Here is a 288,358-nt window from a genome sequence, read left to right as displayed (position 1 = left end):
TAGTAATATAAAATGTTAACATTGGGAGTAACTGGGTGAGAGATACATGGGAACTCTCTCTATTATCTTTGCAACTTTTCTGTAAACCTGAAATTATTCCAAAACAAAAACAAAAAGTTAAGAGAGAGAGAGAGAAATGAGAGAAGATAAAAAGGAACTAGTAAGTACAGACAACTCTCTCTTCTCTTAAGATGGAACAGTTTGTGGATGAGTTTTGGGCTCTGCTGAAATTCTACCACTAAAACTTTCAGCTCTTTGGCAACGACTCTTTCTTCCCTGCTCTAAAGCAAATACTCCTGCGAAAGACAATCCATTAACATTTATTAGTCATTTATACCTCAGTATAAATTAGTTTATCAGCTACTTTTCTGAGAGCAAATGGGGCAAGAAGGCAGGAAGTCAGGGTTTCTTTCCTTCATAATTCAGTCTAGGACTAGACTTCTTGAGTGAGGTACCTTATGCATGGTTAGCTTTTACTTTCATTCTTTGCCTTACACAAATGTAAACGCATATCGTTCTTAGGGGTTTTTTTTTTCTCTCTCTCTTTTTTTTTTTTTTTTTTTTATGGTTGCTTACAAAATTAGCAAAAAACTGGGGCAGAAACTTGTTTTCTCCCTTGGTTGCAAACACTTTTCGGAAGTTGCATTTTTACAGCTGCTTTGCTCCTGGCAGTAACCCAAGGGTAATCCACTACAGAAAACCATATCTGAAACCCCCAGATGGCATTGCCTAGCCAGAGGATGGTGGCAGGAATGGCAGTCTCTCTGAAAATTACATGTTCTTGCCTTATCTCACTGTCACAGAGCCTTGAAGTTTTTGCTTCTCCTGTTATTAGGCTGAGAGTATTAGATTCCTATGAGTAGGAGAGAAACCATAACAAGATGAGAAGATCTTATAAAGAAACTGTTCTATGCATCCTTTTTTTCTGAGTCAAATACCATATGTGGAACTTTATAATCCATTATTTATAAATGTCTTATGAATGATAGCAATGTATATTTTGAACTAACCATATGTTATATAAGAAATTTCACAGTGCTACAAAACAACAAAACTTTAACTTTTCGAGGATGAAATTGTACTTAAATAATTTTTATTTCATCAAAAGCAAAAACTTTAATTTCCAAAGGCAGGGGGAAATATATGCTAGCCAATTAGTAACTGTGCAATTTCTATTAAACCTTAAAATACCGCTGAGTTTATTACTACACATGAAATCATTAGCTCCATAAAATGTGCATTGTTGTTTTTTATTAGAAAAAAAATCCAACCATAGTATCCTTTTCAAATTTTTAATGTTATAATGGATCCTTTTTGATCTTTGTACAGCAAAGTTCTCCTTGGCCTGTGAGGCCCATCAGCTCCTTCAGGACCAATCTATAGAAAAATGAGAACCCGTCCAAGACTTCATTAAAGTGAAACACAAAACCTTTTAAGTTGATTGGATGTTCAACCTAAAAACACAGTGTGAGTGGAACCCAGGATTCTTGTTTCATCAGTAATTCAAAATGCTGTGATTTTACCTGGAAAGGAAAGGGAGTCCTTAGCTCGCCTTTGCACAGTATCAGAAGGCTCCTTTGGCTTGGGTGGTTGGGAAGGGCCCCCTGGGAAAGTGACATTTAAACTGAGACCGAGGCCGGTGCCAACTTCATGGGGGTGAGACCTGTGTGGTCACAGAGGGCCCCATACTCAGAAGGGCCTCTGCTTGGTTTAATGCTCTGCTGTTACCATCTTGAAATTCTGAATAATTTTGGAATAAGAGGCCCTGATTTTCATTTTGCACTGGGCCCTGCAAATTATGTAACCAGTTCTGCCTGGTAGAGAATAGTGCTTTGTGGAATATTTGTTGAATGGATGGCAAGAAGGAGCCAGCTGTGCAAAGAACCTGATGGATGTACCGGGCAGAAGGACCAGCAAATGCCGAAATCTTGGTGTATGTGAGCTGGACCACCATGCTGTGCATTTCCGGGTCCGTCATGCACCCTGCAGCCTACCGAATGCCCCTCCCAGAGTTATGCAGTGCACAACCTGCACGTCTGTACATGGTGGTCCTGTGGGAAAGAAACAGGAAAGCCAGTGTGGATAGATCATTATGAGGCAGAGGAGAGCCAGTGTAGACAGATTATTACAAAGGGGAAGAGAGTGGTATGATATGAGATGGGAGAGTCAGGCGGCAGTCAGATCACATAGGGCCTCATAGACCGTGGTGTTAATCTTGGATTTTATTCTGAGATGAGATGGAACGCAGATGAGTTTTAAGCAGACGACTGACATAATACATTTTACATACAAGATGACTCCAGCTTCAGTGTGGAAAACGGATGGAGGGGGTCAGAATGAAAGCAGGGAGACTGGTTAAGGACCCAGGTTAGTGATTGTGTCATGATAGCTTGGACTTTGGTGGTAACAGCAAAACATGAAGTATGAGCTGATAGGTATATATTTTAGAACCAGTAGAAGTATTTACTAGCAGTATTTATGCCTGGTTTCTGCTGGCAGCTACTAACCTGGTTTGTTCTACATCATAGGAAATCACTGAATTCTCAAGGTCATCCAACATGTCAGAGTTGATGGAGTCCTGTCTGACTCACCTGCTACGAGAATACACAGTTGCATCACAGATCTGGGCTTATTCAATTTAGATGATGAAGTCATGCTCATATATGAAACAAGGAACCTGAAATTTGTGGATATATTTATCTTTGGTTATCAAGAATCTCTTTCATATCAATAGGAAAGAAAACCATTAAAAAAAAGCTATCTAAAGTACTCAAGACAGAACTGCTGTATCATAATGACTGTGTTCCCATAGTGATCTCACAATATATGCAAAAACCTGGGGCCACTTTGCAGTCAGCACACAACTATGGATCGATAACGAGCCCGTCGGTGGATGGTGGGAGTCTGCCTGTAGCTGCAAAGTCCTTCCAACAGGCAAAAACATTCACCAGGAGCAGGATGCTGAAAGCTGCCATAGAATTCAGCTGCCTTGAAAGTACCCTGTTACGCAATTATCAAACACTTAGGAACATAGGATAAAAAAGTTGAACACTTTGGAGATAAGCAACTTTGCATGGTGCCAAGTTCATGATCAACCTGCAGTGAATAAGGTCACATCGGTGGGGTTTGTCCTTGATGGAGGTGTCCAGCATCTTCAGCAAGTCAAGATGTTTGCACTTGAAAATGCATGGAAGGTAGGATCAGCTGTGTGATGGATTTGAACTTGAGTCCTGCTTTTTAGTCATCAAGCTCCTCTTTTGCACTGGGCTGGCAGAGCATGGTAGGTAAGGGTGTGACAACAACTGTTTCACATTGCTCTGAAGCTGGGATGCAGGGTGAGACATGACACAAGGACAAGGGCAACATGACTGTGGAATGCTTAGGAGGAAAGGGAAGCCCATAAAGCCCGACCTGGTGTCACAATTAGACTCGGGATGGGTCAGTGCAAGCCAATGGGAGGCAGAAAGAACCATGACAGTTTTGGAAACCAGTCCTACAGACGGCTAGAGAGCCACAAACCAGAAGTCAGCTTTTATACCCCAGCTCAGTGTCGGGAGAATGCTAAGGCCTCCGGCACAGATAGTGGTAGGAGGAGAGCAACAATGGCTGCCTCAACACCTTCTAAGGGGAAGGCTAGAGCCAGAAGACATGGCTGGTCTGGCTCTGCTGCCTACTAGCTGTGGAACCTTCGGTATGTCTCCTAAGTTGTCCGAGTCGCAGCTTTTCTCATCTGTCACCAAAGACCACTTCTGAGGATTTGTCCCATATGTCACCACTGCAGCATTTGACACTGGTATCACCCTGACCTTAAGGTGCCTTCCTTCCTCCACTGAGTTCTCTAATGCCCTTGTCTTGGTCCCAGTACCACAATGACCACTCTTCATTGAGCCTGTCTTCTGGCACTGACCTTGAATATCAGTGTCCCCCACCCTAGTGCCCCTTCCTGTGTCACATGCTGGGCAATCCAGTTCACGCTCAAGCTCCCATCACCATGGCGTTTGCCAGTCTCTGTCTCCAGCACCAACCTTTCTCAGGGTCCTTGAACAAGTGTTTCCAACTGCCTACAGATCTGGATATTTCTCCCTGGACATTCCTCGGTCAGCTCAAATTCATTATGTCTAGTGTCAAATTTCATATTCTCCTTTCTTTTCTCTTCCCCTAGAGTCTCTACCCCAGGCAACACCATCACCATCTACCCACCTAGAAACGCAGGAGTTGTCACTTCTCCTTCCTCTCCCTCACCGTAGGATCAAAACAGAATCTACTTCCCAAATACATCCCTTCCTCTCCAATACATAACCACTACTTTAATAGGAGTAGTTCCCCTCACTTTTTTGCCTGTCCTGTTGCAGTAGTGACGGAGGCTACTAATTTTCTGCCAGTGTTCATTCCCTGATGTTTCTTTTAGTACAGAACTGCAAGTTTTAGCTGGACACAGACTGCCCAGTTAGAGCCTACGTTTCCCAAGGTCCCTCACAGTTAGGTGGCCACATGGACACATGGCTAGGTATCAGCCAATAGGATGTCAGAGGAAGTTATGCATTCACCTTCCAGGCACTTTCTTTGAAAAGGAAATAGTTTGCCCTCTTTTTGCTTCCTTTCCACCTTTCCGCAGGCTCATCCCACAGTTTTGACCTGATAGATGAGGAAAAAAATCTTAGGTGAGTGTTTCTCAAACTTGGGTGTGCCTCAGAATCACCTGGAGCGCATGCTAAAACACAGATTGCCGGGCCCCACCATATGCATTTCCTTTTATTTTTTGGTAATTAATTAATTTATTTATTTATTTTGGCTGCATTGGGTCTTCTTTGCTGCGCACGGGCTCTCTCTAGTTGCCGTGAGTGGGGGCTACTCTTTGTTGCGGTGTGTGGCCTTCTCACTGCAGTGGCTTCTCTTGTTGCGGAGCATGGGCTCTAGGCGCGCGGGCTTCAGTAGTTGTGCCTCATGGGCTCAGTAGTTGTGGCTTGCGGACTCTAGAGCGCAGTCTCAGTAGTTGTGACGCACGGGCTTAGTTGCTCTGCGGCATGTGGGATCTTCCCGGACCAGGGCTCGAACCCGTGTCCCCTGCATTGGCAGGTGGATTCTTAACCACTGCGCCACCAGGAAAGTCCACCATATGCATTTCTAATAATGTTCCCAGGTGATTCTGATGCTGCTGGCCCAGGGACTACACTTTAAGAACCACTGTCTTGGGGGATAGTAGAGAAACAAGATTAAAAGGAATCTCAGTCCCCAAGTGGCCTCATGGAATAGTGCCATTTTAGTGGCCCTTGACCACTCATTTTTAGACTGTTAACATAAGAAAGAAGGAAACTCTTCTGTTTGGGTCTTATTTTGAGTCTCTATGGTACAGAAGTTTAGCCTATACCCCCAATATGCACCCTGTAGTCCATCCTTTATGATTCAACTTACATGATATTTTCAAACCACTGATCTGACTTGGCATTCCCATTTTAAATTTCTCAAATCTTTTTTTTTTTTTAAATTAATTTATTTATTTATGGCTGTGTTGGGTCTTCGTTTCTGTGCGAGGGCTTTCTCTAGTTGCGGCAAGTGGGGGCCACTCTTCATCGCGGTGCGCGGGCCTCTCACTATGGCGGCCTCTTTTGTTGCGGAGCACAGGCTCCAGACGTGCAGGCTCAGCAATTGTGGCTCACGGGCCTAGTCGCTCCGCGGCATGTGGGATCTTCCCAGACCAGGGCTCGAACCCGTGTCCCCTGCATTGGCAGGCAGATTCTCAACCACTGCGCCACAGTGGGAATTTGGGAAGCCCCAAATTTCTCAAATCTTGCCGTTTGCCTAGCACAGGTTAACTCAACCAGGTATCCTGACAAATGATGAAACCTGGAACATTGTGAGAAAGGGGCAGAAATCCAGGCAAACTGGGAACTGGGCAGGATCCTCATATTCCTCAGGCCACAGTGAGAGATTTTCAAACTCCAAGTGCTCCAAGGGAGAAAGTAGAGAGTGAATATCTTGTCAAGGCAGATAATAATAATAACGAGCATCCCTGGAATTATATGCCAGGCATATAATTGCCCTGTGGGGGATCGACTACTAATACTTCCATTTTGCCAGTGAAGGGACAGAGACACAGAAGTAAGGAAACTGTTTGTGGCAGCCCCCGAGGGTGCCCTGCTCAGAGCCCCTCCAGGGAGGAGGACTTGCTGCCTAGCTGTCAGCAGACAGCTTCCTCCTTCAGGGTCTGCCCCAGCCATAGAGATCCACATCACCTGAGGTCATGCCCTGCCTGGGCATCTGGTGCCTGGGCACGGTGAGGGATAAAGCCCTGGTCGTTTCGGCCTGATACAGGACAACTTGGATTGGCCATCTTCCTTAGCTCCCTGTCAGGTTGGCCGAGACTTTTTTGGGCCACCCTTTGATTTCCTCCTCTGCCCAACCCTGTTTCTTCCCTCTTCCTCCCAGGCCTTGATTTCTAATAGCCATTTCGCACTCCCAAGTACATCTCAGAGAACCCCACCAGCGACCCTGCCTGAAGTTATAGAACTAGTGAGTGGCGAGCCTGGGCTTCTGACACAAGCAGTCTCTCCACAATCGCAATTCCACAGCAGGTTGCAACACCTACTCGTGGGATAGATTCAAGTTCCTTAGGGTGGCATTCAAGGCCCTGGATAATTTGATTCCAATCTTCTTTGCTCACCTTAGTTCCCACACTCCCCACGACAGGCCCTATTCCATTGCCATACCAAGCATTCACTCAAGGGGCATTTTGACTGGAAGGCCCTCCCTCCTCCCAGTGAGGTCCTTCCAGGTCCAGCACAAACAGCATCTTGTCCGTGAGGCCTTTCTGAAACCCCTAGAGAGTAAGAAACATCACAGGGTAGGCCTACTTCAAATTCCAGCTCCATGACATAGCTGTGAGACTTAGACAGAATTCTGTAACTCCATCTCCTACCTTATGTAATACAGGGCTAATAAAAACTACCTCGCTGGGCTGTGAATTAAATAAAATCTGTAAATCACCTAGCTCAGTGCTCCCCAACCTTTAATGAGCATAGAGATGTCCTGAACATCTTGTTAAAATGCAGATTCTGAATCAGTGGGTCTGGAGTAGGGCCTGAGATTCTGCATTTTGAACAAACACCCAGGGGATGTAGCTGCTGGTGGTCCGTGGACCACACTTTGAGTAGCAAGGCCCTAGCCCAATACCTGGCACTTAGTAGGCACTCAGTGATGTTTGCTTCTCCCCACTCCCTGCTCTACTCTTTCCTCTTGGCGCCTATAACATTTTGTTCCTACAAAATGCATAATGCTCACCACATGTACTTTAGTTAGTTGCTATATCTGTGTCTCCGGCCAGACGGTGAGCAATCTGAGGATAGAAACTGTATTATCTTCCTCTCAGTATCACTGGTACCCAGCATAGGGCCAGGTATATAAAAAGGAATCAATAAATGTTTGATGAACTAAGCCTATAAAATGGAAATACAAATATCAACTCTGCCTGTCTCAACAAGTTTTGTAATGAGCAAATGCGATAATTTGGGAGAGTGTGGAAACATGCATCGTGTGCTACAAATATAAAGCATTATTATCCTTCAGCTTTCCACTCTGCATCAGTTCAGATTTATGCAGTTGAAGTACGTTCACTTGTGGCAGTTGCTCAGACTCTGATGATTATAAAACTCAGATTCATTTATGGTTTAAAAATAAACCAAATTCTCTTTGGGATAATAACTATGGCACTATCTGCCTATGGTAAGAAACTAACTATAGTGATGTGAATGAAAAGGGTGTATCTTTCAATCAATCAATCAATCAATCAAGAAGCAGGCTCTGGGTACCTCTCTCCAGGTGGCACTGGGCTTTCTTATCTACCTCCTCCAAATGAGCAAGTGATACCAGCCTTATCGTCTCCTGCCTGATTGAAGGTGGGGAGATTCACACAGGGAGGGCAGGCTTAGAAGCAGGGTAAATGTGAGAGCAGTTCAGAAAGCAACTCAGAGCCAGGCTTGGGACCAGGGAGAAAACACACATGTCCTCTTGGAGGGAGGGATGACGATCCAAGTGGCTATACCTGGTGACTCTGCCTGTGCCATAGCAGATGGTCCCAGGAGTTTGGGGAGGGTGGGCCTCGAAACTAGCCACCTGGAATTCATTCCTGGAAAACAGGTTACCCCGGGGGGAGGGGGGGGCGGTGGGTGCGGGGTGGGGGGATCATGCAGTGATTCACCTGAAATACATTCAGGTATGTTTTCCTTTCGTGTTGCAAAAGATGATGCCAGGCAGGCCGCCACCAAGGGCACTGCTTCTTGGTGGCAGTGATGGTAGGTGGTGGTGTGAGGGGGCTGAGACCAGTCATTGAGAAGACCCTGCCTCAGCTTAGGGACCTCTGGGCAACTATAAGATTCTAACATGGGGGATTGGGGCAGTGGGGGGCAGAGGTTAATGTGAAGGCAAAATTCCAAAATGTAGCAACCTGGGACCTTTAGTAAGGCAGAGCTGTTGTGACAGTTTCATATAGATCAGGAATAAGTGCCTACAAACCAATAAAATAATATTTTAAAATAATTATGATGATAATGAGTTAAAGTTCACAGCAAATTTTTTTTCGAAGTCTTTATTGAATTTGTTACCATATTGCTTCTGTTTTATGTTTTGGGTTTTTTTGGCCGCGAGGCATGTGGGGTCTTAGCTCCCCAACCAGGGATCGAACCCACACCCCCTGCATTGGAAGGTGAAGTCTTAACCACTGGACCACCAGGAAAGTCCCCATGGCAAATTGTTTTTAGAAAAGCAAAATACAAGCCATGTGTTGAGAATGTTCAAAATTAGTTGAATACATATGTGTATATCATTCATAAAAATATTAATTCTGGTTATACTTGGGTGATTTTAATTTCTATGTTTACTTTTTTCTGTATTGTTTCTAATTAGTATGTATAATTTTATTACCTGGAAAGTGTTTTCCTTATAAAAACAAGAAAAGATTAGAAGTAAATGAACCAAACGATGATTAGTAATTACCTGTGAATTATGGGCTGATGAATTTTTCTATTTCTTAATTTTATTTCTTGTATATTCTACAGAAATGTATATTGCTTTTATAATTTAAAATGTTAAGTTTTTTCTTAAGGTATGTATTAGCAGTAGGAAATAAGGAAAAGTTCATAGTTGCCCTGTTCCAAACCTCAAAATGATCCCTGATTCCTTTCTCTTATCTCCTGCACCTAACTTATCAGCAAGCTGGGTTGACTCTGTCTCCAAAACATATTCAGAATCTCATCATTTCTCCTCTTCCACCTTTATCTCCACCTTGGTTCAAGCCTATCACCTGAATTATTCTGCAATTACCTCCTGTTTTCTCTGATTCTCTGCCGTGTATAATCTTCTCCACATCATAGCCAAAGAGAGCTTTTGACTCATAAATAGGATCATGTGTGTCCTCTGCCTAGAACCTTCAATAGCTCCCCATTACCCTTACAATAAAATCCAGGCTCCCCACCCCAGCTGGAGCCTATCTCTCCAACCTCCTCTTCTACACCTCTTCCCCACCTCTTCCCCTTGCTCCCTTCAGTCTGACCACATTGTTCTTTATGTTTCTCAGCTTAGGAGAGCTTGCCTTTGCTGTTCCCTCTGCCTTAGAACGCTCATCCCAAAGTCCACTTCTTCCTTCTCACTCAGGTCTCAGCTTAAACTTCAGAGAGGCCTTGTATGACTGTCTTCATCTAAAGTAGCCTGCCAGTCCTCTCTGGCTCATCACTCTGATGGCATGTTCATAACACCTGATATTTTCTAACTGCTTGCATCAGAAGGTAAAGAGGAGCAACCTTGTCCTCATTGACCCTGGTATTCCTAAAAACCTAGAACAGAGCCGAGCACATAAGACCTGCCCAATATTTTAGAGTTTATGGGGAAGGTAACTAATGTAATTCCAAGTCTAGACTCATCAAGGCACAGGAAAGCACAATTCTTTTCTCTGGCCAATTCTGAGAGGCTTCATGGAAAAGGTGGGAGATTCGGGGAGGTTCACAAATCCCACACACTGGTCCCAGCCATCTTTTTTGGTATTTCCAGACACTTTCTTAAAAACCTTTCTTCATAGTATCCTTACTCTTTCTTCTCACTAAATTCCTGCATGTCCCCCTCATCAATTTGATCTCTAGCCCAACTCCAGGAGAAAGTTTATATAACAACCGTGTCAGCCTGGGGACCTGTTCCTCCTGCTGGTGTTAATTCTCAGAACACACAGGGTTCCGAAAGAGAGACTCCTTCCTCACCCCACCTTTCCCTACCACTCCGCATGGGATGCTCTGATGCAACAGGAGAGAGGTTTCTGGCAGAGGGTGCTGTGGGGGGGGGTCTCTGAATGCAGGTCCAAAGGCTCTGCACGCTGTGGGCTGTGGAGCACAGGGACCCACGTGGCATCTGGCTCCTCTCGCGGTAACTGTGCTCAGGGAGAACTAGTGCAGCAAAAGGCCTGCCTTTGGGAAGTTACCTGACTACTTGGCATTTGATAAGTCAGCTTATGCCCTCCTATAGAGGGATGATTTTGAACGTATTTGATTCAGTGATGTATGTACATAGGCCCTGGGCGGTCTCCTAGGTCCCTTCTCCTGGATGCAACCACTTTGACCATCTGATAGACGGTTACTTAATTCACGGGATTTAGATAAGGTTACCGGTTAAGAAACTTAGGGACTGCAAATATTTTCTCCAGCCCTTCCCACATTTTTGATGATCACAAAGACACTATGTAATAAATATCAGACACAAAATCAGGAGACTGTTTGCCGATTCTTTTTTTTTTTTAAATAACTATGTAACTTACTTATTTATTATTATTATTTTGTATTTTTTTGGCTGCGGTGGGTCTTCGTTGCCGCGCGCGGGCTTTCTCTAGTTGCGGCGAGCGGGGGCTACTCTTCGTTGCGGTGCGTGGGCTTCTCATTGTGGTGGCTTCTCTTGTTGCGGAGCACGGGCTCTAGGGGCGCGGGCTTCAGTAGTTGTGGCTCACAGGCTCAGTGGTTGTGGCTCACGGGCTCTAGAGCGCAGGCTCAGTAGTTGTGGCGCACGGGCTTAGTTGCTCCGCAGCATGTGGGATCTTCCCGGACCAGGGCTCGAACCCGTGTCCCCTGCATTGACAGGCAGATTCTTAACCACGGCGCCACCAGGGAAGTCCACTGATTCTTTTTTTCTTTTTTAAATGTATTTTATTGAAGTACAGTTGATTTACAATGTTATATTAGTTTCTGGTATACAGCAAAGTGATTCAGTTTTATATATATGTATATATATATACACATATATATTCTTTTTCATATTCTTTTCCATTATGGTTTATTACAAGATATTGAATATGGTTCCCTGTGCTGTACAGTAGGTCCTTGTTGTTTATCCATTCTGTATATAATGGTTTGCATCTGCTGTTTGCTGACTTTTAATTCAAATTCTTACCAGGCTATCACCTGACTCTTCAAGGCCCCGGGTGGGCCTATGCTGTTTACTGTAGTTGAACAGATTTCCAGACAAACTAGAGAATCTGGAATCTAGGACAAGCTCCACACCTAGGCAGATAACACCCATGTGGTGATTTCCGAGATGAAAAGATTCGCTGGCCTTCTGGGACAGCACAGTGCCCTCTCATCTGCCCTAAGCAGCATGGTGCAATGTGGAGTTACACAAAGAACATGTGCTAGACAGGCCTGGATTCAGAGCCTGCGTCTGCTTCCTGTGAATTGTGTGACCTGGGCCGTGTTGCTTAACTTCCCTGAGGCTCTTTCCTCTAGTGTAAAATCAGAACAGTATCTACCTCACAGGGCTGTTGTGAGGATGAAATGAAGTGATATGTGCAAATGGGCTCTCACCAAGTAGACATTCCCTGGTTTGTTAAATAACTTAGGATCCACTGAAAGTTCAGATGACCTCACCCAAGAGTGTGTTACGTGACTGGCCCCGTCTGACTCTCTGTAGCATGAGCATCTGCTGGTCTCCAAGGATGAGTCTCTATCTTCCTGTTTGGAGTCAGACCCTCCACAGGTGATCCCCTTGCACCCCTCATCCTGTCTCCTCCAACATCTTCTTCCATCATTAACTTTTTCTCTCCTGTATCTTGAGTGTCTCTTGCCCATTGGCTCTTTGTTCTCCAGCTTGCTCAAGTCTTTTATGCCAAGACAAAAGGTCCATCAGTGACTCTTGTGCCCTCCACTAACTCCTGCTCTTTTGCCTCTCTTCTAACAAGCTTTTTTTTTTTTTTAATGAAAAGTTTTAATAAACTTAAAGAAGAGCCCGGGTGACTGGTCAGATCACTCTGGCTGGAACAGAAATGCCAGGGTCTGCTCAAGGCTAAGTAGGCCTCCCTCCTCCTTACAGGGCTGGCTTCCATGTTGACGGTAAATGAGGAAGCCTTTGGATCCGGCTGAGGCCTGGAGTAGGGCAAGAAGGACCAAACAGTGATGAAGAGAAGGGGCCCAATTCCTCCTCACTCTTCCCTGCTTTTAAGAGATTCCAGGTGAAAGACCAGCCTTCCTTCAGAAGCGTCATACACAGCATTTTAACTGAGTTCAAGTTTGACCTGGGAGGGAAGGACATCCTAGGGCTCCCCCTTACCCCGGAAGTTAGAGGAATGCACGTTAAATAAGTCCCAAGTCACATCCTCAGTTTCTCCTCCAGAACGAGCCTGGGCCCCATGGGAATTGGGAATCTGATTCTCCATAATATGGTGGCTCTCTAGACACTGGAAACTGAGGGGCTGGGTAACGTATGAGGAAATCAGAGCAGGGGCACTAACTAAAGGGAAAGGGGCTCAGGAAAGCATGCTGATGCTGAGGGTTGACAGATGGTCTTTCTCTCCTTCCTGCCATATTGCATCCCTGAGAGCTGTAATCACTTCTGCGGAGCCCTGTGGGTTGCTGCTCCCCCATGAGAGGGGTCTCTGTTGGCATGGGAGACTGGAATCCATTATCCACCAGTGGAGGGAAGCAAAAGATGGAGAAGGTTAAGTGGAGTGATTGGGGGGAAAGAGAACACCCCTGAATCCTCTACCAGTATTGGCCTCAGGGGTTCTTCCTTTACTTTAGGGTTCTTGTTCCCAATCACTTGACTCTTAGGCAAGAGGGAAAGCAGAAAGGAAAGGGGGCCCAACAAAATGACTGTGGTCTATACCAGCATCTCAGGATTGAGAAGCTCAGCCAGCCTTATGAAAAAATGATCCACGCTCACTGTCTTCCCCTCCTCCACTCCCATTCGCTCCTGCCACACCCCTGGGGCTACCTTTCCCAGGGCTACTGAAGACTCCCTTTTGTTGGGTCTTTGTTGCTGCACGCAGGCTTTCTCTAGTTGCAGTGAGCGGGGGCTGCTCTTCGTTGTGGTGCGCGGGCTTCTCATTGCGGTGGCTTCTCTTGTTGCGGAGCACAGGCTCTAGGCACATGGGCATCAGTAGTTGTGGCACACGGGCTCAGTAGTTGTGGCTCGCGGGCTCTAGAGCACAGGCTCAGTAGTTGTGGCACACGGGCTTAGTTGCTCTGTGGTACGTGGGATCTTCCCGGGCCGGGGCTCGAACCCGTGTCCCCTGCATTGGCAGGCGGATTCTTAACCACTGCGCCACCAGGGAAGCCCCCCAGGAGATACTTTTAAGTCCTTAGTTCCTGGATCTCTCTTGGGAGTTGCCGCCCCTCCTCCTTGAAACGGTTCCCTTGGCTCCTGAAACTCTTCCATTCTGCTTCTCCTCTTTGGTATCAGAGCTTTTGTTCCTCTGCATGGGTTCTTCCTCTGCCTACCCACTAAAAGTTGCTCCCAAGGATTTTCCCTTGGACCCTAGTCCTTCTTTGTCTTGCTTGGGCAACTGCATCCAGTTTCAGGCTTTAAATACCACCTCTGTGGAGAACTTTCACGTCTTTACGTCTAGCACTGACCTCCTCTCTGAGCACCCAGAAACTATATACTACTAAATGCTGAGCATCTCTACTTGGAGATCCCGCGGATACCTCACTATTAACATTTTCAAAACAACCTCATTATTTTCACCCCACTTAATCCCTCACCCCCTAGATTCTATGAAACAAACCCTGGGACGCTCCCACCTCTATTCCATATATGAGTTCATGGCACTGCCATCCACTCAGACACCCAAACCAGAACCTGGGTATTCTCTTAGGCTCCTGTCTCCCTGATCCTTCCTTTTGACGTTGAGTGTCCAAATACTAAATCCCGTTGGTGTTCGCTCCTGAAATGTTTCAATTCCACTGTAAGAATTCAGAACTATCTTTCTTCTGGGCTATGACCTCTTAATTGCCTCTGGACTAGCTGCTTCTTAAAACCATATTCTACCGATAGATTTCATATTCATGTTCTCCTAGAGCAGGAGTGATACATCCAAATTTGCCCTGTCATCCTCTTGCTTAAAAAACTTGAATGGGGCTTCCCTGGTGGCGCAGTGGTTGAGAGTCTGCCTGCCAATGCAGGGGACACGGGTTCGAGCCCTGGTCTGGGAAGATCCCACATGCCGCGGAGCAACTAGGCCCGTGAGCCACAACTACTGAGCCTGCGCGTCTGGAGCCTGTGCTCCGCAACAAGAGAGGCCGCGATAATGAGAGGCCGGCGTACCGCGATGAAGAGTGGCCCCCACTTGCCGCAACTGGAGAAAGCCCTCGCACAGAAACGAAAGACCCAACACAGCCAAAAATAAATAAATAAATAAATAAATAATAAAAATAAAGGAATTCCTTTTAAAAAAAAAAAAAGTAAAATAAATAAAAAAACTCGAATGACTCCCTCCTGCCCATTAGACTTGAGGCTCTCCTTGATTTGACCCCTCAATTTCTCCAGCTACCCCGCAACTTACACTTGCTCATTCTCTTCTCTGTGCCCTGGATTATGCTGGGACCTCCCTGCCCACCTCTCTTTACCTGCAAACTGTCACTCAGCCTTTAAGATACAACTCAGATGTTATCATGTCCAAGAACCCTCCTCTGAATCCTCAGGTGGCTTGCGGCCCCCTGTCATTTACCCTGTGACTATGTGTCTTAGGGAGTAATTGGGAAGACCAGCACTCAGTCTCCTAAGGTCTTCCCTTGGTGAGTTTACCAGTCCAGCGTCTGGTACTCAACCTGGCAGATTCAGAAACCTGATTTCATCAGCATATTGAAAATGGATCCATCTCTTAGTGGCAGACTCAAATTACCTAACTTCTTGAAAAATGTATAAAGTCAGAATATCAAAAATTAATTATAATAAGAATTATAACTTTCCTAAGGATGGCAATCCTGGAGTGCCAGAGACCAGTGCCTTCTTTCCCTGCGGAAAGACCTACCTGTAGAGGCGAATGAGAATCAGAACAATGGAAGTTAGGTGAATCAAACAACTCTTGGAATCAGGCTGAAAAATCTGATGCCTCTATCTCCACATTAGGAAAGGGCTTGCCAATGGGACCGTAATATTAGAAGCCTGTTAACTAATGTTCCCTTTTCCCTGGCCAAAGCCAGGATAGTCACTGCCAATCTTAGTCTTTGTCATTCCTGTTTGATTTCCCCTGCCCCCTGGTCTGAGTGCTCCTCTCCCTCATTAATTCTTTAGTGAAGTTACTGAAGAGGCTTGTTAGCTAAGGCCATCCTTTTGGCTTTTGCTTTGATCCTTTAAGTGTGGATTTCATAGTTTGAGAACTCAACCTTATTTCCAGGTTCTTGATGGAGGCCTCTCTGTAGCAGCCAAATAGAAACTAGAAACTCTAACATTACCCGTGCTTGTCAGAAACAGGGGGCCAAGGCCTTGGAGGGGAGGCAAGGTGAGGGGATGAGGGGAATGGGGAGAAGTTTAAAGATTGATTCCCTCTTCTACCTCCATTCCAGTGCAAATTCCAAAAGCAGCAGGCTTTTTAAAAAAATTAATTTATTTATTTACTTATTTATTTTTGGCTGTGTTGGGTCTTCGTTGCCGCTCGCGGGCTTTCTCTAGTTGCAGCCGAGCGGCAGGCTACTCTTCGTTGTGGTGCACGGGCTTCTCATTGCGGTGGCTTCTCTTGTTGCAGAGCACAGGCTCTAGGCGCACGGGCTCAGCAGTTGTGGCTCATGAGCTCAGTAGTTGTGGCACGCGGGCTCAGTAGTTGTGGCGCACGGGCTTAATTGCTCCGCGGCACGTGGGATCTTCCCAGACCAGGGCTCGAACCCGTGTCCCCTGCATTGGCAGGCGGATTCTTAACCACTGTGCCACCAGGGAAGCACTATATTTGTTTGATTTATTAATTTTATGAGAATTACTTAAGAACTTGGGAAGGTGTGTTAATCAGAAAATTGATGTGTTTGAAAAACATAATCAAATTATTAAATGAACAAATGCAGTTTAAAATGATTAACCAAGTGGATCAGACATCAGTTTGTTAGATTTATAAATAGAATAAATGGATGTACTTCATGTAAAAGCTGATGCACAAATTTTGATTTTGGAAGTAATATTAATTTTAAAAACCAAAGTAACTTCTTAATAAATGTTTCAGGGTGAAAAGTCTTAATGCATTTTAAAAATCCTTTCTTCTATTTTTTTAATGCTACCATACAGAAGGTTCACAAGGAAATATACAAATCTATAAATGTGAATTTTGCTCAATAGTGAATTGTCGAGAAAGGAGCATTTGAGGCTGTGTGAGTAGGCGGTGAGTGTGCAGTTTGGGAAACAGAGACAGAGGTTAATAAAAATGACAAAATATAAACTCTTGACTTCTCGCCTTCTTTCCAGACTTGTTTTTCTGTTGCCTTCAACTAAACATCCTGCACCACCTTCAACTTTGTATTTTAAAAACTTAGCTCATTCTTCTTTATCCCTAGCTCTCTACTCTTGGCCTCAGCCAACTGCTTCCCTGTAAAAATAATGTGTTTATCGTACCACAATAAGCCCAGATCAATAGGCTGGAAACCTCGTAGCCGATTTTCACTCTTTTCTCTCCTCTCCCACTCTAAATCCATCACCCAGTTCTGATGGGCCTTTCTCTGCAAGATCCACTTTCCTTCCCATTTTCTCAGTCACCGCTGCAGTCTATGACCACGTGGCCTTACACCAGGATTACTGTACCAGCCTTGGGTCAGTATCCTCTGCTGCAATTAATTCTACACAGAGCTGCCAGAAGAGTCATCAAACTTTGTTTTCATCTCTAATGTTTTATTTGCATGAGCTTTTACCAACTCCCCAATGTCTGTTGGATAAAATCTAAGCTCCCCTTGACATCTAAGGTCTTCTGTCAACTAGAAGTACTCCTCATCTTAGCATTCTCAGCTTTCATTATTTCTTGATGCAGCCCCTCTATTTTTGTCAGGCTAATTTGCTGGCTTTGCTCTCCACACGACACTGTGCCCACAAGCACATCTTTGCTTGGCCCATTGCCTCTGTGTGGAAGCCTGGGATCCCTCTCGTTTCTGATGCCTTTAACCTAGTTTCTTCCTCTCCTGAATCCTGTTAGGATTCACCTCTTTCTAGGCTTTATAATAGATCTCATTTAGCTGTATACAGTTCATAATCTCCTTGGTATCTGTATACATTTCAATAATTAACTTCCATGTGTTTACATAACTCTGTAACGATGTCTTCAGTTTTCCACCTGTATTGTTTCCTTAAAGAAACTATATAAATTCTTGAGGGAAGGAATTTTACCATCCTTGTCAATCACAAGGGTTGTAAAGAGATGAAATGAGATAGTTTATGTGGAAGTACTTTGTAAACTACCAAGTTTTATTCAAATATAGTGTTGGAGTAGCAGTGTGGGGTGGCTGAAAAAGACAAGGACTTGGACTTGGAAGTTGGAATTGGAAGAGTTGAGTTCATTTACTAGCTTCATCTTTTACCAATTATGTTATTTTAAGCAACATTTAATCTTTCCTGAGTTCTAGTAACCTCACCAGTGACATGACCATAAGATGCCTTACAGGGTAGAAGGGGTTTTGAAGCCCAAGTAAATTGATATCAGACTTTTTTTACAGACTTTAAAGCACCATATAAATGTATGTTTTTCAGTAGTGATGCGAGGTAAGCACGTGCACTAATAAATGTTGACATAATGACCAATGCATGTTGACTTAGTGACTCAGAAAGATTACAAGATGAAGAGCACATACCATTATGGCATAAGCAGCATCACTTCATAGATGGCCTATCATAGCAGACGCAAGTAGCTTTAATGATTCAAGCATACTGAACATCTCTGACTTACAAAAGAAGTAAATAGGACTCCAGATAAATATTAATGGAATCAAAGACCTCATACAAAAACAGTGTATTTTTTAGAATAATTTACTGTGTTTATTAATTATGCAGGACTATTTGAAAGGCATGGCACTTGACCAAATTCTCGCAAGTTCTGGGCACTATATTTGAAATGCATTCAATATTTGCTCATTCAACATTTTTTGTTTTAGCAAATATTAATTGTACCCCGTCTGTATACCAAGCACTGCTTTAGGTCCTGGAGTTATATTGGTGAAGACAGTTCAAGTTCCTGTTCTCAGGGATTTTACTTTCCAATGGAAGGGAGAGAACATGTAAATAAATTAATTATAGATTATAATAAGGGCTACGAAGAAAGTAGTAGTGAGGGGGCAGGGTGAGGGATCACTATAGATGGCACATTCAGGAAAGACATGAAAAAGGAGGTGACATTTAAGCTGAGATTGGAGGATGAAGTAGAGAGCCACAGAAAGAGCCCAGGAAAGAGCATGCCAGACTGAGAGAAGAGTGAGTGCAAAGGCCCTGAGGCAGGAAAGGGCTGGCTGTGTTAAGAGGCCTATGTGGTTGGAGCCTAGTGATTAAGAAATCTGGAGCCAGATCATGCAAAGCCCAGTGGATCTTGGTGAGGAATTTGGATCTTATCCTACAGGCAACGGAAAGCCACTAATGGAGGTTACATATCATTGAAATTATAATTATACTATTTTTTTTTAAATCATAGTCAGTTTTATAAATACCTTGGGCCATTTCACAAAGCTTAGCATGATTTGCTTCAAAATGTACATTTAAAAGAAAAAGGACTAGGCATTTTAAAATTTGGGCCTCCTCCATATGGGTGGGTGCACTGGGTAGGAGCTGTCATAGGTTCTGCCTGCTGTTATCCTTACCTGTCTTGTGAAATTAGGATTCTTCACATTCCAGATGCAAGCTATCTCATCAGCAGAGAGGTCACCTTCAGGGATCCTTTATTAGATTCTTAAAGCTATGCAGTCATAACAAAGGAGACTGCTGATGTACTAATATGACATATCCCTAAACTATGTTAGGAAGAAAAAGCCTTGTGCAAAACAAAGGTGTGCTGTCATTCCTTGTACATGCATAAAATATCTCTGGGATACATAAGACACTGATAACATTGGTCACACCAATGGTGAAGAGACCTGGGTAGCTGGGGAATACAGTGGGAGAGAATTCTTACTGTATACCTTTTTATATTTTTTAATGTTTTAAATAATGTAAACATATTACCTTTTCAAAAAAAATTTTTTATAGCATAGTTGAAGGATAGTTGATTCACAATGTTCTGTTAGTTTCTCAAAAAAAGATCCTTATCTTAAAAGAAACGGACAATGTCTCAAAATTGATGAGAAGGAATTTGCATTGTTGAGTAAGCCTAAAGTTACTCTATATAATTAAAAGGAAGTTTAAAATCTAGACCTATGCTGTTCAGTACCGTAGTTGTGAGCCATGTGTCTATTTAACTTTAAATTAATTTAAACAAAGTTAAATTTAAAATTCAGTTCCTTGGTCACACTAGCCACATTTCAAGGGCTTAATAGCCATTAGCTGCATGTGACTAATGGCTACCATGCTGTATAGCACAGATATATCGATGGAATATTTCCATATCATGGAAAGTTCTTTCAGATAGCCTGCTACATAGACTTATGCAAAATACCACTAGGGTTCTGATCTAGCTCTCAAGACTTAGCTGATTTATACATAGAGACTCAGGAGTACAGTAATTTAAATATATTCCAATGCTAATTCCCCCAAGATGATTCACTAGGATGGTACTTTGAGGTATGATCAAAACTCCCGCCACTAGATTTCTAAGGCAGGCAGGGATATAATTTTGTCACTACAAAAAAATCAGTTTGCACTAGTATAAATACTGGCAGTTAATGGCCTGAGAGTTAAGAATTATTTTTCTAAATGTAAACTTAGATTAAGTAAAACTAACATACTTGATATTTACTGAATTTGATATTCTGCAGTGATTCAATAAATGAGTCAACAGAACTAGCATGATAAGGGTGAGTAATGAGACTCAATTATATTCAACTTCTTTAGTACAATTTGTCAACTCTTCTCATTTTTGCTGTCATTTATGACCACAGCTTTTCACAAATTAACACATTTTATTTATTTTTTTTAACACAATTTAACTGACCATAGTCATCATTTTCCTTCTGATACTCAAATTGACAGAAGTTAGCCAATGAGTGTCCCTTTAAGCTGGCTTCTGTGTTCTTCCACCCAACACCATTATTTTTTAAAGCTTTCTTGCTTTCTGGACTAATAAAATGTTTTAAGACTCACCTGTACCTTCCCAGACCCAGACATGAATCAGTCATTCTTTTTAGGCATGTTGTTTTCTTTAAGTGAAAAATAGCATCAGACCCCAACTTTTAGAAATTAGGATTGCATAGCATCAGCCTCGTGATGATGGAGTAATATTGTTCCTTGGCCATCTCATTGAACAGAGCTAGAAAAGATGTATTTTATTAAATGGTATTAGTTTATATTAATATTTCCAAATTAGTCCTCACATTACAGTATGCCTACCTCAATTTTTTATTCTTCATCTAAATTATATTTCCTTTTTTTTATAATTCAATGAAACATTCAATTATCACTCTCAATAAAAATGTTGGATTCTTAACAAAGTTACCACAATCACTCATTTCTTTGATGATAAAAGCATAATACAGTAATATTTAGAAATAGTAATACTAACAGTGAAACTACTACATAACATTCAAATTTTTCTTTGCTTTTCTCTTAGAATGCATCTCACTAAGGATGTCCAGACCAACAATTTTGCCACTCGGTAAGTCTTCATTTTGCATGCTTATATTATACTTACAAGTGCAGGCTCTAGTCCTTTTGTCTTGGTCCATCTGAGGGCATCAGTAGGCAGACAACTGACACCTGAGTTCTTGGATGAAGTGGCTTTCAGCTTCTCACTTTTTCCTCTCGAGAAACTAGGATTTTGTTTTTCAAATGAGAATTATCTCATCAATAGTTAATGGCAGAGAGGCTAGCTTCACCTTACATATAGATTTTTATATGGAAAGAAATGGACAATGTTCCAAAATTGTTAGTGAAAAGGAAATGATATCACTGGGTAAACCTGAAGTAATTCTAACCAATTAAAAGTAGGCTTAAAATCCGAACTATACAGCTATAGTTTTGCAAGTCAGAGACATACTGGACAGGTACCTACACACATAATTTTGTCACTACAATCATTCAACATACTCCTGTGAGGACAGAGGCAGTTATCCATCATTTAGCATAAACAGATTTTCTTGCTTAACCTATGAATGAGCCCAAAGGAAGATTTCTAAAAGGAAACTAATCATACCTGGTTGGTTTCCTAGAAGAAAAAACAAAATAAACCAATGAACCACAGTTATGGAGCTGCCTAATCATTAGTGATACGGAACCGGAACTGATTTTCTACATTTAATCTGGCGGGTAGGTCACTACTGACTCATGAGAGTAGCTGCAGTGCTCTGTCAGGGCCTAACCCAGAGGAGGTGGTACCATCGCTGAATGCATTGCTAGTGGGCTAGAGGGTAGCTCTGTGCTGACCTTCCCTGGGCCTCGCTTTGCTCCTCCCTTGAGCTGTGTATTGAGTAAAGGAGCTTGGTAAATGGCGGCTGTTATTAAATTAGAGAAACTCAGCCTGATTGCTTCTCTCATGCCCCCGGGCCCAAATGCCCAAAGCTGAGTTCAATGCACCTGCTTGTGTACCCAGAATACTCTGTGCTCACCTACTACTATACCACTTACTGTGTTGCATTGTGATTGGTGGCAATCATGTCTGTCACCCCACCTAACTATATTTCCTTCATGTAATATTTTACCATTATAGAGGTCTCCAGGAAGTTTACCTTTCCGGTTGGGAGTTGCTATATTCCCTCTTTATTCATATCAAATACGTTTCTTAATGTTAGACTTAAATACCTCATGAAACCCTGATTTACCTTACATAATAAAGTGTATTGTAAGTTTTTTTAGGTATATCCTAGAGAGCAATAGCTTGAAAATTATTTACAAATCTCTAAGGAAATCCAATAGTCAAGTTTTCTAGAGAACTTTGCAATCCATTCACTAAGATTAAATACACATCCACACCAGAGGTGAATTAAATGGTGTTAATGTCATTATACATTCTTTAAGGTAGAGATTCTCTTGTCCATTTCTGTATCTGCAGTGTTTCAAGGTACTTAATATAACACTCAGTAAATATATATTGAATGAGTTAAGTATACATGTAAATATATAGACCTCTTTTTAATCACCAATCCAGAATAGGTGTCCTTTAGTCACCTACCAGAGACCTCAGTTTGAAAGTGACTTCAATCTACCTTTTCTAAAAAGCCCACTGATATTTGAAGTATGTTGCCTAAAGGCTACACGGCCATCATTTTCTATAGATTTGGTAAGCTTTATGTCAAATTCAGCTCTCAACAGAAGAACTTTTTCTGGATTATAACTAGCCATTACTAAAAGCTGACAAAAGAAAAACATCCACATGAAAATTGTTCCTGCATTTTGTTTTGTAAAATCACTAAGACAGTTGCCCAATTTTCTAGAAAGTAAGCTCCACAAGGGTAGAGACTTCACTGGTTTTAATATTTTATATGCAGGCCCTTAAACAAGCATATACTGTAGGCCTAAATGAATATTTGATTTGTAGTGAACAAATGAATGAATTCTATAATTCAGTATGCTTCATATAAAGAGTTACATAATAATTCCTTTTTAAGATTTATTACACGAAAATAGTTTGTCTTCCTGAAAAAAACCTTGCGTGCTTCTTTTCATTAGACAGTAAGAACTTGTTTTCTTTGAATTCACTTCCAGGAAGAGCAAAGAGGGACCATTCTAAGAATACCTTAATTGGTCTCTCTTTGTCTCTCCTCTTTCGAACGAATACTTTTACACTGCCACCAGAATTACCTTCTGATAAAACACAGGGTCACAAGATTAGATCCCATGCCCCAATCTATTTTTTCCAGTATTAAAGCCCTAATCTGTCTCTCCTTGCACTTGCCGCCCTCTTTCACGCTCTCACTTATTACCTTTACCCCTGTTTGTCTGTCATGTTTCAGCCATACAGTTTTCTCATACCCTTAACACATCTTGCTTATTCCCACCTCCATGACATTCCTGATGTTATTTCTTCCACTTTCCAATGCCCTTTCCTCTCATTATTCCAAGTATTAGCCCCCTTAATTCCCAGATCAAAGATCTCATCCTTTGGTCTTGCACTGCCTGTGTTTGAATCAAGGTTATTTGACTTTAAGCCTTGGTTTCCTCACCAGCAATACTGTAGTTTCCTATCTGATAGGGTTGTTTTAAGTACTCAATAAATATTAGCTCTTAGCATTAATAAAATTTCTTCTATTTACCTGAAATATATTTTTGTTATTCCTTATACCTTAACTTATGTACTTAGATTATTTGTGCCTTAGGAACCATGGTCCTAGAGTAGAATACATTTCAAAGTTCTCATGTTGACCCCCTCCCCACATAATCCACACCCTAGATAGAAATTGATGTTAGTTTTGTTGTTGCTGTTGTTATTCATCTAATATTTAACACTGTCTTAATGTAGCCATTGCAATTTTCTATCCTCAGTGACAGTTGTATCTTTTGTATGTCTGTTTGTATATGACTCTATGTAATATTTCTGCCATGAATTTGAACTTAGTATCTGCCAAATTGATGTGTGGTTATAGTCACAGAAATAGGAGCTGCTCAATAAATGGTAGCACTGTGCATTATGTAACTTATGTTTACATATAGTATCTTATTCAGGTCTCACAATAATCCTATTAGGTAGGTGGTAATACACCTATTGTAGCAGTATCCCTCTTGTTATCATTATGACACACACACTGATTTAACACAGATGGCTATGTCGTTAGAAGAGCATCTTGTAAGAAACCTAAGTGTGCTGAAATTTCTTTGAGTTTCTTATTCTCTTCCACAACAAAGCCATTAATTATCTTTTTCTCCCAAGATTGTTTCTCTGTTTATGAGTCTATGTTTATGACTCTAAATGGGTCTCTGTTTCAAGATCTATGTCTTCTTACTTGGCAGCCATTTTCTCAGAACTAATGTTACATCATCTGACACACAATGTCAGAACCAATTTCAAACTCTTTTATAAATCCCTTTCCTTGTTCTTTTGGTATGAGGAACATATGTAACGTGTATGGAAGAAAGCATAAAATTTGAATGGGACTCGTATAGGAAATCTTTCTGATCATGAGCATGACAATTTACAAATTTGAGTAGGTGCTGTGTTCCTCACCAACCAAGCAAACCAATGAAGCAGATAGCTAATATTCTTAAACATTGTGTAATTTGGGTCTTATCATGGACATTAATATTTTTCTATTTCAGGGATCTACAGAAAGTATATCCCTTCAGTTGGGCGGAGGCTATAATATTCCCTTATTATTCAACTCAAATATATCTCAGGATTACCTAAGATCTTATAAGACCAGTCAACTTTAGTTTGTCATACATTACATGAAATGTTATAAATTATTCCGGATGTATTTTGAATATACACTGGATATAGCCTGAAAATTATTTATAAATCTCTAGTGAGCTTCAAGTGAACAAGTTCTCTGGAGAACTTTACATTTTATTTGCCAAGAGAAAAACAGGTTAATTGAATGATTTTGATGTCATTAGACATTCTTAGGCACCCACAGTGAGATGCTGCACATATCAAGACATTATTCTGTCCCACAGCAATCTAAAATTAGAAATACACAGGCAAGCCAGATAAACATAGACAGCACATTCTTTTAAGACCAAAAAGAAATGATGGGAGGGAAAAATGAGAGTGGTGAATCAAGTCAAAGGGAATTGACACATATTCTATCTTCTGCCTTTTACTTGTAGCCTTAATTACCTCTATCAGGAATGATCACACTGTTAAAGTCAGACAGCTAAGCTGTCTGATAGCCTCTGAAGGGTGACAGAACACTAATGGGATTGCCATGGGATAGTGTCCTCAGCTTTGGAGGTCCAGAAACTCCTTTTATCCAGCAGCCCTGTTTGTCCCTGCTTGCCTGACTCTGGGTACTAAAGTCTACCTCCAAGCCCAGCACTGGAAATGAGTGCCAAGCCAATATGTTAGGAAATACCCCCTCCGGTAGCTGGTGGAGTTTGGAAGTAGTGCCCTGCAGCAGGCCACGTGGTCTGGACTTGAACACAGCCCTAGCTGCCCTTGTGAACTTCAGGTTGAGATCTCCCTATTGACCCCTATTCTGTGTGGTCAGGCTACAAGCCTGGCTGGCCCTCTCCCTGAAGTTAGGTTAAAAAAGAAAAAAGCATCTCCAATGTGCCAGGCTTCATGCTCCGTGATAGGAATACAGACAAATAGGACCTAGGCTCTCTTTTGGAGCTTACAGCTTATTTGGGGAGACAGCTCAAGAACAGACTACTTCAGTATAATGTGGTAAATGTAGTGGCAGAGGGGTGGTGTGGGTAAAGGCCAGAGGAAGGGTACCCAGCCCAATCTGGTGGTCAGGGAAGGTAACAGGAGACAGGGGATAGTCTGAGAGCAGGACAGAACCCGGAGAGTTGCAGCCCAGAAGCCAAGAGAGTGTGTTAAAAAAAAAAAGAGAGACAGAGAGAAGGAAGAGGAAAACAGTCAGATTCTTCAGATATTGAACAAGATGGACTTGAAGAAAGTCCATTGGATTTGACAAACAGAAGAGGGATCATTGATGCCTGTTGACAGGACAGTTATTGGGGAGGTGGAGGTGTGAGAAGTCAGTGTCGTGTTCATGTTGAGGAATTAAGGGGAGGCGAGAAGTGGAAAATCAAATCTTGGCTGTGAAAAGAGTAAATTAGAGAGGAATATATCATTAAGGGAGTTTGTCTTGACTTTTGATCAGAAAAACAGGTTTCTAATCAGAGAGAAAGGAGCTGGTGGAAGAGAAAGAGAAAGAGGTGAATGATGTATCAAGGGAACAGGTTCTTGATTCCAGTTCCAGATCCCATTCCTGTTTCCTCCTGAGATGGGCTCTGACTGCCACTTCTGATTCTACTAGCTCCCTCCCCCCAGGGATGGACTTTGCTTCTAGTCTCTCTTGTTCAGACTCAGCTGTACCTCCCTGAAATGTTAGAGTGACACCCACTGAATGTCAAGAACCGCAGCTGCATAGAAATCCTGACCAACTTGCTTCCCACAGTATTTATTAATCTACAAAGAGCTGATATACCTTTTCAGTGACTAGAATACTTTCGTCTGCCATCTAGAGCATCCTTCCCTGTGTCAGGGTGCCGTGGTGGTTCAACTATTAACTGAACTTATCAATTGGGAGGTTGCTTGTTCAAACTGGATTATCATAAAGAGAAATCTTTTGAGAGTGATTTAATCCAGCCTCTGGTGAAACCTGAGAGTAAGGTCTTTCTAGTGGCTGGAGTACCTAAATCCACCTTAGAGGGTGCTTGCCAAACTCTTGCTCTCTGTCAAAATTTTCTAGACTCCAAGCAGACCATCTTTTCCCTACCTTTGTTATTTACAATGATGTTTTAGTGAGGTTCACCAGAAACTGCACCCTCATTTTTCTCTACCAGAGGTATATATAATCTTAGTAATTATGTATGTTTTTTGGTAGTTTTAGCTCTTGGTATAATTTCCAAGTTATTGGAGGTGACCCCCTTTCACATTTCTTTTGAGTGCACCTCTTCTTTTATTCCTTTTTGGTTTTTCATAGTCTCTGTTCAGCAATTTAATGAAAATACTAAAATGAAGTCAGGTTTTCTTCTAAAGTCCAATAATGGAATTTCCATCCTCTTTTTCTTTTTAAGGAAACACATTCAGAATCTAATAGAAAATCGTCACAGCCAGATTAAACACTGGGATTGGATGTTTATTGTACTCGCTGTAATGCTTATATTTATGTGATTACCAGAGAGCTCATCCGCAGCCTCTTGAGGACAGCAATTTGTGTCTGTCATGTACTTTCCCTACATACAGATACACTTGGTAGGTATTCAATAAACATATGAATGGATTGATTTTAACCACAGAGTTCTAATAGATTGAATGGTGATTTGTCATCTAGTAATAGATGTCTTCCTAATGCACAGCCCTCAGTCTTGCTCTTTTGCCTAATAAAGCACATAAGGCAACATGTTTTCCAAAATATTATCCTCTTCCTACCAAGACAGGGACAAAATAGCACTTATGTGGGATTCTGCAGGTTTAAGTTTGAATTAAATGAGAATAAAGTACCCAGTCCACACCTGGCAATATATTTGACATGCATTAAAGTTTAGTGAATAAAAGAATGGATTGGGCAATCATTTAACTTGAGACCATTCCCTTAACAGTAAGATAAAATTATTACTACTTGCTCCACCTCCCACACAAGATTGCTGTAGGGAACAAATGATAGGATGTTTATGCAAGTGCTTTAAATACTGTAAAGTACATTACTACTTTAAAGTGGGATTTGTATGTTGACTTAATGTCATTCCTATTAACTGGTATTTTTGCTATCGATTCATTACAGCTACCATTCCTATTAAAGATCCCAACTAACTACAAAATTGTTTTAAACATTTTTAATACCGCGTTTAGACTATTTCTAATTTTGCCTGGTTGCAGGTCTGTGGTGCCATGTATGACTGTGATAGACTCATACTTTAAAGAAAAGCATTTATTTTTCTGGAGTCCTGTTTTCTACCTCAAAGAAATTTCTGGCAGAAAGAGCACGAATCAGATTCCAACGTAGTACCTTAAGTGAATAGTGATCACGATACTTTAAAAAGGGAAGCGGACAAAGACCCCAAGATAGTTTCCCCCAATTAAAATCATTTTGACCAACGACAGCACCCAGTGGGGAGACCGGGGAGAGTCTAGGGCTCGGAACCGAGAGGACCAGGAGTCCGAGGGCCCCTCCCCTCCCCCTTCCTCTACTGGAAGCACCGCGGGGCGGCGACCGGGGTCCAGCGCCAGGACGGTTGGGGGTCCCCGAGCGGGCGGCCAGGATCCGCGGCCAGTTGGAGTCAGCGAGCGCCGCGGCCGTTGGGGACTCCAGCTCCCAGCAGGCACCGCTTCTGCGGCCGAGGCGCGTGGCGGCGCTGCCCGCTGGGACTCGTAGTGCGGTCCGGTAGGAGAACTGGGGAGCCAGCCCTGGCTTCTTTCACCCACGTTTCGGAGACTGGGTCTGAAAGGGATCATACCGGTCCACTCGTGCCCAGCGACCCTCAGGGGCGGATGCGAGTGGAGCAGGCCTGGCTGCCGCGCGAAGAGGCCCGGGTGGCCATGCACGTGGGGGGTGGTTAGAGCCGAGAAACCCGGAAGCCCCGCGCGCCGCCCACCGCCTCGGTGACGGGTTAACGCTTCTCCCGGGTGGAGGTGGGGTGGGATGTGTGGGAGGAAGGGCCGTCCAACCGGACTCCTCGGAGAGCAGCCGGCAAGCCAGCCCTCCCTTCCCCCACGGGCCCTACGCCGCGTGGGCCCCGCCCCCCCGGCCGCGGCGCGTGCGCAGAAGCCCCGCCCCTCCGCCCCAGCCCCACCCCCACCCCCGCAGCGGCCTCCTCCGCCACCTCTCTCTTCCTCTTTGCTCTTTCCTCCTCCTGTTTTCTTTTTCCTCCTCCCCCTCGCCTCCTTTTCTCCTCCTCCTCCGGCGCTGACGCTCGCGTAGGGCCCTGGCGTCAGACGCGCGGGGGCGGGGCGACTGCGGCGCGGGGTATAAGTAGAGGGTGCAGGAGGCGGTGCTTCCCCTTCTCCCCGGCGGTTAGTGCTGAGAGTGCGGAGTGTGTGCTCCGGCCTCGGAACACACATTTATTATTAAAAAAATCCAAAAAAAATCTTAAAAAATCTTTTAAAAAACCCCAAAAAAATTTACAAAAAATCCGCGTCTCCCCCGCCGGAGACTTTTATTTTTTTTTCTTCCTGTTTTATAAAATAACCCGGTGAAGCAACCGAGACCGACCCGCCCGCCCGCGGCCCCGCAGCAGCTCCAAGAAGGAACCAAGAGACCGAGGCCTTCCCGCTGTCCGGACCCGACACCGCCACCCTCGCTCCCCAGCCGGCAGCTGGCAGCCAGCAGCCAGCGGCAGCGGATCGACTCCGTTCTGCGGCTGTTGAGTAGTTTTCGATTCCGGTTGATTTTTGTCCCTCTGCGCTTGCCCCCGCTCCCCTCCCCCCGGCTTCGGCCCGCGACCCCAGCACTCGCTCTTCTCCTCTCACGGAAAGGTCGCGGCCTGTGGCCCTGCGGGCAGCCGTGCCGAGATGAACCCCAGCGCCCCCAGCTACCCCATGGCCTCGCTCTACGTGGGGGACCTACACCCCGACGTGACCGAGGCGATGCTCTATGAGAAGTTCAGCCCGGCCGGGCCCATCCTCTCCATCCGGGTCTGCAGGGACATGATCACCCGCCGCTCTTTGGGCTACGCGTATGTGAACTTCCAGCAGCCGGCAGACGGTGAGAGCCGGGCCCGACGGCGGGCGGGCGGCCATGAGGCTCAGGCGGCGGGCGGGTTAGGCCGGCGGGCCCGGGGGGAGGGGGCAGGAGGGCATGTCACCAGCCCTCCCCGGGGCTAGCGGGGCGAGGCTCGGGCGCCAGTACCCCGGTTCCCCGTGCCCGCAGGGACCCGCGCTGCCGGCAGCCGCACGCCCCTCTTACGCCGGGCCACTTCCTCCTTTGCGACCATTTTCTCGGCCTCAGCCGCTCTCAAACTTTAGGGTGATGACGCGCCGGGAGGGTGGGTGAGAATGGGTTCTAACACGACGCTCCCGCCAGTAGCTGCGGGATTCTGGGGTGTTGAGCGCCGAGCCCCCTTTTCCGGTAATAGGTGGAGGCGCTCCCACCACCCGAGGCTCTTGCCGGCGCCCCAGGACGCCCCAGGAAGTGCATTTCGTTGCTCGAAAAATACCACGTGTTGAACCCTGTAACCTCACAGGCCCGAGGCCTGTTCCGGCTACTGGCCCAATCGCCTGGGGGAGCCACGGGGACGTAGAATAAAGTTAATAATGGTGGTCTGGTGGTGGTCATCAGGCTTCTGATTCCGTTCTTAATAACTTGTCAGTGACTGATGGCCCTGGAAGTATAAACTACCAATGAGACGTGCATTGGGGTTTTTCCCCCAGTTCAGACATTTCTCACTCTTAACAGCAGGTTAGGAGGGAGGGGATGTGGAAGAGAACCCTTTTGGAGGCCATCGTTTTCTCAGGCTATTTAGGTAGTTGTGATTGTTTTAATCGAGTTAGTTTCGTAGTACTGGTAATTTGTTCGGAATATTTTTTTTTCTCTGAAATAGTTTCTATGGTTTTGAAGGATTTTACTTAAAAAATGCCGTCACCAATTTTGACTGGAAAATGTTACTTGTGAGTGTCGTGTGGACTGGACTCTTATACTTATGTGGCATTCTAGTGGTGGTTTCCTTTTTTTTTAAAGTAGTCCAGAATATCCATACATCATGGGGACTGATTGAGCACTAGAGTCAGCTTGAAATTTATGGGGAAAAAGACGCAGCTAACCTTGTATTTTTAAAGTAAAGTTAAACAGTTCGCAAAAAAATCCAAAATTTGGCAAACAGATATGTGACCTGATGACTTGCCAGGATTTTTCTTTATATCTGGATCAATTGACTTGCAAAAGTCATTTTCACTTGATTTTATGGTCCACTTTTGCCTTTCTTTCCCTTGGCTACTTGAATATATGTCAAGTGTTACAAAATATAAGGAATTTATTTTTATTTTTGTAGGAAAGGCCTTAAAGGTGGAATTGAAACTTTTATTTCATTAACAGATCTGGAGTTATTTAGTGATCAGCTTTTCACTAGGTAAAGTTAATACTGAGATTTTTGGGTAGGCAGGCTATTGAGTGACAGCAAGCCCGAAGTTGTAAAACTGCACTGCAGGTTTTCTGCCCTTTTGCTCTGTAGGCAGTAGCTCCAAATGTCACTCCATAACGGTTCCTCCCAACTCTGGTCAAGATTTATCGCTGAATGAAATAGCAAGGAAGATAATTTGGGGGCAGATAATCACAAACTGAAGAGTTGATAGAGAAAACTTGGACAAATTCTAGAGAGCATGAAATGTAAACTTCTGCAAGTGGCTGTTATTCTTTCTAAATTTAACAATTTTAAATCCGAAAAAAACAATTTTAAAAATTTCTTGGGGTTAGAAAAGTTGAACTTCAGGTTACCGTGGTTACAGTACACTCACTGTGTATTATCCATCTATTGCAGTAGGCCAGTATTGTAACTACTCAAAAGAAGGTAGCATTTTTCCACCTTCCATTTATTTCATTTCTATATATACAAATTATTTATTGTCTTTCCAAATATTATTATTTCCAGTGGTTTCCGTTTTTTTCTCCCCCTTATTTATTGCTACATTGATGTATTTGTAGAATAGCTTCTGAAAGTGACCAGTTTCCAATTTATCAGGAAGAGGTGACTCATTCAAAAGAAGCTCAAGCAGAGTCAGCTAAAAAACTAGGGGAGCTGAGTAGGCGTGGTCAATTGATAAATGAGCTGACAGTTGTTTGTCACTATCTTCTAGAAACTAAAACTTTCATTTATAGAAAGAGGTGGCTGGAAAATTTGTCCTCTCACTAATTTTACAGTTAACACTAGCATGGAATTTGTGAAAATTGGTGTTTCAGGACTTCAAGTGGACTGTGTGTTCCCACTCTTCAGGGACTAGTGTTTTCTACTTAATGATATATTTTTCCATTTAGAGTCTAAACTTCTGTAATAAGTGTTTCTTTAATGGTACGGGTGCACATAATTTGATCCTTCATAGATGTAATCATAGGGTAGATTTTGAAATTTTCTAGCACTATTCAGAAATAATTGATTAATCATCAGTTATTAAGTAAATGAGTGATCTAAGATAAAATTGGTTTTATATGTAAATAAAGCATTTAAAGTGAATTGTGACTATCGTAGACCTGGTATTTCAAAAGTTTTGTGTTACATAGCTAAGTACGTCCAACTTCACTTTAGTTTTTGAAAGCCTGATTCAAGTCTTTCTGAATGGATAAAGCCTTTTTTTTTTTTTTTTTTAAACATGGCCGTAGGAATTGTGCCATGAATCACTGAAATCCCCCCAATAAGTCAGGAATTTTTTTTTTTTTTTTTTTTTTTAGAAAATGGACTAATTTTTGTACGGTATTGACAGTGATAAGCAAGAAACAATTTTGACAAGTAATAGAGAAGAAGTTAAAATGCTTGAAAATCCATAAACTGCTCTGCTTGTGGATAATCTACAATTGCTTACTGTCTTTTATATTGCTTATTAAGCAGATTGTGAAGGGGAATCTCGCTTTTACAGTTGACTAGGAACAAAAAGGTGCTTTTAAATTTCATGGCAATTAAAGGAAGAGGTTGTTTCAGAAATAAGTTAGTTCTTAACGATATGTCATCCATTAACAAATTAACGTGGGAAATTTGGGGTTTTTTGATATTTGTCTTCTCTTTTTGCGTTGTACCATTTAAATCTAGACTGATATGAGGTAAGGTTCAGCCATCTTGAAGTTTAAAGAGGTAGAGGGACCATGTGCCCTACTGTTCCCTCCACAATAGTTTATATAAATTTAAGTGGGCTGTAAAAGTTTTGAAATAATATTTATTTTGAAAATGTCCTTCCTGCAGCGGAGCGTGCTTTGGACACCATGAATTTTGATGTTATAAAGGGCAAGCCAGTACGCATTATGTGGTCTCAGCGTGATCCATCACTTCGCAAAAGTGGAGTGGGCAACATATTCATTAAAAATTTGGACAAATCCATTGATAATAAAGCACTGTATGATACATTTTCTGCTTTTGGTAACATCCTTTCATGTAAGGTAAGCAAAAATATGACAGGTAAACATACAGTGTTTTAGTTTAATTGTAGTTTATTCTTGAAGATAGCAACCATGCTCTGTGTTAATGGATATCTTTATTTCCCAAATGCCCAGGTTAGGTAGCTGACAAGTTATCTCTGAATACTGGAAAAATGCTAAATCAATAGCAAGTAATGAAAAATTATTACACATTTTTCCCTAGGTGGTTTGTGATGAAAATGGTTCCAAGGGTTATGGATTTGTGCATTTTGAGACACAAGAAGCAGCTGAAAGAGCTATTGAAAAAATGAATGGGATGCTTCTAAATGATCGCAAAGTGTAAGTATAAATATTTAGTTAATCATACTTCAGATGCTTTTAATAGTTCAATTCATGCATTTTACAAGTAATATATTTGTGCTCTTAAAAGAGATACAGCTAAAGTGAAAATTAATAAACCACATCTTGGTAGATTTTATAATTGTCTTTTCTCCACATTCAGTGTAACATACAAGTAACAGTGAATTAATACAGCTGGTCAGCATTCAAACAGAAAAGAAACAGCAGAAGATAGGTATGCTGGAATATAAAGCTTTTTCAAAAATAAGTGCGTATTAGTTGAAAAACTAGAAATCCAGGCAGAAACTTAATCATAATTCCCAAGGTAGTGATTAGCCCCTTTTACATTCAAAGCTGAAGCTAAAATAACTTGCCTGTATTTACATACTGGTGTGACAGATAAACTGCGATACAAACCCAGTGGTCTAAATTCAGAGCCCAGGGTGACTCTCTGCTTGGCTTTACTCCCACAGTTTATTGATGGAGTTTAAAGATTGTCATAATTGTTGTTTCAACACCTTTTGGCTCCCTTCCCCATGTAAAGATAAATCTTAATTAAACCAGAAGTCTTCATGATTAATCTTTTCTGAAATAAACTTGTTCTTAAAAGTTGCAAACTTTTAAAATAATGACACTGATAAAACCTCTATAAGGCTTTCTGCTACAAGTTGTAAAAATACAGATTTTATGAGCCCAAAGAAATTACAAATCTCAATTTTATTCTCAGTGCCAGTGGATTTTGCTTAATTAGGCAAATTCAGCTGTGAGGTCATATTGTAAGTGAGCTGTGAGCTCATGTAAACTGCAGTGATGGCATGCAAATTGGGTTTGGTTCTTACAGGTCAACTGCATCACTCTTAAGGTGTGGTTCTCATAAATCTGCATCAAGTGGTATGGTCAGTCTGTACATGGAGGAGTCATGCACATGGTGTTACCTGTTGTGAGTTCCGTCAATTACATGATTAAGGAAAGACTTTGTAGTATGTAAAGAACCCCATACAAGTCTAAGAAAACCAGCAACTCCTCAGTGGGAACAATGTTTACAAAGGGTAATTCTTAAAAATAATACATCTTTAAATGAGAAAAATGTTCAGCATCATTAGTATTCAGAGATGAAACTATCTTTTGCCTGTCAGCAGTGCTTTAGGGGAAAAAAAAGAATGGCTACCACTGGTGGAGGTCTAGATTAAGTAAAGAACTTGATTTATTGCTGTTTTTTGAGTATAAAATGATATAACCCTTTTTTGGAAAGCAGTTTGTAGGTATAAACTTAAGATCATTTATATACCTTTCGAGCTGCCATGATTTCTGCAACTCTATCCTAAGAACAAATAACAAAGCTTCATAATGTTGCGGCATTATTTACAAAAGAAAGTTTTGTTGTCCACAATGGAATATCATGTTCCCACTGAGAACGTTTATGAAACTAATTGCATGGAAAAGCAGCACCATGTGGGTGGGGGAAGGGGTGGGGTGCGGCTAAGGGAATAAAATGTAGGTGTCTCCTATGGAAAGGAATTGTGCTGGACTAACGTTCTTAAGCACAGGGAACAAAAAGGCCTACGAAAAGTCAGTCACGATTTGGGTGGGGTTATGGGCGATGGTTTTTTGATGTATATTATATTCTTTAATGACACATGTACTACTTTTAGGGAAAACCTCAATTTTTAAAACACATTTTGTTGATAATGCTGCAAAGAAATTTGTTCCAGGCCGTTGTATGTTAGAGTACAGAATTCGGTAGCTTAAATTTATATTTTAGGAGATTGCAAACAAAGTGCAAGAGCCATGTTGAAACAGCAACGATAAAAGCTTTTCTGTCTTTTCGCTGCCTTTCACTAGTGGTGCAGGCATACTCCACTAGTTTGTATTGCTGGACGTAATCTTCTTAACCCTAGGTTAGCTAGAAGGAAGGGAGAGGAGTGCGCATTAAGAAAAATGTTCTTTTTCGTGATTATAGTTAAGAGGTTTGTTCTCACATTGCACTTAAGGCCCTATTTCTGTTTTATAGTTTGCTTTTTATTAGAGATTCTGAAATTACCAGTAACTATTACAGAGTCAACCATCAGGCTTAATTAACCTGAACTTCATAAAATAGAACCTAATTTTATAGTTCTTATCTATTTTATTAGATTTGTTGGACGATTTAAGTCTCGTAAGGAACGAGAAGCAGAACTCGGAGCTAGGGCAAAAGAGTTCACCAATGTTTACATCAAGAATTTTGGAGAAGACATGGATGATGAGCGCCTGAAGGATCTCTTTGGCAAGTTCGGTAATGTGTCTGAATTAAATTTTTATACTCAGTTCTGAGTAATTGTTCAATGTTAGTTTTGGCTAATATTTTATATTAAAATAAATGGGACTTCACATATTTTAAAATATTGTAGTTATTTGGATTAAGCTACTGATAGTCCATTATACTAGCTTATAAATAAAATTCTATCCAGTTTAAAGGTTAATAGCATTGTATTAGCACCGTAAGGTGTGACTGTGTAATTGGAACAGATTTTAAAAGCTTTTGCTATGTTAAGAAATTGTGCTGGATTTATGCACTAACAGATCCCATCTCATCAGAGGCATTGCATGAGACACAGCCAACTTAGGTTGGAATGTAGTCTTTAATTATGGGACAGGAAAGCTGGCCAGCTTTAGGATATTTGGCCAGTCTCAGCATCGTGTTTGAGCAATTTAAAATAATGACTTTTAAAGACAAAGATCCAGATTTTCCCGTGAAGTGTGTAACCGGTCTCACTTTAGATAGTTGTGTAGCTGATCAGAAAACGAACTTTAAATTGTACTCTTGCAGGTGATTTACTTGCCCCTTACCTTTGCTTTCCTTTTTGTTTAACTTAAATAGGTGTCCCCTTTTTAAAAGCATTCCAAATCATAAAGAATGAGGAAATCTAATACTTTACTATTGCCAAGCTGGCACGCCACATTGAACCCTCTAAACAGTTGACGTGTGCCCATACATCTTGCAGATTCTCTGTAATCAGATGTGATTTTTAATCTTTTTTCCCCACCTACCTGAGATAATACTTACCACTTCAGTTAAGTCTGTTTTATTTGAGGGGGTGGTGGGGGAATATGTGTCTTCAGAAACATGCCACCTCCTCCAGGTGCTTCTGCTATGTCAAAGGTCAAACCCCGTGTTTCCTCTACTCCTTGTTGAAAATCAAGTGGGCCAAGGCTTAAAAATTCTTAAAGAAAAGCAAATTGTTTTAAAATAATGCATCTGTTTTGTACTAATGCTAAGAATAAAACTTCATCATCATTTACATTTCTCTAAAACATACCTCCTTAAATGGAAGGAGGAGTGTTTCAGGGAATAGAGTATTTACTTAGCTTCTTAGTAGAAATAAAGGGTCTTAAAGAGAATATTTAGTGCCCATGGTGGGAGAGAAGAGGGTGGTTATAGGAGGAATACATTTCTGGAGGCTTGGAGGTTTTTTTTAATCCCCATTTTTATATTTTTTTCATGGCTTTGTTTGTGTATTGAAACTTGAAATGTATAAACTAAATGTTGTATGGAATACCTTTGAATCATTAAAAAAATTTTTTTTAGGACCTGCCTTAAGTGTGAAAGTAATGACCGATGAGAGTGGAAAATCCAAAGGTTTTGGATTTGTAAGCTTTGAAAGGCATGAAGATGCACAGAAAGTAAGACTTAAAATATACTAACCAAAGGCAGTGTGGGTTTTTCTGTATTTTATAGTAAGATGTGGGGGTATAAAGTTGAGTTGCGCTTGCATTGAAATACACATGCATACCAACGGCTAGTCTACATGTTCATCTCCACATGTATTGTTTTGAATTACTTGCATTTTATATATCTTGAGAGTATAAATTGAAAACCTCTATTGTCTTAAAACCTCAAAGTTTAGTTTTTATGGTGGGTCCATCTTTAGCTTTTATAATCTAACAAATTTTCTTTATTGTTAAAAAATGAATTTATATATTGCAAGTTAGTAATTAAAATTTTGTGGTCTTTGTAAGGCTGTGGATGAGATGAACGGAAAGGAGCTCAATGGAAAACAAATTTACGTTGGTCGAGCCCAGAAAAAAGTGGAACGGCAGACGGAACTTAAGCGCAAATTTGAACAGATGAAGCAAGATAGGATCACCAGATACCAGGTTCATTTTTTAACTGAAAGAGCAAAAATAAGACAGGGATGAGGAAACCTATTCTATGTTCATTTCAGTTACTGACAGGTAACTGGAGGGTTTGAGAGGGGAAAAGGAGAGGAAACATGGGATAAGATAATAGGAAGTATGCTTAAGTACCACTATGGTTTTCTTTTTCCTTTTTCTAAATTTTTTTTCTTTATTTTATTTTATTTTTTTTTTAGGGTGTTAACCTTTATGTGAAAAATCTTGATGATGGTATTGATGATGAACGTCTCCGGAAAGAGTTTTCTCCGTTTGGTACAATCACTAGTGCAAAGGTAAAGCATGTGATGCACTTTTTTTTAAGATTTGGGAAAAATCCATGCCCATGGATATATGTATATAAATTTTATATTTCATATGGAGTGTTTTTCTTTATAAATGAATGGTCAAATTGTTTTTCCTTTTCTCTAAAAAATCAGCCTTTCATTTTTCAGAAAATCATATCTTTGCTTCATTACTTCAAAAACTTATATTCAAAAAAAAAAAAACTTATATTCAGATTTGAAGTGGCTGGAAAGGCTGCATTTGATGACCATAGTGATCGATCATCACATGATATGCACTGTTCTGTACTCTGTTAAACTAGTTATTTTACTGGTTAAAGAAAGCAACTTATTAGGGAACTGTAATTGTTACTATTTGAGCTAATCTATATTTGCTTACAGAATTCACTCTGGGGAGTCAAACTTAAAGCCCCCTATAACAGTAAAGGTAGAGATCGTGTTTGCTTTTACTTGAAATCAGAAATTAAGAAATACAACAGTAAGATTCTAGTCTAAATTCTGGAATTTTGATATAAGAACCTCTACTTTAGGTGTTTTTTCTGGTATCCATGGCCCAAGAATCCTTCTGTATTTAAAGTTCTGTATGTATGTACCTTGAGGGGTGGGAAGAGTATCTAAAACTTTAAACAGATTCTCAAAAGAGAACAGGAAAAATTAAAACTGAGTGCTCTGGAGTGACCTCGTGGCTGATCTTTCTACTCTGCAACCCCACTGACCGAGGGAACTTCTACGATAGAATGTTAAGGAGCACAGTAGAGGAATACACACAAAAATGCAAGTGATGTAGTTGTCTTCTGTTTCATTCAGCCTGTGCTTTTGTAGGAGAACCTGGAGTATGATAGAATCTATTCCTGAGTTTGTTTATCCTCAGTATGTTCCCTGAAAATCATTTAAATAGAATATTGTGCGTCAGTTTATTTTGAATGTATGAAGAAGCATGCATGTTTTACAAAGGAGGGTCTTTATTAAGTCCTTTTCAAAAAGTCCTTTGTGGATCATATCGCTGTTGGCAAGGAGGTGAAAAAGTTTTTGCAGAAATTCTGGGAGAGGAGGTCATTATGTTAATTTGATAATGCTTGCTGAAAAACAAATTGGTCAAGACAGAAGTAGAAAAAGGTGACCCTTCCATTTTTCATTTTCAGTCTTCAAAAGGAGTTTGGTTGGCCTTTCCAGATAATTTTCCATGCTTGTATACTTTTTGTATACGTATAAATAGTTTTTATAAAACAGGATCATAGTATACCTATTCTGCAACTTGTCTTTTTATTTAACAGATCTAGGTACATATTTATTTCAGGCATTTTCTCATTTTTCGCTAAGGGCTGAATAGTCACGGTATAGATGTACCATAACTTATTCTATGCCTGTATTATTGGTCATTTGGTTTGCTTTGCATGCTACTAACAGTGTTGGACCCACCAGTCTAATAAACATCTTTATACATATATCTTTGCACACATACCAGTATTTCTGAAGTTCAAGAATTGAAGTTTCTGGTTAGTGGGTGTGTGTATTTAAATTTCATACAACTGAATTGTCCCAAAAAGGGTGAACAAATTAAATTACTACTAGTCTTGTCAATTTCGTAGAAAGTGGTATGCATCTTTTTAAATGAGATGTGCTTTTTATGTGTTTACTTGTTTAGCCTATTCTTTGCATGTTTTTATACTGCATCGGTTATCTTTATTGATTTAGGGGAAATTTCATGTCAGCGCTTTGTTTTATGTTGCAAGTATTTTCTCCAAGTCTTCCACTTAGGACTTTGGGGGTCTTGCGTCATCTTAGATTTTCCCTGTATTTTTGCATCTTATGTTCAGATACAGAATCTTATCTGGCAATTTGATTTTTTTCAATGTGATGTGAATAAGAGCTCTAAGTTAATTCAGAATTATCCCTTTGTACCACGTACTAGATAATCCAAAGTCCGTCTTTTCCCCACTGTTTTAAAATGTAAGCTTTAACATACGAAGTTCCCATAATTGCATGGGTATGTTTCTGGACTGTTTTTTGAGATATAATTGACATAAAACATATTCAAGTGTACAACATAATTGTTTGGTGTTTGTATATACTGCAAAGTGATCACAATAAGTCTAGTTAACATTCATTACCATAGTTAAACATTATTTTTCTTTTAATGGTAACTGTAAAGATCTACTCTCAGCAACTTTCAGATGTATAATACAGTATTATCTGTAGTCCCCATGCTGTACAATACGACCCCATGACTTGCTTTATACCTGGGAGTTTGTACTTTTTAGCCACCTTCACCCCGTACCTCTCTGGCAACCACCCGTCTGTTCTGTGTATCCTTGAGCCCAGTTGTTGGTTTTGTTCTTTTGATTCCACGTTTATGTAAGATCATTGGTCTCTGTTTGATTGCTGTTTTGTTTGTTCTGTGCCACCAGCATGCTGTTTAATATAGCTGTATAGCATGCTTATGTATATTGCAGGGCTACTGAGAAGTTCTTCACATCTCCTCATTGCTTGTTTAAAAGATTTTGAGTCATTGTGAGCTTCCTGAATATTGTTTATATCCCAGTATTTATGGCCCTTACGGTCTTGAATGTGAAATTTTAATTTTAAAATGTGGATATTATGATATTCAACTGCTTTTTCCTCCCCTCTTAACGAGTAATAAAGCATCTTGTCAGCTCGAATTGCTAGAATAGTCAAATTTTAATTGTGCATGTTTTTAGTGGTGCTAAAATTTAGCAGGCCTTGATTGTATTTAGAAATTAAACCTTAATATTGAAAATCTAAAACTTTTACAAAGTTGCTATTGTACCTCCACCCCTTTACTTCTTTTGCTTGGCTGGGATAATGCATGCATGTATTTACCCTTAATATTTGGATATCAAGGGAAAAATTGTGGGGAAAAAAGATGAAAGCATTGACAGGATTTAGTTAAATGTGAGTCGGTGGCTATAGTTGATACTCTGCTTTTTGTGCCTCATCCTACCATTGCATTAATCATGCGGTTTCTTCCATTTTCTTTTAATAGGTTATGATGGAGGGTGGTCGCAGCAAAGGGTTTGGATTTGTGTGTTTCTCCTCCCCAGAAGAAGCCACTAAAGCAGTTACAGAAATGAATGGTAGAATTGTGGCCACCAAGCCATTGTATGTAGCTTTAGCTCAGCGCAAAGAAGAGCGCCAGGCTCACCTCACTAACCAGTATATGCAGAGAATGGCAAGTGTAAGAGCTGTGCCCAACCCTGTAATCAACCCCTATCAGCCAGCACCTCCTTCAGGTTACTTCATGGCAGCTATCCCACAGGTAGGTTTTACAAGAGAACAGAAACCTCATGAAGGTTTTCCTCTTCAGTCATCTTTAATGTTTTGTGCCCCACTAAAAAATAAATAAAGCCCTAAGATGAAGAGATGTTAATTATGATTGGATTTGAAAAATGCTTAGAGTGTGAGGACCTGCTAAATGTTTTGAGTGCATAACTTAGTTGCATGATTTGCTTTTTTCTTTAGCTGATACATTTGCTTGCTTTCTCCAGACTCAGAACCGTGCTGCATACTATCCTCCTAGCCAAATTGCTCAACTAAGACCAAGTCCTCGCTGGACTGCTCAGGGTGCCAGACCTCATCGTAAGCTTCTTTTTGTTGTGTTTTAAGGTTGCAAAGTATTTGAACTAAAAACATAAATGAGGCGAATTAGCTGTTATATCCCAATGGTATATTAGCTGTTGCTTTTTATAGTTTATTTTTATGGGTGTTCATTTTGGGGATCCTAGCATTTTGTTTTTAAAAAAGAATTGTAAAATGTTTCACCATTCCATAAGACAGCAATATCTATGTTGTTTTGATTTTCATTTATGACAAGTTTGGGACTGCATCCAACTCAATTTCATATTTGGTTAGGCAGTAGTTTTAAAAGATCTTGTTCCATGTATGAGGACCAGGGTCCAGGCATTTTCAGCCTTGTCCTGTGGAATAGTGCTGTATTGCAGGAACACTTAGAATCAGGTTCATGTATCATGTTCAGATATTAATAAGTACTTGTCCTTGTATGAATGAAAATTTTTTATTTACTGATGCTCTGATATGATTAAGTCTGGAGAAATGGCATATAGGAGCCTAAGCTTTTAAAAATGGTTTGTTTATGTTTGGTCATCTATAGCCTTTTGTGCAAACCTCAGCTCTGAAAAAGCGGCATGAACACTTGGTGAGTTTTTCCCAGTTAATGTGTGTTCATATCTTTAAACATAGCATTCCAAAATATGCCCGGTGCTATCCGCCCAGCCGCTCCTAGACCACCATTTAGTACTATGAGACCAGCTTCTTCACAGGTTCCACGAGTCATGTCAACACAGCGTGTTGGTGAGTCTTAACCCTTCCTGTAAAAGTTGGTCTCCAATTTGAAATAGCAAGATAAATACGAAAATCTTTTTATTTTTTTAGCTAACACATCAACACAGACAATGGGTCCACGTCCTGCAGCTGCTGCAGCTGCAGCTACTCCTGCTGTTCGCACCGTTCCACAGTATAAATACGCTGCGGGAGTTCGCAATCCTCAACAACATCTTAACGCACAGCCACAAGTTACCATGCAGCAGGTGTGGATTTAATGATTTCTTTATAAAGATGACAGTCCTTGATCTCAGTCAAAGACATTGAAGACAACTGTATGATACATGAGAGCTTAAGCCATGTAGAACACCTTGTTGAGGTGCCACTAATTGATAGTATGTAAAAATGTCTTCTATGTGCTATACTCTAGGAACTAGACAAGCATTCAGCAGTCCCTCATCCTGAATTACTTATGTGATATGAGGGTTTTGTTTGGCACAGTTGTAAGAAAGGGTAAAATAAAGTTTAGTTTGTGAGATTTGCCTTACCTTTTTTTTTTTTGACCCTAGGACCAAAATCGTCATTGATCATAGTAGAAGTATGATTCCAAAGAATACTCCAGATAAAAAAGAAAATTCAACATCCCCTGTGCTTACAATACTTGAGCACTTAGGTGTTAATATAGCTATCTTAGGCTGTATTTCTGACTCACTCAGCTTCTATTTATGTTTAGATTACAGTCTTTATCCAGTTAATTTCCAGTGATGGCTGTGTTTGTACTTGCCATTACTTCTGTACTTTTTAAACTTGGGAATTTTCCTGTTTTCTTTCTAGCCTGCTGTTCATGTACAAGGTCAGGAGCCTTTGACTGCTTCCATGTTGGCATCTGCCCCTCCTCAAGAACAGAAGCAAATGTTGGGTAAGTACCTTTGTCCCACCTAGTCCAGTTATAGAGACACTAGAAAATAGGAAGACATTTAGACCTCCTCTGTACCTAAAAATGACAGCTAGGGTGGCAGGATGTGAATCGGCATGAATGATTATGATGGCACAGTTTGTCTGTCTGGAAAAGCTATTAAAATGTTGCCTTTGATTGATAGCATAATAGGGCATTGCTTGCCATGTACCCTGCCACATTTTTGGAAGAAGGAATTTGAACCAAATGAGTAAACCACTTTGATTTTGCCTGAGCACAGATTTAACACTTTAATAGTAAACATAGCTTCAGTTCATCTTTTTTTTTTGGCAAACTGACAACTGCCAAGAATTAATTGCCTCGTGGTAGATCCTAATCCGTTTTATAGCAATCTTATGAAAGATAATGAAATGGTGGATTATGGGTTAACATTTATTTGCTGTATACAAAAGGTTCTTAAACCCCAGTTTTAATATGGTAGATGCCTTAAAAATTTTTTGTTTTTTTGATTGAAGGAGTGTTTGAATGTTTTTGTTCCTAGGTGAACGGCTCTTTCCTCTAATTCAAGCCATGCACCCTACTCTTGCTGGTAAAATCACTGGCATGTTGTTGGAGATTGATAATTCAGAACTTCTTCATATGCTTGAGTCTCCAGAGTCTCTCCGTTCTAAAGTAATTTAAATTTTATCATTTATCTAGTAGCTTCTTATAGTACATATTCCAGGATGTTTTGTAGGAACTTAATTTTCTAGGACATTTATAAGTGCTTTACACAAGTCACGCACAGTTCTAAGAGCTTTATAAATATTAATTGAAAATCCTAATGATAACCTATGGTGCTGTTATCCCCATTTTATAGACAGGGAAACTGAAGCATAGAGAGGTTAAGTAATTTGCCCAGTGCTCACAAAGCAGCTAGTGAATGGCAGAGCTTGGTTTCAGATCCAGTCACTGTAACTCCAGCGTTCGTGCTCTCTTAACTATGCTACATCTTTATTGGAGAAAGGGATGTTTGCTGATAATTCTCAACTTTGGGGGATTTTTGGTGGAGAGAGAGTAAGAAGTGCAAGAGGTTCATAATTCTAGAACAGTGGTGGAATGGAACCCAAAAGATACGGATATAGTTGGAATGTTTTTCGATAACAGTTGTTTCCACTTTCATCTGAGGAAAGGAATTTGCCTTTGTTGGACATTTGTGTGTTGAAGAAAGGAATTTGCCTTTGTTGGACATTTGTGTGTTGTCAATTTGAAATTATCGTCTAATTATTATTTTTCAGAACCAGTTTTTCTTTTTTTCAGGTTGATGAAGCTGTAGCTGTACTACAAGCCCACCAAGCAAAAGAGGCTGCCCAGAAAGCAGTGAACAGTGCCACTGGGGTTCCAACTGTTTAAAGTGAGCCTGCCTCCTATGTTTGTTTCTTATTCTATTTTAACAGTTTGAGCATATTTTGAAACATAGCAAAAACTCATTTTACCATTAATTCAAATACATTGCAAATTTTTCAAAGAGAAGTAGAGATACAGAGGAATTAAAGGAAACTTTACCTGTTAACCCTGGTATTGACTTGAATTTTTAAGATCAGAGCCCTTTCAAGCATTTTGTATAGTAATTTGTATTAAATGGCTGTAACAGGGGTTGGCCCTGTATAGCTATTCTTGGACGACTTTTCATAGCTTAATAACATTTTCTTGGGTGGCAGCGATGACAGTTGCCTTTTGGCCTCTGCTGTTGCCTTTCGTTACCCCCAAGAAATGGGGTGATGTAGCTGTGTAGCCAGAGCCAGGGATGAGCAAAGCTCTTCTGTAAAATAGGAAATAGTTGGGGCTTTGGGGGCCGTGTTACGTGTTGAAGCTACTCTGCTCCACCGTTAGTGTGAGAACAGCCACAGACAACATGTAAACCAGTGGGTATGGCTGTGGTCCAGTAGAGCTTTACAGAAGCAGCCTGTAAACAGGCTGAATTTGGCCAAGGGCTTTAATACTAACAAGTGCCAGTATTGGTCCTGTTATTTTTCTTGTTTTGTTAAAATATTTGACATATGACACTGTAAATTTAAGGTGTGTAACATGTTAATTGGAATCATTTATATATTGTAATATGACTGCCATTATAGCTATAATTAGCACCTCTGTCACTTAGGTAAAGATCCTTTCTTTTTAGTGGTTGGAATCATTAAGTTCTGTCTCTTAAATTTGATGATTATAATCTTTTTTCCCCCCACGTTTACAGATGATCAGGGACCACGAAAAGAAACCCGTGCTTCACCGAAGAAAAATACCTAAACATCGAAAAACTTAAATATTATGGAAAAAAAACATTGCAAAATATAAAATAAATAAAAAAAGGAAAGGAAACTTTGAACCTTATGTACCGAGCAAATGCCAGGTCTAGCAAACGTAATGCTAGTCCTAGATTACTTATTGATTTAAAAACAAAAAAAAAAAACACAAAAAAATAGTAAAATATAAAAACAAATTAATGTTTTATAGACCCTGGGAAAAAGAATTTTCAGCAAAGTACAAAAATTTAAAGCATTCCTTTCTTTAATTTTGTAATTAATTCTTTACTGTGGCATAGCTCAGAATGTCACTTCTGTTTTAAATAACAGAATTGATAACTGAGCAATGAAACGTAATTTGGATTATAAAATTCTTGCTTTAATAAAAATTCCTTAAACAGTGCACAGTGATGTTACGCTATTTTATTTCTCTTTGTAATTGGCTTGGGTAAATAGGTGATAAGCTGGAATTGGTGTAAGAACCTCTTTCATGAGAAAGGTACTTCAGAGGTTTCTTAGTTTTATGGAAAAGAGGCATAAGACAATGTCTGTAATGCAGTTTATGAATTTAGATTTCCATGTGAGTTCTTGAATCAAGGCATATATTTTATTTGTTAAATGACCTTAACAACATCTTTTGAGATGATGCCAGTATATGACTATGTTAAGGTTTCTAGGCTGGCAGATAACTAGCTTAAACTCTCATTTATGTGGTATAAAACAGTAACAACCACTGTATTTGTTGGATAGGAGGGTATAGATAACAAAAATTACACTGAAGACTAGATGTATTAAGTGTACAAAATTTAGGATTCGTTTTTTTAAGCCTTCTTTTTAAAAGTCCTTTAATTTGATGATTGTGACTTATCTCAGTGTAATACCTTATCATCCAAAGTACTTGTGAATAATGAAGATACAGGGCTTCTACATCTAGAGAATAGATGTAGAAGATCAGGATTGGGGCCCAGGACATGCATTAAACCAGATATCCCTGGCAATTTCAATGCACTTTAGAGAATGGCCTGGTTTTAACTCTATTCCATTCTCTACATACTGCTGCCAGAGTTAGCTTTCTAAGTTGCATATCTGATTATCTCATCACCATGCTAGAATGGTCTCAACTCTAGCTCTCGCCTTTGGGAGCAAATAAATAAATCCAAATAAAACCTTGGCTATGACAATGGCAGCCCTCCCTGCATGTTGAAGCATTATGATGCTTCTGTACCTGGAATGCTTTTCACTTTGGCTTCACTTGGAACCCAAGATATACCCAAACCCCACCTCCTATCCCATGGCTTAAATCAGTGCACCTAGTAGGCATTACAGTGATGATTTTTGTATTTTGCCTGGCCATTGTCCTATTCTGACAGTTTGTTGAGATGAAAACAATCTTTGAGTCATCATGAAAGTGTTCCTCAGTGCTTTAGGAAGGCAGAGGAATATATACTATGTTTATCAAAATTTGACTACAAAATGGTTCAAGCCTGTAGGTTTTAAAGGAGCAACTTCTAAGATGTCTCAAGCTAAAGTTGTCACAGTTGGAAACCATTCCAAATCTAGAGTTACAGATAGGGTTTGCACAGACAGTAGCTTGCTTTATACATTGGATAGCTGGAATTTGGTATTTCTTGTGTGATATGAAGATAACTCATTTCTATTTTTGAAATGTCTATTTTCTTAGCGGAGGCAGCAAAACTCAAGTAGTTGTGATCTACTTGCAGGAATTGACATCAAAAACAGTCTTCATTATTTGATGATTCTGTATTTGCAAATTCACTAAAAGTTACTTGTAACCCCAAAAATCTACTTGTGCAAAACAATAGATTTCCATCATTTGCAGACATGCACAGAGCATCAAATTTTGAGTCTCCTGAAATGCACATGTTCCCAGCTGAGGTCAAAAAAGTCTGCCTTCTTGTTTCAGCTCTCATAAACAAGTATCCTTTTCAAGGTCATTCTTGTGCCGTGTGTGTGTGTGTGTGTGTGTGTGTGTGTGTGTGTGTGTTTTAAATGACACATAAAACAAAGCTATGTATCAGTTGATGGAAATGTGACGGGCTCACAGGTATCTAACCCTGTTATTTCCTCTAGGAGCAATGATTCAGTATTAACTAATTGCAGTGTTAACAAGACTTCACAAAACAATCTCCACAATTAATGAGGACTAGTGTCTGATAAATGTATGGCTCGTCATTGACAGTAGTTATTTTAAACCACCTAACTTCATGCAGGATTTGAGGTGAAGCAGAAGAAGGCAGCTGACACTACTGTACCGTACACAAGGCATATGTATGGCTGCTTCTACTGGAAGGTCTGAGATAAACTAAATTAAGTTTTTCTGTGGGTAGTAGATATATAATGGCTACTTGGAAACTGCTTTCTTAGCCTAGAATCTCCTTTTCTCCAGTTCATGTACACTAAGACTTACATGGATAAAACAAGCTAAAGTAATGTGTCTTGTTTACAGGATGCTACCTTTGATTATACTTACTTCTCTCCTATCAGACTAATGGATCACAAGTGAATGAGTGACATTTTGGAGAGCACTTTGAAATTTTCTTACTCTTGACATAAAACCATGGTCCCTATTCATGTGCAGTGAGCAAATGACTGAAGAGGACCTGGATAGTTGTGCTTATTAATAAGTGCATTCTCCCTGTAAGACCAGTTCTCATGGAAACAAAATCAGAAGTTTGGTTCAAGTTGGAAGCAAAGTGGGTAGAGCTGGCCAGCTCTGACCAGCCGTGATGGTCTGATGCATGCTGCTTTGCTGGAGACCAGTGCTACACTGATGAGTTCTGGCCTCCCTTTTTCTAGGCTTCACATTGACTCTTCTGTGCATATAAAATATCTTCAATTAGACAATCTAACTAGTTAAACTGAAGGGTTTTTTAGTTTCTTTGATACATCGTGGATGTTGCTGTGTCAGCCACCTGGTTGCAAGTACTATGTGTAAATTTGGCAGAATAAGAAGGTAACTATTTCAAATTTTACATGTTACCTTATTTACCTTTCTGTCTGTCCACAATTGCAAGGTTCGGGGGTGGGGGGAATTGTCTTATCTGCAAAGGCAGAAAAACATGCAATTTATTTACTGACGTTGTTACTGACATATTCCCCAGAAAACGTGAAACAGGTTATTCATTAGCCTAAACTAACATTCTCATTCTCTCTGTAGAGAAAAAGCTCTTTACATTGGAAGTCAATCTTTCTTAGATCCACAAAATAAGTAATAACAGTTGATAAACACAAGCAGATGGATTTGTGATTGGTCATGGGGTTCTGTTTCTATGTACCCCCAGCCCCAAGTAAAATGTGGTACTTGGAATATTTTATTTTGATTTTCAAATTGCTAAGTAAACATGCCAGACTGACATCCAAAAAGTTAATATTTCCCAAACTATTGAAGACATTTTGACCATTTTCTTGTAATAGCATAAAAAGTTATAGTGATGTAAAAAAATGACTCAGATGCTAAATTGTATGCTAAACACATCCTTTCAATTTTTAAACTTGTTAAATCTCATTTTTTGTAAGTAATCATTTGCAAATGTTGGTGATTATTTACAGTACCAATTATGATACAGTGATAATTTGGTGGCACCATAATTATGGGCAGCAACAAAAATCGTGAAACAAGTGTCTGAGGAATGGAGATCGTGTGCACGAAGAGACAGCGGTTATGGGCACCTCTGTAGAGCAGGGATTCTTAAGATGGGTGGGTCACTGTTTGAAAATCAGAATTTCTTTAAACATTGAAAAGCTTGCTTTTGAATATTGAGCATGTGCTACACGTTCACTTATCAAGTGAACTCTTTACATGCACTATATCTAATTCTTATTACCATCCTATAAGTTTGATTCAATCATATTCTCATTCTACAGATGAGGAAACTAAAGCTTCAAGAAGTTTTGTGACTTGCCCAAAGTCACATAGTAAGTTGTAGTGAAGCTAGGATTTGAATCCAGACCTACAGTTCATGCTCTCAGGTTCTGTGTAAACTGCCTATGAACTACGAAAAAGTAAAGTTCCATAAAATCTCAGATGCTCGGGCTACCTTCAGCCTGGGCATGGGAGATGGGATGATACAAGTATATCAAAGCGCATGAGAGTAAGCCAAAACATAAAGGTGCTTTTTTGTTTTCACGTTTTAGGGCAGTCAAAAAACAGGGAAAGAGAAAGTTATTATTTAGAAAGTTAAAAGAGGTCTTTGACCAAGCTGAGCCTAAAATTCTAAATCAGAATATTTTCCTTTCTTCTGAGCATGTTGGACTGCCTGGGAATATCAGACATTTCCTTTATCAACCCTGTGATCATTTTTCTGAGCTTGTTCATATTCTCATTCTAGGTTCCCTTGGAATTGTAAATGGACTTAACCAAGACCTTTTAATTATCCTGAGTTTTTATAAAACTTGAGGAATAAACTTCTGACCCTGTATTGTACTTCTGTGCCAATTAGGAAGATGTCAACCTTTTCTCAACAGTTATTAGCAAATAGATAAAATGCCACTGGCTGCTGCTAAAGAAGAAATTTCCGACAAATTAGGTATGTTTATTTAAGTAACATACTGCCAGTAAGTGGCAAGGCCAAATCTAGAATTCCAGGCTTTCTGACTCGAGTCTGTGCTATTAACTTTCATTTTGTTTTGGTTTAGTTTTTATTTCTCTTGCTAATCCTTTAAGGTGAAAAAACTTCAACAGGAATTCTTTGTATTTTCTTTACCAATTATATTAATGGATAACAACTTGTAAAGACAGATTTTTTTTTTTTCCACCTGGTCTCAGAGATCACTGAAGTGATGTCAGAATCATGGCAGTCTAAGTCATTCTTTTCTCACTCCTTTTTTAATAACAACTAACTAGACCTTCATAACAGAACAGAAGTGCCTCTGCACATTACACCAAGGGACACACCAGCCCACCTGTGCAAAAATAACAGGTCTGTAGTAAGGGCTGTGGATCCATGGGGTTTGGTGAACCTGCCTTACCCACCACCACTTGCCATGATGGGGGAAAAAAAAAGCCTGGAGAGTGCAAAACTGGGCAGATATTCACAGGTGAGAGAGAATTGGTGGAAGTCCAGCCTGCCTCGGGAGATTCCAGCACGCCATCAGAACAGCATAGACACAGATAGAGATGAGTTTGGATGCAGAGAAGAGGGAAGAACTCACACAGGCAGCCGCCTTCCCCAAGAGCGCACTGCAAGGGGCTGGGCTTTTGGTGGCAGCAGTGGCAGCCTCTAAGGCAGAGGAAGTGGAAAGTGGGGACCTCGCCTATGGAGAAGGTAGGTGGAGAGCAAAAGTGGTGAATGAATGCCTGACTACCACAGTTGTGCAGAGTTTGGCTGGAGAAACCCATCTCTCTCCAGCAGCACCAAGTTTTCTGAGAACAGACATCCATGACTGGAGAGAGGAAAGAGAAAGGTAAGGATATCAAAGGGCATTAAAGAAATGCATTTCCTGGTGTCTGCTTCAGGACTTTAACAGGAAGTCCACCAACAAACCTCTGGGAGTATTCCACTCAAGGATACCCCCACCAGGCTGTGGGCACCATCATTGCCTCAAGTGCCAGACTCACCTCCACCCCAGTCTACTGCCAATTCCTTGTGCACACTCCTGAATACATCCCAAGAGCTAGCTCCAATAGACACACAGGATGCCCAGATAGCAGGTCAAGCTCGGTGAGCCAAGGGAGAAAGCCACAAACTTGAGCTTTAGAACCACAGTCTGAAATACAAAAGAAAGGATTCTAAATAGCCAGTCTGTTGAACTGTAAGAACCAAAGAGGACATAAAACCTTAGTTAAGGTGACTGCTGCTTCAAATGTGAAAGCAGTTTGTACCTACAAACAGGAATAATCAAAGAAGTATGGTATCACAAAAAGAAAAATAATTCACCAACTGAACACAAGGCACAGTAGATGGCAATCTAACTGATAAAGAATTCAAAATTGCTTTGATGAAGAAATTCATTAAGCTCCAAGAATACTCAAAGATAATTCAATGAACTAGGGAATAAAATGAATGAACAGAAGGAGGTTTTTTTTTAAATTAATTTTTATTTTATATTGGGGTATAGTTGATCTACAATGTTGTGTTAGTTTCAGATGTACAGCAAAGTAGTTCAGTTATGGAAGGAATTCTTTAACAAAGAGATTTAAATTATAAAAAAGAACCAAATTCTGGAGCTGAAGAATTAAATAGATGAAGAATGCAATAGAGAGCATCAGTCACAGGACAGACCAGATGGAAAAGAGAATAAGTGACTTGGAGAATAAGAATATAGAAATAATTCAGTTAGAAGAGGAAAGAGAACTAAGATCTAAAAAGAGTGAAAAAACCTTATGAGAGTTAATTGAATTCAATATGAAAGACAAGATTAATTGGTGTACCAGGAAGAGAAGAGAGAGATAAGAAGACATTATTTAAAGAAAAGCTGAGAACGTCCCAGAACCTGGACATATATACCATAAAGCTTATAGAACAGACTATTACTTCAATGCAAAAAGACCTTCTCCAACACACGTAATGAAACGGTTAAAAATCAATGATAAAGAATCTTAAAGGCAGACAGGGAGGAGAAAAAGTAACCTACAAAGGAACCCCCATTAGGCTAGCAGTGGATTTCTCAGCAAAAACCCTACAGTCCAGGAGTGAGTGAAATGACATATTCAAAGTGTTGAAAGATAAAAAATACCAGCCAAGAATACATCAGGCAAAGTTATCCTTCAGATATGAAGGAAAAATACTCTCTCAGACAAACAAAAGCTGAGGGGATTCACCACCACTAGACCTGCCTTGCAAGAAATGCTCAAAGGAGTTTTTTAAGTTGAAATTAACGTGCTAATTAGAGACATGAAAACATATGAAAGTATACAATACTCTGGGAAAGGTGAAAAATAGAATTAGAAAACTAACTCAATATTAGAATGGTGTATTAACCATTTAACTATAGCATAAAGGTTAAAGGAAAAGAGTATTAAAAAACAGCTACTATCATTTGTTAATGAATACACAGCATAAAAGAGGTAAATTATAACATCAAAAATATAAAAGGGGAGGAACAAAAGGGTAGAGCCTTATATATAAAGGCTTATATATGAAGACTTATATGTCTTATATATGAAGACATATGAAGATAAGTTGCTATCAGCATAAAAAGGACTGTTTTATCTATGAGATGTTTTAAGTAAGCCTTATGGTAAACACAAAGCAAAAAATCTAGAGTAGATTCAGGAAACAAAAGCAGGGGAGAGGAGGCAGAGCATACCACCATGGAAAACCGACAAAGGTAGGCAGAAAGGGAGGGAAAAAGAAACAATGGAGATACAAAACAACCAAAAGTCTAACAATAAGATGCCAGTAGTAGGTCCTTACATATCAATAATCACTCTAAATGTAAATGCATTGAATTCACCAATCAAAAGACCAAATGGCTGGATGGATTGAAAAAAAAAAAAAAGACCCAAATATATGTACTGCCTGAAGGAGACTCCTCTCAGCCCTAAAGACACATAGGCCCAAAGTTGAAGGGATGGAAAAAGATATTCCATGTAAGTGGAGACCAAAAGAAAGTGAGGGCAATCATACTTATATCAGACAAAATAGACTTTAAGCCAAAACCAGTAATGAGACAAAAATGGTCATTATATGATGATAAAGTGGTCAATACATCAAGAAGATATAACAATCATAAAACTATATGCACTCAACATTGGAGCACCTTATATGTATTAAGCAAATACTAACAGATCTGAAGGGAGAAATAGACAACAATACAATAATAGTAGGGGACTTCAATACCCCACCATCAGCAATTGATAGATCATCCCCACAAATATTAAGAAAACATTGGAACCATACTTTTAACCAAATTGATTAACAGACATATAGAACATTTCATCCAACCGCAGCAGAATACATTTTGTTATAAGTGCACACAGAACATTCTCCAGGATAGATCATATATTAGGCCACAAAACAAGTCTTTATAAACTTGAGAAGATCTAAATCATCTATCTTTTGTGATCACAACAGTAAACTAAAAACAAGAGGAAAGCTGGAAAATCAACATGTGGAAAGTAAATAACATATTTCTGAATAACCAATGAGTCAAAGAAGAAATCAAAAGGGAAATAAAAAATTATCTTAAATAAAATGAAAACACAGCATATCAAATCCTGTGCTGCAATAGTTCTGAGAGGAAGGTTTAAAGCAAAAATGCATATATTAATAAATTAGAAAGATCTCCAATAAACAACCTAACTTGACAACTTCAGAAGAAGAACAAATTAAGCCCGAAATAAGCAAAAGGAAGGAAATAATAATATCAGAGTGGTAATAAGTGAAAGAGAGACCAGATAAAAATAGAAAGGATCAACACAACTAAGTGCTGGGTTTTCAGAAAGATAAACAAAATCAACAAATCTTCAGCTAGAATAAGAACATGAGAGCAGACTCAAATAAAATTAGAAATGAAAGAGGAGACATTACAACTGATTGCTGCAGAAATACACAGGATCATAAGACACTACCATGAAAAATTATATGCCAACAAATCAGATAACCTAGAAGAAATGGATAAATTTCTATAAACACACAACCTACCAAGACTGAATCAGGAAGAAATAGAAAATCTGAACAGACCAATAATGAGTGAAGAGATTGAATCAATAATCAAAACCTCCCAACACAGAAAACCCCAGAACTAGACAGCTTCACTGGCAAATTCTACCAAACATTTAAAGAAGAATTAATGCCAATCTTTTTCAAACTCTTCCAAAACATTGAAGAGGAGGGAATACTTCCAAACTCATTCTACAAGGCCAACATTACCCTGACACCAAAGCCAGATAAGGACACTACAAGAAAACTCTAGGTCAATATCCCTGATAAATGTAGATGCAAAAATTCTCAACAAAATATTTAGCAAACTGAATTCAAGAACATATTAAAAGGATTACACAAGATGAGCAAGTAGGATTTATCACTGAGAGGCAAGAATGGTTCAACATAGGTAAAACAATAAGTAATACATCATAGTAAAAGAATGAAAGATAAAAATCACATGTTCATCCCAATAGATACAGAAAAAACATGACAAAATACAACATCCTTTCAAGACAAAAACCCTATGACCCAGCAATTCCACTTCTGAGTATATACCCAAAGGAAATGAAAACAGGATATTGAAAAGATATATGCACTCCCATGTTTATTACAGCCTTATTCACAATAGTCAAGATATGGAAACAACCTAAATGTCCATCAACAGATGAATGGATAAAGAAAATGTGGTATATATACAATGGAGTATTATTCAGCCTTTTTTAAAAAAGGAAACCCTGCAATTTGTAACCACATATATGGGCCTTGAGGACATTATGCTAAGTGAGGTAAGTCAGACAAAGAAAGACAAATACTATATGATCTCACTTATATGTGGAATCTACAAAAGCCAAACTCATAGGGTTCCGGTTCAAGATGGCAATGTAGGAAGATCCTGAATTCACCTTATCCCACGGATATACCAAATCTACAGCTACAAATGGAACAATTTCCTCTGGGAAATTACCCAAAACTAGGCTGAGCAACTCCTACACATCAGGCAAACGAGGAAAAAACCCATACTGAAGCGGGTAGGAGAGGTTGAGACACAGTGTTACCATAAACCCCACCCCTGGCACAGAGAACCCTGAATTGGGAGGAAACTCAAAATCTGGAGCTGCTTCTTGAAGAATGAAGGGTTTGAACCCTGTATCAGACACCTCAACTTTTAAGACCTGCACTTTATAGACGAGTCCCCCAAACATCTAGCTTTGAAAAACCAATGGGGTTCATGTCCATAATAAATACAAGGATACAGTGAACTGAGAAATGACTCCTAAAGGTCTTGTGTGCTCAGACTCACCCACCACAGGGAGCCAATTGAGAGGCACTGAGACGTCCTGTGGTGTGATAAAGGTTTATTTGCTTACCTTAAAGCACTGACTTAAGGGGCAGGCACCTGATTTAACACACATCTAGGGACCTGCTGGGGTACCCTCTGGAGACGGACGCTCGTGGGTGCTATCTTTGCTCTCTCCCTCTGCCTCATGTCAGCTTGCTGGTATCTCTGGGAAAGGAGCTTGTACCCTCCTCTAACACTGATTTTGGTGGCTGCCACCAGGGATACCTTTGAGATTGACTGGCTTTGGTGACCAATCAGGCTTACACTGGCAGGTCCCATAGGCATGTAACCAATGGAGAAAGTGTTCTTAACTGGCTAACACCCCCAGAGCACAAGAAGCAACAGACTGAGGCACCCAGTCCTACTGTGAAAGAAGCCTATTAGCTTATCTTCATAGCTGTGGCCTAAAGGGCAGGCTTCTAATTAAACACACATGTGAGGGTCCACTGTAATCCTCTCCAGAGACCCCAAGTGTGGGCACTATCTTCATGCCCTCCCTCTGCTATGCTCCAGAGTGCCCATATCTCCTGGAGAGGAGCCTGTACACATATCTGGTGCCCTGGTTTTTGTGGCTGTTGCCTAGGGGATGCCACTTGATTGCCTAGCTCTGATGGCCAGCGGGGCTTGTGTCCCTGAGTCCCATGGGACTGAAACAAATGGAGACACAGATCTTGGCTGGCTACCATGCCCGGGGCACTGTACAGACAAGTGGACTGAAACACCCCCCCCACATACACTCTTTCTGTGAGAGAGACCGGTTTGCTTATTCTGGAGCTTCAACCTGATGGGCAGGCTTCTGGTTTGACACATCTAGGAGCCTGCTCAGCTCCAGGGATGGAGGCCAGTGGATACCATTTTCCATTCTCTTTACCTTGCTCCAGGTCACCAGTATCTCCTGAAAGGAACTATTGGGTTGGTCAAAAAGTTCGTCTGGGTTTTTCCATCAGATGTTACAGAAAAACCCGAATGAACTTTCTGGCCAATCCAATAGTATACTCATCTGTTGCCTCAATTTTTGTGACTCCCACCCAGGGAACATCTCAAGATCACCTGGATCTGGTGGCCAGCAGGACTTATGCTTGCAGTTCCACAGGTCTGTATATATCTGCATACTTTAAAAGCTGCTGCCTGGGGGTCCAGCTTTCAATCAGCCTGAATCTAGGTACTGAATGAGACCTTTCCCTTTGGAGTACTGACAGGTCTTGACATACCCTCAACTATTGGGAGCCACGAAAAATAAAATAGGCTCCTTGGACAATCACAAAAGTTTGAGAGACAAATAAAAGATAGGACAAGGTTGAATGATAAGGCTCATCTCCTACACAAGACTGCTTCCTCAAGACAAGAAGAGGTGGCTGTTTTATCTAATACATAGACTCTAACACAGAGTGTCAAGGAAAATGAAGAAACAGGAATATGTTCCAAAAGAAAGAACAAGATAAAACCTCAGAAAAATCCATTAATGAAATAAGAATAAGTGATTTATCTTATAAAGAGTTCAAAATTATGGTCATAAAAGTGCTCACCAAATTCTGGAGAAGAATGGATGAACACAGTGAGAATGTCAACAGAGATAGAAAATATAGCTCTTGGCCCTAGTGCCATCTTCTGAGAAACCTCCACGCCATTAGTGCGAAGTGGAGGAAGAAGCAAATGCACAGGCTGAAGTGCAAAAGAAGAAAGATGAGACATGACAGAGGGCCAAGTAAACTTGTACACCCATGGAACCACAGGAGCAGAAACAAGGGCAAACAGAGGCCAGGGATGCTGGTACAAATTGTTGGACTGCATGCCTACTGTCTAGAACTTGTCTCAATGGATCTAGAACATCTATGGCCATTCTGGTCGCCTCTCCCACCTTTGAGAGACCCACCTTGCTCATATCAAAATGGTCCCTTTTGGTCCTTTGACCTGGACCTGTGACATTCTGGACTAGGTCTGTTCTCAGTTGTGGCTGAATATAACACATGTACAATAAATCAAACCTTTTGCTGTCTTAGCTGAAGAAAAAATCATTAAAATAAAATATAAGATAGTATCAAATAGAAATCATGGGGCTGAAGAAAATAATAACTGGACTGAAAAATACCCTAGAGGTAGAGGGGTTCAACAGCAGACTAGATGAAGAAGAAAGAATCAATAAACTCAAAGACAGGAAAGTGGAACTTACCCAAGCAAAGCAGAAAAGAAAAAAAGTTAAGATAGCTTAAGGGACTTATGGGACAATATCAATCAGACCAGTATTTACATTATAGGGGTCCCAGAAGAAGGGGAGAGAAAAGGGGGAAGAAAACTTATTTGAAGAAATAATGGCTGAAAACTTCCCACGCCTGGAAAAGGAAACAGAAATCTAGATCTAGGAAGCCCAGAGAGTTCCAAAAAGATGAACCCAAGAGAGCAACACCAAGACGCAGTATAATTAAGGTATCAGAGTTAAACAAAGAGTCTTAAAAGCGGCAAGAGGAAAAACAACTTGTTATATTCAAGGGAACCCCCGTAAGACCATCAGTAGATTTTAATAGAAACTGCAGGCCAGAAAAGAGTGGCACAATATATTCAGGTGTGAAAGAAAAAAAAACTGCCAACCAGTAATACTCTACTCGGCTCCACAAAAGCAAAAGCTAAAGGAATTGATCATTACTAGACTGGCCTTACGAGTAATGTTAAAGGGATTTCATTAAGATGAAACAAAATGGTGCTAATGAGCAACAGGAAAATATACAAAAATATAAATTTCACTGGTATAGGTAAATGTACAGTAATATTCAGAAAATCTAATGTTGTAAAGGTGGTAGATTAGTTACTAATAAAGGTACTATGAAGGTTAAAATACAAAAGTAGTGAAAATTACTATAACTACGATACTTTTTAAAGGGAAACACAAGATAAAAAATGTAAAATGTGACATCAAAACATAAAATGATGGGGGGGAGGGGCATAGAATAAGAATGTAGACCTCCAGAATATGTTCAAACCTAAGTTGTTATCAGCTTAAAATAGACTGTTGTAAGTTATTATTTATAAGCATCACGGTAGCTACAAAGCAAAAACTTATAGTAAATACACAAAAGAGAAAAGAGAATCTAAGCATACCACCATAGAAAAATCATCAAATCACAAAAGAAAGCAAGAGAAGAAAGGAACAGAAACACTACAAAACAGCCACACAACAATTAACAAAATGGAAATAAGTACATACCTATCAATAATTAAATGTAAATGGATTGAATTCTCCAATCATAAAACAGAGCGGCTGAATGGACAAAAAGACAAAAACAAAACAAACAAAAAACCCAAGACTCAATATATGCTGCCTACAAGAGACTCATTTCAGAAGTAAGAACACACACAGACTGAAAGTGATGGGATGGAAAAAGATATTTCATGCAATGGGAACCAAAAGAACTGGGGTAATTATATCAGACAAAATAAAGTTTAAGACAAAGACTGTAATAAAAGACAAAAAAGGAATTACATAATGATAAAGGGATCAATCCAACAAGAGGATATAACATTTGTAAATATTTATGCACCCAATATAGGAGCATATATTTTATATTTATTGACAGACATGAAGGGAGAAATAGATAGCAATTAAAAATAATAATAGTAGGAGATTTTAGTAACTTGCTTTCATCAATGGATAGATCATCCAAACAGAAAGAAAAAAAAAAACACACATTGCCTTAAACAACATATTAAAGCAGATGGACTTAACAGATATAACTGATACAGAATTCATTCTATGCACAAGCAACAGAATACACATTCTTCTCAAGTGCACATGCAACATTCTCTGGGTTAGATATATGTTAGGCTAGAAAACAAGTCTTAATAAATTTAAGAAGACTGAAATCATACCAAGCATCTTTTCCGGCCACAGTGGCATGAAACTAGAAATCAATTACGAGAAAAAAACTGGAAAATTCACTAATATGTGAAGATTAAACAACATGCTACTGAACAACTAATAGGTCAAAGAAGAAATCAAAAGAGATCAAAAAATACCTTGAGATGAATGAAAATGGAAATACAACAAACTAAAACTTATGGGATGCAGCAAAAGCATTTCTAAGAGGGAAGTTCATAGCAATAGATGCTTACACATCAAGAAACAAGAAAGATCTCAAATAAACAACCTAACTTTATATCTCAAGGAACTAGAAAAAAAATAAAATAGAGATGATAAAGGAAATAGAAAAGATTAATGAAACTAAGAGCTGATTTTTTTTAAAAGAAAAAATTGACAACCTTTAGCTAGACTCACTAAGTTAAAAAGAGTGAAGACTCAAAATCAGAAGTGAAAAAAAAAAATCAGAAGTGAAAGAGGACATGTTACAGCTGATACCACAGAAATACAAAGGATCATGAAACTACTATGAACAATTACATATGTCAACAACTTTGATAACCTAGAATAAATTGATAGATTCCTAGAGACATACGACTTAGCAAGACTAAATGAAGAAGTAGGAAATCTGAACAGACTGTTTACTAGTAAGGAGATTGAATCACTAATCAAAAACCTCTCAAAAAACAAAAGTCCAGGACCACATGAGTCAACTTATGAATTATACCAAACATTTAAAGAAAAATTAACAGCAATCCTTCTCATGCTCTTCCAAAATGAGAAGAAGAAACACTTCAAAACTCATTTACAAAGCCAGCATTACCCTGATACCAAAACAAGACAAGGACACAAGAAGAAAAAATAATTACAGGCCAATATCCCTGATGAACAAAGATGCAATAATCTTCAACAAAACATCAGTAAACCAACTTCAACAATACATTACAAGGATCATACACCATGATGAAATGGGTTTTATTCCAGGTATGCAAGGATGGCTCAACATAATATAATCAATGTAATACATCACATTAACAATATGAAGGATAAAAATTATATGATCATTTCAATAGATACAGAAAAACATTTGACAAAATTCAACATCTATTTATGATAAAAACTCTCAACAAAGTGGGTATAGAGGAAACATACCTCAACATAATGAAGGCCATATATGACAAGCCCACAACTAACATCATATTCAACAGAGAAAACCTGAAAGCTTTTCTTCTAAGGTCAGGAAAAATATAAGGATGCCCACTATCCCCACTTCTGTTCAGCGTAGTATTGGAAGTTCTAGCCACAGCAACTAGGCAAGAAAAAGAAATAAAAGACATCCAAATTGGAAAGGAAGAAGTTAAAGTGTCACTATTTGCAGATGACATGATATTATGTATAGAAAAACTTAGACACCACAGAATACCTGTTGGAACTAATACAAGATTCTATACGCTAATAATGAACTATAAGAGAAATTAAGAAAATAGTCCCATTTACGATTGCATCAAAAATAATAAAATAGGGCTTCCCTGGTGGCGCAGTGGTTGAGAATCTGCCTGCCAATGCAGGGGACACGGGTTCGAGCCCTGGTCTGGGAGGATCCCACATGCCGCAGAGCAACTAGGCCCGTGAGCCACAATTACTGAGCCTGCGCGTCTGGAGCCTGTGCTCCGCAACAAGAGAGGCCGCGATAATGAGAGGCCTGCACACCGCGATGAAGAGTGGCCCCCACTTGCTGAAACTAGAGAAAGCCCTTGCACAGAAACGAAGACCCAACACAGCCATAAATAAATAAATAAATAAATAAATAAATAAATAAACCCAAGAGTTAAAAAAAAAATTATAAAAAAAAATAATAATAATAATAAAATAACTAGCAATAAATTTAGCTAAGGAGGTGAAAGACCTGTATACTGAAAACTATAAGACATTGAGGAAAGAAATTGAAGAAGACACAAATAAATGGAAAGATATTCCATGCTCATTGATTAAGATGTCTATATTACCCAAAGCAACCTACAGATTCAACACAATCCCTATAAAAATTTTAATGGCATTTTTCACTGAAATAGAAAAAAACAATTCAAAAATTTGTATGGAACTAAAACATACACACACACACACACACACACACACACACACACACACACCCCAAATAGCCAAAGCAATATTGAGAAAGAAGAACAAAGCTAGAGGCATCATGTGCTCTGATTTCAAACTATATCACAAAGGTCTATAATCAAAACAGTATGTGTCTCTCTTTATGCCAAAACCAGAGATCAACAGAACAGAACTGAGAGCCCAGAAATAAACTCATGCATATATGACCAATTAATTTAGGACAATGGGGTCAAGAATATACAGTGGGGGAAAGGACAGCCTCTTCAATAAATAGTGTTGAGAAAACTGGACAGCTCCATGCAAAAGAATAAAACTGGACCACTATCTTACAGCATACCCCCCAAATTAACACAAAATGAGTTAAAGACTTAAGTGTAAGATGGAAACCATAAAACTCCTAAAGGAAAACAGGTGGTAAGCTCCTTGACTTTAGTCTTCCTTCTGTACATCAAAGGAAACAATTAACAAAATGAAAAGGCAACCTATAAAATGGGAGAAAATATTTGAAAATCATATATCTGATAAGGGGTTAACACTCAAAATATATAAAGAACTCATACAACTCAACAGTAAAAACATAAACAATTCTATTAATTATTGGGCAGAGGATCTTAAAGATCCAAAGCAGACATATAGATGGTCAACAGGTACATGAAAAGGTGCTCATCACCAATTATGAGGGAAATGCTAGTCAAAACCACAATGAGATATCACTTCACTCCTGTTAGAATGGCTACTATCAAAAAAACAAGAAATGACAAGTGTTGGCGAGGATGTAGAGAAAAGGGAAAACTTGTGCACTGTTAATGGCTGCACCAATTTACATTCCCACCACAGAAAACAGTATGGAAGTTCCTTGAAAGATTAAAAATACAACTACCATATGATCCCGCAATTCCACTTCTGGTTATTTATCCAAAAGAAATGAAAATGCTAACTTGAATAGATATACGTACCCCCATGCTCACTGCAGCATTATTTACAGTAGCTGAGATATGGATGAATGGATAAAGAAAATGTAGTACAGTCATCCCTCTTACCTGAGGGGGATTGGTTTCTGGACCCCCCACAGATACCAAAAGCTCCAATGCTCAAGCCCCTTATATAAAATGGCATAGTATTTGCTTATAACCCATGCACATCCTCCCATATTCTTTAAATCATCTCTAGATTACTTATAATACCTAACACAATGTAAATGCTTTGTAAATAGCAGCCAGTATGTAGCAAATTCAAGTTTTGCTTTTTTAAACCTTCTAGAATTAACAAAAATTTTTTTTCTGTCTCAGTTGAATTCATGCATGCGGAATCTGCAGATATGGAGATCTGACTGTGTGTATGCGTATATATTCAATATATATATGCATAGATATATATAATTTCCCACATATATAAAATGGGAAATTATTCAGCCATAAAAAAGAAGGAAATCCTGCCATTTGCAACAATGTGGATGGACCCTGAGGGCATTATGCCAAGTGAAATAAGTCAGACAGAGACAAATACCATAGGATCTCACCTTATATGTGGAATCTATAAAACAAAAGCAAATAAAAAACCTGAGCTCACAGATACTGAGAACATGTGGCAGGTGCCAGAGTCAGGTGTGGAGTGGGTGAAATGGATGAAGGGGATCAAAATGTACAAACTTCCGGTTATAAAATAAGTAAGTTCTGAGGATGTAATATACAGCATGGTGACTACTGTTAGTAATACTATATTGCATATTTGAACATTGCTGAGAGTAGATCTTAAAAGTTCTCATCACAAGAAAAAAATTTTTAACTATATGCGGTGATGGATATTACCTAGACTTATGATCACTTCAAAATAGATACAAATATCAAGTGATTATGCTCTCCATCTGAAACTAATATAATGTTACATGCCAATTACACATCAATATGAAATTAAATAATGTTCTTAAAAAGCCAACCTCGGGGCTTCCCTGGTGGTGCAGTGGTTGAGAGTCTGCCTGCCAATGCAGGGGACACGGGTTCGAGCCCTGGTCTGGGAAGATCCCACATGCCACGGAGCAACTAGGCCCGTGAGCCACAACTACTGAGCCTGCGCGTCTGGAGCTTGTGCTCCTCAACAAGAGAGGCCACGATAGTGAAAGGCCCGTGCACAGAGATGAAGAGTGGCCCCCGCTTGCCGTAACTAGAGAAAGCCCTCACACAGAAACGAAGACCCAACACAACCAAAAATAAATAAATAAATAAATAAATAAATAAATAATAAAAGTAAAGGAATTCCTTTAAAAAAAAAAAAAGCCAATCTCATGTAGCCACCAATGGTGTGGTTACCAGGCGTTGGGGGTTGGGGGGATAGGACGGATATTGTTTAAGGGTAAAAACTTGCAACTAGAGGTAAATAAGTCCTAGAGATCTAATGCACAGGGTAGCAAACATAGTCAACAATAATGTATTATAATCGTAAAACTTGCTAAGAGACTAGAACTTAATGTTTCCAATCACTAAAAAGAAATGGTAATTATGTAATATGATAGGGGTGCTAATTATCACAAGGGCAATCATAATATATAAATGTATTAAATTAACACATTGTACACCTTAAGTTTACACATTATACGCCAAATAAATTTCAACTGAAAAACTTATAGATGACCAATACATATGTTTTGTGACATTTGAATGTAAACATAGCTCTCATCCCAGCTCTTCCCATGAAGAAACAAACCCATGGATTTATGGAGAGATGGTGTATTTATCACGTGTGAGTGTAGCCAGGAGACTTTTAGCATACTGTAAATGAGGTATCTTTGGTGTATTTCCTTCTAATAACATCTTTGATACATGGCAATTTGGGAACATTACCCCATGCCCTGCCTTGAGGGTTTTTGTTGTTTGTTTTTACTACAACCAGATTTCATTTTTACATGAATTCTATTTTTTTATATTGAGGTATTTATATTCATTTGGGTGCAAAAATCTAAAGAGTACAGCTTTATGATTTTTAGCCAATGTTTATAATCACCGTGTAATCACCACGCACACCAGGAAACAGAACACTTTCAGTACCCTAGGAGGCTCCCCTGCAACCCCACTCGGTTAATATTCACTCCCCTCTTTCCAAAGGTAAACACTTTTCCTACCTCTCTCACCATATATTTGTGTTAGCTGTTTCTGAACTTCATAGAAAAGAATTCACACAAAATGGACTCTTGTGCTTGGCTTCTTTTGTCCAACATTATGCCTGTGAGATTTATCCATATTGTGTGTAGCAGTAGTTTGCTTACTTTGCTGTATAGTATTCCATTGTATGAATATGCCACAATTTATTTATCCCATTGTTGATGGAAACTTGGGTTTTCAGTCTTTGGCTGTTATGAAAAAACAAGCTTGTGACCAGGCCTTTGAACTACAGAAAACCCAACAAGTGGGATATATACTGTAGTGACAATTGCTCTGCTAAGGCCACCAGCAAACTACAACTTGATTTAGTGCTCTAGAACAAGCCCCAAACTCCAGAGACAATATAAATTCATTGTTCATTGCAATATAATCATTGTTTACATGGTGATCCCCAAAACAAAGGGAAAAATGTCTTCAAGGTGCTGCAAAATCAGAGCAAATCTTAAAATGTGTACTATTAGTGTCTTAATAAAATGAGATGTCTTGAAGTGTATATTTACTGTTATGTCTTTCAAACAAACCTACATATAATTTCCTTTCTCTTTATTCCCTTTTCTCAACTGTTGGGAAGGGCTTTTGCTTTTTGAAGAAGTGGACTGCAATAACGATGATAATAACAAAGGCGATGATGATGATTCAGGGATTTGCATTGAAATCCGACCCTACTGCTAAGATCCTAGATGAAGGTGACTTCAGCAAAATAGATAAAAGTAGATAATAGAGCTGGATTTCCCTCTGTGCTAGGGCACTTAAGGGGAGGGTCCTTACCGAGTGTTCTCTCTAGCTTTAGTGCCTGGCACATAGTGGGTATTCAGTAAATCCTTGCTGAATCAACGGTTCAAACATCAAATACTATTTCTTCTCAGGTTATCACTTTCTAAAATGAGAAACTAATTACTTGAAGGATGGCATACTTTTAGTTTTTACTTTTCGTTGAAATAATCTCAAACTTACAGAGAAGTTGCAAGAAGAGTATTGAGAATTTTCACATACCCATATTCACTGAAATTTAACATTTTACCTCACTTTTTTTTTTTTTAAAGACTTTTTGTTTTAGAGCAGTTTTAGGTTTATAACAAAATTGCTGTGGCCTCACACATGCACAGCCTCCCTCATTACCAACATTGCTCATCAGAATGGTACACTTTTTAATCAAGGATAAACCTATATTGACACATTATAATCACCTGAAGTCCACAGTTTACGTTAGGATTCACATTGTATGTTCTTGGGTTTATATTCAATGGGTTTGGACAAATGTACAATGACATATATCCATCATTATAATATCATACAGAGAATTTTCACTGCCCTAAAAATCCACTGTGCTCTGCCTATTCATCTCTCCCACACACACACACATCCCTGGCAACTGTTAATCTTGTTACTGCCGCCATAGTTTTGCCTTTTCTAGAATGTCACACAGTTGGAATCATACAGTATGTAGCCTTCTCACATTGACTTCTTTCACTTAGTAACATGCGTGTAACTTTCCTCCATGTCTTTTCATAGCCTGATAGCTCATTTCTTTTTATCACTGAATCATATTCCATTGTCTGGATGTACCACAATTCACTCATCCATTCACCTACTGAGGGACACCTTGGTTACAAGTTTTGGCAATTGTGAATAAAGTTGCTATAAATATCCGTGTGCAGGCTTTTGTGTGGACATAAGTTTACAGCTCATTTGGGTAAATACCAATGAGCATGATTGCTGAATCATATGGTAAGAATATGTTTAATTTTGTAAGAAATTACCAAACTCTTCCAAAATGACCAAACTGTTTTACATCCCCAATAATGTATGAGAGTTCCTGTTGCTCCACATCTTCATCAGCATTTGGTGGTGGTAGTGTTCTGGATTTTGGCCATTCTAATAGGTATGTAGTTGTATCTCATTGTCTGACTTTGCATTTCCCTGATTATATATGATGTGAAGCATCTTTTCATATAATCACTTGTCATCTGTATATCTTCTAGGGTGAAGTGTCTGTTAAGATCTTTGCCCATTTTTAAATCAGACTATTTGTTTTCTTATTGTTGAGTTTAAAGAGTTATTTGTACATTTTGGTAACAGTCCTTTATCAGGTATGTCTTTTGTAAATATTTTCTCCCAGTGTGTGGCCTGTCTTCGCATTCTTTGGACAGTGTCTTTCACAGAGCAGACTTTTTAATTTTCATGAAGTCCAGCTTACCAGTTATTTTTCATGGATTGTGTCTTTAGTGTTGTATCTCAAAAGGCACCACCAGGGAATTCCCTGGCAGTCCAGTGGTTAGGACTCAGCGCTTCCACTGCCAGGGGCCCATGTTCAGTCCCTGGTTGGGGAACGAAGATCCCGCAAGCTGTGCAATGCAACCAAAAGAAAAAAAAAAAAGAACTAAAAAAAAAATTCAAGTCACCACCATATCCAAAGTCATCTAGGTTTTCTCCTATGTTATCTCTGTTATCTCCTAGAAGTTTTATAGCTTTGCATTTTACATTTAGGACTGTGATCCAGTTTTAGTTAATTTTTGTGAAGGGTGTAAGTTGTGTGTCTAGGTTCTTTTTGCTTTGCTTTGTTTTGTTTTTTGCATGAAAATATTCAGCTATTCTAGCACCATTTGTTGAAGAGACTATTTTGCTCCATTTTATTGCCTTTGCTTCTTTGTCAAAGAACAGCTGACCATATTTCTGGGAATCTATTTCTGGGTACTCTATTCTGTTCCATTGATCTATTTGTCTTTTGACCAGTGCCACACTATCTCGATTACTGTGGTTTCATAGTCTTAAAGTCAGATAGCATCAGTCCTCCAACTTTGTTCTTCTCCTTCAATATTGGGTTGACTATTTTGGGTCTTTGGTCTCTCCACATATCTTCACAATCATTTTGTTGTTATTCCCAAAATTACTCACTGGGAACTTGATTGGGATTGCATTGAGTCTATAAACCAAGCTGAGACGAACAGACACCTTTGACGATATTGACAATATCATCCTATCCATAAACATGAAATTTCCATTATTTAGTTCTCTGATTTAATTCAGAGTTTTATAGTTTTCCTCATATACATTTTGTACATATTTTGTTAGATTTATACCTAAGTTTTTTGTTCTAATGTAAATGGTATTGTTTTTAATTTCAAACTCCGTTTGTTAATTATTGGTGTATAGCAAAGTAATTGGTTTTTTCTTTTTTGGCTGTGTTGGGTCTTCATTGCTGCGCACAGGCTTTCTCTAGTTGCGGCGAGCGGGGGCTATTCTGTTGCGGTGCAGGCTTCTCATTGCAGTGGCTTCTCTTGTTGCAGAGCATGGGCTCTAGGGCACATGAACTTCAGTAGTGCTGGTGCATGGGCTCAGTAGTTGTGACTCAAGGGCTCTAGAGCGCAGGCTCAGTAGTTGTGGCACATGGGCTTAGTTGTTCCGCAGCATGTGGGATCTTCCTGGACCAGGAATCAAACATGGGTCCCCTGCATTGGCAGGTGGATTCTTAACCACCGTGCCACCAGGGAAGTCCCAGTAATTGGTTTTTGTGTGTTAACTTTGTATCTTTAACTTTGCTATAATTATTTATTAGTTACAGGAGTTTGTCAATTTTCTTTTCTACATAGGCAATCATGTCATCTACAACCAAAGACAGTGTTATGTCTTCCTTTTCAGTCTGTATACCTTTTATTTCCTTTTCTTGTCTTTCTTGTGTTAGCAAGGAATTCCAGTATAATGTTGAAAAGCAGTGGTGGGACATCCTTGCCTTGTACCTGGTGGGAAAGCTTTGAGAGTCTCACCAGTAAGTATATGTTAACCATAGGGTTTTTGTAAATAATCTTTATCAAGTTGAAGTAGTTCCCCTTTACTCCTAGTTTGCTTTTCATCATGAATATGTGTTGGATTTTGGCAAATGCTTTCTCCACATCTAATGATGTGATCATGTGATTTTTCTTCTTTGGCCTATTGATGTAATGGATTACCATAATTGAATTTTTAAGGCTATCCTTTGACTCCTAAGTATTAACTACCTACAGTCAATTATCCTATTTTACTTTTCCTTCTTTCTCTTTCCCTTCTCTAAATTTTTATTTTTGTCATTTTGACCTTTTTAATTTTTACTTTGGAAATTTGTACATGTATACAAAAACAAAGAAAATATTATAATAAATCCAATGTTCCCATCACCCACTTTCAACAATTATTAACACCTGGTCAATTTTGTTTCATCTACCTTTCCCTGAACCCACATGCCCCCAGATTATTTTGAAGCAAACTTCTAACAGCATATCACTTTATCTGTAATTATTTCAGAGGGTATCTATAAAAGAAGACTCTTAAAACAACCACAATGCCATCATTCTAGCTAAAAGAAATTAACAATATTTAATACATAAAATATCTAGTCAGTGTTCATATTTATCCAACTGTTTCAGTTTTGTTTTGTTTTGTTTTTTTGGCAACAGTTTGTCTGTTTGAATCCGGATTTAAATAAGTTCAATTTATTGGTCTTGGTTGACTTACCTCTGACACATCTCTTAAGCCTCTCTTGATTTAAAGGTTCCTACCTACTGACCACTAGTGATACTGGGCACTTTTTCCTTGCTTATTGGCCACTTGTATGTATATCTTGTTTTGTGAAATATCTGTTCAAGTCTTTTGCCCAAGTTTTAAAAATTAGGCTTATTTTCCTCCTTATTACTGAGATGTAGAAGTTTCTTTATATGTTCTAAGTACAGGCCCTTTGTGTGTGTGTGTGTCTCTCTGTGTGTGTCTCTCAATTATTTTCTCCCATTCTGTGATATGCCTATTCTTTCTCTTAGTGGTATCTTGTGATGATCAGAGGTTTTAATTTTTATAAAGTTCAGTATATCAATTTTTTCCTATGTGATTCATGTTATTTAGGTCCTCTCTCAGTACTCAGTAAAGGTATTATACTTAATATTGTTAAATTCCTGTATGATTGTTGGAGCAGGGTGATGAGGGACACTAAGTGGCAAAACCTTAGAGGCTAAGACAATAAGTTACAGCATTTAAAAAATTGAGATGTAATTAACATATTAGTTTCAAGTGTACAACAATGATTCAACATTTGTATGTACCACGAATTGATCACAATAAGTCTAGCTGACGTCCATCAGCACAGGTAGTTATAATTTTTCTTGTGGAGAGAACTTTTAAGATCTCCTCGCTTAGCGACTTTCAAATATACAATACACTGTTATTAACTGTAGTCACTATGCTGTACATTACATCCCCATGACTTATTTTATAACTGGAAATTTGTACCTTTTGATCCTATTCACTCACTTTGCCCATAGCATGTGTTTTAAAAAGTGTCTGTATTAGTTTGTCCTTTCGCTTATTCTAAAAATAATAGCTCCTCTTAAAAACTATTCAAAATAAAGCAGAAAGTAACTGGGTGGAGGTGGGGTGGGGGAGTGTTGGGGATGGGGAGTTACAAAGGAAAACTTCGAAAATGTCTCTTACATCCTAAAGGAATGGTTTTAACATTTTTGAGCAAGAGATTGACATGGCCCAATCAAAACACTCATGTCCATGTTCAAACCTCCAAATCAAAATATGCCCTGCAATGGAGAAGCTAGAAGGAAATGTCCTGCTATACTGCTGAGCATATTGTTTTTTCAATCAAATTTAAATTTTTTATACTTTGAAACAATCACAAGTTATAGAAAAGTTGGAAATATAGTACAGAGAATTTTTTCTTAACCATTTGAGAGTTAGTTGCCAACCTGATGCCCCTTACCCTAAATACTTCAGTGCCTGTTTTCTTAAAAAGGACATTTTCCTGCAGAACCATAATACCGCCATCCTCGAACCCCATGTAAGTTTCTCTAATTGTTTCAGTGATGTCCTTTATAGCAAAAGGGTCTAGTTTAAAAGCACGTGTTACATTTAGTTGTCATGCTTTTTTGTCTTCTTCGATTTAGGGCAATCCTCAGTCTATTCTCAACTTCCTGACCTTGACACTGTGGGGCATGATGGACCAGTTATTCCATAGCATAGCCCTCAATTTGGGTTTGTCTGATTTCTCCTCATTAAGAGATTGAGAGTATATACATTTTTGGTGGGAATGTCATGGAACTGGTGCTTTCTTCTCACCACATCCTGTCAGGTGGCCCACAGTTTCCATTTGTCCCATGACTGGTGATGTTCATTTGGAACACCTGATTAAGTTGGTATCTGACCCTGTAAAGTAGCTATTTTTCCCTTTGTAATTAATAACTATTTTGTAAGGAATATTCTGAAACTATGTACATGCCCAGTTTCTCCTCAAACATTCTATTTATTCATTGATTCATTTATATCTGTATGGAGTCATGGTCCCCTACTTTATTCAATAGGTTATAATCTGTTACTTTCATTATTAATTACTGTGTGCCAATTGTGCCACTGTCCAGCAGTCCGTTCAAGCTGGCTTATGTGTCCTTTTGACATGTTCCCATTATGCTTTGAGCACTTTCTTGTTTTGGGCCACAAGATATTCCAGGCTTTTCTTATCTTTTTCCTGCTCCAGCCCTAAAATGAGCCATTTTCTCTAAGGAGCCCTGGTTTCTTTTAGTGGAAAATAGCATTTATAAACCAAGACCTGGGTGTATATATTATATATATACTTGTATATTAAGAGGGTCTCTGCTCCTAAGCTGTCTCAGTGAAAAGTGCTAGGGAATATACCCAAGACCTACTGAATTAGAGTACACATCTTTAACAAAACCCCAGGGTGATTCACACACACATTAAAGTTTGAGACACACGGCCCACCTATAGAGTAAAGACTGCCGTGTCCTAGCCAGCTGTTGGCGTGTCAGGTGTCACAGCTGCATCTAAGGCATTGGGAAGGAAGAAGAAGGCAGAAGGACTCACCTCCCTGTTGCGTCACCTTCCTTTAATCCCAGAAAACCCTCACAGCAGTCCTGCTAACAGCTCATTGCTTCAAACTTATCCACCTGGCTGCATGCAAGTGAGGCAGGAAAATCTAGATTTTCCAGCTGCGCCCATTGCCACCCAGAGTAAAATTAGCAATCTGTTTCTAGGGGTGAAAGGGAAGGATGCATATTGGGAAGGTTACAGGAATCTGTCCCTCTGGCCTCATTTGGTAATCCCTCTGTGTCCTCTCAGCATGTAGGGAAGTTGTTGGCAGCAGCAGCCGACACTGGGCACAGCTGCCAATCACCCATATGTGGACAGCAGGGAGGTCACCAGGGCCAACCCAGAGTTGAAGCACAGAGGTAAAATCTGCCTTTCATTTAGGCTCTGGTACCATCATGCCTGCCCACCCCACCTTCTGCCCAGCAAGGGCCAGAATTCAAGGAGCAGCAAGGTAGAACTGAAAGTCTGGAGGGCCTAGTTTATCACCGTGTCTTAGGCTGGAAGACTCTAGAAGCAGACCTCCAGGTTCACATCCCAGCACCATCACTTACCAGCTGTAGGGCTTTCAGAAAGTTATGTCTCCTCACTAGGCCTCAATGGTCTCGTGTTAAAATGGGGATGAGTGTAGCCCTACCTCACAGGTTCTTGTGAAGATGTAATGGAAATCACCCATGCAAAGCTCTTGGAGCACCTGGCCCATGTGAATTCTCCACAAACAGTAGCTACTATTACTGAGCAGAACTACCACAAGCAAAGACATGACCTCCCTGGAGAAGGCCGCCTACCCTGACAGTGGGCTTGGGCGCAGAGACCCGTCGCACAGGAAGTATGGAAACCACCAACTTGGAAGTGCTATCGATTTACTTAATACTTTTACTCAATATTCCCACCATCTTAGAGAAGAAGGCAACTAGCTTCCTTTACTATTTAACACCTTTGTGACAAATTCCCAGGACTTTCCTGTTTGTTGTTATTTTATGGCACAGTATCTTTTCTTTCCTCAAGTTTTGTTTCCCTTCTTGACTACTTGAACTGCTCCCAAAGCATTTTTTTTGAACAATACTTGAACAAAAAACCAACATACTAGATAGAGCATTTGACCTTACACTCATCTTTTCCACGATAAAGCCTGCAGCCACCACTGTCCCTTCACAAGGACTTAGCGAACCCTGGCAAATCCACATTTGTCACTGGATACACGAAAAGGGACACTATCATTTTCTTAGACAAACATCCTGGGCAATCTGGTTTCTTTTACTTTCTCGTTAATACATCTGGTTTTGCTGAGTATCTTAGGGGACCTTGAAAGACCAGTTCTTGTTATTTTAACCTCCTCACTGTCTTATCATTTGGGTTTGTAATTCTAACATATTTGCCAATGGCTTCCAGGTATCACTGAAAGAAATTCCTAAGATAAACAAAGAGCATTTTTTCTTCCTAAGATCTGTGTCACCGTGATGGGGAAAGAGTTGAAGAATGCCAACAACTGTGTGAACATGTGAGCAAGTGTTTATGCAAAACCAGAACTAAATGTCCCTGGCAGCTCTGCTTTAGCTCTTTCTGCCACTTCCCAGTTTGGCTGAAACGGTTGGAAGTAATCCCTCCGCCCTTTTAACCTGTGATTTAAACTGCGATCTAAATGACACCTGGCTGGCCACCTCAGGAACCAGAGAAGTGAGTGAGAAGAGTAACACCGCCCCCTACAGGTGTGTCTATGACAGTGAACTTGACCATCGGAAACCTCTCCCAGGGGCTCCCTGAAAGCAGCCAGATTGTGTCCCTTGGTATCTGGCCTGATGGCAAGTGCAAACTAGTGATTAATGGAGAAAATAAGCATGGCACTGGCATAGATTAACCAAGATGGCAGAGTAGAAGGACGTGCTCTCACTCCCTCTTGTGAGAACACCAGAATCACAACTGGCTGCTGGACAATCATTGACAGGAAGACATTGGACTTCACCAAGGAGGATACCCCACGTCCAAGGACAGGGGAGAAGCCACAGTGAGACGGTCGGAGGGGCGCAATCAGAGTAAAATCAAATCCCATAACTGCTGGGTGGGTGACTCACAGACTGGTGAACACTTATACCACAGAAGTCCACCCACTGGAGTGAAGGTTCTGAGCCCCACGTCAGGCTTCCCAACCTGGGGGTCCAGCAACGGGAGGAGGAATTCATAGAGAATCAGACTTTGAAGCCTAGTGGGAATTGATTGCAGGACTTCAACAGGACTGGGGGAAACAGAGACCCCACTCTTGGGGGGTGCACACGGAATAGTGTGCGCATCAGGACCCGGGGGAAGGAGCAGTGACCCTGGGGGAGACTGAACCAGACCTACCTGCTACTGTTGGAGGGTCTCCTGCAGAGGCGGGGACTGGCTCTGTTTCACCGTGGGGACAAGGACACTGGCAGCGGAGGTTCTGGGAAGTACTCCTTGGCGTGAGCCCTCCCAGAGTCTGCCAAAGAGCCCACGTAGGCTCCAGTGTTGGGTTGCCTCAGGCAAAACAACCAACAGGGAGGGAACCCAGCCCCACCCATCAACAGTCAAGTGGATTAAAGTTTTACTGAGCTCTGACCGCCACAGCAACAGTCAGCTCTACCCACCACCAGAGCCTCCCATCAAGCCTCTTAGATAGCCTCAAACACCAGAGGGCAGACAGCGGAAGCAAGAAAAACTACAATCCTGCAGCCTGTGGACCAAAAACCACAGTTACAGAAAGATAGACAAGATGAAAAGGCAGAGGGCTATGTACCAAATGAAGGAACAAGAAAAAAACCCAGAAAAACAACTAAATGAAGTGGAGATAGGCAACCTTCCAGAAAAAGAATTCAGAATAATGATAGTGAAGATGATCCAGGACCTCAGAATAAGAATGGAGGCAAAGATTGAGAAGATGCAAGAAATGATTAACAAAGACCTAGAAGAATTAAAGAACAAACAAACAGAGATGACCAATACAATAACTGAAATGAAAACTACACTAGAAGGAATCAATAGCAGAATAACTGAGGCAGAAGAACGGATAAGTGACCTGGAAGACAGAATGGTGGAATTCACTGCTGCGGAACAGACTAAAGAAAAAAGAATGAAAAGAAATGAAGACAGCCTAAGAGACCTCTGGGTCAACATTAAACACAACAACATTCGCATTATAGGGGTCCCAGAAGGAGGAGAGAGAGAGAAAGGACCAGAGAAAATATTTGAAGAGATTATAGTTGAAAACTTCCCTAACATGGGAAAGGAAATAGCCACCCAAGTCAGGAAGCACAGAGAGTCCCATACAGGATAAACCCAAGGAGAAACACGCCGAGACACATAGTAATCAAAGTGGCAAAAATTAAAGACAAAGAAAAATTATTGAAAGCAGCAAGGGAAAAATGACAAATAACATACAAGGGAACTCCCATAAGGTTAACAGCTGATTTCTCAGCAGAAACTCTACAAGCCAGAAGGGAGTGGCATGATATACTTAAAGTGATGAAAGGGAAGAACCTATAACCAAGATTACTCTACCCAGCAAGGATCTCATTTAGATTTGATGGAGAAATCAAAAGCTTTACAGACAAGCAAAAGCTAAGAGAATTCAGCACCACCAAACCAGCTCTACAACAAATGCTCAAGGAACTTCTCTAAGTGGGAAACACAAGAGAAGAAAAGGACCTACAAAAACAAACCCAAAACAATTAAGAAAATGGTCATAGGAACATACATATCGATAATTACCTTAAACGTGAATGGATTAAATGCTCCAACCAAAAGACACAGGCTTGCTGAATGGATACAAAAACAAGACCCATATATATGCTGTCTACAAGAGACCCACTTTAGACCTAGGGACACATACAGACTGAAAGTGAGGGGATGGAAAAAGATATTCCATGCAAATGGAAATCAAAAGAAAGCTGGAGTAGCTATACTCATCTCAGATAAAATAGACTTTAAAATAAAGAATGTTACAATAGACAAGGAAGGACACTACATAATGATCAAGGGATCAATCCAAGAAGAAGATATAACAATTATAAATATATATGCACCCAACATAGGAGCATCTCAATACATAAGGCAACTGCTAACAGCTATAAAAGAGGAAATCGACAGTAACACAATAATAGTGGGGGACTTTAACACCTCACTTACACCAATGGACAGATCATCCAAAATGAAAATAAATAAGGAAACAGAAGCTTTAAATGACACAATAGACCAGATAGATTTAATTGATATTTATAGGACATTCCATCCAAAAACAGCAGATTACACGTTCTTCTCAAGTGCGCACGGAACATTCTCCAGGATAGACCACATGTTGGGTCACAAATCAAGCCTCAGTAAATTTAAGAAAATTGAAATCATATCAAGCATCTTTTCTGACCACAACTCTATGAGATTAGAAATGAATTACAGGGAAAAAACCGTAAAAAACACAAACACATGGAGGCTAAACAATACGTTACTAAATAAGCATGGCACTGATTGCCAGTGTCTCAAGGAGCCCAGAGACTGGACCCTCCATGTTGTCTCTGCAGTGGGCTGTAGTAGCTACAGCTGGGGTCTCTTTGGCTGGTTTTCCCATTCCTCTTTTCCTGGTAACAGTACCCCCTTTCCTTCAGGAAATGTCCCCCCAACTCCAGGTGACTCTAGTGGGTTTGACAAGCCACTGTGTTTGATCCTGTCTACAGGGGTAGGTTATGACCCTGCCAGGCCAGTCTTGGACCTGCCTACCTTTGGACATTATTGAGCAAGCTGGAAAGCAGTATGTCATCCTTGATACCAACTGCCCCCTTACCTGCCACATCCAAGCTGTCAAGGCCTGCCAATTTCACCACCTACATTTCTTTGCTGTCCATCTCTCCTGTCACCCTAATCCCAGCTGTTACTCTCTCTCCCAAACAACTGTATAGCTTCCTAACAGATGTTCCCACATCCACCTCGGTCACCTCCATCCAGTCTACTGCAGCTGGAGTCCTTCTTTCAAAGGACAAATATGATTGTGTCACTCCGTCCATTCCCCATTTCTATCCTGGTTTCCCATGGCCTTAGGATAAAGACAAATTTTTTTAATGTCACCCACATGGCACTCCATGGACTGCTACCTCCCCGTTTCTCCTGTCTCACTTGAACTACTCTCCACAGGATACTTTCGTTCCAGCTACTCAGGCCTTCTTGTAGCCCCAGGCCTTGGTATTAACATGCTGCTTTGTACATGCTGTTCCTTCCACCCTAAATACCTCTACCCTAACTCTGCACCTAGGTTACTCATCCTTTTGACCTTAGCTCAAACATCATTTACTTACGGAAGGTTTCCCTGACCTCCAAGGTCAAGTCCTTATGTACACTCTCATAACACCACCTATCTCTTTCTTAAGGCACCTGCCACAGTGCAATCTTGCGCTTGTGGCCATTGATTTACATTTGTCTCCCCCTATTGATTATGAGCTTCATGCCTACAGTGTCATTTTGCTCATTATATTTGTTGAATGACTGACAATGAATTGGTCCAAGTGACAGGCACCCGGCATAGGCTGGGCTGACTGGAGCCTTTCCCCAGATTTCCCAAGTCAAAGGTGAAGGAGAATTGCTCTCTTTTGTCTTGGGCTCGTGAGCTACCAGGAGGCAGGCTCTGGGTTGCAGATGACCATCTTCCCTGCCTTATGGTGCTCGTCTTACCACAAGATGAAACCTGGCAAGTGGAGGGGAGACAGGTCCTGCCAGAGTGGCATCCCTTGTTCCATCCCAGGCCTTGAGCTCGGAGCTCTCCCCCAAGTTCTCCAAGCCTCCCCAAGTCATTCCCAGCTGTGAGAGCCAGTAAGACCCCAGGTTATACAATCTGGTTGGGGTTTTGTGACTTGCAACAGAAAGATTCTTGGCTAAGGCAAGTTAACCTGGTGGCATAAGCCAAGACAGCTAGGACTGGGGAGACATTATGATAGGCCTTTAACAAACAATCAGCCTAAAGGCAAGTTAAAATTGTATTTGATAAGCCAAATTTTGCCTGCTACAATTAGATGGCATGAATGCTGACGGCCATCGGCCATAGGGAAGTTGGCTGTAACCTGCCAGCAAGCATCTGGGGCATGATTCAACTATTTCATGCGAAGGCTGAGTCCGTTTCTGCAGCAAACAAGCAGCAGCCAATCTAACCAGCCATCCATTCTTGCAACATAGATGTATTGTGTACCTACTATGTGTACCAGAGTTTCCATAGGGAGCACAGATGGATAGGATCCAGTCTCCTTGAGAGACCTACAGTATGGTTTGTTAGGGGGTGGGGCACAGATGTGGACAGGATAGCAAGTGCTCAGAACTCCTGTCAGGTATTGGGCTGGCCAAAAGTTTTGTTCAGGTCTTTCCATACCATCTGAGGGAAATAGCTAGCTTCTGACAGGCTGCATTATGGGTAGGGCAGCAGCATGCTGGTAAGAGTCAGAAAGCCTTGGATGTGGATTTTGGCTCTTCTGCTCACTGACACTGAGCCTTACTTAGTTTCCTCTGCTCTTAATGGGGATAATAATACCTTTGCAGGTTATCAGGAGGATTAAAACAGAGAGAATATATAAAGTGCCAAGCAGAAAGGCTTTCAGCAAATTGGAGTTAATGTTATGTGTCCAGATGGTACTTTGAGAGCCACCTGGAAAGAGCCTCTGTCCAAAATTAACCTTCCACACATCAGCTGGAGCACTTGAAATCCCAGCTTTAGGGATTCAGGTTTTGAGTTTATGGTTTGATTGCTAGAAGGTCTCTGTAAAAATGCAAATGTGTTACTTGAAAGTGCTAACACAATGAGTCAGTAGAAGACATAAACACTTAACAAGGATGAATCAAACTAAATCAGCAAAGAACAGAATAGAACTTGGAGAATAAGGCAAAGGATAATGTGACCCAGCTGCATGCAGGCACTGTGGCCTGTGTTTTTCACACCCAATTTCCCTCAGATAATTGAACTAAGCTCTTGGTGGCTCAGTGTCCTTATCTGAAGACCCTAATAATAACCGCATCTCTCTCATAGGATTGTTTTGATAGTTGATTAAGATAATACAGGAAAAGCACATGCCAACATGCCCAGGCACGCCAGAACTGGAGCCCAGGCCTGTCTGAATGGTTAGGAAGCATGTGGAGCCATGGTCCATCTAGTAAGAAGGGAGACAGCAAAAGGAGAGGAGGGAGCACTCAGGTTCATCTGCCACTAGAGCAGTTAAGATGCTGTAGTAACATGGCCATGTAGTACTGCTTCACCAACTAATTTCATTTCCCCTGGATATAGGCCCAGGAGTGAGATTACTGGATCATATGGTAGTTCTAGTTTTTGGGGGAACCTTCACACAGTTTTTCTATAATGGCTTTACAAATTGGCATTCCCGTTAATGAAGTTATAAGGGTACCCTTTTCTCCACATTCTCACCAACATTTGTTATCACCAACTGAAAATGGCCAATGAAGGGATGAGGAAAACGTGAAGGAGCTGGATCCTTTTGTGATGGTAACAGGAAAGAACGAGATGTGACCAGATCTCTCTGACCTTGAGGAAATCTGTTCTTGAAATTCCACCAGTTCTGTGAATGTCACCTTTTAAGGTGTGTTCTCTCTTTTTGTATTTCCAAGGACTAAGATGTGCGCTGTCTCTAATATTCTAAGACAGGTGAACTGACAAGAAGATGATACCAACAGGAAAGATTGAGTTATATGGTTAAAATATCTGAAAGCAATGTAAACACTGAGACTTCTTGTTGCAATAGTCCACAGGGGGGCATTGCATGCCAATTCATAATTTATGGAACTTTCTGTTCTGTCACTAGACACCTGAACATCACAAACAACTCCTACACACAAACAAATGACAACTCTGTTTTTATCTCTTGTCTTTATTAACTTATACTCCTCTTCTGATGGGATTGGTTGATTTTTTTTTTTCAAAAAAATGTCAGTCAAAGGCAACAAAAGCAAAAACAAGTGGGACTACATTAAACTAAAAAGCTTCTGCACAGCAAAGGAAACCATCAACAAAATGAAAAGGCAACCTGAAAAATGGGAGAAAATATTTGCAAATCATGTTTCTGATAAGGGGTTAACATCTAAAATATATAAAGAACTCATACAGTTCAATAGCAGAAAACCAAAAAATCTGATTTTTTAAATGGGCAGAGGATCTGAATAAACATTTTTCCAAAGAAGACATACAGATGGCCAACAGGTATATGAAAAGGTTCTCAACATCAATAACCATCAGGGAAATGCAAATCAAAACCACAGTGAGGTTTCCAGTCACAATCAGGTTCCCAGTGAATAATCACAACTTAGATTTTGTGGAATCTTAAAAAGCCAAACCAAACTAAACAAACAAAAAATTGAGCTCAGGGGTACAGAGAACAGATTGGTAGTTGCCAGAGGTAGGGGGATAGGGAGTGGGCACGATGGGTGAAGGGGTTTAAAAAGTACAAACTACTAGTTATAAAATAAATAAATCCTGGCGATGTAATGTACAGCATGGTGACTATAGTTAATAATACTGTATTGTATATCTGAAAGTTGCTAAGAGAGTAGATCTTAAAAGTTATCTTCATAAGGAAAAAAATTTGTAGCTATGTGTGTTGATAAATGTTAACTAGACTTATGATGATCATTTCACAATATATACAAATACTGAATCATTATGTTGCATACCTGAAACTAATATAATGCGACATGTCAATTATCTCTCTCTCTCTCTCTCTATGTGTGTGTATATATATATATATATACATATATGTGTGTGTGTATATATATATATATATATATATATATATATATATATATATATACACACACACATATATATATACTTTAAAAACAGAAAAGTTTAGGGAGAGATCAAGATGGCAGAGGAGAAGAACATGGAGCTCACCTCCCCCCACAAACACATCAAAAATACATCTAACACGTGGAACAGTTCTCACAGAATACCAACTGAAACCTGGCAGAAGATCTGTTATACAACCAAAGCTGCAAGAAAGATCCCCACGTAGTTGAGTAGGATGAAAAGGGAAAAAAGAAGAAAGGAAAGAAATCAGGACAGGACCTGAGCCCTGGGAGGGAGCGGTGAAAGAGGAAAGTTTCCCTCGCCCTGGAAACCTCCTTTGCAGTGGCTAGGTGCTGAAACTTGGGCTTCAGCTAACAGACCTGGGGAGAGGACTCTGTTTGGCTGTGCTGGACAGCCTGAAGGGCCTGGAGTGTGGTCTGGGCCTCCACTGTGGGTATGAGCAGGACAGAACTCGGGTCCACCAAAGAAGCGCCATTATCAGTGCACAAAGGGTGGGGTGTAGGTCCACCGTAAGAGACTCACTGTCAGCTTGCTCATGGCAGGGCTTGGTTTGGGCCACCTCAGGCTTTGTGAGTGGGCATGTGCTGGAGGGGGAGCAAACTTGGAGCCAATTATAGGCACTCCCACAGCAGGTGGGGCTTCAGTGGACTTCAGAGGTGGGACTGACATCTGAGCTGAGTACCAGCACTCCTGCAGGGGGGGCGGGTCTGGGGGCAGCGCCAGCAGCAGCAAACTTTGTAGGCGTGCACACCTGGTGGTGGGTTTTGCCACAGAGTCACACGTCTTGATGGACATCCCCTGGGAAGGAACACACAGTGGCTCCTTTCCCAGTGGGAGTGCTCCAGTCCTGCCTACCTCACACTGCAGCTTAGAACTAGATCTGGGGGTTTCTACTCCAACAATGGGGGAGCAGACCCTGCCCCCAACAGGGCTGTGTCATCCACAGAGCAGAGGAGGCCCCGCCCAATGTCCAGTGCAAGCTCTGGTCACTACAACACCAAACACACCCCCTATCAAGGGGACAATGGCCAGTATACTCTGAGGAAAGATGTGGCAGGCATTCATACCAAAAACAGCCCTCACACCAAAAATATTAGACTCACGGAGGCTATCAGTAGATAACTATTTCTCCTAAATTCATAGAGCCAGAGAAATTTAAGTTAAATGAAAAAACAGAGGAACTACTCCCAATTAAAAGAACAAGAGAAATCCCCTGAAAAAACAAACAATGAAATAGACCTCACCAGTCTACTAGGCTCTGAGTTTGAAAAGCAGGTTATAAAAACGTTAAAGGAATTAAGAAAGACTATCAATAGAAATGCAGATCACTGTAACAGGGAACTAGAAACTATAAAAAGGAACCAATCAAATCACCCAATCAGAACAGCAGATAGAAAGACAAATGAAAAAAAAAAAATCAAAGCAACATATGAGATCTCTGGGATAATATAAAGCATACCAACCTACACATAACAGGGATTCCAGAAGGAGAAGAAAGAGAAAAGGGGATCAAAAATGCATTTGAAGACGTTATGGCTGTAGACTTTCCAAACTTAAAGAAGGAAACAGATATCCAGGTAGAGGAAACACAGAAGGCCCGAAACAAGATGAGCCCACACAGACCCACATCAAGACATAACGTAAGTAAAATGGCAAAAGTTGAAGAGATGCTTCTAAGGGCAGCAAGAGAAAAACAAAGTCAGTTACAAGGGAACCCCCATAAGGCTATCAGCTGATTTCTCTACAGAAACTCTGTAGGCCAGAAGGAAGTAACAAGATATATTCAAAGTCCTGAAAGGAAAAAATCTGCAACCTAGGATACCCTACCCAGCAAGATTATCATTTAGAATACAAGGAGAGATAAAGAATTTCTCAGATAAACAAAAACTAAAAGAATACAGCAATATTAAACTTAAACTAAAAGAAATAATAAAAGGGCTTCTAGAAGAGAAACAAGAATCTATAGGAAAGGGAAAAATCACAACAGGAAAGGCAAATATATAAAAGAATTGAAGATCACTTACATAAGCCAGTACATAGATTAAAAAACAATTTTTCTGAAAATGGTTATAACTACAATGAACAGCAATAGGATAAACATGAAGACGTAAAATAGAACATCAAAATCACAAAATGTAGGGGAAGGGAATAAGAAAATGTAGATCGTTTAGAATGTGTTTGAACTTACATGACTATCAGTCTAAAAGCAAGTAGATATAGTTATGGCTTAACATACTTGAAAACCAAGGTAACCCCAAACTAAAAACATGTAATAGATTCGCAAAAACCAAAAAGAAAGGAACTCAAGCATAATACAAAAGAAAACCATCAAACCACAAAAGGAAAAACAAAAAGAAGAAAGGAGCAAAGAACTACAAAATCAACTAGAAAACAAGGATCAAAATGGCAATAAATACATACTTATAATTATTTTAAATGTCAATAGACTAAGTTCACCAATTAAAAGACATAAAATGGCACACTGGATAACAGAACAAGAACCTACAGTAAATAATAAATGATGGAGAGGGTGTAGAGAAAAGGGAATCCTGATGGGAATGTAAAGTGGTGCAGCCACTATGGAGAGCAGTATGGAGGTTCCTTAAAAAACTAAAAATAAAGTTACCATATGATCCTGTAATCCCACTTCTGGGCATATATCTGGAAAAGATGAAAACTCTAATTCAAAAAGATAAATGAACCCCAATGTTCATAGCAGCACTATTTACGATAGCCAAGACATGGAAGCAACCTAAATGTCCGTAAAGAAGATGTGGTGTGCATATATATATATATATATATACATATATATATACATATATATATATATATATATATACACACACACATGCAAAGGAATATTACTCAGCCATATAGAAGAATGAAATATTGTCATTTGCAGGAACATGGATGGACCTAGAGATTATCATTAAGTGAAGTCAGGCAGAGAAAGACAAATATCATATGATATCACTTATATGTGGAATCTAAAAACATGATACAAATGAACTTATTTACAAAACAGAAATAGACTCAAAGACATAGAAAACAAATTTATGGGGGGGATAGCCAGGGGGAGATAAATTAGGAGTTTGGGATTAACATACATACTACTGTATTTAAAATAGATAAACAACAAGGATTTACTGTGTAGTATAGGGAACTATATTCAATATCTTGTAATAACCTATAATGGAAAAGAATCTGAAAAAGAATATATATATATATATATATACTGAATCATTTTGCCATACACTTGAAACTAACACAACGTTGTAAATTAACAATACTTCAATTCAAAAAAACAAACAAAAAAAAAGGGAGACCAGCCTTGAAAATTCCCTGATCAGACAAAACCAGTTTAGTCAAAGAAATAAAGCTTAATTTAGCCTATTTTTGGAGACTAACGTGACCTGGGTCATTTCTTACATGTATCTCTGGAAATTGTAGCAAAACTTGGACTGTTTCCCTAGGTTGATATGACCCAACCACTGAAAATTCTAATACTGTAACCAACCACTGTGAAGAATAAATGGTAACGTTTTTTCACTATATAAGCTGCTTTATAACAGTTTACCCCTGAGCCCCATTCCATGTTTTGGTTTGAGTGCTCCTGGTTTGCAAGCTGTCTTTTTCATATGTGCACAATATACTTTCACTAATTAAAGACAAACAAACAAAAAACCAAACAAACAAAAAAACCCAAGAACCTACAATATGCTGCCTACAAGAGACCCACTTTAGGGTGAGAGACACAAGTAGGTTGAAAGTGAGGGGATGGAAAAAGATATTTTATGCAAATGGAAATAAGAAAGTGGAGGTAGCAATACTCATATCAGACACAGTAGAGTTTAAAACAAAGTCCATAAAAAAAAGAAAAAGAAGGATGCTATATAATGATAAAGGGATCAATATAAGAAGATATTACACTCATTAACATATATGCACCTAGTATAGGAGCACCTAAACATATAAAACAAATACTAACAGACATAAAAGGAGAAATTGATGGAAATACAATAATAGAAGGAGACTTTTGCACCTCACTGACATCAGTGGACAGATCTTTCAAACAGAAAAATCAGTAAGACAGAGATCCTAAATGACACAATAGAACAGTTGAACTTAACTGATACCTATAGGACACTACATCCAAAACAACAAAAAAACAAAACCCAGAATGGAAGTGCACATGGAACATTCTCTAGGATAGACCACATACTAAGAAACAAAATAAACCTCAACAAATTTTAGAAGACAGAAATTATTTCAAGCATCCTTTCTGACCACAATGGTATGAAATTAGAAATTAACCACAGAAAGAAAAACAAGAAAGTTCAAATGAACTTATTTACAAAATAGAAATAGACTCACAGACATAGAAAACAAACTTATGGTTACCAAAGGGAATGAGGGGAGGGGAGAGATAAATTAGGAGTTTGGGATTAATGTATACACACTACTATATATAAAATAGACAAACAACAAGGACCTACTGTGTAGCACAGGGAACTATACTCAATATCTTGTAATAACCTATAATGGAAAAGAATATGAAAAAGAATATATGTATATATGTATAACTGAATCACCTTGCTGTACACCTGAAACTAACACAACATTGTAAATTAACTATTCTTCAATTAAAAAAAGAATTAAAGTATAGCCTAAAAACACAGAAAAAAATAATTACATGGAGACTAAACAACATGCTACTAAAAAATACCAATATGTCAATCATGAAATCAAAGAGGAAATCAGAAGATATCTCGAGACAAATGACGATGAAAACACAACAATACAAAAGCAGCTCTAAGAGGGAAGTTCATAGCAATACAGGCTTCTCAAAAAAAACCAAGAAAAATCTCAAATAAACAACCTAAACCACCACCAAAAAGAATTAGAAAAGAAGAACAAACAAAACCTAAAGTAAGCAGCAGGAAGGAAATAAAAATCAGAGAGGAAATAAAGTAGAGATTTAAAAAATAGAAAAAAAAATTAATAAAACTAAGAGCTGGTTTTTTGAAAGGATAAACAAAATCAACGAACCTCTAGCCAGGCTCACCAAGAAGAAAAGAGAGAGGACCCAAATAAAGTAAGTAAGGAAAGAGGAGAAATAATTGATACCATGATACCACAGAAATACAAAATAAAAATCATAAGAAAATACTATGAACAGTTATATGCCAACAAATTGGACATCCTAGAAGAAATGGACAAGTTTCTAGAAATATATAGGCTGTCAAAACTGAGTCAAGAAGAAACAGATAATTTGAACAGACTGGTCACTAGAAGTGAAATAGAGTCTGTAATAAAATAAATAACAAACCCCAAAAAACCTCCCTGCAAACAAAAGTCCAGGACTCGATGGCTTCACTGGGCAATTCCACCAAACATACAAAGAAGAACATTCACCTATCCTTCTCAAACTCTTCCAAAAAATTGAAGAGGAGGGAACACTCCCAAAGTCATTCTATGAAGTCACCATCACCCTGATAACAAAAACCAGACAAAGACACTACAAAAAAAGAAAATTATAGGCCAATATCTTTGATGAATACAGATGCAAAAATTCTCAACAAAATATTAGCAAACCTAATCCAACAACACATAAAAAGGATCATACACCATGATCAAGTTGGATTCATTCCAGGGTTGCAAGGATGGTTCAACATACACAAATCAATCAATTTGATACACCACATCAACAAAAGAAAAGACAAAAACCACATGATCATCTTCATAGCTGCAGAAAAAGCATTTGATAGAATTTGACATCCATTCATGATAAAAACTCTCACCAAAGTGGGTATAGAGGGAACATACTCAACATAATAAAAAACAGTTTATGACAAACCCATGGTCAGTATAATACTTAACAGTGAAAACCTGAAAGACTTCCCACTAAATTCTGGAACAAGATAAGGGTGCCCACTCTCACCACTTCTATTCAACATAGTAATAGAAATTCTAGCCACAACAATAGACAAGAAAAAGAAATAAAAGTTATCCAAACTAGAAGGGAAGAGGTAATATTGTCATTATATGTAGATGACATGATACTCTATATAGAAAACTCTAAGGACTCCACAAAAAAGCTACTAGAACTAATAAATTCAGCAAGGTAGCAAGATACAAGATTAACATATAGAAATTTGTTGCATTTCTTTACTTTCTCTTATATTTTATTGTTAGTGTAAAGAAATAATCCCATTTAAAACTGTCAAAAAAAGAAACTACCTATGAATAAACCTAACCAAGGAGGTGAAAGACCTATATGCTAAGAACTATAAAACGTTAAGAAAGGAAACTGAAGATGATTCAAAGAAATGGAAAGAATTGGAATTGGAAAGAATTAATATTGTTTAAATGGTTATACTACCCAAAGCAATCTACAGATTTAATGTGATCCCAATCAAATTACCATTGACATTTTTCACAGAGCTAAAATAATCCTAAAATTAATATGGAACCACAAAAGACCCAGAATTGCCAAAGCAATCTTGAGGAAAAAGAACAAAACTGGAGGCATAACCATCCCAGACTTCAGACAATACTACAAAACTACAGTAATCAAAACAGCATGGTATTGGCACAAAAACAGATATATAGATCAATGGAATGGACTAGAGAGCCTAGAGAAATAAACCCACACACCTACGGCCAATTAATCTTCGACAAAGGAGCCAAGAATCTACAATGGAGAAAAGACAGTCTCTTCAGCAAGTGGTATTGGGAAAGCTGGATAGCCTCACGTAAATCAATGAAGTTAGAATATTCTCTCAACACCATATACAAAAATAAACTAAAAATACTTTAACTTAAATGTAACATGACATGATAAAACTCCTAGAAGAAAACATAGGCAAAACATTCTCTGACATAAATTGTAGCAATATTTTCTTAGATCAGTCTCCTAAGGCTAAATGAATAAATAAATAAATGCAAGCAAAAATAAACAAGTGGGACCTAATCAAACGTAAAAGCTTTTGCACAGCAAAGGAAACCATCATCAAAATGCAAAGACAACCTATGGAATGGGAGAAAATATTTGCAAATGATGCAATGCAACTGACAAGGGGTTAATATACAAAATACACAAATAGCTATACAACTCAATATCAAAAAAACCTCAAAAACCCAATAAAAAAAATAGGCAGAAGAGCTAAATAGATATTTCTCCGAAGAAGACATACAGATGGCCAAGAGGCACATAAGATGTTCATCATCACTAATTATTAGAGAAATGCAAATCAGAACTACAGTGAGGTATCACCTCACACCAGTCAGAATGGCCATCATCAAAAAATCAACAAATAATAAATGCTGGAGAGGGTGTGGAGAAAAGGGAACCCTCTTGCACTGTTGGTGGGAATGTAAATTGATACAGCCACTATGGAGAACAGTATGGAGTTCCTTAAAAAACTAAACATAGAACTACCATATGACCCAGCAATCCCTCTCCTGGGCATATATCTGCAAAAAACCATAATTCAAAAAGATACATGCACCCCAGTGTTCATTGCAGCACTATTTACAATAGCCAGGACATGGAAGCAACCTAAATATCCATTAACAGAAGAATGGATAAAGAAGATGTGGTACATATATATAATGGAATATTACTCAGCCATAAAAGGAAATGAAATTATGCAATTTGCAGAGATGTGGATGGACCTAGAGACTGTCATACATAGTGAAGTAAGTCAGAAAGAGAAAAACAAATATTGTATAATATCACTTATATGTGGAATCTAGAAAAATGATACAGATGATCTTATTTACAAGCAGAAATAGAGACACAGACATAGAGAACGGATGTATGGATACCAGGGGAGGAAGGAGGGGTGGGATGAATTGGGAGATTGGGATTGACATATATACACTACTATGTATAAAATAGATAACTAATGAGAACCTAGTGTATAGCACAGGGAACTCTACTCAGTGTTCTATAGTGGCCTAAATGGGAAGGAAATCTAAAAAAGAGGGGATATATGTATATGTATAGCTGATTGACTTTGCTGTACCGCAGAAACTAACACAACATTGTAAAGCAACTATACTCCAATAAAAATTAATTTAAAAAATGCTTTGCTGAAACCCATTGAGGAGTTCCCAGTGTTTCGAGCACTAGCTGTCTGGACTCTTCACTTGGTGCCCTGCAATAAATGCTGCACTTTCCTTCACCACAAAAAACAAAAACAAAAACAAAAACTACAATGAAACATCACCTCACACTGGTCAGAATGGCCATCATCAAAAAGTCCACAAATGATAAATGCTGGAGAGGGTTAGAGAAAAGGGAACCCGCTTTCCCCCTGCTGGTGGGAATGTAAACTGGTGCAGCCACTATGGAGAACAGTATGGAGGTTCTTTAAACTAAAAATAGAGTTACCATATGATCCTGCAATCCCACTCCCAGGCATAGATCTGGAAAAAGTGAAAATTCTCATTCAAAAAGATACATGCACCCCAATATTCAAAGCAGCACTAGTTACAATAGCCAAGACATGGAAACAACCTAAGTGTCCATCAACAGATGAATGGATAAACAAGATGTGGTACATATATACACTATGGAATATTATTACTCAGCCATAAAAAAGAATGAAATATTGCCATTTGCAGGAACATGGATGGACCCAGGGATTATCATACTGAGTGAAGTAAGTCAGAGAAAGACAAATATTGTATGATATCACTTACATATGGAATCTAAAAAGTGATACAAATGAATATATTTACAAAACAGAAACAGACTCACAGACATAGAGAACAAATTTATGGTTACCAAAGGGGAAAGGGCTGGGGAAGGAGTACGGGATTAACAGATATACACTACTATATGTAAAATAAACAACAAGGATTTACTGTAGAACATAGGGAACTATGTTATATATTCAATGTCTTGTAATAACCTATAATGGAAAATAATTGGAAAGTATATATATATTATGCATAACAGAATCACTTTGCTGTACACCTGAAACTAATACAATATTGTAAATCAACTATACTTCAACAACAAAAAAAAGGTCTGTGACTCAGCCTGAGATTTGGAGAGAACCATGGGGTTGGTGGAGATTCCCAAACACTGGACAGCTGGCCAGTTGCATCAGGATGACATCCGGAGTTTTCAACACATGCCTGATTCTCAGGGTCTGCTCCTTATAGAACCTCACTCAGTAGTTCTGGGATAGGAAGTGAGTGAGCACATGCGGCAGAGACTTCTTTCTTCTTTTGGTTAACAGCTTTATTGAGATATAATTCACATAGTTTACAATTCACCCATTTAAAATGTACAATTAGTGGTGTTTTGTATATTCACTGAGTGATGCGACCATCTCCATGACCAATTTTGGAACATTTTCATCACCCCCTAAAAAAAACCCTGTGCCCATTCATCATCAGTCTTCAATCCCGCTATCACCCCAGCCCTAGGCATACACTAATCTACCTTCTGTCTCTATAGGTTTACCTATTCTGGACATTTTATATAAATGGAATCATATAATATGTTGTATTTTGTGACTGGCTTCTTTCACCTAGTATAATGTTTTCAAGGTTCATCTATATTGTGGTACGTGTCATTATTCAATTCCTTTTTATGGACAAATAATATTCCATTGTATTGATAGGCCACCATTTATTTATCAAGTCATCATTTGATGGACGTTTGGGTTGTTTCCAGTGTTAGGCTATTGAATAATCTGCTATGAACCTTCATGTACAAGTGTTTGTGTGGACAAGAATTATTTTTAAAGTGCTCCCCTAGATCAGTGATTCTCAATCAGGGGTAATTTTGCGCACCAGGGCACCAGGCAATGTGGAGAGAAATTTTTGGTTGTCACACCTGGAGGAGGAGTGCTTCTGGCATGGAGTGGATATAATTCCTTAGAATGCCATTATTTTGTGCAATCGTTTATATGCAGCCAAGTGTTACCAAAATTAGTGCTTTGCTAGTGTTTCCTAAGGACTGATTTACCATTCAATGGGGGAGCCTGGATGGCAAACCCTGTTCTCAGGTGTTGCCATCTCCCACTGTGCGTGTGCATGGCATAGCTGGAATTCCTGCCAATTTTAGGTGGAAGCTTTGTTGTTATTGCATCATCAGTGTTGTTTAGAGAGGATCATGGTTTTCTCTTGCAGTTTTTCTTGCATTTTAATAACTTTTTGTTTCTTTTCATCCTTGGCAATCTGGTTCATTGTGGGTTTGTGTTGTCAGCCCTGGAGGTTGTGGTAGGGAATGTTTCATTAACACTACTCCGTCACTTGGGTTCTAAGTTGTGTGTATTTATTTTTGTGCCTAATTGTCACTTTAGCCTATCCAGCTTCTGCTTTCATGCAGAAACAGCACTCCAGTTTTATTTTGGGGACCCCTTCCCCGACCCTCATGTCCCTAGTTGGACTGTGTAACTTGGAGTCTTGCCTCCCCTGCCTCCCTCCTTGCCCCTGCCCCAGGGGTGTTCAGCTACCCAGGCTAGCCAAGAAGAGCACATCCTTCTTCTAGCCATAGTGAGCCTGGGGGTTCGGGGATGGGGTCTGACCCATTCTAGACGATCAGGGTCCTCACTGTGAGTTGGCAAATTGATGCTCATTAGGAGGGAGCAGGCTGCCCTCTTCCTGTAGGACAGTGGTTCTTAAAGCCAACACTTCCTTTTTATAAATATTTTGTTGTTATTATCCCTTTAACACACCAAAAGGGAATTCATAGATAATACATATGCCGTTAAAAAAATGTTGCCTTAACTCTAATGCAAAAGAGAAAAATCGCTCATAAAAAATAACATAATAAAAATAGTTTATAGAAACAGTTTATAATGGAATAATAATGCATCAATATATACATGCATGGGCATGCCTATACTAGAAGATATAAGATAATTATATGCTTGCCCCAAACATATAGAATCACTGTGAGCAGAACAGTGACAGACGGAGACATGTACAGGTGAGCTGTATGGTACCTCTAATACCATTAGTGACATTACCATTGGTGATGTGATACCTGAAATAGTGAACCTCCCTTGTTAAAATTCCAAACAAAAGAGTACAATTTTCCCCTCACTTTATACATGGTAGTATTCATGGACAATTCAGTGTATATTAAAACTGTACAGCAATGGGAATATATGTATACATATAGCTGATTCACTTTGTTATACAACAGAAACTAACACAACATTGTAAAGCAATTATACTCCAATAAAGATGTTAAAAAAATAACTGCACAGCATATCTAGGGGCCTACCAATGTGCTCTCTCAGGATGGGGGCCAGGGTACTCTATCTTTGCTCTCTGTTCTTCTGCCTCTTTCCAGGTCACCAGTATCTCCCAGAAAGGAGCTTATATACTCTTCTGGCCTGTGATTTTGGTGGTTGCCATCCAGGGGACTCCTCTAGATCACCTGGCTCTGGTGGCCAGTGGGGTTTATGCTTATGGGCCCCACAGAACTGTAAAAATGAAGAGTTCTTAACTGGCTACCACCCCCAGGGAGAGTAGAGCAGCAGAGAGGCAACAGACTGAGGAGCCCAGTCTTTCTGTGAAAGAGGCCTATTAGCTTATCTTCATAGCTATGGCCTGAGGCTCAGGTTTCTAATTAGACACACACCTAAGGCCATCCGTAATCCTCTCCAAAGACCTCAGAGTGTGGGTGCTATCTTTGCGTTAGTTCTCTGCCATGCTTCAGAGGGCAGGTACTCTTGGCAGTGCCCCAGTTTTTACATCTGTTACCCTGGTTTTTGTGGCTGCCACCCAGGGGACATCCCTATATCACCTGTCTGTGGTATCCAGTGGGGCTTATGTTCACAAGTTAAATAAGATTGTAGCAAAGAAAGAAGCCATTCTTAACTGGCTATAACCCCAGGGCTCAGTGCAAAGGGAGCAGACAGAAACAGCCATCTCAGTCTTCCCCCAGAAAAAAAAATTTACATACTTTAAAAGCTATAGCCTGAGGATCTACTCTTCAATCAGCCTGAATCTAGGTACTGACTGAGGTCATCTCCTCTGAGACACTGACAGGTCTTTGCACACTCTCAACTACTAGGAGCCACTTAAAAAAAAAAAAAAGGCTGCACAAAGGTTTGAGGACAAAAAACAGCTAGGCAGGGTTGAACAAAAAGGCTCATCTCCAATATGAGGTTATTCCTTTAAGACTGGAAGTGGTGGTTGCTTTATCTAATGCACAGAAACCAACACAGAGAGTCAAAGCAAATGAAACAGAGGAATATGTTGCAAATGAAAGAACAAGATAAAACTTCAGAAAAAGGCCTTAATCAAATGGAGATAAGTGATTTATCTGATAAAGAGTTCAAAATAATGGTCACAAAGATGCTCACCTAGCTGAGGGGAAGAATGGATGAACAAAGTGAGAATTTCAAAAAAGACATAGAAAATATAAGGTATTACCAAATATAAGTCACAGGGCTGAAGATACAATAACTGGACTGAAAAATACACCAGAGGGGTTCAACAGCAAACTAGATGCAGAAGAAGAAAGGATCAGTGAGCTCAAAGAAAGGGCAGTGGAACTTACCCTATCAGAGTAGCAAAAAGAAATAAACAATGAAAAAGAATAAAGCAAGCTTACGAGACTTATGGGAAAACATCATGTGGACCAACATTCACATTATAGGGGTCCCAGAAATAAAAAAGAGGGGCAGAAAACTTATTTGAAGAAATAATGGAGAAAAACTTCCCACACTGGGGAAGAAAACAGATATCCAGATTCAGGAATCCCAGAAAATTCTAAATAAGAGGAACTCAAAGAGACCTACATCAAGATACATTACAATTAACATGTCAAAAGTTAAAGACAAGGAGAGAATCTGAAAAGCAAGAGAAAACAACTTGTTATGTATAATACAAGGAAACCTTCATAAGGCCATCAGCAGATTTTTTTTTAGCAGCAACTTCACATACCAGAAGGGAGTAGAACAATATATTCATTCAAGTGCTGAAAAAAACAAAAAGCCAACCAAGAATACTCTACCAGGCAAAGTTGTCATTCAGAATTGAAGAGATAGAGTTCTCCAGAAAAGCAAAAGCTAAAGGAGTTCATCACCAGTAAACTGGCCTTAGAAGTTAAAGGGACTCCTTTAAGCTAAAGCCAAAGGGTGCTAATTAGTAACAAGACATGTGAAATTAAAAATCTCACTGGTGAAGGTAAATATTAGTAAAATTCAAAATAATCTAATGTTGTAAAGGTGGTGGATTAATCACTTATAAAGCAAGTGTGAAGGTTAAAAGACAAAAGTAGTAAAACTAATTATAATAATTAAAGGGATACACAAGAAAAAAAGGTGTAAAATGTGAAATTAAAAGCAAAACGCAGGGGTGGGGAGTAAAAATGTAGAGCTTTAGAATGTGTTAAAACTTAAGTTGTTATCAACTTAAAATAGATTGTTATAAATATACGTTGTTTTATATAAGCATCATGGTAACCACAAAGCAAAAACTTATAATAAATACACAAAAGATAAAGAGAAAGGAATCTAGCATACCACTATAGAAAATCATCAAATCACAAAAGAAAAGAAGAAAGGGACAGAGGAACTACAAAACAGCCATAAAACAATTAACAAAAAGGCAATAAGTACATGCCTATCAATAATAAAATATAAATGACTTAGATTCTCCAATCAAAAAACAGAGTGGCTGGAGCAGAAGCAAGAAGAACTACAGAAGCAAGAAGACAGAAGAAGCAAGAAGGACTACAATCCTGCAGCCTGTGGAACAAAAAACACATTCACAGAAAGGTAGACAAGATGAAAAGGCAGAGGGCTATGTACCAGATGAAGGAACAAGTTAAAACCCCAGAAAAACAACACAATGAAGTGGAGATAGGCAACCTTCCAGAAAAAGAATTCAGAATAACGATAGTGAAGATGATCCAGGACCTCAGAAAAAGAATGGAGGCAAAGACTGAGAAGATGCAAGAAATGTTTAACAAAGACCTAAAGGAATTAAAGAATAAACAAACAGAGATGAACAATACAATAACTGAAATGAAAACTACACTAGAAGGAATCAATAGCAGAATAACTGAGGCAGAAGAACGGATAAGTAACCTGGAAGACAGAATGGTGGAATTCACTGCTGAGGAACAGAATAAAGAAAAAAGAATGAAAAGAAATGAAGACAGCCTAAGACACCACTGGGACAACATTAAATGCAACAACATTTGCATTATAGGGGTCCCAGAAGGAGAAGAGAGAGAGAAAGGACCCGAGAAAATATTTGAGGAGATTATAGTCGAAAACTTCTGTAACATGGGAAAGAAAATAGCCACCCAACTCCAGGAAGCACAGAGAGTCCTGTACAGGATAAACCCAAGGAGAAACAAGCCGAGACAAATAGTAATCAAATTGGCAAAATTAAAGACAAAGAAAAATTATTGAAAGCAGCAAGGGAAATTGACAAATAACATACAAGGGAACTCCCATAAGGTTAACAGCCGATTTCTCAGCAGAAACTCTACAAGCCAGAAGGGAGTGGCATGATATACTTAAAGTGATGAAAGGGAAGAACATACAACCAAGATTACTCTACCCAGCAAGGATCTCATTCAGATTCGATGGACAAATCAAAAGCTTTACAGACGAGCAAAAGCTAAGAGAATTCAGCACCACCAAACCAGCTCTGCAACAAATGCTCAAGGAACTTCTCTAAGTGGGAAACACAAGAGAAGAAAAGGATCTACAAAAACAAACCCAAAACAATTAAGAAAATGGTCATAGGAACATACATATCAATAATTACCTTAAATGTGAATGGACTAAATGCTCCAACCAAAAGACAGAGGCTCACTGAATGGATACAAAAACAAGACCCATATATATGCTGTCTACAAGAGACCCACTTCAGACCTAGGGACACATACAGAATGAAAGTGAGGGGATGGGAAAAGATATTCTATGCAAATGGAAATCAAAGAAATCTGGAGTAGCAATACTCATATCGGATAAAATAGACTTTAAAATAAAGAATGTTACAATAGACAAGGAAGGACACTACATAATGATCAAGGGATCAATCCAAGAAGAAGATAAAACAATTATAAATATATATGCACCCAACATAGGAGCACCTCAATACATAAGGCAACTGCTAACAGCTATAAAAGAGGAAATCGACAGTAAAACATTAATAGTGGGGGACTTTAACACCTCACTTACACCAATGGACAGATCATCCAAAATGAAAATAAATAAGGAAACAGAAGCTTTAAATGACACAATAGACCAGATAGATTTAATTGATATTTATAGGACATTCCATCCAAAAACAGCAGATTACACTTCCTTCTCAAGTGCGCATGGAACATTCTCCAGGATAGATCACATCTTGGGTCACAAATCAAGCCTCAGTAAATTTAAGAAAATTGAAATCATATCAAGCATCTTTTCTGACCACAATGCTATGAGATTCGAAATCAATTACAGGGAAAAAAATGTAAAAAACACAAACACCTGGAAGCTAAACAATACGTTACTAAATAACCAGGAGATCACTGAAGAAATCAAAGAGGAAATCAAAAAATACCTAGAGACAAATGACAATGAAAACACAATGATCCAAAACCTATGGGATGCAGCAAAAGCAGTTCTAAGAGGGACGTTTATAGCTATACAAGTCTACCTCAAGAAACAAGAAAAATCTCAAATAAACAATCTAATGTTACACCTAAAGGAAGTAGAGAAAGAAGAACAAACAAAACCCAAAGTTAGCAGAAGGAAAGAAATCATAAAGATCAGAGCAGAAATAAAAGAAATAGAAACAAAGAAAACAAGAGCAAAGATCAATAAAACTAAAAGCTGGTTCTTTGAGAAGATAAACAAAATTGATAAACCATTAGCCAGACTCATCAAGAAAAAGGGGGAGAGGACTCAAATCAATAAAATTAGAAATGAAAACGGAGAAGTTACAACAGACACCACAGAAATACAAAGCATCCTAAGAGGCTACTACAAGCAACTCTATGCCAATAAAATGGACAACCTGGAAGAAATGGACAAATTCTTAGAAAGTTATAACCTTCCAAGACTGAATCAGGAAGAAATAGAAAATATGAACAGACCAATCACAAGTAATGAAATTGAAACTGTGATTAAAAATCTTCCAACAGACAAAAGCCCAGGACCAGATGGCTTCACAGGTGAATTCTATCAAACGTTTAGAGAAGAGTTAACACCCATCCTTCTCAAACTCTTCCAAAAAATTGCAGAGGAAGGAACACTCCCAAACTCATTCTATGAGGCCACCATCACCCTGATACCAAAACCAGACAAAGATACTACAAAAAAAGAAAATTAGAGACCAATATCACTGATGAATATAGATGCAAAAATCCTCAACAAAATACTGGCAAACAGAATTGAACAACACATTAAAAGGATCATACACCATGATCAAGTGGGATTTATCCCAGGGATGCAAGGATTCTTCAGTATACTCAAATCAATCAATGTGAAACACCATATTAACAAATTGAAGAATGAAAACTATATGATCATCTCAATAGATGCAGAAAAACTTTTGACAAAATTCAACACACATTTATGATAAAAACTCTCCAGAAAGTGGGCATAGAGGGAACCTACCTCAACATAATAAAGGCCATATATGACAAGCCCACAGCAAACATCATTCTCAATGGTGAAAAACAAAGCATTTCCTCTAAGATCAGGAACAAAACAAGGATGTCCACTCTCACCACTATTATTCAACATAGTTTTGGAAGTCCTAACCATGGCAATCAGAAAAGAAAAAGAAATCAATGGAATACAAATTGGAAAAGAAGAAGTAAAACTGTCACTGTTTGCAGATGCCATGATACTATACATAGAAAATCCTAAAGATGCCACCAGAAAACTACTAGATGTATTCAATGAATTTGGTAACGTTGCAGGATACAAAATTAATGCACAGAAATCTCTTGCATTCCTATACACTAATGATGAAAAATCTGAAAGAGAAATTAAGGAAACACTCCCATTTACCACTGCAACAAAAAGAATAAAATACCTAGGAATAAACCTACCTAGGGAGACAAAAGACCTGTATGCAGGAAACTATAAGACACTGATGAAATAAATTAAAGATGATACCAACAGATGGAGAGATATACCATGTTCTTGGATTGGAAGAATCAATATTGTGAAAATGACTATACTACCCAAAGCAATCTACAAATTCAATGCAATCCCTATCAAATTACCAATGACATTTTTTACAGAACTAACACAAAAAAATCTTAAAATTTATATGGAGACACAAAAGACCCCGAATAGCCAAAGCAGTCTTGAGGGAAAAAAATGGAGCTGGAGGAATCAGACTCCCTGACTTCAGACTATACTACAAAGCTACAGTAATCAAGACAATATGGTACTGGCACAAAAACAGAAACATAGATCAATGGAACAAGATAGAAAGCCCAGAGATTAACCCACGCACCTATGGTCAACTAATCTATGACAAAGGAGGCAAAGATATACAATGGAGAAAAGACAATCTCTTCAATAAGTGGTGGTGGGAAAACTGGACAGCTACATGTAAAAGAATGAAATTAGAATACTCCCTAACACCATACACAAAAGTAAACTCAAAATGGATTAGAGACCTAAATGTAAGGCCGGACACTATAAAACTCTTAGAGGAAAACATAGGAAGGACACTCTTTGACATAAATCACAGCAAGATCTTTTTTGATCCACATCCTAGAGTAATGGAAATAAAAACAAAAATAAACAAATGGGACCTAATGAAACTTCAAAGCTTTTGCACAGCAAAGGAAACCATAAACAAGACGAAAAAACAACCCTCGGAATGGGAGAAAATATTTGCAAACGAATCAACAGACAAAGGATTAATCTCCAAAATATATAAACAGCTCATTCAGCTCAATATTAAAGAAACAAACACCCCAATCCAAAAATGGGCAGAAGACCTAAATAGACATTTCTCCAAAGAAGACATACAGACGGCCACGAAGCACATGAAAAGATGCTCAACATCGCTAATTATTAGAGAAATGCAAATCAAAAGTACAATGAGGTATCACCTCACTCCTGTTAGAATGGGCATCATCAGAAAATCTACAAACAACAAATGCTGGAGAGGGTGTGGAGAAAAGGGAACCCTCTTGCACTGTTGGTGGGAATGTAAATTGATACAGCCTCTATGGAGAACAATATGGAGGTTCCTTAAAAAACTAAAAATAGAATTACCATATGACCCAGCAATCCCACTACTGAGCATATACCCAGAGAAAACCGTAATTCAAAAAGACACATGCACCCGAATGTTCATTGCAGCACTATTTACAATAGCCAGGTCATGGAAGCAACCTAAATGCCCATCAACAGACGAATGGATAAAGAAGTTGTGGTACATATATACAATGGAATATTACTCAGCCATAAAAAGGAACGAAATTGAGTCATTTGTTGAGAAGTGGATGGATCTAGAGACTGTCATACAGAGTGAAGTAAGTCAGAAAGAGAAAAACAAATATCGTATATTAATGCATGTATGTGGAACCTAGAAAAATGGTACAGATGAGCCGGTTTGCAGGGCAGAAGTTGAGACACAGATGTAGAGAATGGACATATGGACACCAAGGGGGGAAAACTGCGGTGGGGTGGGGATGGTGGTGTGCTGAATTGGGCGATTGGGATTGACATGTATACACTAATGTGTATAAAATTGATGCCTAACAAGAACCTGCAGTATAAGAAAACAAACAAACAAAACAACTAATACTAAACTTTCATTGGGTTATTTGTATGGAAATATGTTAATATAAATGTTTCAGACATTACATGAAATTTCTAAAAATCTTATATGTTCTGGTATAATGTTATAACTAATAATCCTAGTTATTACTTTAAAATGTATATCTCAGAAATAACTAATTTTCTTGTCAACTGCATTATTATGAACTTTCATCAAATCTTTAACTGGTCATTTTTAAGTCTTTTCTCATTTACAGACAGTTCTGGGTGTACTCTGATGCTTTTGCAAATATGTTCCTATTAAAGGGTTTCATCTTCAAGAAATTCATGGAAAAGACTCTGACAAGTACAGGTTTCTGGTAACTGACTGTACTGCTGAACTGAATGAATAAGCATTTTCAGAACTCTAATGAAAAACTGATGAACTCAAAAAAGTGCTAACAAAAGATCAAGATGAAAAAAAAGTTTAATTACATGGGACTGAGTGAACTGATGAGGATGAGTATAATTTTTGTGACTTTCTGTCTGAATTAAAAAAAAAAAATCCCACAAGGACTCAGAGGCAAAGAATATACAAATCAATTTTCACTGCAAAGTAAAGGAGCTGTTACAGTGGAGGATTACTGGACTGAATGTCAATATTATGACATAGTATGAGTGTGTTTCAGGTTTGGTAATTGCAATCATTGTTGCTTTTGTTGTGGTCATCCATGTACAATGCTTCGTGTCAGTCTATTTATCTCTTGTAAAAATAAAATACACTGTGTGTGTGTGAAAAAAAAAAAAAAAGAAAGAAAAGGCAGTTGTAGGGCTTCCCTGGTGGCGCAGTGGTTGAGAATCTGCCTGCTAATGCAGGGGACACGGGTTCGAGCCCTGGTCTGGGAAGATCCCACATGCCGCGGAGCAACTAGGCCCGTGAGCCACAACTACCGAGCCTGCGCGTCTGGAGCCTGTGTTCCGCAACAAGAGAGGCCACGATAGTGAGAGGCCCGCGCACTGCGATGAAGAGTGGCCCCCGCTTGCCGCAACTAGAGAAAACCCTCGCACAGAAACGAAGACCCAACACAGCCAAAAATAAATAAATTAATTAATTAATTAATTTTAAAAAAAACCGGCAGTTGTAGACACAACTTAACTTTTTTTTTGCTTGTTCAGTGATATTTTATCATTACTACTGACTTATTTTTTCTCCTGCAAAGTAGGAATAGAAAGGGAAGGTGAACTCTAGGGTGTACGTTCCAATAGGTCAGACTTAGTAAAGCGTATGAGCAAATGACTCTACCTTCTCTTTTTCTCATGGAATTGATCTACACCCTGCCCCACCCCACCCCCACACACACATGAACTCTAGCAGGCATATTCATACACTATGTCCACGTTCTCTGGGTATAACTGATTGGACCAGGGATGCACCACTCAAATTCTCTTTCCCTGGAATTACAACCCAGGGCCTGGTGGACTGAAGCACTCTCTCCAGGGCTGGAACTGTTACCAGGTAACAATGAGCACTAGGGTCGGGGAGGGGGAGAGCTGTAAGGCAGCTTTATTCTGCCTGGCGGCTTCGGGAAATAGGAGAAACTGATTAGCAGATACATAGAACGAGGAAAAGAGACACAGAGTTTCAGGAACTTTCTAGTTCCAAGACCCATTGCTTCCCAAGATCCAACTATAGTCTGCTCTTGGGCTCTTTAAGAAGCCCTGTATCTTTAAGTGAATTTCCACTCTTTGTTTACATCTCCAGTGGGTTTCTATTACTTGTCTCTAAAGAATTCTAATCTAACACTTTATTCCTATAGGTATTCTAAGTTTTCTCCTCACATCAAATCAGATCACCAGGAAGCCACACTGCATGGTGAGGGTAAGGGGGTGGGTTGTCCCTGCAGAACCAGGGGGTTGGGAGAGGTGGTGGGGAGCTAAGTGTTGCCCTTGGCTTTATTTTTAATTTTTCTTTTCAGAGTTTCTTTCATTTTTTTTTTTAAACGTCTTTATTGGAGTATAATTGCTTTACAATGGTGTGTTAGTTTCTACTTTATAAAAAAGAATCAGCTATACATATACATATATCCCCATATCTCCTCCCTCTTGTGTCTCCCTCCCACCCTCCCTATCCCACTCCTCTAGGTGGTCACAAAGCACCGAGCTGATCTCCCTGTGCTACGCGGCTGCTTCCCACTAGCTATCTATTTTACATTTGGTAGTGTATATATGTCCATGCCACTCTCTCACTTCGTCCCACCTTCCCCTTGGCTTTAATCAAAGGTCAACACAAGAAACAACCACAGGCTTTCACAATCAAATCTAGAGATCCAGGCTCTGAGCTTCATCAGCTGTCTCTTTGGGTAAGTTACTTAACTCCCCTGATCTTTAAGCTTGGGACAATAATGACAACCTAGCTCCCAGGGTTGCAATGGCAGCTCAGTGAGATGAAGACAGAAATGTGCTCAGCACAGTCGTCTGGGCTCAGTAAATATTTCTCCTACGTCCTCCCCTTTCCTCTTTGCCACCTTGCTCTTAGCTGTTAACCAGTTCCTCAGTATCGGCACAACAGGTAATGCCTCTCTTGCACTTGAATTTTAATCTGAAATTCTGACAAAGCACAGAATGATAGAGGAGGATTGGGTCTTAAAGGTTATCTAGTCCAATCCCCACCCTGTTTAATTTAAATTTTTTTAATTTTTAAAAGGTTAGAGTTGCATATAGGTTAGAGAGCCAACTAATTCTATAAGGTTTATGAAGGCAAACAGCAGTCTCTAGACCTCACCACCATCTTACCCTTCCTAGAGGCAATCTTTCCTTGTATCTGGCTGATAACCTCCATGCCACCAAATACCACGCTTGTAACGCCGCATATTTTTCGGGATCAGGCATCATCTATTGACCTCTCACTATAGAAAATGAGGATCTGCTCCCTTATTTTGCAGATCAGGAAGCTGAAGTGGTTCAAGACCAGTGACTTGTCCAAGGCCCCACTTAGATAATTTGAGGTTGAGGTCAGAATTGTTTTTTTTAAAGCTTCTAAGCATTGTCTCACACTCGATGCAAGTTTGAGTCGCTGCCAAGGCAGTGAGAGCTTCGGAGGCGGAACTTCAGCATTTAAGTCTTGGCTCTGATGCCTCTGGCTATGTCCTCTTGAGAAAACCTTTTCTGAGCCTCAGTTTCTTTCTCTCTAAAATAGGCACATTTTTAAGGACTTACAGGAATAAAGGGGGACGGCATGGTCAAATGCTGCATGAATATGAGTGATGATTGTGAGTTCCAGCTACAAAAGCGTAGGCACAGTAGTGGCTTCCCAGAGCCTCATTTTCCTCATCAGCACAATGGGCCTCACCTGGCCCCATCTTACCTCCTGCTCCTCCACTCCAATTCAATGGCCTTATTTCTGTTTCTCCAACTGAAATAAGGGTTTCCTCACACTTGCCCATTTTTCTACTTTAAACACTTCTCTTTCTCACTCTCTTCACAGGCTCTTCATCTGACTCATCCTGACTCACACCTCAGGTCTCAGCTAACTGTCCCTGGTTCAGGGAAGCCTTGCCTTTGCCCCTGACTCAGGGATGACCACCCCCCCTTCCCCAACCCCATGCATGCTCTGTGCTCTATGCCTGTCCTGCATAGAACAGATCGTGCTTAGAGTCTATTGTGATTTTTTCTTGCTGAATGTCTGAGACTGTGTGAGCACTGCAACAACATCTGCATGGTCCCCAGGTACCCACAGCCCGGGCACAGGGCAGACACATGGTAGATCTCCACTAAACATTCTCTCTCTTGGCTGAATACCAGTGCATCTTGCTGAACCAGCTCACTGCTGGAACCACCAGCTCAACCTTGCCCTTCCAACTCACCGACTAGAGATGCAGAAAAGCTGGTTGTCCTCAAGTTCATGTTTATTTCAACAAAAGCAAAGTCCGATAGCTGAATAGTAAGACAGGCTCAGCAGGCAGGGCATACCCAGGCAGGTTATTGTTTACAGAGTGTCCTGGCCTGGCTGGTAACGCACTGTCTTCATCGCCAGCCATGGACCTGTGGCTCTCATTTCTCTTGAAGGAACCAAATCTTCTTTAAATGAATCCTTAAACAATAGAGGGCCAAGAGGCAGGGAGCGCCCAGCTCTGCTGCAGAGCTGCGGGGCATCACTGCAATTCACATGGTATCCTCGCAACTGAGGAAGAGGGGCCAAAAAGAATCAAAAGCAGAAACAAAGCTTTTCCGAAAAGGCATTCCAAGAAAGCCCTGTACCCTCAGAAAAGGGTGGCTTGGGTCATTTCCAGTTGTACTGTTGGGGAAAGAGTTATTTCTCTTTTTTAACTTTCAAATACAAAGATACTATTAAGTGGCAATCATGTGTTCCTGATTTTTGCTGATTTTCAGAAGTCAAAAGTATTCTTTTAAAAAGATAAGGCGAACTGTGTTATGATATTCTATCGTTGGAAGAGAAATTTCTAGTGCTAAACAAATTCATACCTAGAAATATTTTCCATTCAATGAACACCTGAAATAGATGTTGTAAGGGGACTTAAGCATGTGGTAGGACCATTTAGATGACAAATGATGGCAGTTATTAAAAGCCTGGGCACTGCAAATACAAGGTACAACTGCCATCTCCCCACTCCCACATAGGACAGGGGTGGCTAAGTTTTGGTAACAGTTAAGCAGGACAGTTGAGAATGTTGGCTCTAGAATCATGCTGTCTGGGTTTGAATCCTGGCTCTGCCCTTTAACACCTGCATGACATTGGGCAGTTTACTCAACCACATAGTGTTTCAGTTAGCTCATCGACAAAGGAGCAGAAGAGTACCTGCCTCATATTGTGTGATTGGCTGAATGACTAAGTGATTTGATTATATATATATATATATATATATATATACATATATATATATATATAGCACTTAGAAGGGTGTTTGGCCCAAAGTAAGTACTCAAAAAATATTAAGCTCTTAAGTCAAAAACTAGACACAACCCATGTGCCCATCAACAAGCCAATGAATGGATAAATTGTGGTATATACATACAATGGAATACTACTCAGCAATGAAAGGAAAAACTATTAACACACACAAGAACCTGGATGAATCTCCAAATAACCGTGCTGAAGGAAAGAACCTAGACCAAAAAAACTATATGATTCCATTTACACAGAACTTGTGAAAAAATGAACAAATCTATAGTCACAGCACATCAGAGGTTTCTTGGGACTGGAGAGGTGGGAGGGAAGAAAAAGGGGCACAAAGGAACTTTTGATGGTGATGGATATGTTTACTGTCTTGACTGTGGTGATGGTTTCAGGAGCGTATGCATGTCAAAACTGATCAAATTATACACTCTAAATGTTCGGCTTGTATGTCAATTATGTCTCAATAAAACTTCTTTTAAAAAATGTCAGCCATTACAATTTCCCACTAATCCCACCCTTGTTTACACAGCGCCCCAGGTGGTCATTAATGGATCAGAGTCACTCAATTCTAGTCCTATTGGTTATCCCTGGTTTAGATGAGCTTTTCTGATTCTCTCCTACTTTTGAGAATTTATGATTTTGTAACTTACTAGTGCTCTGACCTTAGACAAGTCACAAACTCTGAGCCTCCATGTTTTCCATCAGGAACATGGAAATTATATCTACCTGCCTTTCTGGAAAGTTGTGAAGGTTGAATGTGGAAATGTTCATCAAAGTGCTCCAAAACACAGTACAGTGTTAGGCAAACACGAGGGACTGACATGTGCTGTATTCGTTTGAATATCTGATGTATTTGCCAGGACTTGGTCTGCCAGCAGAGCTTGAGACTAAGCACCTCTTAAAGCAGCCCCTTTTACAAATGCTACTTGGATTTATGGTTTTTGTATGAATACCGTTTTAGCTCATTTTATGGTTACTCATCAGGCTGTGAGGAGGAGGGATTCAGAGGTGTCAGAGTCTTGAGGGACCCAGGCCAGGCCACTTGGAGAGGCATGGCCAGTGTTAGCTGGATCATCTTATACAGGAATTTTCCAGGTGGAGACTCTGCTACCTATCAAAGCTTCTTCCTTCTGGCCAGGGCCCCTTGCCCTTTGATGAGTTAAAGTCTGCTGCTGAGTAGTGTAGCAGGGACTGGTTTGATCCCTTGTGTTAGAAAAAGACAGTTGTTTAGTATCACTCCAGAGAGCCTGCAGGGGTGTTTGCAAGAAACAGCACTTGTTAGAAGACCTCATTTTAGGGGTGAGAGGGAGTTTATAAACCCGGAGTAAAAAAGAGTGGAAAGATGCAAACTAAAATTGTACCAAGTATGTGCCAAGAGGTATAAACCAAAACACTAACGGTGGTTACATTTTGACTTAGGGTTAAGCTTTTTACTTTCTTCTTTCAGCTTATCTGTATTCTCTAAATTTTCTACGAGTGGACATCACTTTTGCAATAAGAAACTTAAAAAAAAGCCAAGCCAAAGTATTTCTGGTATGGAATTGCTACCTTTGTTCAGAAAAGCAAGAAACATTCTTGTTACCTCTAACCAATAAAGATAACATCAGCTGTAAACAGAAAAAGAATTAAAATGCCTAAGTATGATCTGCCAGCTCAGGCATCCGCCTCTGAAAGCTGTGCCACTGGGTAGTTTCAGGAAGGTCCTGCTATGCCCCTTGACACCCAGATGAAAAAGATAATGCTGTCCCCAAGCCTCCTTATGTCCCTTAATGCTAGATCTTGCTCTGTAATCCATACGTAAATCTCAATTCTTCTTGAACCCACATGTTTTCTACCTGTATGACTCAGCTTGAGCCTAACCTGAATTCCCCCAAGACTATTAGTCACTGGGTCCCACCAAGAGTGATGAAACACTGTCACCGGTTCACGGCCATCCCTGCTCAAACCGAGACCAGAAGCCACCTCAAAGAACTTTCTAAAAAGTATGGTGATCCCAGGAGCATTTCATGTGTCCACTTTGGCCATGCCCCACCATTGTCCTTTTGTCTTACATTTCACTGCAGAGCCCAAACAGTCGAATTTCAAATCCTGGGATTTACCAGCTGTGTAACCTTGGGTGAGATAGTTAATTTCTCTGTATCTCAGTCTCTTTGCATCCACTTACCTCCCTAAGTAGGTCCCCAGCAGCATGGGAAGCAAATCTTCATTCTGCAGATGGATGAAAAAAGACTTTGAATAAAATCCCAGGCGATGCTTCAGAGACTCCAGTTTTATCTCAGCAAGCAGCTTGGATGAAGCTCTTAATGCAGCCTCCTAGGGAGCCATCTCTTCAAGACTAGACATCATCTCGCACAGAGCCAGTTGAAGCCAAACTCAACCTTCAGAATCCTAAAAACCTATGAGGGGCTCTGACTACAATGGCTTTTATTCACCCTCCCGTAACTTTCATACCTGGGAAGTTTTAAAAACCAGATGCCCAGGATGTAGCCCCACACCGATTAAATCAGGATCCCTGAAGGTGGGACTTAGGCTTCAGTATTACAAGCTCCCCAGGTGATTCTAATGGGCAGTCAAGGCTGAGAAGCGCTGCCTGGGTCCAAACCAAATGTCATGGGTTTATGAATGTTTTCACAGTAGTAATGGGTCACAGGTGGTGACTAATGTGTGTTGATATTTAAAGATATGCGATGCTAATAAACTGGCAAGATTGGGGGCAGAAAAGGTTCAGGAATGGGGCCCTTTAATGAAACAGGCTGGGACTTGGGACCCTTTGCTGCAGTGCTTGCACCTGGACAGACAACTCTTTGAGCAACAAACTCCGTAAGATGTTACGGATAAAACCTGAACGAACGTTTTGGCCAACCGAATACAAAGACACTATAAGGGACTAAAAATAACTGCATGAATGCTCAGTTGGGCAAATTATGAACAACAGATACCAAAAGACCAAAACCCAACTGCTACTTCCGAGGTGCCAGGAGCAAAAGCAGGGGCTGCCCATGATCCCTGCACACAGCACCCCCCGGGGGCAGGCAGACCACCTAAGCCACCCCTCTGGCCTGACCCACCAATCCACTCCAACCCTCACCCCATTTAAGGGACCAGCTCACCCCGCCTCGGGGAGCAAGCAAGGGCACCTGTTACTGGTTTTCACTCCCTCGTGCAGCAGCAGGAGACTTAATAAAGCCTTGCCTGAATTCCTCATCTGGCCTCTTAGCAATTTCTATTGATTAAAGAGTCCAAGAACCTAGATCAGTAACATTAAGATGTCAAAGCTCCATAATATTTGATCTCCTTTTCAAAAGATGCTTGGTCTGGGGGATCCTCAGGTGGTACTGCTTGTGTTCTTGTAATTTACAGAGCTTTAGGGGAACAGTTCCCTCTTGTTTGCTAACACCTGCCCTGCTCTCAGAACCTCCTATGTGAACCCAAAGGCAGGGCCGGGCAAAGGCAAAGCTGAGCCTCGCCCTTCTGAAATGGCCCTCACGGAGGAGAACTGATGTATAAAGGGGAAATGACCAACCCTCCCACACATGCTGAAGGTGCAATGGGAGCCGTGCCTGGAACACAGAGAAGGGGGCTATGGAGAGTCTCTGAAGAGATGACGGGAAGCTGGAGGAGGCCATGAGGGAGGGATGAGGGCTGTGCGTCCCTAAGAAAGTTTCTCAACCTCACTGTGCCTGTTTCTTCAAAGGTCGAATGGGGATAATAGCATGTATCTCAGGGTCACTGTGAAGACTGAGTTAATACAGTCTATGGAAAGTAGATAGAGCTTGGCACTGAGAAAACCCTTACAGGTTTAGCTGTGCTTATTATTATCATCGTCAATATTAAGTAGCAGTGGTTATTCAGACTCTTCTACAACCTGGATTAAGTTTTCCTTTGAGAAACTTTTGAGAGGCAGCAAACTCCTTTCCGTTGTAGCTTTTGGGTAATGCTTTGGATGGTCTTTGAACTCTGATGTCCAAGGTCTGTGTTTGTGTCATAATCATGGTTGACATCTACACCACCTGTAATAATTTAACAGTGTGCTTTCACTTTATATCCCATTTCTCTACAAAAGGTCATTTGTTCTTTATCCCCTACATCAAAACATCTATCTTTACCTCAAAAGCTGTGGGTGTGGGTACCATACAGCAAAGGACCAAAAAATTACACGAAGTAGATAAGGGGCTATATGCAAATAACATTTAAAAGGCTTAAAAAGCAGTAGATGGATTGCCGCAACCATGATGCCCAAACGAAAGAAGCAGAATCAGCAGCCGTCCCCGCCGTAGCAGCAGTCCCTCCACCCCTCCCCACTGCCAGCGCGGGAAGAGCCAGGAGATGAGGAGGATGAGTGCCATTGGACCACCCAGGCTTCTGGGCCCCCCCCCCCCATGACCAATGGAAAGACTTGTGGCCCCAAGTCAGACAAATTCGACCGCCCTGCCTGCCGACACTTTGCCAAAAAGGGCCACTGTCGATACGAGGACCCCTGTGCCTTCTATCACCCAGGCGTCAATGGACCTCCTCTGTGAGACTGTGCCTTCCCATCCACACTGGACGGAGCTCTCTGACCTAGCGGCCATATACTTCCCTGTGGCCCTGTGATGGCTACCGTGAGGCTGTTCCACCCGCCACCCTCAGTCAGTCCAACCCCACCACCACCTCCCTTACTTGGGGTCCAGAATCATGTTCCATCACTGGTGCACGGTGTGCACCCTTTCTTCCAATCCAGCCTCTAGAGACTCGCCTCCCGGACCCTGTCTTTGTTCCATTCAACTGCCTCCTGGATCCTCTTCCCCCTCGCCAGCTGACTGTGGAACAGGAAACCTCTTTGGTGCCATTTCTTGTGCATCTGTCCACCCAGCCCTTGGTATTGCCCTGGATTCCTGAGAGCCCTGGAGCAGTTTCCTACCATTCCCTTCTTCAAGCTGCTTGTTCTAAGTCCTTTTTATGTGACACCCCCTCCCCGCCAATGTTGTCAGCTGCTCTGTGCCACTCACCAGGTTGTCTGACCTGGGGTCGAGTTGGGATGACTGGTGCAGAGTCACTCCTGAGAGGCCACGTTCCCTGCTTTTGGATGTCGTGGTTTCTGTGTCAGCAGCATGATCCCCACCACTGTGGTCTGTGATCACTGTGCCTTGTGAAACTGAGCATCCCCTCAAGGCCTTTCTCAGTGTCTGCGGCATTTCTGTGACTTCCCAACACTAGAGTAAGTTTGTCTGCCAAAATGTGTAGGGCCATTGGTGCCCTCTAAACTTTCCCCACCTCCTGACATGGGAAAACTGTGAAACTTCCACAAGACTGCCTCTCTGGTCCTCCCCATTCTCCCAGTGTCGGTTTCTCTGGGTTTCACACAGGCCCGAGAGATGTCCTCTAAAGCCTTGGATGGGCCTACCCTATCTCCTCTCCGGCCCATTTTAGTTAGACTACATTATTGTTAGGCCACCAGCCCTTTCGTTTGAATTCGGTGAATCTCCACTTGGTCTTCCTGTGGGGGAACTGGGCGACAGTACTGTTGCCCTCTTCCAACCGTCTTCCCCTACATCCCTGGCACTGGTTATTTCCTGTGAAAATGGCAATGAACAGGTTCAGTTTTGAACTGGCCCTGACGAAATATGTCAGGAGTTGTGTAGGCAAGAGGGAGGGATGAGAGCTGTTGGAGAACTGAGAATTAATTTTTTTCTTTTTAACGTTTTTTATATTAGTAATAAAGGCAGTGGAAACAAAAAAAAGCAGTAAATGGTGTATATGTTTGGTAATACTACGGATCACACTACAGAAATAGCCTTTAAAAAAAAAATCTATAAACTAGGCTGTAGGTTCTATGAGGTTGGGATACTGAATCTGTCACGGCAGTGCCCAGCCTATAGGAGGCATTCAATAAATAGTCCTTGACTGAAGGAATGTTAAGCTTTTGTTGAATGCCTACCATGTGCCAGGCACAGAGTAAATTAAAATACCCCTTAAAAATAATACAGAGTTGATTCAGAGATTGAGCACCATAAAACTTATTTACTTAAAACTGCATTAATTGTTAAAAACTATAAAGGGCATCATGGTAAAGTAACGGCAGAGATTTCACAAGGAACCCTTGAAAAGCAACTTCCTAGAACGTGGGCTGTAGATGCAGACTGCCTGCTTCATATCCCAGCTCCACCACTTACAAATTCTGCCATTTGGAGCAAGTTTCTCAACTGTTCTGTGCCTCAGTTTTCTCATCCATATATGAGGATAATATTAGTACCTACTTCATGTGGTTATTGTGGGAATTAAATGAGTTCATTTATGTGAAGTGTTCAGAACAATGCCTGGGAGAGTAAGTTCTTAAAGTGTTAGCTATTATTATTATACTTATCTCTTGGACATGTTTTTTTTTTTTTTTTTTTTTTTTTTTATATTTTAGCTTTTTTTTTTTTTTTTTTTTGAAGTATTTGTTTTATTATTTTATTTATTTATGGCTGTGTTGGCTCTTTGTTTCTGTGCGAGGGCTTTCTCCAGTTGCGGCAAGCGGGGGCCACTCTTCATCGCGGTGCGCGGGCCTCTCACTGTCGCGGCCTCTCTTGTTGCGGAGCACAGGCTCCAGACGCGCAGGCTCAGTAACTGTGGCTCACGGGCCCATTGCTCCGCGGCATGTGGGATCCTCCCAGACCAGGGCTCGAACCCGTGTCCCCTGCATTGGCAGGCAGACTCTCAACCACTGCACCACCAGGGAAGCCCTCTTGGACATGTTTGAGCAATGTATCTTGCATAGTGCTGGGTACACAGAAGGAGCTCAATAATGTTCTTTGATAAATTGTAACATCAATAACCTAAAATGTGAGGGGAAGAAGCAAAAGCATAGAATTTCTATATGCTATCGAATTTAAGTTATCAGCTTAAACTAGGATGTTATAAGATATTTTATGTAAGCTTCATGGTAACTACAAAGGAAAAACCTGTAGTAGATATGCAAAAGATTATGATAAAAGAATCAAAGCATACCACCACAAAAGGCGTCAAGTCACAGAGGAAGACAGCAAGAAAGACTGAAACAAAGGACATATAAAACGGTCAGAAAACAATTAATAAGATGGCAATAATAAGTCCTTACTTATTAATAATTACTTTAAATGTAAATGAATTAAATTCTCCAATAAAAAGACATAGAATGACTGAATGGATTAAAAAAAAAAAAAGAATCAATGACATTCTCCCTCAAAGAGACTCTCACTTTAGACTGAAGGACACACAGGCTAAAAGAGAAGACATGAAAATATATATTCCAAGCAAATGGTAACCAAAGGAGAGCAAGGCAGCTGTAGTTATATGAGACAAAATATACTTTAAGGTAAAAATGTTAACAAGAGACAAGGAAGGTTATTACATAATCACAAAGGCATCAACTCATCAAGAAGGTATAACAAATGTAAATATTTACCAACTCACATAAGAGCACTGAAACATATAAAGCAAATAGTAACAGAACTAAAATGAGAAACAGCAGTAGAATAATAGTAGGGGACTTTAATACCCCACTCTCAATCATGGATAGATCATCTAGACAGAGAATCAATAAGGAAACAGTGGATTTGAACAACACTATGGACCAAACAGACTGAACAGACATGTATAGAATATTCCATCCAACAACAGCAGAATACACATTTTTCTCAGTGCACATGGAATAATCTCTAGGGTAGATCATGTTAGGCCACAAAACAAGTCTCAACAAATTCAAGGGAATAGAAATTATATCAAGTATATTTTCTGACCTCAATGGTATAAAATTAGAAATCAATAGGAGGAAATATGAAAAATTCACAAATACATGGAAATTAAACAACACTCTCCTGAACAACTAATCGATCAAAGAAGAAATCAAGTGAGAGATTAAAAAATTCTTGAGACAAATAGAAATGGAAATACAATATATCAAACTTAAAGGATGAAGCAAAAGCAGTTCTAAGAGGAAAGTTTATAGCCATAAATACCTATATTAGAAAAAAGAAAGATCTCAAACAACCTAGCATTATGCCTCAAGGAAGTAGAAAAAGAATAAACTAGGCCAAAGTTAGCTGAAGGAAGAAAATAATGAAGATTGGAGCAGAAATAAATGAAATAGAGAATAGGAAAAAGACAAGATTAACAAAACTAAGTATTGGTTCTTTAAAAAGATTTAAAAATTAACAACCGTTAGCTAGACTAACCAAGAAAAAAAGAAAGGACTCAAATAAAATCAGAAACAAGAGATGCTACAACTGATACCACAGATTTAAAGGATCATAAAAGACTACTATGAACAATTATATGCCAACAAACCGGGCAACCTAGAAGAAATGGATAAATTCCTAGAAATATACAACTTACCGAGACTGAATGATGAAGAAATAGAAAATCTAAACAGACCAATTGCTAGTAAGACAGTTGAATCAGTAATTAAAAATCTCCCAAAAAACAAAGGTCCAGGACCAGATGGCTTAACTGGTGAATTCTACCAAACATTTAAAGAAGAATTAACACAATTCCTTTTTAAAATCTTCCAAAACTAGAAGAAGGAACACACGGAAACTCATTGTCCAAGGCCAACAATACCCTGATACCAAAATGAGAGAAGGACACCACAAGAAAAGAAAGGTACAGGCCAATATCCCTGATGAACATAGATGCAAAAATTCTCAATAAAATATTAGCAAGCTGATTTAACAATACATCAAAAGGATCATGCACCATGATCAGGTGAGATTTATTCCAGGGAAGCAAGGATGGTTCAGTACCTCAAATCAAATAATATGATGTACCAAACTAACAAAATGAAGGATTTTAAAAATCATATGATCATTTCAATAGATGAAGAAAAATCATTTAGAAAATTTAACATTCATTTATGATAAAACTCTCAACAAAGTGGGTATAGAGGAAACATACCTCAACATAATAAAGGCCACATATGACAAGCCCACAGTTAATATCATAATCAATGATAAAAAGCTGAAAGCTTTTCATCTAAGATCAGGAACAAGACAAAGTGCCCACTCTCACCACTTTTATTCAACATAATATTGGAAGGCTTAGCCAGAGCAATTAGACCAGAAAAAGAACTAAAAGCCATCTAATTCAGAAAGGAAGAAGCAAAACTGCCACTATTTGCATATTACATGGTATTATACTTAGAAAAAACTAAAGACTCAATCAAAAACCTGTTAGAACTAATAAATGAATTCAGTAAAGATACAAAAATCAACATGTAAAAGTTTGTTGTGTTTCTATACACTAACAACAAACTACCAGAAAGAGAAGAAAGCAATCCTATTTACAACTGCATAAAAAAGGAATAAATTTAACCAAGAAGGTAAAAGACCTATACAATGAAAACTACAAGACACTGAAGAAAGAAATTGAAGAAGACACAAATAATTGGAAAGATATTCCGTGTTCATGGATTAGAGGAATTAATATTGTTAATACCAGGACTTCCCTGGTGGCGCAGTGGTTAAGAATCCGCCTGCCAATGCAGGGGACACGGGTTTGAGCCCTGGTCTGTGAAGTTCCCATATGCTGCGGAGCAACTAAGCCCGTGCACAACAACTACTGAGCCTGCGCTCTAGGGCCTGAAAGCCACAACTACTGAGCCCACGTGCCACAACTACTGAAGCCCATGCACCTAGAGCCCGTGCTCCACAACAAGAGAAGCCACAGCAATGAGAAGCCCGAGCACTGCAACAAAGTAGCCCCCGCTCACTGCAACTAGAGAAAGCCCGCACGCAGCAACGAAGACGCAACGCAGCCAAAAATAAAAAGTAAATAAGTTAATTAATTTTTAAAAAATGTCCATACAACTCAAAGCAATCTACATATTTAACACAACGCCTATCAAAATTCCCATGGCATTTTTCACAAAAATAGAACAAACAATCCTAAAATTTGTATGGACACTCAAAAGACCCCAAATAGCCAAAGGAATCTTGAGAAAGAACAAAGCTAGAAGCATCACGCGCCCTGATTTTAAACTATATTACAAAGCTCTAGTAATCAAAACAGTATGATACTGGCACAAAACCAGACACATAGATCAATGCAACAGAATAGAGAGCCCAGAAATAAACCCACACATACAGGTGAATTAACTTACTACAAAAGAGTCATATAATGGGGAAAAAACAGTCTCTTCAATAAATAGTGCTGGGATAACTTGACCACTATCTTACACAGTACCTCCCAAATTAACTAAATATGGATTAAAGACTTGAATGTAAGACCTGAAACCTTAAAACTTCTAGAAGAAAACATAGGTGGTAAGATCCTTGACATTGGTATTGGCAATGAATTTTGGATGTGAAACCAAAAGCAAAGGCAACAAAAGCAAAAATAGACAAGGGGGCTACATCAAACTAAAAAGCTTCTGCACAGCAAAGGAAACCATCAATAAAATGAAAAGGCAACCTACCAAATGGGAGAGAATATTTGCAAGTCATATATCCGATAAGGGGTTAACACCTCAAATATATAAAGAATTTATACAACTCAATAGCAAAATTTAAAAATCTGATCTAAAAATGGGCAGAAGATCTTCCTTTCCAAAGAAGGTGTACAGATGGCCAACAGGTATAAGAAAAGGAACTCAACCTCACTAATCATCAGGGAAATGCAAATTAAACCACAATGAGATATCAACTCACTCCTGTTAGAATGGCTATTATTAAAAAGACAAGAAATAACAAGTATTATTGAGGATGTGGAGAAAAAAGAACACTTGTGCGATGTTGGTGAGAGTGTAAATTGGTGTAGCCACTGTTGAAAACAGAGAGTTTCTTCAAAAAATTAAAAATAGAACTGCCATATAATTCAGCAATTACACTTCTGGGTATTTATCCAAAGGAAACAAAAAACACTGACTTGAAAAGACAAATATGCCCCCATGTTCATTGCAGCATTATTTACAATAGTCAAGACTCGGATACAACCTAACTGTCCATGAATACACACACACACACACACACACACACACACACACACACACACACACACACACACACAATGGAATATTATTCAGCCATGAAAAAGGAAATCCTGCCTGGTGCAAAAATCATGGATAAAACTTGAGGGCATTATGCTAAGTGAAATGAGTCAGACAGAGAAAGACAAACGTTATATGATCTTACATATGTGGAATCTAAAACAAAACACATTCATAGAAACAGAAAGTAGACTGATGGTTGCCATGGGCTGGGGCTGGAGGAATGGGTGGTGGTGGTCAAAGGTGTAAATTTCCAGTTATAAGATGAAAGAGTTCTGGGCTTCCCTGGTGGTGCAGTGGTTGGGAATCTGCCTGCCAATGCAGGGGATACGGGTTCGAGCCCTGGCCTGGGAGGATCCCACATGCCGCGGAGCAACTAGGCCCGTGAGCCACAACTGCTGAGCCTGCGTGTCTGGAGCCTGTGCCCCGCAACAAGAGAGGCCGCGATAGTGAAAGGCCCGCGCACCGCGATGAAGAGTGGCCCCCGCTTGCCGCAACTAGAGAAAGCCCTTGCACGAAACGAAGACCCAACACAGCCAAAAATAAACAAACAAACAAAAAAGATGAAAGAGTTCTGGTGATATAATGTACAGTATGGTGGCTGTAGTTAATAATCTGTACTATGTACTTGAAGGTTGCTAGGAGAGTAAACCTTAAATGTTCTCATGAAAAAAAACAATGTAGCCATATGAGGTGATGGATGTATTAATTAACTGTATTATGGTGATGTATATATGTGTATCAAATCACCACATTGCACACCTTAAACTTGCACAATGTTATATGTCATTTATATCTCAAAGTTGAGAAAAAAATACTCTAGCAAAAAAATGTTCACTGGCAATGAGTGATTAAGAGCTGACTGTCAGGGGCAGAGATTGGGGATGGAGGAGGGCAGGGACTTACACAGAGGCCAGTCCTGTTTTAGTTCAGATTCAGGTGTGGCATTAGTTAAAGGAAGGAAATGGCTTTGTTTGGACATAGCCATGGGGTTGAGCCAGGGCCCAGGACCTTCACAGGTAGAAGTAAGTTCCCAGGAGGAAAAGCCTGACCAGGATGCTTTGCTTTGCTGCCTGAAGACTGGACCAGATCCCAGAGCATACTTGATTAGCCTCTAGTCAAGGGGACGCTCAGGGACACCCCTGCCTTGCTATAGAGCGGCCCTCCAGATCAGAGATGGCCCACAGGCAAAGGATGGAATGAAAATCCTCTTGAAGTGGGTAGAGTGATTAACATGAATTCATAGGAGGAAAGTGTAGTTTAAGAATCCACTAACATGCCCGAGGCCCCTGAGCCAGAGGCTGCTGAGCTGGGATATGAATTCCTGCTGCCATTCTCTTAGCCGCTGCCTTATACAGTCTCCCTAACTCTAAGGCCCTAAGTCTCGATTCCCTTTTCTGAAAAACCAGAACAGTCGAAGGTTCCTAGCTCTAAGTTACTGGGGAAATTAAACGGCATGATGTACATCAGAGCCTGGCACCCAGCAAGCCTGTGAGAATGAATGGGGGCTCAGCGGTGCTGTTCTCCTTCCCTCGTCTCAGATTCCCATGTCAGGCCCTCAGCTCTCACCCAGTGGTGACCTGCATCTTTAAGGACTTCCCATGATTCTGATGAAATCCTAGAATAAACTATTCAGACCTATGAAAAAGTGATCTGTGACCTTGGAAAAGTTACTCCACTCTCTGGGCCTGTCATTGGTAGGATGTTGCTCTTACTGTTTGCCTGAAAGAGTTACAGGAGGATTAAAGGGCAGGAAACACAGAGAGAGCCCCATGCCTGCCTATGACGGACACACATGTGACGGCTGCTTCCCTCCAGCCTCCTTCCACCCTGATGACCACCGCAAGGCGGGAGGAACGCTATCTTGGTTTAACTAAAATAACAGAATTAGGAGGATTACTTTCCACAGCAACTAAAAATGAGAGACTGTTGAAAGAACTTGGGATGGTTAGTCCAGAGAACAAAGGGTTTATATGAACCCAGCTAACTGGGTGCTGGCACCTATTTGAAATCAGGGCTACTTGGGGATCAAGAGTTGCCCAAACCACTTCCAGTTGATGAGGTTTCTGGTATATTAAGGGGAAAAAAATTGTTGAAGTTTCTCGTATATTAGGGAAAAAAAAGTTTTTCTAAAAGGAAAAATATTTAGTATTTAAAAAATACTAAAGCAGGGTTATAAATACTGCGGCATACCTTAAGTGTTACATTTAACAAATGTTAACACATAAAACTGAACCTAATAGAAACGTTCTAGTCATAGGGTAATTGCTAGATGTATGCATATTTTGAAAACCTTAATTCACAGTGTACTGCAGGCAGTGTTGGCAGGTAATGGGACACAAAATTTTTTCAACCCTGTCAGGGAACTGACTTGCAGAAAATGTCAACATTTTGAGTTTGAGGGTCGGTCTGAATGTGATCTGTCTCTGTCTCTCACGCCGGACCCAATGGAAGGCAGACTGGACATTCTGCAGGCCACAGAGATCAGAACGCGGCCCTGGGGCGGGCGCTTGGAGAAGAGGGGCTTCTCCTCAGCTGTGCCTCCCTCACCCCTAACCCCCAGCAAGGATCCTGAGCCGAGATGCTGGGGCAGTGTGGGGAGTAGTTAGTGAATTACTCATCAGGCGGGGGTACGGGACATCTATGCTGCTGGAGCAACGGTTTTTAACTTTTGTGAGTTCGAGGAACCTTCTGAAAATCCGATGAAACCCTGGACCTTCTCCCCAGAAGAATTCCATCACCTCACCCATCCACGCACAACTTTCCCCCAAAGAGCCCTCCAGGAGTCCATAGACCCCAGGATGAAACCCCTGGCCCGAGGGAGGCACTGGCACTTTCTAGAGTCTCTCTACCCTGAATTGCGTCTCAGGCCCCGCCTCGCACCTGGGAGCCCTGCCCGGGGCGTAGGCCTGCCCGGGGGCTGTGCACGGGGCCCGGGCCCTTGGCCGTGGACGCGCTCCGCCTCCCTCCCTCCCCGGGACCCGAGTGGCGCAGCCGGAGCGGGGCGGCGACCAGGAGGCCGGCCCCACCTGCGGACACTAGAGGCGAGGGGTCAGCGGGAGCCCGGCCCCGCCCCGGACCGCGGGGCCAGCCCGCTGCACACACCGCCGCGGGGCTCAGAGCAAAGGACCGCGCCGCCGCCGCCGCCGCCGCAGGTCCGGCTCCCCCGCCGATCGCGGAGTCCGGATTCGCTAACCGCGCCGCCGCCGCTGCCACGGGTCGGGTTCCCAGCGCTGCTCCGGGGCCTCCGCCCGAGCCATGAAGATGCATTTCTGCATCCCAGTGTCCCAGCAGCGGCCCGACGCACTGGGGGGCCGCTACGTGGTGCGCCGGGGCTCGGGGTCCGACTGGGCAGGGAGGAGGAGGCCGGTGACAAGGCGGGGGCGGGAGCTCACCTCGCTCGGCTAATCCGGACGTGATGACTCTGTTTGCAGCTGTACTCCGTGTACCTGGACGGGTTCCTGTTCTGCAAGGTGCGCTACAGCCAGCTGCATCGCTGGAACGAACAGGTGAGCGTATCCGAGGCGGGTACCAGCCCGCCCACCTGAGGCAGGTGAGGAAAAGTGCGCCCAGGGGGCTCTGGGTGCTTGACTCTGGCAGGACACTGCACCTCTTGAGGGCTTCAGGCTCTTAATCCTGGTCGTGGTAACAATTAATTGTGAATTGCTTGGCATACAGCTCAATGAATACATGATATCGCCCCTAATCACCTATAGCTGTGAAATGCGGGAACAGGGCACAGGTAATTATCCCAACCCGTTCCAGCCCGGTGATCCCCGCCAGCCCCACCTGGGCTGCATCTCAGTGCCAGCTGCTCCCCCAGGACAATATCCCTGTTCAAAATGAGCAAACCAAGTCTAGATCAAGGCGTAGTCTTAGGAATCTTGTACATGGGTAATCCCTTTTCTCCCAGAGTTTAATTTCCCCCTCTTTAAAAAGGTGTGTCTTTATTTTTGTTTTCAAACGAGGGTATTCATAGGCTTCAAACACGGGCGGTCTGGAAACCCAGGAAACAGACGACTTATCAAGTCAGAAGGCCATTTCTCACTCCAGTTTCTCACAAGTCCTGATGGCATTTTCTTCCGGGAGGTAGACTGATTTATTAGCCTGCCCTAATGGGTTTTATTTTCCTAATAAGGAAGTGTTGCAAGTCTTCAAAGTGGGTTAGAGGAGTTTGAAATGAACTCCACCCTTCCCCCACACTCATGCACAGTGTTTTATTGGTTTTTTTTTTTAAAGATTTTGTGTACTGATTATAAAGAGCACATACCTAAAGTTGAAAGAAAGAAAGAAGGAGAGAGAGAGAGAAAGAAAGAAAGGAAGAAAGAGAGAGAGATGGAGGGAAGGAGGAAGGAAGAGAGGAAGGAAAGAAAGATGCTTGCCTAGGCAACAGCTATTAACTTTTTTGGGAGAGTCCTTTCAGACAATCCTGGTTTCTAGTGAGTAGATACATCACGTTTCCTTTAAGACCATTTTCTGTTGATAGCTCAGTTCCATTGTTCTGCTATTAAAAACATCATTGCAGTGAGCCTTCTTGCTCATACATCATAGTGCATTAGAAAAGTCCATTTTCAAGGTATGACTAAGTTTCTTTGGCGTCAACAAAAACAGGTGTAATGTGGTCATTAGTTAATTTCTGTGCTTGTCTTTAAGTCGGTAGCACCTAACACAGTGCCTGTGACCTGGTAGGTCCTCAGGAATGATTGTCAATGGCTGAATAAAAAGGGCATGGATTCAGACTTCTGAAGGATGACAGGCTACTTGTGACCGAAACATGTCTGGGGAGTTGGGAGGACTGCAGAGGAAGGCAGATGCGGATCTCAAAGGAAGAGAAAGTACAAGTCATTTAGGCATTTGGAGGAGGAATTTGAGGGTCATATCCCGCCCTCATCTGTCTTCCTGTGTGTGAGGTGTGATCAGGGAGGTGACTATCACTGGGTAAAAGCAGGAGACGGCCGGGAGGAGCAAGGAGGGCGTGGGATTGACCGACCACTTCCTGGCTGGACACTTCACCTCTTCTCTGATCTTCAATTTCCCTTTCAGAAATAATCAGGTAATTGGTTATGGATGGCAACTTCACAGGGCACTTATGAAGATTAGGGTCCAGTTTCTCACAGAGTGTGGCACATAGTTTACGTGCTCAGTTAACATTTACTGACTCAGATGCTTGGAGAATTCCTGAATCTGGTCCTTATTAACCAACAGACACAGGAAAATGCTTGTTTTCAGGAAAATTCGGACCTATCCAATCTTAGAAGGTCCAGAAGTGGAGATATAAAGCCAGTTCTTTTGACCTTCTATTTTGGAAGCCATGAACAAGAAACCGTCTCTTATTCACTGCAGTGGATTTTTTGTTTGTTTGTTTTTCTTTATTTTTTTGGCTGTGTCGGGTCTTAGTTGCGGCACGTGGGATCTTCGTTGTGGCGCGCAGGCTTCTCTCTAGTTGTGGTGTGCGGGTTTTCTCTCTCTAGCTGTGGCACGCAGGCTCCAGAGCGCGTGGACTCTGTAGTTTGCAGCACGCAGGCTCTCTAGTTGAGGCATGCGAGCTCAGTAGTTGTGGCGTGCGGGCTTAGTTGCCCTGCGGCATGTGGGATATTAGTCCCCCAACCAGGGATCGAACTCTCGTCCCCCGCATTGGAAGGCAGATTCTTTACCACTGGACCACCAGGGGAGTCCCTGCAGTGGACTTTTACATATGGAATTGCCACAGCCCAGTGCCCTCTGTGAAGTATACAAGGGATATTAATGAATACTTCATATTTGTCCCAGGTTTTTCAAAATTCTAAAGTGGGGATTTCTTTATCCAGTTTCTAACTACCTTACACATGTCATTGTTTCCCTTTTCTGTAGGAACAACTTCATTTTAAAGAAACTACTTAGATCTTAGGAGGTGGCTACTGGTATTATTATTAATTTAAAACAATAACTAACATCAGTTACTCTGTGCTAAGGTTGGTGCCAAGAGCTTTCCATGTCATATCGTGTTTAAGTTTTACAACAGTCTTATGAGTTAGGATTATAATTAGCCCCTTTTAGCAGATGAGGAAACTGAGGTACAACTTGCCCAAGGTCATACTGCTAGTAAGTGTTGGAGCCAGGATTTGATCTCTAGAACCTGCTCTAACCCATTACATTTTGTGGTTCCTTATCAAAGTTGACAAAATAAATTGCATCAGAAAAACAATTGCATCCTACACTACCATCCTGTTAGGCATAACATAATAAAATTCCCCAATTTTATGTATTGTGTGATGAATTTTGGTAAATATATACAATTACCACCACCATAATCAAGACAGAGAACAGTTTCCACAGGCATAATGTTCCCTTGTCCCTTTGCCCTTGGTCCCCTCCCTCCACCTCTAGCCCCAGACAACATCTGATTTCTGTTATTAGAGTTCCAGGCACAGGATTTTATTCCACCTGCCCAGGAAGCCCCTGTAAGGTTGGTATTGCAAGATGAAGAGTCCAAGTAAGGTTGCTAGATTTAGCAAATAAAAATACAGGATCCCCAATTAAATGTGAATTTCAGGTAAACAACGAACACTTTTTTAGTATAAGTATGTCCCATGCAGTATTTGGGGTAATCTTAACTGGTCATCGTCTATTTTATCTGGCAACCCTAAGTCTGAGACTGAAGGGTTGGGTGACTTCTCCCAGCCACTTCTCAGCTAGTTTTTATTCTTCCTATTCCGTGGAAGATGTGAAATGGCTCAGAATTCTTAATCTGATCTAATACTTAGCACTATAAAAAAGAGAAACAGTATAAAGGCCCCATCTGTGTTTATGTGTGTGTGTGTGTTATGTGTATGTTTGGTGAGTATAAGTTCATTTCCAATTGATTTTTGGGGAAGTTCTGCATCACAATAGAACAGAAATTTCATCTTAATAGAATTAACTGATTTACTCATTTACTTAAGAATATTTACTAAGTACCTATTAAATACCAAGCACTATGTTAAATTAAGTGAAGACTCTGACTTTAGCACGTGTGATTTTTGGATTTACGAATTGGATTTCTGTTTTGTGTATTGGGGAACTCTGCAATCAAGGAGGAGAACCTGGCCCAGGTGAAGTGGCGCCTGCTCCTCTCAGCTAAGCTGTGTGGAGACTAATGCCTATAAGACTGACCTGAGGAGAGATGGTTGTGTTTCCCAGAGGTCAGCTGCGCTCTCTGAAGTCATCACTGGCGGCCCTGTCCCCACTGAGGCTCCCTTAAGGTCTGGCGGCTTCCCTCGGCTGCTGAGTGCTGCCAATCTCTCTGCTGTGTGAACTGCCTGACCTGACTGCTTTCTGTGCCTTTAGATGAATAAAACCAGTTTGATCTATGCCCTTGTCTGTACCGCCTCCCTCAAGGGGACTTAAAGAAATCTGTAAAAGAAACCTTTAACTAGCTCATTTTGGCCATCCTGTGTAAGTGAGGGTAGACTCTGTGGAAAGGATGCTTGCTTCTTTGAAAACACCCTGCCAGTGCCAGACATGGCAATGCAGACAAGCCGTGGGAGCTTGCAAAGGATCCTTCAGTGGGAGAGGAGGGCTACACACCGGCTCAGTCTTCCTCCCTGCCGAGCGCTGACTCAGCCTTGCTTCTTCCCTTCTTTCACCGGATAGCCCCTCTTTCCCCCACTCAGACCCTCTGTTCTCATCAAGCAGCCCATTGCCTCTGCCTGGCTCACTTCCCCCTTCTGGGAAGACCCCTGCTTTCTGGCCCATGGGTTAGGGACCAGCCCTTTCTCAAGGCTCACCTTAAGCCTCACCTCCTCTGGGAAGTCCCCCTTGATTGCACAAGATGCCTTTCTCTGATTCCTGTGCCACTTTATGTTTAGACCTTGTCGCGTTCCTTTTGTGTGTGTGAAGATCTTGTTTCCCCTGTTTATTTAGTTGAAAAACCCAAATACTTAAATGAAGGAATGAATGAAGGCTGTAGGCATAGTGTATCCAGCACAGAATCCTGCTTTAGGAGATGCCCAATAGAGAATTGATGGAGGAGGAGGATGGGAGGAAAAGAGGGCAAGGAGAAGGAAAAAAGAGTAAAAAGACTGTGTCCAAGTTCTGCTGCTGTAGGATCTTGGTTTAAGTCACTTCAGCTGCCTGAGCTTCAGGTTACTCATATTGTCAAGTAACCTTGTTATCAAGGTGGAAGGGTATTGTGAGATTGCCCTCGTTGTCAAGGTGGAAGGATGACCATGTTAATGGCAGCGATGATCATCTACCTCACAGGACTGTTTTGAGGAAGAAATGGGATAATATACAAGACTAGTGTTCTTTGGTACAAGATATCACAATCCAGGTTGCTTTGAGCTTGTGGCCCTTTATCTGGAGAATCTGAGATTTTTATTACCAGGGGCCTTGGAGAGGTGGGATGAATGAGTCAACAGTAGAAAAAGAGACTGTAAAAAGGACAGCATTTGTGACCATAATTCCACTTGTCCCAGGTCACCACTGTGGGATAGGAATAGGGGTCTGTGAGTGCATGGGATGGGGAAGGAGGTGACATTTTCAATTGGCCAGTAAAGTTCTCTTCATGTTAAGAGGCAGAACTGTACGATGGAGAAATTAGAACAGGAGATTGTGCTGGGATTTAAAAAATATGCTATCTGAACATGGTCTTTCAAAGCAAACAAACAAGCAAAAAACACCTCATAATAAATGAACAGAAGAGGTGTGTTTTCCTTTTGATCTCTTGGAACAGTTTTTGAAAGAGTGATGGAGCTAAACTCTAATGCCAGATAATTCTTAGTATGTGAGTGCTTTTAGTAGCAAAACTATGTGCTATTTGAGACCAGTGGAAAAGACTGTATTTTGATAGAGTTGAAGAACTTGTGCAGTGGGTGATTGACTTTTGGTGGACTTAACTGCTCAGTTTATTGTGTGTTTATCTCCCCCGCTTAGACCAGTGCTCAAGAAAGGAGGGGAAAGATTCCTTGAGAAGTCAGCTCAGGTTGTAAAACCTGCTGGGAGAGTTTTTGCTCTGGGTTGGGTATTAGGACCTTAATCCTTGTTGACTTTTTCCCCAGCTCTTGGCCTTAGGGCTTCCCCCTCCAGATGCTCCCCTGTAGATGGGTAACCCAGGCAGCCCTACTGGCTCAAGGCTGCTGTGATTCCAACCAATTTGGGAGCATCTGCTGCATTTATGAATACATGCCAAGGAAGACAACTGCCTTTTAAAGATCACTCACTCAGTTCATCAAGAAATAATTGCATGCAAAGAAGACAAATTCCTGCTTCTACTTAATGGAATTAGCAGAGATGGGGTGCATAAATTCCAGGTCGTTTGAGCAGCCCTGCCTGGGATGGTGCTCTAACTGGGGGGCCTTTGGACCATCTCTGTCACAGCAGGAAATTTTCCTTGAATTTAAAAGAAACATATCGTTGCTCTAATATTTTATACTACTAGATTTAGAGGAAAGATGGCAAACTAAATGGCTACTGGGGTCAGGCAGGTAATTTAAATGAGAGGCATGGATCAGGTGAGAGGCAGTGGTGGGTGGTGGGAACAGCCTGAGAGAATGTAAACTTGGTGATTCCAGACCTTCTGATTCTTCAAGAGAAGCCAGAACATCAGTTTTTCTTTTCTTTTTTTTTTTTTTAATTAATTATTCATTTATGGCTGTGTTGGGTCTTCGTTTCTGTGCGAGGGCTTTCTCTAGTTGCGGCAAGCGGGGGCCACTCTTCATCGCGGTGCATGGGCCTCTCACTATCGCGGTCTCTCCTGCTGCGGAGCACAGGCTCCAGACGCGCAGGCTCAGTAATTGTGGCAGTTTTTCTTTTTTTAATAAATATTATTTCTGTGGCCCAATCTTAGATTTATTAAAAAAAATTGCGAAGATAGTACAGAGAGTTCCCATCTACCCTGCACCCAGTTTCCCCTGTTGTTTTCCATGAGTATTATACTTTGGTCACAGTTAATGAACCAGTATTGATACCATGTTATTTATTCAGACTTCTTTAGTGTTTACCCAATGTCCTATTTCTGTTCCAAGATCCCACTCAGGTCCCACATTACATTTAATTGTCGTGTCTCTTTAGGCTCCTCTTGACGGTGACAGTTTCTCAGACTTTCCCTGTTTTGAATGATTTTGACAGTTTTGAGGAGTACTGGTCAGGTAGTTTGTGGAATGTCCCTCTATTGGAATTTGTCCAATGTTTTTCACATGACCAGACTGGGGTTATGGTTTTGAGAGGAAAACCACAGGGGCCAAGTGCCATTCTAATCACATCATGGCTAGGATACTTGATATTGACATGACAACACTATCGATGTTTACCTTGGTCACCGGGCTGAGGTAGTGTTTGTCAGGTTTCTCCATATAAAGTTACTTTTTCCCCTCCTTTTCCACAGTGTGCTCTTAGGAAGGAAGTCACCATGCACAGCCCACACTTAAAGAGTAAGGATTTATGTTCCATCTCCTTGTGGGATAAGTATCTACATACATTATTTGGAAATTTGTCTATTCTCTCCGATTTGTTTATTTATTCAATAATTTATTTTTTTTAATACATACATACATTTATTTATTTATTTATTTATTTATTTATTTATTTATTTATAGCTGCATTGGGTCTTTGTTGCTGCGCGCGGGCTTTCTCTAGTTGCGGCGAGCGGGGGCTACACTCCGTTGCGATACATAGGCTTCTCATTGCGGTGGCCTCTCTTTGTTGCAGAGCACGGGCTCTAGGTGCGGGGGCTTCAGGAGTTGTGGCTCGCGGGCTCTAGAGTGCAGGCTCAGTAGTTGTGGCACACGGGCTTAATTGCTCCACGGCATGTGGGAACTTCCCAGGCCGGGCATCGAACCCACGTCCCCTGCATTGGCAGGTGGATTCTTAACCACTGTGCCACCAGGGAAGCCCCTAAAATCATAATTTTTTTATAGACGGGTTTTTAAGTCTTCATGGGAGGGGTCAGCCTGCATTCAGTCTTAGTTTTTAAGGTAAGTTGATCAAGTGTGGGTCCCAAGGCGGGGAGGGCAAGTTCTTGCTAATTAACAATCATCATTTTGGTGAGTTAACATTTTTCTGGAGCAGTAGGAGGAACAGTGAGGCAATGGATCAAGGGCTTAGGAAGAGGAGCCTCAGGGACCAGGCCACGTAGAGCCACAGGGGACATTCTTAGTCCTTACGTGTCCCTCACACTGCCCAGAACAGTGAGTGGGTCAACCACATAACAGGGCAACAGGGACAACCTGAGGTGGGTATATAAAGAAGATGGACAGGACCTTGGAAACGAATCACTGCATATGGCAGTGGAGCCAGTGTCAAATCTGGGGTGACACCAATGACCCAGTCCGGAGTGCCTGGCTTAGTGCTGCTGTCCCTGTGGAGAACTTCCCAAGCAGGAGGGTGTTTCCGGGAGATGTGCACTGGTGAAAATGAAGCTGGAGACCCTGGTGGAGATGCAGATGTCAGGTGTGGGTAGTTCATGGTCAGGACACAGCAAATGGAGGCCCTGCTCGGAGGGGCAGGAGAGAAGCCAGTGGACGGGTGCGGTGTGTAGATGAACCACTCTCATCAAAAGCCTGGCAGTAGTGAGCCCTTGTGGAAGTTCCTCAACCTCTCTGAGCTGGACACCCCTCCTTTCATAAATGGCAATAATAATAACTGAATCACAGCACTGGTTTGGTTGGGTAGATAAATGGAGTCAGTCACAGGAAAGTCATCAATATTGGTTCCCAGAGAAAAGATAATCCTGTCCATCAGCATGGGGCTGGGGTATGAGCAGGGCTCCTGGTGTGGGGATTGGCTGGCAGAAGTGTCAGGATGGGCAAGGTGTTCTTTCAGTCCCCAAACCTGGGTTGGGGGCAGGGGAGGAGTGAAGTGACCAGACTCCCGATATCCTGAACCAGGCAACCTGGCATTGAAGCCCAGATCCCTGTCCATTTCTGGGAGATCACAAACAGATGACACATCATCTCTGTGCCTCAGTTTCCTCTCTAGAAAGGGTCCATTAGCTGCACGGGTTCTTCTTACTCTCTTACCACCTGAAACTCCTCCAACGTCATTGCCAGACATATTTGCGATATTCATAAGGCCCTTCCTCCAGTGTGAACTCTGATGTTTAATCAAGTGGCACCTTTGGGTGAAAGATTTACCACATTCCTTGCACTCAAAAGGCTTTTCTCCAGTGTGGATTTTCCTATGGATGCAGAGGAGCTGTCTTTGCTTAAAGGCTTTTCCGCATTCAGTGCACTCATAAGGCCTTTCTCCAGTGTGAACTGTGTGATGATCATAGAGAGAGGATCGAGTAGTAAAAGATTGCCCACATTTACTGCACTCATAAGGCCTTTCTCCACTGTGAACTCTCTGATGACGAAGAAGGCTAGAGCTACCAGTAAAACATTTCCCACATTCACTGCAGTCATAAGGCCTTTCTCCACTGTGAACTCTCTGATGACCACGAAGGCCTGACCTAGCAGTAAAACATTTCCCACATTCACTGCAGTCATAAGGCCTTTCTCCACTGTGAACTCTCTGATGACCACGAAGGCCTGACCTAGCAGTAAAAGATTTCCCACATTCACTGCACTCATAAAGCCTTTCTCCACTGTGAACTCTGATGATACCAGAGGCTACTCCTAGCAACGAAAGATTTCCCATATTCACTGCACTCATAAGGCTTTTCTCCAGTGTGAACTCTCTGATATGTAAGGAAATTGGATTTGCGGGCAAAAGATTTTCCACACTGGGTGCATCGATAAGGTTTTTCTCCAGTATGAACTCTCTGATGTTCAATTAAGATGCACTTTTGGATGAAAGATTTAGCACATTCCTTGCATTCATAAGGCTTTTCTCCACTGTGGATTCTCCTATGTTCTCTGAGGTACTTCCTTAGGCTAAAGGATTTCCCACAGTCACTGCAGTCATAGAGCCTTCCTCCACAGTTAACTCTCTGATGTCCAAGGAGACCAGATTTGTGGCTAAAATATTTTCCACAATGGCTGCATTCATAAGGCCTTTCTCCAGTATGAACTGGCTCCTGCTGAATAAAGTTACATGTTTGGGTGCAGGCTTTCCCATGTTTGCTGCACTCACAAAACCCTTTACTAGTAAGGACTCTCTCATCCTGAACAAGTATTTCTGTGTGGCTGGAGGCTTTCTTGCCTTCTCCCCAGCTGTGATGACCTGTTCCACTGTGAAAAACAGCTTCACACTCCTTACTGTTGTTTGGTTTCTTCCTGGTGTTAGTGGCTTGTGGCTGAAGTCCCATGTTGGCCACGAAGTCGTTCCCAATCTCCATGTAGGTAGGTAGATTCCCTATTGTGTGGATTGTGCAGCTCTTCCAAAATGAGGGTCTCCCCATATCATATCGTACGGGATTCCCTCTAATATGCGGCTTCTGGTGCTCTTGAAGGTTTGCAGTGAAATAGAATTGTTTACCGCATGGCCCACATGTGTATGCTTTCTGCCCCCTATTTGTTCCTTGCTCTTCAGCCAAGTGCAAAATGTCTCTCAAGACTGGGGTGCACATCTTACAGGGCTGGGTCTTCTCAGGGGACAAACCTGCGCTGGGGGTCCTCATCTGTGACACTCCTTCTGCAGATATGCTCTGTTCAGAAGGTGTCTCTTCATCCTCAACTCCAGGAAAAGAACCTGCGGGAATTCCCTGGCAGTCCAGTGGTGAAGACTCGGAGCTTTCACTGCTTTAGCCTGGGTTCAATCCCTGGTCAGGGAACTAGGACACTGCAAGCCTGAATCCTTAGCTGCAACTTTGGGGCTACTGGTGTTAGGACACTAAGGAGTAGGGATGCACTCTGGCTAGCCATAGTAACCACAACACATGACCAAGCAGTTGAAGAAGAAAGCAGTATCCATGGTCCAGATGTGAGAATGACACAGCAGCCCCTAGGGAAAAGCAGAAAGGCAGAACCTAGCTCAGAGGATAGGGGTGGGTGTGAGGGCCTTACCCAGCATGCATACAAGTGCAAAGTTCTCCACCATGACATCAAGGTACAGGTGTATCTGAACCTCATCAAGAAGACACCATTCCTCCCAGGAGAAGTACACGGCCACATCCTCAAAGGTCACACTGCCCTGAGGTGGGTCCATCAGCGCAGGCGCTGCCATCAGATCCTTTGCGTGGAGCGGAGCGGCGACAGTCCAGCAACCGGGTCAGACTCGGCATGGTTACTCCCCACCTATTCAATAATTTATATCTATGTAGACTCCTAGATATTTACTTTATACTTTAGGTTATACTTCAGTAAGACTTTATTTTATTGTTCAAATTGTTCCAGCTTGTCCTATGGGAGCTCTTTCAGTTTGCTCCTGCGTTTCTTTGACACACCCCTGTTGTTGACTTTTGTTTGTTTTGCACACTTTCTTATTTGCTGGTGCTACAAGATGCCCCAGACTCACCTTGTATATTTCCTGCCTCGGTCCTAGAGTCAACCATTTCTCCCTGGAGCCCTAGTTGCTTTTATTGGAGAATGATATTAGAAACCAAGATCTGGGCACCAGATGTATTCCCTGCTACTGCAGTGTCATTGCTTCTAGGCCCTCTCAGCTGACACAGCAAGAAAATATATGTGTATATATGCATGTCTGTAAATACTTCTATGTGTAACCATCTGTATGTATATTAAGTTAAACATGAGTTCATACCAATATCTCTGACAATAATCCATTACCACATGGCTTACTCTAGCCTATTCCCTTTACTTACCCGAAAACTCTCATTCCAACAGTGAGAAACCTGACTCCCACCATCTGCCATCCATTTACTTAATTATTCCATTCTGTACACACATATAGTGGTATTAGAATTGTTAACCTGTACCTGTGTAGGAAACAACTTTATCAGCTAAAGCGCAGTGCTTCTGTACAGCTTCTTTTGCCTTTACTGTTACAGACTCCACTCATTTGCAAAGTGACTTAGGTCAGCACCTTTTCCCTCATCCCCTTCCTTGCAGTTGTTTCATATATTTGTAATATAGTTAAATTGTTTTCTCACATTCTGCATTCCATCCTGTTTTTTTCCCCACTTCCTAAATTATTTTAAAAAATATTTGGACACATTAAGGTTGTATTGTAAAGTTCAGTAGGCTTGACAAATGCATAGCCTCATGTATCCACAATGACAGTATCATACAGACTAGTTTCACTGCCCTAAAAAATTGGTGCTTCACCAATTCAATACCCCCATCCCAAGCTCCTGGTGATCATTGATGTTTTCACTCTCTCTATAATTTTGCTTTTTTCCAGAATATCATATAATTGAAGTCATATAGTATGTAGCTTTTTCAGACTGGCTTTTTATTTATCAATATGTATTTAAGATTCCTCCATGTCTTTTTATGGCTTGACAACTCATTTCTTTTTATTGCTGGGTAATATTCCATTGTAGGGATACACCAGAGTTTGTTTATCCCTTCACATACTGAAGGACTTCTTGGTTGCTTTCAGCGTTTGGTGGTTATGAATAAAGCACCATTTGTATGCCGGTTTTTATGGACATAGTTTTCAGATCTGTTGGGTAAATAACTAGGAGTGTGATTGCTGCATTATGTGGTAAACCTATGTTTACTTTGTAAGAAATTGCCAAACTATCTTCCAAAGCGGCTGTACCATTTTGTATTCTCTCCAGGACATAACTTTAAAATTTTTTTAATTGCAAAAATAAATGTTGGCATCAAATGAAAATTCTTTAGTAGTCAAACAAACAACCTAGCAGACCAAACAAAGCAAATCAGGGAGCTGTATCTTCCCTACAGGTAGGCAGTTAATAACATTTCTAGGTGTTAGATCAACACTGTCCAATAGAACTTTATGTGCTGGTGGAAATGCTCTATATCTTTTGTGTCCAATTCAATAGCAACTTGCCACATTTCCAGTGGCTATTGAGTATTTAAAATGTGGCTTGTATGACTGAGGAACTGAATTTTAAATTTTATTTTACTTTAATTTAAGTAGTCACAGGCAGTTAATGGACATCTTATCGGATGGTACAGTTCTGGGCCACTCTAAGGATTTTGGCTTGTACTTGAGTGAGATGGGATGCCATGAAGGATTTTGCACAGGGCAGAGGAATGATCTGACTTACATTTTTAAGTTATAACCTCAGATTCTGTATTAGGAATAGACAGAAGGGGAGCAAGGGCAGAGGCAGAGAGATCTGTTGGAAGGCTACTGCAATAAACTGGAAGAGATGACAGTGGTTTGGGCCAGGGTGATGGCAGTGGGGGTGGAGAGATGTGGTCAGATTCTGGATGTATTTTGAAGTTAAGGCCTATGCAAGGTAAATATTTGCCAAACACACACTGTATTTTTGACAGAGGTCATGGAATGAAAGTTCTTATTTGTTTGCAGTCTCATTTCTCTTAGATCTGCTTTCATTTTCTTTAAGCCACTGAGCCTTCCTGCTCCAGAGGTACCATGTTAAAATCTCAGTGGGTTTCTTACTGGTTTCCTTTCTCCTATTTTAAAGAGAATGATGAGGTATCTTATCTTCAAGCTATCACTGTATGTGTAAGGCCAGAATGAAGGAAGATGCACTTTTGGTTATCTTAATTTAAAAATTATTTTTGATGCATCCACTATGAGCTTGCATAAAAATAATTTCCACCATGGTCTTGGGTTATATGTGGGTGGGGAGGAAGAAGGGGCCTAGCTGGGTTTCTATCGGGATCGTCTGTCAGCATTATAGGAATTCTAGAAACCAGCGTTGTCCACTAGAAATATAATGTGAGCCACATATATAATATAAAATTTTCTGTTAAAATTTTAACATGTTAAAAAGCATAAAAAGAAACAGGTGGAATTAATTTTAAGAATATATTTTATTTAATCCAACAGATCCAAAATATGATTTCAACAGGTAATCAATATAAAAAATTATTAATGAGATGTTTTGCATTCTCTTCTCTCTGTACTAAGTCTTCACAGTCTGGAGTGTATTTTACTCTTACAGCCCATCTCAGTTCGGACTAGCTGCATTGTCAGTGGTTACCAAATTAGATAGCACAGCTGTAAACATCTGCTGTTACGTTCAGATTGGGTGGGGGGCATGGTGGGGGAATTAAATTCCTAACTCTCATCATTGACGTCACAGATACTATTGGGGAATTAATTAAAGGAATATTGTATGATGTGACTGGTGGGCAGTTTTGTAAAAACAAATGAAAAATTAAAATGTACCCCAAATCTACCAAACTCAGACTGGAGTTGTCAGTCCATGATATTTCTAATAGTGTTCTAGAAACCTATACAGAAATAAATTGCTCCTTAAGAAAATCGAGGTATCCCCTTTCCCTCCTTTTGGCCACCAGGAAGGGTTCATTTTGAATAAAGTACTGGAGAGAGACTTGCCCTAAGAGGAGGCTTTGGTATCTCACCAACCCTGAATATCAGGCGCTTTGCCTTAACCGTGTGTTTTCTGGATCTTTCAGCTAAGGCGGGTGTTTGGAAATTGCCTGCCACCCTTTCCACCAAAGTACTATCTCGCAATGACCGCATCTATGGCTGATGAGAGAAGGGACCAGTTGGAACAGTATTTGCAAAATGGTATGTGTTTGGATTTTTTAAAACAGATTTATTGAGATGTGAAAGTCACCCATTTTATATATATACTCAGTGGTTTTTAGTATATTTACAGGACTGTGCAACCATCACCATAATCTAATCTGAGAACATTTTTACCACCCCAAAAAGAAATTTTATACCTATTATCAGTCAATCCCTGTTTCTCTCCTCCACCAGCCCCTGTCTTTATACACTAATTGATGCCTTTATAAATTTGCCTGCTCTGGATATTTCGTATAAATGGAGTCATAAAATATGTGGTCTTTGTATTTGGTTTAAAAATGCTTTGTTTAGATTCATCACCCCGCAGCCCCTGCCCCCGGGGGCTCTGTGTTGGCTTTGATTGTAGAAGTCAAAGAAATATCTCTGGATTAAGACTGAACAAACAGATAAAATGAACTGCTTATGTGAAAGCTCTCAGGGGATAGCGGAGATGTTTACTGGCAGTGCCAGAGTTGGTTATTCCATCTCTGTCTTCCCCAGGAGCCATGCTAAGCACCACAGATACTCGGAGGTCTGCTCTGGCCCTGTGAGGCTGGCAATACAGAGGTCCTGGCCCATTGCTGGGTTCCTGAAAAGTGTTGTACACAACAGGACTGAGCTCTCACAAAGAGAAGGGGGTGGGGAGAAATAGAAACACTGGCAAAATATTCAAATATTTAAAGGTTTAAAAAGGGGGAAATGGTATAGACATAAAATGTTTTAAAAATATAACCCGTCCAAAGAGTATAAAATGAAAGGTACATTCCCTTCCACCTGAGATTCCCAAGCCCCTAGAAGAAAACACTATTACAAGTGGCTTGTGTATTTCTCAGAAACCATCATGTGTATTCTAGTGTGTGGGTACATCCCTGTTGGTTAAACACAAATTGAAACTTACCTTATACACATTTCTGTATCTGAGTTTTTGAAACTTTTTATTCTGAAAGAATTTCTGATTTACAGAAAAGTTGCAAAATTGATGCAAAATTTTCTGTATTCTCTTTACCCAGATTTCCCAAATGTTAACATTTTACATTTGCTTTATCTTTCTCTCTCACTTTCCCATGTCTCTGTTTGTATTATGAATGTGTGCATACGTATATATTATATATAATTTTTTGAGATGCTTGTTTTGCATATACAAGCCAGTTTACCCTTAAATACATCTATGTGTATTTCCTAAGATCGAGGACAACTCTTCTGTAACTACTGTATAGTTATCAAAATCAGGCAATTAGCATTGATATAATAATGTTATCTAATATAGAGACCTTATTCAAACTTCACCAACTACCCCACTAATGTCCTTCATAACAAAAGAAAAAAAGCTTTTTCTTCTGTATGCTGATTTTATTCCTTTTAAAATATTACTCTTACAGGTCATTTTAGGTGAGAGATTATAGATTTACCTCATTATTTCTCAGGGCTGCACATATTTTTTTAAACATGGTAAATAGAAATTCTAGAAGTCATCTATTTTCCATTCATCTTTTGTAGTGGAGACTGTACCTCTTTTAGACCTGTTAAATAAACCCTTTCAAACTCAAAATGTAATATCTTCTGAATTTTCATTCCTTCTTGGTTTGTGTTCTCATATCTTCGTGAAATACTCCTTTTAACAACTGGCCTTTTCACAAATGATCACACTGCTTAAAGGGTCACTTCTCCAGGCCTGGCCTTTATCTGTAGTCAGGATGCTTCGTGCATCCTCTTGGAAGGTGAAGGAAGGAGACAGTGCAGCATAGTGCTGTGACTGTGAACACAGTCTCTATTCAGACCTAGAGTCAAGTCCCAGGTTTGCACCTCACTGGCTGTGTGACCTGGGGCAAGACACTTACCTTCTCTGAGCTTCAGTGTCTTTATCTGTAAAATGGAGATACTATCTACTTCAGGTAATCTTCTTTTGTTGTGAAGATTAAGTGAGCTAAAATATACCAAGTGCTTTGCATAGTACCTGGTACTTAACAGTTGTACAGTAAATACTAGTTGGATGAACACTTTTTCAATAGCTTTCCCCATCCCCAAGGATCCACGCTAATGATTATAATGATTAGTTTGCATACATGGCACACATATTCCAGAAAATAAGACAAGAGCTTTTTCCCCCTTTAAAAAAGAGGGAATACCTTTTATAAAAAAAGTTTCTCCTGTTACAGAGACACTCTCTCTCTTAGTTACTTTATTTTGAAAAACATGGCATCGTTTGGGAAGCACTACCTCAAATGACCTCAGTCAGTGCTAGTTTGGAATGCTGGTAGAAGTTATTTGACAAAATCAGTAAAACAGCAACAAAAAGAAAGACGTTTAATACATATTTAGAAATTGGATAAGTTTAGCTCAAGTGCAGGGTCCAGGAGAGGACTTGTGGGGAGGAAGATAAGAAGTGAGGAAGCGGCTGAGAAGCACTTCACGTGTAAGTGTGAGGTCCGCAGGGGAGAGTCTTGGCCCATCTGCTCGGGCCACAGCGCTGGGTATTGGTATCTGGAGCCTTAAAACTAAGGGGGAAATTGCTCTTATAAGTATAGAAGAATGAAATTTTAAATATCTGACAGCCTTATAATTGCTTTTTTTTTGGTAACCTCTTGAGAGCTCCCATCGTGAAAAGAGGTCCTCTCAATCAGTGTTTCTTGGTTGATTTAAAATTTTCAAATTACAAAGCATCTTGCTAAAGTGGGAGTCTAGGTCCAAGTTTTTAGATCTTATTGTTACCTCGTATTAACCTCATCATCCTTCTATAGGGGCAGCTAGATGGATATTGGGCCATGGGTGTGCATGAATAAAGTAGGATTCCTGGAAACAGTCAGCCGGATTGGTGTGATGGGTTCATGCTGCCTGCGAGGCTGCCTGGAGGAGGTGGGCTTTGTAGATTTTCTTGAATTTGAGAAGTCACAGGCTCCATCGCCTTCAAGGAGGCAGCGGTGCACTGGCAAGGCCTGGAGGGCTTCCTGGAGGACAGAGCAGTCAACCCAGCCCCGTGGTAACCTGGCTTGCTGTCCCTGTTTTTCAGTAACCATGGACCCAAACATGTTGAGAAGTGATGTCTTCGTTGATTTTTTGAAACTGGTGCAGCTGGTAAGCTTGCTTTTCTTGACTAAGGTCATTATTTCACTGCAGAATATGTCTCCATGTGTGCTTTTCTGGTCATCAGCCCTACAGAGCCTGGATTCAGATAAAATACATTCGTTTGGAGTACCAGGAAAATGGTTCCTATTTTGTTGTTTTGGAAGTTTAGATTCTAGATGGAAAATTAAGTGTGTCACTTGACCTTTTGCCCATTTTATTTAAGCAGATACCTTTTTTCCTGTAGCTTAAGCATTGTGCATCTCAAAACTGGCCATGGAGAAGAGAACCTTTTACCATTAAGGGCCCCCATGACAATTGTGGGACCCTACTTTTGTAGCTGGGACTTCCAAGTGTGCCACAGTGAAGACCTCAGGACAGCAGTAATAGCCATGCCAGCTATTACTTGTATATTCTGTCCTCCTAACTTTATCGTAAACGGATCATGGAGAAAATTCAGTCTCAACAGAATGACAGACAGCAACTCCCTTTCCTTTGTTGGTCTAAAGAACAACTGGCCTCTTGTCCCCTAGAGGCTGGAACTTGGCCAAGTACATTTGTTTAGCACAGCACCCATTCAGGTGGTACACATGGGAACATTTTTATGCCTGCATGTACATTCTTTTTTTAATATATAGATTTAATTAATTAATTAATTAATTTTTGGCTGCGTTGGGTCTTCATTGCTGCTCGCAGGCTTTCTCTAGTTGCGGTGCGTGGGAGCCACTCTTCATTGTGGTGCGCGGGCTTCTCACTGCAGTGGCTTCTCTTGTTGCAGAGCACGGGCTCTAGGCATGTGGGTTCAGTAGTTGTGGCACGCAGGCTTCAGTAGTTGTGGCTCGCGGGCTTCAGTAGTTGTGGCTCGCGGGCTCTAGAGCGCAGGCTCAGTAGTTGTGGCGCACGGGCTTAGTTGCTCCGTGGCACGTGGGATCTTCCTGGACCAGGGCTCAAACCCGTGTCCCCTGCATTGGCAGGCGGATTCTTAACCACTGCACCACCAGGGAAGCCCTGTGTGTACATTCTTGACTGAATGGAAGAGCTTCAAAAGGATTGAAATTGCACAATGACGTGATATTGAACTGGCTCCTTAGGTCAGGGAGGAATGATACCTTGATCAGACGTGTAAAAACTGGGAGCAAATTTGCATTTACTCAGTTGTTCAAGTGCGGTGACAAACTTACTGGTCCAGCCAACTGAGAAATGCCTCTAGAGCCTCCCCTCACATTGTATAATTGCTCGTACTTTCACATACACTTAATGGTATGTGTATATATATATGTATATGTATATACTTTTTTTTTCTTTGAAAAGGTTGTTTTTGAGGTGCTGCTGGTGGTAACATTCCAACAGCACAAAAGAGTCTATGATGAAAGTAACCTCGCTCCCACCGCAGATCTCCAGGCCCCCCCTCAGAGACAACTGTTGTTTACAGTTTAATGTATGTCCCTTCTACACATTTCCATGCACATGCAAGCATTCGTATGTATGCATATCCTTTTTTGCTTTACAGATAAGCACACACTCTACCCACTTTCTGAACCTTGTTTTTCAAAATTTACATCTTGCAAATCATTCTATGTGAATGCATGGAGGTACCATCAGCCGTGGTTCTGTCATCTTTGTGTTCATTATGGTTTTTGCTTTCAATGCTTTCTAAAAATCATTCAGAGGGTGGCAGTGTTTTGGAGCTTTGTTTTGAGCGTCTTTTTTTCCTGATAATTTAAAGGAGTTTTTTGTTTTTTTTTTTAATGTGTTTTTCTTTCCTCCTTTCTTTCTTTCTTTCTTTTTTATTGGGGTATAGTTGTTTTACAATGTTCTGTTAGTTTCTACTGTACAGCGAATTGAAGTAGAGTTCCCTGTGCTATACAGCAGGTTCTCATTAGTTATCTATTTTATACATATTAGCGTATATATGTCAATCCCAATCTCCCAATCCATCCCACCCCACCTTTCCCCACTTGGTGTCCATACATTTGTTCTCTACATCTGTTTTATTTGATTTTAGTGCTCTCAGTATTTTTTTATCTGTATAACTCTGCACAAAAACCTTTTGCCCCAGCTGCATTTTGCAGCGTCTCTTCCTGCTTCTTCTGATGAGATTTTCACTTTTGCAATGGCTTTATTTTTCGCTTCTGTTGCTTCCGTGAACTTGGCCAGCTTCCCTTCACGTCTATTCGCTTACCTCTTTTTTGAGACCTTGATCTGTTCTTTGAGGTCTGAGTTCAGAGAAGCCTTATTTTGATTAACACAGCCATTGTTTTCATCTCTTTGGTGACATCAGTTTTGGGGGGGATATAATTTTCACCCTTAGTTGGTCACGTTTCTTTCCTCCTTTCTTGCGGGATTTTTGCCTCTGGTTCTTCCCAGGTGATCCGTCAACTTTGAAAGCGGTGCATTCAGTGAGCCAGCTGATGGCTGACCCATGGTGTTGGGAGTTGCTGGAGCTGAGCTGGTGGAACCTGTCTGCCGTACTTCTGGATCTTGCCTCTCCGTTTCTGAGGACTTTCTCACTAACACTTTGCCCCAGGCCAGAGCGTCATGTCTGCGGTGAAACCCAAACCACAGTTTCTCTTATCAAGATCACATCTTCAACCATCCTGCTGACTAATCAGCCTCAGAACTGGCTTAGTGGTTAGGAGTGCAGGCTCAAAGTGAGATGGCCAAGGTTCAAATTTTGGCTGCCCTACTTTGGATTTGTATTTATTTAGTCTCTTTGTATCTCAGTCTCCCTATCTCTAAAATGGAGAGAATGGCTCCTCTCTTAGTGTTGTTGGGAGGATTAAGTTAGCCAGTACTCTTAAGGCACTTAAATGTAATCTGGTCAATGTCATAACACCTGTGAGGTCCTCCTGCTATTACCAACACCTGTCCTTTTTCCTCTTCCCAGCCTGCTGAGAGATTGCTTCCGGCAAAGATGGCGCCAGCACATCTCTCCCCAGACACTAGGTGGTGTCAAATGGGCCCAGAGTTGTGCTCCCAGACCTGCCTAGTGCCTCCTGATGAACTGCTTTAACACAGCTTCTATGTGGCTTGAGTCCTGCCTGCTGCATCTTTGTACCTCTGCTTCCCTCCTCCCTGACCAGACCCAATTTTCACCAGAGGCAGCCCCTCTGAAAACCCAGCTGTCCAGGCTTGGGACCATTTTCAACTTCTTCAAAGATGGTGAGGTGTGGGTCTGCCAGACCATTAAAGGAACCCAGGGAGCAGGGATTGGGAAGTTTCCCCACCTCAGTATTCTACAGACCCCACCTAAATATTTTCACTGCCTTTGATAAGTGCCTGGCCTGCAGTTTCCCAGTGGTTATTGCCAAATAATCACACGCTCACGGGCGTGGCCCTCCAGGGCTCAGCAAGTACAAGCACATCTTCCTGTCTCTGGGCAAGGACACGCCGTGTGAGAAACATGAATACATGTGACTGCGTAGGAGACTTCCGAGGAGACTCTATCAAGGATGGCCAAAGGCAAGCTGCAGTCATCAGAGGGGGTTGCCTCTGCAGGGCATTCAGTCTGGGCCAGACCCAGTGCTTTCTGTGTGGTATCTCATTTATCCCTCACAACTTGTTGAGGACGGTGCTGTTAGTATCTCTTTTTCAGGTTAAGTAATTTGTCCAAGGACCCACATCTTCATAAGTGGAAGCCCAGCGAGCCTGGATCCACTGATGCCATGAGATATTTCTAGAGTGGTGGCCGCCCCCCAGCCCCGCCCCCCACCAAGTACCCCTTGTTGTGTGTGTCTAGCCTCCACCCACCCCCCCGCCCCCCGACTTACCATGCTCTGTGTTTTTGCCCTGCGATTGCCTCTGAGATGAAGGGACTTTTGAAAAGGCAAAACCAAAGTCTTTAGACTAAAGACTTTTCATGTTCCTGGTTCTTAATCTAAAGTGTGAACAACATGTTTGAGAAAAAGGAGACTAAGAAGGTATTTGGAATGGCTTTTGTATACTTGGGAAGTTAGGGGCAATTTATGTATCTGGGAAGTGTTGCCCACCATAGCTCTGGGAGCTCTAGGAAATGACTGTTTCCCCATTTCCTCTTAAGAATGTTTTCTGTGTCCCTTGGAGTGAAATGATTAGGGCCGATTATTAAGTGTGATGGAAATTTAGAGGTTGTCGAGTCCAAATATGGATTTTCTTGGATAATAAAGCTCAGGGTAAGCACTGTGGCTACCAGACATTCTTCTGCCTCAGAGCAGAATATCAATAAAGCATACTGATGGAGCTTCTTTGATAAATTAAACAATTTCTCAGGGTGTTACATTCGACTTGAAAAGAATTAGCACATGTTTCAAAATGTGTTAAGGCAGCCCATGGTATTGGAGGATTTCGAGGTTTCTTAAAGATAAATGCATTCCATTTACTACTGTGAATTGTTTTAATTCCTGATCTGCCCTAGATCAAGATGAGTTAAGTTTTGTTTTTCTACAATCCGAACCCACCACTTTGGTTTCTTTCCTCTAATTGCGTTTTTGTATGGCTGTTACATTTTATAAATTATATATGTAAAGTAAAATTCAAATATCACAAATAGAGCCAAATTCCTCCTTGATCACCACTCCAAATGTTTTATCTGTTGTTCACTTGCTTTTATCTCATAATACAAAGGTTTTTCAATGGTTTATTTCTCCTCTTTACCATATTGTTCTAAAAATGTTTATTTTTTTAATCAAAGCAAAATGTGCTGATAGTTTTAAAAGTAAAATAGTGCTAAAAAGGATTTAAAAGTAAAATAGTGCTAAAAAGGATTTAAAAGTAAAATAGTGCTAGAAAGGATTATACTATAACCATCTCCTGCTTTCCAGAGGCAATGGCTTTCAAATCTTTTAGCTTTTTCTTTAGATATTTAAATATCTAGAGGTTAATGATATACATCTCTTTCCCCTGTTCTTCAATTTGAAGACATTATCCACTGACTGCCTGCTATGGGGGACGAGGATTCAGCTTTCTTGTATCACCTTCTTTCATTCCCCTCTTCCCCCCAATTTTGTTATATTACAATTAAAAAAAATTAAATCCTTAGTCAATATTTTGATCATTATAATATTTCTTACTACTGAAAAAATAATGTTGGTGATTACCTTTACTTTCTTGAACAATTTTTGTGGGTTTTTTGGGGGGGAGTTAAAAATGGCATCATTTAAAAGAAAAAAAAAATGCTTAGTTGTTTTTAAACATATGACTCTATCCATACCCATAGCAGTGCTGAAAGCAGAACTTCTCCCACGGTCAAACCAGTCAGATCCTTTTCTTGGAGGTGATCCACCCAGAGTCTCTGTCTTTCTGATGTTTGAGAGAGATTTGAGTCAATCTGCCTGCTGGTGGGGAGTAGCCAGTAGAGAAGGAGATGGGATTGGCCTTGATAATCAATGGGACCCAGTCCTTGAGGAAGGAGGGTTGAACACGAACTGGGATTGGGTGGAGGAAGGATTCCTCTTGAACTGAATGTGAGACAGAGAGAAAGACTGGGTGAGGCTACAGGCAGGTCTGAGGTTTGTGAGTTGAAGTAGACTGAGTCCCCTCTTGATGTTTCCTCTGTGACTTATAAGAGGTGAGGTCACCTGGTGGGGATGAGGGAGGAGGTAAATATGGTTGGAGTCTTGGGGAAAGTGGGGAAGCTTGAAGCAGAGGGATAGTCGGAACACCGCTAGCTGAGGCAACCAAGAGGACAAGCTGGAGAGGAGGGCAGTTGAGGGCCGGTTGCCAACCAACGCGTCTCCTTTTAACCAATGGCAAAGAGTTGGGTGGCGCTTAAACTTTGTACCTCCTTTGATGAGGAGGTTACCCACGGAGAGGAGGTTGCCCAACTGAAACCAGTGTCGCTGTGTCAAACAGAACACTGGAGACTTTAATCTTAACATTCTCTTCTCAAATCGAGGTCACGTAAATATGGAATGATGGGATAAAGAGGGAGGTTATGTGCATAAATAATCAATTTTAAATGTACCATTTTAGATGCCACTATCATAGTTCCTTTGATCCTCTCACTTGGATTATTTTGAGAAATATGGCACCAAGATTATTCAAATATCTGTTTGCACAGGGCACCCTTCAAAATAAATGTACTGCCTAATCCCTGCTCTGAAGGAGTTTATCATCTAAGCAGCCATCTGACCCAGCTTTAAACAAATTACGTATAAAATAGCCAAGAGCACAGGGCTTCCCTGGTGGTTCAGTAGTTAAGAATCCACCTGCCAATGCAGGGGACATGGGTTTGATCCCTGGTCCGGGAAGATCCCACATGCCCGTGCGCCACAACTACTGAGCTTGCGCTCTAGAGCCCACAAGCTACACCTACTGAAGTCCGCGTGCTGCAACTACTGAAGGCCACGCGCCTAGAGCCTGTGCTCTGCAACAAGAGAAGCCACCGCAATGAGAAGCCCGCATGCAGTAGCAAAAACCCGACGCAGCCCAATATAAATAAATAAATAAATAAATTTATTTATTTATTTAAAAAAAAATAGAGCATGCAAGAAATGAATACTTAGCATAGGTAAGGTGGAGTTCAACTATTTCCATATTAGTCAGGCCTTTTTCAATCGCAAGGGGCAACCATAAAAGGGAAATGTATTCATTTAACTGAAAAGCTGGGGAAGCTTGGCTGGCACACTCTTTCCACTCCCTACCCCGAGCTCTGCTTTCCTCTGTGTTGATTTCATTCTCACAGAGCGTCTTCATGCCATGGCCTCTGCTTCAGGATTGGCAGCCCCACCTGAAGGAGAGCTCCCTCCTTTCCCTCTCTCGGATGGGGTCAGAGCTCCACTGGCTGAGGCAACCTGTAGGGTGATTGCTAGAGAGAAGGAGGAAGGAGAGTGAAGGGCAGCTGCCAACTGACTTGCCTCATACTGACCAATGGCAAAGGGCTGGGTCTCCGAGACAGAATAAGAAATAGATATTTAGACTCTGAAGTTTTTCAGAGTTTTTGGTGAGGAAGATCACAAAGGTAAAGTGCCATTCCCATCACATCATATCAAGGGTATGTACTCTCAAGATGACTTATCACTGGTGATGTTGACATCAATGCTAACATTTTTACGATGCTGATTATCTTCATGTCCATTTGTAAACTGAGTCAGAGGAAACTAAAATATAAGATCCTAAATATGTTAAATATTAACTTCTCATTTTATGTGCACTTGAGAAAAGAAATAAATTATGGAACACTTAAAAAAAAAAAAAAGAAATAGATATTTGGTCTCTGAACCCGGTTCCTGACACAGAGCTCCAAAAACCCTTGCAGTTTCCTGAGTGATGGGGATGATAGGAGCATCTGACAGAGTTCCTAAGGCCCCTGAAACCTCTGGAGTGCTAAGGGTGTCTTTTTGCATGCTGATGAGATAATTGGTGGCTGGGGGCCCCTACAGAGCTTCAGGATGGGGGCTGGTCACCCCAAAGACCAAGGCATGATTGGAAGGTTGGAACTTTCAGCCCCACTCCCTGGCTTCCCGGTTTGGAAGAGGGGCTGGAGATTGAGTTGATCACTGATCATGCCTACGTAATGAAACCTCCATAAAAATCCCTGAACTATGGTGTTCAGAGAGCTTCTGGGTGGGTGAACATGTAGAGGAGCTGGGAGGGTGGTGCACCCACATCCCTTGCTCTATGCTTCTCTTCCATTTGGCTCTTCCTGAGTTGTATCCTTTATAATAAATGGGTTATGGTAAGTAAAGAGTTTTCCTGAGTTCTATGAGCTATTCTAGAAAATTATCAAACTCAAGTAAGGAGTGCTGGAAATCCCAGATTTATAGCGAGTTGATCAGAAGTATGGGAGGCCTGGACTTGCAGTTGGCTTCTGAAGTGAGGGAGGGGCAGACTTGTGGGACTCGGTCCTTAATCCGTGTGGTCTGTGCTAACACGTAATTAGTGTCAAAAATGTTGATGTGAGTGGCGTAGAGAAAAATAGTGTTTTTCTTTTTAGTGTCCCATGAATGATATAAGGACATTAGAGAGTTTGGAGCACGAGAGGTACATTTTCAGGTTTGCATTTAAAAAAATATTTCTCTGACTGCTGTGTGGAGAGTGCCTTGTGGGGAGCAGGGGAGTGGGGCAAGAATGGAAACAAGGTGACCTATAAGGAGGCCATTGCAGGAGTCTAGGGGGGAGGACATATCAGTTGGGACTAGAGTGCTGGTGGTGAAGATGAAGAGAAGTAGATGGATTGAAGAGATACTTTAAGATGTGAATATACAGGACTCAGAACTTGATTGGATATGAGTGTTGAAAACATCTCTCTGAATCTTTTCTTTTCTTTTTAAAAAATTTATTTATTTATTTATTTGGCTGCGCGGGTCTTAGTTGAAGCATGCGGGATATTTAGTTGCGGCACGCGGGATCTTTAGTTGTGGCATGTGGGATCTAGTTCCCTGGCCAGGGATCTAACCCAGGCTCCCTGCACTGGGAGTGCAGAGTCTTAACCACTGGACCGCCAGGGAAGTCCCACCCCTGAATCTTTTCTTGACTCTTTTATTTCTTATCTGTTGCCACTAAGTCAAATCAAAGATACATAATGACCTCATCATTCCTACTGCTAACAATAATGAAACAATAAAGCTGTCATCTGAGTGTTTGCAATGAATGGCATCCCACTCTTGCCATCCTTACTTTTAGAGCTGAAGGAATGGAGTACACAGAAGGGAAGTCACCTGTCAAGGTTTACACAGGGTCACATGCAGTGAGGGTGGACTTAGGCTTGGAACCAAGCAGTCTGCTCTGTGGGTCATGAGTTTCTTAAGCACACGGTCGACCCCTGTCCCTCGGTACCTGGCACACGGATGACTGTCTCCAACTTCCCTCAAGTCTCTCACATCCTCCAGTCCCTCCTCTAGCTCATTTTCACCACAGTTCCAGACACATCTTTTCATGACTCCATTTACATCCTTCCATGTGCCTGATCCAGAACCACCATGGCCCACTTTTGCCTTTTTAAATAAAATCCTCAAGTGTCTGATTTCAGGGCCATCTATAATCTGACCCACTCTACCGATGCAATCTGCTTCCTCACTTTTCTTTTTTTTTAATTTTACTTATTTATTTATTTTTGGCTGTGTTGGGTCTTCGTTTCTGTGCGAGGGCTTTCTCTAGTTGCGGCGAGTGGGGGCCACTCTTCATCGCGGTGCACGGGCCTCTCACTATCGTGGCCTCTCTTGTGGCGGAGCACAAGCTCCAGACGCGCAGGCTCAGTAGTTGTGGCTCATGGGCCTAGTTGCTCTGTGGATGTGGGATCTTCCCAGACCAGGGCTCGAACCCGTGTCCCCTGCATTGGCAGGCAGACTCTCAACCACTGCGCCACCAGGGAAGCCCCTCACTTTTCTTTTAAAGAAGAATTTAATATGGATATGTGTTTCTATCATTTTAACTGTTTATATAATTTAGATATCTATTGGTCTGCAATATAGTTTGAGTTGGGAGTTGCACTGAAGTAACAAATTAATGGTAGCTTTTCCTTAAATCAAACCCAAAGACAATGACATCTTTCCGTTCGTTTCAAGAGTGTTTTTCCTCGGAGGTAAGAAGTGTTTGTGAGGCCAAATACCTTTAAGAACCTAAGACCTTGGCAAAGGTATACCTAGAAAGGGACTATTTTCAACAGTTGCTCTGGGGAAACCCCTGACCCTTGACTACTCTGCCAGATATGGGGTCTTGGGAGCCCTACTGTTATCAGTTATCATAACTCCAGGGGAAGTGGGGAAATCTGCCACAATTCCCCCCAGGAAGATAGAAGTGAAGAAAGTAGGGCTGAGGTTGTGTAGGGAGAGCTCAGGGCCTGTGCTATGGAGGCGGGAAACCAGTGCCCCTGACATGCTGTGGGAGGGCTTGGAGTGATTTTCACAGGATCCCAGGAGGTGGGTTGTCCCAGCACTGGATGCCTGAAGGGAAAACCTGGCAGGTGGTTGGTTTAGCATCTGCTGATTTGGAGGCTAGTACTGACAGGGAGAAGCCACAGCACTGTTTGAAAATTGACCAACACAGTGTTCAATAAGTGGCAGATTCACTCAGGCAGACAGACACTTACTGTACATGGAGGGGGCAGCATAACATGGTCCCTTATGCTGGTACTATGGTAGTAACATGGCAGCCATGTAACTTATCCAAACTCGGACACTTTTGAGAGTGGAAGGAACGCTATGATTGTTATGATATGTTAGTCTGCTCGGGTTGCCATAACTGGGAATCTTAAAGAACAGAAATTCCTAAAACTGTGAGAAATAAATTTCTTCTTTGTGCGTGTGTGCAGAGAGAGCAAGGTCTGTGGTGTCTCTTCCTACAAGGAAACTAATCCCATCATGAGGGACACAACCTCACTTAACCCTAATCACTTCCCAAAGGCTCCATCTGCAAATACCATCACATTGGAGGTTAGGGCTTCAACATATGAATGAGGGAGAAGGGACACAAATATTCACTCCAAGGCAATGCTGGACCAGCCTTCCTGGACCAGCCAGGAGATAAGTCCAACCTAGTTGAGCCCAGGCTGTAGAGTCATGAGGAGCTGGCCTTGAATCCTGCCTCTGCCACCAACTAGCAGTATGTCCTGGAGGAGTTATTTAACCTTTGTAAACTTGTACTTCATCTGAAAAAGGGGGCTTAATAAGTGCATATCCCTCATGGAGTTGCTATGAGAATTACATGTGCCACTATCAATGTATGTGAAGCAGTTAGCACAGAGCACAATTATCAGTATCGTGATCTAATAATATATTTGTATGTAATAAATACATAGATATTATATTTACTCATAAATGAGATGCTATCTCTACAAGTTGCCTGTATATGTAGATATAACACATTCACAAACTGCTGCTTTTGTGGACGAACCCTTTGAATCCGGGGAACAGCAACATTTCACTTCTAAAGTACTTAGGTTCAGAATCATAGACATTTAGTGATTGTAAGTAAGTGGGTTCAGGGTAGGCGTGGTTAAGATTTAAAGTCAAAGCTTGCCCTTGGATAACCAAATTAGGAAAAAATAAGCCTGTCACTAACATGATGGACCTTTTGATGTACCTGGGCAGTGCGATTGGGTTGTAGGATTTCCCGGTTCGCTACAAAGCCTGGTGCCTAATCCGCTGTGTCTGTGAATGGCAGGGGGTTGTCAGGAGGACTAAGGAGGGCGAGGTGCTGCCTGTTGAGGGGAAAGGGGTCTCACCTGGTCAGCTGACCTGAGCCCCAACCCCGTGTTCCCCCAATAATCTTCTGATCAGTCATCAGGATCTTCCCTCCCCCAAACTGATACCAGGAAGGAGGTGACCTGGATGTAAATTTTCTGGTCACTAAAAAGAGATACTGCCTCTCCCCGCATACCCCCCGCCCCCATCCCCACACACTGTGTTGCTAATTACTAATATTCTGGCTTATATAGCAGGCTCAGAACACAGAAAACGACTTGAATGGCTCTTTTCTCATTTCTCCCAAGGATGACATATCACTGGTGCCATTCTAAATGCCTAGGAGAGAAGTGAACGCATTGCATGCAGTGGCTGCTGCGTCAGGGTCTAGTCCATTGTGGAACCTGAGATGAGAACGCTGTGACTGGGATCAGCCTCCCAGAGACAAGCAGCTCTGTGGACTGACAGGGTCCCCTTCAGAGGCACTGAGAACAGCCCCCCCCCACCAGATGCAGCTGCCCTGGAGGCCCGTGTGGGCAGCCGCTGGCCCTGCCTCCCCGCCAGGGTCACTCTCTCTATGGTAACTGAGTGCCAACCTCAGCCTCGCGCTTTCCTGAACTCGGACGGGCTTCCCCTGTCTCTAGCATGTATCTGACATACTAGAATGCTCCATCCGAGAGGTTCACAGGTGCCCGGATTCGCAGTCCCCTCTGGCACACACGCATCCCCTCACAGAAGGCCAGAATGCGAAAGTGCAGGCAGGGCTGTGCTGAGCTGGGGTGTTGGCCCCTTAGCTGGGTGCCCATTCACCAGATAGAGACCTGATCCCCGCACAGGCCTCAGAGTTTGCGGCTTCAGAGTTTTGCTGCAGCAGAACCATAAATTAGCGCATATTACGAACTTTTAGGGATGCCTGGCAATATTCAATATGAGAGTTAAAATCTGGGATGACCAAGAGTCACGTGGATGATTTTCTCAAAATCTTTTTTCCTAGGACAGATGCCTTGTTTATTTGGAAATTATTCAAGCTGCATGTCATTGCTTTGCCTGGGCTCCTCTCCACCCTCTCCTCACCCCCACCCCACCCCCAAAACCAGTCCCCCAAATCTCTGCACGTGGCTTTCATTTGCTTTGGATACTGTATGCCCCAAGGGCCCACAGAGAAGAAGATGACTGTTTCCTGCATCGATGTGCCCCACGGAAGGGCGACAAAGCTCATTGTGTTTCCTTTTGCTTATAGGACACATTTAGTATCACTACCAAGAAAGCGTCTCTGGATATATTTCTGCCCGATGGAAGGAGCATTAAAGTCGAAATTCTAACATCAGATACTGCCGAAAGAGTCCTAGAGGTAAATTCTATCCAAATTCCAGCCCCAGAACTGAATTTAGGAATTTAGGAATTCCTGAATTTAGGAATCATTCTGTTTGAAGGCAGGGACTAGGATACGGTTACCTTCCAGAAGCTTCCTGCCTATCATTTTACTCTGGATGACTTATCTGTAGAGATGCTGGCTGTTTCTGACAGGCTGATGGAGGAATCTCAGCTACAGCCAATCCCCAGGGTCTCTTTGGTTTTTTTTCCCCCTCTGTGGGCATCAACTTTCCAGGTTCTTGCGAAGGCTGCTGTTGGTTCTCTGGAACTCAGCCAGGGATGTGCCTTGCAAATATGCCAAGTGCTTTATTACAGGATGTCCCTACTTAGGAGCAGGAAGGAGGGTGGAGCCCAGATGAGACTACCCAGGTGGGCTGGTGACAGCTTCTGGCAGAGAGTGACAGTGGGGTTGTCAAAGCCAGAAAGAGTGGTCCCTCCTCCCTCGCAGGGGAAAACCCCTGAAACCAATGCCCAGCACTTCTAATTCTGCGTCCACAGGGCCAGAACTGAGTTCTGGTCGGTTCTCTGAGGACTCAGAGGACGAGACCCAGAAAGCATCCTTCCTTCTGCAGATGCAGCCATTACCAGCTCTGTCCCTGAGGCCCTTCCTTCCTCGAGCTGGGCTTCAGAGAGGACTCTGTCTTCTCACACCCACACACTGCTCTAGGGCCAGCTCCCAGGTCCCTTGCCTTTGGAGAGTTTTAGTTTGTCAACTTAAATAAAAAGGTAAAATGAGGTAGCTCAAAATTGTCAAGAAGATGAGTGTATTCAGGAATAGCAGAGGAATTGCAGCTGGGGACATGAAAGCTGGAAAGGCTGCCGGCATGTCTGCTGAGGGTTTGGGGGAGGCTTTATTTATGGGCCAGGAATGTAAAGAGGGGAGAGTTCAGTTAGAGTCTACTAAAATCAAAACAAACGGAGACCAGATTTGAAAATTCCCCCAGCAGACAAAACCAGTCCGGTCACACAAACAAAGCTCAATTCCACTTATTTTGTGAGACCAACCTGACCTGGGTCATTATCTTGTTTGGGTCTCTAGAAACCATGAGCAAAATTTCCCAAGGCTGATATGAGGCAACCCCGGACTAACTCCCTATCATTTAAGAAAATTCCAATATTATCTGTTTTCTGTGAATTAGGCATTTACGGGAAATCAGCCTCTCAGTCCTTACGTCTTGTCTTCCTGAGTCACACTTGTGGGGCTTTCCATCTTATATCCTCCGGTTCCATTTAGATCGAAATTCTTTCACAAATTCTAATCCTCCAGAGAAACATTCAAGGGAGAATAAGAAGTTATAAACAGGAGGAAGTCGGAAAGTTTCTAGGACCTTTCCAAGGACGGAAATTTCTTGTGCTGGGGTCCTGGTGTCTGCCACCTTCTGAGCCGATGACCGGAGGTGCTCCCTGCTGGGCTCCCAGCTCTTGAGCCTGCCTCTACCTGAGACTGTGGGACCCTCCTCCTGCATCATGGCTCCCCTTCCCAGCCTGGAGATTTGAGCCCACCTATGCCCTCCTGGTTGAGTCCTCAGATTAGGAAATACTCCTTCTCTAGATCTTGCTCTGCTCGAGAATGATTATTTTGCACCTTTCTTCCTACTAAAGTCACTACATACACCCTTTTCTTGGCTCCTGGATTGTGACCTGGTTGCTGAGGCCATCCGTTGAGAAGTTACCCTGGGTCCTCCTCCTTCACCCCCCAAATCCTACTGACACTACATCCCAAGTCTCTCTCCTATTCATTCCCCTCCCAATTTCCTCCCCTTCATCCCCATGCCCCTAGCAGCTTCCAAACTAATCTCCCTGCTTCCAGTTTTGCTAATCTGTACTGATTTCTAGAATGATCTTTCTAGAAATTATCAAGGGCCCTTGATGCTTAACACTTGAGTGGATTTATACCAAGAGACCCCAAAACACAAAACACAGTTCCCTAAATTGCCCTCCCAGGACTTACAAGGTGGGAGACAGACACGTAATAGAAAGAGGAGGAGACAGAAATAGTGAGGGTAGGGACCACAAACTCAGGTACTCTGGGGCCAGGCAGGTAAGTCAGGGGTGCAGCTGTAGGATATAAGCTCATTTGGAAATGGTTGAGCCTACACAGAACCGGAGAGCAGCTGCCCTGCCCAAGGACACCATTATTGACATGTTTTATACACACTGGGCTCGCTGGCCAAACTAGACATAACTGTAGCTGAAGTTGGCTGCTGGTGGGAGTATGGGGTCTCCTATCTGCTGGGGTTAGGTCAAGTCCCAGATTCAAATTACAGAGCTGCCACATGTGAGTTTGGGTAAGTTATTTAATTTTTTGAAATGATGTCTAAGTAATTATAGCAATAGCTCACGATCCGTCAGCAGTGCTGAGTATGGTTCTTTATCATTATTAGTATTGATGTTAGAGGGAGTGCTGAATAAGTATTGAGTAGGGCAGTAAGTCTAGGGTTCCACAGTGCCACTTGTTTTGTCCAGTTCCCCTTGTAACTGATGGCAGAAGTTGAATGAGGTACATTAACCTCAGAAAAATGTACTTCCCCTCTTCCATCACATTGGCTCGTGAGAAATTCAAATCCATAGCATGGACATCATTAGCACTGGAGGTAAAATGAAGTAAAGGAGTTTCTGTATAAGGTAAAGCGAGCACTTGGCCAGGCACAGATGTGAGTTCTCTTCCAGGGGCTGGGAAATTCTCTAGCTGACATAAAAATGTAACGCACATTTTGTAATTAAAAATTATTGTCTGTATCTTCTCAAGCATACATGTCACCACGCTCACTTTGCTTCTCCAGCCATCCTGATGGGCTCTTTAAGCACCAGCAACAAACTAAAATCTCTTTTTTGCTTTCTATGCATTTGTGCTAATGTAGTTTTATTGGTGGTGTTTGTGTTTTGAAGCATCATTAACATTTGCTAAGAAGGAAATACTATTGTGTCTCTTTTTGTTCTGCTTTCTCCCCCTCGAAAGGTGTCTGTATTTATGTCTTTATAAATTATAGAAAGTGTCTCCGTTCCCACTCCTCTATCTTCCTTGGCATGTAAGCTTGCTGTTTTCACTGAATGAGTCAGAGAAGAGAGAAATCTAATTTGAGTGGGCATGGGTTCATATTTACTCTAGGAGAAGACGACTTTGCAATCTGTTACCACTGGTGCACTCAGCCCCACACACAGAGGTGCCCTATGTTTTGGTTCAGGGTTTTGCTTTGTTTTGTTTTTGTTTTTGTTTTGCAAGGGCATGGGGAAGAGAGTAAGGTAGAAAGGAGAATGGGGATAAACATTGAGTAGAAGTTGTGAAAAGTTCCCAGGCTCTTCTTTATTTTCAGAGCTATTCTGAGAACACCTACTCATACCATCCACCTAATCAGACCGTCTCCCAAGGTAATTTACAGACCTCGGACAAGAAAGTACCCCTTTGAGCCTGGTACAACTGCCACCTTGAGAACTTGGAGCCATGGTCAAAGGGTCAGCTCACGCACAGAGCCATACAGGTGGACCCTCGCACGGAGGGTTGCAGAGGTGATCTAGCGAATTCAGACTAGGCATGCAAAGAAATCACCCAGCAACCCAGCCTTAAAGAGGGGGTGGGCTGGCTGAGTGGAGAGGGAAAGAACCTGTGGAAGCATGAATGTTCCTACTGAGGGAGGGTGAATAGATGTGAAATGTTTCGAGGTTACAGCCTCATGACCAGTTGGTAAAAACGAAATCACTGGTGTTGAAATGAAAGCTGTTTGAGGTAAAGGTCAAAGAGGAATATGAAATGAGGGCAGCCTGTGCCCGGGATCTGAGGTTTCACTGAGCAAAAGCCACATAAATTAGCCTTGAGCGTCACAGCAGACATCAGAGAGAAGCAGGCCTGGAGTGTCATAGGCGGACATTAGCCTGTATACTTGTATATGCCAGCCAATGGTGGGGAACATCCCTTTTCCCAATATCTGGTAATCCAGCCCCCAGGGAAGGTAAATTGGAGTGTGGGCCCCAGGGGCAGGTATTACAGAAGGGCTGATGATCCTGGAGAACAGCTACTGCCCTCCAGTGGACAATAGATGCCAAACCGATCTGGGAGACGAGTCCTCATCCCAGATGGGACAAACCAGTCTCAGCTGGGGCCAGTTCATGTCCATTGTTGGGGGGACTGGTTTTTATTTTTTTCACTGTAATTTTTTAAAATTTCCAAATTTTCTAAAATGAGTATATACCATTTTTAGATTCGGGAAAGAGTTCTCTTAATATCCATTGGCCCCTTAAAGCTCTTTTTATTGATATTTACAGGCGGACACTCCTAACTTTTCCCTCCTCTTTCTCATCTTTGGTTAAAGGTGGTATCACGCAAAATTGGACTGTGTCAGGAGCTGCTGGGATACTTTGGACTATTTCTCATTCGGTCTTACAAAGAGGGCAAGCTGTCTGGTAAGGAGAGAAGGAAATGCAGGCAGCCTGAGATGGGGTGGGCAGGTGTGAGCAGGCACTCAGCCAGGAGATGTGGGGTTGCAGCTGAGGGGCCAATCACCCCCCCCAGGGGAACGCCCTAGTGTGTGGTCTCTACTACGACTCTCGGCCCCTGAACCGGACATTGGGGGATGGGGGGCTGTGCCTTTGTTCAAGGTGAGCTGGGGGTGAGCAGCTCCAGAGAGGCAGCGTGGTCAGGAGCAAGACATCAGTTCTCTCCAGTAACCACACTTCCTCTTGTGCCTCCTGAGCCCCAGCGCTTCTGTCCGGTGCACCTTTATCCCTGCACACTGGGGGCTGGTCTCCAGCAACGCCACAACCCCCTTGTGGATGGAGTGCTGGACTCCGGGCATCAGCCGATCCCATCAGACCTTGTTAAGGAATATCTCCTCGTTAAGGAATATTTGCTATGAAATGTGGATGATATAAATAAGTTCTTAGGTTCTTTAAAAAATACACATGCAGTGAGATCGTGACCAATGACATTGTTTCATATAGCTTTTGCTTTTCTCTACAGTGCATTTCTAGATATTACAACTTTTTTTGTTGTGAGATGGTATCAGTTGTCTCCGAGTAGTTTACATATGTCCTCAGAAGCTGTGGGGAGGTGATTTGGAGGTGGAAGTTTGCTTGGCCACCAGGAGCTGTGGTGTGCTGGTGAAGGCACTGGACCTCTCTGGACCCCAGTTTCTTCATCTGTATCACAGTGAAAATGTCGCCTACTTAAGCCATTGGTCTTTTATGAGGATCACATGCTACTTATTTTTTAAATGAACTTCAGAAAGTTAAAAATTACATATAAATGCAAGACAGTATTATTATTCTTCCAATAGTAATGCTCTCTTTTATCATTTTAAAGCACTGCACTGTATGAAAACTATCTGTGCTGTTTCAACCAATAAGACTCTTTTCCCTTTCTCTAGTCATTAAAAAATTGGTGGACTTTGAACTCCCTTATGTTAGTCTTCGCAGTTCTGAAGTGGAAAACTTCCAGGTTGGACTCAGGAAGTGGTGAGTAAGCATTTACTGTGACAGAAGGTATCTCAGGATATCTTAGCTTTGCGGATCAGAGCTTGTCAGAATCTCCCACATCCAGCTCACAGTCTGACAGCTCCAGGGAGCTCAGGAGCTTGGGGAAGGTCCAGGAAAGCAATGAAGGAGAGAAAGGAGGGAATGAACCAGAACATTTGTCCTAAAGAAAAGGACATTGAGGATGACTTTCGCTGGTCTCAAGTTAAAAACTTGAGGGATATTATCATGAGGATGGCAGCCATGAAGGTAAGGTTGGGGGTGGGGGGGCTGGGGATTGAAGCAGGTAATGGTGGGGAATTATAGGTCGTGTGTTTGCTTTGGAATAGATGACTGACTGTATTTAATTGAAGGACTTTGTTGATGATTACAAGCAAGTCTGATTTATCTGTTGAACTGTGGTATTCCCTGAAGGCAAAGAGCGGACTCAGCCGATTCGCAGTGATTTTTGTTTTTTGCCGTGCCGCACAGCTTGCGGGATCCTAGTTCCCCGACCAAGGATTGAACCCACCCCCCCGTCAGCGGTGAAAGTGCAGAGTCTAACCACTGGACCCCCAGGGAATTCCCCCACAGTGAATTTGAACTCTACGTATTTGGCTTATATTCCTAAAGTGTTCCAACAATACATGCTTATTTACTAGAGCCAGACATATTTTCCTAGATTGATAGGACACAATCTAGGAAAAAAATCTGCAGTATTTTTGCAGAAAATACTTTTATTTCTCCCAGAAACAAGGGGTCCTCTGAAGAACAAACAAAATAACAATGGGGGAATGGGGGAATTAATCTGTAATTCCCAATGTTTATTACCGTGGCTGTATTGGATTGCTTCTTTGGCTCACTCTCACCCAGCCCAGTTAATCTGTAATCTAAACACAGAAGTTTTCAAAGAAAGGCATTTTGACATCGAGGAATAGTAGATATCTTGACCTTGTGATGCCTTGCTAGAGCTCCAGGCTGTGCCTTTGAATTTTGGAAGACGTTTCCCAGCAGGGCTAGAAGTTCATATACTGCTATTCAAAAGTATTCTGAGAAACGGTCAAAACCTGTGGCATGGAGCCCTGAGAAGGGGAAAAGGATGCAGTTCTGTCTGAGAGTTTAGAGAGTAGTTATTCTTCTGGAAGCTGCCCATAATAACAGGTGGCTAAGCATAGTTGTTCCTGGGATCTGAGTATGTGAATCGCAGGGTTCAGCTGAACTTTAGTCAAGTTATTCAAGCTCTCTAAGCCTCAGTTTCTTTATCTGTAAAATGGGAAATAATAATAATAGGGTCTATCTCATAGGATTATAGTGAGAGTTAAATGGAGTAATCCTATATGCTCAATAAATTTTGGTCATGTTTATTATTGTTATATTGATGATAATAGTAACCACCCCTACCCCCCAAATCCCTGGGGCTTAGACTGTTTTGTCCATGGACTCTCCAGAGAACTTGAGATCAAAGAAGAGATGAGGATTCTGTCCCTCACCTCGAAGCTTGAATTGGAAATTGGGCTTTGCCTATGTCTTCATTAAATAGATAACTTCTGGATCATAAGTGCAAGACAAAATGTCTACCCCATCACCAGCCTGTATCTCAGATCTGGGCAGATTACCTTTGCTCCTGGGGACTGGGAGGAAAGGAGGTCCCACTTCAGCTGTTAGAGCTGAGGATGAGGTCACTGGAAGGGGGGAGCCTGGAGAAAGGATCCCGCAGGTGCCTGGCCCTCTGTCCAGAGTGAGGTCTTATTGGGTTGGAGCAGGGAGGCTCACTTGACTAACACTAGCCGTGGAATTCCCAGCAGGTGAGGCCTCGCAGTGAGACCTAGTCAAGTTTTAGGGATTTTTCTCTGTCTGTGAATTCCCTAGTGCATCTCTCCAAAGATGGTATAGTTCCTTCCAGACCGGAGAGTGCCTGCCCTGGCCTCGCAGGGCCCCAGTCTGGGGTGGGTCCGGGAGTTCTCCAACTCTGGTGCAACAGTTGCTATTCTCTGCCACACGGGGCACCTGGGGAGAAGGGGTGAAATAGCTAAGTGGAATACAGGGAGGAATACTTCAGCTTCTCCTCTGCAGCCCCTAGAATGAAGCTGATCTTCAAGCAACATTTTCATATTTTTCTTGGTCTATGCCGATCCCACTGTCTCCTCCCCCTCCACTGCTGAGTGCCCTGATTCTGCTCACCTGTGCCTTCAGACTGGTGATAGACCAGCCCTGGTGCACCCTCTCCTGATGGTCTCTGTCGGTTCTTAGCCTGCTACTGGGCTCACACAGTACTTGTAACTTCACTTCATCCTGGTGATTCTAGAGCTGTTAGACCGACATGAAGCCCTGCTATTTGCAAGTCCCTTTGTCCAGAGGGTCAAGTCTGAATAGGACCCAGCCCTGATCTAAGGGGTCTTCCCACCTGATCAAGATCAGCTTGATCAGAGCAGCAGTCAGGATAAACTCAGGGTGCTGAGGAAGCACAGGGGGTGGGTGGGTTGCTAACACAGACTCGGGGAGTAGAGACCAGAGGAGGGGACATGAGGTTGAAGCTTGTGGGAGAGGCGGATAAGGCCGGGACGGAGGCTGATGAGGTGAGTGGTCTTCGGGGTGGAGGGAGAGAAGAGAAAACAGGGTTGGAATGTAGAGTGTGGGGGAGGGGAGAGAGGTCAGAGATGGAACTGGAAATGACATTGGGGTCTTGGGAGCAAACAGGATAAATGCTCTAACTCCTGGGACTATGAGAGTCTGAAAAGTCTCTTGAGAAAGACCACTCCAGTTAGAATGTGGAGTGTGGGACTGAGGGAACACAACCAAGGCAGAAAGTCTGGTGAGGAGGTCACGGGAGCAGCTCAGGCAAGAGATGACGTGGCCTGGGTACCGGGCAGTGATATAGATGTGGGTACAGGGCAGATCGTTATGCCAGGAATTGCGGGTGGGGAGAGGGCGTGAAGACTTGGTGGCCAAGAGGGGGGCTGGGTGTGAACGGTGATGTACACCATTCCCTTCAAGCTTTTTTTTTTTTTTTTTTTGCATTTCTATTCTCAGAGCCCTCCAGGTAAGCTTACAATATAAAGACAATAGGAAACAGAAGAGGCGGAAGGACAGGTGAAGACTAGGCAAGCAGAGGGTTGTGGCTTTGCTAGAAGAGGGGGCCTTGGTTCAAGGCGTCGAGGACCACCACTTCAGAGAGCATGCACTCCCAGGTGTGCCCATTAGCCGTGTCATGAGTTAACTGAACGCTCCTGAATCACGCAGGTACCTGGACCCGTCCCTCGACTCCAGGCTGATGGACTGCAGAGCAGCTGTAGATTTGATCTACATGCAGGTGAGGCGAACCAAGAGCTATTAGAACACCAGATACTATAGGCCTTTTGAGTTCGAAACCATTACAGAACACCTGTGGCAGTTCAGAATTCTACCTCCATACCTAGAAGAGGCAAATTCATATAAACAGAAAGTAGAATAGAGGTTACACGGGGCTGGGAGGAGGAGAGGAGTTATTGTTTAATGGGTATAGAAGTTTTGCTAGGGATGATGAAAAAGTTTTAGGTATAGAGAGTGGTGATGGTTACACAACATTGTCAGTGTTTTTAGTGCCGCTGAATTACATATCTACAGATGGTTAGAAGGATAAATGTTATGTATATTTTAACCACAGTAACTAAATAAATAGAATATAAATAGATAAATAGATAAATAATTTTAAAGAAGTAGAGCTTAGAGGGAAAAGAATTCTACCCCATTCTAACAGTCTCTCCGAATTGGCAGCTGACGCTCTATCACCTAGGCTAATTTACATGAGCCCGGAAAGGATATCCCCGCTAATTTAAAGTCACGCATGGTCCCCACATCTCACTTTAGCATAATCTTCTTTTTCCCTAAACCAACAAGTAGTGTACCTGCCCCCGGGGCCAGCCTCATGGGCAAGTGGCCTGTGGGGCTGCACTGCCCCCTGCCCTCCGTGCTCAGACGGCCCCAGGCTTGTTGAATACTCTGCTGTCACATCTTGAAATTCTTAATTTTTTAACAAGGGACCCTGCATTTTCATTTCGTACTAGGCCCTGCAAATTATGTAGTCGGTCCGGCCTTACCCCTGCCCCTCAGTCTCCAGAAAAGTAAATTTAGAGTTTGGCCTCCTTTCCTTTCCCTACTTAACGTGGTGAAGGCTCTGCTCAGCCATGGTCAGCAGAGGCTGTCTCTGTGATGCACCACTGGTTACCCCCATCTCAGCTCCCGCCTGCTTCCCCAGCTCCCCGCCACTCTTCACCCTCATAAGGCAGCATCTTTGGAGGCCTGATCCTTTCCCAGGCCTGGCCTGCCAGTTGTGGGAGGGAGGTTTGGAAACTTCTTGTAAGGTGTTCCATGAGGTTATCCCTCAGTTTGTTCTCAAGTAGCAGAATGGTGGGTCGAAGTCCTGGCCTGTTCAAACCCTCCCACGGTCTTCTATTCCCTCAGACTGAGCCCCACGTCCTGACGTACTTGCTTTATCTTCTCCTTAGCATTTCCACCATTTCACTATATATAACATTTTTGTTTACTGTCTCTGTCCCTACTAGAATGATTTCTCCATGAAATTGGGAATTTGTTTTGTTCACTGCTGTATCTCCAGAAACTAGAACTATTCCCAGCATGACCTTAGCATTAAGCCTCCTGGGGGGCCTCTCACAGTACTAACTGTTTTAAATGCATTGTTTCATTTAAGCTTCATAATAACTCTGTCAAGCAGTTGGTACCATCTGCATTTTTAAGAAAAAGAAAAAATAACGTTTGCTGACAAAGGACTGAGTAGGCTTAGACGTGGAGGATTGAGGAAAGGGATTTAACACATTTGCAGGTGGGTTTTATGCAGTGCGGTTCTAAGCTGCTATACTCTGTGGCTTTTCATAAACTAAGGAGGTAGAATTGAAGAGAGGGGAGAAGTGTCAGGTCAGACACTACTTTTAACGAGCTTTGCAAGGGGACAAGGAAACACTGATAGAACCTCCTGCAGTACTTTGGTTGTGGCAAAAAAGTGAAAGGGTGGACTTTGATGCTTTGGTTTACGAAAGAGCATAGGAGAGGAAAAGCACACACTTCCTTAGGTGACTTCTGGTTTTGTTTTAAGCAATTACGTTGCTTTAATTGGATTATTTTAAGCAAGTCTTCATTTTGGAGTGGTTTGTTATGCAGCAACAGCGAACTGATACATAGATGTTCATACTGTTTCCCCTTTAGTTGGATTAGGTGTGTCGTTGACATATGTGTTGAGTCGAATTGTCATTTAAACTTACTTCATAAAGTATGGTTCTGCATGGAGTGGGAGTTATTGCTTACACAGAGAGGAGAAGAGTGGGTGGCAGGGTTCCCTTTTATACTGGAAAAGCAAATGTTCATCTTTGAAGAAATGACCACAGTTCCGTGTTTCACATCTTCTCGCAAAGCAACAACCAGGTGCTTTATGTTCCCAGAGAGAGGACACTGTTCCATTTTGTACTAAGATTAAACAAAAGGACTGCCTAGCACAGGCTGAGCAGTGCTGCTGAAGGTGAGAGAAATTGCCACATGTCTCAGAAGAAATGAAAGCAATTACCAGCCGGAGAGACTGGCATGAGCAGTTCATGCACTGCACAGGACTGCCACATGGCACTGTGTTATAATTCAATTGGCAGTGTTTTTCCTTAGTGTCACACAAGACCATCGTACTGTAAAATCAACGGAGTCATCAGTTGGACAAAACAGAGCATCATTTGTGTATATATCTCCCCCACTAGACCACCAGCTCCACACAGGGGGCCTTGGCTTTTTCAGCACAGGGCAGAGAACCTGGGTGTATGACTGAAGAGACACAGCAGACCCCAGCAGCCAGAATGTCACAGGACTCACAACCTTAATACACATTTCTCCTTAGGTGATTTTTTAAGAGACCAAGACCATCTAGTAAATGATTTCCACGAAACTCTTCTAAATTCTAAGAAGGCAAATCAAAATATCACTTACTAAATAGTTAATGTTCACTACGGTATTTTTTATGGCTAGGATATAGTTTTGAGCTCGCTTCATATCCCACTTTGATCCACGTATACCCATGTTCAGTGTACTTACACCCCTGTTACATGAGCTGGAACATAATTTACCGTTTTAAATGCTTACTGAGGCTCTGTGCCGTTCTCGCTGTTATGATACATTATTAGTGTCTGGTTTATTTGCCAGCACATCCTTCATTGAGAATGCATCACCTAATTCTAATATTGTTTCTGTGGCATGGTTTCCAGGGATACAGAGTAGTGAGAATTAGGAACTGCTAGCATCATAAAATGATATTTACCTGTCTTCATTAAGGAGTTGTAAACCAGAGAGATATCGATGGTGTCTCCTCCTCTTATAGACGGGGGAAAGATGGCTTCATGGAAAGCACACTGAATTGTAGTTTCAAAAATGCATTCTATCCCTTGCTCTGTCACTGGCTTTCTCTCTCTCTGGGTGACCTTGGGCCAGTCACTTCATCCTTCTGGAACTGGAACTACAATTTCTCCCTGTGAAGCGACGAGACTGAACTGATAGTCTCTAAGTAAGTTTTCTTCCAGCTTTAACAGACTGACATTCAAACCTTAGCTCTTTGCCTGGCAAAGTCTTCAAAAAAACTGTAGTTGATGTCATAATATCTTGTGCCATTATCATTCCTTGAATTCGAGCGGAGCCACTGAGAAATGGAAAGGGGGCCCCAGGGCAGCAGGAGGGAGGGAACCACAGTGCTGCCTCCTTTGGGAAGCCTTACTTGCCTTCTCCCTCCCTGCCCCTGTGGTATTTTGTTCTGCCCTCCATTATGGTGCCCGCACCTGGTATTGTGAATACTGGTTCACATAGTATCTCCCTAGCTAGACTCTGAATGGCCAAGGGCACAGACTGTGTCCTGGGTGCTTAGGATATGTGAGTGAGAAGCAATCATCCTTTTAAAAAGTTAATGGAAAAAGTTCTGAGGAGTTCTGATAAATAACAGTGCCATCATAATTAACCATTAAGGAATACTCTCAATTTTTTTAAAGCAAGCGTGTCCAGTGATGTCCCACGAGCCAAGTGGACTCCTGCAAGGTGTTTCCTTCCTCCTTCTTTTTTAAAATTTGAGTGACATTAAACAAAATGGAAGATTGCACATAAAAGTATAAGTTTCTGGATTTTCTAAAAAATACTGAAAGCTCAGTCAATTCTGGGCCTACATTCAGCAGGGCCACCACTGGCCCATTTACAATTTGTGCAAATTAGAAAAAGGTGCCCCTTCCCCCAGGCAGGCCCAGCCCTGCATCAGGGCCCATGGTACGATAAGGGGAGTGTGGGCTGACCACTAGCCTCCTAATACCCCCATGGCTCAGTGCCCTTGTATGGGCCCAATCTGCTCCCGCATTCCTGGCCTTGCTCTGCTCAGCCTCAAACACCCAGAGCCAAGTGGCTGATGCCTTGTTTAAAAAGGCATGCACCTCTCCATTTCTCACTACAAAAGCCTCTGCAGAGGGCACTAGCGTATGCGTGATTGAAGCTCATGAAAACCGTGACTTACGTGATTTCATGCAATTTTAAAAATTAGGTTCCACGTGAGTCTCCATCAGCCAGTCTTCGGGGAGCCATATAACTGAGTAGAGACATTTATCTAAACTTGACTCTCTCATTGCCTACAGTGAGGTACTGTATATAATACATTTGAGTGATGACTTCTGAAGTCATAATCAGGGGCAAAGGTTTTCAAAGGTAGTAAAACAAAAACAGTTATGTTACCTCTCCTGTAGGACATGTAAATCTCTGTGTTTGAGACTCCCAGATCTTCTAATGATGAATGATGTATCTTTGATTAGTACTTACATACTAACCGCCATGATTGCTGTTTACCTTGTATTTTTAGCCATGTTTCTCTTTGACATCGTTGCCCTGTTCTAACAGTCCTTACAGGGCTCTAAGATCAAGTAGAATTCTGGAAAGAAAAAGGTGTTTTCTTCTTCACACCCATGCTGATTCCATTCTGGTGTGGTGTCTAGGTTCAGTTTTGAGAATAGTTGGCAACAAGGAGAAAGCCTTGGCGTGTGTAGCTGCCTACGTGGTCAGAATTCAGTGTCTTGGGCAATAGGAGGAGGGCTTGGTGGAGTGGTCAGATCTGGGTTTTAATCTAACCCTTGCCACTTACTTACTGGGTTGTCTTGAAAGTCATAACCTCTCTGGACCTTGATTTTACCCATCTGTAAAATGGGGGTAAATGTTCCTAACCACAGAACAGTTTGGAAAAAGTCAATGAGAAAACTTTTGTAAAACAGGTTCTCAACAAATAGTAGTTATTCTTCTTCTCCTCTCTAAATCCATCTCCTTTCCTCCAGCCTAAAGGGCAGCGTCAAAAATTTATTCAGCTTTTCTTTCTCCTCTTGGAGATAAGGCATAACCTGTCCTATGACATAACACATAGACTTACATTCAGACTAAGATATAAATAAGTGCTGATAATTGGCAAAGAATTGTTTGCAATTTTGCTGTATGTAAGACATTGGACAAGATACACTGAGGTAAAGGACTCAGGCTCTTTCCTTGAGGTGTTAACAGTCTGAGGACCGCTGGAAAACTCTTTTAAAGCATGATGGCAGCATAGCACAGGCTAAGTGTATGCAGCTGATGAGATGGAAAGCTGATCTCAGAGCCTGCCCTGGGGCCAGGCGGGATAAAGGGGTAAGGGAGGCTGGATGCCAGGAAAAGAAGGGAAGAGCACAGAAGAAATTGCTGAGGGTTTAAGTTGTCTTCAGGTGATTTCTGTCTTTAAGACCCGTGTTGTTCTGCTTAAATTGTCAGTGCAGATTAGGAAACAGAACTGAGCAGCCCATCAGGGAGTTGGAGTTTGGGAACACTAGCTGGTGGCAGTTACCCAAAGCTGAGCAAAAAGGGCCTAACAGTGTATTCACTTTTAATTGTTTTTCAATTGTAAAATTTGTTTTCATCTTATAAAAATATGCAAATATGGAAGAGCTCAAAAACAAAAGTAAACATCATCCCAAATCTTAAATCGACCATACGTATAAACTCAACTTTTTTGATGTGTTTATTTCATATACTACATTTCGCTCATACATACATCCATTTTCTTGACTCCTAAGTGTGGATACAAGGTCTTTTGGGTTTTGTTTTATATATATTTTTTGTTTTATAAAAACCAGGATCTACTACTATGCCCTTATTTTGTAACTTGACATTTTTTCATGTATCAACGCATCACAGACTTTCCTCATGTTGTTAAATATTCTATATAGTTTTAAATGATAACATAACCTATTATTTGGTTGTACCTAAACTCAGTCACCTATTTTGGGGCATTTCATAATAGTACCTATTTCATAAGGTGGCTGTGAGGGTTGACTTTTTTCTTTATGCGGGGTGGGGGTGGGGGGAGGAGCGCTAAAATAATAGAAATTTATTCTCTCACAGTTCCATAGGCCAGAAGTCTGAAATCAAGGTGCTGGCAGGACCATGTTCCCTCTCAAGGTGCTAAGGGAGTTTCTGTTCCTTGCCTCTTCCATCTTCTGGTGGCTCTGAGCATTCCTTGGCTGGAATACTACACAGCCATAAAAAAGATGAAATCCTGCCATTTGTGACAACATGGATGGACATGTTGTATTTCACCCAGTGAAATACAACATTTTGCTGAGTGAAATAAGTCAGATGGAGAAAGACAAATGCCATATGATTTCACTGAAATATAAGTTAAATAATCAATAAATAATATGATAAAATAAATGAACAAACCAAACCAAACAAAAACAAATGCATAGATACCGAGAACAAATTAGTAGTTACCAGAGGGGGAGGGGGTGGGATTGACTTTTGTTTTAGAGCAATTAGAACATTGCCTGACACATAGTAAGCACTATACATGTGTTTGCCACTATTAATAGTTGAAAAATTTTCAGTATTACAAACAATAATAGTAATAGCCTTATCAGTACATTTTCCCCACGTCTATGTTTATCATGCCTATAGGTGGTTTTAGATTTATATACCAAGTCACCTCCATAAAATTTTACCAGTTTAAATTGCATCAGATCTATATGAAACTTCCTGTTTCTCCAAACCCTTGCCAGCTCTGAATATTATATATATTTTTTGTCTTTGCCAGTTTGAGAGGCAAACAGATTCTTTGACTACTAGTGAGGTTCAATCTATATTTGTCATTTGGAATTCCTTTTTATTAATTGCTGATACATATCCTTTGTCCATTTTCCTATTAGGGATATTTACATTTTTACTATTGGTTTACGTAAATAAGATCAACTCTTTGCCACATATGATGCAGTCATTTCCCCTGGTTTGCCATTTGCTTCTTAGTTTTGTTCTTGGTGGTTTTATATACAGAAGTTTTTATATTTTTATGTAATTATACATTCATTTATATGACATTTTATCTTTGTATCTTAGAAAGGTATTTCCTATCACAAGATCAGATAAAAGTACCTTTTATTTCCTTCTGGTTCTTTTATGGTTTTTACATTCGAATCTTTAACCTATCTGTGTTTATTTGATTGGGTGGTGTGGGGAAAGAGCTAGTTTTATTTTTTTTCCTAAGTGCTACCAGTTGTCCCCAAACCATTGAGAAATTGCTTCCCACATCCAACTAATTTAAAAAGTAACCTTTATAACATGCTAAATCCTTATATGTGTCCACTTGGGTCTGTTTTTATAGCCTTTCATACACGAGTATGTTTTTGTCAGATTAATTCATTTCTGTTAATTTTGCTAATTTTACAACTTATATTGTTTTAAGGCAATACAGGACATTGAAAAAGAATGGGCCAAACCCACAGAGGTGCAGAGGCAGAAATTAGAGGCTCTCCAGAAAGAAGACAACCAAACTAAGGTGAATGAAATATTGCACCAAGAGAAATCTCTTGGAAGGGAGTTAAAGAAACAGACTGGAATTGAGCTGTTTCTGTAATTTATAAACCCATGAAGCACTAAAAATGGGGCCTTTTTAAAAATGAGAATACTTTCATTGATTTTTCTTTTCATAAAATTAATAAAGGCTTATTGTTTAAAGATTCTAAAAAATACAGACAATATATTGTGAGTCCTTTGCCAGGTTAATTAATATAGACCTTCAACATCATTTTTAATGACACAGAGTATTCCATTTTATAGTTATGTTATCATTTAGCCAACCAATTTCCTATTATCGGAAGTCAGGTCGTTTCCAGGATTTGCTGCTATAAATCACGTTGGCAGCGAGCGCCATGAGGCCCAGGACTGAGTCTAATTTATACATACTCTGTGTGTTCCCAACACCTGGTATGGTTCCTGGCTGAAAGTCCCTGAACACAGCAGCCAACATCCTCTATCTTTGAATACATGTTCTATTATTCTTTAGGATATATTTCTAAATGTCCATTTTTAAAACTTCCATAAATATGGTACCAACTCACGTTCCTCCAAGCAGTGTATACGAGTCTGACAAGTCATATTTTAACAGAAGAAATGGCCTTTGCTTCATTGTGTTGTCTTTTTTTTTCTATCCTTTATACTTTACCAGTGTTCACCACCAAAGCACTGATTTTGAAGAAAATGCCAACAAATTTAGAGGACTCATTTATACTTAGGTTGATATAGAAAGTAATTCTTCAAAGTCTACCATGAGAATTTTATTGCTGAGCTGCAAAAAAAGAGAAAAAGCATATACTGCCATGATTTAGTATTTCCCCCCTTAGTATTCCACCACAGCTTTGTCTGAGAAATTTTGAAGTTCAGTTTCTCTGTGTATTTGTAAATTTTTATAATTACAGCTTCTATTTTGATGGACAGCATATTGCTACTACTTTGGATACAGTTACCAGTTCTAAGGACGTTTCTGCTCTATAAACTTCTTAATTTAGTAAGAATGCCGTTTTTAACCATGTTGCTTGGCTCTACCAAAATTTGTATTTGTATTTTTGCCAACAAAACAAATTTTCTTTTCTTTTTTTAAAAAATGTTTTATTTATTTATTTATTTGGCTGTGTTGGGTCTTCATTGCTGTGCGTGGGCTTTCTTCTAGTTGCGGTGAGTGGGGCCTGCTCTTCCTTGCGGTGTGCAGGCTTCTCATTGTGGTGGCTTCTCTTGTTGCGGAGCACGGGTTCTGCTGCGGGCTTCATTAGTTGTGGCCTGCAGGCTCTAGAGCGCAGGCTCAGTAGTTGCGGCACATGGGCTTAGTTGCTCCGTGGCATGTGGGATCTTTCCGGACCAGGCCTCGAACCCGTGTCCCCTGCATTGGCAGGCGGATTCTTAACCACAGTGCCACCAGGCAAGCCCTAAGTTTTTTTTTCTTTTTTTTTTTTTTTTCACACACACACACTGTATTTTATTTTTACAAGAGATAAATAGACTGACACCAAGCATTGTACATGGATGACCACAACAAAAGCAACAATGATTGCAATTACCAAACCTGAAACACACTCATACTACGTCATAATATTGACTTTCAGTCCAGTAATCCTCCACTGTAACAGCTCCTTTACTTTGCAGTGAAAATTGATTTGTATATTCTTTGCCTCTGAGTCCTTGTGGGATTTTTTTTTTTTTAATTCAGACAGAAAGTCACAAAAATTATACTCATCCTCATCAGTTCACTCAGTCCCATGTAATTAATTTTTTTTTTCATCTTGATCTTTTGTTAGCACTTTTATGAGTTCATCAGTATTTCATTAGAGTTCTGAAAATGCTTATTCATTCAGTTCAGCAGTACAGTCAGTTACCAGAAACCTGTACTTGTCAGAGTCTTTTCCATGAATTTCTTGAAGATGAAACCCTTTTATAGGAACATATTTGCAAAAGCATCAGAGTACACCCAGAACTGTCTGTAAATGACAAAAGACTTAAAAATGACCACAGTTAAAGATTTGATGAAAGTTCATAATAATGCAGTTGACAAGAAAATTAGTTATTTCTGAGATATACATTTTAAAGTAATAACTGGGATTATGACTTATAACATTATACCAGAACATATAAGATTTTTAGAAATTTCATGTAATGTCTAAAACATTTATATTAACATATTTCCATGCAAATAACCCAATGAAAGTTTAGTATTAGTTGTTTTGTTTGTTTGTTTTTTTATACTGCAGGTTCTTATTAGGCATCAATTTTACACACATCAGTGTATACATGTCAATCCCAATTGCCCAATTCAGCACACCACCATCCCCACCCCACCGCACTTTTCCCCCCTTGGTGTCCGTGTGTCCGTTCTCTACATCTGTGTCTCAACTTCTGCTCTGCAAACTGGCTCATCTGTACCATTTTTCTAGGTTCCACATGCAGGCGTTAATATACAATATTTGTTTTTCTCTTTCTGACTTACTTCACTCTGTATGACAGTCTCTAGATTCATCCACGTCTCAACAAATGACTCAATTTCGTTCCTTTTTATGGCTGAGTAATATTCCATTGTATATATGTACCACAACTTCTTTATCCATTTGTCTGTTGATGGGCATTTAGGTTGCTTCCATGACCTGGCTATTGTAAATAGTGCTGCAATGAACATTCGGGTGCATGTGTCTTTTTAAATTACGGTTTTCTCTGGGCATATGCCCAGTAGTGGGATTGCTGGGTCATATGGTAAGTCTATTTTTAGTTTTTTAAGGAACCTCCATATTGTTCTCCATAGTGGCTGTATCAATTTACATTCCCACCAACAGTGCAAGAGGGTTCCCTTTTCTCCACACCCTCTCCAGCATTTGTCGTTTGTAGATTTTCTGATGATGCCCATTCTAACAGGAGTGAGATGATACCTCATTGTAGTTTTGATTTGCATTTCTCTAATAATTAGTGATGTCGAGCATCTTTTCATGTGCTTCGTGGTCGTCTGTATGTCTTCTTTGGAGAAATGTCTATTTAGGTCTTCTGCCCATTTTTGGATTGGGGTGTTTGTTTCTTTAATATTGAGCTGAATGAGCTGTTTATATATTTTGGAGATTAATCCTTTGTCCGTTGATTCGTTTGCAAATATTTTCTCCCATTCTGAGGGTTGTCTTTTCGTCTTGTTTATGGTTTCCTTTGCTGTGCAAAAGCTTTGAAGTTTCATTAGGTCCCATTTGTTTATTTTTGTTTTTATTTCCATTACTCTAGGAGGTGGATCAAAAAAGATCTTGCTGTGATTTATGTCAAAGAGTGTCCTTCCTATGTTTTCCTCTAAGAGTTTTATACTGTCCAGTCCTACATTTAGGTCTCGAATCCATTTTGAGTTTATTTTTGTGTATGGTGTTAGGGAGTATTCTAATTTCATTCTTTTACATGTAGCTGTCCAGTTTTCCCACCACCACTTATTGAAGAGACTGTCTTTTCTCCATTGTATATCTTTGCCTCCTTTGTCATAGATTAGTTGGGCATAGGTGCGTGGGTTTATCTCTGGGCTTCCTATCTTGCTCCATTGATCTATGTTTCTGTTTTTGTGCCGGTACCATATTGTCTTGATTACTGTAGCTTTGTAGTAGAGTCTGAAGTCAGGGAGTCTGATTCCTCCAGCTCCGTTTTTTTGCCTCAAGACTGCTTTGGCTATTCGGGGTCTTTTGCGTCTCCATACAAATTTTAAGATGATTTGTTCTAGCTCCGTATAAAATGCCACTGGGAATTTGATAGGGATTGCATTGAATCTGTAGATTGCTTTGGGTAGTATAGTCATTTTCACAATGTTGATTCTTCCAATCCAAGAACATGGTATATCTCTCCATCTGTTGGTATCATCTTTAATTTCTTTCATCAGTGTCTTACAGTTTTCTGCATTCAGGTCTTTTGTCTCCCTAGGTAGGTTTATTCCTAGGTATTTTATTCTTTTTGTTGCAATGGTAAATGGGAGTGTTTCCATAATTTCTCTTTCAGATTTTTCATCATTAGTGTATAGGAATGCAAGAGATTTCTGTGCATTAATTTTGTATCCTGCAACTTTACCGTATTCATTAATTAGCTCTAGCAGTTTTCTGGTGGCAGTTTTAGGATTTTCTATGTATAGTATCATGTCATCCGCAAAGAGTGACAGTTTTACTTCTTCTCTTCCAATTTGTATTCCTTTTATTTCTTTTTCTTCTCTGATTGCCGTGGCTAGGACTTCCAGAACTATGTTGAATAATAGTGGTGAGAGTGGACATCCTTGTCTCGTTCCTCATCTTAGAGGAAATGCTTTCAGTTTTTACCATTGAGGATGATGTTTGCTGTGGGTTTGTCATATATGGCCTTTATTATGTTGAGGTAGGTTCCCTCTATGCCCACTTTCTGGAGAGTTTTTATCATAAATGGGTGTTGAATTTTGTCAAAAGCTTTTTCTGCATCTATTGAGATGATCATATGGATTTTATTCTTCAATTTGTTAATATGGTGTATCACATTGATTGATTTGCGTATACTGAAGAATCCTTGCATCCCTGGGATAAATCCCACTTGATCGTGGTGTATGATCCTTTTAATGTGTTGTTGGATTCTGTGTGCTAGTATTTTGTTGAGGATTTTTGCATCTATATTCATCAGTGATATTGGTCTGTAATTTTCTTTTTTTGTAGTGTCTTTGTCTGGTTTTGGTATCAGGGTGATGGTGGCCTCATAGAATGAGTTTGGGAGTGTTCCTCCCTCTGCAATCTTTTGGAAGAGTTTGAGAAGGATAGGTGTTAGCTCTTCTCTAAATGTTTGATAGAATTCACCTGTGAAGCCATCTGGTCCTGGACTTTTGTTTGTTGGAAGATTTTTAATCACAGTTTCAATTTCATTACTTGTGATTGGTCTGTTCATATTTTCTATTTCTTCCTGGTTCAGTCTTGGAAGGTTATACGTTTCTAAGATTTTGTCCATTTCTTCCAGGTTGTCCATTTTGTTGGCATAAAGTTGCTTGTAGTAGTCTCTTAGGATGCTTTGTATTTCTGTGATGTCTGTTGTAACTTCTCCTTTTTCATTTCTAGTTTTATTGATTTGAGTCCTCTCCCTCTTTTTCTTGATGAGTCTGGCTAATGGCTTATCAATTTTGTTTATCTTCTCATAGAACCAGCTTTTAGTTTTATTGATCTTTGCTATTGTTTTCGTTGTTTCTATTTCATTTATTTCTGCTCTGATCTTTATGATTTCTTTTCTTCTGCTAACTTTGGGTTTTGTTTGTTTTTCTTTCTCTAGTTTCTTTAGGTGTAAGGTTAGATTGTTTACTTGAGATTTTTCTTGTTTCTTTAGGTAGGCTTGTATAGCTATAAACTTCCCTCTTAGAACTGCTTTTGCTGCATCCCATAGGTTTTGGATCATCGTGTTTTCATTGTCATTTGTCTCTAGGTATTTTTTTATTTCCTCATTGATTTCTTCAGTGATCTCTTGGTTATTTAGTAACGTATTGTTTAGCCTCCATGTGTTTGTCTTTTTTACGTTTTTTTCCCTGTAATTCATTTCTAATCTCATAGCGTTGTGGTCAGAAAAGATGCTTTATATGATTTCAATTTTCTTAAATTTACTGAGGCTTGATTTGTGACCCAAGATGTGATCTATCCTGGAGAATGTTCCGTGTGCACTTGAGAAGAACGTGTAATCTGCTGTTTTTGGGTGGAGTGTCCTATAAATATCAATTAAATCTATCTGGTCTATTGTATCATTTAAAGCTTCTGTTTCCTTATTTATTTTCATTTTGGATGATCTCTCCATTGGTGTAAGTGAGGTGTTAAAGTCCCCCACTATAATTGTGTTACTGTCAATTTCCTCTTTTATAGCTGTTAGCAGTTGCCTTATGTATTGAGGTGCTCCTATGTTGGGTGCATATATATTTATAATTGTGATATCTTCTTCTTGGATTGATCCCTTGATCATTATGTAGTGTCCTTCCTTGTCTATTGTAACATTCTTTATTTTAAAGTCTATTTTATCTGAGATGAGTATAGCTACTCCAGCTTTCTTTTGATTTCCATTTGCATGGAATATCTTTTTCCATCCCCTCACTTTCATTCTGTATGTGTCCCTAGGTCTAAAGTGGGTCTCTTGTAGACAGCATATATATGGGTCTTGTTTTTGTATCCATTCAGCAAGCCTGTGTCTTTTGGTTGGAGCATTTAATCCATTCACGTTTAAGGTAATTATCGATATGTATGTTCCTATGACCATTTTCTTAATTGTTTTGGGTTTGTTTTTGTAGGTCCTTTTCTTCTCTTGTGTTTCCCACTTAGAGAAGTTCCTTGAGCATTTGTTGTAGAGCTGGTTTGGTGGTGCTGAATTCTCTTAGCTTTTCTTGTCTGTAAAGCTTTTGATTTCTCCATCCGATCTGAATGAGATCCTTACTGGGTAGAGTAATCTTGGTTGTAGGTTCTTCCCTTTCATCACTTTAAGTATATCATGCTACTCCCTTCTGGCTTGTAGAGTTTCTGCTGAGAAATCAGCTGTTAACCTTATGGGGATTCCCTTGTATGTTATTTGTCATTTTTCCCTTGCTGCTTTCAATAATTTTTCTTTGTCTTTAATTTTTGCCACTTTGATTACTATGTGTCTCGGCGTGTTTCTCCTTGGGTTTATCCTGTATGGGACTCTCTGTGCTTCCTGGACTTGGGTGGCTATTTCCTTTCCCATGTTAGGGAAGTTTTCGACTATAATCTCTTCAAATATTTTCTCTGGTCCTTTCTGTCTCTCTTCTCCTTCTGGGACCCCTATAATGCGAATGTTGTTGCGTTTAATGTTGTCCCAGAGGTCTCTTAGGCTGTCTTCATTTCTTTTCTTTCTTTTTTCTTTAGTCTGTTCCGCAGCAGTGAATTCCACCATTCTGTCTTCCAGGTCACTTATCCGTTCTTCTGCCTCAGTTCTTCTGCTATTGATTCCTTCTAGTGTAGTTTTCATTTCAGTTATTGTATTGGTCATCTCTGTTTGTTTGTTCTTTAATTCTTCTAGGTCTTTGTTAATCATTTCTTGCATCTTCTCAATCTTTGCCTCCATTCTTATTCCGAGGTCCTGGATCATGTTCACTATCATTATTCTGAATTCTTTTTCTGGAAGGTTGCCTATCTCCACTTCATTTAGTTGTTTTTCTGGGTTTTTTTCTTGTTCCTTCATTTGGTACATAGCCCTCTGCCTTTTCATCTTGTCTATCTTTCTGTAACTGTGGTTTTTGGTCCACAGGCTGCAGGATTGTAGTTTTTCTTGCTTCTGCTGTCTGCCCTCTGGTGTTTGAGGCTATCTAAGAGGCTTGATGGGAGGCTCTGGTGGTGGGTAGAGCTGACTGTTGCTGTGGCAGTCAGAGCTCAGTAAAACTTTAATCCACTTGACTGTTGATGGGTGGAGCTGGGTTCCCTCCCTGTTGGTTGTTTTGCCTGAGGCAACCTAACACTGGAGCCTACCTGGGCTCTTTGGTGGGGTTAATGGCAGATTCTGGGAGGGCTCACGCCAAGGAGTACTTCCCAGAACCTCCGCTGCCAGTGTCCTTGTCCCCACAGTGAAACAGAGCCACCTCCTGCCTCTGCAGGAGACCCCCCAACACCAGCAGGTAGGTCTGGCTCAGTCTCCCCCAGGGTCACTGATCCTTCCCCTGGGTCCCGATGCGCACACTACTTTGTGTGTGCCCTCCAAGAGTGGGGTCTCTGTTTCCCCCAGTCCTGTCGAAGTCCTGCAATCAATTCCCACTAGGCTTCAAAGTCTGATTCTCTATGAATTCCTCCTCCCGTTGCCGGGACCCCCAGGTTGGGAAGCCTGACGTGGGGCTCAGAACCTTCACTCCAGTGGGTGGACTTCTGTGGTATAAGTGTTCTCTAGTCTGTGAGTCACCCACCCAGCAGTTATGGGATTTGATTTTACTCTGATTGCGCCCCTCCTACCGTCTCTCTGTGGCTTCTCCTCTGTCCTTGGATGTGGGGTATCCTCCTTGGTGAAGTCCAGTGTCTTCCTGTCAATGATTGTCCAGCAGCCAGTTGTGATTCTGGTGCTCTCGCAAGAGGGAGTGAGAGCACGTCCTTCTACTCCGCCATCTTGGTTAATCCTCCAAGTTTTATTTTCTATGTTGAATGTTTTACCTGATTTTATCATACTATTTTGCTAGTGGTCTTTTAAAAACCTCACTTTGAGTGCATGAATTTAGTCCTCTAAATTTTCTTTGCATTTTGTTCAAAGTCAATGCTTTAGTGGTTAGTCAAATATAAAGAATAAAAAAAGATAACACAATGAAGCAGAGGCCATTTCTTTTGTTAAACTATGTCTTGTTTGTCAGACTCATCTATACTGCTTTGGGACAGGGTACGTGTGGGGTTTTTTTTCATTTGAAAAAATATTGAACCATTATTCAAGTTAACAAATGATTTTCTCTTGAAGCATCTGAGACTACTGCTATAAAACCAGCATTATTTAAGTGTTTGTGAAGTTCTGCTAATGGAGTGAACACGTTAAAAACTATTGCTTAATTTTATGTACATGTACAAGAAAACCTGGAATTGAAAATGAGTGAAATTAATCTAAAGGAGCAGTCATTTGATCTAAACCAGAGAGAGGCTAACTATGGCCCATGGGCCACTGTTTGTGTAAATGAAGTCCACGGGCACGCAGCCACGCTCATTCATGCATGTATCGTCAAAGGCTGCCTTTGTGCTAGAGTGGAGGAGGTGAGTAGCTGCGATAGAGATCATATGCCCACACAATTGAAAATATTTACTATGTGGCTCTGCAGAAAAGTTTGCCAGGGCTTCCCTGGTGGCACAGTGGTTAAGAATCCACCTGCCAATGCTGGGGACATGGGTTCGAGCCCTGGTTGGAGAAGATCCCGCATGCTGCGGAGCAACTAAACCCTGCGCCACAACTACTGAGCCTGAGCTCTAGAGCCCGTGAGCCACAACTACTGAGCCCACGTGCCACAGCTACTGAAGCCCGGGCGCCTAGAGCCTGTGCTCCACAATAAGAGAAGCCACCGCAATGAGAAGCCGGCACCACAATGAAGAGCAGCCCCCGCTTGCCACTACTAGAGAAAGCCCGTGCGCAGCAATGAACACCCCACGCAGCCAAAAATAAATAAATAAATAAATTTATTAAAAAAAAAAGTTTGCCAAACCCTGATCTAAATCTAAATACATAACCATACCTTCAGCAGTTACACATGTTAAATTATCTTTTTCAGCCACCTTTTTTTTTTTTTTTTTTTTTTTTTTTTTAGGCCACGCCATGCAGCATGCGGGATCTTAGTTCCCAAACCAGAGATCAAACCCATGCCCCCTGTACTGGGAGCACAGAGTCTTAACCACTGGACTGCCAGGGAAGTCCCTTTAAAGTACTTCTTAAAAGAACTAATTTTCAGGAATTCCCTGGCAGTCCAGTGGGTAGAACTATGCTTTCACTGCTGTGGCCCATGTTCAATCCCTGGTTGGGGAACTAAGATCCTGCAAGCTGTGTGGCACAGCCAAAAACAAAACCAGAACTAATTTTCAAATAGATAATCCTTTTAGATTTCTGTCCTCTGGTTTTCACATGGTCAGTAATATCAGTGCACCTCCTTTGAATGGCAAATGCCAGCCAGCATTTTGAGCAAAGTACTTATTCATCAACAACTTTCTCGAGAAATGGAGCTTAACTTTTAATTAAACAAATACTTTCATCTCTTTTAGAGCATTGCAGCCAAGAGTTTATTACAAATTTTTTAAGTGTTACCAAAGAATAAACTAAATTAAATTTATTTTAATTTAAATTAATTAAATTAAAGATTTATACCATATAATAAAAAAGAGCTTTTGTGGTAAAAGCCATGAAACTCTTCTAAATGCTCTGTGGCAAGATTGCTCAGCCCGGGTCCCCACCCACACAGGTAGGTAGCATCTACTTACAACCTGTCATTTCTGTTGTTGCCCACTGACCCAAAGGGACGCCCGGCAGCTTAACGCATCTCCTAAACTGAATGCATGGGCTGCAGCACAATGAGCTGGTCCGACATGTGGCCGGGAGGGACAGTTGCCTGGAATCCTCTGCCACCTAGTAGCAAGAGTCAGCTGTCCCTCACCGCATATGTCTCAGCAGGTTTCCCTTTATCAGAGAGAGCTCAAGTAGTCCTTGAAAGGGAGGTGTCAGTTACCTTGCTTCAGGGAAGGATTGGGAGAGAGCCAGGTTGTCACTGGGTGGTCCTTCTGACTTAACCATGTGGTAAAGTGAGAACTACCTTCTCTGAACACACGTCTCCCACCCCATCAGGCAGGACCATAGTGAAGGCTGGAAGAACAAGGTGGAGGTCCCTAAACTGATACCAGGTTATTTGAATGCAGTCATTAATAATCACTTATTTTTTTAAAAAAAGTCCTCAATAGACATTAACAAGACAGGATGCCAGGACCACAGGTGTTAAATGCAGCTGTCCTCTGTTCTTGAGTAACATCAGAAGCAGAGGGAAAATCTAAACCTTAAGCATCACTAACATTAAACATTCCCTTGGCACTTTTGGGCTGTGGAACTCTACTTAGAGAGAAGACTCACTCTTGCCCTCATTTCATTGCCATTTCCAAAAACTCTGTCTCTGACAATTAATGCCACCAGTATGTAAAACAGCCTGTAAAAATGAACTACTTTCCTGATCTCAGCTTAGTTTTTTAAAATACAGCATTTTAAATATACACTTTTTATTTTGCTGCTATAATCTGCTGAGATAGCATCCTAACTATTCATTCGATTTCCTTCTACTCTTTTCTTCCTTCTTCATTCACACATCGAATATTTTTATTTCCACTCTGTCTGAGCACTGTAGCAGGAGCAGGAACACAGTGGTCAACGAGGCAGGACACACCATGAACGTGGGCAGCCTTTATTGTCAGCACAAGGGGAATTGTCTTCATTTGTATCGTCCAGAAGAAAAAGGTGCTTTCACTGTGACTCCATTCCATGTGTTGCATTAGAATGGTAGTAGCTTCTGACATGAGATTTTCATCTGCTTCAAGCAGTCTTTTGCTTCCTCCATCCCCCGTCCCCCTTTGGAGCAGTTTTTGGAGCTATCCCAAGAGGTGTGGCACTATGGATATGTGCAGCTGGATCCCTGTACCTGTGACTACCCAGAACCCGGCTGTGGGACCGTTCTTTCTGTTGGCAATAATGAGATCAGCTGCTGCATAACCCTGCCTGATAACCAGACCCAGGATGTCATTTTCCAGATGAACAGAGTGAAGTGCTGGCAGGTCACTTTCCTTGTGAGTATCTTGGCAGCTTGCCTTACCCATGATTTAAAGCCTCCACCCATGATATTAAAATCCTAGTGTTCCTGGATGACAACAGTGGTATTGGGGAGACAGATTTGCCATTTGAATCAGTACCTTGAGTGGACTGACATCTAAGCCACGGTAAACATCACCTAGTGGTAAAAACCTGTCTATTATCTGGTACAATTCCCCACCCTTGCTGTAGAGACAACCATCTTCCCACCTTCCACCTTCAGGCTTCTTTACTGCTTGAAGGGTGTTTAAAGTAATAACAACGAGTAGCAATAACAGCTACCATTTATTGAGCACTTAATACGTACTCAGTACCGACAAGATCTCTATGCTTGGAAACTGAATGCTGCCCATCAGAGCTATTTTTAAGGATCCCTGGCGTCATACCTACATTGCCATCTCCTCCCAAGAGAAACCCTTCTGATCAGACTTACTGAGTGCCTACTTTGTACCAGGTGCTGTGCTGGGCAATGCCACATCTGCTATTTAATTAAGTTCTTAAAAATAACCCAGTGAGCTAAGAGGGATTATCCCCTTTACACAGGAAATGGAGGTTAAATAGTAGAGGATGAATGCTACTAGAGCAACCATGAGACCCAGTTGCTAAATCCATGAAACCCACAGGGATTTTTTAGCTGGCTTGGTACTAGGCCTGTCTGTGGCATTTGATACAGTCAACTATGTCTTCCTTTTCAAAACTTCCCCTGCTTCCTCCCCTAATTTTGTAGGCTGCCTCTCCCTCTGACTACTCCTGAAATGCTGGTGTTTCCTGAGGTTCCATTTCTAGCATCTTTCCTCTACATATTCCCTGAAATCAATTACAGACGACTGGTTAAAAGTCCAGTATTTCCTACTGCATTCATGACATCTTCACCAAGTGTTTCATAGACACCTCAAACTCAACCTTTCTCCAAGCCAGACTCGTCTTTTCCCTCTCATGCCCATCCTAAGGTTCTTCCTCCTGTGTTCCCTATCTTGATAAAGGGAACCTCTACCACCACTCCTTAATTGCCAAACCAGCAATCTTGAAATAATCTCTGGCTTTTCTCTTACCTTACATGGTTTTTAAAAAAAAAATTTTTTTATTGAAGTATAGTTGATTTACAATGTTTCAGGTGTACAGCAAAGTGATACAGTTTCATATACATATATATGTATATATTCTTTTTCAGATTCTATTCCATTATAGGTTATTATAAGATATTGAATATAGTTCCCTGTGCTATACAGTAGGCCCTTGTTGTTTACTTTACATATAGTAGTGTGTATCTGTTAATCCCAAATTCCTAATTTATCCTCCCCCCACCTTATACATTTAATTGCTGATAGAGACCTATCTATTCTATGACCCTGCTATCCCTCAAAACTCTCCCTTCCTCTCTGCCCTCACAGCTTGGTCTCAACATTTCCTGCCTGGGTGAAAGCCACAGCCTCCTAACCCTTCTTTCTGTTCCACTCTTTCCCTCTGGGGGTCAGAAAAAAATATATCATATGATTTCAGGCTTTTTAAACTATGGGAACTTGTTTTGTGGCCCAAAGTTTGGTCTATCTTGAAATGTCCAATGTGCACTTGAAAAGAATGTAAATATACACTGCCACTATTGGGTAGAATAGTCTATAAATGTCAATTATGTCAAGCAGTTGATGGTGTTCAAATAGCCTCTGTCCTTACACATTTCTCTCTACTTGTTCTGTCAGTTATTGTGAGGAGTGTTAAAATCTTCAACTATAATTGTAGATTTGTCCATTTCTTTGAGATATATCAGTTTTTTCCTTCTTTCCCTGCCTTCTTTTGACTGAGTGACTATTTTATGATTCTACTCATTTGCACTGTTTTTTTTTAATACCTTTTAAATTTATGGTTAAGAGATTTTAATATATATCTTTAACTTATTACAGTCTACTTTCAAATATTACACTATTTCACAAAAAGGGTAAAAACCTTACAACAGTGTACCTCTATTTGTCCCTTCTGTCCTTTGTGGTATTTGTTGCTATACTTTATTTCTACATATAAGCCTCATGCTATATTATAATTATTTTTGCTTTAAACAGTTAATTATTTTTTAGGTAAACTTTTAATTTTGACATAATTGTAGATTCACATGCAGTTGAAAGAAATGGTACAGAGATCCTGCATACACTTTACCCACTTTTCTCCAATTATTACATCTTACAAAACTATAGTACGACATCACCACCCAGGGTATTGACATTAATACAATGAAGAGTCAAGGCATTTCCGTCATCACAAGGATCTCTCATGTTGGCTTTTTATAGCTGCATCCACTTTCTCCCACCCCCATCCCTCCTTAAACCCTTGCAACCACTAATCTATTTGACATTTTCATATTATATCATTTCAAGAATATTATATAAAACTTTTGGAGGTAATGGATATATTTATTACTTGATTGTGGTGATGATTTCATGTATATATGCATATGTCCAAACTCTTCAAATTGTGTACATTAAATATGTGCAGTTTTTTGCATATCAATTATACCTCAACTGAAAAAACAAACACACATAAAACAAGGTTATGTATTGATCGGTTGATGAAAATGTTGTGACCAGAGGTTCACAGGAACCTAAACCTATATTTCCCCTTGGGCTGTTTTTCAGTACCCACTAATTTAGTGTTTATGGTATCATTATAGAACATGACTACTGTGAATAATAAGAATTGACTGTGTTTAGGAGGTAAAAATATAAATAAAAGCAAGGAATTGATTACCTTAAAAAATAAAATAATATTACATGAGTATAATCAAACATTATGTAGCCTTTTGGGATTTTCTTTACTTAGCATAATTCTTTGGAAATTCATTCAGCTTGTTGTGTATTTCAGTAGTTTGTTTCTTTTTGTTGCTGAGCAGTATTGCATATAGGGAATGGCTAAAATTTGTTTAACTACTATCTAGTCGTTTCCAGTTTTTAGCTATTATGAATAATGCTTCTATAAATATTCATGTATAAGCTTTTGTCTGAGCACAAGTCTTCATTTTTCTAGGATAAATGCCCAGGAGTGCAATTTCTGGGTCATGTGGAAGTTGCATATTTAATTTTTTAAGAAACTGCCGAACTGTTTTCAAGGGGGCTGTGCCAGTTTACATTCCCACCAGTGATGTATGAGCAATCCAGTCTCTCTGTATCCTCCTCAGCAATTGGGTGTTTTCACTATTTTTTATTTTGTCCACCCTGATAAGTGTTTAATGGTATTTAATGATTTGATTAGATTTGCTTTTCTCTCATGGCTAATGATGTTGAACATCTTTTCATGTGCTTATTTGCCATCTGTATATCTTCTTAGGTGAAATGTCTTTTCATATCTTTCACCCATTTTCCAATTGGATTGTTTGTTTACTGTTGAGTTTTGAGAGTACTTAAATTTATTCTAGATACTAGTCCTTTGTTAGATATGCGGTTTGCAAATATTTTCTTTCACTTTGCAGTTTTTCATTTTCTTAACAGGGCCTTTTGCAGAGCAAAAGATTTTAATTTTGTTGAAGTCTAATTCATCTGTTTTTTTATTGTGTTTCTGGTATCAAGCCTAAGAATTCTTTGCCAAACCCTAAATCCTGAAGGATTTTTCCCGGGGTTTTTTTTTTTTTTTTTTTCCCTAAAAGTTGTATAGTTATAGTTTATACATTTAAGTCCATGACCCATTTTGAGTTAATTTGCATATAGGGTGTGAAATTTTAGAACATGGTTCCCTTTTTTTGCCTATGGAAGTCCAATTGCTCCAGCACCACTTGTTGAAAAGGCTATCTTTTCTCAATTGAACTGCTTTTGTACCTTTGTGAAAAATCAGTTGTGCACATTTGTGTGGGTTTATTTCTGGATTCTCTGCTCTGTTCCACTGATCTTTGTGTCTATCCCTCCACCAATACCACACCATCATTCTCTTCCTTTGTAGCAGTTTTAGTGAGATGTAATTCATAAACTATGCAATACATGTGCCACCCTCCAGGAGGGCAGCATTTCCTGACAGTCCTACCTAGAGAGCCACAGCGAGGAGGGAAATTTTTCCCAAGGGAATTTGAAACTCCAGTACTAGAAGAGAAAGGGATAGATGCTGTATAGCAAAAACCACAGGGGCTTTCTCCAGGCTTTTAGGATCTGGCCCTACCCTACTTCTCTAAGTCCCTTTTCTCACCACTCCCCCATGCCTCGCAGTCTGTGCTTCAGCCATACTCCAGTGTGCCAGGTTCCCTCAGGCCTCAGTGCATTTGCACTTGTTTTTTCTTCTACCAGGAACCACTTGTCACCATCACCCTCCTCCCCCCCAAAAAAACATACAACAAACTTGGATAATTTCTACTTCTGCTCAAATAACACCCCCCCCACCACCACCGCCCCAGCCTCCTCCAGCCTTCCTTTACATTCTAGTCTGGATTAGGTGTCCATCCTATATACTTCCATAGACCTGTATTCATTTCCCTTATAATATTATACTTATTATATCACACTATGATGATTTGCTTTAATGGCTCCCAAATAGATTGATACTTATAGTTTCTTGAGAATAGGAATAGTCTCACTTGTTTTGATATTTTGTCCAGCATATAATAGACACTTACATTCCTACTGAATATCAAATAATATCTTTTCCTTTGTAGGGGACTCTGCTGGATACAGATGGGCCCCAGCAAACTCTCAACCAGAACTTAGAGCTCAGATTTCAGTATAGTGAGGATAGTCACTGGCAGTGGTTTGTTATTTACACCAAACAGGTAAGTTCTTAAGGCAGAGCAGGAAAACCTTCTGTGCTAAAATGCTCTCTTGCACTCTGGGGTGGACAAAGCACATTACCCCAAACCAACTGGAGCAGAGTACTAGAGTATGCTACACATGCTCTTTTGAGCCTGTAATGTCATTTATTTTGTTTGGTTTTGTTTTATTTTATTTTACTAGTCACCAAAGCTTTCATATCAGTTAGAAATGAATTTAGTTACCAAGTAACAGAAGACTCAACTAACAGTGACTTAGACCATGGGTCAGTAAACTTTTTCTCAAAGACCCAGTTGGTAAATATTTTAGGTTCTGAGGTTCATATGGCCTCTGTTGCAACTACTCAACTCTATTGTAGCACAAAAGCAGCCACAGACAATACATGAACGAATGGGTGTTTCAATAAAACTTTATTTATAAAAAGAGGTGGGGTGGCTAGATTTGTTTGCCAACCCCTGGCTTAGACAATACAGATATTTATCATCTCATTTAATAAGAATACTGGAGGCAAATGATTGGCATCTCTATAATTCTTTTGGCATTTTCCAAGTAGATAAAAGCTATCCCTTTTATCTGGAAAGCAAAAGCCTTACCCCAGAAGCCCCCCAGTAGACTTTCCATTTTGTCTCGTTGGCTGGAACTGGGTCACATGAGCACTCCTAGCTGCAAGGGAGTCTGGGAATCAAGCATTTAGCATAGAGGAACTGGATTCATGATCAGTTTAGAATAAGCCTCATTGCCTAGAGCTGGGTACTTCCAAAATCAGTGTTCTGTTACGAGGGAAGAAGGAACAATGGCTGTTGGGTAGCAATAATTAAATTTGAAGTAAATTTGAAATAATTGAAATAAAAAATCCATTAAAAAATCTAATTTCCTAAATGCCAAATCCAATTGAAAATTCTTTTTACCAAGATAAACTATTTCAATTTGGAGTCTAAACTACAAAAGTTCTAAAATGAAACCAAAATATCAAAGTAATCTTTGCATCAACATTATATTCAACTTGAGTCCCTGGTGATCATACTCAACTTCTGTGTTCCATGGAGCATTCTGGTTTCAGGCACAAAGCTCCCTTTCAACTCTCTACTGGTACAGGGGTGATCAGGAGATAATAGATATCAACGTCCTCTGAATAACACAAAGTACTAAACCAACATCCTAGGTTAAAGAAATGTCTCCCCAGGTTCACCTTAAATAGAAAACATTCTTAGGGAAATGATAGGATGGTTTGCCGAGGCAAGATCTGCAGTCACTTGGAGAGACACAGAGAGATTTTGGCAGTGAAACCACGCCCTTCCACTAGAATGTTATGTGCAGTAGTTAAATTTTATTATGGTCTTTTAATCTAGTCCGAGGCAAATGAGTTTAAGCCACTATAGAGACGTGCAATAAACATTCTTTTAAAGGATTCCTGGTAAGGTCGTATTTCCTTTGGAGTGTGGGTTTATTGATATGCACCGAAGAGCTGCTTCTGCAAAAGACAGAAATGTGGCTTGTGTGCCTTGCAAATACCAAAAAGGGCTGGGGCCCAAATCGTTCCTGAGCCCCTTAAACGGAAGCTCAGTCCCTTCATATTTAATAAACCTTACCTGGCTTATAGCAGAATCCTAACCTACATATCTCTGTACTTTGTACAGGAGTATGGAATCAGTCCCCACCTTGTGAGACACCACTAAACACCCTTCCTAGCTGCATCAGCTCAGAGTTTGTTGTTTAACTATTTCATACCCTGGTTTTGTGTAGGTTACATACATGCACAGATAAACAGGGTTAGTTTTCAGCTAAACCAGGAAGGCAAATTTTGTTTCTGTGTATAAACCCCACATCTGTGACTCTTTTCCTTGTTGGTGGCAGTCCTTTCTTTTCCCTTCCCTCCTTTCTCTCCCCTTGAATAAAATGCAACCCATCATGCTCTACAGTCCTGCAAAACTTTGGAATGCTCCCTCTGTGTAACCCAGTCGCCCTCTAATTCTGCTTTCTATGTCCTGTCCTCCAAGAGTTTTCTATATTGGCTACCACCCCCAGCTGAATTGTCTCTCCCTCTCCCCCCTCCTCCTCTCCATCATTTCCCCAGTCCCCAGACACCCTGTTCAGTGACCATCCTTGAGCACAAATTTATACTAAAGTTCTAGAGCCTCAAGCTTTGAGCTTCAGTTGTCTCAAACCTCAGTCGAGCTGAATAAGAAAAGAACAAGCCAAGAGTTGAGAGCAGAAAAAAAGAGGGGAAAAAAAGGATTTGTGGAAAAGGAGCAAATGGGAAAATCACAGGAAACCTTAAATTTGGCACATGGGGTGAAGTTCCTGGAAAAAGGAAGCCCCGGCTTTTGTGCAGCAAGGTGGATGACGTGTGTCTTGGCACTAACAACGATGAGCCAGAAATAAGCCACAGGTGATGTTGGCGGCAACTGACAGTCTTGACAGTGAATGATTAAAACTACCAGAAAATTTAAAAATGAAGAAAAACAACTAATTTTGTCTTTAGTTCAGTAAAAGCCATAAGGTACTAATATATTCTTTCAAACAGGTTAGTATGTATGCCTAATAATAGGTCTCTCAGTCATTATGCATACAGTTAAATATAAGATTGACCATCATCAGTTGATTTGATTGCAATTATAAGCAGTTTTTATTATTTGTTGCTCATAAGACATGAGCTGTTTACAAAGTAATAGAAAAAAAAGGGATGTAAGGGGGGAGTTTTGAAAGGGAAAAAGATTAGTAATGAGATCCTGGTCATTTTTAATCTACCTTTTAAAAAATTACTGCAAATATATCCAGGTAATTGAGAAAATTTATGGTTATTTGCTAATTATATCTTATGCAAATTAATGAAAGTTAAAGAAGAACTCTAAATTCTTTTTTTTAAATTTATTTATTTATTTATTTATTTATTTTTGGCTGCGTTGGGTCTTTGTTGCTGCATGAGGGCCTTCTCTAGTTGTGGTGAGTGGGGGCTACTCTTTGTTGCGGTGTGGGGGCTTCTCATTGCAGAGCACGGGCTCTAGGTGCGTGGGCTTCAGTAGTTGTGGCACGCAGGCTCAGTAGTTGTGGCACGTGGGCTTAGTTGCTCCACAGCATGTGGGATCTCCCCGGACCAGGGCTCGAACCTGTGTCCCCTGCATTGGCAGGCAGACTCTTAACCACTGCGCCACCAGGAAAGTCCCCTAAATTCTTAAAAGCATACTGTTGTAGGGCAGAGCACAAAATCTGCTTCGCTGTATGAAGAGGGAAGGAAGAGAATGAGGATCTCTTCAACTGAGAGAGTTCTTTATTTCTGGGTTTCTTAGGCTTTTTTGCTGAGTAGCTGCTTGAAAAAGATGATCTCAGAAAAGATGGTAAAGCAAGCTGCAGAGAATCCAGAAATGGTAAGCGCTCTTATCTGTATATATGTTTCACTCTGTTTCCACCATCAGCTGACACTAAACTACACTGATGAATTCCCTGGGCCCGCAAGTCTGGTCTGCAAGGGAAGAACCCAACTGCCCAGAAGTGAGCTTCTCTGCCTTCTGGGAGCTTAGTCTTCAGAATGCAAGCCATTTTTTCCAAGGAGAAGTCATCCTTGGATTGCTGAGAACGCTCTAATCCTCTAGTCTGTATCCTTGTATTTCTACCTTCCCCCAAACGGAAGACTCCAGATTTACCACAAAAGCAACATCATAAAGACAGGATCTTAAGAGGTCTTTAACACAGCAGCGATGAGCTTACATAAGCTCTGCAGTTTTGTCTCTAGAAAGAACTCACAGCCTCTTAATACTTCCACGGTGCCAAATTAAGATGCCTTTAGCAGTTTGGAGAAGCCATTGAGTAAAAGAAGCTCTCAAGGCTATAATTTTTCCTCAATGTAAAATTTACTTTGTTTTTCTAGTCTTCATCTCTTCAATAAAGGCCTAGTTACTCACTGGAAGTGTTGGTGCTATAAAGAGAGTTCCTGAGATTTTAAACTTGCCACTTGCCTTGTCACCATCATGAAAAAAGCTTGTCCCAAATAAGATAGTACAGTTTGGTTTTAAATAAAAAATGATTACAATTACTAATGCTTGCTTGACATTTATAAACATAATTCTCTTGCAGAATAGTACACTGGTCTTTAAAAATACAACAGAAAATATTTGAAAACTTTCCCTAATGTTTTCATTTAATTTTAGTGTTTTATAAAAGGGTGGATAATACCATTAGTTTAACATTGATCTTTACTTGACTTAGCAGCTTTTTTCTAAGAAAAAACTTGCATTTTATACTTATTTCTCTTTCTTCTAGAACTGAAAATATTTTCCCAGGGAAGATAAAATTCACTGCCCCTTGGTGTTCGAACACTTCAAAACGTACTAGAAAGTAGCAAATCAAAGCAATAACAGAATCAAGGATGCTTTTTTTTTTTTTTTTAATTAAGAACGTGTCTTTTTTCTTTTCTTTTTTGGCTGTGTTGGGTCTTCATTGCTGCACATGGGCTTTCTCTAGTTGTGGCTAGCAGGGGCTACTCTTCATTGTGGTGTGCGGGCTTCTCATTGTGGTGGCTTTTCTTGTTGCAGAGCACAGGCTCCAGACACATGAGCTTCAGTAGTTGCAGCACACTGGCTCAGTAGTTGTGGCACACAGGCCCTAGAGCACACAGGCTTCAGTAGTTGCGGTGCGCAGGCTCAGTAGTTGTGGCTTGTGGGCTCTAGAGCACAGGCTCAGTAGTTGTGGCGCATGAGCTTAGTTGCTCCACGGTGTGTGCGATCTTCCTGGACCAGGGATTGAACCCGTGTCCCCTGCATTGGCAGGCGGATTCTTAACCACTGCACCACGAGGGAAGTCCCAAGTCCCATGCTCTTTTTAAAAGAGTAATAAAATCTAACCTCCTAGGCAGGATGGACCCTCTTAGGCTCCAATTTACATATTTACATATATATATGATAAATATATATAAACATAAATATATCACGTCATTATACATATGTGTGCGTGTATATATATGTAGAGAGAGAGAGAGAGACAGATACAGAGAGACAGAGAGAGAAAAGTAATTAAAGTAGCCCCATTAAAAGGGAGAAGTACTCTCAAATGTGGTTCAGTAAAGTGTAGGCTAATTGATGCAGGAAATACTTGTACAGTGAATAGCAAAAGAGTTTGCTCTATAATAGGAGAAGGTAGTAGTCTATTTAAAGTTTTAAAGAAAAACAAGCATGCTACCACATTCCTTAGATTTGCACGCAAATTAAAATCTATAGTTATCCCAGTGGCTGACAGCAAAATCAGCATGGTAGTCAATAAAACTTGTACTGCTTTATCCAAATACTCAAGTTTTATTTCCACAAACTCTTTATTTCTTCCCTTATTTTCGTTCTTAGAAAGAAAAGTTAAGAGCCTTCCTCTGGAAAACTAGATGTTGTAGGAATAGTCCACATTTTAGTCTGGAATTTCATCTACAAACCCCTGGGTAGAATGGGACCCTGGAAGGGAAATAGAACAGACAGGTCAGCTGTTTAACTGCGACTAAGTTCTAGACCTCCTCACAAAGCACAATTGATGAGAACAAGTCATCTTATGGAGCTTAAAGTAGCCATATAAATGTTTGACTGTGACATTCACTCATTTTCTAGGTAAACACATAACGTCTGAACTGACACCTATCGCTTATAGAAGGCTTGTATGGACTAAGATACAGAGGTCTCTAATTTGCAAGGCAGAATAAATTCTAAGATTTTGATAACTTTGAAGAATCTGGGGAGGGAAAGAGAAATTAAGAAAACTGTAACCAAATGAGCCCCATAAATAAAGCAGATGGTCCCTAGGGAGATTAAATAGTACTGTTTTATCCTGGTAAGAAGGAAGGAGTGAAAGAAGAAATTTAGTGCCAACAAAGTTAATTAGCTTAGTTAGCTTTAAGCAATGCTTTCAAAGGTAAGACTTGAACCATTTATGAAGAGATCATTAAAATTTGAAGTCAAACAAATGCACTAAAGGAAAATGTAAACACGCAACAAAAACCATGTTAAATTCTTCAGACAGTATTAATTGAAAACCAGAAAGGGAAAAAGAAGTGTAACATTCTTCTTAGAGCTATGCTCCTACACAAAAACCTAAATTGTTTTTTTTTAATATTTGCTACTTGTAAATAGAACAGAATTAAAGGATTATTTTATTTGAAAATAAAGTCTATTAGTTAGGAATAGATTTGGCTTCCTGTAACAAAAAACAAAACAAGACAAAATAAGTGTCTTGGACAAGATAAAAGTTTGTTTCTCTCTCATCTAAAAGAAGCCAAGAAGTAGGCAGTCTGGGGTTGGGATGGTGACTCCATGATGTCACCAGAGACCTTTCTGCTCTACCATCTTCAGTGGGTCTGAATCTCTAAATTGGTTTTCCGAAAAACGGCAAAGAACAGGTAACCTTCTGATTCCAGCTTGCCTCATACCTCCCCTCCCCTCCCCAACTACCACTGCCATAAATATTTCTCTCTCCACTCCTCTTTCATTTGGGGCAAGATCAGACTATGTAAAAGGCCACTGGGTTCAGAGATGGGTGCTTTGAAGTGTGCTTCTGCTATGTGATGAGAAGGGGAAACACCAAGGGCAGTGCTATGTGATGTCCCAAGAATGGCAGCCTTTGCACAGCTGGTCCAGTTCAGGAAACAGAAAGTGTACTGACATTACAGTCATCAGAAGAATGGTCTGAGCACAGCAGGAGGACAAAGTTTTAGAGAGCCAAGGGGGAAGTTACTGTGCAGGAATGAAGGGTTATATTATTAACAGAAATTCTGTTGATGAGAGAGAGAGTGCAGGAATACTGCATTATGAAAAAAGGATTACCTTTTTCCCCCAACTTTATTACCCCAGTATATAAAATATATAAAGCCTATTGAAATAAGTCAAGGAAACTGATTATAACAGAAATTGCTTAACATCTGTAGTGGGTTCTATTTTATTTCATTTCTACATGGGGAGGGGGAGGGGAAGGAGACTAGGAGAGAGAAAAATTCCGGGAGGTTTCCCCCAACTTCTGTATTTCGTCGCACAAGACTACTTACAAACTATAATGTAATATCGTAAAATAATAATAATGAAACACATAAGATATCAGAACATTAATTTCTCATTTACCAAGACCTAATAATGATTTTTTAAAACTATTGAGATAGGCTTCAACTATATAACCATCTCTGTTGAGAATATTAACCTAAAGGAAGTCCTACGTATCCTTCAAAGCAATGTATTTTATGGCAAAATTAAGTTAAAAGATAATGCTCTTTTGCGGTGTCATGTTATTTATCCCACTTATTTTGCAATGTCCCACTCTATAGTCTCATGAGTAACAAGCAATAATAAACAACTTAGTTAATTCACCCCCTCATTCTATCATTTACCAATGCCTATGTTTACCATACAGTGGCTAGAAACTGAGAATCCAGTGTTAAGAAGTTTATTGTTGAAGGAGAAAGGCAATTAGTACAGAAACATTCAGGATTATAGAGTGATAAGTTGACATACGCACATAATGCACAGTTGTTTAATAGCAGTTCTTTTCTTTTTCTATAAGCAGAGTCTAAGAGCACTTTCCCCTAAACCCTGGCTAGGAGACTGACCTTTGTGTGCCGTGATCTTGCCCTCTGCCCTCCAGCCTCCGACCAGTGTCAGCCATGGGGAAACCCAGTGAGGTCGGAGAGTGGGAGAAAATGGAGACTGGGGTATTTATTTCTCCACCTCTGTCCCAGCTGGGTCTCTGGGGTTGGCCCGGCCCTCTATTGAGGGCCACAGCTCCTGTAGATGACCTCTCCTCCCTGCTGCTACGGCCACTCTGGTTCCAGTACCAGCTGCTGCCCTCGCCCCTTCAGGCCTAGAAGCGGTAAGAATTACTCCCACCCTCCCTAGCCCCTCACTGCTAGCCTCTGAGGGCTCCCACACCCCGTCACTGATTCACTTGAATCCTCCCCACACCCCCATTAGGCAGTTCCTTTTAGAAACTCCCCTAGTTACCCCAGGAGTGGGCCATCTGTGTTCTGCTGGGCCCCTTACCATTATATTAAGTTTACCTTATGTGCATGAGATATATTCAAGTGTTTTAAACTTTGGTTTGATTCTTCCCTTGATTAATGATGCCTTTTGATTAATCAAAGCCCCATCTGGCTTTGGTTCAGCATATGGATTGGAGCTCTGTGGATTATTTCTGGATTCAGGAGTTCATTTCGTGTGAAGTCCTTTTAAAAGCTGTGTTAAATCACAACATCCACAGGCAGCCTCCAATGTTAAACATTAAGCTTCACTTCACTTTTGGGGGACTCAATTTCTGTAACGCTGAGATACTTGCAAACGAAGGGGGCCTGTGCAGTTGACGAGCAGGTGTCCTGCTGACTGGCAGCCTTCGGGACCATTAAGAGGATTATTGTGGAAGGAGAAATGTGCTGGTTAAATAGATTATTTGTGTGCTCGCTTCTCCGGCTGTGCTGACTGACATTTCACTAATCTGTTTAGCAGATTGAAGTTCCAGAACAAGGCAAAAGTAAGAAACACCACAGTCAACAAAGCCAGGTCTGTGAGTAAAATTATGTAATGGCTATATTATAATTCTGATAAATCTGCCCGTTTTTCCCCTTTAAGTTACCAGTCATTCTACTTTTAAGGTTAAGCCAGAATTGTCTTTCACAGAAGCTCCTCTGTATAGGCTGGTCCAATTGGACAACCATCATAGAAATAGTGTTTTTTTACCGTGGCACCCAGTTGGGTGAGGAGAAATACTTTCCTGAATTTATATATAGAAAACTTCCAAGAAGCACACAAAATTCTTTAGTAATTTTCTTCTACACTCCATACATTTTTTTAAAATCCTCTTTCTAGTTTGTATATTTTAATTTCATTGACTTTCTGCAGTGAACTCTGTAGAAAAGAACTTTTAAGTTTATAAACTAGTTTTTCAAGCATTTAGGTCTGCTGTGCAGATAGCAATAGCAATAAATATCATAATAGGAAGCATTAATAGACACTCATTGCCAGGCACTGTTCGAAGCACTTTTCTGTGGATTAATGCATTTATCCTTACCATGATCCTATAAATCAATTGAGGAAATTGGGGCACAGAGAGTTAGGTGACTTGCTCCAGGCTGTACAGTTATCAATGGTAGAAGGAAGCAGGCAGTCTGATTCCGGAGCCGTGCCCTCAACTAACGCTTCCTTTCAAGGTTCAAATCCTAGAGTGGGTGAACAAAATAAAGGTAGCCTCTAAGTAGCATTTGAATGGGATTTATTATTGGTCCAGCTCCCGTCACAGAGTCCACTGTGTATATAAAGATAGTATATAAGTACAGTATTTATAAATATATAAGGTCCTTCCTCGAGTGAATGAGCTCAGAGAAAAATTTTAAAAACAGATTAAATGCAGAGCTGTCTCCCCTACATAATAACAGCATTTCTGGCTGCTTACATCAGAGACAGGAGGTGAGAACTCCACCAATTACTGGCTGTGTGTCTTCAGGCAGATCAAAAAACTAAATGTGTATAAGGGACTCTTGGGGTGCTTACTGAAATGCAAATTCCTGGGCCTCACCCCAAAAGGTGGATTCAGTAAATCAGCATTTATAGCAAGAACTCCAATGGGAAACACTGCACCAAGCTTCAACTTCTTTATCTGTAAAATCATTCCGTCACTTAAATTCATCCATTTCGGCAGCATAGTGATGGCATAGAGCTGTGGTTCTCAGCCTTGGCTGCATATTGTTATCACCTGGAGAGCTCGAAAAACTAATGATGGCTGGGCCGCACCCTCAAAGATTCTGATTTAACTGATCTGAGGGGCCTGGCAGCAGAATTTTTTAAAGCTCCCCACGTGGTCTAAAGCACAGCCAGGATTGGAACTATTATCCTAAAACAGTGGTTCTCAGAGTGGGGTCCCTAGACCGGAAGGGTCAGCATCCCTAGGGAACTTACTAGAAATTCAAATTCTCAGGCCCCCAACTTACTGGATCAGAAACTCTGGGGTTGGGGGCCAGCAATCTGTATTTAGCAAGCCCTCCAGTTGAGTCTGATGCATGTTTGAGTTTGAGAGCCACTGTCCTAGAACAACAGACAACACAATAGTCAGCATGGGTGAGCAGAAATGCTAAAGCAGGCAAACCTCCCTCATGCTCTGAGCAGGGCCAGCATGTCAGAAGGGGGCCTGGTGTCCAATTATATTGAATTCCAACTTATTTTAGCCAACCTTTAGAGAGAGCTTATCCTGAGCTAGGCACTGTTATAATTGCTTTCCACATATAACTCATTTAATCTTCACAGCAACCCAAGTATTATTATCTTTGGTTTGTTGCCAAGGGAGCTGAAAACACAGAAAGGTTAAGTAACTTGCCCAAGGTCACACAGCTGGTAAATGACAGAGTTAGTATCCATACCCAAGCTGTCTTTATTTGTTATTTAACAAATAAAGTTTATTTGTGCCTTTGACCACTGTGCCATGGGGCCTCTCTATCAAGACAAATCTCTCAGAGAAAAAAAAATTTTAGCTGCTCTGCCTGGTGAGCTGCCACACATTTATTTCACCAGGGCCAAAGCCCACTCTCCATGGCCCTGTCTTAGAGATTTTATAAACACTGAAAGCCAACTGTTCACTTACTGAAGGTCTGCAGCAACCATAACTTCTTAAAATATTTTAAAATAACTATAATACTTTTTAAAACTTTGTGTGGGATGTGCACTAAAGGTTTTGGGTGAGGTTAACAATTGAAAGTCACATGTCTTTAAGAGAGGGGAAAAAGACACGAGAGGCAGAGTTCAAGTGTTACCTGGAGAGATCCCAGTGCCTGGAAAGGTGCTCTGGACATGCGTACCTCTCCATACCGGTAGGAAGCACTCAGCACTAACAGATGTATACCTACCTCGGAAACAAAGCTTCTACAGGATAAAACCATTTAAAACAACCAGTGCTTAACAGATACAACCTTTTAGTTGCCTTTTTTATATTATTTTAAACTTTGGTTTTTTAACTATTATTGTTGTTATGGAAATTATTTCCTCTCATATATATTTCTAACCTCTCTGTTTACTTCATAACAGAAAGACTACTCTAGCTTTCTGCCAAGAAAAAGCAAGATTAAGACAGCTGAAGTTGACTGTGGTTTGGGGACCATAAAGGAAGAAGGTCTTTGAAGAGAAAGTCTAACTTTTTAAAATGTTCTCAAAGGCTGTCTTGACCATGAGAGAGCTTGGGGGTTGAAAGTAGGCTTCCTACCACCAGTGGAAGAAATGTGACTCCTTCCCATTTTTTTCACATTAAGATGGACCACATTCATCAAGACTACTTCAGAACTCTGCTCATCTCAAGATTAAAAGGAAATGCAAAACGAAGTTATACAGTTTGTTTTTAGTGACTTATAAATGACAAATGGCAAATCTGAACCAATTAGTACAAAGCTCGTCGGGGTTTTTTTTCCCCTAAAATAGATATTTACCTGGCTTCATGAAACGTTTTATATGTTCTGATATTGCATGAATGAAAGGCTTAATATAAAACACTAAAAATGCATTTGGGGTTAAGATCTGAAGACATGACTCATCAGCTGTGGCTCTAAGAAATGAAATAATTGAAAAAGAAATCTGGACTTCACTAATCCATCCCCAGAGCAAGGAGGAGATGAAATACCAATTTGTCTCCTTATATAATTCTGAGCCTACCAATATGGATGTACTCAAAGTAATAGGCTGCCCAGTTCTCTGTTTCTCCACTGTTGTAGTTGTATTCTGTTCTTAGAATACTGAATTCAGTTCAATAGTCATGACGCTATTCTGAATATTTTTATTTTGGAAACCAATGGGGCCCTGCACTTGATATCAGATACCTTAGCTTTAAAACTATGTATACTTTTTCTCTAGACTTTTTCTTATCCAGTCTCAGTTCATCATTAATTAATAGAATTATATATAGAATTAAGATCGCAGTAAGGGAGAGGGACAGAGGAATCAATGTAATTAGGTAAAGTGCCATATTATAATGTTCTTTTCTAACTGGGTTGTGTAATTATATAATAAATATGAAATATATTCTAGTGAACATAGAATTTATTGATGAAAATTCTGTGAATCATTTTTTGAAGTGTAGAATCTATTAAAGCCCTATAATATTTATAAAGCAATGTCTCTAGCCATAACTTCTAGCGCCGTAAAGTTTTATATTTATGTTTCAGGCTGTAGTGGGACATTTTTGCAAGGGGGAATCATAAACATCACCCGTGGTGAGTGTATTAATGGGCTAGGATGCACCAGATCACCCGTGGTGAGTGTATTAATGGGCTAGGATGCATCTTCAGATTAAAATAGAAGCTTATCCTCTATTTTGCCAGTTTAGGAATAGTCAAAGTCTATTTCTATTTAACAGCAAATGCCTACACTGTATAAAGATCTATTGAAGACCCTAGGAATGCAAAGAGAATTTGTATTTGGGGTGAGAAGATGCGTATATTAGATTGAACCGTATGTAACTGCTGTTTTGTAGGACAAAAATAGTTGAATGTTACCCATTTCATATGTTGCAACTTGATACATAATTGCGAGTAATCCAAGACAGCATGGAGTAGGTGTCCAATGTGTAGTGTGGACCTGTGTGTCATAGGAAGGTGGTGGGTGGGGTGAGTCAGGAAGGCCTGAGGGGAAGAGGGACTTTGAAGAAAGAGTAGAGACAAGTAGAGGCAGAGATGGGGGCACACATGTAAAAGCAAAGGATAGACACTGATGGGAGAGTGAGTACAGTGTTTAGGGAAGGATAAGCAACTGTGCTAGCAAAGTTTGAGATTAAGGCAGTGATTAGGAGATAAGAGGAAAGAAGGATCAGTATACATGTGTACATGACTGCAGCATCCCTATAATATAATAGAGCGATTTATCCCCATTTGAAGATGGCAAAAATTGAAACATTGAATTTAATAGTTTTTTTCCAAGACATTGAGATTATCATCAATATCAGAATAATACAAGTGAAGAAAAATACAAGTGATGAAGTACATTCTACAGTATATAACATGGAGAATAAAGGAACTGAGATAGCAGAAAATAAAATTCCTCAGCAGCTATGCAAGAGAAGAAGGGGCTGTTAGCCCCTTTGGGGGTTACTGGGCCTATCTTTCTCTAGACGGCGTTGGGAGTTTGAATCACCTGTGGATCGAAGCACTTCATCGTTGAGTAAAAAGCCTAAGCTCCACCTGTCAGAGTGGCCTGCCCTGCTGCAGTCTCTGAGAGAAGATGGAGAGTGAGACCCCGTCTCTGCTGGGGGTGATGCCTTCACTCTTCAGGTGGTGTTGCTGGGTCGGGACCTTCCCAACGGCACAGCCATCCAGCAGGGGAGAAGACATCATGCAGGGCATGAGTTATAAAGGTAGGCAACTGTTGAATTCCTTCAAGTAACTCCTAAGGGGTGCGACATGGCTTTGCAAATTAGCATATGGTTTAATCTATAGATTCACTCTTCGTGGTCCCCACTCAGCCAGATTTTCTCCTGATACATCTACATTCACCAACATCACATCTCTCCACGCGTAGACATATGTATTTGTTTCTACTGAGATTTAAACTCCTAAAATAACTGTCATAAGCACTCTGCCCGCGGGCAAACACACTTGGGTTTCAAAAGTTCACAAAAATAATTATGAGAAAAAAAGGACAGAGCTGATTAAATTGTAGTCAGGCCCGGAGGTCCGAGCTCCTTTGTGTCCCACGGAGGGAAGCACGCGCGGGCTTTGTTTGAAGAGCTGATGTCTTGCCAAAGCCACCAGTATGTGGTGAGCTTACGGCTTGCACACGTCCCCATGTGGACAATCGGGAAGTAAATTTTATGTGAAATATGTAAACTAGAAATTACCTTACGTTCCCCCTCAGAGTGATTTTAAGAAGAGCTAAGGGATCTTAATTTGCAAAAAACCAAATAGGTTACAAGCCTCAGTGGGAAAATAATGGCCAAAATGACCCTAAAATACAGAACGAAAGAAAACTCCACAATGGAGGCAGCTACTTCTCCAGATGCTTTCTGGTCATCCCTCCTCCTGAAGTGTGTGGACAGTGGTCCACCAGGCAGGCTCAAGGAGGGGCCCATGTGGACTCAGGGAGGAGATGGAGTAGAAAGCGATTCTCTCCTTCATGAGGAAGCTCTCAATCCTGCCATCAGTGATTCCAGAAAAAAAAGTCCAGAAAAAGTTAGGTACATTTTGCTGGTTCATAACACCCCAAAATAAGATGTGCTGAGTTAACTTAGAAGAAGTATGGCAAACTAATAATCCCTTATAAGATGGCTTTTAAGTCTTCTAATTGTACTTTCCCCCCACTTTATTGAGCTATAATTGTACTTATAAGTTGCTTTATAATAGCTATTTGCTAGTATTCTTAATAAGCAAATCATTTGTATAACAATTTTCCAAATAAGAAAAATTAGATAGAGCTATAGAAAAAATACATAGTGGGCTTGGGTCTTTGGTGTAGCCCCAGCCCATGTACATTTTGTAAGGTAGTCTTTAGCTAACCATATGGGCTTTGCTTGTGTAATATTTTAGAAGAGGTTAGACATTCAGTTGATTTAAAGGCACTGACCCTAGTGGTTTTGCACTGCTCTTGCACCAAATGTGGTTTCTCTCCTGCAAATGTGGGAACACAGAGTTGGCTGTACTTCCTAATGGGTTTTCCATCTGTCCACATGAGCACATATTTGATGGGGTCTGTGGTACAGCAGTTGTCTGGGGTGGAAGCGCTCGGAGCAGCAGTCTGAAAAGTCTGAGTTGGCTTTGCTGTGCACATGCGTGCTTTTATTCTCACTAGAAACTGGTCCCTGTGGAATTTCTGAGGAGCTCCAATACTTTGGAATGGGGTCTAGTGAGCAGAGGAAGAGATGATGTAAATTTACTATTTCAGGGTCCCAATCAAGGGAAGGTCAGAACAAAAATGATGAGTAAGACAAGTGAAATGGCAGTTATTAAACATATATGTTGCAGAAGTCAACAACTTGGAGACGAGTTTTATTCAAAAATCAGTTAATCGTAGAGTTGATTCCCGGATTTTGCTTCACAAGAGCTGGTGGAGCTTCATGCTTTCCAGAAGCACTAGGCCAACAAGTACACATCCTTATGTTCAGAGGGAATGCAGTTCCACTCCCATCACTTGTATAGCACCACATTAAGGAAGAAAATAGGAAGAGTGTACATCAGAGTTTATTTTCATGTATTGACTGAACACGTACCACAGTGGTTAAACCTAAGATGTTTACAGGTAACTGAATTTATATCTGTTATGTATGTACATATGAGTCTTTTGCAATTAACTATGGTTGTCTGTATCACAGATGTTCTTTTTTCCCCTTTTTCTTACCTCATCTCCTCTTTTTCCTTTTCATTTGTCAAAATTAAAACAGGTGACATGCAGTCTGGGGATTACAGTGAAGATAGGCTGAGATCTTAGGTAGTGAATTCACTGAAGAAAAATCCTAAAACCTTACTGCCCTATTGCAAACTTCCTTACCTAGGACTTATAAAATCCTGCTAGATGATTAACAAAACAAAAACAAACACAAAAAGTAACTAAATCCATTTGGTTTTTTTAATGTACCTTGTGAGATTGGAAGGTAAACATGTAAAATACATTTCTGGGGTTTTTAAAAAGTAAAATCATTTGTAAGTCTTTTCTCATTCTGTTTGCCTAAAAACAAATGCATAGGCTAAGAGCAATTTGTATGACTTATCCACCTTTTTTTTCCCCCATAAAAATGTCAGAAGTTTCCTTTCTTGTTGGTCAAAAGATGCTTTAGTCCAGTCGTATTTGCAGAAAATAATTGTCAGAGTAGAATAGCCTTGGACTTTATCTTGACTTTGGCATCAAAATTTTGTGAAGATGAAAATGAAACCACAGGATCAGTGTTTTGAGAGAAAGGGAGTGGAATTGAGGCCAGTTCTGATAAAATTCACTTCCTGGAGTATATTTCAAGACTAAGAAGATGTGCTTTGCTTCTGTTTGAATGATCACCAGGAGTTCGTTGTGAGACTAAGATGAGAGTTAAGATCCCTCTCAGCCTAAAATTTCAGTTTGGTTTGAGCCCCTCGGGTGAGCTAAGTGTCATTCTAGGGCTGAAGCGGACCCTTTAACAACACAGATTGCTGAAATCTTCTAAACTGCTCATTATCTGGACCAAGAAGACATCTCAGAGCCTTCTGGGATCAGTATGAGCCCTTCCTTAGCTTTTCTTTGGCCAGATGTAACAAACCCTGAACTAGCATGGTTTCTAAGGAGTGAGAATATCAATGGGTTAGAAAGGAAACCCAGCGCCAGAAAGGAATAGAAAAAGGCAAAGCTAGCCTGGACTTTCCCATGTTATCTCCTTTTGCCTTTCCTTGTCCGTTTCGGGAAAAATTTACAAACCTTTGACTTTATGAGTTTCTGGTGCCTGTTTTGAAGTATAAAGGAAATGATCAAATATATGGACATCATAATTTCTTAGGCACTCTGCAGAGTTTTTATTGATGTTTTCTATGATATGCAACGGTGCTGTCTGGGCAATCAATTCTTAGGTGGTTTGGAATCCAAGTTCTCACATAATCCTACACCCCAAGTAAGATGATCCATCACATGCCTAATAGCTCGAATCTCATTACTCAATGATTTTGGGATTTGGTGGCCACAGGCATGACTTCTCATCAAAGAGCCCCTGTAACCCAGATGCCCAGACGTAGTCTGGGCAAGATAGTCTGATTTATGCCGAGTGATGGTACACTGGCTACTCAAAGACTCTTAGCCTAGGAAGGGAACTCAGAAGTGATGCATGAAATTTTTCTACCGTTTTCTTGAAATACTTAAGTACCACAGAGGATGAGAGGCATGATAGTGGAGTGGAAGATTACCCCTCTGACTTGAATTCTGAGCTTGCTTCTGCTTTGAGATAGCAATGTGAGTTTAGGCAGTTTACCTAACTATGTGGCCCTTAGTTTTCTTATCTGCAAAATTAGTTGTAAGAGCCTATATGTGTGCTGTTTTTTTGTTTTGTTTTGTTTCGTTGGTCAACTTGGTTCATATGGGAACTATGTTTCCCAGTGTCCCCTTTCCGGTATGATTCCAGTTTAAAATTAGCACAAGGAGGACTTTCCAGGAGAATTGGGAGACAGAGCAAGGCAGTGGCCGTTATCTTCTGTAGTCTTTTCACAATCAGAATCAGTGACATGGAAAGGCAAGTTACTGGCAGTTTCTGGCATGTCCTTGTCCCCCGCCCCCCCACATCATGTCCAGCTCTTCTTCTTGCCTTCTAGCCCCGCTGAGCAACAGAGCACAGGCCCACCACCAGATGCTTGGTGGGGGACCCACACAGCAGTAGCTGGCCGCACAGAGGCAGCAGGTCCTAAAGATCCCCTTTGTGGTCCCACTTCAGCGGGGCCCCCTCAGGCAGACTAGTTTGTAACTTTTTATCTGAGCCTCCAGCATCTCCTTCCAAACCTTCACTTCCTGGACTCCTCCCCCAGTTGTGTGAGACGGAATGCCTGCAATAAATCCATTATCCCCTCACACAGATGTTCTCCCTCCCTGACTGAACCCACCTCTCACCAGTCACATTTAAAGGCTTTGCAAAGCAATGCGTTTGCTTAAACCTTTGCAAAAGGTATTCCCTTGCTAATGATCAGTTACTTTACTTTTGGAAGGGAAGGTTAACTAGGGCTAGGCACTATATACATTCCCATCACATACATTATTTCATCTAACGTATATGTGAAACCCTGTGTGGTTCTGCCATGTGTGGGTAAACGCAAAGAAAAATAGCAAATTGGGTTTTCAGCAAGTAGCCGAGCTCATTTCTTCTTCCCGAGGGGTCTAGCTGTGATTTTAACTCCAGAAATTCAAGGAGACCTAGGATGTTTTCTTTGCAATTAACAAAAGACAAGAGATCTCTTTCCGAAAGATTTGCTGGATACTTCATTTCCAATTGTACTGTCTGCTGAAGGAAAATTTTCCTTAGTTTTGCACATACAATACCTGACATACATACATGATTCATTTTTTTTCTGGTGGTTTAAATGCTTAAACTGTTGGAGAACTGAAATGAACCGAACTCTGGCATAGATAAATATATGCTACCTATCTCTAATCCTGTGACTTGCTCACTCCATAGTTATGCCTTGAGAGCTCTCAGTGTTGTTAAAAACACCTGATACTTGTTAGCCTGGTGGACTGGAGACTGGGGGAAGCCAAGCTTTCTGGGAGCATGTCTCCCTCTGATGGTCATTCATTAGTACTACAAAAAACTGGAACGCCTTCTGGGAAATAGAGCTCAAAACCAAGAAATGCCCTTTCCTTTGTAGATATGGTGTGTTTTTTAAACACCTCTCCATTCCAACACATCTCTTTTCTACTGAGACAACTGGTTACACTGGGGTGGTTGCTAGATCACTCTGAGTCTCTTCTGATAAGCGTTCTATTACAAAGTGTTTTTTTTTTCTTTTTAAAAAATTGAGGTATAGTTGATATATGTTACAGATGTACAACACAGTGATTCCCAAATTTTAAAGGTTATACTCCATTTATATTACAAATGTTATTTATCAAATATTGGCTATATTCCCGTGTTGTACAATATATCCTTGTAGCTTATTTATTTTAACAATGTTTTTGAAAGACTTTTCTGCATTTTCTAAGACTGAATAGGAATGTATAATCAAGATGGCCAAAACCCTTCTTTTCTTTAAACAGAAGGAAACCTCCTTAGAGAAAATCCTACCCCAAGCAAATATTTTCTGTCATTCTTTCATTCTTTACTCCTGTGGTTGTATCTGACACAGTGGCTCTTAACCCTGACTGCACATTAGAATTCTCTGAGCAGCTTTAAAAACTATGGATGTTGGGCCACACTTCCAAACAATTCTGACTTGGTCTCGGCTAGGGTGTATTTTTAAAGTCCTGTAGTGACTGTAATGTGCTGCCAGGGCTAATAAGAACTGCTAAGCTAATAATCTTGAGTACCAACTATATGCCACTCATTGTGGTGGTGCTGAGGATTTGATGGCAGGGACACAATTCAGCCCCACTGACCTTCTGACATCACTATTCCCAGGCCACACATGCTGTCCCCTCTGTCTGAAACACTCCCCCTGTTTGTTGTATAATTAATTCTTCATCCTTTGTATCTCAGTTAAATATCACTTATTCAAAGGCATTGTTGCCCTTCCATCTAAATTAGGTCCTGGACTGTTTGCCCTTATATAACATCTCTCTTCTTTTACTTCATAACACTTATCCCAGTTATAATTACAGGTATTCCTCCCTGTTGGAACTCTCACAGTCAGAACTCAGGACCAAACAGATTTTGGTAATGAGGAAGAAAAGGTAGATTTACCTAAAAGAAATGGAGTTTAAGCTTCAGGGCCCTTGCAGTGGACTGAATAACATTCCCCCAAAGGTGTCCATGTCCTAATCCCCAGAATCTGTGACTATGTTAACTTGCATGGTAAAAAGGACTTTGCAGATGTGATTAAAATTAAAGACCTTGAAATGGAGGGACTGTTCTGGATTATCCAGATGTGCCCAACATAATCCAAGGGTCCTTATAAAGAGGCAGGAGGGTCAAAGTTAGAGAAGATGCAAGGTTGGAAGCAGAGGTCAGAGAGCTGAAAAGATGCTAAGCTGCTGATTTTGAACATGGAGGAAGGGGCCATGAGCCAAGGATTGTAGGTGACCTCTAGAAGCTGGAGAAGGCAAGGAAACGGATTCTCAGAGCCTCCAGAAGGAAAGCAGCACTGCTTACACTTAACGGTCTCTACATTTTTTCAGATCAAACAAAAGCAGTAGTTCATGAAGGTGGAGAGATTCATTTGAACAGAAGTAATGAACAGTAATGAATTGTTTGATAAACCAATTAATGAAAAGGAGGGAACTGTATGAATACACTGGGAGAAGGCTGAAATTCTTTGCTGATTTGACACAATTTACAGGCATCAGTGAAGATATACACTTAACACACAACCTCAAGGAGGACATCAATGACAAATTGGTTAATAAATGTCATCAATTCAAAGAGTAGTTAATATTTATGATTAGTCACTGCACAAGAAAATGTGAAATGCCTGAAATCTTTTGTTTTTAATTAATTTATTTATTTTTGGCTGCGTTGGGTCTTTGTTGCTGCGCGTGGGCTTTCTCTAGTTGCGGCAAGCAGGGGCTATTCTTTGTTGTGGTGCACGGCCTTCAGTAGTTGTGGCTCACAGGCTCTAGAGCGCAGGCTCAGTAGTTGTGGCGCACGGGCTTAGTTGTTCTGTGGCATGCGGGATCTTCCCGGACCAGGGCTCGAACCCGTGTCACCTGAATTGGCAGGCGGATTCTTAACCACTGTGCCACCAGGGAAGTCCCTGAAATCTTATTCTTATGTGAAAGATATTTGATAGAGGTTTTCTCAAATTTGACAATAATCCTAAACATTTACATGACATTTCCAGGAACAAACTGTTAGACTGAGTAATAGCCATTGAATGGAAGGGCTTGAGACCCCCTAGAGGGTGGCTTGGCTGAGCGAGTATGCTAGAATTCAGGGAAGGGAGGATCACTGTGCAGGGCAAGTCTTCTTGGCTGTAGGACTGGAGTTGTTGGTAAACCGAAAAAAAAAAAAAAAAGTTTCCAGTAAATGAACTTCCCATGACCTGCCACCTTTATAGTTTGGGCTGGACACGTGTTGCATTTCATCTGGGAATCCTAAAAAGTGGGATGCAAGTATTCAAACGCTTTTAGAAAAAAGCTCAGGGTCATATTTTAGAATTAGAGCAGCCAGTCGATAGTTGCTATTACTAATACATCAATTTGGATTATAGAGAAGACTTACCTAAATTAGGCCAGCAACTATTAATTGATGCCTACAGCTCTTGGTAAAACTGTCCTTGCCTTTGAAGCCTTCATTTAGCTTAGGGGTGGGATGTTTCTTTAGAAAAAGACGTGAAAAATGCAAAATGCTCCTGGACTCAAATCGATGAAACCTCTTTCGGTTGTCTTTCTCTTCTCCCCCGTCGCAGTTTTGGTACTTTGCCTAGTTCACAGCGGAATCACTGAGTTTCTGATTCAGAGCCGGCAGAGCCGCCGTGCGGGCAGCCCGCCTCCAGGGGGAGCACCAGCCGCGGCGCAGTGAGGTCGCTCTGGCCAGCTGGGGTCCCCGCTCATCTCAGTGTTCAGCCCTTCCTCTCCGCCTGGCGCTGCAGCCTCTGCCGCCGTCGCCGCCGCCGCGGGGAAGGTGCGGCTGCTGTCGCCGCTGCTCGGCCGACTCAAAGGTACCTGGGCCTCGGCCCGCGAGCGGCCTCCGGACGGAAGCCACTGACACCTCTCCCGCCAGCCCCGAAGCACTGGAAAGCCTCGGCCCGGGGCCTGGCCGCAGGGAACCAGACCGGTGGTGGTGCAACGGGTGGCTTCCTCGCGGGTCTGGGCCGTTCGCGAGAGCTGGGAGGGCCTGCGAGGGTTCTGGGGGTTTTGTGGGTAAAGGCTGCGCGGTCGGCCGCGGCGGGCGGGGCTGGGGCGGGCGTGCTCGCTGGGCTTCGCACGGTAGGAGGTCCGAGCCGAACCCCGCGGCCGGCTTCTCGGCGTCGGGCCCGAAAAGGTGCTCTGTGTCTTGGCGTTGGCACAGATAGTACGTGGCCGTTTACTAGGCGCCCGCCTAGTAAACGCCGTCTAGGCGTAAACAGAAGCTGCTGAGAGGTGAGTGGACTGTCCCGATGGCACACGACCCCGGGTGCCCGGGTTAAAAGACAGCATTGCCTCTTATTCACATGCAGTGCTGGAAGCAGATTGTCTTCCAGTACAGTGCTCTGCCTCTAGAAAAACACGTTTATTCTTCAGAAAGGTCCACAGTGTTCAGAATTGGCTACAGAACATAACGAGGTAAAAAAAATATACCATTGAATAGTAACCCTTCTCACTCTTTAAAAAATGACGGTGGTACCAAGGAGCTCCTAGCTTAAAGAGCTGTATTATCAGTGATGTAGGAATCCTAGTAATAGCTCTCTTCAGTGCTTACTATATGTCATTGTGCTGGGTGCTTAAAAACCTAGTACCTTTATTTAATCCTTGTAGCAACCGTAGGAGGTACCGTTTCCATTTTACAGATAAGGAAACTGAGGAACAGAGTCTGAATTTACTTGTCCGAGGTCAGACAGCTAGTAAAGGGTGAGCTGGGATTTCAACCTCATCGCCCTCACTCCAGTGCTCCTACTTGTTACCTATCCAAACAGTTCCCTAAGACTTTTATTTGTTTATTAATTTGACTTGTAGCTTGAACTGATTTCTCTCAGGTTTAATTTTCATGGCTAAATGCAAGAGTCCTGTACCAACTTATTTTTAGTTTAAAAGGAGTTTAATGAGAAAAATGTTTTGCTCATTAAGGAGTGTAGTGATAATAAAGTTAAGCATGAACTAGGGCCCTCACCACTCTGATGCACTTTGATTTGAATTAGAGTTGGGTTTATTTGGTTGTTAATGAGCTTCATTGCTTTTCTTTATTATTTGCATTTTGATAGCATTTTTAGTGAGTTCATTTTGCCTTTGCAATATTATGTACAGTAGTGTAGAAGGGAAATGAAAGATTTTTCGATGACAGAAAGTTAATAGTTTAGAGGATGTAGGAAAGACTGAAGTAAAAAGGAATTAAGAGGTTTGGGGCATGTAATTTAGGGCAAATTGTGTTACTACATGGAAGAGAAAGAATTTCCAGTTTCTGTCAATGTTAGAAGGGAAGTGGTATTTCCTTTTGTGGAAAGAAGTTAGATACTGTAGTGTCCTAAGTCACTTAGCCTTATCAGGATTTCAGAGTTTGCCTATTCAGCATTCCTGTAGCAAATGTACACTGAGTGCCTCCCAGGGCCAAGCAGTGTTCTAAGCACTGGGGATGCAAGAGGAACAAAAGAAAACAGCATTCTTGTTCTCCGGGAGCTAACATTCCACTGGAGGAAGGTGGGGATGGAGACAGTAAATTAAATACTTTATAAAAATTAAAATATATCCAGTCAGATGGTAACAGTTGCTTAGAAGAAAAACAAAGCAGTGAAGAGGGCTAGGGAGCACCAGAGAAGGAGCAAGGAACGGCTTCATGGAGAAGGCTCTTGAGCCAAACCTGAAGGAGTCGGGGACAGCCGTGCAGCTGTGTAGGGGTCACGTGCACCAGGCAGAGGCACAAGCCCAGAAGCCACCAGGCTTGTTGGAGGACAAGCAAGAAGGCCAGTGGGTTTGAGCAGAGGAAGGGAGGGCAAGGTGGGGTCTGAGAACTAACCAGTCCTGGTAAAGACTATGGCCTTTTTTCTGAGTGCAGAGGGAGGTGGTTGGAAGGCTCTGAGCAGAGGAGTGAGGGGATCTGGCTTAATGGGTGTAAAGCAGCGTTCCCCAACCTTTTTGGCACCAGGGACCAGTTTTGTGGAAGACAGTTTTTCCACGGATGGGGGTGGTGGTGGGGGGGATGGTTTGGGGATGATTCAAGCGCATTACATTTATTGTGCACTATATTTATATTATTATTATATTGTAATATATAATGAAATAATTATACCACTCACTACCGCCGCTGATCTGACAGGAGGCGGAGCTCAGGCAGTAATGCAAGCAGTGGGGAGCGGCTGTAAATACAGATGAAGCTTCGCTTGCTCGGCCACTGCTCACCTCCTGCTGTGTGGCCCAGGGGTTGTGGGGACCCCTGGTGTAAAGGATCACTCTGGTGCCTGTGTTCAGAATGGACGGTAGGAGCAAGGATGGAAGCAGGGAGCCCACTTGGGAGGTTGGGTCAGTATTGGAACGAGAGACGATGGGGTTTAGACCAGGTGGTAGCAGTAGAGTAGTAAGAAGCAGTCATGTTCTAGGTATGGCTAGCAGGATTTGCTGATGGATTGGATGTAGGGTGTGAGAGTAAAAGAGTGAAGAATGACAGCAAAGCCTTTGGCTTGAGCTAGTGGAAGGATGGAGTTGCCCTTTACTGACATGGGGAAGACTTGAGGATTGAGAGGGATGGGGAGACGGGTAGAGCAGGAATCAAGGGTTCAGTTTTAGACATGTCAGGTTTGAGATGTCTAACATGAGGTGGGGTTTTATGAGGCTGGAGTTCAGTGGAAAAGTCCTGACTCGAAATAGAAATTTGGGAGTCATTAGCAAATAGATAGTATTTAAAGCCAAGAGATTATTTGAGATCTGGTCTAAAGAAGTGAGGGCTGAGCTCTGGGACTTTCCACATTCAGAGGTTGGAACCACAAAGGAGACTGAGAAGGAGAAGTCTTTGATTTGACGAGTCAGGTAAGATGAGGACTGTGAAATGAGCGTTGGAGTTAGCAATGTGAATGTCATTGGTGACAGTGCAAGAACATTTTAAGGAGTGGGGAGAAAATCTGATTGTTGTGGTTTAAGGAGAGAATGGGGGAGAGGGATTGGAGTTTGCAAGTATGGACAGCTCTTTAGAGGAGGTTAGCTGTAAATTTTTCATATATAATTTATTTGAAAGCACTGTAGTATATCCACAGTTAATAATTTTATTTCCAGCTTCAGCTACTTAGCAGTCAGACTTGGATTATTTTATCAGTGACTGGTGGAAATAAAATAACTATACTACTACTGATGATGATGATAATGTATTATTAACCTCCAAAACCAATACACAGTGAAGCTTGTCCTTTTTACATAATTCATGTCAGAGCTCATAAAAGCACTTCGGTGGAAAGTATTCCTTTGTCGCTTATCTTTGTTCTTACCTTAAGTTAAAATTAACTTAGAGGTGCTACGAGCTGTGCATTTAAAACAAAGTACATGCACAAAAAAATTGAGAACCAGGATTTGTTTTGAAGTATGCTATCTTTTTATCTAAAGACATGAGTTTAGGTTCTTGTTTCTGCCCTCAGTAAATTAATGCCCAAATACAAAATAATCTACAAAGTATACAGTATATACCAGATTTACACCATCTTTACTGTGAATATAGACTCTTTCCATGGTCTTGGTATGTGCCTTTTTCATAGCAAATACAGCCCTCTATTGCATTGTAAAGAATTAAAGTGATTAAATAAAATATTTTGAAGTTTAGGGTTATATCTACTGATTTTTTTTGTAATCCATTAATTTTATCTGGAAGATGATGCATCCTTCAGTCTACAGATGGAAATCTTTTTTTAAGTTGAGGGAAGTACTTTCTTAAGTTTGTCTTTTGTTCTTGTTTTTTTTCTCTGGCAATTTTTCATGGGCTGACTCTGCTGTCTAGTTGTCATAATCATTTCACACGTCCTTTGTAACTTTTCTTTTGCAGAGCTTCTTAAGTTAGAAGCTGATTTGATTTTCTGTAATAGTTGTTCTGTTCCTTACTGTTTACAATTTGGATTTTAAATTTTCTTTTATGTTTTTATCAAATTCATAGTCTTTTTTTATCCCAATTTTCATTTGGTACTTTTTTTTATTCCATACCCTGAGTTCTTAATTTTTTTGTATATTCCTAATCCAGTGTTTTTCTTTCTTTTTTTTTTTTTTTTCTAGTAAATGGTCTTTGGTGGTTTGCTTATCTCTGTGTAGAGCTAATGAACTTCTCTTACGGTGCAGAATTTTTCATTAACTCTATGTTGACTTTCTTTTGTTATTCATCCTTTAAAAATGGAAGAACTTTTGAGATTATGACTATACTATTGAATTTGTTCTACCAAATTTGTTCCGTACCATTCTACTAAAGACTTTTTCTAGATTCCTTACAAGGAAAATAGAGAATTGGATTTTGTGTAGGTGTTCTGTAAAGGATTGTATTGTGGTGTTTGAAAAAGATTTACCTATTTAAAATTATTTTCAGTATTATTACTTAGGTTTACGGTTTAGATCTTTGTAATAAAATCCTTTTGTTCCAAACCAGCATTCAGACATAAGAATGATCAACTTAAACTTTATATATAAATACATATAATAATGTATAAATAAAATCAGAGACAAAGGAATAGCTAATTTCCAAATTAAATAGATGCTTGTCCTTTTTCCTTTTTTTCCAACTTCACTGAAATATTATTGACAAATACAAATTGTATATAGTGTTCATGCAGTGTGGTTTTTAAAAGGTGTACAATGTGATGATTTAATATTCTTATATACTGTGAAGTGATTACCCCAATCAAGTTAATTAATACATCCATCACCTCACATGGTTACCTTTGAGTGTATGTTTGTGTATAATGAGAACACTTAAGATCTGCTCAGAAAATTTCAAGTATACAATACAGTATTGTAGTCACCATGCTGAACGTTAGCTCTTCAGGACTTATTCATCTTATAACTGAAAGTTTGTACCTTTTGACCAACATCTTTCCATTTCCCCCTCCCCCAGCCCCTGGCAACCACTGTTCTACTCTCTGGTTCTGTAAGTTTGACTTTTTTAGATTCCACATGTAAGTGAGATCATTCAGTATTTGTCTTTCTGTGTCTGACTTAACTTCACTTAGCATGGTGTCCTCCAGGTTCATTTATGTTGTTGTAAATGACAGGATTTCCTTTTTCTTTTTTATGGCTGAATAATATTCCATTGTGTATATATACCATATCTTCTTTATCCATTCATCTGTCAGTGGACACTTAGGTTGTTTCCATAATGGCTATTGTGAATAATGCTGCAGTGAACATGCAGGTATCTCTTCGAGATAAGATTTCATTTCCTTTGGATATATACCCAGAAGTATAGAACTTGAAGAAGAACTTGTCCTTTTCTTTTTAGCTCTGTTCAGTTTTTCTAGACCTCTTTGTTCACTGCAGTGTTTACAAACCTTAAATAATTTAGCTTCTGACTTGCCAGTAATTATTAGAGAAACAAAACAATTCTAAGACTAAAATATGTTCAATAAACAATAGAGATACACCCATTTGATAAAAAATAGATGATTTGTTTTGTCCCTAGCTCTTGGTCATGTGGCCATAAACACACATAAGCCAGCGAAGTACTGATACTTCTGTGTATTCAGTAAGCTATCCAGTAAGTACTGCTTTTAACAAATTTCTGAATATAGTCATTTAAAAGATACGTGCGCATTGTTATTTAGGGATGGTGCCAAGTCAGTCAGAAACAAATGCAAGAACGCAAATGGTTTATTTAGCTGTCTTTCCCACATGGGGCCTTTATGAGATTAGATACTCTGCTGTTTTACTTTTTAAACTAAATATATTAAAACTAGCCAAAAACCCTGTATTTTATTATATTATAGTGTCTTTTTTTCCTTTAGCCTAATTTAAATTTGTTTAAAATGTCCTGAGTGTGACATTGTCAGACAGTTTATCTAGGCATTCTAACTCTGGTGGCATTTTTAGTCCCAGTATCAGTTTTTTCCAAGAGCCAAATGGCACGGCTTCTTTCATTTAAATCTCTTTCTGCCACTTCCCCATTTGGGGCTATGTTTTGCCTGTTGGTTGTTTTTCTCAAAAACAAAACAAACACTGGGCCTTCCCTGGTGGCGCAGTGGTTAAGAATCCGCCTACCAATGCAGGGGACCTGGGTTTGATCCCTGTTCCGGGAAGATCCCACATGACACGGAGCAAATAAGCCCGTGTGCCACAACTACTGAGCCTGCACTCTAGGGTCCACATGCCACAACTACTGAGCCCGCGTGCTGCAACTACCAAAGCCTGCATGCCTAGAGCCCATGCTCCACAACAAGAGAAGCCACCGCAATGAGAAGCCCACACACCGCAAGGAAGAGTAGCCCCCGCTAGCCGCAACTAGAGAAAGCCCACGCAGCAACGAAGACCCAGGGCAGCCAAAACAAACACTGGTATTGTCTGTAAGTGTTTTCCCCACAGTGAGCTTATTTTTATCTCACTTATTTATTCAGAGTGTCCATTCAACTTGTTCTTCAAGTTTTCTCCTTGGTGAGCTCCTAGAGTTTACCCAGCTTTCAGTCTACTTCCAACCTCCTGTGCTATTTGTTCCATTAAAACATGAGATTTCTTTGACCTTGATTCAACTCCTTCTTGAAGAGAGTTAGATATCATTACACCCGACCCTTCCTTTGACCTTTGTCTTTTGCTGAAACATGTAACACAAGCAATATTTCTTTTCCTTCTTAGAAAGCAGTGGCAGAAGCATATGGCAGTAGGAATCAAGTGGCAATGATTACTTTAGGTTCTTTGTCATTTAAATATTTGGTTCTAAGTAACAGAAAGCCTAATTTAAACTGTCAATAAAAAAGGGACTTTACTGATGCCTGTATTTGAAAAGTCCAGAACTAGTATGAGCTTCATGTGAGGTTTAATAAAGGCTTTGCTGATTTTCTGTCTGCCATACCCTGTATACTTCCCTTCTCTTTCTCTGTCTCTCTACCTCTCTAGCTCTGTTTCTCTCTCTCTCTCTGTCTCTCTCTCTCTCTGTGTCCCTTCTGAAATATATCTCAAAATGACTAAAGTAATTTTAGATGTCATGTTTGCACCATATTATCAGAAAAAAAGAATATATCACTTTTAGCATTCCAAGTAAAGGGTCTTATTGGACTGAAATATGTCTACTTCTAAATAAACCACCACAGCTAGAAGAATGTAATATGTTACATAGCTTAAAATCCAAGCTGATCCCTTCAAAACATACATACAGACAACCAAGAGTAATAGTGTTGGGTACTAATGGACAGAAAATGGTAGAAATGATAGGCAACCCGTTATATCCACTACAGTGGCACTGGGCCTCTGAGGGAATGAAAAACAGTTTTGGCCAATTATACAAGACCTGGTTCTGAACTTCCTTGTCAGGTGGCCAGCTGGAGGCAACTGTATGGAGGAGTAAGCATGGGGGAGGAGGAATGGAGAGCAAAAATGAACAAACCCTTCTCCCAAAATAAGCCTGCAGCAAAAATTCCAAAACAAATGAAAAAAGATCCAGTGCAAAGAAGAATCCATCTAACGGCGTTAGCGTTGGAACACAAATTCAGTCCTGATGTAAATGATTTTAGGAAACCATCCAACAAAGTTTTTTTTTCTTTTTTTTTTTTTAATTGGAGTATAGTTGCTTTAAAATGTATTAGTTTCAGGTGTACGGCATAGTGATTCAGTATTTTTGCCTGTTATACTCCAGTATAGGTTATTACAAGATAATGGCTATAATTCCCTCTGCTATATAGTATATCCTTGTTGCTCCAACAAAGACCTTCAATTGTCGTTATGCTCATGTAGAAAAAGGACTTGCATTTATTAAAAATGAACAGTAAATTATGAAATGAAAAGTAACAAGCAGATGGATATGAAGACAAAATTAGAACTCTTAGAAAAGCACAGTAGTTGAGGGTTTTTTTCATGTGTGATAAACTTTTAGACTCAATCCAGCCAGAGAGGATAAGTGAATTAGAAGGTAGTGCTGAGAACTGTACCTAGAATGTAGCACAGAAATGTTTTGGTTTTTTTTTTTAAGAAAAGCATAAATTGAGTTTCCAACATATATCTAGTAGGAAGATATGGCTGAAAAGCAATATTTGAAGAGATAATAAGTGAGAATTCTCCAGAATTGAAGAAAGACATGGTCCTTAGATTATAAATACACTCAGAATTCCAAACAGAATAAGTAAATCCTCCTAAATAGATCCCAGTGAAACTGTAGAACATTAAGGATAAAGTGAAAACTCTTAAACCAAATAAAGAAAAAGAAAAAAGTCTTTTCTTATGCAATAATGGATGCCAGGAAGCAGTGGAGTGATAGCCTCAAAGTGCTGAGGGAAAGTAACCGTCAGCTACAACCTTGTAATCACATGAACTATCATTCAAAAATAAACTCAGAGTCACTTTAAAATTTCCAAAGACTGAAAGAGTTTAGTACTCACGGATCCTCATTAAAGGACTGAAGGATGAACTTCAGTCAGAAGAGTGACTCTACAGGCATGGGATTTTTTTAAAAAGAGTGGTCTGATTGATAAAATGTTGATAATTTACTTAACCATTCTTTTAAAAATTCGGGTTTTTTTTTTTTTTAAGGTAAAATTAAACTCTAGACAACAATCATGAAATGGAACGTTCTGTAGTGGTTATAGTGGACTCAATAAAATTTCTGGATAATTTTAGACTTTAAGAAAAATTATTAGCATGTATGTCAAAATAACATTTGTTAGTAATCCTAACATTCAGGTGGAATAGGGAATGGCAAATAATTGTTACTTTGAAGAACAAATTTGGGAGACTTGCCATACAAGATACCAAAAACTATTATAAAGCCAGAGTAATTAAGACAGTGTGGTATTGACACATATATGTCCCATAGACTGCGGGAACAGAATAGAGATACACATAAACAGAAATTTGTTACGTGTTAGAGCCACATTGTCCAGTACATAGCTATGACCACGTAAGGCTATTTAAAATTTAAATGTATGGTACCTAACATTAATAACTGCAACACTGGTTCTCAGCAGTCTGGTGTTCTCGTATTTAGTGCTATTTTAAAGTATTTTTGAAGATATATCTTTGTGGGGTTTGGGGATATTTTTTTAAAACCTTATGTATATATATGCCTTGGGACATAGCCAGGGAATTACATGTTCTAATTTCAAACTGAATGGTGCTACATGTGTTTTAAAAAAATTTCTCTTCTGTATTTCCATTATCTCAAGAGGAGAAAGAAAATTGTCAAATCAAATCTTCTGTTGTAAAAATAATCCTAACTAATTCAGAAACTTTCCAAATAAGCAAAATTTAAAATTGAGAGTACTGAAATTGATTGAGATATCCCTGATGAAATTAAGAGATGACAAATTAGAAATGTTTTCTCTGACACAGCTAAAAGCTCATTAGCAATAATAAGATTGCAGTTTCTGCAAAAATAAAGAAGTAATTAAAAGAAGAGAGGGACCTCAAAGAAGAGATCAAACGATTTGAAGATGGAATCAGAAGATGTGGAATTATATTACCGTTATGTTGCCTCCAGTTAATATAGAGAGATTTTTCAGCAACTGGAAAAATTTGCACAAAAATTTGCTCACAACTCATTTGCATTGCTAGTAATGCATTTGTAAAATTATGCTGTCACAAAAAATCAAATTCAGTTTACGTTTTCAATTTTTTGGGATTCTTGCCTTTTTTATCACTTCATGTGGTTTATTTTTAGATAATATTTCACTTTATTTTTCTGCTGATTTGTATTAGGATGATAGTGTATGCCCATTTATATTTTTATCAGTTTATATTTTTATTTGATACTCTGAAATGTTATTAATGTTTTTGAGGTATATTGAACATTTAATTTTACTTGTTAAAACATGAATTCTGAATTTTAAAAAATAAAATAACCAGTATTAACGCTAATGTTTCCATATTATATAAAATAAGTATTGAAATATCCATACTTTGATTTTGCTTTAATATTTCATTTCTAGCTAACATGTGCCTGCTATGGAAGGAGGTAACAAATATTCGTTTATTATTTCTAAGTAATTCCTACTTCTTAGACATCAAAAGACTTTCAAGAAGTAGTCATATGAACATGGTTTCCCTTTTTTTTGTGTGTGTGAGGTGTGTTTTTTTTGAAAGTTTTTCAGCTTTATTTGAAATCAGTAGTAGACAAAGTAAAACAACATTTTATTATTTTTACCTAGAAGATTAACAAAGGTCAGTTTCACCATGTTGATGAAGAGTCACTATCTCTCTCTTTTTTTTTTTTGGTGTTTCATGTAACTTTTTAAGAAATTTTATTTTATTGAAGTATAGTTGGTTACAATGTTGTGTTAGTTTCTGGTGTACAGCAGAGTGATTCAGTTATACACATATATATACATTCTTTTTCATATTCTTTTCCATTATGATTTATCATAGTATACTGAATATAGTTCCCTGTGCTATACACTAGGACCTTGTTGTTTATCTTTTTAGTGTAGTTATAGTCTGTGGCCACCTTCAATGGGTGTCTTCATTCCTGTTGTCACCATTTAGGCATTATGTATGCTAATTTCCATACTCCACTGAAAGTATGTTTGAATGCATACTTTACATTACATTTGTACCATACATTTCATTTAACCAAAAAAGTATGAAATGAGCACTTAGTTTGCAGTAGGCACTGCTAGACACTGTGGATCATGTTATCAAGACAGGCAAGCTCCTGCCCTCAACTTATTTTCAAATGGAGATATACAGGAAATGATTAACCAAATAAACAAATAATAAAATTATAGATTGTGGTAAGAACAGGAATGAAGTAAACAGGGTGATGTGAGAAGTAAGTTGTGGGGATAAGTACATTTGAGCTGAGACCTGAGTGCTGAGAATGAGCCAGTTAAGTGAAGATCTATCCAGAGGAAGTACATTCCAGTAGAGGGGAGAGTAAGTGCAAAGCCCCTAAGGTAGAAAAGAGCTTCAGGGAGCATGAAGGAGGCAGGCGGGGCTAGAGTATAGAGAGCAAGACCGGGGGGAGGGGGGGGGCGGGGGGGGATGGTGAAAGCTAAAATTGGGGAGGTAGGCAGGAGCGAAATCATTCAGGGCTTTTGTAGTCCATGGTAAGGGTTTTAAATGTTATCTTAAATGTGTTGGGTTGCCATCGACTTATTTAAAGCAGAGGAATGACATGAAATGATTTGTGTTTTTGAAAGATTTTGTTTACATGTGGAAAATGAATTGTAGAGGGGTGAAGGTGTAAGTGGAGAATGGTTAGGAGTTTATCGGAGTAGACTAGATAAAAGGTCATACTTGGACCATGGGAACCACTAAAGAGTATTTTTTAGCTTGGAAGTGATGTTCACAAAGAATGAAATGAGAAAATGAACATGGCAACCTAATGTAGATTGACTGGGATGGGGGTGATAGGGGAGAGAATGAGACTGAGAGACCAATTGGGAAAGCATTGGAAAACTTCGCATATAAGGTTGTTTGTCAGAACCCAAAGTAAGAGTGGAAATAGTATAAATGGAAAGGAAAAAGAATTTGAGAGACAACGAAAGAAGAGTTGACAGGACTTTGTGTGTGATTCAGTGTCAGGAGAAAAGAAGGCATCAAGGATGGTGATTAGAAGCGTGGTTTACTAGAGTCCCATCTGGATACCTTGCCTTCACCTCAACATCATATCTACGTGCGCGCGTGCGCGCACGCGCGCACACACACACACACACACACACACACACACACACACACACACATATATACACCCCAAGAAAAACTCTACCACTGACAGAAATTTGGAAGTGTTTTTGTTGGGGGGGGGGCTGTGTGGAGTGTTGGGTGTTAGATGTGATGCGGAAGCGAAGGCAAGATATCCAGATGGGTCTCTGTATAGAACTGCCCTGTGTACTCACGTTCCAATGTACAGTACTGTTACTATCTCTTTCGATTTCTCTGCTCACTCTGCCCTTTCAGAGCACCCGACTATTAAGAGTTGCTCCTGTCATTGCCCCTGAGCTCCTGCAGGGCAGAAATCTTTTTACCTGTTGTTACCAAGATGTGGAAATACTTTTACCCTTAATTCAGGCTGAACTTCTTTAAGGGGAACTTTCACTAGGAAACTAAGCAAAAAATCTAGCATCGTATATTTATATATTGCATTATAGTTTTCAAAGTCCTTTTGTAGAAAAACACTGTGAAGGAGATACGGCAGATATTATTATCCCAGTTTTACAAATGAGGAAACCAAGGCTCTTAGAGACTGACCGGTTAAGATCGTACCCTAGAAAATGGCAGAGTTAGGACCTAAGATGCAAATCTTTTGATTAATATGTAGTCCTCAGTGCCTATCATAAAGAATAGTTCTTGATAAGTTCACAGAGCAAAAATCTCTTGATTCAAGTCTTTAGGTCTGCCTTTACTGTTTATAGCTTATGAGCACCTAACTGGTCATTTTTCTAGCTTCAACCTTACCTAGATTGAGAGGGAAGTGGTACCTTTGGGTTAGCAGAACCCTGAGACTGAAATTTGATAGAATTCTTCATTTTTTCTGGAAGTTGTTTTTTAGTCTTTTATCCAGTTGTCAGTCCCCTTAGGCCTTCCCCTCTGACCTTACACTTATACACATTGTCCTTGCTTCTATATGTCATGGTCCTCTGGATGGGGAAGGCACCTTCTTCCCTGGTGGAAATGGGAGTGAACCTTAGAAGTGAGTGAGCCTTAGAAGGAACCAGAAGCTGGCTGAAGAGATGGACAGTTGTACAGACAGATTTCTTTCTGCTCCAGGTAGCCAAAAGGGGGCTAAAGAAGAGGTTGAGAGATGTAAATGGGAGACATTTTATAAGGTGTGATGGAGTAGAAAGGGTAAAAGATAATCCAGAGATAGTTGTCCTAAGAGAGAGTTCGGGGTTAGGATCTGGGTGGTGGAACCAAGTTCCAGAGGACAAAGTCCAAGGAAGGGAGACTGAAGTGAAGTGGAGATAAAGGTATTTGACGTTGAGAAATTTGAGGAACTCTTGGGTTAATCTTTTTTAAGTGATAAGTTACACACAGGAAACCATCCAATAAAATATAATTAAAAACTAAAATTTGGGCCAGAGAAGATAGAAGGAAAGTGGTATGAAAAGGCAGTATATACTGTAAAAAATTTTAGGTTTATTTGTATTTGTATTACTGGGGGTGATGTGCTAGAATATCAGTAAATTTAATAGTTACTTTGAACTCAGAAGTTTGCCTTTAGTTTGTTTTTGTATCTGTTCTTATGCTTTTCTGCAGTTTAAAATGCTAAACATTTCATTTCCTAGATCATTTTCCCAAATCCAAAGCTTGTGAATTCTGAGAATGTAATTTGTTTCATTTATCTAAATATAAGAAATTTATCCTCCCATCTATTGTTTGAAGACCATGAAGTAATTATCTTTTCATAGTATTTTAAAGAATAATTTTCCTATCATAATTATCTTTGCTTGACAATGCAGTTCTCTTGAGTACAAGGACAAATGTTCAAAGTAGCAATTGTTTAAACTTAAAAAAAAAGACTCTTCCTAACAGTTTTATAGTACATCATGACACTATCTACAGTTCATACAGAAAAAAAAATTTTGAAATGAAGACATTTACCATATTATTCCCAGTCTCTTTAGTATTTGTCACAGACCAAATGACAAAATACTAAATCGTTTTAAGAGACTGAAAATAAGGACCAGAAGGAAAATGAGGTTTGCATTTGCTAAACTTAGCAAACAATTTTAATTGACAATGTTAAGAAAAAAACTCTGCTGAGAAGACATTTCAGTACATCTGGAAGAGCCATGTGTCTATTAAAACTTGAGACCTTAATCACTGACCACTCTTTCCCATATTGGTCACAATGGCCTGGTAGGTCTTTGGGCAGTCTATAAAAATAGTTCCATGGGAAACTGATACAGGGATTTGCCAGCCCCTATTCCCGTTTCTGAAAGATACCCTAGAACCTGATTACACCAGACCTAAGTAAACTGAGCCAACTCACAGACCCAATGTGTGGGAGCCAGGTCTCAGTCAGAAAGAGGATTGCTGCGGTTCATTGTCCCTCTATTCAGAACTGCTGTTCTACTAAAGAAGCTACCAGGACTGCTGATTCAGTTCCGCTTTACAATCCTGGCATTTCCCACTTCTTGCCCCACATCTTAGGTTCCTAAGTGGCAACATGAGGAAAACTCCAGCCAAAAAATATAGCTTCTGCTTGTAATCCTATACTTATTTTTATCCTCATAAGCTGGGCTAAAAAAACAGAAAAAACATAGTGGGAAAAAAAAAATCCCTATTTCTCTTTCTTGAACCTAGAGCCATTTCTAAGCATATAACTCACTACTTTCTTTTCTCAGGGTATCAAAAGATGCCTCCCGAAATAGGTTAGCCACAGTCCAAAGGAGAGACAGCAGGAAAAGAACCAAAGGCTCCCTTTAAAGCCTCAGACACTCCTCAACTTTCTTATTAAAACTCTGTACTCACTTCCTACCAAAGGTCTCACCCTTAATTCTTATTTCCAGTGGGGAGAAAGAGGAAATTACTACCCCATATGGTATCTATACATAAACATGCCATTTTTGAAGGTTTGGCTAAGTTAGCCCCGTAGGCCTGTCTTTAGTCATTTTTTCATTGTGTATTCTTATTATTTACCAGGTTCCCTAGAGGTTGGAATGAGTGGAGTAGGATTTGGGTCTAATGATGATGTGTAAGGAGTTCCTGATTTTTAAGGGTCTACCTAGGCCGTAAGTGTAAACATCATGGAGCTCTGGACTAGAATGATTTGCATAGCCTTACCAGCAGTCAGACCATACCTCAAAGTCCACTAGGTCCTCTCTTGGGTTGTGTAGCTTAGGGAGGGTCCTGTGTCCCTAGAACGGGTGTTTTATATTAAGGATGCAATACATGCTAGCTTCCATCTAGCACATAATTCAGAGCATGAATGGGAACAGATTATGGGAGAACTGTGAAAACCTATTATGTTGAAGATGATGTACCTTATATTTCTACCATAGATCATGAATAGGGCTAGAACCTTAGAGGTGAGGGTTGGCTTGTAAAGTTACAGCCTCTCTGGTTCTCAGTATCCTTATTTGTAAAACAGGGAGATTGGGTTAGATGATCTAGGTTAGATGATCCTGGATGGCCCTTCAGCTGTAAAAATTTCATAGAAATACTTAAGTTTCTCCTAAGAACACAGTCTTGTGCTTTCAAATTATTTGAGGTGAAGTCTGGTTACATTTTGTGAACTATTTAGGAAATAAGGAATAATTTACAAAAGTTGTAATTCCTATATTTTAAAATAACACCAAAGAAATGAATAAGAAAGTCATTATTGTAGCACTTAACAATTCTGTATAAATGAAGTCTGATAAGGTGGGTTTAATGAGGTTTAAGATTTTTTAAAAGGCCTGGAATCATATTTATGCTATTTATTTGCTTGGTAAACTGGTCTTTTTTTTTTTTTTTTGGCCGTGTTGCACGGCTTGCGGGATCTTTGTTCCCCAACCAGGGATTGCACCCGGGCCATGGCACTGAAAGCGCTGAGTCCTAACCACTGGACCACCAGGGAATACCTCTTCTCTTTTCTTTTCTTTCTTCATTGAGATATGATTGGCATACAACATTATATTAGGTAAACTTTTCTTTTTTAAGGAAAATTGAACTTCATCCCAATTCTGAACAGTTTCAAAATTAGTGAGAATTATAATAAGTGACTGTGAAATGGGACAAAGGGAAACTTCAAAGGCCCTCACTCTTGCTTTATACCAGAACTAGATGCTCACATTGCTCTTGAAGCCCAGGTAGGCCACAAGGTGGCACCATTAGGTCATGTAAATAAAATACAGCTGTGTCTAGGAAAAAACTGATTTTTAAAAAAATCAGATAACTTTATTACAGAAGTAATACATGTGCATGAAAGACTTCACATTGACCTCTGTGCTTATTTAATATCTTTATTATATAATTACAGATTATAAATTGGAAACTTCTATGGGAAGAGGTTCCTTGCTAAGAATTTTAAGCACGGTAAACAGTAAAAATTTTGGAAAATACTGAAAGGCATTAGAGTAAAATAAAATATCCAAGATAAACAATGTTATCAGAAACTCTTGTTTGGTGTGTTTTGATTTCCTGATGGAGAAATAAAAACTTAGGCAAGTATTTTCTCACTATCCCAACAAGTAAGAAATAGTTGAGAATAACAAGTCCAGGAATGTAGCCACTCCCTGTAAAGTGGAAAATGTTTCCAAATATTTTTATTTTTCTCACACTTAAAAAAGTTTACTTTGTGTGAAATGATTGCAAAGAATTAGTCAGAATATATGTGTTAGACTGATGCTTCCTGTAAAGTAAGAAACATTTCCAGATATGTTTTTATCTGTTTTTCCACAGTTTAAAAAGTTCACTTTTAATGAAATAATTCTGAGTTAATTTGGAGTGTGTGGGCTAGTCTGATGTTTCCCTTTATATAACCTTTGATGAAAAGATTTGCTAAACTAATTCATTATGTAAAAAGAGTCTTATGAAAACAAACTTAGGGACTTAGTTTTTTCACCCATAAAATGAGGATAACGATAGTACTTACCATATAGGTTTTTTTCATGAGGACTAAATTAGTTATTACAGGAAAAACCCTTAAACAGTACCTGGAGTAATAATAACTTAATAAATGTTAAACATGTTGCTAAGCAGTTGTTGGCAGAGTAATAGCAAACATACAAATAAATCATTTTTCCTTCTTAATTATAAATAATAAACATAACAATAAATATTTATAAACATAAATAAATCCTTTGTTCCCTAAGAGCACCACCTAAGTAATACCCGATTAGCCTACTTCTAATTATTATATGAACTTAAACACAATGAACTGGCCTTTCTTAAAGTAGCATCTGTAATTCACACATTTGAAATTAACCTCCCCTTTAGTGCATTAAAAAAATTTTAATTATGAAGTAATTGATAGCTTGGCATTGAAGAAATCACAAGATTAAAAATTTTACCAGATTCGACTTGGAAATACCATAAAACGTGTGTTCTCCACAAATTTAAATATAAAGTAAAAATGTATCTGTGGTGGGTCCAGATTTATCTAAAAATTACTCTTTTTTGGACTTCTGTTAATTATTTTTGAGCCTTGGAAGTAAAGTTCAGAAGGTTCTACTTATAAGCTTCCTCCTTTAAATGTTCTTCATGGTACTGCGATAGCCTGAAAGGATAGTATTCTCAATTCTTTTTTTGTTTACTTACTACCATGCTTTCAGAAGGGGGACTACCCTTTTCCTTTTTTTAAGAACTCAAAGTAAATATTTACATATTTTTTGCCTTTGTTTGGGTAGATACCTCAAAGGTTGAAATTTGGAATCCTACCCGTAAGATCTGTGTGAATCTCAGACCCAAGACAATCTTCAAAAAAACAGATAAATAAGGATCCTAAATCCAACTTAGTTTAAGATGAACTGTAAACCAGGATCTTGGAAGTTTTATAGTGAGCAAAACGAGCATTGCATCAAGATTGCTATCACAGTGAAACCATTTGCCAACAAAAAAATGAAATTGGTTCCCCAGCCTTACATTATAGTCAGATCCATCTGTGTCACATTGCCTGAAAACCCATTGTAATAGTCAAATTTTGACCAAAAATATTATTTTGAAATTCTCTTAGACTATCTACATTTTGATTGGCTTAAAATGTCAGTGAATTTGAATCTGTGTAATAATTAGAAAAGTATAGGGAAAATTCTGTTTTAGTGTGCTAAGAAATTCAGTAAGAAAATTATGGTACATGCATACAATATAACATAACCATTAAAAGTTGTTATAGAAGACTGGTAACATGGAAGCATGTTCACAGTATAATTTAAAAAGTTTAACATTAGTATGTATATTATGAATTTAAAAAATATATAGAGAAAAAAGCTGTGAGACCATAGCACCAAAATGTTAATGATAAGTTATTTCTAGTTGGTAGGATTATGGGTAACTTATTTTCTTCTCTTTGTTCGTGTTGATTTTAAGAATTTTACAATGAACTGTAGAACTAGTCATAAGAAAAAAAATGTTACTTTAAAATCCTGTTACAATGAACTTAATTGAGTGTACATTCAGCAAAGAATTACTGGATTCTCTCATGTCTAGATTTCAAGAAATAACATGCCAAGCACTGTGTAATCTGCCAGGGTGCACAGACAGGTCAGACCCATTTTTTGTCTTCTAGAGGAAGACTGTCTGTCAAGAATTTTAGAGAACGGTTCTGAACAAGTAACAAAGCTTTGTATGAACTGTTTTCTCCTGGTTATCTTCATAACTATAGAAGCTGCATGGCATATTGCAAATATTATAGACTAAATTTGAAGTCCACTCTGCCACGTACAGTAATATGGCCTTAGACACATTAACTTTTCTGAGCCTTGGAAATTATTAAGACCACTCTATTAGAGAAGTATAGCTGCTGAAGATAAACAGACTGAAGAAATATATTATCGATATTTTGGGAAGGGGTTTAAATTATTGTTAAAATTTTTACTTGCTCACAGCTAAATTTCTTTTAGATTGGGCTTTTTTTTTTTACCCTTTCCTAATATCTGTGGATCTGTGCAGTGCTTAGGCTTTAAGAACAGTAATTCTAAAGTGCAAGCAGTTAGGACTTAATGAATTCATTGGATGTTCTTGTTTTATGGTTCTTTGAGGTTATTTTATATTTTAAAAACAACTGTACCCTTTTAAAAGGGTAAGAATAACCCAGTGAGGTATAGTGAATCCAGATTTGGGGGTTCCATTTACTGTATGTCATTCTCAGTTTTAGTACTTTCCTTTGACGTTAGAAAATGCAGGCCTTGAGATCTGATAGCACATCTCTTCAGATACGCCATTTTGCCCTTGAATTTTGTTGAATTGTCTGGTGCTTTGATCTCTGATCAAAGTTGCTATATAGGCATAAGGCTGTCAGTCCATTTGAACCATTTGTAGCACTTAGTCTTGCCTTTCCCAGTGACCTTTCAAAATGAAAAATAAATCAATACATTATGTATGGTTGGTGATATTGGGTATGGAAGACAAATTTAAAGTTATGTTATAATAAGTATATGTTAAAATAGAACACATTTTCTCCATTAGTTCTTAACCATCAAGAATACTTATCTTAAAGTTGTGTAGATTGACCTAAGAGTAACATAACATAAAATATAAAGGAAAGAGAGTATTAACTAGAACTTTCTTATCAAGTTGGGGACTCACAAGCTTTCACTAAAACCTCCTTATTGTTATGTGGGTTGAGACAAGTGCTCTTTGGCGTTAGGAACCCTTGTTACTGAGGTCTGGGTGACTGCCTTGTCCCAAAGGATGAGTGCCTCCATCCTCATGAAGTTTCCTGGGCAGTGCCACAGAGCATGGAGTTAGAGTTTTTTTGTTTTTTTTTTTTTACTGTTTTTGTTTTTTTTTTTTTAAGAAATTCACGTTCTTTTATTTATTTATTTATTTATTTATGACTGTGTTGAGTCTTCGCCTCTGCGCTAGGGCCTTCCCCAGTTGCGGCAAGCGGGGACCACCCCTCATCGCGGTGCGCGGGCCTCTCACCATCGCGGCCTCTCCTGCTGCGGAGCACAGGCTCCAGACGCGCAGGCTCAGCAACCGTGGCTCACGGGCCCAGCCGCTCCGCGGCATGCGGGATCCTCCCAGACCAGGGCTCGAACCCGCGTCCCCTGCATTGGCAGGCAGACTCTCAACCACTGCGCCACCAGGGAAGCCGGCGTTAGAGTTTTAAATACTAAGCTGTGCCAGCCGTCTAAGATCTGACCCCCAAAGTCCTGCTTTTAACAATCCCAGGGAGTTAGCCTCTGAGCCAGTCGTTGGACACTGTCCCTTATGGACACTGTCCCTTAGGAATCAGAACCAGGCTATGGGGAACAACCAGAGGACTTTCTGGGGCTTGACTATTCCCATTATTGACTGTTCTTGTGGTTTTTCTTCTGCCAGGAGGAACCAGTTCTCTTTTTCTTTCCTGGAGGTCTTTACTCCCCACTAGAGGTCACCCAGTTGTTAGAAACTGCTGTGTTACCAGGGGATCAGTGCTCTATGCAAGCTAGAGCACAGTTGAGGACTGTACCCAGCCCCAGGAGAGTAATAACTGTTATTTTTTGGGTGCTTAAGTCATATAGCTAGTAAGTAGCTGAATTGGGATTCAGACCCAGGCATTCCAGCTCCAGATACATTCTGGGTGGAGTAGCCAAGCTCTTTGAACATCTGACCGTAGAGAAACTGCCTCTCTAGAGTACTGTTCACTCCTGAAAGTAGCGCCTCTCAGGACAGTCAGACTATATCACGTCTCTCTCCCTTCTGCTTTCCCCACCTCTAAAGCAGCCTCCAGTATGCCCATATCCGTTCATAAGGTGACAGACTCAGCCTTCTGTGAATCTTGAAAGATATCACACAGTAGTGCCTCTAACTCTGCTTGTGGAATGGTTCTTATGACACATTCCCTTTGGTAAATACCAGGGCTTCTACCTGAGCCCTTCCAAATGGTAGGTCCTACAAACTCTTCCATAAATAACCTCTTACTCTCCTAGCACCCAGAGAAATGACCTCAAAGAAGACCTTCCTTCCTTCCTTCCTTCCTTCCTTCCTTCCTTCCTTCCTTCCTTTCTTCACGGAGAAGATGAGCACATTTAGACTCAACAATCTTTTCATCAAAATCTTTAGGCCTCTATATGACCCAGACATTGCACTCCTGACCATTTATCCCAGAGAAATGAAGACTTAATATAAAAATATGTACCTGAATGTTTTTAGAAGCCTTAACATAACGCCCAAAAACTTGAGATAATCAGATGTCCTTCAGTAGGTAGACAGTTAAACTGTGGTACATCCATACCTTGGAATACTACTCAGCAGTAGAAAAGAAACAAACTGTTGATACAGACAACAACCCAGATAAATCTCCAGAGAATTATGTTGAGTGAAAAAAAAAAATCCTCAAAGGTTACGTACTGTAACAGTAGTGGTTTCCAGGGGATAAGGAGAGGTGGGGGCAGGAGGGGAGTAGGTGTGGCTGTAAGAGGGCAAAGATCCTGGTGGGGCTGGAAATGTTCTGTATCCTGGCAGTATCAATGTCAATATCCCGGTTGTGATAGGGTACTACTATTGTTTTACTCTGTGTTACCATCAGGGGAAACTGGGTGAAAGGTACACAGGATCTCTCTGTATTGTTTCTTACAACTGAATTTGAATGTACAATTATCTCAAAATAAAAAGTTTAATTTAAAAAATCTTCAGTCCTCTTCACCCTTTGGACAATAGTTAACGTGTCTCGATTTGTATTCATTTCTGTTATTTCTTGGGGAATCTATCAGTAGCTTTCTAGTGGTTTATTTAGGGTCTTCAGCATTTTCTTGGCAGGTTTCTAGTAATTAGGTCTAATGCATTTATATAGTATTAAGTTTGAAATCATATAAATTTGTAATTTGATCATTTATTTTCTTATGTGGCCTTGTCATATCAAAAGAAACTGGCAGAAAATGGCCTTTCTTATGGATTTAAGGAAACACTAGGATTACTTTGGGGGCACATAACTATATAATCTATAATTCTATCTCCAAATAAACAGCTACACTTGTCCTTTTCATAATATAAACCCTACTATCTTCAGAATAACCCCTGCACCATTTTAACATTGAAAAAGCCACATCTTATATTAATATATTAGAGAGAGACTTTAGTCAGGAAGACTCAGCTCTAGTGGGCAGGACAAAAAAGGAAAATAGTAGGCTTTGGGTGAACACAGACTATTTGTTCAGGGAAATCAATTAAGTGGCTCAGTGATAATGAGGTCTGTCTAAATTGGTATTACAGACTTGCAGAAATATAGGGAACAGTTGAAGAGGGTGGATGTTTTGCGTATTATCATGTCATCATGGTATTTGCTGAACTGTTGTGGGACTGGTCCTCACATATAGTTTGTCTTCACTTCCAACCTCGCACTGATAGCCCTTATGATACAACCTGACTTACGTATGGTAAATGGAGCTTCATAAAATGCCATTGATTATTCCCTATAAGTTTATTTAAAGGGACTTGATGACAGCATAAATGACTAGTAAAAGTCATGAATTTCAGCTGGAACTATAAATTTGGGATTTAGACTTTATATCCCAGATTTACCACTTAGCATATTATCTGGAACATTTTGGGCACACGGTAAATGTTTGCCTAACAAATTACTATTGATTTTTTATCGTCCGTGCTGCCTGTTCGTGACCCCCTCGCTTCCATGTTCCCTCAAGAGAAGAGTGCAGTGGGACTGACGGGGGACTCTCCAAATGTTTGTCAGTGCCCTAAGGGGAAACCTGAGGGGGGGTCCCAGCGAAAGTGTGAGCGTGGGGCTGCACCGAGAAGCAGGAGGGGTGGGGTCAGGCATGTGGAAAAGACTGCAGATAGATTTGAGCCAGTTTTCTTTCACATTGGAAAGAAAAGGTAGGGGGACAATCTCAGGAGGAGATTTAAGTACCAGTATTCAAGACAGATTAGACATTTTTTTTTCTTAAGTGTACCTGTTTGGTTTAAACCCAAGTATTGGTTGTTTTTAATTTTTTCCCCCACTGCAAATAGCATTTTATTTCTAAAATTGCTTTAGTAGGCTAACCTGAGATGAAGCCACCATTTATAATGGGAAAAATATGCATTCCAAATTCTGGTAAGTTAGAGTGAATTTTCAGAGCGTAGTTTCTCCTCTATTGATGGTAACATAATCTGACTCTCTTTCTTTCATCTTTCTGACCGTGCTTTCTTGTTAGTGGGCAACAGAGCTTCTCCTTATTAAGCCCTTCTTTCCTCCTTTTCACCACTTTATTACTCGTCAGTGACTTTAGTAGCCTCATAAGTTAATGCCTTACCCATAGATTTTCTGGAAGATATCTACAGGTCCCTGTACCTTGTCTATGTTTAGTAGAATAGCAAGTCCTTTTTCACACCGCATCTTTGTTATAACTGAATTTTCTATTTATTATAGATCCTTGCTGGCACATTTCTGGATAGTCTGTTGAACCTTCTTAAGAATTCAGAGAAACTGCCGTGTGACCACGGAGAGAAAGATCTAATCTTAAGGCTTACGTGAGTATTTTCTACTGTGGACTCCCTCACAACATGTGAAAGCTTCAGTGAACTGTGGCCTTGCTTTTGGGCAGATTCAGTTCTGTAGTCAAGATGAAAAATGTTATCTATCATTGGTTTTATTAAATTTGGAGGTTAGTAGTTTCTCAAGGACACAGAGAAATCACAAAATAAACCATGCTTATTCTCACTTAAAAAATAGACAAGAAAGACTTGTCCTTTTTACTGAGCCGATATTCGAAAGAATCCCAGTCTGCAAACCACAAGAATTCTTAACTGTTTGAACCAAAAATACCAAGTAGATTGTTTTTCATTATCTATTCTTAGAGAATTTAACCAAAACACGGTACCTCTTGAAAAGCACTTGATATGTGGTATTTTAATTTTTAAAAAGCTTGTGATACCTCTGTCTTTTTTATGATCCAATCCAATGACTACTGTAGGGGAAAATAGGGAGATTACCCTTGGAAGAGAATTCTTGACTGTTTTTTTGAGAAACATCTTCCCATTGGGTTAATTTCTTTAAAAAACATTATATAGTATCATAATCTGAGGTTTATCTTGTCTTGATCCCTGTAATTCTTAATCATAAACATATTTTCCCGTTATTTAGAATTATCCTTAACAGCTCCTTCTCACCCTTTATATCCAACAGGTCATTCAGTTGTGTTCATTCTATCTAGTGTATCCCTCTCCAGTATGCCCCCTTCTCTCTGCCACTGCCTTACATCAGGCTATCATCATTTCTTGCCTGGATCTCTACAATGACATACTGATTGATCTCCCTGTCTCCAATCTTGACCCCCTCCAAACTAACCTCTCTGTATTGCCAGAAAGTCATCTTTCTGAAAGACTAATATACTAAGACCATGCCATTTCCTTGACTTAAAATCCTTCAATGACTCCTTACTAAAATTCAGGTATAATAAATCTTACTATGGACTTGTTAGGAAGATTAAATAAAATTCATTCACACCCTTAATGCAGTGGCTGGCTCGGAACAGGCTCTCAGTCTGTGTTAATGTTTCCCCCTTGCACGCATGGTAGCAGCAGAGCTTAAGGTGGCCCAGGAATAGAGGGACAGTGGCTCTGCTGGAAACCAGGCTAAAAGGAGTGGGGGCCAAGAATCTCACCGAACTCCAGAGCCAGGCTTTCCTAAATCCCCGGGAGGTTAGGCACAATAGATTGATCTAGCATCCAGTTCCATCTGTGTTCCAGGAAGACTTTGCCTGATAAATTATAAGCCAAGCTCATCTGTGACTAAGCTTTTTTAACCTTAGAGTAAGGGAGCCATCTTAACAAACACATCGGTCTCTGCCTTTGTGTTTTCTTGTTTTGGTTTGTTTTCTCTTTAACTTCTTAGTAAAGTTTCTTTTGTCAGGCTTTAACTTTTTCTTAAATGAACCGAGGAAGGGACAATTGCAGGTGGGGTGGAGACACACGCACGCACGCACACGTGCATGCACTGAGAGACCAAGAGATTGCTGAGGGCAGGGAAGTATCAATGAACGATGTGTGGAAACACCTACTGGTGAACCGAGGCTACTCAGATGGGTGAAGTATTAGCATGGACACAGCTGGGATTGCTGCCTTTGTCCTGCCTCTGCATTCCCACAGAGACCTGTTTTTCCTCATCTCTCCATCTTCAGACAGTGGGAGTTTGGCAAAATCAGATATTTAGATAACCACAGAACAAAGCAGAATAGGATCAATACTGTAAAAAGGACAGAATTCTTAATTTCATGATATTTTCAGTTTTTAAATTTAGTTTGTTGCCTTCCTTAGCTTTTCTCTTTCTATGAAAAATTTGAAGTTTGTGCTCTAAACACAACATTTAGCAGGTCCTTATTGAGTGTGAATTAAGTTATTGGTTTTTTCATGCTGATTTAGTTCACTTTTGAGCTGATAATTCTGTTTTACCATATAGAATATCTCAAATACAATAAAAAGCAAATATATGAAAGAGAATTACTTTGTTTTAAATAAGAATCTCTACCAGTAGTAGCATTTGTGTGTGTGTATGTGCGTGTATAGGTAGTTGTATGAAGTTTAAGGAACATGCTGTCTTTGTCTTCTGACAATGTAATAAACTTAAATCTAAGCACTTATATCTTGCTTCGCTTTAAAAATATCTCAATCCAGGGACTTCCCTGGCGGTCCAGTGGTTAAGACTCCACGCTTCCAATGCAGGGGATGCAGGTTTGATCCCTGGTTGGGGAACTAAGACCCACGTGCCGCATGGCGCGGCCAAAAAAAAAAAATCTCAGTCTTTTTATACGATGAAAAGTGAAATACAGCTTTATGGTAATTTAATTGCAATTTTGATTCAACAGATATGAAAAAAATGAGACATTTTAATGGAAAATAAAATATAATAATAACTCTGTTGTTGTTTCTGTTTGGTGAGGTAATTTATTAGAGGCAGGAGGCCAAGAAGGAAAAGAAATAGTGCTTTTCTAAATGACTTCATTGTCTTGATTTAGTTGGCTTCTCTGAATCTTGCTCACCTCGTATTTCATTACAGGCACATTCCATCCACCACATCTGAACAATGTCCTACGTTTTTGTGAATGATTCTTCTCAGACTAATGTGCCCCTGCTACAAGCCTGTATTGATGGAGACTTTAACTACTCCAAGAGGCTTTTGGAAAGTGGCTTTGACCCAAATATTCGTGACAGCAGGGGCAGAACAGGCCTTCACCTCGCAGCAGCCCGAGGGAATGTAGACATCTGCCAGTTATTACATAAATTTGGTGCTGATCTCCTGGCCACAGATTATCAGGGAAACACAGCTCTTCATCTCTGTGGCCATGTGGATACTATTCAATTCTTAGTTTCCAATGGACTCAAAATTGATATTTGGTAAGTTCTGTGGTTTTTGAAGTCTTGTCACTTCTTCCCATTAGTCTCTCAACCAATCATCTAGGAGTCTGTTGATATTGTTTCCTCACTGATCGAGCATAGTGACAAGTCCAGAAGGGTATTGAGGACAATGAGTGAGGGAACAAGAGGCTGACTTCTAGATTTATGCTGAAGCAGTGTATGTTTTTCTATGAAAATAGTGGCTAGGTTCTGCTACTAATTGTGTATTGTAAGACAAGGGCAAAAGAAGAAAAGAACTAACATTTGTTGAAAATCTGTTACGGCCTGGGCACTGCACATACTGTGTTAGCTCATTTAATCCTCAGAATGAATAACTCTTAAGGTAGGTATTCATTTTATAGATGAAATAATTGAGACAAGCATTCTGGGTGAAATGACTTAACAAAGGTCACACAGCTGGAATTTGAACCTAGTTCCACCTGATTGCAAAGCTTGTTTGCCCTCTATGGTATAATATGCCATGCTAGCTTCATAATCTCTCTGGGGCGCTCACAGTCCTTTTGATACTCAACAATGTGAAGAAGTAGTGGTTTTTTTTGGTTTGTTTTAGTGATTCCTTGTCTCTTGAGTGGGAAAGACAGGCCACTTTAAAAAGTGACCTTGACCTTTAAGCTGCAGTTTCATGTTGCCCTAATTTATTGGTGCTATAATGTCCCTAAATCTGAATAAGACAGTAAATGGTTCTGCTGCTATAGAACAAGATGTGGTGGGAATTAACTAGGATTCAGTGTTACTTGGGCTCTCTCCTGTTGTTAAATAGCTAGGTGAACCAAAGCAGCTTATTTGATTGCTTTTGAGCGTGGGTGTTTTTTTTGTTGTTTGTTTAATTCTTAGACATTTAAAAAAAAATACACTCTTCTCATGAAATGTATAAATGTCAGATAAGGAAGAATCTAGAATTTTCCAGTTAATTTCTAGGAAGATACCCTCTTTTTCTTTTATTTATTCTCATTTATCTACTCTTGCCTGTATATTTTTTTTTTCCTTTTTCCCTAAAAGGAAAAAAAAATGGTTGACTCAAAATTCAGGTTCCAACTCAACCGCGGGTCCTGCTCTGGGTTTCAATTTTGAGTTAATGGGGCCCATGCCTTCCTCACTGAGATCTACACAAATGGCTACTAACAGTATAATATAACCTCTATTTTTATGGACTGTTTAGCAATCATCAAGGTGCTACACCCCTAGTTCTGGCAAAGCGCAGGGGAGTGAATAAAGATGTCATCCGATTGCTGGAATCTTTGGAAGAACAGGAGGTAAAAGGATTTAACAGAGGAACTCACTCAAAACTGGAGACCATGCAGACAGCTGAGAGTGAAAGGTACTTAAGATATCATTTTTTTAAGGGGCAAGTCACTTTAAGTGAATCTTTTATGACAACTTTTTGTCAGCTTTATATTTATTTGCTTTCAAGTAAAGTGCTTTGATACTTTCTTTGAACTTATATTAGTCCTTATGGCTCCAGATTACAATTGAAAAGCTATTAACGGAAAGTACTATGTGCCCACATGCACAGAATGTTCTGTTAGCCACTGGGCAGGGCAGCCTGCTGTATTGGTAGTACAAGTGAGAAGAGCTGAATAGGAGGGAGGGAAACAGGAGTCTGAGAATTTAAGTACAGGTCACAAAAAGAATGGAATTTCGAAAAAGGAGGAGAAAGATAAGTCAGGACAAGAACTTGGACAGTATTAGAAATGACCAAAAAGCTTCCTTTCAAAGGTAGGGAATTAAAGTGCTGAGGAAAAGTAAAACAGGAGGAGAGTAAGACAAAACTTAACACATACACAGTTCAGTGATGTGAAAGTGACTTTTACATGAGATGGAACAAATGAAATGTGGGCTCCTGTAAGTAATTGAAACTAAGATGTAGTGACTGACAGGGTCTCAAATATCTCATCATTTCTCGTCTAGAAGCAGTTTAGAACATAGTTCAGGGAGCTCTGAAAAGGTGACCAGTCATCTTTTCTCTGGCATCACGGGCTCAACAGGTAAAGTCTCTAGGCCATACTTAGTTGTACTAGCATGTAGTTTGGTTGACCACCATGGAGTTGAAGCTCTCCAGATATTACAGGGTAAGAAGGATGATGAGCTTTATAGTCTCCTCGCAAAATTTTCAGTGGACTAGGGCCCTCATTAGCTATTGACCCGGTAGCAGATTGACCAAGACTTTGAATTAGGAGCATATGGTCCACTTAGACTGTTGGGATCATTGTTTCTGCGAGTTCCAGATGAAATCCTCTGTTTTTCATAGTTCACCCTTAATTTGATTCCTCTGTGCCCATGATTCCTTTCCTCCCTCTTCGTGGACTGCCTGGTGTACTCCTTGGGGACCATTACTTCTACTCTCAAGTTTAGGATTATTTTGTTTGTTTCACAGACTTATTATTGTCCAAAGAAATTAAACAGTTTTACTTCTAGAACAGTGCATGCTCCTTATGAGTTATCACTGAAGGCTGGCAAGTACATAAAATGAGCCAGAGGTGCATTGGGAAGCCCTTCTTTCACCTGTGTGCTCTGGATTGGCAGTCAGGATGCTACAAGCAATTCAATAACATTGAGTTATCTGTTTTTTGTTAAAGATTATGTTCTTGCAAAATAACTTAAAATTTATTTTCAAAACTACTTTAAGCTTCTTTACTGTGAAAAATGTCCAAGAATGTGCATTTTCTTGGTATATATTCAGGACTTTGCTTGGTATATTTTGTTAATAGCCAATTTCTTGGCATCTCTTTATTAGAAATATACTTTGTTTTGCCTCAGTTGTGATTACTTATTAACTAAGAAGTGATTAGTCATTTGAGCAATGCAATATGAAGTATTTATTCCTACTTCTTTCACGTACCTGCCATTGCACTTCAGCATGAGAATTTGCATTATTTACGGCATTATGTAAAGCCTATTCTTTGAAAATTGAATTATTAATATTTGTACTACCTAGTTGTCCTATCTTACTCCTGCCCTTCAGTGTCATGATAGGAAGGTGTGGTTGAAGCTTAAATTAAAAAGCTTAAAGCAGCATCGTTGGTCATTAGGGAAAATGCAGATCAAAACCACAGTGAAATACCACTTCATACCCAGTAGGATGGCTACAATCAAAAAGATGGACAATAACACGTACTGGCAATGACGTGAAAAAATCCGAACCGTCATACATTGCTGGTGGGAATGTAAAATAGCATAGCTGCTGTGGAAGACAGTCTGGCAGCTCCTCAGAAAGTTACACAGAGTTACCATACGACCCAGCAATTCTACTTTTAGGTATACACCCAAGAAAATTGAAAACACATGTTCGCACAAAAACTTGTACATGAATTTCATAGAAGCGTTATTTATAATAACCAAAAGGTGGAAACCACCCAAAAGTTCATCGATGATGAGTGGATAAACTGTCATCTATCCATCTAGTGAAACATTATTCCACCATAAAAAGGAATGTAATACTGGTATGTGCTACAACACGGATGAGCTTTGAAAACATGCTACATGAGAGAAGCCAGGCACAAAAGGCCAAATGTCATATGATTCCATTTATATGAAGTGCCCATAATCAGCAAATAGAAAGTAGTGGTTGCCAGGAGCAGGGGAAGGGGCAGTGGGAAGTGGCTGCTGAAGGTACAGAGTTTATTATAGAGGCAACCAAAATGTTCTAAAATTAGATAGTGGAGATGGTTCTACAACTTTGCGAATTTACTAAAAACCACTGAATCATGTACTTTAATTTTTAAAATTTTACTTATTTTTATTTTTGGCTGCGTTGGGTCTTTGTTGCTGTGTGCAGGCTTTCTCTAGTTGCAACGAGCGGGGGCTACTCTTCATTGTGGTGCGTGGGCTTCTCATCGCGGTGGCTTCCCTCATTGCAGAGCATGGGCGTGAGGCATGTGGTCTTCAGTAGTTGCAGCATGCAGGCTCAGTAGTTGTGGCACGTGGGCCCTAGAGCAAGTGGGCTTCAGTAGTTGCAGCACATGGGCTCAGTAATTGTGGTGCGTGGGGTCAAGGGCACGTGGGCTCTAGGGTGCACGGGCTTCAGTAGTTATGACGTGCGGGCTCAGAAGTAGTGGATTGTGGGCTCTAGAGCACAGGCTCAGTAGTTGTGGCACATGGGCTTAGTTGCTCCGCGGCATATGGGATCTTCCCGGACCAGGGATGGAACCTGTGTCCCCCTGCAGTGGCAGGTGGATTCTTAACCACTGCACCACCAGGGAAGCCCCTGAATCACATACTTTAAAAAGATGAATTTTATGGTACATGAATTACATCAATTTAAAAAAAGGGAGGGAGGGACTTCCCTGGTGGCACAGTGGATAGGACTCCACGCTTCCAGTGCAGGGGGCCCGGGTTTGATCCCTGGTTAAGGGACCAGATCCCACATGCATGCTGCAACTAAGAGTTTGCATGCCACAACTAAGGAGCCCACGTGCTGCAACTATGGGGCTGGTGAGCTGCAACTAAGGAGCCTGCAAGCCACAACTAAGGAGCCCGCCTGCCACAACTAAGACCCTGTACAACCAAATAAATAAATATTTTTTAAAAAATAAAAAAAGTGGGGGAAAAGCTTAAAGGGATTGGCTAGTACATGGCATAGCTGTGTGATGATTAGCCTTTTCTGGAACAGAAGATAAAGCAAGATTTTGAATGTATTTAGTATTTTCCACTTCCCTTATGATTCCCTGAAACATAGCATAACTTCTTAAGGGCCTATCAGTCAAGTTGATGAAAAACATTTCCCTACACCCCTTTATATCCTAAGTTTAATTTAGTTCCTTTTTACTTTGTAGGTATGGGATGACAGAGACAGTGTAGCTGACACATGTACAGAAAAGATTACACATGCACACACAGACCATCATGCTAGAATCAGGTATTTCCTAGACAGTAGAAAACATTTCATTGGATCAGGTTGCTATAGACAGTTCTGATTGGCAAAACTTCATGGGCTCCTAGAGAACGTGCAACTGAATTCTCATTTTACAGGTCCCTACACCACCCGCCACTATCCAAAAGTAGAGTGTTCCTAGGAAACCTTTCCTTAAGCCAAGATGGCATAAAGCAAAGAAGCAATTGCCTTAGGACTCATCTTACTAATGGATGCACAAAATAAATCGAGATAAAGCACAGATGCTCACAGGCACAGTTCAGAGATACTGCAGCTGGCTGCTGAGATGCTGAGTGCAGTTCCTGGGGAAGGAGCTTGGTGGGGCCACTCTTGCTGCAAAGTAAACATTGAACACTGTTTTTGCTTTTCACCTTTTTTCGTATAAAAGCAAAAATCCTCTTGGGATTACTTTCAGTTAGCAAATACTGGTAGTATTGTAGATGTTTCTTAAAAGTGAGGTGGCATAAAGCAAACTTTCAAAAAATGAGGGATACCTGTATATCTAACACTTTTTAAGTATGAGAGCATGTTGACTCAGACGTAGTCAATAAATTTCATGTAAGCCAAAATTAACCTCTCCTGAACTTCTTAAAGTTCTAATCTTATTTTTGAACTTGCTTGAGTTTTCTTTAAATTTTTGTATTGTTGTAGATTCCCATTGAAAATGTCTTCTCCTATTCAGAAGATAAATATAAAAAAAAGTTTGGATGTCAGACATATTGGCCCATTAAGAAATCACCTTCCCATGATTAGAGAAGACTCTAAATGCCAGTAAACGCTGAAGTGCCTTTGTTTAACAGTGTCAAGAAGTAAAATAAAGTTGTAGGTTACCCAAAAAAAAAAAAAAAAACTGTCAATTTTGCATGATGAACCAGACTCTTAAGACATTGTTTTGTGCTGTTTCCATTGTTCTGCCCCAAGATGGTTGGAAGAATATGAAGAGAAGGAGTTTAGGAAGGATAGTAACAGCGGTAGATAGTTGATACCTATGATTATGGTCATTGTGGCTTTAATCTAAATGATACCCTGTTGTTGGTCCTGCATGTTGTGACATAATTGTGGGTGCTAATCCCTTAGAGCTTCAAATTCATCACGGTGCAGCCTTCCAAATACCAATGTCAGATATACTGTATTTGTAGTGGTCATATTTCTCGCTTATATAGTTATGAAAACCTGAATCAGTGTTTTTAAAATTAATTAATTAATTAATTTATTTATTTATTTATTTATTTTTGGCTGTGTTGGGTCTTCGTTTCTGTGCGAGGGCTTTCTCTAGTTGCGGCGAGTGGGGGCCACTCTTCATCACGGTGCGCGGGCCTCTCACTGTTGCGGCCTCTCTTGTTGCGGAGCACAGGCTCCAGACGCGCAGGCTCAGTAGCTGTGGCTCACGGGCCCAGTTGCTCCGCGGCATGTGGGATCTTCCCAGACCAGGGCTCGAACCCGTGTCCCCTGCATTGGCAGGCAGATTCTCAACCACTGCACCACCAGGGAAGCCCTGAATCAGTGTTTTTATGGTATTTGTGCTGCCTTATTTTCAACTAGACTCAGCCTTTATATAGAAGAGAAACAAACGTATTTTGTGTTACTGTACAAGACAGAACTAAAACCAGTCGGAGGCACCTATTAAGAGGAATTCCTAATGGCTAGCCCTGTCCAGGTGTACAGCAGACTGAAGAGTAAGCATCCATTACTGGAGTATTGCAGTTTAAAGAAGGAATTCCTTCATTGGTCAGATTATTGAACTAAATTAATAAAAATTCCCTTTTCACTTTAAGATTCACATACTTTATAGAACAGTGTTTTAGATTTGCCCGTCTTTGCTTAATTCCATTAACATGAATTCTCAAATTTTGAATCCTCATGTTGAATTCTAAATTTCAAATAACCAAAATGTGTTTTGCTTTAGTACCTGGTGGAAACAACTCATTTGACCTACTTCAAGACTTCTGCTTGGGACGTTTTTATTAGAAAAGGATTTTTAACTGACTCTTCTAGATACTAAACCAAGAAACATAATCATTACTGTATAGCAGTTTATAGTTAAAGGTAGATTGTCCAGATACCTGCACGTATATAAATCAGTACACAAATGGGTGAGAATATATATATATAAGTCAGTTTTCTTCTTGTAAATATCGTATTTTAAGGTTGGTCTTTTCTAAACAATGCAGTTCCTGTGGTTTTATGTTTCTGAAATGTGTTGTTTCATGCCCTTTCTTTTCCCTTTGCTTCTCTCACAGTGCCATGGAAAGCCATTCCCTCCTCAATCCCAACCTGCAGCAAGGTGAGGGGGTCCTGTCCAGCTTCCGAACCACGTGGCAGGAGTTTGTAGAGGATCTGGGCTTCTGGAGGGTGTTGCTCTTGATCTTTGTCATTGCTCTGCTGTCCCTTGGCATCGCCTACTATGTGAGTGGGGTGCTACCCTTCGTGGAAAACCAGCCTGAACTGGTGCATTAGGAGAGCCCATGGGAGAGGAGGCAGATGCCAGTGTCCTGGCTTCCATTGTTTGTTCTCAGTTTCTCAAAGTTTTCTCTTGGTGCAAGGCAGTGAGGGCTGTACGTTTTTTCTTTTTGCAGTTTTACACATTATAATCCTTGTAGAAGAACTAACTACATACTGTAGTCAAGTATACTGTCCTAAAGCTACCTCCAACTCAGCCTGACTTCTTAGGAAAGGCTCTGCATAGCCTTGTTTGATAAAAACATGGAAGTGACTAAAGAATGAGAGATAGAGGATGAGACTAGGAAATCCTTGCTACAGAAACCTTACCGTAACAAAAGACCAACTAAAGTGAAGTGTCTGAAGATTGTCTTATATGATTAGTTTTGGTTGGTAGTTTTGTTTTGTTTTTGTTTATTTTTGCAAGAGCTGCTTTTCTCTTTTTATTTACTTTCTCTGGGGAATATCGGGGGCAGGGGCTAGGGGAGAATGAAGCATTCAGCTTAAAACTTGAAGTGCTTTTTTCAAATCCTGTAGAGCAAATCAGTATTTTTGGAATGTTTGGTTTGTTTTAATATTTTCAAGTCTAGTCACAAACCAAACAGAACTTTTGAAAATGAGCTGTATTTTCCTCAAAAATGACTGATTTGATCTTATATTTATTTGTTTTTAGAATAATTTTGATTTTTTTCTAAGCTGCTTTGCTTGTTGTTGTTATCTGTGACGAATGAACTTGAGAAGTTAATTTTGTTCATTTGTCCATTTCCCCTAGTGTTTATTTCAGAGATATTCTGTTCATCAAAAATGCAGTCAGAAAACTTTCTCTACTCAGTAGTTAGCAGGGGAAAATAATTCTGATGTTTAAATGTCACTGTAATTCTGTAGTACTATTATTATGGTGAAAAACTCAGTTCTGTAAGCTAGCTGTGTTGTCACAATTGTATCATAGTTCATAATTTTTTCATTTTATGTGCAATCCGGTTTAGAGGCCCTGTTAGAATTGTGGTGACAATCCCATCCGTGTCAGTTGTTCTCTGATGGCAAGAATGGATGGTGTATTTCTGAATTAACAGTGCTGAACACTATTGTACTAGGTGTCATAAACTCTTTATGAACGCTAATATTATGTAAATTGAAATATGGCCCCCAAACTATATTGAAGCTTTTAGCAGTTGTTTGAAGGCCTCTTTTGTTAATGATTCTGCTATGTTTAAGTCATATTCTTGGGTTATTAAAAAAGGATATGAAGACTTGAGAATTATTCATTGGGTGTAGTCAGAAAATTATAGTGAAAGAACTAATGGTTTTATTTTTTAGAACATAAGTCATCTAAGCTACTGCTAATTGAATTGTTGCTAGAATTAGAAATTATAATTTAAAGCAGAATTGGTATTTCTGTGATTCTTTTTGCTTCTTAATATTTTCTCTTTTGCATTTATATATCTAGGATTGAGGCATTTTTCTTTCATGTGACTTTATCCTGTCTTGAAGAGCTGTTCTGAAATTTCTGATTTACCTGGCTGCCTCAGGATCAGCTCACAGCATCTTGCTTTTAGGTTAGATACAAACAAAATTAATCATACTTGGTGTAAATACAGCAAACCGTGGATGTTAGAGTGGAGAACACTAGAACTCAAAATCAGAGTATATTCAGATTAAAAGCTTTGGAATTAGCTTTGCTTTTGTTTGTAACTCTAAACAGATGTGCAAAATTGGTTAACATATATGTCAATATATTGCATTTTTTAAAGATTTATGTTTCCTTTTAAGTGCTGATTTCTTTGTATTCTCTGTGTTCAGTATTCAGTAATACTACCAATAAACGTATTTATAATCTCTTAATCACAATCTGTTTGCTTAGGTATCATTGTTTTTCTTTTAATTTAGGATTTTTTTAAATGGGTTCCAATTGGCTGTTCATAAAAAAGTTTTTTTTTTTTCAAACCTGATGTAATAGGTATATCACGTTTCACGTATGTTAGCCTTATAAATGTTCTGACACTAATTTGGGTGAATTGCTTTTGGATTTAAGAGTGATAATAACTACCATGATTAAGCACCTCCCAGTTTTACAGGTCACTTCACGTGCCTCATCTCATTTCATCCTTATATTCACCCCACCCCTGCTGTATTTCCCCATTTTATAAGATGAGGAAACTGATACTAGGAGGTTTAAGTGACTTGTCCAATATCAGACAGCTAGGACATAGTGGAATAGGGATTCCACATTCAGGCTCTATCCCCAATTATAAGTTTGCTTTTTCCTTCTGCCCTGCTGTCTGTCATGAGTCTGGCAGTGGAACCATCTAGAATCTTGCCTACTGCCGTCTGAGCAACACCTGTTACTAAAATTTTCACTCCTGTTTCTAAATACTTACTTTTCTTCCTCCTATAATGCACCATTTTTCCACATCCTCCCAGGATTACTAACCCTTCATATTGAAGCTCAAACCCTGGCATGTTCAGAAAACCTAACATAGTTAAACATATCTGACTGCCCACTTCTCTACCTGTCATTCCTCATCACTTACCGTACTCAGTAAACAGGTACGGTTGACCCTTGAACAGTGCAGGGGTTACTAGGAAGTAGGGGCACTGACCACTGCACAGCTGAAAATCAGCAAGTAACTTGACAGGGGGCCCTTGGTATCTATGGTTCTGCATCTGCAGATTCAGCCAACAGTAGATGATCTTGCAGTACTGCACTACGTATCTTTTTTTAAGATTTATTTATTATTTATTTATTTATTTTTGGCTGTGCTGGGTCTTAGTTGCGGCACCCGGGATCTTTGTTGAGGCATGCAGGGTCTTTCGTTGTGGCGTACAGGCTCTTCGTTGTGCTGCGCGAGTTTCCTCTTCTCTAGCTGTGGCGCACAGGCTCCAGGTCGCGTGGGCTCTGTAGTTTGCAGCACTTGGCCTCTAGTTGTGGCGCGTGGGCTTAGTTGCCCTGCGGCATGTGGGATCTTAGTTCCCCGACCAGGGATCAAACCCACATCCCCTGCATTGTAAGGCGGATTCTTTACCACTGGACCACCAGGGAAGTCCCTGTACTACGTATTTAACAAAAAAAATCCGGGTGTAAGTGGACCCATGCATTTAAAACCCTTGTTCAAGGGTCAACTGAATTTTTTTTTTTTTAAAGCCTGGTGGGATTTTTTTTTTTTTTTTCCTTTGGCTGCGTTGGGTCTTCGTTGCTGCACGCAGGTTTTCTCTTGTTGCGGCGAGCGGGGGCTGCTCTTCGTTGCGATGCATGGGCTTCTCATTGTGGTGGCTTCTCTTGTTGCAGAGCATGGGCAATAGACACATGGGCTTCCGTAGTTGTGGCACATGGGCTCAGTAGTTGTGACTCACGGGCTCTAGAGCGCAGGCTCAGTAGTTGTGGTGCACAGGCTTAGTTGCTCTGCAGCACGTGGGATCTTCCCGGACCAGGGCTCGAACCCATGGCCCCTGCATTGGCAGGCGGATTCTTAACCACTGCACCACCAGGGAAGTCCTCAACTGAATTTTTTTTTTTTGGTCTTTTTGATTATAAGTTTCATGAGAGCAGGGACTTCGTCTATTTTTCCTTTCCTATTTGTTCACAGTGCACCCTGTAGAACTCTTTGAACACAAAGACTTCTTTTTACAATAACTGTATTTTTTCTTTTCAGATTTAAACGTGCTTTTCACACGTTTCCTCCAACAGGCTGCATGTGTGAATGTGCTGACCATTCTTCCGCAGTATGCCTGCCGCTGGATGGAAGGGCTAGAGTCTTGTACCCCTGGCTTCTTTATGTAAGAGCAGGCAGGCTTTCCACTAGTATAGCCTGCCTCACATTTACCACAGGTTTTTTTAAAAAGCATAGTTGCTATCTTTTTTACCACATGGTATTAGAAGTCCAGAAACAATAGTCACCTTTTGTTGTTATTGTTGTTTTATTTTAACCAGGCCTCAGTCTTTGACTTGTGAAATTGTTTATGAATGTATCAAAGTGCTTTCAGCTGCAAGAAGCCAAAATCCAAATTCAAAGTGGCTTAAACCATAGGAAATGTACTGACTTATGTAACTGGAGGCCCAGAGGTAGAGTAGACCCCAAGGGTGACATAATCCAAATCTAGCTCTGTTACCCTCTGCTTTTTGCGCTGTCCTCCCGTTTGTTGGTTTCATCCTCCAGCTGGATCTGAGATGAGTCCAGAGTTTTCAGGCCTGACCTGCATTTGTGACCATGTAGAGAAGAAGAAAGAAACCATCTTTCCTCTGGTGTTCTCCTAGGAAGCTTTTCCTGCAGAGTCCCCAGCCAACTTCCTCTTGGTTTCATTGGCCGACATTACATCGTGTACCCTATTCTCAAACCAGCCAATGCCATGCACTGATTTACTAGGCCTAGCTTGATGGATCAGTCATGGGGAGGGTGGGGTTGGTAGGATTAATGTGATTGGCTTGGACTAATTGTTTTAGAAATGATGGGAGGTGCTGCTGGCAGTAAGTGGGCAGGGCCCGTAGATGTTTTATGTCTTACAGAACATGGGGCAGTTTAGCACAACAAAGAATCATTCCACATCCCACATGATTCTTGAATGTTCTGCTGGTCATTCATATGGGTGGTTTTTTTTTTTTTTTTAAGTTTGTTATCCGAGCCTAAACCCTAACTCCATTTCACATTTTAAAGTATTTTTTCATACGGTTTTAATGTACCCTGAATTTTCTAAGAATACAACCACAAGATAATTGAGGGGAGATTCTACTCTATGTTGTCCAAAGCTTGACCAGGAATTATACCTCTTCCAAGGAATCTTGTTATTGAAGGTGGTGTTACTGATGATAATTGAGTCCCCCATATAATTCTCTGTGTGGCTACTGATGACTTCATTGTTTCTTCCAGTGTAGCTGTGCCTGGGTCTTCACATATTGAAATGCACACTTTGTTATCAATTACTTTCCCTTTATTTTTCCTTTATATTACATGATTTATATTAAATCATTTTATTTCAGCAGTTGTTACTCACTTTTATCTGGGATGTATACTAGAGCTTCTTCTAGTCATCTTGGTATACCTTTTCCTAGTAGTTTATCTTGGAGGGTACACCAGGAAGTAGCATTTCTCAAAGTTAATAGAACACTGGGGAGAAGAAAAGGAGCCAGCATCTGGTTAAACCTTTTAAAATTGTTCAAGCTGAAACAGTCCCAGCTGTGCTAGATGAAGTAGGACTTTGGGATCAAGCCCATTCCTTTCAGCTCTGAAGTCGATTCAAAACAGTTTTCTAGGGAGGATCTTGGCCTTGCTATGGGGTACCTCCTTGGCTTCCCTCAAAGTGCAGATAGGCTGGCACTCTGTTCAGTCGCTCATGTGTTCATTGTGTTCATTTTACATCACAAGCGGACAGCTCCACATAAGGCATAGGGGTCTACGCTCATTAGGCAACAGAGGTTTGGTCACGCTCCAGTTAGATGTCAAGGAATAATACAATCTGGAGTTCCTTGTTGCCTAATAGTCATCAAAAACTCAGCTGATAACAGTATTAAAAGAGCTTCCAAGGAATACTCTCTCAGGTCAGCACTGTCCAAATTTTCTGCAGTGGTGGAGATTTTCTGTTTCTGTGCTGTCTGGTGTGGTAGCCACTCATCATTGTGGCTACTCAAATTAATTTAAATTAAATTAGAAATTCAGTTCTTCATTAGCACAGTTATCTGAGCCTGAAACCCAACTCCATTTTACATTTAACAAAACTAGCCACATTTCAAGTGTTCAGTAGCTACAAGAGGCTGTTGTATTGGACAGCATTTTTGCAGAAACTTTTTTTGGACAGCACTGTTCTCAAATCTACCTTGGGCTCGTCGGGTCGGGGTAGAGCTAGCTACGGAATTAAGCTACGGTATTAAGGCAGTTTCCACCGCATTTGCTTTTACTGAGCTCTTTGTTAACAAGTGGTAACACTATAACAGTGCTTATTAACTCACTTAATCCTCAGCAAATTGCTGTTGTATCCCCACCTCCCAGGGCAAATGAGGTCACCTGAGGCAGGTTGGAAAAACGCCCCAGGTCACACAGCTATTAAGTGACAGAGCTGGGGTTTGAAGTCTGACAGGATAGGACTGGAGTCTCTTCTAACCGTTGGCGCTGTGATGCCTCCGTCTGCTTAGTTGTGGTGCCATCATCTTGAAGTACGAATTGTCTCAAGGACTAGCCCAGTGTGTTAACCATTGCATCTATTCTAAGGAAAGTTACTGAGCATGCTGTTGGCACAGTTCTTCAGTATGAAGACCCCAATTGCTTTTTACAACCACAGATAACTGCATTTCTGCTGAGCTTTGCTTCCACCTTATATTCTCTATGAATTATGTAGTTGATCAGGTAGAATCTCTCTTTCACATCAGATGCTGAAAAGCTTAATGTCAAATTTGGGTTCCACCAGAAGCAATTGTAATATTGGTCATTATGGTGATTTATTAGAACCTCATTCCTGGTTTATTTTATATCCTCATCTTTAGTTTTATTTTCCTGTTCTAAATGTTCACTCTGAATTTATGCTATTCTGTATTATTTAAGCCCCCTTAAATCATTTTTGGATCATGATGGGGGGATGGATAGTTAATTAGACAGTTATTAGTTTGGAAAGAACTACCACAAAACTACCTGTCAGTTTCTGGAAACTAATGACAGAAAATGCATTGACTTTTTGCAGTTGGAAAAAATAGTTTGTGGCCTCCTATTCAAAATGCAGTTATGGTTTTTGTCATGGCTGCAATTGTTAGTTTACCTCATTTATTTGTCTCTCCTTGTTCCGAAAAGGGTTTGAGTTCAGCTGAATAAGCAGGTATTAGTCTAAACTTTGGAAATCAAATGTCCTAGTTCTACTCTAGCATTTTGGTGAATCATTTGAGTGAAGCCTGAAAAATCAACATTAACAAGTACTATAATCATAGAATTTTAGAGATGGGTGGCCATTAGAAATCATCTGGGGAGGGTAGAAGACCAAGAAGAACTCAATGACTGTGGTCCCTCAAGTAAGAAAGGGGCAGAAATGTTAGGTGAATCCACTCTATTACGCTTACCTCAACTACACTGCCCCTTACTCACATGGTCTCCATCTCTCCAGCCCCCACATACTATTCTGAATGTTATTTTAAAATGTGAGTATCTGGCGTTAGATACATAAAGATAAACCTCGCATTCTGTTCTGTGTATTTTAATAATTAACCAAAATACTGACCTGTGAGTAAGCTGATGCTGTCATAAGCCAAGGATGTATTTTCCTGTCACCCAAGTCTCCTTTTTTTTTATGAACAGGAGAATCACCATAAACTATCATCTTCTCTTGATAAACATTTTAAGTGAGAAATCTTTTCACTTCTCAAAAGAAAAAAAAACCTGCAGCAAATAATGGACTTTCTCTATAAAGTGCCTTACACCGTGGAAATGCTGTGAGGAAGCTAAGTAGAAAGTTCTAGAGTACCACTGTGTCCCTGGTAAGTCACAGTACTTCTCCTTTTGTTGTTGTTTTTTTGTTTTGGCCACACCACATCGCTTGTGAGATCCTAGTTCCCGGACCAGGGATTGAACCTGGGCCCTCGGCAGTGAAAGCGCAGCGTCTCAACCCCTGGACCGCCAGGGAATTCCCCACAGTACTTCTTACTAGAACAACTATTTCTTCAATACTACTGTCTGCTACATACTTTTCATTCAAGTTAGGAGATCGATGGTTACAGGACCATTTGTAAACTCAAGCCCTAGAGTTATAAAATGCCCTGCCTGATGGTGTTTAACAAGGCCGTTCACTGCCTGGTTCCCTAGTGTGTCAGGGATGTCTTGTGGGTGTTAATTGAGCTCTTCAATAAGTGTTCCTGTGTGTCCTTTGCCACATCTTTGGAAGCATCTCTAAAAAGAGAAATGTGTGAAGATAGGAAAATAACCCACACCAGGATAATGCTATCACTGTATCTGCTTAGGAATCACTCATTTTAGGGGTATTCACTAGACTCTTCTCCCCCCTTTCTTTTCCCAAAGGTTTTGTTTTGTTTTACTTCTGGGTTATTTTTTTCATGTCCAGTTATTCTGAGGATCAACTTAATAATAAGCTCTGACCAAGGATAATCCCAACTTGAAATGTGCAATAGTAAATCTATTCCTGAGATTTTAAAAAAAAAAATGGATAATTTTTTTATTTGCTGGAATCATTACAAATTAATGTATACATATATTATTTTATGAATAATATATTTCAGCAAATTTTAGTTGTTTTCTTTTTCTCTTTTTTTTACAGTACCCCTTGATGGGCTTTTAAAATTATGTGGTATGCAATGTTAGCACTACAGAATGCTTACGTTTTGTGTGTGTCCATAAGCCAGATTCCTTTTTTGGAGGTTCAAGGACAGTTGCTAGCCTAATTCTCTTGCATCTTCATGCTATAAATTGCAAGTATTTAGAAGTGCGGCATTGCAGAGATAGTTGTTTCTTCCAATAATTGGGCTATGAGAAGGTTATTCTTTGTCACAATAAAAATTAATATTCCCTTTCTTTGGGGATTAATTTCTAAATTTGAAGACTCTGGGTCAGAGTTGGCCGGACTGTTGCACTGAAATTTCAGCCCCTAAGAAACAAAAATAGGTTTTGAAATAGTTTCTAGGTTACTGGCACAGAAAGCTGGCTAAAAGCTATAACTTACTTTGGATAGTCCTAGTTAGTACAATTCCATCAGCACAGGCTGTTCTCTTAGACTCTGACTCAAATTTAGGAGAAAATAAAATGTAAGGTTCCCTAAATTCTTACCTGTAAGTTTAGGCTTGGATGATTCTCCTTTATTTTAGTAGAGCCCCTGATTTGGGGAGGGGAGACATTTAATCAGGTATCAGTTCTGTATTTCACCTTACTGAACTATCCACATTCATTTGTTATTTTAGTTTAAGTTATAGTTTGGATCAGATGGTGCAGGCTGTAGTTATACTGGAAAACGTGTAGTCTTGGAGTTGCAAGATCCTATCTCTACTTACTATGGACTGACCTTGCTCAAATAATTTAGGTTTTCTGAACCTTTGTCTTTATCTGTAAGACAGAAATAATACCCTTCTCAAGATACTTATAATTAATAATAATAATAATAAAACTGTCTTATTTGAGTGCTGTGTGTTTGCATGTGTACTAGGCCCTACAAGGGTTGATACTGTTGTTATCCTCATAAAGAAGACAAGGCTTAGAAGGTTAAGTATGCTTCCTAAGTTCATGGAGTAGACCAAACCAAGATTCTGTCTAATTCCAGTGATTTTGCGTGTGGCCATTAGAACATGGTGCTTCTCCTGTTAAGTGAGTTACCACATCTGAAAGTACCTGGTACTTTATAGGGACTCAATACAAGTTACTTCTTCTTTTCTCTCAGCAGAATAAATTATGTGATTTATTGACTGAACTCTAGCTTTTTATGAGCGAATGATCTACACATTATCACACAATTTCTGACAAGGAAACTTTAATAACTGCTTTATTAATTACAACCCTCATCCGTTATTTTTCATACCAGTGGCCTTATAGAACCTTCCATGCATCATCTCATTAGCTCTGTTTGCCCCTCCTCAGTAAAGGAGCCTCTCAGCCATCAGTAGAGCCCAGAGACCTCTCCAATGATAAGGAGAAGGGAAATGCCCCGGCTCATAACCTCTGAACTGTCCCATCTCAGGTATACATTGGGAAGGGAAGTACCTTTATAAACACCTGTGACATTTTAAAATTCCAAATGCGCACCTTGTAAGACTCAAGAGGGTGATTTCCACTGAGTTCCGTGAGAAAAGATCCAGATGTTAGTGGCCACATTTGCTAAATTCTTTTCGAAGGGATTCCTTTAATAGAAGTGCTCTTGTTGCTAACTTGGAAATGAGAATTATGGAAGCTTATATTTTCTAACTGAGCTTGTTTTCTGTTTAGGAAGCATGAAACTTTTCTCTCCTGGTTTTTGTATCTGTGATTATGTTGGTGCTGTCATGACATCGTCTTGCCTAACTACAAAAATGTTTTCTTGGCTGAGCTTAGAAACCCACTATACTTCTTATGATCTTCAAAATACATGTGTTGGTCCATGATATGGGAACACACTAGGTCCTCAATCAACAAACCTTCAGTCATTCTGGAATTCCCATTCTGGAAAGTGGCAGCCCCGGCCTCCAACACAGAGAAGCAATGCCCTTTCTTATTTCTCCTTTGACAAACCCTATACCTTTCCAAGGCCTACCCTGCCCTAGTCTTGAGCTGTAGTTAGAGGAAAGAGAGATTGAGACTTGGAAGGCAAGCAATTATCTTGTTCTCTGGTCCTGACTCAGATAATGCTATGAGTAGAAGGGGCCCGGAGCTTCCACTCCCCAGAATTACAATTCTCTTTCTACAAACTAAACGTCTGCCCCTGCGTAGAATACAGCTTCTATTAAATCAAGAGGCTTATGCTTTTTTTAAATTAATTAATTTATTTATTTATTTGGCTGTGTTGGGTCTTCGTTTCTGTGCGAGGGCTTTCTCTAGTTGTGGCAAGCGGGGGCCACTCTTCATCGCGGTGCGCGGGCCTCTCACTATCGTGGCCTCTCTTGTTGCGGAGCACAGGCTCCAGACGTGCAGGCTCAGTAGTTGTGGCTCATGGGCCTAGTTGCTCCGTGGCATGTGGGATCCTCCCAGACCAGGGCTCAAACCCGCGTCCCCTGCATTAGCAGGCAGATTCTCAACCACTGCGCCACCAGGGAAGCCCCAAGAGGCTTATTCTTATTAGAAAGAAATTATTCCAATTCCAAAGTTATGTGGCTGTACCCTTTTTCTCCTGCTGGTTGAAATTCTTTATTGTCTTTAATGGAGTCCTAATGACCCAGACAGTGGTCCAGTTTTGGTTCCCTGGCTTACAACTGCTCAAGTAACATTCTCAGCTGTGGAATAAATATGGACTGTCAACTTATTTTAAATGTCAGCCTTTTAAAATATGTATGGATATATGATATTTCTTGATCATTTAATTCAGGTAAAATAAGTTGTAACAGAGAGTCGATATGGTGCTTCCAAGTGGCAACAATGGATATGAAAGGAGGAGATGAGGTGCCCCACCTTCAGCACCCAAGGGAGACACACACACACACACACACACACACACAACACACGCACACACAGGTCTTCCTGCCCTACCATTTACCATATGAAAACAAAATAAACAAGGCACACCTTTGCACAGTCAGCTTCTTTTTGTGACCAGTAGGCAAAATGGTGTGAAGGTGAAACACCTGGGCCTTGGAGTCAGGCACACCTGGTTTGGATCCCAAGCCCACAGTTAGAGCTGAGTGGCCTTGGGCAGGTTACCCACCCCCTCTCCCCAGCCTCAGGGTCATCGACTGTTAGCTGACAGTAGTGACGGTAACTAGAGGCTGAAGGAGACAACACATGTCAGAGGCTCAGCGTGGGGCCTGGTGAGCAGTAACTCTCAATTATAAGCATAATTATGCAACTGCTTCCCCTTTAGGCCAACTGCTACCTAGAACTGTGGCAGCCCCTGCCCCCCACTTTAAAAAGCTTTTATTTGCAGAAAGAGAGGACAACTTCTGTTCTCTTGTGATTGGTCAGGCCCTCAGGTGCTGGCTGATGGGGTTCGCAGATGACGGGATGGCTTCCCCTCTTCTTTGAGCTTTCATTAAATAATACCTTCCTTATTAGCTCAAGAGGATGTGGGTCACAGTCGCTGCCAATCCCCCCAGAACCCTCCTGTAGGGTTCTGTAAGGAAGCCAAGGGTCTTGTAGCTGAGAAGCTGCAGAACACTTCCCTCTGAGTGTTGAGAGAGCTGAGGGCAAGAACAAAATAGGCCTTGTGCTTTCCAGGTCCACACACTTAAATTATTCTCTTGTTTGGTCCAAGAGCATCTCTGTAAGGTAGCAGAACTGGGTGTTTTTTTTTACCCTCCCCCCCTTTACAGAGGGGGAAACTGAGGCTTAGAAGTTCTGCAAGGCAAAACGGAAGCTGAATCTAGGCCACCTAACCCTCCAGGTCAGCGCTCTCTGCACCCGGCTGCCGTCACCAGAGCATTGGAGGCTGAGAGAGGAAGGACACGGGGCTAGTGTCGCTGGCGGGTGGGGCTGTCCCCGGCACGACTCACAGAGCAGCATCTCTGCAGTTAGAGGGACCTCCCCACCGGGCCCTTCCTGTCCAGGCCCGCCCTGCAGGCAGCTCAGCGCACCTGCCACCCTCCTCCCTCCCAGCTCCTCAAGGCGAGCTCAGGGGACCAGCCGCTCCTCTGCCGGGGCAGGATGTGAAGACCTCCACCAGGCAAATCACATCCATTTGATACTGAATAAAAGGCTGCTACGGTGTGTGAAGTGACAATTCCCTGGTGGGTGACGTCATGCTGTTTCGTTTGTCTCCACGAACGGTGGGGATCCGATTTCAGTTGTGAAGAAAACAGTCTGGGGGAAAAAAGTTTCTTACTTCGTTTGGAAAATTTCAAGAAGCCATAAATAGTTTGATGAAAGTGCAGTCACAGGCGGACAATGGCTTTGGGATGGAAGAAGAGCTCCCAAGAGGCTGGGTCCTTCACCCTGCCACTGCCATCAGCAGCCCTGCTTCCCTGGTGCTTCTGGCAAAATCCCCAGCAATCCGCTCTCTGCTGAGCAGACCCCATAACCCAGCGGCGAGCTGCCTGGGGACGTGTTTTCCCTGGTCTCCATCCTAAATTGCCTCCCGCCCAGTCCATCCCTGGAGTAGCTGGCACAATGGGGCCCGCTTCCCTCTCGTAAATGGTTGACCTGCATTTCTGAGTTGCTGTTAAAGCAAATTAAAAATAATATTTTGTTGTTTTCCTTTCTTATACACTTTCTAGCCTTGCAATCTCTTGCGAATCCTTTTTGCTTTTCATATTCTTCTCTATTTTTTTCCCCTACAGTTGGCACAGTGAGTGAGAGAGAAAACAGAGGATGAAATTCTATTTTGCTTTTCATGAGGAACTAAAGAGTATAATTCCCAGTCCAGATCCCCAGCCCTGAGTCAGGAAGGAATGACCACTGCCAGGCAAGACCAGAGGCACATTGCTTACATCCAGGGGCAAGTTTTCAAGAAATGCATCTCTCTCTCTCTCTTCAATTATATAAAAACAATATGGGAAGATTACAGAATTTTGGAAGATAGGAGACAGTCTCCCTAACTCAGCCCCTCCTTGCATCCTTGTGTCTACCTGGCGCCAGGTCCCTAGGTCACTGAGCCCCTCATACTGTCTTCCCTGTCACCCCAACCTCCAGTTTTGGGGCATCCTCCGCCTGGGGCCTGGCCGCCACGGTATTCCCAGGCTCTGGGAGCTAGTCTTTCCTGACCCTTGCTCACAGCCTCACATCTCCATCCCTGAATCAGTTACCAGCAGCACCGGCCCCTTGTGTTCATGCTGATTACAGGAGTCCTTCCCTTAGGCCTAAGGTCTCAGCAGCACAGGTCTGCCAGCCTGGGTGCCCACAGTGGCGGCCTACCACTGCCATCCTGCAGGTGTGAACCGGGGGCCGCCTCAGCTTTGACACTGCCCCAGGCACGGCAGGCGCCCGCCAGGCCACAGGGTCAGGGCAGGGGCTCTGGGACAGGCCGTGGAGCCGGCCCTCCTTTGCCTCCCAATCCCCTCCTGCTCCACGCGGTTCCTGGACACGTGGGACTTCACTAAACATTTGAGGAACCACGGGGGAGACCGTGTGTGTCTCTGGGAGGGCTTTAAAAGTCCCCATTAACACAATTAGTCAAATCCTGAAGGGGCCTTTGTCTTAATGGAATTCTACTATATCTCAACATGACTTGAAATAAAGGAACCGTCAGTTTGCATTTAGGAAGTGTGGATTTTCAAGCTCATGGGATTTGACTTCTAGACATGAGTAGTTTTTCCTCATAGATCAGGCTGTCCCGTAGAAAATACAATGCAAGCCACTGAAGCAATCTTCTAGTAGCCACATTTCTAAAAGGTAATAAGAAATGGGTGAACTTAACTTTTAAAGTATATTTTATTTAACCCAATACATCTAAAATAGTTAAGATGGAATCAATATTAAAAAATACTAATGAGCTATGTTACATTCTTTTTTGTACTAAGTCTTTGAAATTGTACCCTTCCAACACACCTCAGTCTGGACCGGCCATGTTTCAAATGCTCAGTATCCACATGGGGCTAGGGGCTACTATCGCTGAACAGTGCAGTTAGAGACAAATGTCACCTATCCTGGGAAGGTTCCCTTGAGATATGACCCTAGGAAGTGGGCACTGGCTCTGAGAACACAGCTGCAGCCCAGCAAACCAGAGGCCCTACTCTGAGATCTTAGGACACAACCAAAATCAGGAGTCGTCCAAAGCCTCCCCCAATTTTCTCAGTCCTGACGTGGGATGGGATCCCTCCAGATTCATCTTTTCTCTGTAGTCTCTTGTTTCAGCCTCGTCAGATATGGGTTGATAGGCCAGGAGTGGGACGTTTTCTCCTTCTGGAGAAACTTCATTAATTTACTCAACAAGTACTTACTGGGCAGCTTCTATGTGCTAGGCACTGTTCTAGGACTTGGGATACAGCAGTGAACAAAATAGATTCCTGCCCTTGAGGAGACAGACAATAAAAAGTAAATAAAATAAGCAGATCGAAGGGTATATTAGAAAGTCATAAGTGCTATGGAAACAAAGGAAAGAATAGAGCAAGGTAAGGAAATAAGTGCCGGGGATGGGGCAGGTTGCAGTATTAAATTTCATGGTCAGAGTAGGTCTCCTTGAGAAGGTGAGTTTTGAGCAAGTCTGTATGCAAAGATTTGAAGGAGGAAGGAAGTTGGCCACTAGAGCATCCTGACAGAACAACTAGAGCAAAGACCCTCAGGTGGGCAGGAACATAATCTGACACTATTGTTCGGGAAACAGCAAAAAGACCAGTGTGTCTGGGGAGGAATGGCAAGAGGGAGAGTATTAGGAGATGAAATCACAGGGACAAGGTGGTGAGGGGCTAGATCATGCAGGGCCTTGCAGATCATTGCAAGGACATTGGCTTTTCTGAGAAAATCATTATAGAGTTTTGAATAGCATTGCTCTGACTTAAATTTCAACAGGGCCACTCTGGTTGCTGTGTTGGGAATAGAGTGGAGGAGGGCAGGAGCAGAAGCAGGATGGCTAGTTAGGAGTCTTATTTCAACAATCCAGGTGAACGATGATGGTGCTTGGACCAGGATAGTGGCAGTGAAGATAATGAAGAATAGCTCATGTTTTCAAGGTAGAGCCGATGGGAGAAAGAATAGTCAAGGATGACTCCTGGGTTCTTTTTTTTTTTGGTTGCACTGGGTCTTAGTTGCGGCAGGCAGGCTCCTTAGTTGCTGCTCACCGGCTCCTTAGTTGTGGCACGTGGGCTCCTTAGTTGTGGCATGCGAACTCTTAGTTGTGGCATGCATGTGAGATCTAGTTCCCTGACCAGGGATCGAACGTAGGCCCCCTGCATTGCGAGCATGGAGTTTTATCCACTGTGCCACCAGGGAAGTCCCGACTCCTGGGACTTTTGATTTGAGCAGATGGTAAGATGTCAGGGCCATCGACAGAGATAGGAAAGGCTGCACGTGGGCAGGTTTGTGGGAGAAGACCAGAAGTTCAATTTTGAACGTGTTGAATTTGACATGTCTGTTCAACATCCAAACAGAAATATCAAGTAGGCAGTTGGAATTATGAGTCTAGAATTTGGGAAAGAGATCAGGGCTGGAGATACAGATTTGAGGGTTTCCAGCATATGGGTGGAATTTAAAGCCTTGCCTCAATGAAGTCATCTGAGAAGTGAGTACAAAAAAGAGTATTCCGAGACATTCCAACATTAAGATGCTGAGAAGATAAGGAGAACCAGCAAAGGGGATTGAGGAGTAGTGAGGAGGAAAACCAAGAGACTATTGTGTCCTGGAAGCCAAAGGAAGAAAGTGCTTCAAGGAAAAAGGTGAGAACTGTATAGAATGCTCCTGACAGGTCAAGTAATGTGACTCAGAAATGGGATTTGGCCATTGGATTTAGCAACATAGAGGTCACTGCATTCTTGATGAGAGCAGTTTCCAAGGCACGACGGGAACAAAAGCCTGACTGGTGTAGACTTAAGATAGAATATGTGGGACAGAATTGGAGACAGTGAGTGCAGACAACTCCTTCAGGAGTCTTGCAGAAGGGTAGCTGGCAGGGTAAGTGAGGTCAAGAGAAAGCTTCTTTTAAAAATCAACTTTAGGCAATTCCCTGGCGGTCCAGTGGTTAGGACTCGGTGCTTTCACTGCTGGGGCCCAGGTTCGGTCCCTGGTCGGGGAACTAATATCCTGCGAGTTGTGCAGCGTGGCCAAAAAATAAATATTGAGGCATAATTTACATTTAACACATTTGAAGTATACAGTTCAATGAGTTTTGACAAATATATACATCCATGTGACCACCACAACAAACAAGGTATATAACACTTTGATCATCCCCCCCCAAAATTCCCTCGTGCCCCTTCATGGTCCTTGTCACCGTAACTACCCCCGTTCCCAGCACCACTGATCTGCTTTTTGACACTGAGATTAGTTCTGCCTTTTCTAGAATTTCGTATGTTAAATCATACGTGAGGTACTCCTGTGTCTAGCTTCATTTGCCCAACATATTTTTGAGACATAGCTCCATCTTTTGTATTGTTAAGTGGTATTCCATTGTATGGATATATCACACTTGATTACTCATTCACTTGTTGGACATTTGAATTGTTTCCAGTTTTTGGCTATTATGATTGTTTTGGCTGTGACCATTTGTATACAAGTCTTAGTTTAGACATAAATTTCACTTTTCTTGGATAGATATCTAGGAGTAGAATTGCTGGGTCATATCATAATATATGTTTAATAGACATAAATTTCACTTTTCTTGGATAGATATCTAGGAGTAGAATTGCTGGGTCATATCATAATGTATGTTTAATTTTATTAAAAGATTACCAAAATGTTTTCCAAAATGACTACATAATTTTACATTTTAACCAGCGATGTATGAGTTCCAGTTGCTCCACAGAGTTACCAAACACTTGATACTGTCAGTCTTTAAATTGTAGAGGAAGTTTGGTTGGTTTGTTTACAGAGAGTTCTGGTATACTGTTGGCCCAGCTTCCCCTAATGTTACCATCTTACAAAGCCATGGTATATTTGTCAAAACTAAGAAATTAACATTGGTATGATACTAACAGCCCAACTACAAACTCTAATCAGATTTCACCAATTTTATCACTCGTGTCCTTTTTCTGTTGGACACCACATTGCATTTAGTCAGCATGTCTCAGTCTTCTCCCATCTGTGATCATTTCTCTGTATTCTCTTATTTTTCATGACCCTGACAGTTTTAAAGAGTACCGGTCAGGTATTTTATAGAGTGTCCCTCATTTTGAGTTTGTCTAAGGTTTTCTTATGATTCAACTGGGGTTATGGGTTTTAAGGAAGAACACCCCAGGGGTGAAGTGCCCTTTTCATTAGATCATACCGGAGGGTACATGGTAACCACATGGCTTATCACTGGTGGTGATGTTACCTTCATCACTTGGTGAAGATGGTGTCCACCAGGTTTCTTTCCTATAAAGTTACTATTTTCCCCTATCCATATTCTACTCTTTGGAAGCCAGTCACTAAATGCAGCCCACTCTCAAGGAGAGGGGATTTAAGCTCCACCTCCTGGAGGGGGGAGTAGCTACATGTATTATTTGGAATTCTTCTGTAGAAGAGACTTTCCTTCTTTTTTGTTAATTTATTATTTATTATCAGTTACTAATATTTATTAATTTGTTGAATCATTTATTTAAAGAGAAAGCTTTCTTTATAAAAGATGGGGAAAATAACAGCCTATCTGTAGGCTGATAACAGTGATCCTGTAGAGAGCAAAATATTGTAAGAGTATCTTTGGCTTCTTCAGTAAGTGTTGAAAAATTTTTTCACTCTTAGAGTCTCTGCCATTGCTCATAATAATTTCACTTTTACCCACAGTTAATTTCCTTAGGCTCTACTGGAGGTCAGGCCACCTTCTGAGATCAGGGCAGTTTTCCCAGCTGACCCTGCGCTGGCTGAGAGCTCCACGGAACCAGGCGTCAGGTCTGGTCATCCAGCAGAGCCCCTTGGTGCTTGTGGGAGGGGTGGCGCCTCTCCCAGGCTCCTCAGCCGACAGGAGTGCAGTGCAGCAGGGAATTCCAGGGCTGGGGAAGAGCCCGTGTTTTCCTTTGGGTAGGAAAGAGCGGGACATCTGTCATGGAGAGCTGTGGCAGCTGGAGCCCTCTGCAGGGGACTGTGAGGGAGGATTCTAGGAGAAGGAAACAGCAGATGGAGCCCCTTGGCTCCAACTCAGAATCCAGAACAGTGGGCCCTGTGTGTCTTCTTTCCCCTCATTGGAAGGATGGAGCTCTGGGAACAATGGCCAGGGCTCCGAGCTCTGGCTGGGGGCTCAGGGAAAAGGAAAATCTGAGCACCCCAGGGCAGGGGATGAGATGGGCATGAGCTTGAAGGCTCAGGTTAGAAACTCAGTGGGAGAAGAGACAGCCCGGGAGAGAGAGGCCCGGGACAGGCCCTTGGTCACTGCCAGCCAGCTCACCAGCCCCGCCTCTGCAATCCCTGCCGTCAGAGAGCTCTCATCCGGTTCCAACTGGGGAACTCCAGGCCCACACGCCTGGGACCGCGGGGTGCAGGGGTGGTGGAGAGAGTGGTTGGGACAAAGGTGACATATCCTGGGTGGCAGAAATGATCTCCAGGTGTGTATTTTGCAGAGGCTAGGGGTATGGTGTCTGCATAGATGTGTGTATCTGTAGATGAATCAGTCCACACCCTGCCGTGACACCAGCACTGTCACCATTGAAAGAAAGGTGGTAAATTCCCTCTCATTCAGAGAATACCTCTCTTTTCAACCAGCGGCCCACGGGTTTCTCATCAAGATAGTAATTCATTGTGCAGGGAAGAAAACTTACCATGTGGAAATTCCCACTTCCTCCCGAGAACAGCGCATGCACTGTGAACCTCGGTAAGAATCCACCCCACTGCCCCCATGCCTCCGAGGGCAGCTTTGCTTTTTGGAAGACTGCAGCCACCCTAGGTCTTATCCAGAGTCTCAGCCCAAGTCTGAAAAATGGCTGGGACATACCTAGGAGCCAGTCTCCCGAGCACCAATAACCTGATTGATTGGAGCAGGTATCTAAGGTGTTTTCTGCTCTGCATCTCCTTCTTCTGACAGCAGCACTTTGGCTTTCCCTGGGGAGCGCTCTTCAACCTTCTCTGTTCCTATGCTTCTGTAGCGGCGCATGGCCCAGGCCCCAGGGGTGGACCCAGAACCCAGGCTGGGCCAGTCAGAGGTAACTTCGGCAGGCACTGCTAGACTCGAGTTAGGGCACAGCCTGCCCGAGAGTGGAGCTGATGCTGAGGGAAGGGAGGCCGAGAGGAGGGCAGAGTCCTGAGAGCATCCTCGGAGCTCCGGCTCCAGCTGGTCTTTTCATTAGAGAACCAAGCAAGTTCCTCTCCATCTTTCCCTCCCCCTCTCCTTCCTTCCTCCCTCCTTTCCTTCCCTCCCTCCCTGCCTTCCTCCTCCTCCTCATTCTTCTCCTTCTCTCTCTCTCCTACTTATTTTGGCACAGTCCAGTTTGAGTTTGGTTTTTGCCTCTTGCACTAAAATTGTTCCAAAAAATGCTCTGATGGCATTTCTACCTCCTGTGGCCGCAGAAGCCCCTCTCCCGCCTTCGACACTGAGAAAGGCTTACGCTCAGGTGCCATGAGGCTACTGAACCATCCCAGCCCACAGCCCCTTTTGTCCCCTACAGTGGGAAGTGAGAACATATTTTTAAATTGAATACACGTACCTTTCTATTATACAAATAATACAAAAAAGTATTTTTTTAATTAGAGAAGAGGGGGAGAATTACTCATAATCCAGCCACTGTGAGCATTTTAGTCTATTTCCTTACAAAGGTTTCCCCAGACACACTTACATAGTTACAGCCCCAGCACACACACAGTCTATGCTGCTGTTATCATTGCCATCATCATCATACAGGTATTGCCATTAGCATTTCTCTCTTTCCGTGGTTTTTCAAAGTCTATTTTTATCGGCTTCCCTTCAGTTGTTGTAAGATTGGAAAGTAAGCAAATCACAATGTAAACCCACTTGTTTAGGTGAGAGCCATTAACTATAATTAACCATTCTTTTATTGTTTCCGGGAACCTGGGTTTCATCACCTAGAGTTTTATACTGATGCCTGGGTCGCACCCCTAGAGATTCTGATTCGGAAGGACCCAGGGTGGGTTCCAAGAATCTGTATTTCCAAGCAGCTGCCAGGTGATAACCAGTGCTCAGGCCTCAGCGTGTGGAACTCACCTGGGGCTAAAATGCATTTGCTATTCAGGTGATTCATAAGCAGATTCAAGCATGAGAAGCCCAGGTATAGATGAGTCCCAACTTTCAGGCTGAGTCATTTACTAAACACTAACTCATGCACCTGTGGTCCTTCAGAAGCCTACGATTTCTTGGGGGCCAAGTTTCCAAGGCGGGTATGACCTAGAGCTTCACGCCTAAAGCTTCTGGGATCCCCCAGTTTCACAGAAGCTGAAAAGGGGAAACATGAGTGAAGGGTTTCTTTCATTGTTCTTCTCTAACCTTCGCCCAGTTGGTTAGAGGTTAAGGGGCAGGCGGTGGGAGATTGGAGCCTTCAGTTCACTTTCATATTTATTTAGTGTTGGGGACTATTCAGGGGATGCGATGATGAATAAAACATGGTTCCGGCCTGTAGGAGCTGATGACCAATGGAAAGATGAACACAAAATAAATAAATGCCGTGTAACCTGAGAAAGAGTGAGGGTCGAGCGAGGCAGGGTTCCCTGGCAGCACAGAGAAAGGCACTCCGGCTGTCTCAGGGGGTTGAGAGGCTGAGCTGAGTAAGAGTTAGCAGTTGACCACGTGAAGGGAGGGGGGAAGGGCACCGTGGCTGATGGAACAGCAAAGCCAAAGAGGTAGGAAGCATCATGGTGCTGTTAGGTGAGGGGGGGTGAGAAATGGGGCTGGAGGATGAGGTGGGGCGAGGCCCAGACAACCTCAGCTGGAGGGCGGTTTGGAACCTCTCATGTTTCTGGTCCTTGAGCCCGAGAACCCAGCGTGGACCTAGCACGGGACCGTTTGAGGATTTTCAACCAGTCCACTAAGTGGAATGACGTGGTTCTCTGCTCAAAATTTCACCTCGAAGGCAACACATTTGGTCGACCGTTCCCTGAGCTCCTGCACACACCCAGGCACCACAAGGCCCCGTCAATAGCTTCTGTAGCGTGAACCCCATGTCCGTCTAAGGACCAGGTATTGGATTAGCTTGCTAGTAATAGAGAACCAAACAGCAGTGGCGTAATCGAAATACAGGCATATTTTCTCTAGAAAGCAGTCCAGGGTTCCAAGAGGGGCCCTGTGGTCAAACTCAAGTACTTCTGCCGTTGGAATCCACTGTCCTTGACTGCCTTGCTACTCAAAGCATGGCCTAATGCCCAACAGCATCGGCATTGCTGGGAACGGGTTAGAAACACAGATGTGGCCTACTCTATAGCTCAGAACCACAGTCTGCCTTGTAACTAATCCCCAGGTGATTTACTTGAATACCTGTCGTTGAACAAGTTGGCCTAATCACTTACTGCAGCCCAAGTCGCCAGATGGCTCAACCTGGGAACTTGGGCTTTGGTTAGGTGAATTTGGGGAGGGTCCAAGAAAGCAGGGGTTTGCTCTGGATTGGGTGCTGCCAGGAAACGGGGCAATTCTATGGTCAAGTATCTTAGTAAGTCTTATCTGTAACGAGGGCAGACCAGATCAAAGCTAAAGTTACAAGTGGTAAAGAAGCAGCTGTTATTCATATTAGCCAGGAGAAGGAGGTGTTCCGTATTTTGTGGTTGTTTTTGTCTGTGTTTGGATAAAATTATGAAGTGGTCCATTTGACTCACTTTATTACAGTCACAGAATAACCTTGTCTGACATTGGTATTCTGTGAGATTGTTTATGTCTAACAAGAGACATCTAGGGACTTCCCTGGTGGCGCAGTGGCTAAGAATCCGCCTGACAATGCAGGGGACACAGGTTCAAGCCCTGGTCCGGGAAGATCCCACATGCCGCGGAGCAACTAAGCCCGTGCGCCACAGCTACTGAGCCTGCACTCTAGAGCCCGTGAGCCATAACTACTGAGCCTACACTCTAGAGCCCGTGAGCCACAACTACTGAGCCCACATGCCACAACTACTGAAGCCCACGTGCCTAGAGCCTGTGCTCCGCAACAAGAGAAGCCACTGCAATGAAAAGCCCACGTGCCACAACAAAGAGTAGCCCCTGCTCGCCGCAACTAGAGAAAGCCTGCGTGCAGCAATGAAAACCCAACGCAGCCAAAGATAAATAAATAAATAAATTTAAAAAAAAAACAAAACATCTAGACCAGGTTCTAACAAAACTAAGGCCTACCTGAAAGTGTCAGGCCAGTTTTCAGATGTCAGGGGCTGCTTTTTTCTTTCTCGACTTCAGAGATTGAGAGCCAATGTTTTTGTTTGTGGCTTCCTTTTTCAAAGTTGCCTCATAGTCCAATATGGTTGCTAGAGCTCCAGCTGTCACATTAGTGGGGCAGAAACAGGGGAGGGGAGGGTGGAGAGACATTTCCCATCTCCCTTAAAGAGGTTTTTAGGAAGCCCTACCCAACCCCTTGCATTTATACCTCATTGGCTGTCCCTAGTTTCAAGAGAACTGGGAAATACAGTATTTTAGCTGGGTGTGTGGCTTCCCCTCCCCAGTCAGGTACTTCCAGTAAGGCAGAAGGGGAGATTGGGTATAGAGTTGGCACTGGTAGTCTCTCTCTCAGAAAGGGAAGGCTGGGCTCTGGAATGGGGAAATTCTAGGGCCTGGAGGGTGACAAGATTTTATCTTCTCCTCCTTATCAATATTTAACATTCCTGCTACTGGTTGGCCGGAACCTTCACATTAAAGAAGAATAAGCCTGTCTCTAGGGTCGGCAAGAAATTCTTGTAAAGTAGAATTTGCTTCTCAGGTTTTCCATACCACTCGCCGGAAGAGCGGGAGGGGTGTAAACATACAAGTTGGAACTCCCCCCGCCGCCACAGGTGGGAGAGCTGTTGGAACCGGAAAGGAGGTCTCGGAGAAGAGTTCTGCTCTAGCCCATCCTTAGGAAGGATGAGCAGTGGGAAGAAGACAGCTGGAAACAAGTTATCGGAGCTGAGGAGAAGGAAGCATGCCTTCTTTTTTATTTCATAAACCAGCACAAGTGGGCATCCCAAAGGTCAGCCGCCTGCATACACAGTGGTGTCCTAGTAATGCCCACTCACAGTGACGCACCCCACCTCCACCACACATGTAACCACCAGCTCAGGTAGAACTCCACTCCCTTCAGAGAGTCCCCAGTCATTTTCCGGAAGCCCCCAAAGGGACTCCTCACCCGTGTCCCTTTGTAGTGCCAGTTGCCGGGTTTATTGCCTCATTTAACAGAAGTTTACTGCATGCCTTCGAGACACCAGGCCCTGTGCTAATGATGTCATATGAATGATTCAGGTGTCAACGAGAGAGACACATCACAGACGGTAGAGGGCTGACAGCTTACTGAGGGAAGACACAGAATAATCTAAAAAATATACCCTCATAAATTATGGAAACGCTGTGATTAAAAAAATCTGACAGTGACCAACAGGAGATGGGGTGTTCCTTAAAAATACCCCAAGCATCCGTGTGTGTTCCCGCTTTGGGTCACAACTTCTTTCTGCAGGAAGGAGTTTCCCCCTACACACACCCGTGACTCAGTCCTCACTTCCTTCAGGTCTTTGTCCAAATGTCACCTTCTCGATGCCGCCTTCCCCGGCACCCACCCCCAGCCCCTGACTCCCTAGTTCCCGTCCCTGCTCTATATTCTCTCTAGTTTTACCACCTACCATCTAACATCTTATACACTGGTGTATTGATCATCTCCCCTCCCCTCCACTAAAACTTCCTTCTAAGAGATGAGGGTTTTTGTCTATTTTGTCACTGCCCCCAGGGTCTAAAAACAGTACGTGATAGGCCTTCAGTGAATGTGTCTTGGATGAACGAATGAGAGAGTGAATGAATGCGTAGCACAGGAAGGGACTGCCAGGGAGGATCCCTGGGACCACGATGGGGAGTTTGTCTTTTCCTCCTTGGGAAGCTGATGAAGCAAGGGCAAAAGTGATTTGGTTTGCGTTTTATCACTGCTCCTCTGGCTCTTTTGGGCAGAATGGCTTGGAAAAAGCCAAGGTGGAAATGGGGGCGGGGGTCAAGGTGGGCAGCCATGGCAGTGGCTGAGGCAAAGAAAACGGCCCTTGGATAAGACGGCTGGATGTGGCGCTGGAGGAAACCGGTTAGATCAAGGGACCGTTTGGCGGTGGGTGGGACAAGATTGTGCTGAATGGGACGGGTATGGGAGAGAAGTGGAACCTGACCCCTGGAATTCTGGCCCCCGCTGCTTGAGACACGCAGATGGGAGGGAGAACAGGTGGGGGCAAGTCAGGAGTCTCCCTTGGGAGGTGTTTTCCCTCTCCTGCTCTGCCCACCCCCCCCCCCCCCGTCAACATCTGCAGCCTGCGAAGGGGCGTGGCCAGAATCTCAGCGCAGCCGCCAGGATGGTGCCCGTCGCGGGGGTCCTACAGCCGTTCAGGTGTGCGTGAAAATGTTGCCTTGTCACATCCGTGAACCAAGAATGTTGCACTGTGGCCGTCAAGCCGGCAGCCAGCCGCCCCCAGCTGTGCACCCTGAGGGTATTCACGGTTTGTTCAAAGCAGGATACCGGCCCTAGATCGCTAAGGTGCACGTCAAAGGCACGATTTCAGTGAGCCCAGACTCTTGCAGCTTCGCACACATTAGGAAACTGCTACATTCATTAACTTGAGATGTCTGGTTTTCTCTAATTAACAGTAATCTCGATGTTCTGACTACCTAGTTTTTGTTGCAAAAACTCCTATATACCCTGGCTCCTCCCTTACCCCTTGGGAGCAGTCCCTGGGGGCTATCCAGAGAGGCTGTCTTCCAGGCTTAAGTCCTCAGTTGTGTCTGCCAAATAAAACATAATTCTCAACTTTTAGGTTGAGCTTTTGCTTTCAGGCTGGGCCTTGACCCCTGCTGAGGCAGCCATGCTAGGTTCCGCGCAGGGCGGGGCTCTGCCCATCCCCCCACCTCTCTGACCCTCACCCCTCTAAGGTCCAGGGCCTCAGCCCAAACCCTGTCCCCTTCCTCTTTCCTCTGCAGCGTCCCTGCTCCAACCCAACCTACCTGGCTCCACTGACGAGAAAGACCTGCTTTACACGCCAGTGTCCCAGGGACAGACGCCTGGCCCATCCGCTTGGGAGCCGTCCAGATAACTCTCAGCCTCCAAGGTAACCGCCAGCCAACACTGAAGATGGTGCAGGAGTCAGAAGGAGCAGGGAGAACTTGCCAGGGCACCAGGGCCTCCCCAGAGCCAGGAACCCACAGGTGACACACACTCCAAGGGCCCAGCCTCCTCCCAGGGCTCTGTCCCCCGTTCCAGGGGGACCAGAAGAGGCCTCTGACGAGCCCCCGCACCACAGAGCTGAGTCCGGTCTCAAGGTGTGCACCTTCTCACTTTCTCCACTTTCCTTCCTGGCCCTGCCTTCCGTTCCCCAGAGACGCTCCCGTCCCATCCCCACTCCACCTCCTTCCCCTCCTTTGTCTGTGTTCTCCTCTGGGCTCTTTGGCCTCTGTATCCTTATTTCAGAGTTTGGGGCTGTGTGTTTCATCTCCTGCTTCTTAATTCCTACAGGCTGGAGGGTGTGTGTTACACTACTACAGAGTGGAGCTGGCAAGCACAGACTGCAGCTGACGGGCCTGCGTGCAAGTCCAACCTGCTGCACTGTGGCCTTGGGCAAGGAAATTAACTTCTCTGTGCCTCCCTGAGAAGTGAGGATGCTAATGCCTACTTGAGAGGCTCCTGGGAGGGTTAAATGAAACCCCGTTTGCAAAGCACCCATCCCGGTATCTGGTGTGCAGTAGGGACACAGCTATTATTCTAGGGTGACAATACTCGACAGCACACCAGGCATTCAGCAGGTGCACAGTGAGTGCTCGGTGGCCAGATGGGCTGAATCTGAGTCTTTGGTTGCCTCACGGGGGTTAGGCACTAGAGCATTTGTTTCCATTTTTCTCTGGACCTGTCTCATATCTGCAGGTGTGGAGAAGTACAGGCTGACCTCTCATTTCCTCAGAGCCTGAGCCAGCAAAGACACAGCGGGTCAAGTTCACAGATAAGTGTAAAAACTGACACTGGCCCCTCTCAAGGGGTGGAGAGAATCTTTCTCACAAAAGTTTTCACTATTCATCCCACGTTTTTTCTCCCTAAAAGCATCCCTAAAGCAAGAGCAGGCTTTGAGGCAAACTTCTGCCTCAAAGACAGATTTTAGAGACATTCTTTGAAGATCTTTCTGGTCCCATGTGACCTGTTGCAGTGACTGAGGCCCTAATAAAGAGCAATGGGCATCTCCATAGCAGATGGTCATCATGACACCTCCCTGATGGACCCTGACCTGGGCTCCAGGTCCCGGACCAGCCCCAGGCATATTTTATATCCATATGCCTCCTGTCATCCCCATGATAACCCCATTCTACAGGTGAGGAAACTGAGGCTTGGCAAGGTCACACAGCTGGTAGATAGCAGAACCAAGCAGTGCACTCTGTTTGACCTGTCCCAGCCCACACTCCTGCCATGGGGCCACTCCCTTTTGTAATGGGGTGAGCACTGGCCTAGAATCTGAGGATTCAGCTCTGAGCCAGTGACGCACGCGCCCCCTGGAACCTCAGCTTCATTACTTTCTAAACGGGGGGAGGAAAGGCCACCCTCCCACTGCCCAGGTGAGGGTTCCGGGTGGGGGCAGGAAGACAGTAGAGTGAAAATAAATTTCTTTTTAATTTATAGCTAACCAGATTTTCTCTTGCAGCAATTTATATCTGTTTCCCCTAATTCAGGCAACTGTGAATATGAGAAAAGCATTCAGCCGTTTGAAGAGTGCTATTTAACTCATTACAAAGAACAATTCTTCTGAACCTCTGAAAATTTTCTGCAAGTCACATGTCATTTTCACTTTCACCTATTAAAACTGAAGGTTACATTCAGCGTTTTAAAAAGCGTCCCGGTGCAGAGGCAGCCAGCAGCTGGCGGCACAGGCTGGGTCTCGGGCCCGAGCCAGAGGTCATCCCTCCCTGGGAGCACAGACCATCTCAGCAAGTTGCCGTCTTAGGCTCAGACCTGAACTTATTTTGAGAGAAAGAAAGACATGAAAGAGGTCACAATGAACCAACAGAAAATCTGCAACGTCTGTCATTATCTCGATTCACTGTGGGCTTGGGAGTGGCCTGCACACATTCCAGGAGCCCAGCAGGAAAAAGCTGGGCCGTGAGGAAATGGAGTTCCTGGGCTGGAGTGGAGCCCAAGGCCTGTATGAGATCCCTTCACACATCTGCTTCCCTCATAAGGGATCCCTAACTCCCAGGCTCTGCCAGGTAGAAACCAAATTAGCTCTGGGCCAGGAGCCAGAGCAAGGGCTTACCTGGTAGGAACAGCTGCTAAGCTCTGAACCAAATGCAAAAGCTGCTATCTTAATGATCATAAATTCCTACAGCAGGTTCCCCCAGTACCCTGGCTACCATGTTAATGGAATCATTTTTCAATTTACTGGGTACAGAGGAGACCCAGTGCACAGGGCCGAGCAGAGGGTCTGTGTGTGTGTGCGTGTGTGTGTGTGTACACGCCTGCATTTTTCAGGAGTGAGGATATTTGCATAACACAGATATCGTTGCAGATACCAGATAAACAGGAAGTTTCAGAACAGATGCTGTTTCCTTTCGCTGTGAATCAGCAGCCTCTTTCTTCTCATACAGAAATGGTGAAAATCACAGGGTATGGCTCTGGAATGTGCAGTACAGGAGAAAGAGCACAAAGGTTTCCAGTCCCCTTTTTTGGTGGGGGGCTTCCCTGGACACCCAGCCCTGCGAATGCTCCTCAGGCCCGCACTCTCCACCTGCCTGGCTTCCTACAGCGCTTCAGGAGATGCTTGGATGCCAGCCCTAAACGCATTAGCCAAACAGTGTCCAGCTGCACAACATTCGTTTCACCAGTGCTTGGAAGAAGCCCAGCCAGGAGGGTGAGGGAGCCCCTACCTCCTGGTTCCTGGCCCCAGGTTTGTGTCACAGAGAGGCCATGCGGCGTAAGGAGCACGCCCTGGACTTGGCACCAGAATCCCTGGGTTCAGACCCCTGCTCCAGCCAGAGAGACCTTGGGCCACCCGCTTTCCCCTCTGAGGCTGGGTTTCCTTATCAGTTCCGTGGGGCTGATAACGGCCCCCTGCAGGTTGGGGGCTGTAATACATGTGAAAAGCAGGGAATATAAAGCAGCAAATAAAAAGCGCACACTTTGGAGTCAGATGTCTGAGTTCAAAACCCAGCTCCATTGTGTTCTGGCTATGAGACTTCGGGCAAATTACTGAACTTTTCAAAGTCCATTTGCTCATCTGTGAAATGGAGATAATAAGAATAGTCTAACGGAAGCCTCGTACACTGTTGGTGGGAATGTAAATTGGTGCAGCCACTATGGAAAACAGTATGGAAGTTCCAGAAAAAACTAAATATAGAACTAGCATATGATCCAGCAATCCCACTCCTGGATACGTATCTGGAAAAAACAAAAACACTAATTCGAAACATTACATGCACCCCAATGTTCATAGCAGCATTGTTTACAATAACCAAGACATGGAAGCAACCCAAGTGCGCATCAACAAATGATTGGATTAAGAAGCTGTGGTATATATATACACAATGGAATAATACTCAGCCAAAAAAAAAAGAAATACTGCCATTTGCAGTAACGTGGATGGACCTAGAGAATATTATGCTTAGTGAAATGTCAGAGAAAACAAATACTGCATGATATCACTTACATGTAGAATCTAAAAAAAGATACAAACGAATGTATATGCAAAGCAGAACAGACTCACAGATACAGAAAACAAACTTGCAGTTACCAAAGGGGAGAGGGAAGGTGAGAGGGACAAATTAAGGGTATGGGATGAACAGATACAAACTACTATGTATAAAATAGGTAAGAAACAAAGATGTACTGTACAGCACAAGGAACTATAGCCATTATCTATATTGTAATAACTTATAAGGGAGTATAATCTGCAAAAATACTGAATCACTGTGCTGTACACCTGAAACTAACAATATTGTAAATCAACTATAATTCAGTTGGAAAAAAAAAGAATAATCTACCTGACAGTCTATTGAGAGGGTGAAATGACATATCACTTAGCACCCAGCACAGTGTCTGGCTCACAGGAAACTCTCAACTGTGTGAACCAGTTTTCCCACTGCCTTCTCCCCCTCCTCCTTCCTCCGTCTTCCTTCCGCCTGCCTCATCCAACACTGAAAGACCCGTGAGGTAGGAACCGCTGCTGAACTTCACCAGTGACTGTGCCCAGCACCTGGCTTGGCATGTAATAAGGCTTAACAAATCAGTTGAATAAAAGAACAGATGTTCCTGGTTCATAGCAGGTGCTGAGGAAATATAGAATATGTATGTATGAAAGCCACCGCATCATGCTCTAGTTTTTGAAGTCCCTAAAAGGGGGCCAGTATAATGATTACAGGCATCGTGGGCTTATACAACAGTCAGATCTGATGTGTCCTTTAACTTCTCTCAGCCTCACTTTCCTGATCTGTAAAATGGGCACAGTAGTAGTAACTCACCCACGCTGAGTTGTTTTAGGGTTAAATGAGATAATACATGCAAAATACTTAACATAGCACTCTGCACATAATAAGCATGTAGAGGAATGTGTCGGAGAAATCCCAGCTTCAGGACCCTAGAGGAAGATGATTCAAAGACTTGACTTTTTTCCCAAGAGGACAAGCCTTGGGCCTGGCATCCCTCTTGCCTCATTTCTCTTGGTTCCCTCCTTCCCAGCAGTATCCCTCTTCCTCCTTAGGCCTGGTGATCTTTTCTTGTTGAAGAGTTGGTACTTCTGAAGCCCTGCTCCCACCACCCCTGTGGGATTTCTGCACAGGACAGCGAGCTACGCCTCACTGACCCCACTCTGCTGCTCTGTGCATGTGTGTGTGGGTGCATGGGTGCAGGGGTTTGGGAGGCTTGTCTCTGCAAGGCACACAGCACGCTGATCCAGGTATTTACCCTGGGGCTTGGATGCAGTGGACGCAAGGGCGAAGCACCAAGGTCTGTACTCAGATAGCCTGACTTTGCATCAGAGCTCTGCACGGACAACCTGTCTGATCTCAGACAAGTCTGCTACCCTCTCTCAACCTCAATTTCCTAATCTGTAAAATGGGGACCAGTGCTAGTACCCAGGGCTGCTTTTGAAAACACTTAATAACCAGCTTTGGCACTAACATATTAAATGAATGCCAGTCAGTACAGGCACACCTGCTAAATATTAACTCTGCTAATTTCTACTGCAGAGGTTGCTATGGCTCCTGGCACATTATAAACACCCTAAACTTTAGCCGTGACTTTTATGTTTAGCTCATGTCACACAGTTCCCAGAACAGTCCCCAGGGGAGGGACATTCAGAGAAGTGGTGCCTCTAAACAGACCTGGTCTTTGTCTTCTCCCAGGTTAGCTAAGAACCCCTTGCTTCTCTTTGCTCACCAGAGAGTCACAAAAGTGCTGGGGATGGGAAAGGACCTTGGTATTATCTGCCCAATGCAAATCAGTGCACCCCTGTGTTCCCCTTGGGTGGGAGCTGTTTTCCCCATGAGAGTTCTTTGCAAATCTTCATCATGGCCACGGAAGTGCAAAATACGTGGTGGCCCAGTCACAGAGTTTGTTCACAGTACAAGCCAAGCCAGTGTGTGGCTCGCAGATCACACACTGGGGCCCCCTGCATTGCCCGGATGGAAAAATCCAGAGATGTTTATTGTGCATGTACCACTGGACAGCTTCTGTGTCTGAGGCCAGAGTCTCTTTCCCTCCTGTTATCACTCTTGGACCAGGTTTTTGAAAAGGGTCCCAGGGCATGCAGAGCATGCAGGCAGCCCTCCACAACAGCAGGAATTTATTTTCGGGCACCCCCATTCTGCTTCCTGCACCCCAACAATCCATAGCCAGAAATATCAAGGACACCAGGCCCAGCTGCCCGGAGGCTAGAGGTCACTTCTGCCCCCCAGCAAGAGTCTGCAGGAGGCCACGTCTGCTAAGGACCAGGACAGCTGGTCACCCTGGAGGCCCTGCCTGGACTTTGACGGCCTGCTGGGCCCCCATCATGAAGACTAAGTGCAGCCATCTCTCTCCCGCAGACCCGGCAGTCCATCTATGTTTGGGGCGGCGTATCTATGAAGTCCTGTTCTGATGCCTCATAAAAGATGCTCCCACGGGAGCGAGTGTGGAAGCGGGCCAGGGAGGGAGGTGACTCTACCTCAGGGCACTGGCTCTGGAAATGTACCCTGGTTGCCCATCAGGGCCAAATAATAGAATGCAAACCCCAATGGGATTTTCTAGTAAGTGTTTTAACGGAGGACTTTTTTTCTTTTTAGAACTGCATCCTTCATGATTAGAGCCCAGCAGGAATTTACCCATGGGTTTTTCGAGCATCTATATTTGTCCTTTGCTGTGTCACAACTGTCAACAAAATAACATTGTAATGATAAAGCTGCCATTTCTTGTCTGTAAACTCTACTCCAACCTCTAGCAGGTATTTATAGTATACATATTCTGTCCTTTGATGTATTCCTTGCCAAAACCCATGAGAAAGGAAGTATAATAGCAATACTAATTATTATAATAATTATGCTTTTGATTATAATTATTATTATAATCAATAATAAAATAAATTTTATTTTAATAAATAAAACATGCGTTAAACTTTTTTTAACATGCCAGACTTTGTGCTCATTGTCATATAACTAACATCTCACTCGTTCCCTCCATGAGCCCTATAAAGTAAGTACTATTATTGCCCCATTTCACAGATGAGTAAGAGGAGACCTGGGACTCCAGCCCAGATTGGCTGCACCCAGAGCCTGTGAGCTTCCCCACTGCACCATCCAGCCTCCCTTGTCAGCCCTGCTTCTCTTCACTCGTCTCCTACCGGGGGAGGCAAGGGCCAAGGGGCTGAGGAACCCACGGCCAGCGTGCGGGCTGCTGAGTGGGCCAAGCTCCAGGATGCAAACGCTCCTGCCTCTCCTGGCAGGTCAGAATTCCAGGGCTGGCTTCCCACTGCCTCCCTGCCAGTCAGTGCCGACTAGGGATAACTCCCCCTTAGCTCAAATGAAATAATCAGGATGACTGCTGTCAGCTGCACTGACAGCTCTGGATTAGCCACTCAAACTATTAGATTGACACCTTGGGAGCTGAAATTAGAGGACCGAGGACTGAAGAACCTTAGCAGCAAATACAGAGCTCTGCCATATCCTTCCGCCTTGCCCCAGTTTCCCCTATTATTAGCACCTTGCATTAGTGTGCCACATTTGTTATAAATGATGAAACAGTATTGATACACTATTTTTTTTTTTTGGCCGTGCCACGCGGCTTGTGGGATCTTAGTTCCCTGACCAGGAATCGAACCCAGGCCCTCGGCAGTGAAAGTGCGGTGTCCTAACCACTGGACCGCCAGGGAATTCCCAATATTGATACATTACTATTAACTAAAGTCCAGAGTTTACATTAAGGTTTACTCTTGGTGTTGTACATTCTATGGCGTGGACAAAGGCATAATGATATGTATCCACCACTACAGTACTGCACAGAATAGTTACACTGCCCCCCAAATCCCCTGTGTTCTACCTGTTTATCCCTCCCTCTCCTCCAGTTCCCCACCTCTCACCTCCTGCCCCAATCCCGGGCAAACACTGATCTTTTTATTGTCTCCATAATTTCACTTTTTCTAGAATGTCACATGTAATTGTTGGAATTATACAACATGTAGCCTTTTTAGATTGGCTTCTTTCACTTAGTAATCTGCATTTAAGGTTCCTCCATGTCTTTTCATGGTTAGATAGCTCATTTCTTTTATCACCGAATACTATTCCTTTGTCTGGAGGTACCACAGTTTATCCATTCACCTACTGCAGGACATCTTGGCTGCTTCCAGGTTTGGGCAATTATAAATAAAGCTGCTATAAACATCGGTGTGCAGGTTTTTATATGAAAGTTAAGTTTTCAAGGAGAACAATTGCTGGGTTGTATGGTAAGAGTAAGTTTAGCTTTGTAAACAGTATTTTAAACTTAATTTTACTTTGGATATTATGTTTTTTAATGCGAGTGCTTAAGTTGTTCTGGGGATTTGCAATTCTTTCAACAGGAGCAGGAGATTTCTCAAGTACAAAGGTCTAGCTCTCCATCCTCTCTCCTGTCCCCACCTCTCAGCCTCTCTGTCCTTCCCCACTCTCCGGAGACACAGACAAATCTGCTGTCAGACCCACCAAGCTAGGGTTTCATGCCAAGGCCTGGTTCACACCTTCTCCAGGGCAGGGAAGTAGTTGTACAGCTTTTACAAGCAGTTAAAATTCAGCTTCTGCTGAGTGTACACAAAGATGTCATTTATGTCAAGCTAAATCATTTAGAAAGTCAATAGGATTTACAGTAAATTTTTGGCATAATTCTGGAATATAACTGAACTCATTGTACACACATTATTAGGTTCTTGAATTTTAATATATTTCATTTCTTTCTCTTTCCTGAATGCTGTTTTCTTATTGAATTGTTCCTTCGTCTTCTTGATACACATACCTCTACTTTGGAAAATCACACTCGTTTTTTATTAGCTCAATGGGGCAGGAGGTAGGCCTTGTTTGTCTTTGTAATGCCTAAGTAAATATTAATTGAATGAATATTTTGGAGAAAACTATCTTGTTTTTTCCTCCAGTTTGAAAATGTCTTTCCATGGGAGTCAGTCTTTACAGATATATGTACCCATGAGCATCATTGCAATGTCATTCACATACTGATTTAACATGTTTTTAAATGTCCTCTTTACTTCCCCAGGCCACAGTCTAAGAGGAGACAAGCAAGGGCATGGTCAAGGGCATGAGTTCAACCTCAAGGGCATGTCTCTCGGATTTCCAAGCCCCTGAGTCTCAGGCCTTTCTCACGAGGTTCTGCTGCTGTCAGGGTCCTTTACACACAGTCCCTTGGGGCCCCACTGAGGCCAGCTGCTCCTGACCCCACTGAGGGTCTCTGTGTTCATGTTCTCTCTCTCATGGTGCCCTCGGGGGACCAATTCATAGAGGATCCCCTGGTACATTGAGCCATTGGTACTGCAGTCACCTGTAAGCTGACAGCTCTTCCTTGGGTTTTCATTCTTACCAAACTCCCCAAAGGAAGCCTGTTGCGCTTGATTTGTTTGGCTGGTTTGTTTAACCTCTGGGTCCTTCCAATGAAGAAATGGACCCTAATTTCCAGAGAGCATTTTGAATGACTGTCACACTCAAAGTCTCTCCTCCTTCTGCCCCAGGTGTGGCCCAAGAAGAGCCCTGCTCACTGAGACCCTCCTCCCCGCTCAGGAGGGGGACAGCCCACCATCCCCTGCTTTGCTCAGGGGTCCTGCTTCTGGTATCCCGGGTCTTGATTCTCAGCTCCAGGGTCCCCTACATCTTTTTCCCAGAAGCCCTATGTGTGAGCTCTCACGAAAAGCAACGTTTCTGTGACCCTCCCTCCCATTGCAGAATTCCTGTGGCGGGCATGCCGATTGGCCCTGCTTTAGTTAGAGGAGGCTGAACCGCCGAACAACTAGACCACCAAATGCATTGACTCAAATACGACAGAAGTGTATTTCTAGATCAAATAGCATCCCAGGGCTATATTCCAGGTCAACAGGTGGCTCTAAGCCACATGGCGAGTCAGTGACCCAGGGTCCTTCCAGCTGCGGCTCCATCATCCCCAAGGGCCCTGAGCCCGTGAAAGGGAAACAAGAACTTAAAGGAATCATGCTGCTGCCTCAAAAGCTCCTCACACTGCATTGCCTGGAAGTCAGTTTTATGGCCGCCCCACCTGCAGGAGGGGCTGGGAAATATTGCCTGGCTCTCACCCAGCAAGAGGGAGAGAGAGATGGGTTTTGGTGGAAAGCCCACAGCCCCGCCACAGACACCGTTCCTCTTCCCCCATTCCAGTCCACGCTCCCTTGCCTTCCTGCTCTCGCCCCATGTGCCACCCTTGCAATGTGACGTATTGAAAATTTTACAACCTAGGAACTAAGACAATCAAGAGTCGGCCACCTACGGCTTCTAAGGAGCAGATAATAGAATCTGCTCACTCACCACTGCTGTCTTAGTAACACACGCCGTATCACAGCACTGGTCTGCATTAGCATTCTTGGAGTTTTTACTTTGTTTGCCTTAAAATTTATTGTCCGTGCTGTTATTCATTATCCCCAGGCCTCACTGATGTGTACCAGTTCCAGGGGAAATAAAAACCAAACATTAGCAAACATCTTCCCTGAGCACAAATGCATCTCAGGGCTTCAAGCTCAGCATCAGTCTTGTGATATTAATCTTTGGATAAGTTCTCAGGATCCCATTCAGACACATTTGCCTTAATGATACTGTTAATGGAAAACCGGACCAGACTTGGGGTTACAGGCCTTGACACCTCCACCCCCCATCCCAGCTGAGGCTGGTTCCTCCTCTACCAAGGTACAAGAGAAGTCAAGTCAATTTAGGGGAGCACTGGATATGTATTGGGTGTCCTGTGGAATAATGTGCACTTTTGGCTTAGAGATGGGGGAGGGGCGAAGGGGGGATCCAATGTGGCACCTCCGGAAACGATAGTGGTCCATGGGAATTTGTCCAACTGGAGGTAGCCATCTGCCTTAGGCGACACTCACCAATTTTTTTTTTTGTCACCTTAGGCTCCCTTTTCTCTTTCTAATTGTTCCAAGTGTGAGTGCACTCCAGCCGGGGCCTGCCTTTGCCGCTAATCCACTGACTGAACTCTGCACGTCCTGACACCCATCCCTCACTGTCTCAGGGCTTAAGAACTTGCTGGCTTTTTAAGGAACCTCCATACTGTTCTCCATAGTGGCTGTATCAGTGTACATTCCCACCAACAGTGCAAGAGTGTTCCCTTTTCTCCACACCCTCTCCAGCATTTATTGTTTCTAGATTTTTTTGATGATGGCCATTCTGACCGGTGTGAGATATCTCATTGTAGTTTTGATTTGCATTTCTCTAATGATTAATGATGTTGAGCATTCTTTCATGTGTTTGTTGGCAATCTGTATATCTTCTTTGGAGTTACAAGGCAGAAACTAACACACCACTGTAAAGCAATTATACTCCAATAAAGATGTTAAAAAAAAAAAAAAACTTGCTGGCACTCTTCGGCGTGTGACTTTGGTAACCACACCACCCCCCTTTCCAGGTTCAGCCCTCTCCACCTCGACTGTCCCCTGCCTGTATCTGGGCCTGAATTCCCCGTGAGAACCTCCCGATGCTGCCCCTCCCCCAGGCCGGCCCTCAGGGGAGCCAGCGCCTGGACTGCAAGCGGACACCCGAGGGCGCGGACATCGCTAGAAGCCACCCTCCTCCCCCTCCTCCTCAGCCTGCAGAGGGATTAGTTCTTCCAGCCCCAAATCCCCCATTACTGTCCTCTTCCTGCCCCACAGCCAGGGGCCTCCGGTGTGTGCTGCCTGACCTTGGAGCCTGCACAGGTAATGAGGGTCACTCCCACCTCAGAATCCTCTTTCCTGCTGTTTTTCCCAGCCTGGAATTCCTGGTCTGTCCCTTTCTGCCCGCCTCCTCCAGAGAGCCTCCTCTGATGAGCTTGCAGAGATTTCTTGAGTTCTACCTCCGCTCGGGTAGCTGTTGCTGAAACCGCACAACTCAGGTGGGACTCGAACCCAGCCAAAACCCAGGCTGGGACTTGAACCCATGGGCTGGGACTTGAACACACTGTCTTTTTTTTTTTTTTTTTTTTTTTTAATTTTTTAACATCTTGATTGGAGTATAACTGCTTTACAATGGCGTGTTAGTTTCTGCTTTATAACAAAGTGAATCCATTATACATATACATATGTTCCCGTATCTCTTCCCTCTTGCATCTCCCTTCCTCCCACCCTCCCTATCCCACCCCTCTAGGTGGTCACAAAGCACGGAGCTGATCTCCCTGGAACACACTGTCTTTTAATTGAAATCGCACACCTGGTCTCAGGAGTTAATGAAGCTCAGGTTCTTTATGTCTCAGTGCGGAAGGAATTCAGTGAGAGGCAAAGTGATAGGTAAGCAGAGGATTTATTTAGAGAGATACGCAGTCCACAGACAGACTGCAGTCTGTCTCAAAAGGCAAGAGCGGCCCTGAAATATGGGGTGGTTAGTTTTAATGGGCTGGGTAATTTCATAGGCTAATGAGTGGGAGGATTATTCCAACTATTTCAGGGAAGGGGCAGGGATTTCCAGGAATCGGGCCACTGCCCATGTTTTGGCCTTTATGGTCGGCGCTGGTGGGTGTGTCGTTCAGCCTATGCTAATGTATTACAGTGAGGGTATAATGAGGCTCAAGGTCCACTGGAAGTTGAACCTTCTGCCATCTTCGGCCTAATTGGTTCTAACCAGTTTATGTCGTATCCACAATGGCTTGTTTTAAAAGTTCTGCCTTGCCCCCTTCCCTCCTGTTTCATTACCAGGCCCAGGTGAGCAGGCCTTAAGCAGAATCCTCTACTGGGGCAAAAACTCTAGATTTTCTGCAGGAAGAAACTACTGGAATTATATCAGAGACAATCAACTGCACCTCCCTGTTAGTTAACAGAAGCTTTCAGCCACAAAAGGGTGGAAAGCACACCCTGAAGTGGTGGAGAGTGTAGAAATACCAGGTGAATCCACTCTCTAGTGACTGTGGTCAAAAAGGAGTAATCCCTCCCTTTGTTTTGTGGCTATGGTTGCAGCCTCAGTGAAACCGCACTGCAGATGGGACTCGAACACAATCTTCCAACTGAAACCGCTCAACTTGTCTCAGGACTTAATGAAGCTCAGGTTCTTTATGTCTTGGCACAGAAGGAATCCAGCAAGAGGCAAAGTGATAGGTAAGAAGTAAATTTATTAATATCATATCCTTTGTAAAGAGGTTGTGGGAAAATGGGGCCTGAGAGTGAGACAGGAAGGGGGCAGGGCACAACCTTTAAAAGAATGACACAGCCCGACGACACGACATGAGCTGGTTGGAACGAACTAGGTCCAAGATGGTGGACAAGTCGACCTCCACTAGATGTTGAGCCTCAGTATACGCTCATTGTAATACGTCAGCACGCTAAATGACGCACCTGCAGGCACCATGACAGTTCTGAGGCCGACCAGGGAAGGCCAACAAGTGGGTGGGGCCCAATTCCCAGAAATCCCCACCCCTCCAAACCTCCTACTCATTAGCCTATGAAATTACTCGGCCCTATAAAAACCGACAACCCCATACCCCCGCTCTCTTGGCTTCTTGCCTCTCTCACCTTCCGAGATGGCCCACGCTCTGTGTATGGAGTCCGTTTCTCCCTGAATAAACCTTCTTTCTCTTTACTATGGCTCGCTCTCGAATTCTTTCCTGTGCAAAGCCAAGAACCCCGACTCGAAGGCCATCCCAGGGACTTGGACGTGACCTGAGATATGACCATCCTTCCCACCCCACTCTCTTTCCTGCAACAAGAGAATGGTCATGTCCCAGGTCTCAGGCGAGTTCCTGGGACGGGCGCCAAGTGAGGGTCCTTGGCTTCGAGCAGGAGAGACTTCAAGAGTGAGCCATAGTAAAGTGAAAGCAGAGATCCACATTCCACAGGCAGAATGCAGCGCATTTCAAAAGGCGAGAGCGGCCCTGAAATATGGAGTGGTTAGTTTTTATGCGCTGGGTAATTTCATAGGCTGAGTGAGAGGATTATTCCAACTATTTTGGGGAAGGGGCAGGGACTTCCAGGCATCAGGCCACTGCCCACTTTTTGGCCTTTTATGGTCGGCCTCGGAACTGTCATGGTGCCAGTGGATGTGTCATTTAGCATATGCTAATGTATTAAAATAAGCGTATAATGAGGCTCAAGGTCTACTGGAAGTCGAATCTTCCACCATCTTGGAGCTAGTTGGTTTTAACCAGTTTATGTTGTCTCCTCAATAGCTATGTCATTCTTTTCTTTTCTTTTTTAAAAAATTTTATTGAAGTGTACTTGATTTACAGTGTTGTATTAATTTCTGCTGTACAGCAAAGCAATTCAGTTATACATGTACATATTCTTTTTCATATTCTTTTCCACTATGGTTTATCATAGGGTATTGAATGTAGTTCCCTGTGCTATACAGTAGGATCTTGTTGTTTATCCATTCTGTATATACTAGTTTGCATCTACTAACCCCAAACTCCCAATCCTTCCCTCCCCCATGGCAACCACAAGCCTGTTCTCCACACAGTAAGTCCCCTACATATGAACAAGTTCCATTCTGAGAGTGCATTCATAAGTCCAATTTGTTCGTAAGTCCAACAAAGTTAGCCTAGGTACCCAACTAACACAATCGGCTATATAGTACTGTAACATTTTTAATCTTACAGTACTGTACCTTGAAAACTACAGTAGTACAGTACAACAGCTGGCATACAGGGGCTGGCATCGAGAGAACAGGTAAGAAGAGTTACTGACTGGAGGAGGGAGAGGAGGTGGGAGATGGTAGAGCTGAAGGATCATCAGCAAGAAGATGGAGGGCAAGCTGCAGTTTCACTCACACCTGACGTAGATGGCACAGGTTCTGGTCCCTTGCTGAAACCAGATGCATGTTCGCATCTTTGAAAGTTCACAACTTGAAGGTTCGTATGTAGGGGACTTAGTGTATCTGTGAGTCTGTTTCTGTTTTGTAGATATGTTCCTTTGTGTCATATTTTAGATTACACAAATAAGGGATATCATATGGTATTTGTCTTTTTCTTACTTACTTCGCATAGTATGATAATCTCTAGGTCCATCCATGTTGCTGCAAACGGCATTATTTCATTCTCTTTTATAGCTGAGTAATGTTCCATTGTATGTATATACACCACATCTTCTTTATCCATTTATCTGTTGATGGACATTTAGGTTGTTTCCATGTTTTGGGTATTGTAAATAGTGCTGCTATGAACATGAGGGTGCATGTATCTTTTTGAATTATAGTTTTGTCTGGATATATGCCCAGGAATGGGATTGCTGGATCATATGGCAACTCTATTTTTAGTTATGTCATTCTTTTAAATCTTGTGCCTTGCCCCCTTCCCTCCTGTCTCATTAAGAGGTTTGGGTGAGATTTTTATTCCAGATGCCTCCAGAGGTGAAAGTGTCTCTGGGTGTGGTCCTTGGACCATGTGCCTCAGAACCACCAGTGGCTCTCGTTAAAATGCAGATTCCTGGTCTCCTTCCCTAAGACTGGTGAACCAGAACCTCTGAAGGTGCTGCCCCGGGAATCTGCATCTGTATCAGGCATTGTCTTAGCTTGGCTGTAGCTAGCTGTTTGGCACAGGATGCTGTCACCTTGGCACTTCCACCCCAAGGAACTCGCAGCATCCCCTGGGATCCTAGGGCCTCCTGCTTCAGTAGCTGAGAATGGGTAGACCCACCTTAAAGCTCCAGGCCAAGATTCACCTCTGGCTTTGGCATATCATCCTACACCATTTTGCCTAAGTGAGCAATCTATAAATATTTGCTGAACTGACCTAGGACCCTTGAGGGCAGGGTCTTGTCTCCCCTATTTCTTTGGGGCCACCTCCTGGCACATAGTAAGTACTCACTCTACCCCTGACAGTAGGTCGATTGATGAGGTCACAGATCCAGGACACACCTGCAAAAAGACATGGAAGAGGAGACAATAGCTTTAATTAATGCTGCCCTCTCCACTCCTCGGGATCTTTCTAGAGGAAGAGGACGCTGTGTTGTTTATGCTCACAATCCACAGATTTGCAACTGGGCAGAGACTCTTGGTATGAGTCAGGAAAGGCAGACATCAGCACAGGTGTGTTTTCTAAGAAAGAGCCAATACTGGCGAGTGAATGAGGTTGACCTCGAGTGTCTTGACAATGGCTTGGCCAGACTGAAATTGTGTACACAGTTTTGGTTTTTGTTCTCTGGGATCAGGGCCATGTTGACAGTCCTTGGTGTGCTTCCTGGGTCTCAGCTTAAAGGGAGAAGACAGAGCCCTGAGATATGCAGGGAGGGAGCCCACCAGTCATGGACATGGCTGCAAGAACACTTAAACTTTTATGGGTAAAACAAGTTTGCTCTTAAGCTAAAGACCAAAAGGAAGTTGGAGAAAGCTTAAGTGAGCCCTCAGACAACAAGCTAAGACATAACCAAAGGTGAATGGACTCTTGTTGTAGCTAGAAAATGCACATAAACACACATGGGAACAAGTGGGAATTATTGGCTCATAAGGATTGTTCGGCTTGTAGAAAGCAAATTACCTTTATTAGCAAGTATTTACAGAGCAATATTATAGACTAGCTTCTCTGCTGGGATACAAGAGGTATTCAGAATAACCCCTACCTCAAGAGATTTACAATCTGGATGGAGAGCTAAACTCTCTGGAGAGAACTACACAAAGGACCTCAAAAGTAAGCATGCCTGCCTAAATGGCCAGGAAAATTCTTGAAGGGACAGATTCTGGGTCTTACGTTGAATCCTGAATCTTTAATTTTTTTAGTATCTTAAATGCTTATATAGATCACCTCTACTTGTCTTAGGCTACATAATTGCAAGCAACAGAAACAAACTCTGACTGGTTCAAGAAGAAAAGAAATGTAGAAAAGTATAGTTGGGAACTAGGCTGAGAAAATGGGCAGAAACCACAAGAGGCTGGAGAGTGGGAAGTACAACTGTGTAACCCTATAGGAACAACCTGGTAAGGACACCACTGTCACCACCGCAAGGCTAGGATTCTAGGGCTTCCAGTTCTAAGTCATGCCCACATTCTAGCTGCAAGGGAGGCTGGAAGGTTCTGATTTTTAGTGGGAGGTGGGTACTCATGCATGAGATGGGGAATTCCCCAAACATTGGGAGCGAGTTCAGCTGCAGGGCAGCCAAAACAAATGACAGATGCTCACCACACCTTCCATATCTAGTACAGGAACAGAAAGTATGAATGTGAAAGAATAAACATTTCCAGTTTTAAAAAAGGAATACTGCAGAACAGGAATCGTGCAGGTTACCAATGCAATAAGATTCTGCTCAGCGGGAGTTGGGAAAGTCTTAGGAGGAAGGGGAACCTTAAAGAGCTTGGAGGAATGGAATAAATGGAGAAGAGGTAGGGAGGGTCCCCAGGCTGGGAAACCATCCAGAGGTCAAAATTAGCTACATGGGTGTGGAGGTAGGGAGGAGAAAGCCCAACCTCCCTACCAAGCCAGCCTTCTCCAGGCTCAAGGTCTGACATGGGAAGACCCATCTCATCCAACATCTGTTGTAGATTCTTCAGCATCACCCAGAAGTCCTATTTATCATATTTATATCATTTATCAAATAACATAAGGATATTAATTATCATGAGAGTGGCACCACCAGTACTCTGAAAATCTTTCACTTTTAAGTGAAAGTTTAGTCAATTTATATTTAATGTAATTAACGTATTGATGTGGTTATTTGTTACTTGCTTTTAGTTTGTCCACTCTATTTTTTATTCCTCTGTTCCTTTGCCCTCCTTTCTTTGGAGTTAATTGATTTTTTTTTTGAATTATATTTTAATTTATCTACTTTTTTTTTAGCTATCCCTATTTGCATTAGTTTTTTTTTTCTCTCTCTTTTTTTTTTTTTGGCTGCGTTGGGTCTTCGTTGTTGCATGTGGGCTTTCTCTAGTTGCGGCGATAGGTGGCTACTCTTTGTTGCAGTACACATGCTTCTCATTGGGGTGGCTTCTCTTGTTGTGGAGTACAGGCTCTAGATGTGCGGGCTTCAGTAGGTGCAGTGCGCGGGCTTCAGTAGTTGTGGCTTGTGGGCTCTAGAGTGCAGGCTCAGTAGTTGCGGCACACGGGCTTAATTGCGCTGCAACATGTGGAATCTTCCTGGACCAGGGCTCGAACCCGGGTCCCTGCATTGGCAGGCTTATTCTTAATCACTGTGCCACCAGAGAAGCCTCTGCATTTGCCTTTTTTTTTTTCTTTAAGTAGGTGCTCTAGGGATTATAATAAATATCCTTAACTTTCCACAATTTACTTAGAGTCAATATTGAACCACTTCACAAAAATGTGAGAATTTTGCAACCATATGGTTTCATTCACTGCCTTTTCTACGAGCTATAATTGTCATACGTATTGCATCTACATATGTTGTATACTTTACAATACAATGCTATACATTTTGTTAAGAGAAAAATAGACTCTCACATGTACCCACATATTTAGCATTTCTAGTGTCCTTCATTACTGATGATCTGAGTTTTTATCTGATCTCATTTCCCTTCAGCATGAAAGAATTTTCTTTAACATTTCTTGTAGTTCAGGTGCCGGTGATTAATTATTTTATCAATAGTTTTCATTTATATGAAATTTTCTATTTAGCCTTCATTTCTTTAAGTGTATTTTCTCTGAATATAGAATTCTGGTTTTTTTTTTTTCCTTCCAGTACTTGATACACAAGGTTTGGGGCAAAGTTAATTATCACCATTTTACAAAGACTGAAGATGCCAAAACTATAAATAGAAGTCAGAAATTATGGCTCCAGGCCTCTTGTTCTTTGCTAAGTTACTCAGTTGTCATCTTCCCATCGCCACCCATCACCCTACTCCTTCAATGAAATGAGCTTGCCTAAAAAAGTTTATCATGAGTTACATATACTGGCCTGGGAGGACCCCCCCCCAGACCTCTTGTTAAATAAGGACATCCTGTTATGAAGCTTTTTTTTGTCTTTTATTTATATTTGAAAGGCTACAACATTCCCGTTGCCTAAGAGGTTTGGTTTATCATTAGCAATATTCTTTAAACTTTATCTAAATCTTGGCTGGCACAGCTGGAGGCGGCAAGGAGTGAGAGCTGGTGCTGTCGACTCCTCAAGCCTATATACATCAGGAAGCTTCTGGCACCTGCTCCACTCAGGTTTTCCCCCTCCAGCGCCCCCATACCACAGATCAACTTTTTAAAAAGCCACAGTGGTGGGTTCTCCTTAAGAAAAACCTCCTGCCTCCTGATGAAACTGTGAGAGAAGGTTGATTTTGAAAAGAGCTTAGTTTCATCAGGGTTATAAAGTTGGCCTGAAGGCTGCATGGGATGTACTTTTTAAACATTTGAATTCAAATGCTTTTAGAAAGGACAGGCACCACCCATCTCTATTAGGTTTTGACTGGCTCCTGCAGGCATTTAGGTTTGTAACCCTTGTAGCAAGTTCTATCTGGGGGCATCTAGAAGAGGACAAGGCACCCGAGGTTTTGGCTCAGCCATTGGCACCTGAGTAAAGGGTCCAAAGACCAGAGAGATCAGCAGTAGTAGGTTCATATCTGAATATAATCATCAAAGACATAGAAACACTCTCCCTAGGCCCCAAGTACCAGCCCACCAGTTCCAGGCCCAGCTGCTATCTCAAGTTATTTAGGTTTCTCTTTATGGTTACACAAGATAGAGTTGGAAAAATCTACCTGCACAGCCTAATTTTATATCTCAAAACTCAAGCCCAACACAGTCACATTTGTAGTCCATTATCATGAAGAACAAACTTGGGTACTCCTATACGAGTCAGGAATGTATTTAACTGAGTATTCAGTATTTAATTGAATGAAGTGAAACTGACCTGAGTCTTTGGAACTTCAGAGGAGATCTTTGAAATCCAACGGGAGCTGCTAGAGCCACAGACCCAGGGTTGAAAGTTGGCTTTTTCAGCTTCTAGGGGCCACTGTATTCCATGGCTTGTGGTCCCCTCTTCCATCTTCAAAGCACATCACTCCAGTCTCTGCTTCTGTGGTCAACCTACTTTCTTCTCTGCTGAAGTCAAATCTCCCCCTTGAAGGACACTTGTGATTATATTTAGGGCCACCCAGATGGCCCAGGATAACCTCTCATCTCAAGATCCTTAATTTTATCACATCTGCGAAGTCCCTTTTGCCATACAAGGTAACATTCACAGGTCCTGGTGATCAGGATGTAGACGTATCTTTGAGGACCCACCAACCTGGCAAATGCCCATCAGCCCCCTGAGTTCTGCTCAGACTTTCTTTTTCTCTTCTGAGAGGCCTCCCCCATGTTCAGGGGTCAGGCTCCCTAGTGTAACATGTCACACACCAGCTTGTAATTGTCTTTTAGTCATTCTTCTCTCTCTTCTGCTTGAGAGCTAGGATCTCACCCATCTTCTTCCTCTTGGTACCCCTAAGGTCTGGCACATAATATGTGCTCAATATATGTTTGCAGGAATGAAAGTGCCCTCTGACTGAGAACTCCAGGATGAACAGCCCTGATGAAGTGGGTACAGAGTTCCCCTGGTCAGGGTGATAAAGGGGCCTGCAGAAAGCAGGCCCATAACTGGGTGTGCTGGCTGGACAGGTCACATTATGCTCTGGAGGGGCACCCCTTGTGTTTGGAGCTGAGAGCTCTGCATAAGGTGTACAACAGTTCACCAGCAGTAGAGCCCTGGGCTCCTCAAGCCACGTGGGCTGCTCACTGCAACTTTCCTGTTGCCCTGACCCCAGGAACACAGCCCTTGGGAACAAGCACTCGGAGGCCAACTTCACCACACGTCCGTGGTGGTCTGTGACGGGCTCCTTTAGTCATTGATTAGCTTTCCAGGGAAATACAGTCATTAGGCAAATTCCACCCACCTATCAGGGAAGATATAAACATAAATAAACATTAACCTAGACACATGTGTTTACAACCCACAGCTGCCCGTGGGTACATGGGCGGTGCCAGCTGGCCCTGGCTCCCCTAGCTGCTTGGTTGAATGAAGGGAAGCTGACCGTATCATGCTTTCAATTTACTCCAGCAGATACGGGAACGTGACCCCTGGAATGTGGATTTATACATCACCAAGGTTTACCTATCTGTGAGAAACACAAACACACGTACCCCCCCAAAGCTACAGAGTAGCACAGCTGCACATGTTTATTTCTGACAAGGCTAACCAAGCTTTCGTTATTTACGCCAAAACTTATAAGCCAATAAAAACGTCCTGCAGAATGGGGGTGCAAAGGGAAAGAAGTCTTGGTAAGCCGAGACCTTGCTACAGCAGACATCCTGCCCTTAACTCTTGCCGGCAGCAAGCTGGGGTGTTTACTGGTGCCTTCTTCTGCTGTGTGGTTGAGATCGAGTGGGTGTGAGTTTCTCCTTTGGGTGGTTAAGAGTGGAAACAGGGCTGGGGAGTCTGGTCAACCCCCAAGAAGCATACAGCTTTTGGAGACCACAAATGCCAAGATGGTGTAGGACTGACCACCCCCTTCCATGGAGCCCGCCAGGAAGACATCCTCAGCCCCTTTGATGTTTGGGTGCTGGTGCCGGGACATTCTGGAACAGACAGTCAAAATACTGGTCCTCTTGGAAGCACAAAATCATCATTCCAGGATGACCCCTCAGCTGACCCTTTCTAGACAGTTCAGAGAACGTTCTCTCTCCTTACTTCCCCAAGAAGCTCCTTTCCACCCTCGACTTTCCTCCCTCCCTTCCCTCTGTTCCATCTTTAAACTACTCCTTCACTCTGTCACATCCTCCATTTGGAGTTCTGTGCTTGCTGGCATCCTGGGCAAGGAAGAAAGACAACCATGAGAGAGGGACCTTGGAATGGACCAGAGCTGTGTACTTGCTTCTGACATGTCACACAACTAGCATCAGTGATAACACTGGGATTTCTTTTCTCTTTCATCAACCCCGACTTGACAGGCAGTTTAAAGTCATGATTAAGGTCATGGATTTTCAAGTCAGAAATACCTGGGTTAGTGGTGGTTCTGGCATTTATAAGTTGTATGCCCTTGAACAAGCTAGTTTGCCTTACTACTCCTTAGTTTCCCCATCTGAAAAATGGAATAACAGTGATACTTACCTCACGGGGTTGTTATGAGAACTAAATGAGATTGTGCACGCAAAGGGCTTAGCAATTCCTTGCATATATAGCAAGTTATCAATAAAGTTAGCTATTGTTATTATTGGCAATTATAAGATTGTGGGTAGCATATGAGCCACATATAGAAACTTTGGCTAGGCAATGCTAGTGAATCAACCACTGTGGCATCTCTATCTTATGTTCAGGACAAATGGTGGTATGTATGGCAGGTGGAAAGCTTTTCCAAGGGGTCAGGTCATGTAGGATGGAATTCTAAATGTCTGCTCTCAAATGCTGCCTGGATCTCTAAGCTAATGAGGAGAATCATATCTTGACCCTGCAGTGTTTTTGTTGAGAATCTGGCCCATAGAAAAGTATTTCAACAGAAACTGTCACAAGTAGGGTTAGCACCAGAGGAAGAATGCTGAGCCGTCCTCTAGGCAGGAGCTGGGCCATACAGCTTCGTATAATAGGTCAGAGAAAAGAAGAAAATGATTCAGGGATAGCTTTACCTCACTGAGCCAGCAGCCTGATGGGGTCAAAAGCTACTTCCCACAGGTATGAGGCCAGAATCTTGAAAGAAGGAATTTCTCAGGGCTGAAGTATCCACAAACAGATCCAACTGGTTTTTGTGGCGGGTAATGTTTGTTTAATATTACATCCAGATGTCTAGATTGTGAGACACAGACATTGGCATCAGAAAGTGTTTATAAAATTCTTCGTTGAACTCCATACTGGGTTAGATACTGGGACAAATCAAACTGAAACCAAACTGCAAGCCCCACGCTTATGAGGAAGTGCTGGAACTGGTCCCAGGTTTCAAAAAAGCGGACAAGAAACCAAAAGACGGGAATCATATGAGCAAGTAGGACTTGCCCGGCATTCTTAGCTGTTTTCCGATTCCAGGAAGAATGCTAAATCGTGAACATGGCAAAGTAATCAGGGGCTGTCTTAGGATCTGGTTTCCTAGGTGAGCCCAGGACAGTGAGAAAGCCCCCTCCCTGGGACCACGTGGCTCCTTCCCAATGCCCGGCAGCTAATGAGATACTCTCCTTAGCAACCTCCCTGAGAGGATGGGAAGCGACTACTCCACCCCACCCTCACCCCCAAAACTGGCTTAACTGTGCTGGGTTCCTTTTTCTTGGTCTTTCTACCAAACTTTTTTGTTGTTGTTGTTAATATGTCCAAGTAAAGTTTATTCCAAAGATGCAAAAATTGTTTCAACATTAAAAAAATCAATCAGTGTAATTCAGTTTCTACCAAGCCTCCTCTATTGGGTGATGACTTCCTGTTCTGGCAAAGAAGTAGAAATGGTTTTAATAGTTGTTTTTTCTGTTTGTTTTTACCCTGGTGTTGGCTACAAACTTGGGGTTTGTATTTTTAGGTTTGAATTTGGATAGCAGGAGAGAAAACAGTGAGGCCAGGCCAAGAGCTCCAGCACAGAATCACCTCAGGCCAACATTCACGTGACTTCTGGGGGATGTTCCCAGTGCACTGTCCTAAGAAGGGAAATGTCCATAAATGTGCTTCCTGTGAAAAAAGAAAAGGTATAGATAAGAGATTTCAGATAGGGGCCTCCATCAACTTAATTTCCACAGAGTCCAGCTTACATCTGGGCCTCAGAACAACAACAAAACATTTCTCCACAAACATACTATGTTTGAAGCATCTGAAAAATCATTTAGTTGTAGCTTACTCTCAAAGAGCTCTATGACTGAGAGGCTGTTATCTTTAAAATAGTCTATGCATTTCATTCTTCCTTTGGTGGATATGGGGTGAAGTGATTGGAAAGCAGACAGAGGAAACAACCTCACCCTACACTACTCCACTTCCCACCAATGTTTAAACTATTCAGGCAAACTTTCTTAGGCAAACTTTCTTTGGCAAACTGAAGATAAGTCTGAAATAACCGGAGTAACTGAGACAAAGTTTTCTTCCTGGCAAATTAAAGCAAATACTTTTGCTGTCAAATCTTTACGACTGAAGTCACATGGCAATCGGAGCAATTTTCCTTCAAAGAAATTGCAACAGTGGGTCCAATGTGCTTAGAGTGAGGTTAGAAAACAGAATATTTGACTGAAAAGATAAGATAGAAAATTGAGTCTTTGCATTCTGTTGAATGAGCACACAGAGAATTTTCTAGATAATTGGTTTTTAAAGATTGCGTTTGTGTGAATGGGGCACACCAGGGTATAAGACTAGAGTAATATCCTAGAAACAGTGAGTCTCGCTGCGATATATAAGTTCTCATGGTGCCTCCCATTGGGTCTCAAATAGGTGCTGTGAGACTCAGAGTGAAGACTGGATATTTTGGGTGACAATAATATTTGAGTATTTGTTCTCATACACAGATATTAGAGGGGCCCCAGAAACCCTCCTGTCTACCAGATGCAGAACACTCAACGGTTAGGGCTGCAGGCTCTGGTGTCAGCTGGACCGGGTTACAATCTGGGTACCACCATCCGCTAGCCAATAATTTAATACCTCACTTTCTCCATCTGTTCAAATGGAGATTATTATATGACTAATATCCTTCAAGGGCCTTGTAGGATAAACGTGGCGATGCATGCAAACATTTTCGTGTGAAATCAGCCACACACACGCTAAAAGTGAATTTGACATGAGACTCTCCACAATCTCCTGAAGGCCATGTGCAAGGGGAGGACGTCATGGGAGGCCTGTGTTTAATTCACAAGGGCAGTAAAGACCATTTTCAAGCAGGCTTGAGACCATAGATGTCAATATGCAGGGTTGCCCCTCCATTTTTTTTTTAAAAACGAGGTGATTTGCAGACAGTAGAGATTTGGGGGCTCTGCCTAGAATAAAAATATCTTAAGTGTCAACAAATTTTTATTAGGGGTGGTACCAAAATTAACACGAAGGGGTGACCCGTTCTTCTTCCCTATGGCCTTATATTGGGCCTCCCTCACATGGCTATAGGCTTCTAGAATAGACGGGTAGAAAAGTTTTGTGTGTGTGAAACTCTCAAGACATGACAAATTTCCAAAGTCATATTGCTTATTCCTACCACTGTATGTTTTAGACTATTATCCGGCAGAAAGTTTGCAGTATAAATGAATTCATTCATTTATTCATCATTTATTCAACTGCAATGTATTCAGCACCCCGTGTGTGCCAGGAATGGTTCTAGGCACTGGATTAATCCATCAGGGAACACTTCCCTGTCCTCGTGGAGTTTACATTGTGTTAATACTTCTAATCAGAGGCAAGCAGAGATCACCTAAGTTCGTGGGCATTTCTTTGGATTGTCTCATGGGCTAGTGGTGAATTAAGTAAGCAAGAAGAACTCAAAGGCTCTGTGAATGGAATGATGGCCAGGCATTCAGAAGCTGAATGGAAACCCCAAAGTGGCTTCCTTTAGGGAGCCATTCTAGAGAAGAACCGGGCCTCTCTCTCCAGGAGCAAGGGACTTGAGTCTCTCTAAGGACGGGCTGGCTCTTTGAAAACAGGCTGAGGACAACTCATGTGGTCACATGGGGTTTAGAGACCACTTCTGCCCCAATGTGTTTCCCCATAGCGTGGCTGCTAGCTTGGCAATGTGAGAAGACAGGTCCAAAGGGAAAGTATGGGAGGCATGGATCTTACAGGCAGAAAAGAAATTTGCAGAGGGAAAGGTGGGAGGAGGGAGACTCCCGAAGGTCTGGCTGAGACGCCCGTTCCTTCTGCGGCTGGAGATCTCGGGGCCAGAGCGTCTGCGAGGAGGAGGAGTAGACTTAGTAGTTGGCTGCTGAATCCTCTGGGGCCCTCCACTGTAAGCCACAGAGGCTGATTCTGGTCATCAAGCGGAAGGAGTTTATGAAAAGGAAATCAGCTAGCTCACAGAATCGGTGGGAGCCTGGAGAACCAATCTCATGGAACAACCTCCAAATCTACACTACAGAACTGCCCTGATGAAGAGGCTGCTGCCTTGGGGCTGCCCTACCAAGAGGCGACAAATACTGCCAGTCGACTGACACTATTTCTACCCCATTTCTTCTGAATAAAAAAAAAAAAACAACCCTGGCCGCCCCATTCCAGCAAAATGATTTCCACCCAGAGTGTTTTTCCTCAAAGTCCTCACTTCCAAGTCAAATGTAACTCTGATTGGTGGAACCCAGTTAATATGTCTGCACTCTAATTGCAGAGGAGTTTGGGAACTGATTTTTTGGTTCCTTCCTAATGAAAGTAGGACTCATAAAGCTGGAATTTCCCCAAAGAGCAAAGATGGGTTAAAAAGTTGCCAGACAGCCAGGGAACATTGCAATTGTCTATTTCACTCAACCCCTTAGCCAACCCAAGACCAGCATACACCACCCACCAATGTCATGCACAAGGTCAACTACAACAAAATTCCCTGCCTAACGCAGTTCAGCATTCCTACATGCAAGCTAAAACAACTCCTCTGCCTGAAATGGGTATAACTCAAACTCAAACTCAAACAGTAGTGGGCCCTCAGAAGTAAAAAAGCAAAAAATAATGGGAGCCATCTCATCTTTTATTGGAGAAAACTGGCAAGCAGTGATAATGGCGTAAAACCTTCAGGGGGCATTTTTGCGTGTGATTAAGGAACTATCAAGTACTCACTGGGTACCTCTCCTTTCCAGCTACATTATTCCATAGACTCATGCCGGAGAGAGGAGTATCCCAGAATCCTCTCTCCTCTAAGCCTCATAAGGGCTCAAGACGCAGTTGTCCAGAACATCAAGCATGTTACGACTCTAAGCTGTGAGCGCTGACTTTTCTGTGTTGGGCAGCCCCGAGCCAGATAGTAAAGTTCCCTTTCAGGGCTCACAGTCTCCCAAATCCTCGTCGCATGCATTTCCCCCTAAGCTGCACTCTGGAAAAGGACCACAGTCAAGTGTGAGGGTCATTCATTCTTATCTGTTTACCTTGGAATCCTGGCCGCCCCTGAAGGTCCCTCAGGGAGGTGTCCTGTGACCAGTTTGAGGAGGCTGCCCACAGTCTCTCAGGAACTGGCCGCAGAGCTGGTACTGGAATCCAGTTCTTCGCTCTACCATGATGGTGCCTCTTGTTCCAGCATATTTGCGTTTAATAGAGGACAGAGACTGAAGTCAGAGGACTCAGTTTTCTCTTGTAAAATATCAGTCACCTTTGAGCCCTCGTGCTAAGGATCACTGAGTGATAGCACAGTGTTTCCCAGGAAGCCACCCGGAGGGAGGGAATGGTGCAGTGAGCGGAGTAGGCAGTGCCGTGGCATCTGCACCTGGATGAACGCCTGATGCCCTCGGCTCACAGGCGATTAAGAGCACGGGGCTGGAGGAGGAAGGGAGCCCATCTGGAACTTCACTTGCTCTCCTCACACTCAGGGAAATGCTGGCCTCCGTCCCACCAGCCAAATTCAGATTCTGTTACCATCTCAGCTTAGCAAAGCGTGTGCCAGAGAAGGAGAATCCATGGTTTTTCAAGTTCCCTTCTGTCTAAAATAAGGGAGTTGCACTTTATGATCTTTGGAGCCCTCTGGGCCGGGCTCACAACCCTGTGAAAATGGGGGCAAAGGAGGGGTCCTCAACGAGGAACGGTGAAGAAAGTTTCCGTCAGGGCTTAGACGCCTGCGGGCTGTGAGCGCATCTGGATTCTAATCAGAACCTGAAATGGGACCAGCGATCAAGGCACCGATGACAGCAGCCCAGATGTTCAGACGACAGTGACAGTTTATTCATCACAACAGGAGGGGAACGATCTCAGACTCTTGGGCTTGGGGACGTCTGTCTTTGTGCTGTCTGCACTGGTCTCTGCTCATTCAATATTTAGAGCTAAGAGCAAGGCACAGGCCTGTCACCTCCTTGGAAACCTGCAGCCTTTCTCACTATATTTCTCTACCTGTCGCCCCAGCCGTACCCCTCGATCCCGTTACTCAGCTGAACAAATGCTGCAAATTTAATTTTAACTTAAATCTTCAAATAAGCTTCTTAATCTGAATCTAAAACGAATGTCAATCTGTTAAGCATATTATACATTATGCAAAAATGTATAATGACCCTGTTTAAGCTGTGGCCCACACGGTCCAGTTTCAGAGTAAAATCATGATGCATGAAAGACAGTCAACCACGGGAAGCAATTCTATGTAACTTGCAGTCCTTTTCTCTTCCATCTGCGTCCTTCTTACCTTGCACGTGCTCTAGCTTCTTTTCCCTCTGAAATCTTGGGGGAAACCCTCTCCAATACTAGTCTGGGTACTTCTTTTCCTTCTGCCCCTTTTGCTATCCGCATTACAGAAGCTCCTGAGAGCTGGTCTGGCAACACAGTACCCTGGGTAAGGCGAGGGAGGGCAGTGCTTATACAAGAGGACAGTAGTGCTTGCACAGGATCAAATCTACCAAAGCAGATAATGTTCATTCAATGCACATGGGGGCCCACTTCCTTAGGATCCGCCTACTTTCTCATTCTGCAGAATACTTTTTTCTAAATTTGTTGTAGCACCTCAGGTGAGAAGCAGAAGGTGGGGTGACACCTGTGGAATGGAGGTAGAAGAAATAGCAATGCCTAGGAAAGAAAATTGTTGTGAATTATTGGCAGAAGTTATCAGTGTGAAGAGAAAACAGGAGGAGAGAGGGGAGTCGCAGTGACGCTGATGGGCTGCAGTCTGCGTGTGTGTGATACCAGAACAGGCTCAGGAAATAATGACAGTAGTGTTCATCTTTACTGGGTTGAGCATGTGTCAGGTACTCTACACAGAATGTTCCATTTATTCCTCATGACTCTGCAAGGGAATATCCCTCTGTTGTGGAAGGGGAACTTAAAGCTCAGAGAGGTTAAACCATTTGCTCCCGTGTTAGGAAGTGGTGGAGCTGGGATTGGAACCTGGGCAGTATGACTCAGAGACCATGCTTTAACTTCTACTCAGGCTTTATTGTTTCCTCACAAAGGAAGGTTCCATTTGGGAGCATGG

At 41.5% G+C, this 288,358-nt stretch overlaps 4 protein-coding genes across 4 annotated transcripts; 3 read left to right on the top strand and 1 right to left on the bottom strand.

The window, feature by feature from the left end:
- The first annotated feature begins 28,941 nt into the window (after positions 1-28,941).
- PABPC1 (poly(A) binding protein cytoplasmic 1) lies at positions 28,942-45,692 on the top strand. The gene is made up of 15 exons (XM_068526232.1): positions 28,942-29,651; positions 32,830-33,023; positions 33,226-33,341; positions 35,474-35,613; positions 36,907-37,001; positions 37,338-37,475; positions 37,691-37,786; positions 40,800-41,072; positions 41,302-41,392; positions 42,014-42,124; positions 42,206-42,360; positions 42,929-43,013; positions 43,552-43,682; positions 44,310-44,403; positions 45,241-45,692. The coding sequence occupies exons 1-14, from the start codon at positions 29,459-29,461 to the stop codon at positions 44,400-44,402; spliced, it is 1,911 nt and encodes a 636-aa protein (XP_068382333.1). The 5' UTR covers positions 28,942-29,458; the 3' UTR covers position 44,403; positions 45,241-45,692.
- Positions 45,693-117,885: 72,193 nt separating this feature from the next.
- On the top strand, positions 117,886-191,268 carry SNX31 (sorting nexin 31). The gene is made up of 14 exons (XM_068525865.1): positions 117,886-117,951; positions 118,062-118,136; positions 132,009-132,123; positions 135,131-135,195; positions 147,523-147,633; positions 151,964-152,054; positions 153,017-153,104; positions 156,342-156,411; positions 163,849-163,941; positions 175,001-175,204; positions 179,848-179,961; positions 183,247-183,324; positions 188,410-188,466; positions 190,978-191,268. The coding sequence occupies exons 1-14, from the start codon at positions 117,886-117,888 to the stop codon at positions 191,068-191,070; spliced, it is 1,320 nt and encodes a 439-aa protein (XP_068381966.1). The 3' UTR covers positions 191,071-191,268.
- On the bottom strand, positions 126,136-128,688 carry LOC137751612 (zinc finger protein 211-like). Its single transcript, XM_068526278.1, is given in 3 exon segments — positions 126,136-127,177; positions 127,179-128,214; positions 128,529-128,688. Coding segments are annotated over 3 exon segments (2,238 nt in total).
- A 9,820-nt stretch (positions 191,269-201,088) lies between the features above and the next one.
- ANKRD46 (ankyrin repeat domain 46) lies at positions 201,089-236,353 on the top strand. The gene is made up of 5 exons (XM_068525549.1): positions 201,089-201,179; positions 224,243-224,343; positions 226,868-227,205; positions 228,386-228,544; positions 234,337-236,353. Exons 3-5 carry the CDS (start codon positions 226,895-226,897, stop codon positions 234,551-234,553), a joined length of 687 nt encoding a protein of 228 aa, XP_068381650.1. The 5' UTR covers positions 201,089-201,179; positions 224,243-224,343; positions 226,868-226,894; the 3' UTR covers positions 234,554-236,353.
- The last annotated feature ends 52,005 nt before the right edge of the window (positions 236,354-288,358 follow it).

Source organism: Eschrichtius robustus, chromosome 17 (assembly GCF_028021215.1).
Source record: "Eschrichtius robustus isolate mEscRob2 chromosome 17, mEscRob2.pri, whole genome shotgun sequence".
NCBI lineage: Eukaryota > Metazoa > Chordata > Mammalia > Artiodactyla > Eschrichtiidae > Eschrichtius > Eschrichtius robustus.
The sequence above is the reverse complement of the archived record's forward strand: the minus strand, read 5'-3'. Positions and strand labels throughout refer to the sequence as shown.

Excerpts from the sequence above, each read along its gene's own strand:
- PABPC1 (XM_068526232.1), top strand. The coding sequence starts at position 29,459 with ATGAACCCCAGCGCCCCCAGCTACCCCATGGCCTCGCTCTACGTGGGG. Across the intron at positions 37,002-37,337 it reads GGCATGAAGATGCACAGAAA|GCTGTGGATGAGATGAACGG; the intron begins GTAAGACTTAAA and ends GGTCTTTGTAAG. Across the intron at positions 37,476-37,690 it reads ATAGGATCACCAGATACCAG|GGTGTTAACCTTTATGTGAA; the intron begins GTTCATTTTTTA and ends TTTTTTTTTTAG.
- SNX31 (XM_068525865.1), top strand. The coding sequence starts at position 117,886 with ATGAAGATGCATTTCTGCATCCCAGTGTCCCAGCAGCGGCCCGACGCA. Across the intron at positions 163,942-175,000 it reads AAGAAGACAACCAAACTAAG|TTTTTGGAGCTATCCCAAGA; the intron begins GTGAATGAAATA and ends CCTTTGGAGCAG. Across the intron at positions 175,205-179,847 it reads GCTGGCAGGTCACTTTCCTT|GGGACTCTGCTGGATACAGA; the intron begins GTGAGTATCTTG and ends TTTCCTTTGTAG.
- ANKRD46 (XM_068525549.1), top strand. The coding sequence starts at position 226,895 with ATGTCCTACGTTTTTGTGAATGATTCTTCTCAGACTAATGTGCCCCTG. Across the intron at positions 227,206-228,385 it reads GGACTCAAAATTGATATTTG|CAATCATCAAGGTGCTACAC; the intron begins GTAAGTTCTGTG and ends TGGACTGTTTAG. Across the intron at positions 228,545-234,336 it reads CAGACAGCTGAGAGTGAAAG|TGCCATGGAAAGCCATTCCC; the intron begins GTACTTAAGATA and ends CTTCTCTCACAG.